Source organism: Melopsittacus undulatus, chromosome 11 (genome assembly GCF_012275295.1).
Source record: "Melopsittacus undulatus isolate bMelUnd1 chromosome 11, bMelUnd1.mat.Z, whole genome shotgun sequence".
NCBI classification, from domain to species: Eukaryota; Metazoa; Chordata; class Aves; order Psittaciformes; family Psittaculidae; genus Melopsittacus; species Melopsittacus undulatus.
In genome coordinates, this window is record NC_047537.1 from 7,014,372 (window position 1) to 7,302,729 (window position 288,358).

Below are 288,358 nucleotides of genomic sequence, written 5' to 3' on the forward strand. Positions count from 1 at the left end.
AGAATTTTTTGATCATTTTTGCATGCATTAGAATGAAATATGCTGTAAAAATTAAACATTATATGCAAATGAGTGCAACAAACTTACATTTTGAATAATAATAATTCATTATCCCCCTTATAATATATGGAAGTGGCTTCCTCTTTCCTTTTTTTAAAGAAGGAAATGCACTGTAGATATTAATTCAGCACAGCAGAAGTTTACGGAGGAGATCCACTGAAATTATAATAGAACACATTCCTCATTTGCATAAATCCCAGAATCCCACCTGCCAAACCCCTCCAGCTATTAATAGGTGATATGAATGTCACTTGATGCTCATTTTTAATATTGTCACTGTAATATAATGCATAGTTAGGGCAGATTTTGAGAATCATTGTAATTAACAAAGCACACCATTACCAGCAAGTGTTTATTTGTGTTACAGGATAAAGATGTTGCATTTGGAAACAATTATAACTCCCAAAGTGTTGAATTACCCCCTTTGGACCCGTTGCCTTCTTTTAGTGAGTGCAGTAGATTTCCACAGGCTAGTTGCATGGGAAAAAACCTCCAATGGTTTAAAGAAATGGCATGTCTGTGTATCTACAGTGATAATAATCCTTCATGTGCCAGGCCATACCTGCATGACATATATTTATTCTTCACCCCAGGGCTGCCTGTGATTGGAAGGTTTTCCTCATAGCTCCTTATGAGGAGACTGAGTTGCCTTTCTATGTGAATAGGCTCTTTGAAACAGCTTAACAGTGTTAAATGCACATTTAGAGGCTGGATTACTGTGCACTCTTCTGTTTCCACTGTTTTGAGTTCTACTTATCATAAGGTAGATATGACCAGAACAGAGTGTGACTTGGGCAAAACTTTCTACAAGCAAAGTGGCTTTTTGGTAGGAATTATGTAGAAGGATTGATTGTTCAGGTTGATACTGAATTCCTTCCATAGCAATGCTCCAGCTTATTCCAGTGTGGATTTGGCCAAATATAAGTTACTTAAAATTTAATCACCCACTCTGTGTCAACCACTGGAGCTGGAGGCTGGTGAAGAGTTTCCTCCAGTTTCAGCATCCCCAGATACAGTCAGTGATCCCTCAAGATCTCTCCCTGGCTAGGGGGGGGTGTGGGAGGCAATGGGAGGTAGAACCAGAAGGAAAGGAAGGAAAAATAGGAAAGATTTCTCAAACAGTGTTCAGCCTGGTGCTTGCCAGCAAGCCTGCATGCCCAGAGTTTGCATCACTTTGTGTGTGTGCATGTGTGCAGAAGGTGGATTTAATGAACTGACTCTGGGCTTACTGAAAACTGCTGTAGAAGGATAAATCATCATGAATCTCCATGTTCAGCCTTGATGTATGGTCTTTCTCCTTGAACCCACTAGGGTTTTACCCTCCTTTTACCTATAACTCGCTCGGATAATACCAGGACAGAGATGCTTCCTCAGGGCACAGTTGTCCCCTGTGCCGGGGACTCCAATGAAGCACCATAAGTCCATCAGGGACTGTGCATAGTCCCTCTGTGCTGCTGAATTAAGCTCCTCCACTCATATAGATGTTTTCACATGTCCCACCTTGGGGAACAGCCCTCATACCCCTGCTGAGAAACGCTAGAATAAAATCTATTCCAGCAGTAGCAGAGTTCTATGCAAAGAGGAGGCAAAAAAACCCCATGTCTTTTATGCGAGTGGATTTATTCATCCAAATTTGAATTTTTAATGCAAACCTCTTTAAAATTTCAGGTTTTTGAACATTTCTACCTCTTTCTTTCTAAAACTGGTTCTATCCCACCTACAGTGCAGGGTAGATTGAGGTAGATGTAGTCATAGATATAGTAGTCTCCAGGCTGTGCTTAGGACACATTTCAGTTTAGATTTTACCTAAGTGACATGGCAAGGAAATACTGTCGCTTTTCCCATCACCTCCTTTTCTCTCTTTTCTTCTTCTGAAATATTTCAACAACACTGAAAAATAATCTGCAGCACTTTCCACAGGGGAGAAAAAGGGGAAAAAAAGCAGCTTTTTTTTTTTTTTTTGTCAGGAAAACTAAATTTGATAGAGATACATCTGTTCAGAGACTGCAGGATTAAAAAACAGAAGACAAATGGAAACTCTCCTAGTGCTTGCCTGAGCACTGCTGAGAACAGAGACTTGTTGATCCTCAGGCTTTCTGGTTGCCGGAGGAAAAGAAATAATTAAAAACATTAAGTGAACAAAACACTCTCTGAAAAAGAGAGGCAATTTCTTTAGCTGAAACCCCACTCTTGTCTCTTCAAGTCCTTCAGATGACAATCAGCTGCCTGGTCCCACACTCAGGGCGCTGTTCAGACCCTTCCATCAGCGTGTTTCACCACTGCAATTATTTTGGAGCCTGTGCTCCTCCTATTGTGGCCAGTTTTTCTGTGTCACCCTCAGCTTAGGAAGAGCAGTGTATTATATGAGACCAACAGTTTGATATGATCAAATCCATCTCAGTTTATGCTCCTTCTTGGCTCAGCTGTGGCAATCCTTTGTAACGGATGTTATGAGTCGCAATCATTGGAAGCTCACCCCGGGTCATACGTGGGTTCAGATGCACTTTATCAGATTGATGCCACTCCTTTTCCTTGCCACATCCTCTAGCAGCTTTCTTGTTTTGATGCCTTTATCTAAGTTCCCCACTGGAGATCACCCACCCCCGGAAGGGCTGGAAGGAAAATATCCCTCTCTAAGAGTGATCAGAGTGCAATAGCAGAAGAGAAGCCTTTGAGCTTTCTGTGGTTTCAATGAAGTAGCTTATGAAGCAATTGCAGTGCTTTAGCCTTGTGCCTGCCCCGATGTCCTGCAGGTTCCCCCTCCTGACTCCCAGGCATGGCTTTGGAAACAAGACAATTAAATTAAAAAAGAAGAAAAAGAAGAAAGAAATAAAGCATCAAACCAGACTATCCCCTGGCGAACTGCAGCCTTGCCTGTGCACAAATTCAGCACTCAGGCTTCAAGGGACAGCAACACACATAGGGCAGCAATGCAGGTATTTTGCTCTCATGGGGAATTTGCTGCTCTAGAGCACCTTTGACACCTGAAGGCAAAAGCTCAGAGCAGTCCCTTTGCCTACCCCGGGGTGCTCTGTTGCTGTTCCTACTCAGTTTCTGCACAGACGTGGCACTGCTGTGAGCAGATGTCAGCATCGCCCATGTCAAACTGTGTGGCTGGCTGCACGCAACTGCAAAGCTATCCGCAGCAAGTGCCTTCCCCTGCCTGGTGCCTTCCTCTATTGCATGCAGAAAATGCAGATGTTTGGCTCTAGGTCCAGCCCATGCACACACGCCCCTCACAGCTACAGCTTCACGGGTACAAACCCAGCCTGCACACACCAATGGACTCGGTCACATGTGTGTAGTAAACCCATGCAGCCACCCACGAGCACTTTGCGCTTCTCCTGCTGCGCCAAGGTTCCTACTGCACGCAAACTGCACATAGCTGTCTATAAATAAACACACCAATCCAGCACCCGCCTCAGTGTCAGCTCCCCTCAGCCTTTTGGTTTAAATATAGGCTTTGGATCTGCTCCAGGAGGAGGTACAAGTGGTTTCAGACTCAAATTGTTATGAATCCCATTGGCTTAGTGAATGTTTCTTTCTCTAATGATACCAAAATAGCAATTAACAGGAGTCCTAATGCTACAATTCCTGAGGAATACACACACGTATATATTTTTATCCTCAAGATTATTCTTATCTGGCTTCAAATCCAGAAGCCATCTTGTCTAAACATGCATGTTATACATCACACCTATATCTGCACCTTTCTATTTCACACTTCGGTGTGGTCCAGTTGAGATGTGTAAGGGGAAAATATTGGCTTTGAATCACAGCAGATCCAAGTCCTCATTGCTGGTAAATCTTAGCACCTCTTTTTTCCTCTCCTGGTTTTGTTTTTCTCATCTTGAAGATGACACAGAAGTAGAAATTTTTCAGCCCCTTCTTTCCTTGCTGTGTTCAGGTTTTCCTATCAGGGTTTGTCTTTTTTTTCCTCCTTTTCTCATTTTTTTCCCTTTCCCTACAGCCAACAGAGTGGTTGGTGAATACAAAATTAGCCAATTCAGACAGAGGCCGAACATCCCGAGAGAGGAGGAGAGAAAGAGAGACAGACATGATCAGCCCTTGCCGAATAAGCTCTCTCAACTCTACTGTGCTTTTCCCCCTTTCTCTGAAAACCACATGAAACAAATGGGAATTATGAGGACTGCAAATTCCCAGTGCATTCAGGGCCTGGCCACTAGTGACCCTCCTGCCTGCAGTGTTTCCCTGCTCTGCCCATGCCCTGCTGCAGTACAGAGCATTTACCTCCCAGCAGCCTTCTGCTGCCTTCCCTCAAGTACCTGCAGACAAAAGGGCAGGGTTTTACTTCTTTCATAAGGACTAGGAAGTCTGACCAAAACCCTCTGGGATGAAGCTACACAGACAAATGTCCCTCCTGCTAATTTCGTTCATTTAAGCTGTATGTAGGTCTTGCTTGCCCTTTTAAAGGGGATGCTTTGCCTGAATTCCTGGTGGGATGAGCACTTGAGATCATCCTGGGCTTTGGGTACTGGCTGTGTCTCTGCAGTGAATTGGGGTGACTTTTGGTGCTCCCTGGTTTCCTGGCTGCCAGCCTGCCTGCACTAAGCACTTACTGCAGACCACTAATGAAAATCATGGGGTTCAGAGCCAGGTTTTATTCTGATCCAGGACTGGGACATATCTTGGGGCTGCCAGCTGCAATGGCACAATGATGCCCATCCATGCAACAGAGGAGGCAGTGCTTGCAATGCAAGCATGATGGGGCTGCATGTGCAGGACTGCATCTGAGCTGAGCTTCATAGAGGGACCTTGCTTCTCTAAGGAGCCAGGGAATGGTTTGCTCTCCTTAGCTTACTGATATTTGCTTAGTGTTTTGAGGATGTAAGCTTCACTGAGAGTCTGTGTAGTGGCATAAAAGATGATTTTAAACGTTTTCTTACCCATTCCTAGTTTTGGGAGGATCTGATAACAACTATTATGAGTAATGGTTTCCATAAAGTGATCAGTCAGCTGGGAAACCTCAGGACTGTTCTGGGATATCTTTTTTCCTGTATTGCATCCTTCAAGTAAGGGGAGCAAGGAACTTTAAAATGGAAAGGGAATTTTAAGGAGACCATTTACATTGACTTTATGCAATAACCTTTCAAGGTCCCCATAAGTGCCAAGCCATCCAGTCCACAGAGTCTCCTGTAAGGCCAAGTCAATAACTTTATCGACTAGTATCAGCAAAAGCTCCTCAGGTGTGCGGAGCTGGGACTTCACTGTAAGAAGGGGAAATAAATCCATCCTAAGCAGATATCTGGAGCAGCATGTCCAGAATAACAATATTAGCAGTACTAGCACCTAGGTGCGAAGCTACCAGATATCACTGGAACTCATGGGAATGGGATTTTAACTGGACTGGTTTCCAGTTGCCTGTTACACAAGCTCATTTAACCTTGCGAGAGCCCCTGACTTTTCCCATCACCCCTTCTCCCACATTTCTCGCCTCCCCTGTCACCAGTGCCTAACCCAGCTTTATCTCCCAAGAATGGCTGATTTCCAAAGTGCCGGCAAGTGCCTGAGAATTGCGTAATTGCAATATAATTAATGAATTAAAAGAATGAGATGTTTTAAGTGCTTTCAATATGCCAGTCCCTATAATTATCTACAGAAAACGTGTTCATTAACAATCTCGGAGTGTGAGGCTGTGGCTCCTGCTTTTGAATGTTTCTTGCTCTGATGGAGCTGGATGTGGAGGTGGGAGCAGGGAAAGGGCTTTTGCAAAGCTTTAGAAAGCTTTGCTTTCTCCCTGGGTTTAGAGCAAGTCAGAAGAGGAGCAAGACTGCAGAATATCTGTCAGTTCCCAACAGATGTGGAGCCAGCATGATTTGCTAGACGGAGGTCATAGGACCCGTGTCCAAATCTTGGCTCTGCTGTGTGAGTCCGAGTGTGCGAACTCAGATGGATGTGTGCATTTTAGCTGCAGATCATTTATACCCTTCCCCAGCCAGCCCCATGCCTTGGCTGGAAATTGCAGCCACTTCAGCTAGAAGAGGTTTGTGTATAAATAATCGTAGCCTATTCCTCAATGTAATATCATGGCTGGTGTGGAGCTTAACAAGGGAATTGCCAGGTTTCACTTGTACTGCTGGGGAAATATTGGGCATTACCTCTCCTGGATTTGCTGAGCAGGACTGAATAGAGGGGAATCTCAGTCCTGTTGGAGCACTGGTCAGAGGAAAGCTCTCCTTAGGAGCTTTGCAGTGCTTTTATCAGGACATGGTGATGTGCTTGAAGAGCTTGATTTTACTTACATGGGTGTAAATCAAGAGCAATTCCTTTGATGCCAATGGAGTGGCTGACATAAGTGAGAGGTGAACATGGCCTATTGGTATTGAAAGCACTTAAAACATCTCTTGAGGGCACTCTTATGAGGGAGCTCGCTCTGTGAGGCTGATTGACAGGGTACAGCGCTGCTCAATGTCCTTCCTGGGATCCTAAATTGTAAATTAACTCAGCCACAGATGTGACTAAGACATTCTCTGTCTGGAACATTTTAGCCACATAGCGGGCTGCAGGCTCTGTAAATTGTTTTCTGTTCAACTTGGGGAATAAATGGCCAGTTCATTTGGAAGGGCTGAGCAGGCAGCACACTGACATCATCCCACTGCCCAGTTTAGGCAAATTACAAAGGATGAATTACAGGGTTATTTCCACACTTTGACAAATCCCCATTTTTCGATTGCTCTAACCTGCTCTTGCTGGAAAGGCAATATCCTCCAGCAGACAGGGGTTAAACATCCAGCGGCTGAGGAAGAAGCTGAAAGAGCAGAAGAACTGCAGTGAGGGCAAGTGTTAATGAAGGAAGATCTTTGCTGGGAAAAGAAGCAATCACTGCCTGACGGGGTTGGGTCCTGGCGGGCAGGGAAGCCTTGACATTTTCATTCCGAGGGACCTATGTCCAAAGTGAGTGCTCCTCTCCTTGGACATTGCTTGCAGCATCCTTAAGTGCTGCCACCAAGGGAAGAGCCAAGAATTTGGTGTGATTGTGCTTTTTAAGCTTAATGGGATAGAATCAATTGAAGGAACACAATTACAGCAAGAGTTCCTATTGCTGTTTTCACGTGGGAGTGACAGCCCAGCCCTCAGCTGCACATCCCAACCTCCAGAAATATGGGATTTGACTTTCAAAACCTGGGAGGCCAAGGAGACTGTTCCTGTCTTGTATATGAAGGATATATCAGTTGCTTTGCATTATAAGAAGTGCAGCATTTCAGTGGAATAGGGAGAAAATGGTTTCCTTGCCTTGGAAATCTCTGTTTTTTTTACCTCATCCTCAGTCAGAAAGAGAAGTCAGAATTGTGAGAATATTCACAAAACTGAGCTCTGGAAAATATCATTTAAATAAATTTGAAATCTCATGCTTTGATTTGGGCATTTTCTAAAAGATGACTTCAGTTTGTACCAGACAAGTCATTTGAAAGGGGAAAATCTCTAAGGTTTTGTTTCAAAGCGAGGAAATGGCAATTTTGGCAATCTTAAAAGGAATCATGTTTTTTGTTTGTGTAAAAAAAAGTCAAGAAAACTGTCTCTTCACAGAAAATATTTTCGTTTTCGACACTTTGCTATTTTTCAACCATGAAGCGTTATTAGAAAATAAACACAGAAGGAAAGAACTTCTCTATGGTAGGAAAGACAGGTACATTTCTGCAAATAAAAAGAAGAGTTTCTAAATGTCTGCTGAGCATTGCTTTTAGACTAAATCATAGGCACACGAAACATGGTTTATTGTTTCTATTAATGCTTTTTTCACCATATCAGGAGGTCAGGCTATATGACTGCTTGTGGTGTTTTGGTGCTACCAAAATGCAGCAAATATATCCTAAATAGAAAAGATGTATTCATATAGAATGGATATAAAGCCTAACCTCTAGCTGGGCTGATTTACCCATAGGATGAATCAAGCCCATTGTGTCGACCCAACTATCCACCCTCTTTGCGCTTTAATTGCAGTTCCAGCTTTCATGTCCATCTGCCAGCCACGAGCCAAGTGCTGCTCCAGCATTGCCAGCGCAGGGTCCCTGGTAGGGATGAGCCATCTGGTCACCCTGTCCCCAGTGCAGGCACCACCAGCAGTGTGGGAGGAAGCCAAGTTTGGCTTTTGCTGCAGCATAAGGCAGGAGTCAGCGGGTGGCTCTACACTGGACATCAGCTCTTCTTAAATCTTCAGTCAGTCTGTGAATGTTCAGGGCCGTGAGCCATGTCCTAAAGAGCCAGGACATCATCTGAGAATTCCAGTGCATATCAGAGAAAAGCAGTCTTCTGTTTGCTTTCTTTTTTTATAGCCTGTGATGGCTGTGACTGTTGTGTTCGTGGTGATGTCTGTAGGAAAAGCAGCTTGTAGCAAGGGAAAAGCAAGAGGATAATCCAGAAGAGTTTAAGGGCAGACAATGTTACAACATAAAGTCTAACCAGAACCAGCACTTCTGATTCTGGATTAGCAAGACAATTTGACCATGGACAGAACATCTAGATCTATCCCTTCTTCCTGCTGCACTTTCAAAGCATAGCTTTGAAGAAGCATTTTAACCAAACCAGTTCTTGGTTTCCTTATCTGAAGAATATAAATTATAACACTTTGCTTCCTGATATAGTTCTCAGCAAGCACAATTCATTAACTTTCCTGAAGTGCTTTTAAATCTCCTGTTTGAGGCACTACACAGGTATTCAAAAGAGAGAGTTCCCAAAAACCACTTCACATGAAATAAAAATGCGATCCTTCCAGATTAGGAGAAATCACACTCAGAAAAGTTCTCCTGACAAGTTTATGAATTTTTCTGTGTTTGTGGGGGCTGCAGAAGTCCTTGGAGAGAGAAAAAAGCAATTTGGGGTTTTTCTTTCTTTCTGTTTTTTTGGGGGTTTTTTGACAATCATTCTGAGACTGAAAGTTCTGCAGTATTTTTAGAATTCGAAATTTCAGCTGCCTCTTGCAGAGCTGGGAAAAGATGGAGGAAGAGCTGAGAAGACAGAGAAAAAGGGATGTGAGTGATGTCCAACCTCTCTACCTGTCCTGGTCTCTAGGAAAGCTGCTGACACTTTGATATTCAGGCCTAAAAGCTTTAGGTCTGCCTAGATATGAGACAAAATGAGTTGCTTTTGCCCTAGGACACAGGTAGGTGTGACCTGTGCTCCATCCCTGAAGCTACTAGGGGAAGATGCCTGAGAAGGACTAAGCTGAAGGTGATCTGGTTAATACTGAAGGGACAGGCAAGCTGTGCTTTTAATATGTGAGTGTGTCTGACTCACTCTCGGTTCTCCCTGTGTTCAATAATGTAAATAATGTCTTTAAGAAGCCCATTACTTTCATCTGCAGTTGTGACAAAATTGCTCAGGTTCTCCCTTGGCAGTTCTGTTTGCACATAATAACAATATTAATAAAAAAAACCTCGAGAAAACAACCAAAACAAAAAAGATAATAATAGGAAGAACATAATAAAAGAAGGGTTTGCCTTTTCAAGGTGTTTCCTCCCTTTGAAAGAAAACATATAAATTGAAAAGACTTTGCTTGTATCAAACTCCTCTGTCTGGAGTAGAGGAGTGGAGACCTCGTAGAAGCCTTCCAGTATCTGAAGGGGGCCTATAAGAATGCTGGAGGACTCTTTGACAGGGACTGTAGTAATAGGACAAGGGGTGATGGGTTCAAACTGAAACAGGGAAAGTTCAGTTTAGCTATAAGCAGGAAGATCTTTACCCCTTGGAGTCTCACTGCTCCTAACAGCAGGATCTTCAAAAGTGGTTAGACAACACATAGAATCATAGAATCATTTCTGTCTTTGAACATCTATTGGAATCATGCAAGTTGCCAGGAAATAATAAGCCAAGCACAAAGTTCAACCTCCTTATCTGCTGGATCACACTGTCTGCTGCTCCATCACCCTAATCCACCTCCCTCTCCCCTGTGCATAACCTCCAGCAAGATTAGTTGAAGGTTAGGAGAATACATTTGGTCTATAATGCTTCAATTTCCATCACATTTTCAGCAGAAGATAATACAACAACAGAGTTTTGCTTTTCATTTTATTTAAGAGGGACTTCTTTTCTCTTTTGGCTGTGGTAAAAGTGTTCATTTTGATGACATTGTTGAAGTCATGCTCTTCAAACACATGGTGTGTATTGAAACAAAGAGCAAATATTACTTCATGTTTTCTGCTATGTTCACTTTTCATTACATTACTCAACATTGTTGGAATTAAAGATGCTCAAAAAAACCAAGCATGGTGATGCTTCCCAATAATATTTTGACAGTTTTGATCTGGGGTTTTGATCCATTTGCATTTTGATGTATAACAAAAACAAATGTTCAGATTTCAGGGAATAAGCTCGTTGTGTTCTAACCAAGGGGGATGGAGGATTTTATTTCCCAGTGATTATGTTTGGACAGTGGTTGTGATGAGAAGCCCTTCTACAACTGATGTAGTAAAAGAGGAAATCTGGGGTTATAATTAAAGAGGGTTGGCAGTTTAAATTTGTGATGATAAAGAATTAATTATTAACACAAGTAAAATGCTTTAGAAATCCCACAGAATGTTATTTAGCAAAAAGAAGAATATTTCAGGGGGAAAAAAAAAGCCAGCTCTCTCTGTTTAAATTTGAATGAATAGTAGGGGAAGAGCCTCACATCCATCATTCAGCTTTCCCAAAAATACAGATTTAAAAGAAAAAAGCCCTGAAAACTGTCTTGTTTGTAAATTAAGGTATTAGAACCTGTCTCTCTGCTCATCTCTTCTTCTCCAGGCCAGGATTATGTTTTGATTTGTAATAAAATTTGACACAAATCTGACAATATTTTGACCAGGCTTTGCATTTTGGAGATTAAAATAAGCATCTGCACATAGCAGCATCCCTTGCAGTTACATCCCCTGGCTTCCTCTCCTTCCTGCTGCTTCTGTAGCTGGTCACCTCTGTCTTCCACTTCCCCAACACCTCTCTGCTTGTCACCACTTCCTTGCTCCTCATGTCCTGGCTAAATGGAGCCTCTCCAGTCCCTTCCCTCTTCCCGAATTCCTGGTGTCACCTTGACTAGAAGGACTTTCACCCACTCCTTCCAGCCGCCTGGCTCCCTTCTATTGCTATGTCCTCAAGTCACAGCAGCATCACACAGGGACCGTCACTGTCCCTTACATTTCCTCGCAAATTGAATTCATCATGAACGTATGAATAAACCCCCAAGAGAATAAAAGTTCTCAGAGGTAATTGAATCACACAAGAGTGATGGGGCTTTTTTCCCCTCTTTTTTTCCTAGATTCATTCCGAGCCCAGGCTCAATCAGCATTCATTACTCCCACCTCCCTCCATCTGAAACAGCAAAGGAACTGCGTGAAGGAGGCCTGTTATAGCCTCCTGATTAAATCTTCCAAACATGATGGCCTATCAAACCCAGTATTTTGTAAGCCAAGAAACATGAGATTTCAATCCAACACAGATATAGGTGCAACCTATAGAGCTAGCTGTGAAGAACAGAGCAATGGAATCATATGGAGTGTCTGATGGTTTAAAAATATCTTTGGAGAGGACAGTTTGATTTAAAAGAGTTTATTTTCAAGCACAGAGCTACTTACAGTAGGAAAATGCTGAAACAATTAGCAATCAAAAGAAAACCTTTTGATTTGACATTTTTGTCCTTATTTGAGTTTGCTTCAGTTTAAGGAAAATATTAGGAAAAGAAAAAACCTGAAATTGAATGGAAATAATAGCAACATTCTGCACATACGTGCCACTTGATTAAACATTTAGCTTGCAGTGTTTTGACATTCTCCAAATGAAACATTTTGACATTATGAAATGGAATTTTTCAATAAGCTTGTTTTGATCTTTCTAAATCAAAAATATCCTGGAATTCTCCATCAAAACAGCATTACAAGAATTCACTGCTCAGGCTGATTTGAGGGAATGAGGTTTCTGCTTTGTCCAGGTTCCAGCAGCCAGCAATGCATGGAGGCTGCCAGCCCAGCAGGTTGTGATGGAGACGTCCACCTCACCTGAGGCCATCTAGTGAAGGCTCTGATCTGGCACCTCAGGACTACACATAGAGGCACAACTGACTACATGTGTCAAAGGCTCACATGTGCCTTGATGCCGATGAAACCCAGTCAGCGCTCAGACACGCACCACAAAGGCTCTGATGTCCTCTGCTGGGATCTAACCTGCGACCTCCAGTGCTAAAAACATGAGACTTTGCCACCTGAGATAAAGAAAACATTCCGCAGCTGCAGGAAAATCCCAAGCTCTGGAGTGCTTTTGCCCACTAGAGGGAAGTGCATTCACACGCACACGGGTGAGCATACAGCAGTGCACATGAGATGGCTTCGTACACTCCCTCCCCATGCCTGCATCCTGCTGGACCCCAGGGAAGGCTGCTAGAGCATGATGCTGCTCATCACCATGTCTCTGCTAGTGCTAACGGCAGCTGAAGGAGGCACAGGCATTGCCTAAATGACTGTATCCACACTTCCCATCCTTTGCCATGACCAACACATGTGCACAGGCACAGCCTTACTCTTGACAATGTCCCCTTGGTGGATAAAAAATACAGTGGCAAAACTTAAGCTCTGCAGGGAAAGGATTGAGCTACATGCTCATTTGAAGGGTATCTACGAAGCTGTGCTTGGATTGGTGGAGGAACACTGAAGATCTGGATTTAAGCCATTTCAGCCCTATCTTCACTTGGAAAACTGCTAAATGCACAGATGTAATCCATACAGATGGGTTTAAATACGAACATCCCAGGCAATGCAGTAAAGTGCATGCAGTGACAGTATGTATATATAAGCAATCAAACACAGGCTGTGTGAAATTATGTATATGTGACCAAACACACCCTGTGCTGTCTGACTGTTCAGCCAGCAAGTTAACATATATTCTCCTAAGTAGACTGGCTTTTAAGACAAAACTCCTTCATGCTAATGCAAATGTAAGAAAAGATATATCTCCATGAACACAGAAGAGTTGAAGTATTTGTGATATGCAAATTAAAGCGAGCTGCACAAACCTATGGATATAAACTGCCTAATTGCCTCTATAAAACCGGGAATACTGAAATGTGAGCAGGCAGAGAAACATGGGCAGCACTCCACAGTGTGCTCAGGGTGTATTGCTTTGGAGGCACAGACAGACTGTTGCATGTATGAGTGCACAACCTCCTTTCCCTTATACTGATAGGCTCCATGACTGAACAACCCTTGGGAAAGGCTACAGACAAACCAAGTCAAATGTATCCTTACAGGCTTCAGGTCTGAAGAAGTAATGAGCAAAGCAGGAGAGGGAGAATATAACAGGAGAGGCGATGATGAGAGATCATGGTAAGGAAGCCTTCCAGTCACTTGAGAGACAATGTCCCTCCCTGGGATGCTCAACAGCAAGTCATGGCTGCCCGTGCTTGACTGTCTGTTCTGGTGGCTGTGGAGATAGGGGACATCGTGAAGTTAGATCCTTACACTTTGAAGGGGGAAACCACTCTGTCCTTTCTCCCTTGTATCTTTGTCTCCCTGTAACTCCATCTCCTGGGGAGGCCAGTAATGCTGGCACTGGCATTGCACAGACATTGAGTCCAGCAGTGTCAAGCATGAAGTAGAAAGCACTGCTTCTCACCTTTTGGATTAAAACGCACTTTGGTATTAACCTGTTGATTACCCCCCACACCAAATGTTCAAAACTTTGTGAGCTTTAACACTTCACTCTTCTTTTCTCTGCTGTCTAAAGGGCTGTCTCATGGGGAAAGCCCACTGCTATTTCCACACTTATTTTGTCTTTTTGTTGTAAAACCTGATAAAACTTATACATTTTCCCAGGCTCACTCCGATGGCTCTCAAGAGCAAAGTCTTCAGCCAACTTAAATTTGTGATACCCTGTGGAAGGCAATAGAGATTTAATGGAGCTACTTTGTGTTAGAGCATCTGGCCCCAAATTCTCCAGGGAAGCAGAGTATCATGTACCAGACCAAGGGGCCGGGCTGATGTGTGCTACAAGCAGGGAATAGGGAAATTTGTTGAGATGGAAAATGATTTTGCCACCTGCTTCCTCACCTTGAGCAGGACCTAAACCAAAGTCCCTGGCAGGGTTCCCCAAAGGAGTTATATTACAATAGTTAACAGGAATATTATTACTACTAGTAGTAATTTCTGATTTACAGTTTCATGCTTGTTCCCAACTTTCCTTCCTCTGCCACTGAAAGAAAGAAGCAGCAGAATATTATGAGATGAGGCTGTCTCATGTCATGTTTTAAATTTATCTGACAGCTTGAAATATGGAAAACCCATAAAGGAAGCTTGTCTGGGTATAGTGAAATTTCCACGGTAATTATTTCCTGATCTGGATACATTGGTGAAAATTCAGCTCAGATTTGGGGTGTTTCTTCAGTAAGAACATCCTGGGTTTTGGTCTTATTTCTTGTTTAACATACCAGGCTCTCTCTATCTGCTGTATCTTTAATGTAGACCACTGCAAAACTCACAAACTGGAAGATATTCTTTATGATTATGTCAATCCTATGCAATAATAGCATGAAGCAGATGCCATATGGGATATGAAGAGCAGTGCTGCTGTCTGGCCCTGAATTATCCAAATCAGAAACAGATACTAGGAGGTAAGTGAGTGTTTTCTTTGGGTTCATGTTTAAAGATAAAAGAACAATGTTCAACCCTACACAGGAGCAAAAAGACCTTGGTACGAGTTAAAATGTCAAACTGACTTTTAAAAGATCAGAAGCAAAATAAAGACCTTTTGCCAGATTACTTCAAGGTGACTCATAGACACTGTGAGCTGTAGCTTTGGCATAACAGAGGTCCCATCATGATGACACTAAGTGCTCTGCCATTTCACAATCCAAATGCTCCACTCAGAATCAGTCTTGACCATCTAAAACATACCCTATCTCCTCCATCAAATCAGCAGAGCAGTTTATGATGGTCTTTGGGGAGATTTTAGTCTCTTCAGGTGTCTTTTTCACCTGTCTGGGTTTCGCTGTTGTAGGAACAGTTGCCAGGTTTCCATTCTCATTCTATAACTGGAACCCCTGAGAAGAAGCAGCCTGGAGAAGAACCAGTTAATTTCATTTACTGATGTTGTAAAGCCTGTCCAGATGCTCTCCTCATTCTCTGGAGCATCACAGCCAGGACTGCTGCTATCTCCATATTGCAGTGCCTCTATCAGTGCGATGAGGTGATGAGCACTCAGAGCACCCATCATCAAGGGGCAGTGTGACAGGACAGATCCTCTGATCTATGCTTGGGAAAACACACCTCTGAGAAGGAAATGCACACAGCCTTGCAATAGTATATATGTGCATTTGCCTGCATGCTAATATATGTGTTCATAGTCATCTGCCTGCACCTCAAAGTCTACACAAATACATTCCAAGAATCTCTATGGAAACAAATGTATAAAACTGCCCCATCCTGCCCATAGCACTGAAAAGGAACATTATTTTATTGGTATTATAAGCTATGTATTGGAGACAACAGGGCAAAGATCAGAAACGGCAGAATTAACTGCTGTGCAGGGTTCCTCAGCTGCCAGCTGAGGCTGTGGAAGAGCATAAGATAATCCTTCCAAGAGGACAGGGAAACTGCTGCCTTTTCTGTTAGCTTTGGGGTATATTTCTGGGTCTGCTGCTGCTAGCCAAAAGATTGATCCAGTTAGTTTCCAGCCAGTGAACACCTTGTCTTGTGTCTGTGCTGTTGTCAGGAACAAGATCAGTAAAGCACAATGGAAGATGTTTTTGTTCTGATTTGAGTGTTTCAGGGTTTAATTCTTAACTGCTGTATTCTCACAGTGTGACCCTGATAATGGTCGAGTCAGCTTTACAGAAAAGCTTCATGTGATGAAACAAATAATGCCTATGGTGATTCACAAGAGAGCTTACTTAAATGCAAAACTTTGGGCTCATTTCTTTCCCTGTTGCTCTGACTTGCATATGTACTTTTGAAAACCCTGTCAACCACCCAACCATCTCTGTGAGTCTCCATCCATCTCCCTAATGTGGAAAATCAGTCTGAAGGGCAAAAAATTGAGATATATGAGGTGAGTGAAGCTGGGAACAAGCTGAGCTATTTATTAGACAGGTTTGGGCAGGTTATTTTGTGGGGGAGGGAAGAACCATCCTTTCAATTTTTGCTTTGAAAAAATGGAAAATGAAACAGTTCTTTCACTCTCACAATAGTTTGTCCATGTGGATGTTACCTTTGGGTGCACGGATAACCCAGAATGAAGGCAGGATGTACTTCGGGCTCAGCTACAAGGTGATGATTGCAAGCTGCACTTGAACTGGTGCAAAGGCTGTGGATAGGTGAAGGCTCAACCCTTCCTCCATGTGAGTACCTGAAGCTTTTCAAACTGTATAGTCCTTATTAATCTGCCAAAATGAATGGGAAGTATCAGGAGAGCAGGTTTTCTTCCTAGTATTGTTGTCATTTTCTCTTCCCTCATCATTCCGCTTCAATGCTGGTATTTCAGGACATCTGCACTCCAGGTGGAATCAGAATGATTGGAAAACATTGAAATGAAGAGCGAAATATTCTTTTAATGAGAAAGAAGACTCTTGGGTAAGTGTTGGAAGCTTACTTTATTTTTGTTTCATTAATCTGAACCAAGATTCTTGAAGCCTTGAATCTCAAGCAACATCTTTACCCTAACTAGAAAACATGTCCCAGTAGGTCTCTTCTTTAGCAGTGCTTCTTACCTGTCTGAAACACTCAAAAAGTGAGTGCATCTGTTTGGATTTCTTTTTTTTCCCAGCCATTTTTGGTTTGTTCTTCTTGCTTACACAGGCTAATGACAAATTAAGGGGATAAACCAAAGGCCTTGCTGGAACAGCTGTAAACTCAAAGCAGGAAGTCATTCAAAGCCTCTGAAACCTGGCTGTGTAACGCTGGAGGAGTTAATGATGAAGAACTGGATCCTCAGCTGGAGCAAATTGGCATAGTTTGCTTGAAATACTCAGAGTTTCACTGATTTACAGCAGTGCAGGATGTGGCCTGAAGTGTCTCACTATTCTGCTTTGTTTGCATTTTAAAGTGATCTCTGCTGGTTTCTTAATGGTTTTGTCTCCTGTTGATGTATACGTGGGATGCCAGTAACCAAGCTGGTCTCCAGCAAGCGCAGATGGTAGAGCATGGAAAAGCACTAGCTCAGTTTCCTGAGAAAAGCTTTTTTCTAAGAATTTCGGAATAGCACTGAGGCTATTCCTATTCCTGCAAAGGTTTCTGTGGGCTGACAGCTGCTACTGCGTAAGATTTAGTATCTGAGGTTCATCTGTGCTCTTCTAAACACGAGGCAGTTTAATTTTGGAGTGGCTCAAAGATAGTCTTACATGATAGAGGGTGTCTAGATTAGCTTTCTGACACTAGTGAGAGTGAAGTGCTAGTTAAAAAATAACCCAGGAAATGGTGGAGTCATGATGGCTGGAGAGCTCAAAGGACAAGACTGGAGAACATCCTTTGGGTACAGCATCATCAGGGCTGATCCTCCCTCAGACAAGTGGGACTGACTCAAAATTCCGGTTGTGTTCCTTTGTAGACTTATATTTTCTAATACTAAAATTAACCCAGCTTGAAAGATTGCTAAATTTACCAAGAGCAAGAGTGAATAAGAAATGAGTTGCACATTTGCTCTTTGCAGAGCCAGAGCTTTAGCAGTCAGCCTAACCAAGAGATAGTCTTTCTTCTGCTGATCATACCACCCAATGATCCCTGCATCATCTGGATCTCCAGTCTGTGAGCAAAAAAATGTTAGTGGTGGCAGAGAATATTTTCTTTAACACTTATTATAGAGGGTTTTTGGTAGAGAACACATGAGCATTCAGCTCTGCTTTTGCCTGGAAATGAAAGGCTTAAAAATTGGAGGAAACAACCTTGTTGCAATTAAGCATAGGCAAAATTGCCCACAGTTATTTGCAGCTACTAAACTGGAGGCCACTCTCTGAAAGCCAGGCTATCAGGCAGAGCAGCTCCTTCCAATTATATCCTACTGGAGGGGACTTCTGAGCTGCCAAGATTCATGGAGGAAAGCCATTCAGAAGAATCGTGACAAACTTCTCCCCATGGAAAGAAAAAAGCAGAAGCTGCTTTATCGAAGTCTAAACGTTTCTTGGAAGTAGGCCAAGTGCAAAAATATTTCCATAAGGAAGATTTATGAGATCCAGCGAGAAATTTCAAAAAGCAGGAGAGAAAGAGAGACAAATAAACAAACTAAAAACCAAACAAACTGAGTGACAGAAGCAAATTTGGAAGGCTGGTGGGTAGGGAATAGACCCAGTGTATGGAGAACAAGGCTGAATCTCTAGAGAAGGTGCCTGAATGTGGGGATCTCTCACCTGTAGTAGCTCTGGGCAATGCTGAAAGGTATCCATTTTGCTCCAGATTGAAGCAAAAACGTAAATATAGTCTGCATTTCATATTCCCTCCCCAGCTAGGAAAGAGGATCTGTCTCTTCTTACCTCTTCTCACAACCCACTCCCAACTTCAGCTAGTGCAACACCTCAATCTCTGTTATCCACTGTGCATAGCATGCAACAGCCCTGTCTTCATACAGCTTAAAGGGATTAGCATGACCTCAGTTGCCTCACTTAACATGTAGATAATGAGAGGAACCTGGGGAGAAGGGGGACCAAGTGCCTTTGGGCTTTAAAATCTGTGAAATCAGGACAGTGACCAGTTGAGGTATGGCACCTTGGTGTAGAGAAAAAGACATGCTCCAGTGGATGAAACAAGGTGTTTCATGCAGGGCAGTATTTCCAGAGCATTCTGTTGTGGAGTCTGTGAGTGGGATTTGCTGTTTCTAAATTGATTTGGTTCAAAGAGAGTTTTGATTTAGCAAATGGGATTTCTGCATGGATACAGCATAAAAGGTAATGGCAAGGAGGGTAGGAAGCAAGAAGTCAACAGGGACATAAAATAGAAGTCTTTGCAACAGATTGCTTTGTGCAACCTGTTCAGATTTTTTTTCCCCAAACTGTTGTTTCATACTGCCCTTAACATTTAGATTTTCATCTGTTTGCTTCTTTTTTTGTGAGAGGAAAACTATGTTAGGCATCTCATAAATGCTTACATGGAGATGTTCCCCATCTGCTTGCAGATGCACCATGCCTACTTTCTGCTAGGGACCTGGCAGTTCTTAATGTTTAAATGAAACTGAACCCACTCCATTTGCTGGATGGGCAGAATCCAAGGAGCAAAAAAATGAATGTTTCTCAGTGCTGGTGATTCTGTTAGAGTGCAATGAGCTCTGAAAATATTTCCAAACATCTGCTGCAGGTTGCTTTCTTAAGGAAAGACCCCTTCAATTAAGACCAAGAATTAAGACATCTAAAGCCATTCAAGACATATTCATTTGTATTTTGGGCATAAACAGAATTATTATTACCTCTTTCTTGGCCTCCTTCCAACTAATTCTTTTCCTTCACCATACAACATATGCATCTCTTTCTGATCATGCAGCACCATGGTACTTCGCCATACATTGTTCAGCGTGGGCTGCCTCCATCCCAGGATGGTTTCATTTCAACAGTAGGTGGGAAGCACGATGTTTTGCTGCATTCACTCCGACACTGAGGTTTTGCTGGGCATTGTTAGTCACTGCTTTTGGCACACGGTGAAATGCTCAGTTGTGTAGGGCTCTGCTCTAGCCTCTTCTCTATAGGCAAGCCAGCCAAAATCCAGCAGTGCCATCCAAACACTCCAAGCCTTCCCAGTTCTCTGCTTGCGCAAATCTCATCTGTCTCTTTCTCTTTTGATTCGCCTGCCTCTGAGAGGTTTGTGCATTTCGCAGACAGCATGGAGGCGGAGGGCGGGGGTGGCAGAGAAGATGAAGAACTCCGTGATACACTGAGTATATAGAACAGTGTATAATATACAGAGTGATGTAACAGTGAGAGAACTAAGTGAATGCTAGTGCTTTGTGATTTACTGCTTGCAAATGGCTTCTCTTCTTCTGAAATACTGTTAATTTAATAGACAAACATCCTAGGATAAAGGCTCGCCAGAGACAGAACTGATGGGATAAACATCGAGAGATTAAAGACCTGTGGGCAAAGTGTATAATTCTGTTATTAAAATCCCAAAGTGCTCCCTTAAAATTAGACCCTAGCAAAGGAAGAGGAGTGGAAAACCTATGCTTAAAAGGGAGAGTTATTGTGTTGAGCACTTCAGAATCATTTGCTAAGCAAAGTTAAAAGGAATAATAGCACTGAGCTGGGTCTTCTGTTTGTTTTCCTCCTGCTGTCCGTAACTATCAAAGTGGTATCAAAGAAACCTACTTATTAGCTATGTGTTGAGAACATTTTCCAAAGGCAGCCAGAAAGCCATCAGTGACAGCATTTCCATGACCTCCTAATTGCATCCCACACAATGTGGCTGCTGTTAGGCCCAGAAGACAGATGCATTTGCAAAGTGTGTCCCATGTCATTACATCCCAGCTTACAAGTGAGCATGCCATGCCGAATGGTGCCTGTTAGGGCTCATTTTTGCAATACCTAGTGATTCCAGCTGAGATCAAGCTGTCAGTAGACTAACTACTGCCTAGTTTTAATCTATGACTAAAAACCACAGTCTCAGCAGTGAGACCACACAAAAAAAGAGTTACCACCACCAAACTGGGCTGCCAGAGGACGCTGAGGTATAGGGATCCCAATCTGCTGAATAAACCCAATCTGAACAACTAGCTCTTGATTATTTAGACACCATTGACCAGTTTTACTGTAGATTCCATAGACAGTAGACTAATGTGGATGGCTTGGGCTTCCTTGGTATTGAACACCCTCTCTGAATGTTTCCCATACACCCAGAGCAGCACTGGATGAGTCTTTTCTAGTATGCAGGTCACAATGATAGCTAGTTTTGTTTTCTTGGATGAGAGAAGGTCCTGACCTAAGACAAAGGAAATGATAGAGTAATTACAATGACATATAGAAGGGATTTGAGGATGACCATTGTAAAGCAAGAGAGGTCTGTGTTCCCTTGCCAGCAGCCACATCGGCTAGGGAATGCTGCTGTTGCTTACCAAGAGACTAACAGCTTGGCAGTGGGATGTGAGCATTAGGTAGCCAAAGACAAAGGCAAGAAGAGCAATACTACCTGGCTCTGCTTTCTGCCCGAATGCCAGATGTTCTGGCTCCTTCTGTGAGATGAGCATTACTGGTGGTATCATGTGGGTAGGGTAGGTCAATAATTGATGAAGACTTACTTGCACATTGGTGTGGATAGTATGGTTGCAGAGAGAAGGTTTCTCTGGATATAGCTGATCCTTTCACTCTGAAGGGATCTTTAATGCTCAGGACAAAACTTGGAACTTCTCTTTCAGTGCACATTCCAGTTTTTCAACCTTTTCTTTATTAAGGTGTACTGAAAAATCAACATTTTACCGTGACCTATAATGGTAAAATTTTGAAGAAAATGATTTATTACAAATTTCCATCTGTTTCAACCCCCAATATATGCATTTTTTGTTGTTGTTTGTTTTCTGTTTGGCATTTTTTAATATACGAGAAGGGTAACATATTAAAAGGAAGGATAGTTGTTTAAAATTGGAAAACTCAAAATATGCTGACTAAACAGCACTCTTCAATTGGAGTTTTACTGAAATCAGTGTTTGTTCCTGTGGCACCTTTTGATTCTGACAAATGGATGGTTTCCACTGGGAGAACATCCCCTCAAGATACCAGCTACTTCTGTGACTGGTGGAAATGAAGCTCATTTTCCACATATCCTGTTGTTGAATTCCTCTGTGTATAGTTAATTACAGACTCCACCAAAGTCAGTTTTTTGTGAAACTTATGAGAACTTAATATTTTTGAGGTTGTTAATCCCTGCATCACATTTAATTAAAGCTGGCCAATCAGTACAGATTTATTGGATAGGACTCTGTAGTAAAGCAGGTAAGTAAAGGAATTCTGATACATTTCCACATTCAAACACAGCATGAATTTGTTAGGAAATCTGGCCAATGTTGCACCTTTTAAAGGTTAATTGTGGCTCTGCTTTGAGATATGTCATGTTTTCCAGCTGGACACTAGACATGACTGGTCTTCGCAGTAGTATTCCCCCTTAATTCCCAGATGCTTCCACTGAATGTAGTGACACTCAGGAAATCAGTGCCATAAAGCATCCATCCCACACTGGGGGTCTCTCCATGAGTGGACTGCTCCACTCCTTGTTTTATGCAAGGACATTACACAAGAACACAACCATAGCAGGATACCCCCCAGACACATCTTTCAGGAGACAGTGGAAAGAGAACCCTCAGATTAACAACTGTCAATGACAAATTACTCTGAAATCAACTGATCATGACAAAATGCACTTTACTATGTATTAGTCACATATCACTGGTAGCAATGAGTCCATAAACATGCTTTTAATGATCAAATGTTATTTAATGTATGCTGAATCTCACAGTAAGTGGAAATTAAATGGACAATTTAGTGTATCATCTCTATGCATAGGCTCAGAAGCATTTCTCCTGCAGATAAACATAGACAGTAAAGCTGTTGTTCAACAGAATACTACAGCTGCCAGATGTTACAGGCTTTAGCCTTTGAACATGTTGTCCCATAGCAAAAGGTTGACATTTGCTGTGATACCGGCATATATTCTGTAGCTAGAAAAAAAGGAATTCCAACTCTCTTCTGAATGCAGTAAGAGTTGGTGGGTACAGGACCAAAAACCTAAAAGATCCCTGTTTCCAGGCCTGTATTTGGTCAACTGAATGGCTATGTCCTGTTAATCTGTTCTTTTTTCTCTAACATTGCCTTCTGTGTAACAGCTTATGCATTCATATATCTGCAGTAAATTATGCCAGCAGCTCAGTCAGATACCAGCCCTGACATTGAGACCAACTTGCAGCAAGGAAGGGAATGATTTATTTAACTTTCCTCTGTCCATTAGTACCCATATGACCCCCCCATCACTTCAGAAGAACAGGTTTCTAAGTGTTCGCTGCCTTCTAACTTTTATTAGTCCTACAAAGCGACACGGCAATAAGAAGTATTGCATTAATTTGGCATGCCAGACAGAGAGCACCTCTTAACTCTCTGGTATCACCCCGTGTGTGCAGAGGTGGCTGTTAAGAAAACAAATTCCCTTTTTGATTTGTAGACTGAACAAATTTAAGCTGGAGTCCTTGAACACAATCACTGAACCTCACTGTGCTTTTTGTTTAAAGACCAAGAAAGGAGAAGCTCTTCTCAAGGAAATGTTTTAAATACAATGAACTCTCTCTGAAATTCTGCAGTTCTTTCAAACTCCATATTGCAGAAATACTGTTGTGTTCACACAGTCCCAGAGTGTTGTAGACTGAAGAACCAGGTCTCAGTATACTTGTTCATATTGAGGTAAATCAGGGTGAAAAAGTCTAGGTGGGGTGGTAAATTAAAACCAGACCCAGATAACACCATGAATGTCCTGAGACAGACTGTACTCTGTCTCATAAGTCAGGATTCCTTCCCCTTGAGTGGTTTGGATGGACAGAATGAAAGACTTTTGACAGATCTCCCATATTAATGGATATTTCAGTCCCTGATACCCTCCTTTCTATCCACGTTGTGATCCTGTTATATTATCAAAGCTAAAGCTCCCAGTGGAAAAAAACACTGCAAAAGAATTCCTGCAGACATAGTAAGCAAGGTATTTTCCTCTGGGGAGAATATTTACAACCCCAAATCAGAATTAACTGACTTGCACCATAAAACTCAATCAAGCTTCACCTTCAACTCTGCAAATGCTAAAGGTGGCACATGACGCACTTCCCACTCTCCCACCTTCCTAAAATCCATTTAAAATTCCTTGAATAAATGTCCAAAGAGAGGACACCCGAGCGACAGTTAACTCCTTGTGCACTCTGATGGCACCAGGATGAGATGACAGCCTGATTATATCTTTCTGACAATGTGCTCTGAAATAAACTCGGAAGAGTCTTCCCACTGTTTGCTCAGACTCCCACACAAATCCCCAGTTTATCCATAAAATCACAATGATGAGCTGGGGAGAGGAAAAAAAAGCTAATGAATTTTTGTGCTTCCCATCTTAATATTTCAGTTTGTCCCTTTGCACAGGCTTGCCTTCATGCACAGGAGCCATAAATCTGGCCTGTCACTTTTATGATTATTAGTGGTTATACCTGATGAATATTGATATGTGGCAAGCGCTCTTTCGACGTTAAATACATTTGCCAATTTTCCTCCTCCAGACTCCACCCGTTAATGCTTCATCCAATATGAATCAATATTGGTTTAATAATTAACATGTTTAAACATTTTTTCATGTATATTTCATGATGAGAAGATCTATGTTTATTTTATGATGATAAAATATTTAGGGCCCAGGGAATTTTACTGGGCTGTCATCACAGTGTCAGTTGGGCCCTTTTCACTCTGCCTGAGGGGGCATCTCTGTCTCTTCCCAGCAAAGCTGAGGCTGAAAAGGTTTCAGCTACTTGAACAGAAGGTCTGTTTATGTGGATCTGAAGTTATCTGAAATATGTGCTGGGGCTGGAGGGGAAAGACTGCCAGTGTGTTTGCTGCAGAGTGCCCACCATCAGCAGCACAGATCAGAACACCAATGGAGACAGATGTGGATCTGACCTGGAGAGACTTGTAACAGGCTCAGCTTCAAAGGAGACTCAGAGTAGAAGTTGGAAAACATACACAAAAGTGAGCAAGGAAAGAGAGAGAGAGACTAAACCTGGCATGGGGAAGGCTTTAAAGAGCCCATGGTGCTTGCTGCTTAAGTGGGGGCTTACTCTTCCCCTTGAAGGCAGCAGGCTTGACTTCCCATTGCTGTTTCTATAGTGGCAAAAGCAGCTGTTAAAACAAATATCCTGCAGCGGAAAGGGTTTGGTGGGAGTTTAAAACCTCCCTACATAAGTGAATGGGTTATTCCTTAGCACCTATGTAACATGCAGAGGGGCTTGACAGCCTGACAGGGAAAAAAAGTACATGTAAGGTGGAAAAGGCATAATAAACAGATTTGGTGCTCTGCTGCTTGGCCTTAGCCATGTCTGCCTCCTCAGATCCTACAAGACCTCTCTGCTACACCACCTCATAGAGGACAAATGCAAAGAGCGCAGACTTCAGAGCCATGCAAGTGGCATTGCGGAGATGACTTGGCTCTGCACTGGCTCTTACACAAGGGTGAATTCTGCTCTGGCTGCCCAGGACCACCAGGGAATCAGGGATAATGAACAAACTGGCTCCCAACACACGGAAATCCACGTGAAGGTTTCCTATGAGACTGTGATTAATGTGATCAAGATGATTATGTTTATTTCCATGTATTTGTTGAAAATTATTCAACTGGTCACAGTCCAGCAGCTCCTGATGTTCCACTTCTGGGCAGCAGAACAAATACCTTGTAGTACATCTGATCTGACGAGGCACCAGCCCTCACAACATCCCTGTTGCGGATGCACTGGAGGAGTGCTGCGCTCTATTGGATACATTGGAGGCTGTTGACTTCAGGAAAACACTTTTGCATGATTTGCTGTGCAACATGTTTATGCCAGAAATGGTTTTAAAGAAAGAAAAGGGGGGGAAAAAAGCATGTATCAAAGTCATGATGTCTCCTGAGAAGAGATTTGCTTGTCAAGGTGTGTTTGTAAATAGCACATCCAAAAGGTGAAACTGTAATGCGGTTTCACAGTTCACTTTTTGAACCCATGTAAACTTCTGGTATTCACAGAAAAACAGAGTTTTACATCTTAACTATGCATTTTGTGAAGCTATTAGATACTTCATGGAAGAAAAACGTCCATCAAGGGCATTAAACCCAAAGATAACACCTCTGACTGGGGCAATCCCTGTGCTGCTGATCACTGGAGGCTGAGAAAGACCAGGAGAGAAATGGTGCCACTTATTTGCCTTGTTTATATAGTCTTTCCTAGTGGCAATTTTGGGCACTACTGAACATATGACACTGGGCTAGGTGGTCTTTTCCTTTCCTTTTATTCTTATGGCATGAAATGTGAAACAGAGCTGGTGGAAGGTCAGGTAGGATGTTGCTTCCTAAAAATGCCCTGTGTTTTGATCTGAGCTTAAAAAACCTTCTGAAAAATAGGGAGGAGAAGGTGAATGCTTCTACATCCTGCTTGACATCAGGGAACTTCCTGCAAGATATGCAAAAAATAAGGATTAAAAATTACCTGCCAGGTTTCAAAGGGGATTTTTTAACTTCATTGTGGTTATTTTCCTCCGCTCTGGTTAGGAGTAGCAATTATATTAATCCTTCTCCTCCAGGTTGTTAATCTTAGTAAAGCAACCTGTTGCTTCGAAGATTGTATGTTGTTAAGGAGCCCCCTGAGAACATTTATTCATGCTTGGGGAATGCATTCCTAATGCACACGCTTTTCAGTTAGACTGAAATTCACCTCTAAGAAGAGGGGCTGGGCTCAGAGCCTTGGCATCACTTAATTCACACTTAAACCCTTCAGATCAGAAGATAAAATGAAATCCAATGGAAAACTCTGCTGATAGAGTAAGGAGACCTTAGTGCAGAAATCAGTGTGGCTTTGGGTGAGAAAAGGAAGATCTCTGAAATTAAAATCACTTCCTTTGAATTTGATGGATCTGAGCGGGTGTGAGAGATGGGAGACTGAAGAAAGATGCTCTCAGAGTTATATGAGCTTGTATATTTATGCTCCAAACCTGAGTGCAGAGTGTAAATCGGATAAGACAAGTAAATTGCACCCAACGAGCAGTGAAAGCAAGCAACAGCATTCATGTGGAATCTCAATTTACACCACAGCTGGGGTCTGGAGGAGCTTCACTGGGAAAGCAGAGGTCTGAATCACAATCTGCTTTCTTTATTCCCTTCTTTTCCTCCCAGTTATTCAGCATAGTAGATATGCTCCAGTGCCACCATCAGTACAGCACTGTGAGGCTGCGAACCAGTCACCCAGTGCCTGCAAAGAAGTGTCCCACATCTGAGGACGTGTTCCACATACTGCTAATAGCCTAAGAAAGATTTACATGGGCACTGTGCTCCGATATGGATTGCTGTCATTTCCATGTTAATACGCTGCTGTTCACCAGCCAGCAACCTTTGTCCTTGTAAAATGCTCCCATGGCTTTGTCACAGCAGAGTGGCTCAGCGGCCGAGTCAAGCAAACTTGCTGCTTAATGCTAATGGTGATATGTTCTCTTTTTTTCCTTTAAACCAGAGAAGGAAAAATGCTAAATTTGGTTTCTCTGAGCATGTTTAAACCTATTCATAATGTGGCTGTATCCCAACCCTTTGCAGACCTTTCTACCACCTGCTACCCATGAGATGTGTGCTCTGCTGCTTGTGTGCCTTAGCTGAGGGATGCTGTGGGTATGGAGCCAGCAATGGGCTCTCAGGGCTGTGCCAGGCACTGTGGGGTGGCCCATCTGCACATGAGGGCTGGGATTCACATCTTCTTACTTTCAGCAGCTCTAGAACAACTGTCTTCAGCTGAGCTAGCTGCCTGGACTTCCCTTAGAGCTGGGAAAGAGAAACAAGCAATTCTACAGCACAGTTCATCTGACTTGTTTTAGATGCCTGTCTTAAAAAGAGATAAATTGGGCCCTACAAGTGACAGTTTCTCTGCCTCCATTGTAAAGGGAGGCTCACCAACCTGCAGGGATGCAGACCTGGAAGCTCCAGGTATCTGTGTACAGCTAGATAAATCCTAGAGTACATGCCTCATACTGATGTAGCCCAGTGACCCGATACTATGAGGTGTTGAGCAGCGCCCATGGTTGTGCCCTGTCCTGAAACAAGATCTCTTCTGCCCTTAGAAGTGTGAGGTCCCAGCTCAGAGACTCACAATGCCTCATTTCTCTTGATCATGGTGCTTTGCTATGACAGATATTCCGATCTGTCCCTGTATAAATCTCTTCTGAAAAGCTGTCAGGCCATGTAAGAAAGAAAGATGGAGCTCCTTCTTGCAAAGTGCTGACAGGGTGCCACCATGTACCAGCACAACAACAGGGCACCGTGCAAGGGCCTGACACTTCTCTTTCTGCACAGGAGTCTTGTCCCTTTGCTCAGCTCCTTCTGTTCCCAGCTGAAGCAGAAGAAGCCTTTTTGTCTTGTTCTTTGTTTTTAGTCCAAAATGCATTATATTTTCCTGATGATATTCTTTTCATATTTAAGTAGGTGTTTGATTCAATTCTCCGCATGCTAAGTGTTTGTTTTCTCCTATCCTTGACTGCAAAGTTATTGTTGTTCATAGACGTATTTCCAGGGGAGATTTTATTCAGTGGCAGCAGACGTCTTTGCCTGGAAAGCACTGATGCAGATAGTGAGTGCCAACTGTCCTTGTGTGTTAGGAGGCATTTTAGCCCAGTTCTCTATAGCTTACACTTCATAAGAGTCTCCAGCAAGTTCCACTCTCAGTTTCTGTTGTAGCTCTGCCCAGAAGCATCACTACTCACTAGTCCCAGGCTCCTTGATTTTGACCCAGCATCATGTACACTGCCCCCTTTACTAGAGCTGTGTGATAGCTGGCAGCATACTTCTAAAGAAAGAAGCAGAAGCCCAAGAAGTGATAAAATACAATCAAACCTTCATTGGTGGAGGTGCATTTTCTACACACACCTCTCTCCACACACTTCTATGATGGACAGATGCCCCAGAGAACATGAAGATGCAAGGGAAATAGTGACACTGTTGCAGCACAGTTTGAATACTGTTGACTCAAAGGTATGTGAGTCTCCTTCCTCCCATGGGCACCTCTGTGCACCCTCTGAGAGGGATGAAACATGCATTTTCTTGCAGGTGCCTGTCTTAAAACTAATGGAACCAGCCAGCAGTAGGTATTCTGGTCATTCGTCATACATCTCAGCTCCCTACTGTTACCTACAGACTGTGTGCAGTAAGCAAGGATGTACGTGCAATCAGAAACCTCCTCTGCACACATGGGCATCTTACATGCTCTCTGCAGGCACACTGGCTTCAAAAACAAGCCTGGTCTGTGAATGCCAGGCACGTCCTGCTATAGCTGCTGCCTCAACTGGACATCTCTATAGGAAGTGTATATACATCAAACACACACACACAGCATGGAGACAAACAGCAATGGGGGGAGTCATGTATACTTACTAGTACACACTCCCACATACAAATGCAGTGAGACACACTACATGAGCAATCATACTATACTTATTTACTGGAAAGTAGTCCTGTAAAGATCCATGGCAGTTGCATCCACACAATCTCATCTCCATGTGCACACATACAGGTACGAACTCTTTCCCCTGGGTTTTTGTGCTCTGCAGTCTTCAGGGGTGAATGTACCTGGTCTGTCTCCCAGATCTAACACATTCCAGGACTTTATCCAGACCCTTTCAATGAGGTTTCGAATGTTTCTGTGCATGTTTCAATCCGTTCAGGCATGTCAGACAAGTAAGTGCTGTGGAGGTACCTGCAAATTACACCATCTGGCTGCCTCAGTGAGCCAGACGAGAGGCAGACTGCAGGGAAAGGGAGAATCCAGACATTAAAGGAAGGAGGGGAACACACCACTAACCATTTGCAGAGGAGTGCTTCAAAATCATTCCAAATAATCTTGCAGTAAAGGTTTACCCATTTCATTTCATTTTATTAACTAAATCTGATAAGTGTGAAGGAATTTTCTTTGGAATGAACTCAGTTCAGTGGAAAATCCTTTCCAGCTTAATGGTCATGCCTTGAGTAATGCCAGGAAATATCCTGGTACGGCAGAACCTGCAGGTTCCCAGGTGTGGGCCTCTGAGGGTAAGAAATAGTTCATGATGGGATGAGAGTAGGTTCAGTACAACTGATATAAATAGATAACTCCATGAACAGATAACTGATGGCAGAGCCTTTTTCACCCTGGCTTGTTTAAAAAAGAATATAGGTAAATTTTCATGCATGAGTCTGCATGAAACAATGTCATTGCCGTTAAAAACAAACCCCCTCACACCACCTTGACAAAGCAGCTTTAAATCAGAGCTGGAGGATTATTAGAGAGGAAGGGGTATTTTTCAAGGGAAATAAATTATTTTCAGACAAAATAGACTTTTTCTTTCAGCACATTTAAAAGGAATGAAAAAAATAAGGGTCTACTAGAAAATAAAACCAGTTAAGCAGGTTCAGACTGGGTTCTCAGATCAGGATGGATGGATAACCCTCTGATTGGGAGCATGTGCCCAGAGGCAGGCTTCCTTGTCCAGGTTGAGGGACAGGAGCAGCCAGTGACACAACAGCTTGTGTCACCATGATACTGATTGTACCTAATCTGGAGGTAAACCAAAGATGCTCATCTGTTGCAATGTTAATCTGTAGAAAGCTCCTAGTGGGAGAAACAAGGCAGGGGAATAAAACTGTTTATTTGTTGAAAAGGAAGCATGTTTTTGTTGACTCAGCCTTCATTAAATGGCTTTCATTATTGCCTCAGTGTGAGCTATTGGCACAGGCCTCTGCTTTGCCACTAAACCCTAATGCCATCTGGAAAAGGAAGAGGAGGGAAGCAGGGTAGAAGAGGCTGAGCATCTTCACATACCCCATCACTGAGCTTGCCCTGATCTGAAAGAGGGATGCTCTGCTGGAAGGTGCTGGGAGCCCCATGGCTGGGCTATAAATCTCACTCAGTCAGAGAGGAAGATTTATACTCACAGTTTAGAGCAATGCCTGTAGCAGACACACACACACACACATGCTTACACACACATTCCCGGCTTGCAAACCCCAGCAGCTTTGCCAGAACAGAGCCTGAAGAGAAAGTACAGTCCCAGGAACACCTACATTTGCTTTCATGACTTTCCAGCAGCGTTTTGAAGACAAAGTGGGGGCCTGTGTTTTAAATGTAACCCCAATTTGCATTCTGATGGGCTAACAGGCCACGCAAAGTCCATGGTAAAGTACGGATCTGTCAAAGGCACCTGACAGTTCTCAGCAACTGCTGAAATGGGTTTAAAACAGACCTGGGAGAGCAAAAAATAATCAAAACCCCTCTGCCTGATGAGTGAGTTCTTTCATCTGCTAAAAGCTCTCCAAGCCCATGAGCCTGAGGCTGACTTTAAATAGAGTCAATGGAGAAATATCTTCTAGACAGGGAATGATGAAGCCCTCCAGTAGTCTCTCTCCCTTTCATTTGCGCTCTCTCTCACACACATGTATTTACGTCTGTTCTCTTCCTCCCTCCAGATAAACTCCTATCCAGGCTGGTGCTGGGTACCCTCACTCCTCATGGATGTCAGAGGGGTGTGTGCCACGGGGTTGAACTTTAGAACAGTTCTACAGCCACAGGATCGTGGGATCTTGTCCAGTTGTGAATGATGTTGATGCTTTAAGGTAATTTTATCACCAGGTAAAGAATCCTTTGGTTTATGGTATCTTTAAATGAGTCACAGGGGATTTCGACACTGGGTTGCCACAGACACAGCCAGTTTCTGGCTTCAACCAGGAGACAAAATATTTCCTGGGGACATGTATAGCCCTGAAATTCCACTCGGCAATGTGGGATGGAGCTAAGTGCTTGCTCCCACAGCAGGCCACTGCACAGCGCTTTAGCCAGAGCAAAAGAGGCTTTGAGAGGCAGAAGCAAAGGGCATGTAAAGCATCCCCCTTCCTCCTTCTTCCCCAGCTCTATACACTGAGCAAGGTTCCATATGATCTGGGATATCCCTTGGGTCAGTCAGGATCAGCTGTCCCGGCTGTGTCCCCCCCAACCCCTTGTGCCCCCCACAGCTGCCTGGAATGGTGCGAGGAGCAGAGCAGAGCTGTGTGAATGGCTGGGCAAGCGCTGCTTAGCAGGAGCCCAACAGGCTGGGGCTGGCAACAGTGCACTCCAGTAGGAACCAAAACATCCCGGGATTGGCAACAGTTTCCAGCACAACCCAAAACATTGTTTCCAGCACCAAAACATTGGCTATACTGTCTGCCATGGAAAGATTAACTCTTTCCCAGTCAAACTCAGCACAATGAGGGAAAAAGTTTTTACCTTTTGTCATACATTAGCAAAGCAAATAAAAAGCCCTCCAATCCCATAATTTGCTAAGCTAGAGTGAGAAAGACATTGTGAACTGTCATTTTCCACATTGCACAGGAGATAACCTTTGGACAGTTTTCAACATCCCTCCTCCCCAGTCTTTGAGTGAAGAAGATGCTGAAACTGGCCCTATCTCCATTTGAAGAGTTTTCAATTCATCTTCAGTTTTGTCTGAGCCCATCCTGAGTCACACCCTGAGAAGCATTTAGAAGAATGATGGATACTGGAAACTGGAGTTTCAAGCTACCAAGGCTGCAATCTGTGTCTGACTCCAGAGATCTAAAGATCTCACCCACTCCTTTTCTGTGTGAAAGACGTCAGCTCATCTTTGGGTGCCTTTTTATGGCTCAGCCCACTGACCTCTGCAGAGCCCTTAGGCCATCTCGATGTGCACTGACATAATAATGATGGATAAGAAACATTTACCATATTGGGGGGGAGGCAGAGTAAAAAACAAGGTTTCCCAGGCCTGCTCCAAACCCTGCAGCCTGGCTCTGCATCGACCTGCCCCTTTCCCAGAGCACTGTGCAGCTTCCCAACCCAACAGCACATTCCTCTCCCTGCCCTACAGCTTAGCTCTGATGCCCCAGCAGCTCCTATACTTTTGACCTCACCAGCATTGCACAATCTGCCTATGAGCTCGTTCCTCTTGCTTCATCTCAGTGATGCAGCATCAGCCTGAGGCAAACTCAGCTGTGAAGAAATGACTATGCCTTGAGGCCACAAACCTTTTGAGATATATATGAGCTATGAGCTCCAACAGGCACTTTTATATACTCAATCCACTTCTCTTGCTCTTTGGGGTGGGTTTCTCTTGACTGGACACCAGGTGCCCACCAAGTTGCTTTATCAACTCCCCTCTTCAGCAGGATAGGAAAGGGAGCAAGTAAGGTGGGAAAAACCTCATAGGTCAGGGTAAGTTTAATAAAGCAAAAGCAAAGTAATATGGAAGCAAAGGTGGGATGAGGAAAGAAGATTGGCACTGAACTAGTGTGGGCTGGGAGACATCAGTGGTACCTTTGGGTTAGCCACATTGAGAAAAATGTGTTTTTAAGATGTATATGTGTGAATTACAAGACTGTGAGAGCAACACATTGTAGCATGGTGCAATTCCCAAGTGCTTCAGGGCTTGGGACCTATGTGGCCCATGGTGAATGCTCCCTCCATGCTTGTTGCAGGTGAGATGATCCCGCCAGGATAAGGAAATAAGTGAGGCTGGTGTGGAGGTGCAGAGAAGGAAGAGCTGCAGTCAAGGGGCTCCATCTCAGGGCTAATATCCTGAAGTGTCTGATTCTGACCCAGCTCTGCACAATGATGTATGGCTTTCCCAGCTTGCATTAGCCTTGCATTAGCAATGACTGATGAATCTCTGCACCATTTGTCTTTGCATACTCTGGATGAGGCCTCAGCAAATCACCTCGATCATCTGCTTCTCCTATATATTGCTGTGGCCTCTCTGCATCCCTCCAGTCACCTCCTCCCCTCTTCTATTCAACATGCAGGGCATAGTCTTAACTTGGTGGCTCCTTCCTCTAGTGCTCATTACCTATTTAACCCAAGCACAGTAGTGACCTTCTCACCTATTTAATCCTAAGCTAAGGCCACTGGAGTTGTAACTATGACAAAGGGAAACAGCACACAAGGTATTTTTCTCACTACCTTCTCTCCTTCCTGAGGCCTTCCTTTGGAAGGATTTCCCTTTTGGCCTTAGCTAATAACTGAGTTCAGTGAGAGGGAAGAGCTGCCTCAGGACAAAGTTCAAGCTTTTTTCCTCCTCAACAGGATTTCTGTGACAGTTCCCATTCCTCCTTAGGAGCAGGTACTTAGTTATGAATTTCCCCTCTCCATCAGGTGAATGGCACATAGGGATGGCTGGTCTTGGGGCTCATAGAAGTTTTCTACTTGGAAACAATTTGTTTTGGCATAAACTGGTGGGTTGAACACAAACATAAGGAGGAGGTGGAAAGGACAATGTGACTTCCATGAGCAACCCAGCCATTAGGACTGCCTTGTTCTCTTCTTGTTCTTTCCCATTCACCCCTCTTGCCTTGTAATGGTCATTGGTAGCAATTTGTGTCACACCATCCTGAGCATTGAGATCCCACAAACCCATTCATTACGGCCTCTAGGAACAAACCCCATCAAATCACCAGTTTATAAACTGCATTTCAGATCTGTTACATGAGCACTGATTGCAAATCTAAAGACATTTCCATTTCGCCTGAGGCCCAGATTTTTAATTTAAGAAAAGAGAAACCCTGACAGGGTCTCTGCAAAGGCTCTTTAGATATTCCAACCAGCACAGTTTATTTAAAAATTCAATAAGGCAATTTTCATGGCAGCAAGGAAAAAGAAGCTGGAGTCTCTAAGGAGAAAGAAGCAGCCTGGATCTTATCTCCCAAACCCACTCAAGCCTATGCTGCTACCTCATTTTGGCTCCTAGCAGCCATCAGCCCAAAATTTGAGATACTCTTTCTGCTTGGCAATTAAATTGTCTCCAACACTGGAACAAGAATTAGGGAGCAGGGAGCAGACATAGCCTTTCAACAATGATCTGTTGCTCTGGAGTCACATTAGCCAACACAGAGCAAACACAAATGATCAGCCCTATTTGTGGACTTCATGAGGCTGGTGACAGGGGAAGAGAGTGGTTAGCTTTGCACAGGCATAGCCCTAGGAAGTGGACAGAAGGTCAGTATGACTCTGCTTTCTATGAACCGTATGGGGCTCCTTGGAAAGCAGAGACAAAACTGAATTGCTGTATTTAGACCAGAGGTGTAGAAACACTGGCTTCTGTAGATCATGTAGTAAAAGTAGTTTTTTGCTATCTTATGGCTATTGTTATCTTGCTGTCTGTTCCTCAGCCAGACAGAAACAACAGCCAAGACATTCCCTTGTGTTGGCATGGCATCAGGACACACCCAGGCTCAGTCTTGGAGGTTTTGGAGGTTCCTATCCCATCAAGGAAAGCAGTATACAGAAATCAGTGGTGCTTAGGGAGAACATGGAGATCTCTGTCACCCACCTTTCCCCTCATGACCTCAGTTCAAATGCCCACACCTCCAGAGGAGCAGAACATCTGTGAGACTTCCCCCTTAGTGAGTATTCAGGTCTCAGCCTAGTGGCAGAGGAGCTGGAGGACTTTCTGAGCCTGCTTCTAAATGAGTCCATTAAGACAAACACAGCAATTACATGAACCTTTCTAGTCAGAAGGCTGAGGTAGGGTTTTAATTAAGCTAATTATGCTCAGTTGGAAAGGCTATTTGCAAAGGCATTTAAAGGCTCTGGGAAGGTGCTCTGCTGACAGGCTGGGTTTAAAGATAGTAATACTTATAGAGCATGTGAAGCCTACTGCCTGTGTGGACGACTGGACTCAAGCTACTGATGTCTTGCATGAAGAGCCTGATGCTGTATGAGAGAGGTAAGTGATGCTTTGCCGATGGCAATGTCAAGGGTGAGTGTGTGCTGAAGCATGTCTGTTCTGGAGAGGACACTGCTCTCTCATATCAGGGGCTTTTCAGATGGTCAGCACTTTCTTTTCCCTCTCCAAAGGAGGGCACACACTTTTAACTTCACAAGTGTTCCCAGGTCAGCATTTTGTAGTGACTGACCAGTATCTGTGTCAGGTCAGTTGGAATTTTGTGTTTGTAATAGAGTGTTTTGGGTTTGTTGTTTTCCTTAAACTCTCTTGGTGCAGTGATCTATAGTGTCTATATGAAAAGCAATTGCAACTTGAAATTGGGAACCTGGCACGCTCCTGACAGTTCAAAGATCTTATGAATTGTAGAAGATGGGTCAGAACTGACCCTGGCATTCAAGAAGCTGAAGTTTTGACAAATCAAAGCATCCCTGTGCAAGTTCCCATGGAAAATTTCTAATCAGTGCTGGCTGTGTCCACTTTACTCCCTTTTTTCATTCTTCCTGCCTAAAAGCCACTTACAAACCTATTACCCCTTGCTAGGGACCTGTCCTTATCTTGCTGTGTAACAGCTTGGCTGAGTATTGGGGGACCACAGTAAGGATATCTCATTGTTTCCTTATCCTCAGCAAGAAAGACACAGCAGATCAATGTGACTTACACTTCACCCTTTCCCATTCAGTGCTGCCTCTCATTTTGTTCTGCTTTTAATATCATCTTTATTGCAAGTCTGTTCTAATGCTGGCTGTTTATTTATGGCTATTACTGAGATGATGCTTTAATTGTCGGATCAGTGCCTCCAGTCCATCAGTTAAAGAGCAGGCAGCTCTTTATAAAACATCATTTTTTATTTAGCTAGGCCATATGCACACACACAACACACACACACAATTAGGAACAGCAATGGTGTTATTCCCAACAAACCCATGTTCAGGCCTTTGTAATTTTACTCTGTCTTGGAAAGGACAGGCTTTGAGTCTGTTTACTGTTCTTTCTGCGCTGAGCATTTTGCTTTGTAGATCTGGAAAAAGGAAATTTAATTAGAGTAGTATTCAGGATGGTTTTATATACATTTTCTTCCAATTAGCATTTCATTAAGGCAGTTAAATTGCATTTGCCAGAGACAGACACAACCCATTGCAGAGTAGTATTTTAAGATCTCATTTCTCTTTCTTCATCTTGCAAGCAGAAAATGAAATCAGGTAGTGATTGATTAATTATTAATTAATTACTGGTGATTGGCTTGGGTTGGAGCTGGGCAGGAGTGTGTGAGCGAGAAGGGGATGCACTAAGGCATAGTCTTGTTTTATTTCTTTGGACAACTTTGCAAGAGAGATGAATTGGGCAGACTCAGCCTAAAGCCAAGTAGAGATGCTGGGCTGCTTTGGGTGCCTGGCACTGCCAGCTTCTGAGTTTCTTCACCATGAGCTCCCTGCAGCATGGAGATTGAAGATGGGGGAATGGCAATACTTCAGAAGTGATAGTGATTAGAGCTGTTGAGCAAGAGCTATCCTATTCCTTGGTTAATCCCCCTCTTCCTCATGATGTAGTGAATTGGTGGGATGAATGGTTGCTGCTCTTCCTGGAGGGCTGATAGGACACATGCCCACACATGGCATGCTCCTGCTGGCTGACACCAGCTGTCCAAACCGCAGCTCTGCCTTGCTCTAGAAGAGGATTATGCTCTGCCTTCCCTTTCTTCTCTGAAAGCTCCTCTCCATCCCTCCCTCTGTTTACAGTATGGCTTTGTCTCTCTTCATCGCTCTCAAGGTCACCATTGATCAGATTGTGAGTACTTTACAGCTACAGCCTTGGATGGGCAGAAAGAGAAATTGATTGCAGTCAAGTCAGCAGCAGATTGAACTGTATTGACTTGTCCCCTATTCATGCAGATGAGGAGCTTTGCTACCTTTTAATTACCACAGCTATCCCTCCTCAGAATCAATGGAATGGCTGTGTGTGTGTGTACACAGGAGTGTGGGGCCTTGAGGGGAGAGTATTTGGGGGGGGGATGTAGGGATTTTGGGATGATTTTTGGCATGTCAGGACTACACAAGGCAGGAGCACTGGTGATGGAATCCCCAGGACAAAAAGTTGCGTTTCCTCTATTCAGTAACTCTTCTTGGAGGATTCTGCTGCTGGAAGTGGCTTGTTTTCCAGAGGGGAAGCCAGCCATTTTCCAGAGAGTGGCACTGTGTTGAAGAAATGGCAGCGATAGGTGATATAAGGGTGCTGCTCTTTTGAACTGGACATATCAGGCAGGAAAGGCAGAGGTTCATCTGGCAGAGGTGCTGCTGTGAGAAACATTGCTCCTTCTGTCTCCCTATCTTTGAGCACACAGAGGAGGGGTGTGCTGCTGTAAGCTGTAATAGCTGGATAAGCCAGTCTCCTGTCAGTTAAGTCCTTCAACCAAATCCTGAATTCCTCTTGTAGAGGAGAAAGAGATGGTTTTGTGGTTTGTGCTTCCATCTGAGGATCAGGAGAGAGTGGGATGTGTTCAGCTGACCCCTGTGGAAAACAGGATGTACATGATTGATTTCCATGGAGCTGCTCAGGCTTCTCGCCCTGGATTCTGCTTCTGGCTCTGTCTCTGGGCTTTTGCAGCACAGTGATTCGCTGCTATCATGGAAAGTGCAGTTGGCATTTTTGAAAGGTGCAGGATTGGCAGCTCTAGAAGACTGAAAGCCTCTGTTCATCTACTGAATTGGTGCCAGTAGTACCAGCACTAGGAGTGAGAGAAGAGCAGTGATTCCAGCAGGGCTGGTGAATGACAGCTTTTCTTAGCAAATTGAAAAGTTAAAAAAAGCCAAACCAGAACAACAAAATTCCTTCCATTTAGGGTCAGAAAGTCCTGTATTTCTTTCTTTTACAATTAAAACTAGTTTGAGTAAGACAACAACACTGAAGAAAACATTCAAAAGAATGCAGTCTTCAAACTAGAGCTAAAAATCAACATTTTGAAAGGGAAAAGTTAATATATTTTCCTCTGTTCCTCCTACAAAGAGGTCAGAAATTCTCTGCAGGTGACCAAATACACTGTTTTAGCCTCCCTTTTGGGACTTGGGCCCAGCACACTTCTCCCAGCTCCGGGACTACTTAAGTAGTCCTAGACCTGGCACTGTAAGTATGCTAACCCCCATGTGTGCACTATATGGCCAGTCACTGGAAGCTGGATTAAGACAAGCAATTCACTTTACATGAACTATTAAAACCCCATCAGCTGGTTATAAACACAGGCTGCAGCTTCCTTTGGAACCCAGACTGATGGCCTGTAGGTCACCTTTCCTCGGCCTCTCCATGTAATGGGGGTATCTTTCATGACTGACTGGATAGGTAATGGTGTAGGGATCCTGACTTGGTAGGTTTAGATGACATAAGCAAAGGGGCTTCACCTTTTCCATTATCTGCTAAAGATAATTCTTGTTTTAACCTTGCAGTAGACAAACATACTGAGATGAGGTGTTCAATGTATATGTGCATGACACTGGTTTTAGACCCTGCTTTCCAAAAGGTCTTTGTATGAAAGTCATCCCCTCGTGATTTCTGTTAAGACGTTCTGGACAAACTAAAACGTGCTCAGCCCTGTGCTCCAGCCTCTGTGCTGGGGAGGTTTGGTTGTTATTAGCAGCAGACCAAGGTATCTATTGACTGTTGCAATCCAGGTTGAAAACTGACATAGATATCAGCTCTGTAGCATAAAGCCCTTCCTCCTGCCCTTGTAGAGAGATCCTTTCTCTCTTCCTCACAGCATCCTAAAGGGGTAGAAGTGAATTCCAGCACTTTACAGCTCCCAGGGAGAGAATGTTCTTGGGTAATCTCCCCTGGTTTCTAGCTGTTAAGATAAATTCTTCCCATGTTAGTAAGCCTCCCCTGAGGCCTCAGGAGAACAGGTGCTCACTTGACCCAAGTGTCACCTGCACCTAATATATCACATCAGCCTCAGGGGGGAAAACTGCAGCCAAGGTTTCCCTCCCCACACCCACACAGGGGAGGCCTGGCTCAGCACAACCACAGATGGAGACCTGCATGTGCGCTTGAAACAGAACACCCTCTTGAGAGATGGGATTTGCTTATTGTGTTCCTTAAGCCTGTCCCTGTCATGCCTCGGTGATGAATGGTTCATTGGAAGGCTTGAAGGTATCATGGAAATCTTTGTCCACTGCAACTTTTGAGGTGTGTACCAAATGTCCTTCTACCAGGTGGCCATCTTCTGACTCTATGAAGGCTTCTGGATACTTACAGCTTTTCATTGCATAGCTAGTACTGCTGGGCTTAGTCAGGGAGATGAATAATCGTCCTGTGATTCTGGTGAATGAGCGTTTCCTTGTGGAAGATGAACAAACGTTTTCTTCAGGGAGTATGTTCTTTCCTGCTGTAGAAAGTCCCAGGTCATCTAGTACCAACAACTCTTCCTCTGTCCTCTCCTACACAAACCTGAAGTGTGGGTGAAAAGTGTCACTCAAAGTAGCTTGAATGATGACACATCCAGAGAAAGATAACTCAGCCAGGGAAATGCAGGCCTGAATATGTGATTATAGAGGGCTGTGTGGGAACATTATGATGAAAGCAATGAGGCATGTCCTCTGCCCACCATTGGTCCTGGTTGCCCATCACTGGTTTCTGGAGGTGGATTTCCAGAACAGTAAATCCTACCTCTTCTTCAGAAGTCATTGGGAACAGAGATGTTATAAAAAGTTAGAGGAAATTGCCCCAAATATTAATCAATGGGGAATGGTAGAAGAGAGAAATGTCATTTTCTCTGAATAATGTCAGGACCCATATTACATCATTGCAACAGTTACCCCAAAGCCACAGCAGCCAGATCATGCAACGATGGGCTTAAAACTCAGTTTATATTCTGAGCTTGTTCACTACAACCTAAACTCAAGGAGCACACATGCTCAGGCTCTCATTTTTGTCCATACCTAATTATGTGTAATTATTTAGCAGGGTATTAATTATTTTGCTAATTATTGAGACTCTGCATGTGACTGGCCATTCCAAATGATGTACAACATGGCTTGATTTCACGCTTCATGCCATGTTTGTGCCAAAGTCAAAAAGGCTTATTTTGTCATGATTAGAGAGCGATGTAGAGCGGCAATTGTGGAACAGTTGTTCAACACAAGGTTCCTGGGAATCTCAGCTGGAATTTCTAAGTAGCCAGCAATTTGTGTTCACTTCTAGGCTATGTGAAGCTGAACAGTCATATTGGGCTGAACGTAAAGTTGCATGAGGACTTGCATAAACTGTCTGTAAGCCTCTAGTTGTGTTTGGGAGCCATCCTCTAATATGGAAAGAGGTTCAACAGGAACTTATAATTGAAGTGACCAGTTGCTGCACGGTAATGATTAGCTTGTGAACATCTCTGAGCATCTGTTAGAGGAGTCTGCATTGTGATGGCTTAGCACAACAAAAAATGTTTCATAAAATTAAAACCTGTTCATGGAATACTCTGGCAGCAGCAGAAGAGTTTATATATGGCTTGTAAATTCTTCACCAAGCTCCAAGAATAACGAACTCCTTGCAGGGGGGAAAAAAGTGGGGGATGCACACGCAGAAACATGAGTAAATAGGAATCACTGCATTTATTTGAGTTTAGATGGTGAGCAAATAGAAGCAGATAAATGCATTCAAGCTTTTGGAGGGCTTCAGGTCAGTCTTTCTGAGTGACTGTTAGTAATTTACTTCTTTACCTCATTTCCCATGTCTTGGCTAATACTGGTACTCATTCAAGGCTGGACATACGTCCAGGGGGATGGGATAGGAAAAGAGGAAGTACAGAGAAGGGAAATAGTTTTTTGTCTTTGTCCTCATCATGCACACTGGGGAACTAGAGAAGAAAGGAGTGAAGAAGAAGCTCGGAGTATGGGTGGAAAATGCATGGCAAATCCCTTTCCAATGATTCTTATTTCACTCTCATCACTAAGGTACAGGAGAAATACTATCCTCAGTTGCAGAGGTAAAAGCCAGTGTGTGTTTTCCCCTGTAGAAGACTTAAACTTTTCCTGAGGGCCACCTGTAGAGCAAAGCCTCCTTGTTCCAGCCATCTGGGAATCACTGAATTCAGGCTCTGCATTGGTTTTATTTATTTCTCTGTAGTAACCAATTAAACGAAAGCTTACTCAGTCCATAAAGAGCAATAGCCTGGGGAGTGTGGGAGGGAGAGGCATTGCAAAGAGGCATTTTATCTTTGACACACGCTCCTGGGCAGAGGATTGAAGGTCAATGTGTGCACATCATACTGGGCTGATTGCAGTGTTGACAACCATTCAGTTAGCTTTATGAAATTATCAATAGATCTGTGATTGTAGAATCTAATCAAGGCTTAGGAAACACAGTGGGTGGAAAAGCCAGTCGGGGTGGATTGTTCTTCTACATCTGGCTCTGTGGGAGGGGTGTCTTCAAGCTCTGTGCAGCTTCTTGCCACCAACTCTTTACTATCAGATGCCTTACTTTGCTGACAGGTCATCCTGTCCTTTTGTGGTATTTAATTTAAGGAGCACAAATTTATTCCAAATAATGAGAATTTATTCCAAATAATGGGAATGTTCAGCAGTGTTTGTTGGAGCCTGAAAATAGAGTCAGAAAGGAGGGAGGAACATTTGTGAGGGAAAATCTGAGTTCTTATATTACTTACAAGATTTATCAAAAGGCGTCTTGACAAAATAAGCACAAAAAGGACTTCAGTAATGTGCCCTGATATCATTTTAACCAGGTTGTTATAAATCTCATATCAATTACTTTCTGAGAGACCCAGATTCAGGTGTCATATTATAATTTGGGTAGTTCATCTTTTACCTACTCACTGTAAGAATCAAGTTTTCAGTTATCATAGCAGAAAAACCCTACAAAATATCTCTTGTGGGCATTCTGAAGGATCTGAAAATAGAAGGCAAATAAAAGATCCTTTCCTGTCTAAGTTAGTTTTGTATTTCACAGAAAGTACCTTACACAGATTGTAGAGAAAAATGCTGCAATTCTTTAAATGCCTGAACTTATCAGTACTGAACAACATAGAACTGATGTCAATGCATGGATTTCCTCCTGGAGCTTTGCCTTCTGAAGGCTGAACACAGCTGCTATATCACCATTCTTCTTCTCACAGGATATACCATTTTCTAGCTATCTCTACTATTTTTTAATCTTAGCACACACTATTTCCTTTTCAGCTCCTTGGCTGTGTCACTGGAAGTACAGTGGTCAGAGATTATGCATGAATTGTGATCCAGTGTTAACCAACCATTAATTAAAATAATAATTGCAGAACAATGTTATATCTATACTTCCATAAGCATTCCTGCACACTTTAGCTTTCCAAAGCTGGTAAGAAGACAAGTTCCAGTGTGCTGGATGGGGTGATAGTGATGTTTTGATTTCTCTGACTAACCTTCAGAAAGAGCACTTATTAAGAAGCATTAGGAACATTCTCCTTCCTTCATGGGGCAACTGATGAAATGATTGCACTGAAAACCAGGAAAACATTACCATTAACTGCAGTAGGAGAGCAAATTGGAATTCTTAAGGAGACCAAAGCTCTGTTGTACTAAGGGATATTCGGATACATAAGTAGAGAAATACCTGCTCTGAGATTCATGTCTGAATAGCTAGGAATTTTTGGAATCCAGAATATTCTAAAATGAAGAGTGTTCTCCAAGGTAACAATAATGACTTAAGGATACAAGAATTTCAATCAACAACGCTAGGATTTGGAGCAGTGGAATGTGCCTTCTCATTTCTAAGTAAGATTTGTATTCTTCTACTGGTGTAAGGAGGTATGAAAGGACTTCTTTTTTGCCAAATGAAGGAATCAATTCTCATGTAATCAAAATGAAGCAAATAGACAAAGCCTTGGCATTATGAACCTTCAGTAAGCTGAAGTTCCATGTATTATGGAGCTTATAATGAAAGCTTGGACTGCAATAAAAGCCCTTCTCTGAAACAAAGGAGTGGAGAAATGGGAGAAAAGAGTTTTTCCCAGTCCTCTGCTTTGCAAAAGTGAAGGTAACTGCTCAGAGATGTCCTGGGGATTGCCCAAGAGGTGGAGCTGTAATGATTATAACGGATGCCTATGTCCACTTTCACAGTCTGGTTTCTAAGCCTCTCTGGTAGCCTACCCTCAGCTGGAAGAAAATGCCTTAGTCAGTTAAGTTCCACTACTTCAATTCCAAGACCATAGTTCTTCTCAGAAGGCAGCAGAGAAATGTGAGAGGTTATCCCATGCCCTCTCCTGATCTGGCTGAGGTGAGTCTAGCAAGCAGATGTATTTCCACTCTCCTCTTAAAATGCTTTACAGTTTAATAAAATGGAAAAATCAAATTGCAAGAGAATTCAATGATTTTCATCAACATTGTAGGCAAAGGGGTCCTTTGGATGAAGGTATTTTTATCTGTGTTTTTGAATCTTCAGGCTGCCCTAAATGCATGTAATAACAGTAAGTCATTCACAACATGCACATCCTCACAGAATTACTGTATTAAACAGCAGTGTTAAGCTGGTGGAAAGTGAAGGTATATCTCTTTTAATTATCCCTGCAGTGGGAACAGGAGCTCACTAGTAGATCCTGACCTTGCTGCCATGGCTAAGTAAGGTCTAAGCCTATGGAGGTCATCTCAGAATTCATTGCTTACTACTCAAAGGCAGTGTCCTGCAGTCACATCACTGCAGGTAGAGGGATGGGAATAAATGGTGATATTTGGAGAGCCACGGTAGCGGAAGAGGCTTAGCTTATTTTTTTAACAGTAGAGATTTACTTATACATTACAATTCAAACTGGAGAGCTGTGGGGATGAGGCTTTCCTTTGAATTAGAAATGTTAAACAAATCCTCAGTAAACAGTCTCTGTTCCATTTGTACCTCTTCTAAGGTCAGGCTTTGGCTAAAACTGAACTGACTTTTTATTGTCACAGAGTGAGCTGGTGATGATGGGATGGAACTGTTGTCCTGAGAACCCCCCTCCTTGTCCTGTCTCAATTTACTTCTGTAATACACTGCCTGCAAGGGAAGAGGCTATGACTGTAGATACAGATGTGTTCCAGAAGCAAAGTGTGGTCATTCCTCAATTCCAGGCCCTACCTGGGGATTAGAGAAGAGATGGCCAGAAATCATACTGCAGTCCCAATATCTGCATTTCTCTTTGTGTCAAAGAGCACAGTGACTAAGGATTTTTTTCTCCTTCACTTATACCTACCTTTGGTATCACTTGATAGGACACAAGGTTGAGCACAAGGGATGGGAGGAATAAGAAAACCATAAGGCTGATCCAGTTCCCTTTCCTATGAATTCTGCTTCAGGGAGTGCTCTGACAGAGACTTGAGGGAGATCATGCAAGGACTAAGTAAGACCAAGTCAGAGTACCAGACTGACCTCCAGGACTCATCTGCATATCTCTTGGTGTCAGACTGAAAGCTTCTTTCCCTTTGTTTTTACTGTAAATAAAATCCCATGGCTGAGAACTTCTGGTGAAACAAAAACCTTTTCCTTGCAAAGTTTGGTGTTGTAAGACTGTTTTCGAATCAAAACCCATTGCACTGGGGAATGAACATCAATCTCTATTCTCCAGATACCGGTCAGTTTGTATGTTTGTGAGAAATGCTGAGAGGAACATTTTGTCTCCTGTGAGTATGACATGTTTGGGGAAACCATGTTTTTGATGGATTGCCTTGAGTCCCCTGCTATTAGAGATGTTTCTCCACTTGAACTCCAAGGGATGGAATAGTTTAATAGCAGGAAACAGATATAACATCACGTGGTGGAAATAGTTCCCTCTGTGCTTAGAACTTTAGTGAAATTTTGGTGGAGAATGATTTTGAATTCCCCCTTTTCCTTTAAATTGTAAAATCTTTGCTAGCAGACCCTCAAAAAGAGACAATGGCAGAGTTAAGGTGGTGAAAATATGAACAACCAGTTACTTCCAGGGCCTCCTGTCTTCCTTTATACACAAAACTATGTTAGCTAATTCTTCACTTATTTCTGATGATATGAAATCCAGGGATTTGAGGCACTATGGGCCGAAAGCTTCCAATAAGGAGGTTGATTCAGTGGTTAGGAAACAGGCTTGCTATTTTGGAAGCAACAGTTCAATATGTTGTCAGGGCATATCTTTTCTATGTTACTTCACAGATAAGCCCCATCAGTCTGTCGGGTTTTCATCTATAAAAATAAGAATATTTCCACCTTATCCTAAATGTGTTATGAAATAAACCTAGAAGGCTGAGGCTTTCTGTCTCCCTGTGTGCATGCAGACATATACCTACACTCCCTTCTCCCTTTCCACAGAGCTGTTACTTCATTCTTACAGCACATTCACAGCTTCTAAGAGGTAAAAGTGTTGGCTTATCCCTGAACCTTCTTTTCTTTTTGCTGTGCAAATAACATTCTAAAGATGGCACAAGTTTCTGCCACCAGAAAGCAGCTTCATGGTGCTCTCTGTAGCTGAGGCACATCTTGGTTGAATATGACTGTGAATAAGCTCATCAAAAGGGAATTTTGTCCACCAAGAGCTGAATCAAGTGGTACGTGGGGATAGTTGTATGTAATAAGCATAGTTATATGTGACAATGTAGTTCTATGTAATAAGTAATGCTCAAATGTATTAATTAAAATTTGAGTGTGAAGTATTGTAATACAGGATATATAAGTATATATGAGTATATATAAGAACAATAATACTATATTTTGGCCTAAACGTAGATGTCTCTTTCTCTTCTAGTCTGTAATAACATTGTTTCTTTCTGTGTGGAGAAACAAAATCTGAGTTTACAGACCTAGGCTGGGAAAGCTAAAATCCAGTGATCCATGGGGCAATTCTGATTAATGCTCTAACAGTTCTTGCTTGAGTTTCCCTACCTGCAGAAGGAACTGTTTCATGGAAGTGAAGCTAAACTTATGCTTAAGTACCTTCAGAGGTGTTTGGAGCTATAAAAAGCAGCTAAGTGTGCATCTATGTGCATTCTGTCATACAGTACCCTACAGCAAAAGAGGTTGCAATAGAATACTTTGCCCAGTCAGAGGATTTGACTCTATCTCACCTTCAGCATTAGAATCGAAACAACCCAATGTCCTAACATTCTGCTAGTCTTAGAATCCAAGGAGCTTCTTACCCTGTCACCCAAAGGAACTTCAGGGTGCTGTGGATATATAAGCAGGATAACACCATACTTGAGGTCATCATGTGCACAATTCCCCACCTACTATTTAATTGAGTGCGCTGACTGGGAGTCTTGTCTATGTGTCTGATTAAAACCACTTGAAATCAATGGGAGTATTTTTCCTTTTTGGCAAGTAGGATTTGAATGTGATAGCTTGTAAGACTGCTTGGGCCTCTCTGGGATGAAAGGCACTGTACTGAAATGTAACAGAAAAAAAGTTCCTTCTTCCATATGTTTCTATGAGTATAGGTACATCCACCTACTTTGGTACACTGAAATTAATATCTGCTGTAAGAATAAAGCTTATCAAAGCCTAAACACTGTACAGTCAGCCTTCTGTGTAGATGCAAAACGTTACTGAGCAGCAGCAAAAAGAATTGAACCCAACAGAGGAAGACAGACTCATTAAAAAGAGTTATAACAAGTCAGTTATCAGCCATTTAAAGAATAAACTTGTTAGAATAAACCTGTTAAATAAATCCTCAGCAAAGCTAATTAAGTTCGTGTTACACTGGCACAATGGCTCCCTTCTTCCATAGAAGACTTAACGGTAGCATAAGCCTGTTAAAGGAATACACTAAGTATACAATAAGCCAGCTATTTAAAGGATACCTCAGTCAGTTCATTCTCTAAATCTGACCTACCTACAAATTTTCCCTAGTGAAAAATATCTCCTAGGCTCCAAATGCCTATTGAAAAGCCTTGCCGGTCTATCTTCTCCTTTGTGAAAAACACAGCCATGGATGTGCCCCTTTTGCCAAACAAAGGGACTGGTGATGGCTGTGGAAGAGCTACATGACTCAGGGGTTTTTGTTTTCCTTTGTGTTGTACTCAAGGTGCAGATTAACCAACTGAACCTCTTCTCAGAGCTGTAATGACAGGATTGATCGGTTATTGGTGAAGTAGCAAGCGAAGAAAGAGAATAAAAATAATTACTTTGCCCTTATATAGTGGGTTTTCTCAGGGCATGTGTAAAGATGGATGATTTGGAGATGAAGAGGTGTTTAAGTGAGGCTTGGAATACCCAGGTTTGTCTCAATTCTGCCTCTGGTTTTGTGTAAAACATACTCTTTCTACATCCCTCTTAAACAGGGTGACTACTGGTTCCTTTTGATTTTTGCCTGTTGTGATACTGAAGTCTGTGATGTGAGCTTTACAACTTCCCTCATGATGATCTACAAAGCCAGATGAGGCTTTGGTAGAGTGTGTTAACATTCCTGTGATGGCTTAGTATGAATAACTGCAGGAGGGGAGGTGTAGGTGCAAATGATATTGCTCTCAGGACTAACATTTTCCCCAGATAGCTTAACATGTTGCTACCATCATTCCTTCATGCTGCTGTGTAGAAAAGAAGCTGGGTGGGTAACTGCAGTTAGCTCAGTTCTGGCTTCTAGGTGAAAGTTATACAAACAACAATAATCCTGACAAGATGAGAGCGCTAGACTGGTGTATTATCACTTGTATCGCATAGAAGGAAGCAGAAGCAAAGCAAAGTGATCCCCTTGAGATTATGTGGTCATCCAGCAGGAGGGCCAAAAATAGAACCCAGGTGCCAGAGTTGGTCCTGCACTCTTTATGCAATAAATCACTCCCTCCAGAGGTGAACTAGGTGATTTTCCTCAAGTGACATGGGAAGAGTTAAATGCTGACTGCCTTGGAGGGAAACTAGCTAAAATTAGCAGGGGAAGAAGTGTTTATTTCTGGAGAAGGTATCACAAGCCAAAGAGAAGCTAAGCTTGAAAACAAGAATTGAACACTACATAAAGAAGCACTTGACAGCCACAGCTCTTTCAGTTGCCTTGAGTATCTGTGTGCAAAATTCATCTCTGGCAACCATAAAACAGTGTCAGCTCTGAAGCCTAGGATATGAGTTTACTGTAACAGCATTGGGACATTGGGGATGGCAGTGCTCTAGGGGAGATTTCTGGGCTGGCAGAGCTGCCATGGACAAATAGATACCAAAAGGGAAAAGATGGGAAATCAGAACCTTGAGGATCCTCTAGACTGAATTTCTGCCTAATGTTCAACCCACTCCTGCAGAAGCACAGGGAATGAAGTGTTTGGTATGGAAAGCTGGAACCTGCTGGTTTTAGAGCGTGTCTGGACAGCAGGAGGTGCAGAAGCACATAGGCAAAGTTCATTGCTAGCAATATTACCATTAGCTGGGAAAGGTAGCAGCTGAGTTCAGGACTGCTTAGGGAGAGACGTGCATACACAGAATAAGTAGCAGTCTTTGCTTTGGGAAGCATCCAAATAAAATAAACAAAATGAAGTTTTTATACACACTCTTTAACATGCTGCTTGGAAACTGTAGCATAAAAGCTACATTTACGCTGTCTAGCAGCTGTGTTTCACCCTATATGCTAAGAGCCTGGTGTTAGGCACCTGCACAAGGTATGCTATGGCTTGTTCTTAGTTTACTCAATTGTGTTTCTAGAAACTGACTGAACTTTCTTGCTCCGACCACTAACCAGAATAGCATGAGAGGCTGTTTAGGCAGAGAGTTTTTTGTAAAGCACTTCAGTGTGTGCCTTTCAATGTAGCTCCTGAAAATCGATTGCATCAACTTTTTCTTAACAAGATGAAAAGTCAGTATTGTATGTGAGAAATAACGTTGCTCAAGGCATGTGGTTACTGCATGGTAACAATAACCCCACTTCTCAGGGTGCTGGTATGCATCAGCTATCAACCTTGTGACTCACTGCATACCTGAGGCAAAGTGCAGTTATCTCAGAGTAGCAGCATGCTCTAAAACATGTCATTCTGTAGTGCTTCAAATTCAGATTTTTCTCCCAAATAAATAATAAATGACACCCGGGGGAAAGGAGGAGGGAGGGGGAATTACTTACTCTTCTTCCCATATTCAACACTTACCAGATATATTGTTTTGTCCAAGGATAATGATGATAGTCAGTTCTGACCTAGACTACAGTTGATGAAAAAGTGCAGTGTGGTTGTATGAATCTGTTGTAACATGCCAGACTCCCTTCCCTGGTGATTTGGATCCTTGGGATCTAGAAAATGGAATTTACCCTCTTTGCTGTGTGGCAGATAGCCAAGTGGCTTGAGCATTACTCATAATGCAAAGAGAAAAAGACAGAATCATCCCTTTCAGAAGCTGAAAAAAATTTGCTTACAATTACAATACATCAGCATCAGTTTAACAGTCATGCAGTCAGATGTGCATACATGTTATGAATTGATTTGGTGCCGGGGGTGGTACAGTTATTCTGTACCAACATCTGATCGTGCAACCTTAACACAGCCCTGTTAATTGCGCACTGGCTTCTCTTGGGTATATCAGAAAAGAAGCACTGACCCTGTAACTCTCATGGACATGCTTCAGAATTGGTTTAGACTATGGATGCCAGTGGCTATCTGCCTCTTCCAGCAACCCCTGTTAAAAGACTATGAGATCTTTCTCATGCCTGCTTTGCAAACGTTGGGAGGTATCAGTGCCCCTTGCTTTGCCATCTCCTTTGCAATGAACAGTTTTGGGGCTCTGGGAGATATGAAGCAGATGCAAGAACATAGATATGTTGGAGTGAGAAGTAAGGGGAAAAAAGCTCAATTGAACATTCTAGTTCCCTCATTTGACTGCGTGGGTTTCAACTACCAACACCTTTTTGAGTGGTCTGAAGTGCTGAGTGATTGCAGAGAGGCTTTAAGCCTTCTGTGCAGTGTACAGTTCATGATGGGTTGAGAGTTACAAGTAGTTCCCCTGTGAAAGCCTTAGTCCAAGTTCAGAAGGAAACTGAGCTGCAGGTGATGAGTACTGATGATTTGTACTTGGTATCAGACAATAGTAACAATAGTGAATATGAAAGACTGCTAATAAAGAGGTTGGATTTGTGCTGAAGATGGGAAAATCAGCAGATACAGATTCATTTGGTTGATTTTTGTGCACCTCAGCAAGCTCTAGAGGAAAATATTCAACTCCTTTAGCTCCATCCCTCTCAAAGTAAGGAATTCAGCCTAAGTTGCTGATTTTGTTCCCTTGAGAGTCAACATAGAGTGAATTTCAGAAGGAAATTAATCCCGTATCAAAGGTAGTGTTTGATGTAACAAGACGATGACACTTGTAGAGTTAAAATTACCCTTTTCTGTTAACTGGAGAGGATATTTAAACAAATACCTGAAGCCCAGTGCCTGGACAGTTCTAATTCCCCATTAATTCAATGGATCACATAATTTTACATTAGTTAGCCTTGGTCAGGACCCTTCACATTAATAACAGTTGGAAGCAACCTTCTAAGCTGCTAAACTAGTAGTTCTCACTGTTCTTTCTTCCTAGTACATTTCCCTACAGCTGACCTCATAGTGACTGTTGTCTTATTTAAATCCTCAATGAGACACAAACCACTATTACTACTTTGTCACAAGACATCTGCTTCCTACCCAGTACAAGTAGGAAAAATACTTTAAAAGTTAATTGGAAAGCTAAATCTCAGGAGATTGAAAATCCCATTCTGCAACCCCCAGAAACTCACAGCGCTCAGAACAAGTATCCTGAGTGCTTGTTGCAGCTCAAGGTCAATTTTGAAGCTGTGGCATTTCTTCCTTTATTGGTTTGATGCCGGAAAGGAATTTATATCAAAAGATAAACTTGGGATATGTCAATTGAGGATCCGTGCAAAGATGGAGAAGCACTTCCTTGGAAAGTTTAGTGAGTTCAAAGACTTTCAGGCTTCCAGAGCTGCACCGAGAATGATTCAGCTTAATGCAGAGGAACCAGCTATTAGAAACCCCTGTCAGATATAAAAGCCAAAACCATTCCCAACTGTTTCTTCCTACTCTGCTGGGACCTGACAACATTTTTGCTTAGCTTGGCAGGGGGTTCCAGCCTTCCCTCCAGCCCCTACTCAATCCTTGACTCCTGCATTGTGGATGGCGGAAACAGTTTCTGCTAGCTCCTTGCCTCTTAGCACTGATGCTTAGAGCCCACCCCCAGACTCCGTCCCATCATCTATCAAAATAGCCTGGCATTTTTCTCGCCACACAGGCCCTTTTTATCACCCATCCTGCCTAGTGAACAGTAAGACACTCACCCATGTTTTAAGGGATACCAGCAGTAAATGAATACAGTTAGTGTTTAGGAGCTAGATATCTCTGCAACCAACACAAAGCACAACCTAAATAAGATCACTACTTACTGTGATATTGTTTACAGAGGAGAAAAAGGAAATACATTTCACAAGAGACTGGGAGAGCACCAGAATATCAATACAATGTTCACAAAGCAAGTTTAATCCATTTTTAGCCTGTAATAAACAGTGAAGTCTGCAAAACCTTGACAAGAATACATTCTACCTCCTCAAGGAGGGCAACACAACTGGATATGTGGAAAGAAAAAGTTTGCTGGTAGTGTAAGAAGAACTCAGAGTAGGGTCAGATTATCCTCACCAGCTCATGGGACTCTAAAGTGAGTTTTTGCAGCAGTATCACAAACAGACATTAAGCATTTACCATATGCATCTGGCCCTCCTTTTGCACTAGATAATGGCACTTTGTGCTGCCCTGTCTGGGATGGAGTCAATGTCCTTTATAGCAGCTCACACAATTTTGTATTCTAGATGTGTGATGAAAACAATGCTGTTAACATGCTGATGTTTTAACTGTTGCTGAGCAGTGTTGGCCCAGCATTGAGGTCTTGTCCGCTTCTCACCCTGCTGCTCCAGTACATACAATAGGAGATATGCAAGTGGTGGGGAGGGGATGTGACCAGGTGGATGACCTGAGCTAACCAGAGATATTTCATGCCATATAACAACGTGATCAGAAATAAAAAGGAAAAAGGAGTGATTTTAGTTCAGTTAGCCATGTTTTGCTTGGGAATCAGCTTGGTATTGATCCAACTATGGAAGATAGTGAGTGATTGCCTTTGCATCACTTGTTTTGTTTTCTTTGTCATCTTCTAGTGCTCCTTCAGTTATTAACAATTTTTCCTCTGGCCCTGAGTTTTCTTTCTTTTACTCACCCTTTCATTTTCCCCCATGGGGAGGGAGTGACTCTGCAGTGTCTAGTTGAATACTGCAGTTAATCCACACTCACAACACATTTGTAGTACATGGTGAAAACCAATTTTGCTCATCTTTGTGGCAGCTGTTATATGAAAAAACATGAACACTGTTTTCTGCTTTCTAGATCTGTTTCATGTGATGTCTTCCAGAACTTCTCATAGACAGTCCAAATTACCGTTTTCCTATCCTTGTCACAACCATAATTTTGGAGGGCCTCATGCTTGCAATTGGTAGACTCCTTTTATACCACGTGCATTGTGATTTTCTGTTCTTCGTATCTTCCTGTGATTGACTAGCTTCTATTTATTTCATGGGAAGAATATTATAGCTTGGAAAAATCGAAACATTGCTTTTAAGATGACTGTTGAAAGAGGAGAAAAAGATAGTGAGGATTTGACATGCTAAAACTGTTAATAGCTTAAAGTCCTTACTGGAAGAAGAAATAGAAATTCTTGTTCAATGGAGCTTTGCTGATTTGGGGTGAAGATCCAGATTTTGTTCTTTGCAGGGAGAAGGAGAGTTGCAATATCCAAGACTAAAGAGAGACCACTGAAAAGAGAAAATTACTGAAGTGAAATAATTTTGTTTTTTAAAATGACATCCAGAAACCTTATCTTTGACACATAAGAACAGACACACAGTTAAATATGCTGTAACCTGCTTAGGTTTCCAAAGCAGCAAATTAAACCAGTGGACTATGCAGTGAGTGTCCATTCAGATGAGCAAAGCTCATTGAACACAACAATACTGTAAAAGAACATGTTGAATACTCAATGCACCAAATAATCCTCTTTTGATACAGAGACAGTAAAAGCTTTTGGGAGAGGAAGCAATAGTGTATGTATAAACTGGGGGAACATAGAGAAAACATTCTGGGACAGGAAAATGATGAGCAGAACTACTCTTTGCCTTGTCTTGTGTTTTCCCCTTGTATTTTTATATTGGTAGCAAGTATTATTTCCAGGCAAGACACTGGTCCTAAAGTTTGTTGACTGAACAAGAAGATGTTACTTTGTAGAGGATATTTGAGTTGTTCTCTAGGGTCATGAAACGTTTAGGTGCCTGAAGAGCATCATATCACCTGTTTTCTCTCATTTCCTCTTCATAGGGAATATGAAATATCAGGCTGGGTGGTGCTAGGTCCTGCTGGACCCAATCACACAACAGCCTTCCCAGATGCAGTGAGGAAAGACATCCAGTACAGTTGCATTAGTCGAATCAATAAATCCTGGCTAAGTCCAGAGCTTGTTCATGGAGCCTTTGCTTTGATTTCAGCCAGCCTCATATAGGATGGAAAGATTCCTCTTCCATTTCTGGCAAATGCCACAAGCACCAATGAAGCAGCACACTAGTGATAAACCCAAACATCATTTATATGCTTAAACAAGTGAAAAGTGCTTGTTTGTTCTGCATAAGATCTGATACTTCAATCTTCTCTGCCATGGTGTAAGCTATTTCTCTGTGGCTTTGTACCGGGGGAATCTATGAGAATTACTTCATCCTTCCATTTAAGCCAATGTGACAGAATCAGGGGTGGCTTTACCAGGAAGGGTGCTTTGTGGCTGACTAGTCACTTGGAAAAAAGTAAAACTCCAGAGCTTTGGGGAAACCGTAACTGCAATAAGCTCAGCTACAGCCCTGTTGGCATAGCTTAGAGATCAACCAAACAGCTTCTAATTCTTCTTTGGAAAGATTTGCTCAAGGTTTAGCATAAGACAATGCTCTGTAGTCGCAGAGAGAAGGACATAGTGTCCTTGCAGGCCAGGGAATGGAGATGAAAGGAAGGGTGCCTCCTGTTGCCTCCTTGCACCCCTGAACAAAGTGGTGGATTTTTTTCCTTCTGTTAGTACAGCCAGTGCCTGACTTGTCTGAGGGGTCCTTGGCTTGAAGCCTCACACAGTGGCAGGAGCTGTGAAGTGCTCTGCCTACGCTGGGTGGCCTTTACTGAGCTGCTGAGCTCGCCTGGGTGGGCCGTGTCCTTGAGGCATCCCCATCTCCATTCCCTATCCCAAACCTTCCCTGGGGGGCTTTCCCCACCCCTGCCGTGCAGACCCAGCCTAGCAGTGGGGACAGGAGGCTCTGGGGCACAGCTGCCTGTCCGCTGCTTCCCGGGATCGCCCGTCTCCTCCCCGCTCCGCTCCCGGCCCGCTGCGCCCGTCACCGCCCCGCCAGGCTGCCGCTGTCCGCGGTGCTGAACCACAACCGCACTGCGCTGCTCGGGGCGGTGGGAGAAGAGACGGCAACTCCTTCCCCCTACCGCTGAGGGAGGTGAGACCCCCCCAGGGAGGAAGAGATGGGAACACCTCGCTTCCCCGCAGCTCCCTGCTTCGCGGATCGGGATCCATGAGGGGAAAATCGAAGGCGGAGGGGAAGAAATAAATATTACATGGAAGGAGCTGCCTAGAATCCAGCCAGCCCCCTCCCCAAATCCGAGGGGCAGACAAGTTTGGATCCCCGTCCAGCAGCCCTTCCCGGTGTCATCCTCCCTTTCCACGGCTCAGGCTCCGTCTGGCCGGCGCTTAAGTCCCTCCTTTTTGCTCCCCCATCCCGCCCCTCCCCTAATTATGTACAAAACACTTCTTAGAATAAGATGGCCAGGCTGGGGCTCCTCCCTGCTTCCCTCTTCCCCATTCATCCTCTCCAGGCCGCTCCAAGCCCCTCCCCCGGCAGCAAGCCCAGCCTCTCGCTTCCCTCCTGGAGCCCTTTTCATTTTTATTTCTAACCCCCTCTCCATTCTCCCTGCTGCCTCTGCTCCTTCCCCCGATGGCTACGAACTGAGCAGCAGAAGAGAGGGGGGGCACGGGAATAAGGGAAGGGGGAAGAAAAAAAAACAAGAGAAAGAGGGGGAAGAAAAGGATTTATTTTTATTTTATTTTTTTGCCTCTGCCCTTAATGCCCGCGATCTGGATCAAGGAAGGGGATTTTCTGTCTGAGCATGAAAAGGACTGCTAGAGCCCCAGGATTTTCACGCCTGTATTATCAGCCCAGCACCCAGTATGCGAGCTGGACACAGAAGCTCTCCCACAAGTTCCTACCGAGCCGAATAAAACCCACGGGCGAGCAGATCTCCGCCAGAGAGGGACATTAGCATCAGGTAAGGCGAGCGCTGCGGCTGCAGCCCAGCGCCGGCTCCGTTTCCTCCGGGCTCCCTGGTCCTGTTCGGCAGCGTTGTGTAACGGCCCTTAGGTTCCTCCGGGCCCCCAGCAGCAGGGAGTTACCGGGCACAGGGATGCACAAGTCCTGCAGCCCGGTTAGCGAGTGTGTGTGGGAGCGCGGGGCCGAGATTCGCCGGTACCGGGAACACTGGGAGCACTGGTTCCTACCGGGAAAGGCGCAGCCCCCGGGGGCTGACCGCGAGTGGGGATGGGAGGCAGCCAGGATCCATCTGTATTTCGGAGTATCGATACAGCCCGGAGCGGGTGGGGGGGACACAGGGACCCTCCCCAAGGAGATGGTGTCATCGCCGCTTAATCCGCTGCTCGGGCTTCGCGAGTGACAAAAGCAAACCGCGGAGGAAAAGGGAAGTCTGGCGCCTTGGATCCCACACTGGGCTGCTCGCCTCTACTTTCGGGGGAGGAAGGGATGCCGGGGAGATGGGGGAGCGATGCCTGGGACTGCATCTCACAGCGCAGGGGCTTGGTGCTCTCCGGCTCAGCTGCTTATGAGGCTGGTGCGGTGCGTAACTTTGCCTTTTCCAGTCCGTGGGGGAACGGGGAGCCCGGAGGGCACCTCCAGACCATTGCATCATCCCCAGGGTCCAGCGTAGCCCTGGTGTTATGATCCGGAGAGAGGAGGCTGCCGGTGTGAGTGTGTGGCTTTGAAGAGTCCCCCCGTGCATTTACTTACGAGTAGGGAAGGGGAGGGGTTGTCACTTTCACAGATGCAGTCTTCTCTTCATGGAGAGAAGCAAGTGCTGGTAGTCTTAATGTATGGATTTAGCCTTGTGATTGACATCTGCACTAGGTAGGACAGGAGGGTCTTTCATGCTTTACCCTGGCTGCTCATCTGGGTGCATATTAATTCCTTAATGGCAGTAAAGCTGCTTTCTTAAGAGTTGTAGAGAAGTGCTTTGGGAATGGTGAGAGCAGGAGGCAGTGAGTAAAGGGGAGACGAGGCTTTGGTGTAAGAAATGTGAAAGGGTTATATATTTTTCAATTCCTTATAAAGGAAAAAGGTTGATCAGATCTGCGTGTGAGTGACAGACAGACAAACCCGGGCTCTCTCCCTCCCACACACCACACAGACAAGCAGTCACGCTGTCCCTGGCAGGCATGTACACGCTAAGCACACAGAACACATGCTGCCGAACTCACGCAGTCCCCACGCTTCAGCTCTGCATCTTGGTCTCATTCTTGCACAGATTCGAGGGACCTGCTCAAGCTCTGCAGTTCTCCACACTCAGACACATATTTGACCTACACAGGAACACACTGTAGCATGCAGAGATAACCACATTGATATTCTTATGATGTGAATCAAACATTCAGATGCTCACATGAGCATACACATGCTGTCTCCTTTGCAGGTCTCTCAGTAGGTGGTTTAATCTCCAACACCATCCTCTCCCTCATAGTCAGTTCCAGGCATTGGTTCAGGGTTTGCTTGACTCCCAGGCTCTTTGCGGCTCAGCAGAAAAAGCTGCTACATTTTGTGTGTCTCCGTCTGTTTTATGGCTCTTTGCACATTCCCAGGACTTGGTGATGATTTCACTACTAGAAAGGCAGGCAAGCAGCAAGCAGGGACTGGGGCAGCGGTGGCAATCCCAAATCCATCACACCCTCTCTGATCAAGAGCTGGAGTCTGTGAGTATGGGAAGGGCTCTGCTGGAGCCACACTGCTTCTCTCTGTGTGTGAGCAAAACCACATATGCGTCTATAGCTAAAATATATACAAGTGCCAGGCTCTGCTTCAGTCTTACCCTGCTTCAGAGCAAAACCCTCCCATCCTCTGAGTGCCAACACTCCCGAGCTTTTGCAAGCCCCTTTCGTTAGAAATAGCATCGTATTGTGCAGGGGGCTGTTGTCACTCGTATTAGATGTATTTAATTAACACCCTGCTCTGACCTTTCTCCCTCTCTTTCCATAGGGCCTAGTGAGGAGGCTGTGCAAGTGCAAGGATAGAATGAGACTAAAGTCTATGTTAAAACTTCAGAGGAAGAATGTGTGGGGAATGGGTTTGCTGTAGGGAGAGGGTATCCCAAAAGAGGTGGTGGAGGGTGCTCTGTGTTCCCTCCTCACATCTGCTGTTTACTATATTATGTGTAAGGCTGATGCTGAACCTTACATGGGGACGGGTCTGCCAGGAGACAATCCTCACTGCTGTCTGCATAACCGAAACGGTTCACAGCCAAATCTTCCCGTCCTCGCTCCGGCAGCATCCCTGCTGCCTGCCTGGAGAGTGCTGCTCGGGAAGACACTGCAGAAACTGGCTCCAGCCCAGACCCGCGCAGCCGTGCCTGCCTCCAGGCATGGATGTGGGTTTCCAGAGTTTATCCAAGGCTCTCAGCCGACACCCTCGATCCAGCTGACGCAGGGAAGGCAGGGAAAATTTACTGGAGGGGGAGGATAAAAGGCTAAAGATGGGAAGCGAGGATGGAGAGCGCCAGGAGAGCCCAAAGCACCACGTTCGCAGATAGGGAGTAAGGGAGGGATTTCGGCGGCACCACCACCACCCTTTCCTCCTCCGCACAGCGCTGCGCTCCCGCGGAGGGAGGCGGCCGGCACCGCCCTGGCCCAGTAGGGGGCACTGTGGCTCCATGCAGCGCCGGGCGCGGAGCGGTGCGGAGTGGGACCGACTCCCCCCGGCCCCGCGGCGCTGGAGCCAAGCGCTGAAGATAATAATAGTACGGGGGGAGCGGTACATAACAACGGGGCTCTCTTCTCCCAGGGGCCCAGGTGCAGCTGAATGGTCCGGGCCAGATCCTTCCCGACCCGCTGGGGAGTGCGGGAGTGCTGAGGATCTGGCCTGGTGCACGCAGGAATCTTTTACCCGGTGATGAAATGCAGCTACTTCTGGGACAGAGCCCAGCAGCTTTTCCGTGCCAGCCAATACTACAGGGGAAGTGAAAAATCACTTCATGCATTGAAAGTGCAGAGATGAACTTAGTGAGGCAGAATATAAATTACCCAGAGTTAAGTAGCTTGTGCCCTGTGGCTTGATTTACACCATCCCTCTTGCAAAAGTATCACGAGATTTTTTAACAGCCACAAGGACCTTGGTCTGTTTGCTTCCAGAGCAGCTTTCCAGAAAGGGAGAATATCCATGCACAGAGACCTGGCTGCTAAACAGACCCATGGATTGTGGTCCTGTCCTGTGAATCTTCCTCTTGCCTGGAAGATGGCTGCCACCCAGAGCAGGATCCTGAGATACTGCATGGTGCTGGGCTGGGTCAGGATAAGCTGTGTGTGGTACCCTAGGGTGCTCTTGGATGCTGGGGAGGTTTTTCCTTGCTTGCTGTGCCACCACACTGCTGGGTCCAGCTGACCTATGGGGACTGGAGCTGGGCTGGACAGGGCTGCAGCAGGCTTATAGCTTGTAATAGGTGCACAGAAAGGAAATGCTATCAAGCAGAGAGGCCTGGGGAATAGGAAACTGGGTATATCTGCTGGGATTTTGTGTCTGGAGAGAGTCAAACATGGGCAGAGATGGACTAGACAAATGAGGTGACATTCGCTGGGGTTGGGGAGTAGGTATAGGATAGCTATTGCTGACTTGACAGGCTGAGCTGTGTTGTTTCAGGGAAGAAGTGCTAGTAGGAGGGAAGAATGGGGGAAACTGCAGAAATCAGAGGATCAGCTAATTTAGACTGAGCTGAAGATAACTTCAGAGATGCTGGACCAGATCCTAAGTGAAGATGTCATAAACTGGGTATAAACATGTAATTTTGAAAAGGAGCTAAAAGTCAGACCCAGGATTCCTCCTGTGGTTGGGTTGGGGAGTTTAATGCAACATATCTAAGCCTTTGCAGCCTCCTGCTCAGTGAGCTGTTTCTTTGCAGCCTTGAGGCAGGACCTGCAACAGCATCACAGGGGAGAAAGATGCTTATTTATTTTTGCTATTTGTTCTTCTGAAGTCATGTGCTCTACATCCATTTTATTGTTGCCTACAAGATGCAGCTGACAGAGCTTAGCTATGCACAGCGTTGTTGCTGTGCTTGCTGACAGGCCCCTCCGGAGCACAGTGCTGGGTGAGTACCACAGTGAGAGTGGTACCCATGGCGCAGCACTGATGCCTCTGCAGCTCTGGCTGGGGCATGCCTCTAAATGTAGACATAGTGTTCCCCAGTGCCTTGGACTCATATGCATGATTCCCTGCTCCTGCTTCAGGAAAACAACTAGTTGCACTGCTGATAGATCACCCTTACACTGGCAATAGAAATAACAGTAAGTCAGAGCAGCAGCAACTGATTGGAGTAAATAATCTACAACAGCTTCAAATGGTGGCCTGCAGAGGAGGAAAGAGGGAATAGCCTTTGCCAGACTCACACTGTTGTTTCACTGTTTATTTTGGTGATAGAAATGCTGGACAGATGTAGAAATTCAGGTGCCAGGAACACCAGCATGGCTCTCAGGCCCTAGGACAAATTCTCTCTGTGTGTTAGCAGTGGGCACTGTGCAGCAGAACATTGCCATCAGTGACATCTTTCCTCCCAGAGGTTCACAAATGACAATAAAGCCAGCTCTGGGCTGACACATATCAAGCAATGGCACAACAGCTTGCAAACCAAGCTATGTGAGGTTCTCACATGTAAGAGAAGCTCTAGAAAAAAACAATTTGCTCCAGGGCTTTTTGCTAGAAATCAGAACAGAATATAGGAGCAGAGGGAGCTCTCATATTCCTATCTATCCTTCCGTACTGCCTGATTTCCAGTAGAGTAGCTCTGGTTCTTTCAGTGTCTTCATGTTTGGAACCTGTTTCGCTGCTATCCTAATAGAATGTGTGTTCTTTCACCTGGTGGTTATAGAAGATAAAGCCTGGAGCCTTATGAGAGGTTGTCTTACAGCTTGGACTTTAATATCTATGCATATTACAGCTGAAATATGTTGTACAGTGAGTACCCATGAAAAGCTTGGAAGCACTTGCTGTAAATCATCACAGCCTGCCGAAGCCAGGGAGTTAACTGGCTTCATGGTGAGTGAGGATCTCTTTCTTAGGGTTTGATTTAGAGTATGATTTAGAACCTGGCCTCTGCTTTAGACTCTGCTGTGTCCATCATGAATTTGGATGTAGTTTTGGCCAGAAGTCCTGAGTCGGCACAAGCGATCCCATTTACCCATCTCTTTACCCTCCTGGAGCTGCGTATGAGGTTGTCAGATACATTGCTAACATTGGAGACCTTTGCTGTAATTTATCCTCTGCAGTTGTGAATGCTGCCTCAGTAAAGCTGCACGGAAGATGGGGAGGGTGAGCTTTAAAACCATTGCCTCATGTGGACAGCACATTCCAGGTGCAGCTGCAGGACCAGAAGAATAAATACAAGGAACTTGTTCAATAATTCAGAGCAATAGATAGAAAATTACAAAGAAATTAAAACTAACAGAGGAAGGATGGAAGGGAATGAACTGTGACCCAAGGGAAAAGGCTGATGATTCTGGGCAGGCAGAGAGAACCGGAATGAGCAGGTGGACTTGTGGGATCAGTGGAGCAGACAGCAGTGAGGCAGGTACCAGTGCTGGAGCAGCCTGCCTGCTTTCGGCATGTGACTGCTCTGCAAGCAGGTACAGATGGTGAGCGGGTAAGCAAAGCCTTTGGACATATGCTGAGGTACATATGTGGCTGTGGGTCTCTCCTGGCTCACACCACCTCTTTGCCTAGAGAATGAGGATACTAGTGTTATTCCAGACACTTCTCACACTGCTCTATGCTGGCGGAGATTTGCAGTCAAAATCAAGGGTGTGTTTCAAGGCAGCTGGGAAAGCTGAGGATGTGCAAGGTGAAACTGAAGCATGCTTCAGAAATGCTGTGAAAGTCCAAGTCAAGAATGAACAAAGGGCAGCATAATGTTTGTGCTGAAATGGTGAACAGAGATAAAAAATCAGCAGTGAGGATACATGTAATGTAGCCTTAAGACCAGCAGCTATTTCTAGAATTGCTTATGTCATGTTGTCCAAATTCAGAGTAGCTTCTGCAAAACAACTCCAGGCTTTGCTGTTCTATGCCTGAGAATGCTGATAATGTTTATCTGCCATTTCCACACTCCTAAAAGTGAACTATAAAGTATTAGAAAATGATGGTGGGTTGCTTTACCGTATTTTAGGCCAGTGACTAGATAAATCTAATCAGCCAGGGAAGAGGCGCCAGTTATGATTCTCCCACAATTTGTGTGATTCTCGTTTAAAATAGTCTAATAGGGGTAATCTGAGTTCTCGTAAATATATTGGTAAAATACTTTTTGTGCATTTAGACATATATATGTATCAATCCTTTTATTTGCCTCTTGGGGGAGAAGAGTTAAAGTTTAAAGACAGCGATCGGAACTGGATCACTGTTGTTCAGCATATCTGGTGGTGACATCGAGGAAGGAGTGACAATGTGAGCTGGATCAGGCCTTGTTAAGACTGGGAAAAGCTAGGAAGGGGTGTAACCAAGAGAGCAGGCTGAACAGATTAGAAGGGCATGGATGAAAGCAATCACTCCTGGGATAACCTTTAAGCTGTTTGGGGACATGCAAAGTCAGTAGCTGTATCGGGATTGTCATGTGTAATGCTACTAGGAATCCGAGATCTTGTAGGTATGACTGTGTCTTTATTGAGCCTTTTTATGTTTTTAGTTTTCATAGTACTCTGCAGCAATGGAATTAATTACGAGTTGTCTGCAAAAATATTTTGTTTGGGATATTTAGATCTGGTACCTCATGATTTTCTTGGGTGCCTCCGACTTTCTATGGGCAGGATAAAGTGAGAACATTTCTCACTATCCATCTCTCCTCCATTTGTGACTGTGAAGGCATCAAATCACTCCCCTTGTCTAAATGGTGTGCAGGCCCCACTTCTGCAGAGTATGCAATCCAGTACTTGTATATTGCTGAAAGCATATCACATACAGGCTTGCTTTCAAATGCGTGCTCGAGTGTCGCCGGCCCAGTGCTATCATGACTGCAAAGGTCCTGATCCTGCAGCCTGCATCACACAGATGAATTTTTAATTACAGTCCCATGCATATAATGAAACCTGTTTCCAGAATCAAAGTCTAAGCAACAGCAAATCCGTATATATGCTGAGTACAGAGTGAATCATGTTTATGATCTGCCAGAGTTCAGCTGCTTTGTTCTCAAAATGCTGGTCAGGAAGGCAGAAGAAATATTCCCTGGTATATTATAAAGACTAACATATCATCAGAGGGAGAATCAATGGAGATTGATGGCAAATTAGATGGACACTTGAGACATTAAAAGGAAGGCTGGAAAACAGAAGTGATATTATAATTGAACCATATTAATATATTTTGAATTGCTTTATAAATACTAACAAGTTAAATAAGGAAAGCCTGGAAATAATAGTTTATTTAGTCTGGGAACGCTGGGAGTAAGAAGGGACTTTTGAATTCTAGTAAAAAAGTATATGAAGGTTAGAATAAAAAGCGATCAGATATACCTAAACGCTTTGATGATACAAGAACAAGGGGACACATCAAAATTAAAGGGCACAACTTTTAAAGCAAATTAAAAGGAAATAGTCCTTTTCTTCAGTATATAGTGAAGCCGCACAATTCTCTGCTGCAGGATGTCGCCAAGATGGAAGTCTGGTTGGATTTGAAGTGTAAAAGGCTACGTAACTTGGTAGCAATTAATAGCACTCACAGCTCTGCAATCTGGGACAATGGTAATCAGATCTCACGCTTCAAAGCAAAAGCTGACCATCTTCTGGGGTCAGGAAGGACATTTTTTCTCTGCATAGAAAGAAGATAATATGGCTGACCAGGTAATGTGACTGGATATGGTCGATCCCGCTAGAAGCTAAATCAGCAAGAGATTAGCAAATTGCTTTCTGTGGGTGCTGGATTAAGGTATTATAAAAAGGTTTTCATCAATGCCAGACAGAATATCAATCCAACAATCTCTTCTTCTGTGTCAACTCCCACAAAAGTAATTTCACTGATTACAGTAGATATTGAAGTAGGACATAAAATGGGTGGTTATAAGCAGCAGCAATGACCCTGAGCCACTCGTTTCAGTTTCCTTTATCAACATTGTGATCTGCAGGATGGTGCAGAGCTCAGATGAGCCTGGAGTCTCCTAGTGCTTTATACTGTACAGTCCAGGCAGAGGAAAAGAAAGAATGAATGCTGTCCCTCCTGCTCAGTACCAGAGGAAGTGCAGCACAAGGCTCAGGAATCAATTCAGATTCTATTAGAGTCAGTGGAAGCATTTCAGTTTGCAGGAACAGGAGGTCTGGCTTGGCCTCAGCAGAGTTGGAAAGACATCGATGGTAAGGTGATGGAACATGTTTAGAAAACAGGACATTAAATATCACAGTAGGGTATGGGGAACACTTGGAAAATCAGCCTCCAAGGTGTTTGCAAAATGTCACCTTAAAGAATTTGCCCATGCTTATGTAGGAAGGACGAGACAGAGAGAAATCCTGGGTGCATTAGACCTAGATATTTAACCAAGCTAGCCTGGTAGAAATAACAGAGGAGAGAGCTCAGTTATGGAGACCATTAGTGTCCAATTTCCCCTCCCCACATTTGTCCCCATCCACCACAGGGTCCCTCAGTGCCTCCCCCAGATGGAGGTTCACCTTCTTGTGCTGGGCACAGTCCTACATCCTGTCCATGGTCTTTCACCATCACTGGGGCCTTATTGGTGGGAAGAAGGAGGAACCTGCCTTCCTCCATACTCTTTCTTTCATATCAGCCGTTTTTTCCTGTTGCTGAAGACATGTTTGGGTGAAGAGAACAGGCTGTTGTGTACAGACAGGGGTGTTCAGCTTCTACAGGTGGCACTTGCTGAGAGTCACTTGTCCAGTGGCCATAAGCACTTCTAGGTGAGCAGAGAGGAGCCTGCTCTTCCATGGTATCATCTGCACTGGGACTGAGACAGGTAATAAAGTGGGTTTCCTTCAGAAAGGTGGGAAGGATGAAGAGCTGTTGGCTGTGAGGAAAGCCTAAACAGTAGATGGAATACAGCTCTGAGAAATGTGTGACTGGTGGTGGGGGAAGGAGAGGGGAGCTGGCAGGTAGGAATACCAAGTTTGCTGGCAAGGCAAGTGTGAATGCTAAGATGAATTGCTACATCAGGATGAATGATTCCTTTGCTGCTTGGATTGCAAACAAGAGGGAGATGTGACCAGCAGGTGCAAATCTGCCGATGAGGTGTTGTGTAGGTGTGATGATTGTTGTGCTTCCAGGCTTGGCTGGAAAGGGGAAAGATGGACAAGGGAGTTTTCATTCTGAAAAATGCATGAGAAAGATGCATGAAAAAGAAAATAGCTATGAGGTAGGACTGCAGTTTACCTGCATTACTGAACGATTGATTTCTGATGAAAGGAGCAGAGAAGGGAGGGGAATAAAATTTTATAGATGGCAAGAATGGGATCACAGCTTTAAAATGGCAGTTGTGAGTTAGTGTTCTTGAAGGATTGGTTTAAATGTGACTGCAGAGACCAGTGCTAGTTCCTGATTTCCAACCATCTGCATTTAAAAGAGAGAAATGAACCCAGCAGACTGACCTCAGTGAAATTCTGCTGGGTTTCCCCCTGAGAATCAGAATGGTCACTGCATTTCAAGTACCTGGAAGACTTAAAACACTGACAAGGCTGAAAGGTGAGGAGAGGGTCGAGAGGGAGAATGGATGGCAGAAATAAGTAGATTGTAGACTAAGCTGGATAATTCAGGGTTCTGTAATAAAACTGCATGGTGACAGAGTGAATAAAAGACTGTAGGTATATTATGGTTTACGGAGCACAGGACAGATGTGTCTCTAAGGAGGCTGTGATAAGGAGTGGAAAGTAGCAGTGGACTGAGAGCAGTGACTGTTTTGGGATGCAATAGCACTGTGTGAATAAAAAAGTACTGTAGCAAGATAGTTCAATCCCAGTGCTCACCGACATGTTATACATGACCTTGGGCAGGTCACTTAGGCTGATACCTTTCAGAAAGGCTTTTCAAATGCATGTGTTCCCATGCACAGGAACTGAATTGCTTACAGTCAGTGCTGCGGTCTGAGCCCTCCAGCTCACACCATGAATGTGAACCACCCAGAGAACTCAGCTTCAAGTTTAGTATGAGGAAAAATGTGGATTTTTCTTTTCTTTAGGATTTGGCAACCCATGTCCTCAGGAAATACAGCCCCCCAAAGACGGATGTTCAGCAGTGCCGAGTCTTTACCTTTCCAGCGCTGGGCAAAAGCAGCACTGGATTGCATCTATCCCTCCTTTACCCCAACAAAATGGCTCAATGTTTAGCAATCTAGACTGAATTAATTTCTCCTTGCCTAAGATCACTAATGAAGTTGGCCTTTTGCTGGAATATATAAACGAAGAATATGTTAATTGTATCTTGTTTCATTCCATTGCACACAGATATAATATAGGGCTTTGACTTTCATAACACACAATGAAGTGTGCAAGCGTACGTGTGTACACACACGTATGCATTGTGCTTTAATAAGCCTGAATCAAAACTGCTGTTTCAGTGCAGCATATTAGTCTTTTTACCAACTTCAGCATTTGCAGTAAATAGCAATTAATGATAAAGCTGCTTACGTTAAAAAGAAGAGCAAAAAGAGGCTGATAAGTCCTTGCTACCAATAGATTCTCCTGCAGTGCTTCTCATTACTTTGGTTTCAAGTTTGAAGCCAGAAATCGTGTCCATGGCATATTTTTTCCCCTCCCTTTCTCTGCTACTCATCCAAGGGAGCTCTTCTGTAGAGCCTTGAGACCAGTGAATTACAGTCCCCAACCCTATCGTGTCTCAGATAACAGGGACATTGTGATGCTGGGGGCATGACCCTCCCTCGGGTGCCATAATAGAGGTGGACAGAAGGCCTGCGGACAAATACACACTCTGCTGCCCTTGCACAGCTTTACTGCTCTTCTGCAGACCTCCATAAATAAGATTTGGAGCTGGGGAAATCAACAGGAGAGCTGAGAGACACTCTGGATTTTATTTTTATGTGTAATTTTAAATTCCTAGGCTCTTGAAAGGCTGTGAGGGCTGATTTCCAACTCAGTAATACACTAGTTTTTTTTTAGCAAGATGCTCAGGAAGCATTTCCTATGGCCCATGTGCATGTGGGTTTGATAGTGCAATATCTTCTGGGACAATGCTGAAGGACTGTGGAAGATGACAATAAACCATTGGAGGGTTTATGCTTGCTCATATTACGCACAACTGATGTTAAGACAGAAAAATGCACCCAGAACTGAGTTTCTTCTTAATGGAAGCTTGTTTTCTCCTGAAGAAACCCCAAAAGCAAACTAATACAAATACAATGCTTATGACTAAGGAATGCAGGAGCCAAATTCTTTGGCAATGTAGAAACATCCAGAGGTATTTAGATGGCTGGCTTCTAGATAGGTGCCTCATTTTCATTCAATCCAGTGGATGCAGGAAGCAAAGCAGGTGATGCTTCCGTGAATACCTCTGGGATAAAGATTGCTGGTACGTGGCTGGGAGCAGGGTCCTGTGCTTGAGAGATCAGGAATAGATGCCAGATGCTGTCTGAAGAGCAGCAGCCCTGGTACATGCTGTTCCCATCCTTTCTTGTCTGTGTCTCATCCAAAGAGCACTTTGGTGGTTTGAATCAGGGATGGTTGATTGCAGGGAGTTTTGCTTTAAATTTTGCTCAATGTCAGATGGACTCGGACATCATATGTTCCGATTTGCTGTAGGAACCTCAGGACTGTTTGGTTACATGTTAGAGAATGAAATGAAATAAAATAAAAGGAAAGCCAAAGAAGTGGAAAGAGAGAATTCAGAGAAATAGATGGTTAAAGCAGATGGTGTGATTGTAGAATAAATCAGCAAAATATGGCTATTTCTAATGGAAAAAGTAAAACCAATCTCAAGATTATTTTTGGGAACTTTTCTCTCATTTTTGATACAAGAGTTTGTTCATTTATTTTTCTGTAAATCTAATTATTTCACTGTGAGTTCTCCTTTGAATGCAGGTTCAGACTAGAAGAGAGCAGAGGACTATGAAAGTCATCAGCTTAAACTCAGACTTTCAGCCTTGCTGTGATCCCTCATGTTGCTATGAGGATCTGACAGGCAGTTATTGTAATTCCTGGTAGGGATAGGTGAATAAACATTTTTGGTTTGGGTTTTTCTTGTCAGTTTGAAGCAAAAAAAAATGAAGGGGAAAAAATGAATTTTAGCTTTTCAAACATAATTGACATGGGGGGAAGAATGAAAAGACTTTTACATGTAGGACTAAAAGGAAAGGAGACTAGAAAATAACTTCTAAACTTTAAATGATGCAGAAATGCATAACTTTCTCTCATAACTGTTTTTCACTTTATTTCCTTCTAGATGCACTTTGTAAACATTTCAATCTGAAGCATTCAACTTAAGGAATAACTCAGTCATGTAGTTTGATTCTTTTGAATTTTCCCCAATCCATTTTTTGACAGTAACTATCTAACAAATTCAACCTGAATTAATAAACACTGGCAGTCAATCCCCAAGCGCTTTGCTGTGCCTAATTTAACCATGTGTTTAAAATGTCTTGCATCTTTAGTGCCTATGATTTCAGTTTCCTTTATGCTACACACAGTTAAAGACAATTTGTATCTCAAATAACATATACTCAAAGGGTAGAGAGAGTGGGGGGAGAAAAGGAGAAAGTAAAATGGTTTGTCTGAAGACTGAGTAAACCAGTAGCAGAAGCATATAGAGAAGACCACAGTCTTAACTTCCATTCCCCTGCTGTCACTAGACTGTGGATTAATTACAAATCTTTCTCATACATAAGATTTTACTCATACTTCTGCTCCTGCACTTTCTTATGCACACTTCTGTGTTACTCTTAATTCAGTGTTCTTTACATTCCATTTTTACATTCTTTCCTCTTTTCTCCTCCTCTACTCCTCCTGTAGAAGGTTACTAATGAAGTGGCAAGTGTTAATAAGGTGTCTTGGCTGCACCCGTTGCGATGGATAAAGGAGCATGGTGGGTGAAGAAGAGTAGCAAGGAGGGATGGAAGAGGGTGATCTGAATTGATTTCAGACTCAAGGTGAAGGTATGCAAGAATGCAGAGGAATCAGCTGCATGCTTAGAAACCCCTAATGCAATGGGAGCAGGAAGTCCAAACTGAATGCATAAGCATTTCTGAAAGGTGAGACTTGTATCCTCAGGGATACAGGGACCAAAAGGAGAGCAAAGACTTACAAGACTGGGTAATGTGTACGTGAAGAGGAACCAGCAGATTCCTCCTCTTTGTTGTGACAGGACCTCAGATGTGAATCTCTTGTTCTTGATTTATCGGGATGAACTTGTGCACAGGGACTTGTAGTCCCTGTGCACATCTGAGTAAACTCAGATGTGAACATGCATATTCAATCCGATGGGTTACGGGTGCTCTCTGCGCACTGGGCATTCCATGCTGGCAGGGATTACACCACCATCTGCTTGGTACGATGCACATCACAGGGTTGGTACCTGAATCCAGGATGTTGTTGCAACTCCTGCTGACTTCTTCAAGTCTTACAGAATATTATTTTTGTCACTGGAAACTCTGTTGTGTCGTTTATGTACAAATCTGGACAGAAGCTATGGATTTAGTGGGGAGAAGCATTTAAGGGGCAGATAGAAGAGGCTGAAGGATCCATGCTTTGGGGTGATACCTATAGTTCCCTGAGGGACACAGACCAAGCACACAACAGCTAGTGGGGGAAACTGTGTTGATGCCATGGGAAACAAAGACATTGTGTAGTCTACAATCCAGGCAGGAGGAGGGAGAGAACGGAGATGTAAATTAGGAGGAAATTTCCTTGAGCTGCTTTGGTCCAGGAATATTATACCAAGAATAAAATGTCCAGGAATAGCTGTCTGTCATTGTAACAGTCACATTAGACATGATGGATAACTTCAGGCTATGCGCTCCTGAGCACAGTAGACTCTAAACACCCTTCTTTCTTTAGAAACTCCTTCCAAACACCTTTGATTTCCCAGGGATAAGCCAGCTAGCTGTATTCCTGTTCTGCATTTGATTTCCCACTCACAGAATATTATTCATCTAGCTAGCTATTTATTATCTAATTCCATGGCTGCAGTTGAGGCAAGTCTGTTTATTCCTTTTCCACAGCCGTGTCTCTTTCTCCAGCAGCTCTTACTAGCTGCGAGGTGCCCTGGGGAATGTCAAAGCAGAATTAATTACTCATGACCAGCGATGGAGGTGTTTTTTCAGCTTTGGCTTTGGCCAGCTGATTGCACAAGATCTTTATGGGAGTCAGGCTGTTGAAGAAACAAATGTGACACCTGCTCTGTATTGCTTTCAGACAGAGTCACTCAGGGAGGCTGCAGAGGCATGTAGGATCTATCAAGCAGCAGGGAAAAGCTAGCAATCTAGCCCAAGTCAGTGGTGTGCATGCTGGTGGAAGGGACTCCTCGTTTCCTTTGGCAGGACACCATGTCCGTGAAACTGTAAACCACAGTTTAGTGTGTTCTGCTCTGTTCCCAGCCTGCACAGGTGTGAATCTGTCAGCATCCACAAGAAAGTCTTCTGTGCATTCATTCTGAATGTCCCCTTTGGAGGAGGAGGAGGAGTTGTGAAGGTACCTGGCACATGCCACACTGGAAGTCACCCCATCAGCATGCCCATGAGTGATGGCAATGCTGACCATTTGCACAGGTTGTGCTGAAGCAGCAGTGTTCATTTTACAAAGAACTCTGAATTCTTCCAGACCCTCTTCTTCCCCTTTGTAGAGCACAGTAGAGCATGTGCTGTTCTTCCTGGGCAGTGATTTCCTCCTGGCAATGGAGAAAGGTCAAGTGTCCATGCCAATTCTTCTTGATCTGTCAGCAGCCTTCAAATCCTCTAGCAATGAAGGGCTAATGATTTGTAGTGTCTGGCATGGATGGGCAATCTCTCCCTGCAGGAGCATTCCTTCTTTCTAGAGAGAGTCTCTATTGTGGCTTGGGGTGATGAAGCATTTCCTTCAAGGATTCTTCCAAAGGGATAATTCAGTGCTCAGCTGTCAGAGTGATGGGGTTACAGTATTAGAATGTGCTGATGACAAGGGATAAGTTCAACTTCCAAGTAAATAATCCACAGTTTTCAAAACATATTATCCTCAAATATCTTCTGCCTTCGACTTGTTCCATTGTTGCCTAACACAGAAACAAATTGAGGCACTTTGCTCCTTTCCCACCCCAGAGATGAGGCCACATGTACAGAAACATCGGCTGGGATAGAGCCATTTCTGGGGCGGGGAGGTGGAAACATGGGCTTTTAATGGAAGTCTCAGACTCCAGCACTACTCACTATTAGCAAAAAGCTGTAATCTGCAGTGACAGCCCAGCTGGAGCAAGAGTATATAACCAGTCACATCTGCATGCAGAGATGTGCGTTGAAGCAGCTGAGTGGGGGAATTCAGATTACAAACTGCAGTGTCTGGTGGTGGAGGTGTATCCCTTTAAGAGGAAAAGCAGACAGAAAAGCTCCCTGCTACTTCAAATAAACCTCCAAAGACTGGGGATGCTTCTCCTTTCTATTCCCATTGCATAAACCACTGTGCTCTCCCCTGCATAGCCTGAATGGTGGCTGGCACTAACCCCTCTCTCTGAGGGGAGGTGGAAGACTTGCCATGGAAAGGAGAAGCCTTTGCTCCTTATTTAAACTTGCTTTTAGCCCGATGAAAGGGAGGAGAAGGGAAATGTGGTCATGCATAGCCATATACCACCTCTTACTCCATGCACTCTCTCTTGCTCCATGCACAGCCTTAGTTCAGGGCCCTGCCTATGTGTATGCTCTTCTCTGTATGTACATTTAGAACGGAGTCTGTCCTTTCACGTTCAGCCCTGCAAAGAAGCACCAGCAGCACGCAGCATGCAGACCTCAGCACCGAGACCTGCTGCCCTCCATCTCTTATCGAACTGCAGTGAATGCACAGGAGCCATTGGGGACATTTTCATCCATGAAATGAAGAATCAATAGAGTTGCCTCATTGCAGGCTCCACACCACTGTTCTCTCCTTCCTCCCCTTTGCCACTTGCCTTGCCCTGTTTTTCAACCCACTTTTACCACAGAATCGATGGTGTGAATTCATGGGTAGCAATTCCCCTCTGCTATGCAGAGGAGCAAAAATCTGGTTTAAAAGAAGAAAAGGAAAATCAGGTAGACTTCTTTTAACCAGCAGAGAAGTTGCTTCTCTGATTTGTGGAGGGGAAGGAAGCTGTGCTATGCAGTCATTGAGCTGATGGAGAGGCTTGGAAAATGGACATATTATTTCCTTGGGAAAAATCTTGCCTTCTGATTTGTGGTCATGCTTTTAAGCTCCAGTTTGGATGAGGATCATGCTCCCACAAAGCTTTTATGGCCTGGAAATTCAAAAGCAATACTAACTTGAGACCTTCATTATCTTCTGCTTCTGTGATGCTGAAGAACTAGAATGCTGTAGGAAATATTTAACATTGTTTAATGATAACACATAAGTAAACAACAAACATTTTATACAAGATGCAGTATATTTGAAATATATCAATACAATACAGAATATGTAAAAATGTCAAAACAAATTAATTGAAACAACATAAAAATGTGTTTCTCTCCTCAAAATGAAACGTTCCAGTTTGACTAAAATGGAGAGAATCAAAATGATTTGTTTTGACACCTTAGACATCAAAAAGTTTGTCAGAACTGACACATTCCCATGCAACGTTTCAATTGCAAGAGAGAGGCGTTTTCCTGCTAAGAACTGTTCTGTCACAATTGTGTGACCAGCTCTACTTGCAGTCTATCTAAACAGACAAACATCACAGCCAAGACTCAAACGCTCCAGGTGGTCAGAAGATGGATTTAGCACAGAGCAGAATAGACTCAAAGAAGGAAATAAAGAAAACTCGCAGCTAGAGATGGTCTTAAACTTGGATACCACACTGCTTTCATGTTTGAGGTGCTCAGACCTGCGTGGTTTCAGACTTTAATCCTAGCAACGACTGAGTTCCTTCAGTGTTGTAACATATCTGTGCTGCAGGATTGGTGTGCTGATGGAAGACACTGTTTGTGATGGTGGAATGCCAGTGCAGATCCTTAGTATCCTGTGGTATTTTTCAGTTCTTGGCATTGTTTGGGGTCTAGCTAGCACCAGTCCTCTGTGTTTGACAGATTAATACTGATAAGTATGAGATGGCTTTATTTCCACACATCCCTCTGTCTCAGTGGAAATCCTAGGCTTAGGGCCTAGGGAATAGGCTGAAATGTAGTGTTTTCGGCAGATTTGCTCTGGGATTCAAGGCTGGTGAAAACCCCTTTGGCTTGGAGTTTTTCCACCTTCATGATACACAGATTTTAAATCTTCTCATTATATAAATGCATTTTCAGGTTAATTTGAGCTTCTAATTTAATATACTGTTCCAAATTAAGAGTTAATATGCTATTTGATTATATTTTTGCAATGAGATCCAACCCAAGGCTCATTGACTTCGATAGACCTTCCAACAGAACCTGCAGCTGCAGAGCCTGCCTAAATGTGTGCTTAGAGCAGGAGACCCACGCTCAAGACTCCTGGCTTCTGATTCAGAAGCTGCAGATAAAATGGTGTTATTACACATTCTGTTTCACATGTCTAGCCTGAATTAAAGTGCCTGTACGTTAATGTGTGTGTAACTTCCACTATATTGGAAAGCAGGGTGATAGAGAGACCTGAGTCCAGGTGTTTTCAGCCTCAGACCAGTGTAATATGCACCAAAGGAATCTGTCCTAAATACTTAAGAGATCCCCATAAGTCACTAGGCAGCATCTTGTCTCTTGAGTATCCTGGCAGGGCTGCTGCACAAGGGTCTAAAGCTGCAGGAGCCTGTGTGTCTAAATGCACAGTGAGGTTCTCATGGCCATAGCAAATTCTTCTCTCAATGTGGTTAAGAGAGGTGGGTGTACCCAGGGACAGAATTTGCAGTCATCAACAACTTGGGGTCTTTTTTCTTTCCCCTCTTCAACTGCTTCTGGTTCCCTTGGCTTTATCCAGCGTGAATGGTGGCAGAACCTGGTGCCCATAGGAAGTGCTCAGTTAAATGATGCTTTTCATCCTGGCAGGCAGGGCTGTCATTATCCAAGCAGCAGGAGCTGTACCAGCAGAAGCAATAGCCTGTGGATTTTAACCCCTTCTGCTCCTCCAGTAAGAGCTGAGGAGCACAAAAGCCCCAGGTTAAGAGCTAAGCTCCTTTCTGAGGGATAAGAAAACCATGAAGATGAGTCATTTGTAAGGATTGTTAGGTAACCTCAGCTTCCTAGCATACCAAAATCAACATTAGCTTGCTTATGGACTGAGATCACTCTGTGTGGCAGCAATGGTGAAGTCCATGCCCAAGAATGAATTTCAGAACAGCAAAACTGTTGCAAAGAATGTTAGGTGTGGGATCACAGTTGACCTCTAGGATCAAATGTTACCTTATTGCTCTTCAGGGCAGTTTTGGCATTGATTACTTTTTTTCCTTCAAGCTTTCTGCTTACAAGTGCTAATTGTTGCAGTGAAAGATATTAGAAAGGCAAGTCTGGGACAGAGAATGGAACAGGCAAGCAAGCAAAAAAACAGGGTTTCTGGACTCTGACGCAGGCCTCTTTGAACTTAGTTTTCAGATTACTCTCTCAAGTCAACAGTAGGGAATAGTCTGATTTTTGTTTGGTTTATTGGGTGTAGTTCAGAGGTATTTCTTTTTTCAAAATGCAAGAAGAGCACTAAATGAATTTGGACATTGCAGAAAGCATAAATTACAAAATAAATTTTGGCTCAGTCAAAACACACTGTTTAAGAAAACACTTCATTTTGATTTTGAATGTATAGTACTCAACATGTAATGAAAAACAAAACACAATCTTGAACCGATCCTTTCCAAATGGAACACTCTACACATTCTGTTCCAAAGAAAAGCTGACTTTATCAAAATGCTTCTTTCCCCCCCCCCCCCCTTTAAATCAACAAATTTCTACCAAGTGTTCTGCCTCTGATGAATTGGCATTTTTCTGACATAAAATGAGCAATCCAAAAAAATCCTAAGCAGCTCCATGGCAAGTCCTAGCTAATTCGGGAATAGTAGTGTGAAGGTGCGTAGGAAGGGTACTGCAAGGAGATGTCGCATTGAGCTGAGACTTAAGAGATTCAGGTTGAATTCCTGAAGCAGTTAGAAAATGATCTGGGACAAGCCATTAATCAAGCCTGTGTCTCAATTCCCATTCTGCAGAATGGGAAAAAAACAGCATTTCCCGATCTCCTAGAGCTACTGCAAGGATAAAAACCTATTAACACTTATGAGATTACAGGACTTTGATATGAGGTGTATAAATACTGAGAAAGACAGAGGACAGAGCTGCATCTTTTGGTGTAATTTAAAATGAAATTATGGAGAAGTGGCCTAGCTTGGACAATAATTTAATAATAGTAGGAATAATTTCAAGTTCAGGGCAGTGTTTAATAGAAATCACTGCTCACCACCCACCATATTTTTTTTTAATAAGCAGCTCAGAAAAGTGCAATTTATCATTATTATTACCATCTATATTCATTCTATCTCTGCCACTTCACAAATGAGAGGAGTTCCTCACAAACATCTCTAAAGCTAGCTCATTATCCAGCCTCCCTATTTAGAACTCTCATTTCTGACAATAGCTATCACAATCTTGCCAACAGTAGGGCTGCTGGTGTGCTGACACCACTGCTCCGAGCCCGCTGAGCAGCATTATCTCACTGTTCCCTTGCGCTCCCCCATCTGTCTCTGGCCATCTGGTGTCCTTGGTCTTCTGATTAGACTGTAAGCTTTTTGGGGCATGGACCACCTTTCTGGTGTCTGTTCGTGCAGCACCTACCATGATACCTGTTCCAGTCTCAGATTCAGCAGGGCTGTCTTCAGAATGTGATACTTCACCACGTAAATCAGTGTGTACATGCAGAAGTTCCTTTTAATTTAGTTCCCAGTTCTACTGAGCACTGTTAGATAAATACTCTTTCTAAGTAGATCCATAAACCTAGTGCCTATGGATCCTGGATTTCAGAGTGGTGGCTTTGACACCTTGGCTACTAGTACTATGTTGTACTTGATGGAGATTACATGCCTGCTGCAGTTCTTTGGTTTCAAAGAGCCTCTCATCCTCATCAAAACAGAACCAGTAGTTTATAATTAGCTGAAGTGTGGGGACAAATTCGCTGAGAACAGGTACTTAGTTGTTACCAGTGTGATTCTAGAGGCAGGGAGTAAGTCAAGTTGCTGCGCAAAACCTGCTCCCTCTAGGTTGCTGATCGAACTGCGTTAATAACAAAGGATTTGTAGGGTGTTTTTGGTTCACTGAATATTCTGACAAGTTGTGAGCACTGTGTTGACAAACTGAAAGGAAAAAAAAGCCTTTTCTCCTTTAAGTCACTTGGGGTCAAAGGAACTATTTTCATCACTGTTCTCTCTTAAGAAGCTGGAAAGACAAATCAGAAGGAGAAAGGGGGAAAATGTCTGATAGTTTTAAATGGAGATTTCGAAATGTTTCCCCTTGGTGCTCTCACAGCCAAAACATTGACATCTCCCAGTCATTATTTTTTTCAGCATGAACAATTTGGCAAAAGCGAAGTGAATCCAGGGATTGTGTTGGTGTTTTTGGAGAGGTATTTCGTATCCTTTCTCCTTGCTTTTCCTCACCCAGAAATGTTTCAGCTGATGAATATCCCTCAGGTCTAACCATTCATGCATATTTTAAACTGAACAGGTTAAAGAGTAAGTGGAAATGTAGGCACTGGTCAGTGCAGAACAGCCAAGGTCTTGGGAGGGATTCACCCATCCCTGCCTCAAAGGGAGAAATCACACTTCCATTAAAGAATAGCTTTATAATCATTCAGGATTTTACAGTGTTGCTTGCTAGAGACATCCAGAAATTCAGAACCACTGCTGACTTGCAGCTCCATCTCTGACTCTAGTCAGTTATCAGCACCTGTAGTTTGAGCTATAGAGACATGTAGATCAGAAGCAGCCAAATTCTTTTTTCCTAGAGTTCAGGTTTATCCGCTGAAGTTCATATGACTTAACAAACCTTGACAGATTTGCTTCCTGATCCTTTTCCATCCCTGTTCCCTGTCTTCTCCTGGCTGTGACACAGAAAAGATGTCCTCAGCTTGGCTGGATATCTGACCAGTGTTTCCAAAGGACAGTTTCATGGACAGTGTCTGCCTCCCAGCACTTTCATGGGTCATCTCTGAATTAGGTGCAGGACATAAATATTATTGCTCCAGTTGCACTCAGTGACCTAACACGAATTAAATCCTAAAGGTGTAGGGCAGTAGTTACTTGTCTAGCAGGAATGTGAATGTACAGTTAGCTTAAAGAAGGGATAGTTGAATTAAATCTAGAAAAGTATCTCCCAGACTTAAAATTAAGGATGCACTTAAGCTGTTTGCTGAAATGAGGTCAGATGATTGTCACTTTACAGGGTCGAGCTCTAAACTAACATAAGCTGTTTCATCTCTCCCTTGACACTTCAGTCTCCTACTAATTTATCAGCATCCTAAAGCAGTGTGTGAATTTGCTGCAGAACAGAAGTGTTTCAGATACAAATAGCGATTGTTAGCCTCTTCCCTCTGGTAAATGGCAGCAGGCAGAAACCTCTCTCAACCTGCCAAGAAACAAATGTGGGACACAAGAAAGAATTATTGGTGCATGAAGCTTAAAGAGATAGGGGACTTATTTCTTTACTGCAAATAATGTGTTCAGTAATTTCTCTTTCCTGAGTCTGCATTTCTGATGGAAATAGTTTACAACAGGAGGAGGAGGAAACAGAAGGGATATGTGCAAAATCAACTTGAATCTAATAGAAGGGATAAATGAAAGGTACAGAGGTAGAAAGGTAGACAATCCCAGGAGGCAGAGGAGTAGTGGAGTATTCACAGCAAGGGATTGAGAGTCAGAGCTCTTGCATTCTGCCTTTCCTGTTTGTAGCAGTGATCTGGGGCTACACAACCTCCCTGGTATGAAACAGACCTTGCAGTATCATTCTGTGCAAAATCTATCATTCTGAGCTATCCCACTGTATAAAAATTACCTTTTAAGTGGCTAAGTAGACACCCAGCTCTATTCCTTTCTTCTTGTTTCAAGAAACAATGGGAGTAACAGCACTTGCCTGCCTTACTAGAGTGCTGAGAGCTTTAATTAATGTCTCTAATTCAATTTGAACTCCTTGGATAAAAGGCACTGCCTTGTGACAGAAAAGGTATTGCCTAAAATAGAATATAATTAACACAGAGATATCAATCACAGTGAAATTAAGTGTACATTCAAATACAACTTGCACTTTACAGAAAGTACTTGCTTATTTTTCCTCCAAGAATCCTGAAGACTCACAAGACAAGGAACATTTAATGTTCCAGGCTGGATTTGTATTAGAATATGACCATCTTAAACCACCTAACAAAATAAAAGGGATTGTAACGGGAACCCCTATTTGCACTGATGGATGTGCCTCCATGATGGATGATGCTGGAAACTGACTGTAACGTGAGTCAGAATCGGTACATCTAACATTTTCTTCTCCCAGTTCTTATTTACTGTGAACTGCAGCCTATGTCTTAGCTCACCCACTGATCATGTTTATTAACAGATGTGCTAATTGCATGATCATATTTGCTAACATGAACCAGAAGGACCCAGATGACTGCATTGCTCTGCAATGGTCCTGAGTGGAAATGGTCTTTGTAGCTTGTTTTTATGTTAACTGCTGTATTACAAAGCTTGCTGTCACCTCAAGAGGATTTTCATTCATTGCTTATAGGGCAGGAACACCTAGTGAGCTGTGAGGGCAGCAGGGCTGCTTTTTGTTAGGTGCTATAACCAGGTGATTGCCTCTCCTACAAGTTCATGGTCCAAGTAGTCAAATACTATTGTGTTTCCATGCTGGAAAGCAAAGCAAAAATCGTGTAAGGGCATTGCCCAAGATCACAGAAAGTGCAGAGCTGAGCAGAAACCTGGATCAAAACCCAGTGTCTGGTTCTCCCAAGCCTCCCCTTTTAATGCAGAGATGGCTTCTGTGCCATCTTTGGCTTTTACTTAGTCTTGGCTCTCCTACCCAAGCTGTATATACTTAGAGACATCACCTCCTTGCCCCTTTTTCCCCAATCCCCTTTGCAAAATCCCCACAACACATTGCACATCTGTGGAGCCTCATAAAGACACCTAAGAAATTAATTTCAGATTCAGTCTTGTTAGGAGTTAGATTGAATGCACCTCATATAATATTGCCTTAGACACAAGATAATCCCACTTTAGTAAGCTTTATAGCTTCCATGGGGACCAGGCCCATGGTGTGTTTTAATCTTTAATGTGAAACAACATCTCTACAGCAGCTACAGGGGGGAAAAAGATACTACTAAAAAATTAAAGTTGATGGTGTGATAGTTGTCTAGACCCAATTGTGCTCTACCATCCTTCATTGCCTCAGGCACCATTCCCTGCTCTCAGCACTGATCCAGCTTTCAGACTGGAGATGCGTCCTTTTCTTCTAGCGATCTGAAAGCATGTTCTCCCCATGTCTTAACCTGTGGTTAAGAGCTATCACAATTTATATCATCCTGATACTAACTTCAACCTAAAAGGAGAGGAAGGGGGAATGAAGAGGTGCGTGGGGGGAATTAGTGAGTATCTCCTCTCTTTTATAAGTTGCTATTTCCTCAGTGTGTGATGCTCGCATGTGGGAGGACATACTGGGACTTCTCTGAAACACGTTTTATTTGGTTCTTCTTATAGTTCAGTTCACACTTGCACTGCCTGGGAACTGTAGGGGAGTTATCATTCCACGTAGGTATGTGAAAGCTCCTCTTTTTGCAATAGAAATTCAATAGAAAGTGAAATGTTTAAAGGAAAACTGGTCCAGGCTGGCTGATGAACGAAGCAGTTTTGGATGAGTTTAATGAACAGAGAACCAAGCAAGTCTGGACAATGTGTACTGAACAACTGATAGCTATCAGAACAAATGTGCTACCCGTCTAATGGCAAATATGCTGAGTTTGCAGCTGCTTACTGTGATGGGACAGTGTTGCAGATCTGCAAAGAGCAGCAAGTATCCTGGATGGAGAAGCAGGAGGAATGGGTTCCTGAACTGGAATTTGGAAATGCTGAAGGTGGGATTTAGCTGGGAGCATTTCTCAGTAATCACCTTGAGATCAAGACTAGTGTGAGTGGAAGAAGAGGTGTAATGTAGTTCACTTGGAATATACTTTATTCCTTTCAGTGTGGGAATAGAGCATATTCCGTTATCCCCAAACCCTGGGTTTGTAAGGTAAAGCAGAACAGGTCCTTTCTGAGAGGAGATGGGCTGAAGCACAGAGAGCAACCACACTAATGGGTGCAGTAAGAGTTAGTGCTGAAGGCCACTATTAAACACATGCCTTCAGAAGAAGAACAACCTCTTCAGTCAGGAGCTACAGGTACCATTAGTTTTAATAACAGTAATATTCTATTTGCATTTGGAAAGAAGTTCAAATGTGCCCAACAGAAAAAGCGATCCCATACTTAACGTTTTCCATTCCTTCATGTAATGCAACAGCTGAATGTCGTTTTTAACCAGACTAACACAACTCGGCTTTGATAAGTGCTGCAGAGCACACTGCAGCTCCACAAACACATGCAGTGCACACGTGCAGACTCCCACACACGCACTCGGCACTTGTGCTCCCTGTCACACTCCCAGCGCAGGAGACATGGATGCTGAAAGCCATGGGCTGCAGCTCTGCTGTGCTCCTGGGAAAAGATCCTGATGCAGGAGACAGCCATGCCAGCAGATGGTGGTGCTCTCTGATCTATACTGTGCTGCTTACATCAGCCAAGGTCTCACATTCACATGCAGTGCTGCAAGTGTGCATGGCACCTCTAGCATACGTTGGTTTGGCCTCTCCTACGCTCTTAGCAAAACCTGTCATCTTTAGGACTCACAAACTTTTAGTCTGAGTGCTTATGGTGGACTCAGACTCAAAACCAGAATGGTTTCTGGGGATGTACAAATAAGCCTGACACTAAATTTCCTGGTAGCAGAGCTTTGCATAGCCTGATTTTTCCTGCTTCGAAGAGTAGCTGCAGTCTCTCTGCACTCTATTCTGCAGAAGTAGGTGGGTATCACCTGTCCTGAGGACAACTTTTAGACAGGTTTTTGCTCCCAGAGTGGGGAATGCAGCTTCAAGGTGTCTTTGCCTGCCCAGGTATGCCCACCTTGTTTACACATCCTTCAGCAGGCTCAGCAAGGCAGCCAGATGGACAGGAGGTGGGCAGGAGGAGGAACATGTCCTGTGTATGGAGAGGGCTTTTTCCAAGCAGCATCAGCAATGAGGAGCACAACCCAGCAAGTTAGGATGCTGCTGCAGCCACGGTTAGGAAGCAGAAAGAGAGGGTATCCAGGTCAGGCATGGGGTGTCAGCTAAGCAAGCTGCTCACCTTCCACCAATAGAGCACACAGCTTTGTTCAGAGGGGCATTGTGCCAACAGCATGACTGTGGAGGTGGATGATCTAATGACTGAAACATTGCGAATGGGAGTCAGGAGATGAGGGCTCTCTTCCAGCTGTATCCATGGCTTGCTGCGTAACCTTTGGCAAAGCATTTCACCCCTATGTTTCCCTTCCCACTCATCATATGTCTTGTCTATTTAGCTGTTAAACACATCGGGGAGAGGAGCTGGCTCCTAGCAGGACTGGGCTCAGCCATGATTTGATGTGGGGATGCAGTGGGACAGCCACTCTCCCATCATATGAATGACATGTCCTGCACCAGGTGCTGTGAAGCATCCCCTTAAGCTCCCTAGTAGATATCCTGCACTGAATATGCATGTTCACTGTGTTGCCCTGCAGAGCCTTGATCTTGCAAACAGCCTGGAGGTCCTCCCATAATCAAAATGACAGCAGACCCTGTTCCCCCTCTGCCAGACACACACTTCCCAAACACACAAGCAGGAAAGCAGGTTGAGATGATTTTTCTCCTTCAAAGTTTGGCAGGATTTCATAGTTGTGTGTGTTTCTGTGTGTCCAAAAGTGCTCGTCACGGGAGCCTGGGTAATTATTTTGTTTTATTTCTCTTTTTGGCAACACTTTGAAGTAAGAGCTGGGCCTTTATAGATTGTTCAGGTTGCATGGAGTATGGATTACAGATGATCAGAGAGACATGAAAGCATAGGCATGGCATTAAAGGGACAGGAATGGGGTAATTGTAGCCTAGGGTGAAGCCACCTTCTGTGCCCAGCTTCACTTGCCTCTGTGACACTGTGGAGGGCTTCATGAGGGAAGTGATGGAAAAGCTGGGGTGAGGATGTCTCAGGTCAGGACCTGGTTATTTCAAAGGTGGTAAATGCTCAGGAGGTTAAAGACACCAGTTAGGTACATGAATAAAACACTGCCAAATACTCTAAGCTGTAATACAGGCAGAGGGAAGTCTTTTAAAACTTGGTTTTTCATGTCTATTTTCACCCTGAGAGACAGTTGTCAAAGGATCAAAGCAATTCCCATTTTAAACTCTCTCTTTCTCTCCCTCCCTCCCTCTCCTCCCCTCCATTTCTCTCTCTCTCTCTCTTTCCTTCCTCCTCTTCCTTCTCTTTTTCAACAGGACTCCACAGAATGGAGCAAGAATGAGAGGAAAAAGGCAGACAGAAAAGCATGAACTGGAGGCTTGTTGAGTTCCTCTACCTCCTGTTTATATGGGACCATATACTAGTACAGCCCTCCCACCAGGACCCAGCTGCTACCAACCAACATGTCTCCAAGGAGTTTGATTGGCTTATTTCAGACAGGGGGCCTTTCCACCACTCACGGAGCTACTTATCCTTTGTGGAAAGACATCGTCAAGGATTTACAACCAGATATAAAATATACAGGTATGTTGATCTCCTTCAGCACCCGGAGCTTGGATAACTTGTTAGGTGGTGGGAACTCACCCACTTCCCATGGGCTCAAGGCTTGTAGTCAATTGGAAACACATCATTGTCCCTGTTTCATCTGGAAGCACTTCTTTGTTCTTAATGGTCCTCAGGTAGCAATGAAAATCGCTTCAAAGACTCAGCTGTAATGCTCTGATAGGGAGATGAAGGTAGTACCATGACAAAAAGGGACCAAGGGTGTGGGTGTACTGCATTTGTGACAACAGAGAAGTTAATAGCCAGGTTCACAAGCATGTTTGTCAGACCAGTGTACCAATGGGCAGACCCCAGGCCTCTGTAGTCATACATGTAAACTGCTAATAGCTTAAGATTCACATGGGTGAGAACAGACATAAAGATATCAAGACACACATCAGCATGGCAGTTCTCACACTGCTGAGAACGATGAGCTTTAGCTATGTACTACCTACCGCAGACCTTTGCAGATTAACTCCATGTAGGAGTTGGACTTGCCCCAGAACTGTGATCTTGGTTTAAGAGGCTTCCATCTAAAACACTCCACAGAATAGGCAGAATCTGGATTTTCCTTTGCCTTCTAGGTTTTGAAGCTTTTGTTGTTGCTTGTTTCCAGCTCTCCTTGCCCACTGTGATATCCAGAAACACGCTTTTCATTTCTCATTTTAACATGAAAAGCTGGGGTGCTCATGTGAGCCTCCTATTAACACAGCGAGTGCTTTGGAATGAAGGGGAATAAGCCAGAAAATGTCATGAGATTTGTGTTAAAACCTAAAGAGACTGCAAAACCCTCATAGACATGTGCACATTTACATAATTATATAGTCCTGGTGTGTTTCAGAAAGACCCTTGCAAACACAACTGTTGCAAACTAGTAGGTAGGAAAGCACTAGTGAATAGCCTACTGGCAACATGCATGCACACACACATAGGTGATGACTGGGGGGAGCAGGGAAACCACATGTGTATAGGCTGTGTTCCCCATGGGCAGAGAGCCAAAAGCACTTGTAGAATAAGAGTGATGTGCAAGACATCATCTATGTGTGGGGAAGAAAAATGAGTTGTGCCTGTCCCATAGCCTCCAGGGAGTGCAGCATCCCCTCCCCTCGCACCAGCCCGCAGAGCAAAGGCAGGTGAACATGGGTTAAAGATACTGTTCTGGCTTGTCCTCTTCATTCAAAACAGCTCAGGGGGGAAGACAGCCCCAGATCTAGATATCATGCTGCCATTCATCCACTAAGGGTGTCTCGCTGTCTTTGCTTGCATAGAAGAACAGATAAAACATGCCTTTTTCAGAAAGACTTTCTTCCTATGTGTGGATATCCCCAGGTCTCCTCCTGCCCTGCCTGACAACAAATACTGTGATTGAGGCTGCAAATCTCTGCCCCACACAATACCCCTGGTAGAGGCTCTGCTCTTTGCTAAAGAGCTATTCAGCCCTGAATGCCACTGCACCGGTATACAGGGGCTGTAGTGGGAGAGAAATGCATGCAATGTATGTGTTCAGACACATCTATGACCTGTCACTGTAGGTCAGGCCAGAGATCCATCAAGCCTGGGATTCTGTCTCCAAGAATCATGGAAAAATAGGTCTGGAAGGACCTTGAGAGGTCATTTAATCCACATCTCTTCCCCAAGGCAGACTCAGACATACCTGTGTCACATCTGGCAGAGGTTTGTGGGCAACCTGAAAGGTTTCCCATGATGGAGAATTCACACCCAGAGCAGGCAGTCTGCACGAAGACTTTGCTGTCCCCACCTTTATAAAGGAACTAAAATGTTATTTGTACATGAAGCCTGTGATTTCTAGTTGTATCTTCTGTATGGTGAGGAGCAAATTCCCCTTTGGTCTGTAGGAGGCTGGTAAGCATTTGAAGGCTTATCTCAGTTAAGGGTGACCTGAATATACAGGAAGCAGAAAGGGATCTCTTTCTCCATTTCTGCTGAATATTGCCAAAGCAGTTGTAGCATGGGGAGGAGACAATGTCCTCCTTCTTCCAACATGGAAGAAAATGGGCAGCAGCATTCTACATGCATAGGAGATGCAGATGGTCACAGTGCTGGAGAAGTTATTCACAAAAGAAACTGGAGATGAAACAAAGTCCAGTGGAAGTAGTTAGGAAAAGAGTTTAGAGAGACGGGGAAGATTGCAAGGGCACCTTGGGCATTTCATGGACAAATATCATGCACTAACCTGAGGGAGGAAGCTGAGGGCTTGGAGAAATCCAGCAACGTGTGTCACGGTTTGAGCTGCTGGGAGCTGAGCACTTTGGAAACACTCTCTGGGTCTATCTTCTGCTCCAACTGCAGTCAGCTGAGGAGGAGGGTAGAGCCGCATGTGCTTCAGCAGATGGAGCTAGAAAGGAGGTGGCTGCCCAGATGATGGAGGGTTGTTTGTTTCTGGTATCTTACCCTGTTGGCAGAATTGGTCACTTCCAACCTGGTCCCATGTATTTTTTGAGGGAGCAGTAAAATCAGTCTGGTTATGGTGAATTAGTGAAGCCACAGCCAATTCCAGCAGTTGAGAGCTGGACTCAGAGCACACACACCCCTTCCAGAACACAACATTTTACTGAAACCCACAGGGGTAAAATCTCATTTTGTGGGATCCTTAAATTGACTTGGAGAAGCTGTAAAGCTGTGGGGATTTTGTCAACTCTTTAATTCCAGCACAGAAGCTTCTTTCCTACCAAATGATGTCTCTCAATTGCTCTTTGCACTAGACTAGCCCAAGGGAGGCACATATTCTACATTAAGGATATTGCTCCTTTCCTTAGAAAAGCAGCAGATACGACACATGGGAATTTTCTGTGTACTCTTCTCTTTCAATGTTCCTTTTCTCCCATACTTTTTTGGGGTGGCTGGTTTGTTCTTTGTCCTTTGGTCAGACAGTTCCTTGAGGCACTTGTGATTTAACTGAATGAGGTTTAACCTGACCACTGCTTTTCTAAGCAGCAGAGATTAAACCAGACAGAGCAACCAAGGATTTGGAATAGAAGTGAAATCAGGCAAGAGGACCTCACCCATTCCTAACTGAAACACTGTCATCTGTTTAGTGGTGATTTCCCCAGTGTCTTGCTGTGCAGGAGCATGGACACAGTGCATTAGGGCCGTGTCATTTACACTGAAAACCCTTAGAAATAAAGCCACTGTCAGTGCTACACGGAGCAGAAGGCAAACCACAGTATTTGCTCATCTTTACAGGTGATTTTAGAAAGGAATGAAACCCTCAGAACTGAAGTCCAGAAGTCTGCCAACAGCAAGCAAAGAGCCTATTTTAGTTAGCCAGGCAATTTTATATGCTGCATAAGCAGAACTGCTGTGGCACAGCAGAGCTGCCAATATCTTTTCATAGGATGCCTGAATCCAGATCTATCCAAAGGCTTATTCCCTCCTTCTTTTTCATTTTAGTATATTTTAGGTTCCTTTCTCACAAAACTTGGACTATCGATTTCCTGGTATCCTCAGTCAAGGTCTGCACTTTGCATGTGATAGTAAGAGGCAAGCAGAGGGGGAGATGTTTTATATATTAAATCATGAACAGTAGGGGCAGATACAATTGCATTAAGGAAGCACATTAATCAGCATCAATTCATACTAATAAGGCTGGTTTAGGGGGGCCTCTGGCAGGAAAATGTGCTTTGATCATTATCTGTGCACTCTGATGCTAATGCAGATAGGATGGCAGATGCTGAGAGTGGTTTGTGGGGTGTCTGAATATTCATTATCACTATCCTGGTTGTTCCTAGTCATGGGAGCCTTGGGTAGTAGGTACTGTGTGAAGGCTGGAAAACAGATGAAGCTCAGCTTGGCTTTGGGACTAGGGCACTGCTCAATCCAGAAAACATTCCTGTTACCAGACAGGAGTTAACAGCATCAGTCCTCTTCTTTGAAGTGTATTGTCATGTTGTCCTTTCTTCTTTTCCCAGAAACTGATTATTTAGCTATAAGGCAAAGCAAAAGCAACAATAAACTGAGCACTCGAATACACTCTGCAGCTAGACAGGCAGAAGCACTGACACAGAGGCATTTTGCTAATGATGCTGCTCAGTTTAAGTAAGTTCTAGAAAAACAAATCTTTGCAAGAAAAGAATAAGGCTTTGCTGTTCAATGTCAGAGGTACGACACAGGAGGTGGAGAGGGAAGTGATGAGATGGTGTCATCCAGCTGAGCAGACAGGGTTATGGTTACACTGTCAGGGTCTATATTATATCTATATAGGTTATGTATATCTATAATCTATATTATTGCCCCATGCTGAGGTGTGGCTGTGGGTAAACTCACTTCTCTATGCCTTGGTTCCCTCCCCACCCCTGAGAATGAGAGATGACAGCGCTTGTCTGCTCTGCATTGCTGGGCAGACTTAATTAAATGTTGCAAGACATTTGGACATAAGGGACGACAGCAATATAAAATGGATGCTTGCACAGGCTGGAAGGGGAATGAACAAGAAAAAAAGTGGATTTTCCATGTATGGGAGTTTAATTCCATTTTCTGCAATGCAAGTAGGAACTGGGAAATTTGTCTCTCTGTGTAGGTTAGCAGGGAGACCCTGGAGTATAAAGATGAGATCTGCTCACCTTGCACTTCTCCTGCAGCAGGATCATTTAGGGGCTGCCTAATTCCATGAAACCTGCAAACACACTCTGCCAAGTCTGGATAAAATGAATTAGCAGATTCCAAACTCAGTAGAGGATGTGACAACAAACCAGTCAGGCCTGTCCCATCGCTCCGCTTGCAGAGTGACAGGACAGAACTGATTGCTTACGTACACTCGTTACAGTAAGGTCCCTGGATCTATAAAATGGAAATACAGCTCCTGAGACAGGAAAGGATGTGAGTAACTGGATGCACAAGGTAGCTATAAATAGATTGGAATGATGCCTGGGGAAAGAAAAGCTGATTTCCTCCCCTTAAAGGGTTGTTTCATCACGAGGGTGGTGCAGGTCTAAGGCAGGTCAGTGGAGAGGTGAGGAGTGCTTCTATCTGTGGTGGTTTTCTAGGCTTGGATGGACAAAGCCACAGTTCTGTCCACTCAAGAGCTGGTGATAGTCCTGCTTCAAGTAGAAGCTGGATTAAAGACCCTTAGGGTCTCATCTAACTAACACTTCTGTGATTTGCCTGTTTCTCCAGTTCAAAGTGGACACTAAACTGTGTGCTCATAAAGGGATTGGCACAGCTGAATGCATTGAGCCACACTAGAGGGTTTTATTTAGTCCTAGAAAACCCACAAATCGTGATCTCTAAAAGTGTCATTCCCCTAGCAAAGAGGAAGAGAATGATCATAAAGTGAGGATCTTTGCTGTGCACGTAACATGGGCTACAAATGACTCAGAAATACATGTGCTGTTCTGCTGCTTCAGTTTTCATTGAGAGGAAAAATAAATTATAGTAAAAAAAGAGGAAAATCTGGTCTCACAAAACTTTCCAGGTTTTATGGCACCACAAGTTAAAAACAATGAGCCAGATTCTCTGTGCCATATAGGAAAATTCACCAGTTTATTGGCTGGAGAATCTGGGATAGCATATCCAGCATTGCCCAGGGGCTTGCACAGCTCCAGGGGTTAGAAGGCTGCTTGCCCTCGCTGGCTGGGGGAATGATGAGCTGTTATTATTTGTAAGCAAAAGCCAAATCTGGCTCCTACATCCAGACAAAGGACTTGGACAGTGTGGTGAGTGAACGTGGGGTTTCTGTGGCTGGTTTTAGCAGCTTCTATTACAGATGTTTTGCCTTTCCTGATCAGAACTTTCAAACAGGTTGCATGTAAACCTCTGATTTTCACAGCTGAGGAGCTGATCTGGCAGAAAACTATGTGGGGGCTGTTCAGCCTGGAGAAGAGAAGCTATGTAGAGACCTCTGAGCAGCTTCCAGTATCTGAATGGAGCTACAAGGATGCTGGAGAGTGACTCTTCATCAGGGACTGTAGTGATAGGACAAGGGGTGATGGGTTCAAACTGAAACAGGGGAAGTTCAGGTTGGAGATAAGGAGGAAGTTCTTTACTGTGAGGGTGGTGAAGCGCTGAAACAAGTTGCCAAAAGAAGTGGCAAGTGCTCCATCCCTGGCAGTGTTCAGGCCAGGTTGGACAGAGTCTTGGATGACATGGTTTAGTGTGAGGTGTCCCTGTCCATGGCAGGGAGCTGGAACCGGATGAGCTTAAGGTCTTTTCCAACCCTAACCATTCTATGATTCTATGACTGTGTGGATGGAAACAGGAAGGGGACGAAGGGGACTGGTGAGACTGCTGTTTTCAGCAGCAATGTGGATTAAAGTAGTATTAAAGTGTTTGTGAAAACACACGCTGAGTTTTGGCAGGGACAAGATCTAGTAGAGCTGCTTCCACTATTTTTTCAGCACATCACTCCACTCCTCATTGACTCTTTCTGCTGTCTCTCTATTGCATTGAATTTAATCTACTGGTCACTAGAGCTGTACAAATAATTGATTTTGTGGTTCACTGGTTGTATGGAACGAAAAATAACATTTAAAATGGGTTGATTTGAAATGGATGTTTGTAAAATGGAAAAATCAAAACATTTCATTTTAGCCTCAGTGAGAAGTTTAAGCTTTGCTCCTTGTTTTCATTTTATTAATCTAGTGAAAAAACCTTTTCTTTTATTGCGATTTTTAAGACATAAAATCTCATCTCAAAACACAAAGTCAAGCAATGCCAGTTAAAACATGTCAGAGGGGAGACGTTTTGATTTTGAGTGTATTTTGTTTAGCTCTTTGCTCTTCAGCTTGCTCAGTCAGTTTATGTTGAAATTTGCAAGTACTCTTTATGTCCTTGACATAGGGAAGGAGAAAATAAAATAGGCTGGATGTCCTTATTGATCACTCTGAAACTCTTTGACTTCCCTTGGGTTTGGCTTTTAGCATCTTAGGATAAAGGAGAAGTAATACTTTCCCCAACACTGCTGGGCAAGAGAGGCAGAGACATGGTGAGTGGTAGGATTGAGCTTTGATGTGCTTGTTCAAACTGAAGCTGAATGCTGAGATCTGGGTGCCACTGACTGAGACAAACCATACAACACATGTGCAGTCATAGCTCCTCTCTCACACACATACACTGGCAAGTTTTCAGTCCTGTTCCAGTTATTTGGATGCCTGGAGCATCCAAAAAGGCACCGTGAAGGTTCTTCTCAAACAGCATTAAGGTGATGCTTTGCACTGGTACAAATTGATAGGCACTGTTAGGCTGTTTAATCTTTGCTTTGGCTTTTTTAGTTACACTGGAGTTCTGCTGACAAGGTTTTCCTATTAGGTTTTTATGCTATCTGTTAAAGGGGACATCAGCTTTTATGTTTCACAGTCAGAGCAAGGCTTTTTCAGGAGAGGCAAAGCAGGAATTGAAGGACAGTGGGAGCTGAGATGAAAGGAGGCTCTTGCCTCTGTGTGGAATGAGCAGTGGAAAGCCGTACAGCATTGCATGGCAAGAAATAGGAAATCTCCATAGTTTACATTATGCATGTAAACGGGTGATGTACATTGGTTTGTAATCAGTAAATGCCTTGTAAATAAATGTGTGTAAACCCAAAATTTAAATCTATTTCCATAGCGCATGTAAACAATGAAGGCTTCTAGTGTTCTCCTCAATGGAAATGTTAATCTCAAAAATGACATTACTACAAGTTTATGCAACTTTACAAGAGAGCCACAATTTACATTCCTGTCTCACCAGCTCTAACACCGCAGTCTGGCAAACACAGGCCCTTCAGTGATGGGTGTAAACCAACCAATTCCATCACATTGCCTCTGCTTTAGACACCACCTTCATTATTCTTGAACTTCAGGGACCAGTGTTGTTACGTTCCCTGCATAATGCATCTCCCTGCATAGGGAAAGCTTATACTGTATTTGCATAAGCAGAATAATGGCAGGAGTAGGGATGACAGGGAACGGCTGAACTATACAGTACTTTGTCCTGGGGCTGTTGGACTGAGCAGACAAGGAGCTTGGCTTCATTGGGGCTGGAGGAGCAGCTGCTCTGGCTGCATTTGGATTCGGATGGTGAGGGTTTGTAAACAGCACTGGCAGCTGCAGGACTTGACAGAAGCACACACCTCTCCTCCTCTTTGATATCCTTGAGAACAGAGGGCAAACGAAAGGATAAATGGCACCAGCCTTTGGTATGTTCAGAGCTGAGAAGATATGAGAACAGGATATCTGGCTAAGCTTTAGGGAAGGGCAGTCCCTCATCTCAACGTGGCAGTGCAAGTAGAGAATAGTGCAGAAGCTGTAGGGAATGGTGCAGAAGCAATGCAGTTGATAAGCTCACGTTCTGACAGGGTGCTTGTGGTTAGGACTGGGTGGTTCCTCTGGAGAAAAGCATGCACATGAGCTGTATGGCTAGAAAGGCATCTCACTGACTGGTTGCCCTGCCTGCTGACCCGGGTAAGCTCTTAGCCAGGCTGGCTGAGGGTTAGCACAGTTCTGCAGAGTTGCATGCTCCAGCACAAAAATCCCCTTTCTGAAGGGGATTGGCTTTAAATTGAAAGAGGGTAGATCTAGATTAGACATCAGGAAGTTCTTCCCTGTGAGGGTGCTGAGGCGCTGGCACAGGGTGCCCAGAGAAGCTGTGGCTGCCCCATCCCTGGCAGTGTTCAAGGCCAGGTTGGACACAGGGGCTTGGAGCAAGCTGCTCCAGTGGAAGGTGTCGCTGCTCGTGGCAGGGGTTGAAACTGGATGAGCTTTAAGGTCCTTTCCAACCCAAGTCATTCTGTGATCCCACGATTCTATGAAATATTTTAACCATGCTCCCAGAAAAGGCAGAGGTAAATATTTTCAGTCACTGAACCTTTCCAAAGAGATCTGCATCCTGCTGGGCTGTGAAGAAGCTGTCCACTCAGTCCCCTCTGGGACTTGCTTGGTGGGGGATCTTTTCCCGTCTGCATAGCACAGGGAGGGCTCCGCTTACATACCTCCCCAGGCTGCTCCCCACCGTGCTGCAGCAGCAATGACTCTGCATGTTCAGCTCTGATTTCTTCAGACCAGCAGACTGTGGTCCAGTGGCTTGGGAGCATATTTTAAAGGCTAACAAGCCGAGGAGAAGCCTTCACTGTTTTTTTTAGCACATTATTAATTCTGCTTTCAAATCAGGCAGATGCTTATTTCAGCAGAGAAGCTGTAGCACACACACAAAAAAGTCATCCTATTAGATGCATGGGATAATTTTGTTCTGGCACCAGTAGCACTGGGAGATGACATGACCCCCCCCCCCCCTATTACAGGGGGTTTTCTATTTCTGGATCCATCTAATGTTTCCCTTGGGTTCCAGAAAGTAGTTTTTTTCCCTTTCTTTTTTGCTGATTGCCACCCACCAGCCTCTGTAAATGGAACAAGATGCATCCCACTGGGGCAGTCGGAGCCATCCGGGCTGGTTTCCTGTGTTAAACTACTAACTGCAGGTATAGAACCCAAGGACACCTCTGAAAAGAAACCAAGGAATCAGCTTTGCCTGCAGCAGTGAGGGAGAAGGGTTTGGGTCAGCTCTTTGTGCCAGAATCTCCTCTCCAGGTGGTGTGAAATCAAATATTCCTGTGTGGAGACAGCAGTTCCTCTGTGTGCTGCAGTGCACGTGTGCCTGGTGAAGGAGCTGACACAGCACGTGGGCAGCTTGGTGCAGTCTCAGCATCCCCTGTAGGGAGCCCTGGGCAGTTGGTACCTTCTGTGCTCCTGGAGAACAGGATGCAGGCACTGCTTGGGCTGCCAGGTCTGAGCACTAGGGATGCTGTCGCTGGTGACCAAGCCTGGCAGCTCTGTGTTTTGGGTGATCAGACCCCATCTCACATCCACAGCCTTCCACACAGTGACCACAAAGTATCTGCAAGGAAGCTGCAGTGAGGTTCCCTTCACCGAGGAATCATGTTTGCTGGTTAAATACATCCCATCAGATGAGAAATGCTGGGACGGAAGGGAGGAGATGGAAATGGATGAGAGCTGCAGGTCACAGCAGTGTTTCCATCCATCTGGGCTTCAGGCAGGTGCTGCCTCCTCCTCCTCCATCCCTGCCAGACTCCTCGCAGCTGCCTGGATCTCAAATCACTCTGTTTAAACAGGACAGAGATTCCCCCCCCAACCCCATACTCTGTGGCATGGGAAAGCCTCCAGCCTGCTTCAGCGCCTGCTCTGAAAGGTGAAGCAAGCCTTGAGGTGAGACACCAGCAGCTGTGACCAGGGCCAGGCTGGGGTGTAGCAGAGGGATGGGATTCTCTAACGTATCTGCTATGCTTCTAAATCAAAGTCCCGCTGACAGCACAGAGCACTAAATGTCTGCCTGGGGCTCTGCTCCTACAGTCATGTGACGGCATCAGAATTTAAGCTTTAATTAAGAAACGAGTGCAGGGAGGGAGGAAAGAGTCTCTAGCCCTGATGGCTGCAAAAGAAAGCTTGGAAACATGACCCGAGTGCAACCAACATCTGCTTTAATGTGCAGACGGCTCCCGGCAGAGGGGTAAGCAGCCGGGAGACAGAAGCCATTACATCAAATTCCCAATCAGGTCAGGCCTGCCTGTGCTTCTGCTTGCAATGAAAGAGCTTGCTTGGAGAACAGAGAGTTTCCATTAAAGCTGTGCTGTGGCAGAATTACACCAGTTACACCAATTACACCATTATACTCTGGCTGTACATGGCTCTCATGCTGCCTTGTAGGGCTAATTCTTACGCTAGCACAGCCTCTGCTTGTGGACAGCCATCATCTAGAGGTAGCAAGAGCCAGCTCCTGACTCTGTGCTCCTGCAGGCTGAATTGTAGCAATGGTGTGCAGCACTTTTTAAGCAGTGACATGAAATTGTCTGCTCTGGGTGTTTTTCCTCCTTAGTCCAAACTGAAGGGACTGTTACGACCATGCGGCAAGCTACCCTTCAACACCTGCTGGCCTGAAACCCCATGCTGGGCTTTCATGTGCTGTCAGTTTCAGTAGGGGGAGGGAGCAACTAGAACAACTAGACACCAGTCAAGGAGAAGCTTCTGGGTACTCTCCATCTCTCAGAGATGCATCTTTGGCATGATTCATTGGATAACTATGCTCTCAGTTAGCATAATAGGGTCTGGAGGCTCAAATATGCCTGATACTGCAGCAACTTCTCATTCCCATGAATGAGTACCATCAATAGCCTGTGAAAGAGCTGTTCTCCCTATAAGTTATAGCTGGGATCTATCTCTGGACTCTGACTGACTTAGTGTTAGATCTAACAGTCATCCAGACACTGACCCCCACCTTGTTGATGTGGCTGCTGATGTAGTTTCTGCCATAGAAGCATCTTTTCGCAAGCTGCAGACTGAAGTTTCAGGGACTGGCAGTAACTAACAGGTCTACTGGAGCACAGATTTGGGTTTAGGGACTGATTTCAGTAGGGGACCATCACAGTGCACACAGGGGATTGAACTAGGATGAAGGTGGAGACAATGACCAGTGAGGGACACTGCCCCCCAACAGGTACACAGGGGTAGAAGAAGCAGTATTGTGTTGAGAAGACAAAGATGTTTTCATTGTCAGTGCATCCCTGCCCAACCTCAATTTGCTTTTCCTTCCCTTCAAGCTGGTTCTTTCCCTCCCAGCAAAGGAAAACCTGCCTAGTGAGTATTCAGCATTAAATATCTCAGTGTTAGCTTCCAGCTCTTGAGCCAAAACCTAGAGAGAACATTATTTTACCTCCCTCCAAATGTCTTGGGCTTCTCCTGGGAAGCACAGGCACACAGACCAGGTAAGGCTAGTAAGAGAGCTTGGTGCACAAGGAGAAGTGTGTGTTGCATGGATAGGATCAAGCAGGAGAAAGAGGAATAAGAAAAGAAGGCTGTTAGCTTCATCTCTGGTTAAAGCTAAATTGTCTCCGACAGTCTAATACATTCTCCTTGAATTTTGTCTGCCTCCTCTCTGTTTTCCTCCCTTTGCCCCCTATTCATGAACAGACTGTGAAAGTCTCACATTCCCTCCACATTCCCATAAAGACTCCAGACTGTTCCTTGGGAGTATTTGATATCTGGGTTGTACCAATTCAGCAGGTGAGTGTTGCCGAGTCACAGGATGAACTTTATCTCAAGACTATTTAGCGTCTCTTCAAAGCCCACACTTTTAGAGGCCTGTGATTATGTAAAGAGTCTCAACTCAATTTTTAAAGTAAGTTTACGGCCTTTATAATTGCAGAGGAAAACTTGATAATGTGACTCCTACATACTCAGAAAGCAGAAGGCAAAAAAGGAAGAAGAAGGGGAAAAAAAAACCCCAAGCCCTGAAGTTTATCAGATTTTAAAAGTCTCATGAATTTTAAAACCAATCTCTTAATTCTTTTTTGGAGCCTGACTCATGATTTTCAAACAGTTAGCAATATGGCTGTAGGGATTGTAAGGCTGCTTTGTTATCTTATTAGATAACTTACATAAAATATCCAAACCCATGGAGACTCTGAGATTGAGTATTGCACTTCAGTACACAGCTGGAGAGAACAGTGTCTTTTTCTTCTGTATAGATGCTGAGGATCTCCTCTTAATCCAGGTCTCTAGTCACTACTGCAGCATAAATATTTCCCCAAATTATATTAGTGCTAATCATATGAATGAGAATAGCCATAATATTGATCTTCATAATACTTAGGTTATTAAATTTGAGTTTGAAGGTAGTTTTGTGGGGCAATTCATAATAGTAAATCTCCTCAGCATGCATAAGCAGGGAAAGCAAGCCACAAAGCAATAGCATTGCAAACCCAGAGAGAAATATATTCTAGAGCCTTCCATCCTACCACAAGTCTGCACACTGAGCAGGCATGTGAATAAGTTAGCAATATCAGAACTGAAGTTGTGCTAATAATTTCATAATCTCAGGTGAACTAATTGATCTGAAAGGGGAGAAAAGCCTTTGGATGTTGAAACAACTTGTTCCAATATTTCTATGAGGTATATGCATCACTCAGGGGCACTTTATTCCTGGAGTATTTACATACACACAAACTCAGGGATGCTGGTGTTTTAAAATGAAGGGGGATTACCTTCCATATACATGTTTATTGAGGCTGTCCAGATCAATTTAAGAATCATACATACTGAAGAGGTAGGGAGGTAGTAGAGCTCACCATGCTCATAGCTGATCACAGAGTCTCATAGGTGCCTCTGTGCAGATAAGAGGTTTGGGACACACACAGATATCAGGGTGGCTGAAGCTTCTTGCATGGCCTATGGTGGATTAGAGGAAATCTGAACAGACTTTTCTGTGAAATAGCTCCATAACAGGGAATAGAAAAAGTCTCCCCAGCTCTTGTAGCATCAAACAAAGGAGGAACTAAGAGTGTGGAACAGGCTGAATGCTGCTACATAATAAGCTTACAGCATATTTGCCAACTATACTTGGACTTAATTTTCTCCTTCAGAAGAGTCATAAATAAGTTTATTGTTTTCACTCCTGAGGACTCAGATATTTTAAAGACAGTGCTTTACCTGCCTGCTTGAACACATCAGCTCCACTGGTGACCGTCTCCTGTACAACTGTGGATGAGCATCTGAAGGTGAGGACTTTATATGCACTGCTGGTGTCTGATAGCTGGAATAGGAATATCTCAGCTTTCTGTCAGAGTCTTGCAAGTGTTTGTAGAACCAGGGTGGGATTTACACTCATGGTAGTGGGGATTGTGCACCAAGAGGGGAGCAGATCTGATAAAGTTCTACAAGGATGGAGGAAGGTAAATGACAAGATGGCAAAGTTTGCATTTTAGGTGTAATAAAATCAGCTCAGCGAGGTATAAACATTTCCTCCAATGTAAGGTTTTGTCAAAATCTTTGGTTTTGTTAGTAATACAATGTTTCAGGTGATGGATTGGATTCAACACAGTTTTGAAGTCTCAGCCTCTCTGGTCACTAGTGACTATGGTGAAAAAGAGAGATTCAAGAAATGAGCTGTTTGGACAGGAATTTGTCTAATGAAAACACTACTAGCTGTTCCAGGGTCTTCCAGCATGGAAAAAAAAAAACCAAAACAGATCCTGCAGACCTGAAAATAGCTGCAAAATGGAATAAGCACCCAGAAAACTCCAGCCACTACTGAAGTCAGAGCTCGCCCAAATGTGAGCGATTTAAGCTTTGTCTGGAGACACAAAACTGAAGCCCTTATCAATTACAAATGAATTATCATCAGGTGCCACAGGGACAGTGCAAAGGGGCTGAATAGTAAAAGATTAGCCAGTGCACACAGAAGTATTGAGCAAGCCACTACTACCTCTTATTGTGCTTGTGCCAGTGAAAATTCCTTCTTTAGAAGAGAATATTCCATTTTTAAGAGCTCTCAATTTTTCATTTAAGAAAGGGACTCAGAGCAGCGTCCAATCTGTAATCAATCAGTTCACGTTTGCAGAAAAGCTCTGAGGAAGAGCTCCTGCTCTTTGGTCCTTTATCTTCTCTGGGGACTCACAGAAATTATATTTCTCAATGGGATTAAGAGGGAGGGAGAAGGAGAACTGAAGCCAGGGCAATGCTCAACTAAACCTTATGGACTGCAGTGCTGTACATAGTAACTTGCTGTACCAAAACCATCCCAAACCACACTGCTTCTGTCTCCAGTCAGATCAAGCAGATAAGCTTGGCCCACACTTTAAAAAGATATTTATGCATTTTGTGTGGGTACTTAACTGCCTAAATGCCAAATTCCTGTAGATTTTAGTGGGCATTACAACATAGAATCGTAGAATGGTTTGGGCTGGAAGGGACCTAAAAGTTCATCTAATTCCAAGCTTTTGAACAGGATTTCCCACAGCCCTAAATGGGGCCATCAGTAATATAACCCATGAATGTATTATCCCTGGTAATAAATCACTAGAAATACACGATAATAAAAGGAGGAATAACAGGCATATCTCATCCAGGCATCCCCAAGCTCTTTGCAGCTATTACTTAAGAGTTCCTTATGATCACTAAGGAAAAGGCTGGGTTTTGTTTGTTTGTTTCGAATGAATACATTAATCATTAGTAAAATATTATGCACTTCATCAAATCTATTAATCACTTGCTATTTGTCAAATAAGAGTTCAGTCATATATTATTAGAATGAAACATTTATAATGTGAGTATATCTAGTCATCAGATGATTTATTCAGGCTTTTGTGGACTGAATTAGTTATTGACCAGTTTAAAGCACTGCTCCCTTGGGATGCAGGGACGTGTTAGGTTGTGAGTTCTTGGACCATCTTTTTTGTCATTCAGAGTCCTGTGTCTGGGTTTCCTTTTGACACTACCTCAATAAACATAGTTAAAACTCTCTTTGGCCAATGCCAGGTCTAGCTGGGGTAGGAAAAACCAACTACTTATTCAAGATCAAACTATGATCTGAGTTCTCCATGTTCTTCTAGGACCAGTGCCTGAACCTAACACCAAGGTCCTCATCCCTTCTGAGATAATCTCAACTATTTAGTGTCTCTCCACCTTCCAGTTGCAGGAAAAGAGGTTTTAGGGATCCTGGTTCACTGCTCTGTGATAGATCACACAGTTTCAGTCACACTGGGAAAGAACAGAGGAGTCCTTTACCAGGTCCCTCTCCCATGCCAGCAAACTGGCCTCCTTCAAAAAGTGCCTCAGCAGAGTGAAACTACGTGACTGACACTCACTGACTGCCCTTGTCATCTGTGACCAGCATCCTAGGAGGCTGCAGCTTCTTCCATGACTTTATTGGTGTCAAACAGCACAGCCTCTCCCAAGGGTTTTATTAGGGAAGCTGATGCCAAATCACTCAGCTTCCTCCTACTCGATAAAAAATGTTTATAACCCAGTAAATTCTAACATATCAGCAGCTTGTTATGGAGGGAAAAGGTCACTGGGAGAGAAAGGAAAGGGAAAAAAAAGAGTGTCCTTCCATCAGAATCTCTGGCTGCGTGTATATGAAGGAAGCAGAGCCAGGAAAACATCTTTCGATATGATAAAGTCTCATAATAGAAAATGTTGCTGCAATACAGGCCTTGTTGCTTCAGATAAATATTTAATATAGATCACTAAAGATTAATTGAGTACGAAAAGAATTTTTCCTGTGGTTGGTGTAAAGAAAACATCTTCTTGTTAATTTATTATGGAACCTGAAATGAGAAAAATCCTAAAGAGAGAAATGCAGGGTACAGTTTCCATAGAGAATCAGTGCACCACACCAGGATTTATTTAGTGTGTGGGCAGAGGGCTTCCCAGAACCAGCTGTAGCTTGGCATCCATGTGATAAAAATCCCAGTGTAGGAAGAAGGCTCACAAACTCATCCGTGCTCTGCTGATCTGATTCCTGCAGATCACAGGGTTTCCAGGAATGGTGAGACTGTAACACCTGTGGGCTATTGAGAGCATGCTCCAGCCTGGATGAAGGCTGTATAATAGCATGTGTACCATCCCAAACTGCTCCTCCAGGAAAGGGAAGTCAGTTCTTTTGGAGTAAGGTGATGTCCCAAGCTTGCTGTGAGGAAAGAAGCTCCCAGTCTGATCCTGAAGGTTGCTTGCTTTGGCCAGAAGTGCCTATAAGCATCTCCCTGACAGCTTCTCCAAGGCATTGTGACCATTTCACTGTGCTCCTGACTGTATTGGGCAGCAAAGAATCCATGGTGTTGGTGTGAGATTTCCATCTCTCATAATGCTGGGGCGTGCTTAGCTCCATTGTGATGAATAGATGACAGGACCTCTTTGCTACCTACAACACCGTCCACAGAAACTGTGTTCCGAACTTTTTTGCAGCATTAAATAGGACAGAGAATAAGTCCTAAATAGCAGCAGAGGCAGTATGAGGGAGAAAATAAGAGTCACAGGCAAAGGAGGAGAGAAAAAAGATCCAATTTCAGCTGAGACTGAAAGGGAACAAACAGTCGATGAGATGAAGAGCTAGATGGGGGTTGTTCCAGATGGCCAGCCCCACTGACGTGAAGCCTCTTGCACCACCAGCATCTTGTGATCAGCTTGTGAAGGAGGGGGGACTGTTTGCTCTTAGATGAGCAGTGGATGTGGGCAGGAGAATCTGGCAGATCTGTCTGTGCTCAGGGATGGGGGGAATAAAGGAGCCCCTCTCCCAAATGCATGTTTTAGAGGTCAGAATCAGCTCCGGAGAGAGGGAGGCAGTAACGTTTTCCCACCTCTCCAGCAAGCCATATCTAGTTGTTTCTCTACAGATGATACTTTGTTCTCCTGCTTGACCTTTTCCTGTGGACACATTTCCTGTTTTGGGAATGTTGATGTCAAAACAGTCTCAAAACAGTAGTCCACATGTTCAGCTGTCCCCAGGAGAGAGGCCAAGGGGAGGAAGGTGGCAGGAATCCCACGAGTTATATCCCACTCATACGGCTCTGTGCAGTGATAGGGGGTATTCAGGAAACATAGCTAAGGAAGAAGATGGAAAAAGTATGGTTAGATAAGGATCGCTGCCTTTATTTTTGTGGCGTACGCAACTCAAGAGTGTCTCTTTGCTGCCATGCCTAGCTGATCTTGCAGGATACCTCTCTTTTGGGGCACATGGAAGATGGTGGAAGGACAGAGAGGTTTTAGCAGCTGGTATCCCAACCCAAAGAACATCAGACTAGGACATTACAGAGTCACAGCTTCATATCTCCCATTCACAATGTTTTGTTGTTTGAAGAATTACAGTCCCAGACCTCTAGGATAGGATGGGGAGGTCTTTTTGCAGACCACAGGCCTTAGTAACAGAACTTAAGTAACAACCAAAAGCCTAAGTAATAATCCTCTATCTCTACCACAGGCTGCAGGACTTGGTACAGGTGTGACTGAATGGCAGGCTCTAGCCTGGGGCTGTCTGGTGGAAAGACTAACAGACTTTTAATAGCTGCAGGGCTTCTTGCAGTCATCTAATACAAACCTAATCTGTGTTTAGAACATTTATTTGTGGCATGTGGCACAGATTTGGTCAGGAGAATTGTGACAGCTAAACCACCCTCAGGCTAACCCATGGCTGATCAAGGGACTCTTCTCCCTGCATGCACTGTGACTGCACTGCAGTTTGGCCCCTATCACCTTGGCAGGGGCTTTGCCACTCTGCCTCTGCTTGTCATGCTTCTTATTCCTGCTGCGCTGAGCCATGGATATAATCCGTGGAACACAAACATGATTTTATAATACATTTTCTATGCAGCCAGGATAAAATGCCAAAGAGAATCAGAAGACAATCAGTCAGTGAAACTCGGCGGTGCTGATGAGCACGCTGTTTGTGATGGTTCAGTGCCCAGGAAGATTGAGGCTTTAAATGCAGCCACTACCTGCCCTTCCAAACGTGGGGCAAGGAGAGATGGGCAGGCAGGGAATGAGGCTCAGGGAAGGGGGAATAGTCAGTACAGCTCCTGTCGGGAATAAGTTAAAACAGGAGCAATATCAAAGCGGCAAAAAGACACCTTAGTACGGAGTCGCTGCTTCTTATACCTGGACATCAGCAAACTAGCCAGGAGCTGGGCTTTGTGAGAGAAGCAGGGACAAACGGGTCTTCTGCAGAGCCAGTATCCGACATAAACACGCATTTATTGTGAAGGCCTCTGGGTGATGCTCTTGCACAGGGTCATATAGTTGATTCATCCCACTGGAGGCGGCTTTAAGACGCTTCCCCTCCCAGTATCAGGCTTGCAACAGCCCCTGCACCGGACAAGTTGAAGTTTACTTTAGGTTCTACATCCTGCCACAAGAATATGGTCTGTAAGATGCTAAATCTGTGCTGCTCAGCTCCATGCAGCAGCTGGGGGAGAGGGAAAAGAAAATGAGAACTGGGAAACATGAAGAAGGGAAGGAATTCCACCAAAGAGCAGGAGAAAGAAGAGTGCCTTGCTATGGAGGGGAGTGCTAAAAAGCATTCTGCTGGCTCGGAGAAGGTAGAGATGTAGCCCAGGGATAACTACCTAGCCCATGGTGAGGAGACATGGGTTTCTTCCCTTTCTTCCTGATACTTCCTTGGGCACTGGAAGTTGTGAGGTTCCTATTCAGTAGCAGGAAACAGTAGAACCAGCTCTCTACCAGACTGCACAGATATTTATAGTCATTTATTTTTCTCCAGTAAGAGTTGGGGGATTCATACTCGCTTTTTTCCCATCTCCTTTAAGTACTCCAGGCTTGAGTCATATAATTGTATAACTCACAACTTCCATTAAAAAGAAAATAAGAGTAGGCTGTCTTTTAGGATTGCAAGGAAAAGCCAGAAAATATGAGTCTTTAAATCTTAAACCCCGGAAGGCAAATAAACAGCAGCACAGATATTGTTGTTTTGTTCAGTAGATAAATATATACATATGCATGTGCTTCAGAATGCTGGGGTCCAGTTCATTATGTCTGAACAGAGGCTCAGATGTGCAATAAAACATAACCCTTCATTCAGCCATATGTATGGCTTTTGTTAGCATAGGAGATGATGCTTTTACTTTGCCCAGTCCTCTCACCATAAAATAGATATGAGGGGAGTTCTCCTGCAGCATCTGATGCCCCCAGACCATTTCCAGCATCTTTCCTTGGGGAGATCACAACTTTAACTTAACACATATAAAAAAGCCTACCAGGAAAGAAAGCACAGGCAAGAAGGGAAGGACCAGCCCCACACACTCCCACCCAGATTCAGCAAAGGATTCCTGAACCACAATGGAAGTACAAAGCAGATATCTACTAAGGCAAAATGAAAATCGGAGATCTAAGAACCCTTTCTAAAGAATAGCCCCTTTTACCGTCTATTTCACTCCTTACTAAACTTAAAACCCCCTCCCCAAACAGCTGAGCTCATTCTCCCCCTAAATACACTTTGAATGGTGAGGTTATAAATCTGTGCAGCTGGCCCTATCTTGCAACATAGGAGGGAGTGTTGTGTTTAGGGGAAAGGGACTATGCCCTTTGTTTAGCAGCAGGACTCAGTTCCTGCCCATAACCATAACTTTGGGTGGAGGAGTGTACAGCATAAGGATCTGCTGGGTTTCAACACTGCTTTTGCTCATGGGGTTGGATGCTATTTGCACTAAAGAAGGTTTTACTCTTCTTCAAGACCTGAATTTCACATCTGGACTTTAGCATGTGAGTGGATTTTGCACTTTTGTACCTGAATTGAGTGCATGTGGTGGGGCAGTTTTCATGTAGTACCCTTTCGCTGAGCTGCCTCCAATATGCAGCAGATTTTATGCCCACAGCATAGGTATAACAACCCCTTTCAGCTATTTAAGATGTGTTTGAGTCTTAGCTAAGAAAGGTGGACTTTTTTTGTCATAGAATCCCAGGCTGGTTTGGATTGGAAGGGACCTTAAAGCTCATCCAGTTCCAAACCCCTGTCATGGGCAGGGGCCACTTCCACTAGAGGAGGTTGCTCCAAATCTTGTCCAACCTGGCCTTTTTTACACTAAAAGAGTCTCCTGGCTATGCTATATTCATAACATTGCAGGAATTCAGACAGGCACAACCTGCAGTGGTACAGATTAGCACTGCTTGAGGCCTTTGGAGCTCTTCAACCTTTTCTCCCAGACTATCTGGCATGTTCTTTGCTGATTTGAACACAACAGTCAGCAATCAACACGACCTTCCCAAAGGAAGTGGTTTGCATTTCATTAGATTGATTTAACAGCCTTTGGGGTCCTATTACCTCATAGAAGATAAATGCTGGGGTGTGCAGTGGATCCTTCCCACTTTTGACTGCTTGCACGTGTTTTTCTACTACTTGCACGTGGCTCTGGTATCCTCCCAAAGGGTTGGGGTTTGAGAATCTGTGTGTGGTGGTTTTAATAGGTGTGTACTTCTGCTCTGTGGCTATTGTGGGGTTGTGTTTGTACATTGCCATCATCACCCTTAGCCTTACCGAGTGTGATGGGGGAAGCAGGGCAGGCAGAGAGAACCCTGGGTACAGGCTAAATGGGCATCAAATTTAGCTTTGACCCCAGCATCTCCTTTAGTCCTTGCTCATGAAATGCTTTGGCCTCTGGGTTAATTTTGTCCATGATTGTCCTTTATGCTGGATCCCTTCCTTGGAGAAGTTGTACATCTCCTGCTACCTTCAACAAGTGACAGCTTCTCTGTCTACAGTGACACATTTGAAAGTGCTTTGAGATCCATGTATCAAAGTCATAAATAACAGCAAAAGGAAATGTGACTCATGACTGGGAAATTGCTAAGCATGTGCGTGAACAACCAAGTGCTTCACAGCTTCACAAATGGATCCCAGCAAACAAAAGCATTTACCGTCACTACTCTCTGTTCCATGGGTAGGACAGGGCAAAAAGAAAGCTTTTCCTTTGTGAACTGTTGCACAAAGAACATGGTTATCTTTTTATTGCAGCCCACTTTGCAACATGCAAAGAGATTGCCTTTCTTCAGGAGTTTGTGAGTTTGGATTTTACTGTAGTCTTTTTATTGTCTCCATCAAAACATGTCTGAGTTGGAAACAGCATGACTAGGAATGAAAATTAAATACATCAGACCTGATTCTTGTTGAAATTAGGGATTTTTTTTGAGCAACCAGGGAATGTTCAAGGCTTTCTCACTGCTTGTGTTCAGGGTTTTTTTTTGCTAAAGAGGGCTGTAGTCTGAGGAAATGGGTCACCTTTTTCCTAAAGAAAATTTCTTCCATTTTACTGTAATTCTGAAATGTCACAGGCTTTTTGGGACAGAGTTTGGGGTTTTTTCAATCTTGAACAAAGCACAAATGTCTCTGATTATGGATGGCTTGAATTTTGCTGCTGTTATACTCTGCAGCCTAATTATTCCAGTGCTTCACCTCTTACCTTCTGCTCTTTGCTAGTAATTTCAAGCCCATTCGCCATCTGAATCCTATCCCAAGAGGGGACAGTCTCTGCATATACCAGCTGTGTATATCCCTGCTTGCTGGATGTCACTGTTAAAATAGGAACCCTTGGTGAATGGCCTGAACTGAACAGCACAGCTTGAAAACCAAAGGGCTATTGAGCCACAGTTCTTAGGGTAAAGGCACAGAAATGGGTGAGGAAACATGAGAGGAAACCAGGTTTCTCCTAAACCAACTTGAAGGAAATGTCACAACTATAGGAATAAAGTAGAAAGTATCAGTGTGAGAAGGGATTGTGGTTTTGTGAGGTCAAACCACTTTTTGTTCACTTGTATTTAGACTTCCACCATGCACTTGTGAATGCACTATTGCTTGCAGCAGCATGGGTGATGAAGGTTGCTAGTCCTCATAACATCTCCGGAGTTATTCTGAGGCTGTGACCATGTGTTGGATCTAGGTATGGCTTGGGGAGCAAGCAGTGATTGGTCTGTCCCATTGCATCTCAGCAGGCCATGGTTTCCCTTCATATTCTCTACATGCAGCCTGCATCATGCCCTTCCAACTGAAGGATATTCACTGGCAGGGAAGGTTATGGATGTCTTCACTTCACTTAACCTGGACCAAAGTCCCTCATGTGGCCTGCAGCAACAGATCCCTGATGTAAACAGGTGGCTTTGCCAACTGGTGAAGTCTTTAGGCATCCAAGCCACCCACCAGCACCAGTCTTGCATGATCACTCATGTCTCCATCAGCTGAGAATGACTCGGAGGCAAGGGGATGTGTGAGATGGGACAGCTTTCCCATTTTCCCATCACTGCCTGTCCTTGCTGAGCCCACAAGACTGGTATCTGTGCCCAGGTGGCTCTGCCACGATGGCCTTGAGGGCAGAGTTGGGGATAGGAGGCAGGAGGGACTTTGTATTTAAACATCACTTTTCTTGTTTCCTCCTGAAACCAGTGAATTTGAGCCTTTGCCAAGTGAGCAGCACAACTGACCAGAGGGGGGGTGATGTCTCCATTTCCTAAGAACAGTTCAAGTTTTAAAACATGGCTCCACGCTGTGTTGGAGGAAAAAATGTGCTTTTGGAGTTAAAAAAGGGTAATCAAGGCTAAATTCCTGATACTTCCTCTCTCAGCATTGATAAATGCTGCGCTTAATTTGCCAGTTGAGCAGTAGCCAGATACCCTTGCCTGTAATGTGAGAAATTAAGGTTCAAGTCCGCATTTCTCACAGTTATTTCACCTGAGCTGGCTGTGAATCATGATAAGTCAAGAGCAAAGCTTGGGGTTATGGTGTCACAGGCTAAGGTTATCAGCTTGCTGCAGCTAAAAGGGAAAGAAGCCTGTGGTCCATACACCTATATCTTCAGGAAGTAAAGCAAGGGCAAATTAATGAAATTACTTGTTCCAAGTCAAGTTCTTGTTAAAGCCTTTGATTTGTGGTGTTGTGTTCATATGAACACTGGTAGGCAGTGAATATAATGATGAATTTTGGGGCAGGGGTCCATGGGTGCTCACCATGACTTAGCATGGGACAGTCCTCCCATGGGTGATGTTAGGCGCACTATAGATGGAAGTCTTTCTGCTGGTCTTGCGTTTCAAACTTGCTTTTAGAAGTAACAGGTTTAAATGCTTTCATGTACTACTTACCCATAGGATGAGGGAGTTCAAACTTCAGGAGTTTAATCCTCTAGCTTACTGGAGTCCTAAAACACCAGTGTGAAAAGGTCTCTCTTAGTTGTCTCACCCTCTTGTGTCTTACCTTCTCTTCCAACCTGTTGTTGGCTAAAACCAATTGACTGATGTATGCCATGAGCTCTCTAGACAAGAACTGTATGTTGAGTAAAGCAGTGCACAAGAAGGGAAATGGAAGAAGTGTGGAAAAGAGAACCTGAAATCATACAGATTATCCCAGGTTTCCTCAAGACTCTAAAATTCCTTCAGTGAATCAGATGTTTCCAGCTGTTGCTTCAAGTGTTGTTCTTTGAAAGCAGCTTCTTGACAGCTCCTTGACTTCCCAGGATCTGCATGATCCTGAATTCTGAGTCAAACTCATAGAAGTCTAAATCCAGGAGATCATGTTATGAGAATATCAGTGCTGTTGTAATCACAACTATAGTACTCAGAATGCCTGGTGCATAGATGTGTTTCTGTAGAATAGCTCAGGTATTTTAATGGCGAATTGGTCTGGTTGTATCTTGTGATTTTTATCCTGATTCATAGTGAAGGAATGGGTGTCTCTAGTGTCCATTGTAGTGCTTGGAGCACAGGACCCTGCAGCCTATAAGAATAGCTTCTTCAGTAGCTTAATAAACCATGTCTGGTTTAGGTATGCTTTTAGGATGAAAACAGCAACAGGACAGAACATTTCCTCTTGCTGATAATGTTTGTTAAGCTGCAGCAGTGTTAGCAATGCTGGGAGCTCTTGTAGACATGTCACTCCAGTTTCCAGCAGCTGGTATCAACCAGGATGTAAATTGTAGTGGATTAGAAGTGCCTTCAGCCCAATGCTTAAACCAGCTGAAATGGTGTTAACAGTAATGGGAACCACTTAAAACAAGTCTCCAAGTGTGGACAAGGCTTAAGTGGGTTGGTGTTGGAAAGGGTGTCTCTAGAGCCTGAGTTGGGTGCTTTTTTGCAATGAAATCTGCCCAAAGAACACTATGGGGAAAACTGAGTGGAAGAAATGTCCCACAAGTAGTTTGAATTGTAACTGAAGGGTGGGAAGAAAGTGAATTTAGCAGCTGGTTTGTGTGAAATGTGACAGCAGATGAATAGATGAGAGGTGAAGGCAGCTGGTGAGTTATCACAGTAAATTCTAAACTTCAGAGTAATCTGAGGCTGCATAAACATGTAACTTGAAGGTGACTATTTGGTTCAGGGGGTAGTAACCTACTCTACCATGTTTGCTTGTGATTGATCCCAATGTTGCTATGTTTAGGTTTGAAGTCAGAACTAGGCATCGCAGCTATGGCCTGGTTATGATCAAATTTAATAACAAGCGGACTTTGTAATGATCAGATTTAATGGCCTGTCTCTTAACTTGTACTTACCTATGCTGAATCACTCTGCTTTGACTCTCTAGTAATACATTTATTCCAGCTTCATCTTTTTTTAAACAAATCAGTGTTCTCAGCACCCAACAATTATATGTTGCCTCCCAAGAGAGCCAAGTGTAGTCCTATCCTAAGCAAGAACACAAGACTGAGAGTCACGTCTGCCTGATTGGTTTTTAATTCAGTGCTGGAACAATCTGTTTACCTGGTGCTTTCAAGGGCATAGGAAATCCTCCTAACTTTGAAGTAATTTCTTATTGCTTCTTGCAAACTTCAGGTCATTCTGGATCTATTACTTGTCCCCCCTCACCTTCTATGGAAATAATCCCCAAAACCCTCCAAGTTTTCAACCATAGTTCATGTTTTTAAGGAAAATATTAGAGATGAAAACCTTGTTTGTAGCAGGAAAATCCAATGGGATTAAATTATTGCCTAGAAAAAGGGAAATAGTGAGGTTTTGGGCACCTCAGCCAACACCAAACACATGGCCAAAGCATGGAGACCAAGGGAAAAGAAACACAACAAAAGATTCATCCACTGTCCTTTACAAGCAGTAAGGTGAAGGCGAAAGTAGTTCAGAAGCAGTGTTTTAGCAGCCATATGATTGAGTGATCCAAACACTGATAGTCTTCTCCTTGGGTTCAGTCTTATCACAGCAAATGTCCTTACAAGAGTAAAACTGCTGCAGCCAGCACAGCATTTATCAATAGATCAATAGTCAATTTATTTATCTTATTCACCTGCCAGCTGTCATCTGCTTGCCTGTCTGCTTGCCTGCTTGTTAAGATGAAAGCCTGACAGCATTTTGCATAAGTGATTTCTTTTTCATACTTCTCTGAAATTAGATTTTGGTGAGGGTTTGGGTTTTTTTTTTCCTCTCTCTTTTATGGCAGAGCTTCAGCCTCTAATTTGGAACTAGTTTGAATCTACAGAGTGGAGTTTTCTTAAATAGATTAGGGGGGATGAGTGCCAAACCCTCACAGGAAACTAATTCTTGTAGGTCCTTTGAAAAGCTCAGCTTTGAAGACTGGCTTCTTCATGCTGGCCTAGTTAGAGAGGAGGCCAAACTGCAGAGGAAACTGCTAAAGGAATATCACACTGCTCAGCCTGGGGCTGTCTGGCATTTTGAGGGCACAGACTAGAAATAAACCATGCTGACCCCGTCATAATCACAGATACACACACACACACACACCCCATACAGATACATTAAGGCACCTCTGGCAGTAAAAGATAAGCATTATAGTGCTGTTGTCATGCTCATATCCTGCCCCCATGGTGTTGTTTGCAGAGTCAAGGGCTCACAGTAACCTGGAAGAGCTATCACCCTGGGCACTGGAGATAACTATTCCTTTATGCAGCCTACGATCAGGACAATTGGGCTAAGAAAAGGAAAGACAAAGACTTCCAAACCAACAGCTTTGCTGTAGCAGCACCTGGAGTGATTCTGGAAGACATTGGGCCAAGTTTCTGGTGTGAATACAAAACTTGCTTTTTACCTGGGCAAGGCTCAAAATCTGTTTTGGTTCACGTTCATTCTAACAGCTAATAACACTTGTTTGCAGTCTACATAGGGGTGTCTGAAAATGTCTGCCTTGATGATTGTGAGATGCTTGGATGAAAAGAAGGTGCAGAGACATATCTAAGCACATGCTATTGTATGTACACCAAAAGCCAGGACAGCAAGAAGGCTCTTGGAGTTCTCTGTCTCTGGCTGGGGATCCTAGTGACAGCAGAGTCAATAATGTGTGCTATATGCCGGGTAGAGGACATTGTGATGTTTGTATCTTGTACTGTCACTGCAGAGGGTGTTGCCTTTGGAGAGGCTCTGTCTACTCATCACCTACGGGAGCTGTTGATGGCTTTTCAGCTGTGATCTGTATGGAAGGCAACTGCTGAACAGAAAGGAGCTGCTGCCTTTTCCTTGCCCAGTTCCCAGGGAGTGCTGGGGCTGCTCCTGTTTGCTGAGTGTGCACTGCGAGTGGGATGCACTAACTGCCCTGCAGGCAATCCATCCAGCAGCAGGAGGTGCTGGGGTGTTCCAGTCAGCATGACAGCTACAGGCTTTTGTTCAGTGCCATCCTGCTCTGCTTTTTCCTTTTTCAAACAGACTCTGTCTCGAGCATTGTTTAATGCATTTAATTTCTTTCTGGTTTCGAGTGCCAACCCCTGAGGTCTGTACTGAACTTGTTTCTTCACTCCCATCCTTTAGTTGTCTTGGCCATTTGAAGATGGGGAATTTAATTTGCTCTGATGGCCTCTCTCTTTCAGACTTCCCTCTCTGGGTAGCAATGCTCATGCCCTTGGACTCTCCTCATCTCTCTGCTGGTGCAGCAGTGGGTCTGGGTGATGCACCCATTCCAGGCTTTTGGCTTTTCCTCCCTTTTCAGTATTTTCTCCTGCTTTTTCCTGTTTCCCTGGAGGGGTCATAGTGCCACTGAGACAACCCTGGTGGCCCCCTCCCTCTGATATGCATGGCCTTGATGCAAACTATGAAGCTATAGCCATATACAAATAGAACATCCCCTTACTGTTACAGGGAGGAAGGGCTGAAATATGCATTTCCTGAGGCAGTGCTTCATTCCTCTATTTCCTCTCCTTTCTCCCTTTTGGCATTAGCACCACCTACCCCTTCCAGCCATTAGAAGAGTCGACTCTTCAGTGCTTTCACCAGGCATTAGAGAGCAGACTCTCCTCTGCTGACCTGGCATGCATTTGCCTGGGCACACTCCACATTAGCATGGGCTGTCTACACTGGCGAGACATTAGAGCATAAACAAGTGCCTCTCCCCCCACTATTCAGACGTTAGGTCATAGTTTCTCCTTATCCCTTCTCTGCATCAGAGATACAGACTCTTCCTCCTCCTTGCTAAGAGGTTTATCATCTCTCCAAAGCCCTTAAAAGCTTCCCCACTGGCAGACATTCAGGCCCTTGCTGGGGGTTTCCCCTGAGGGTCAGGAGACTGTATTAATCTTAACTGTATCATGGAGTGCCATCCTAATGCTGGTCAAGTTTGGCAACTTCTTCACCTGGAAAATGAGCAATAGTGCACTGTTTCTCTTTATCAGTGCCTTGAGACCTGTAGAGGCTTCACCTGTGCTTTCTAGGCAATACCAGTGAGACTGTGGTGTCCCTGATGGCACTGAAAAACAATGATAGTGAAATGGGGTCTGAGAGTGATTTCTGAGAGGAAAGATTTCAATGCCTTTTTACACACAACATCCCTGAATCCAAGGTCTTGGTAAATCATCCAAAGATTCCCAGATTGAAGGAATCAGTGGAGAGAGATAAGATTACACTTACCAGTGCCATGAACTCAGTTTGGGCCAATAGCAGCTGCTTCTGCAGGAAATGCAATTCAGTCCCTCATTGCAACCGAATAGAAAACCTGTTCTTGGAGGTGTTTTATCACAGACTTCAGGAGTTACAGGTTGGATCATTACAAAGGTCAGAGCTATACAGTTCACTGCAAATGTATTTCACCTTTTTTACCACCTCAGTAATGCTAAGTAATTTCACTAGATATATCCATTAACGTTAAGTCTATTTTCTAAATCTCTACCACTATCTTGACCTCAGGTGCATCTTCCAGCACAGAGTTCCATAGGTTGTGTGGAAGATTGCTTATATTAAAGGCTTGTTTTCACTATACAATCTTCTGGAACTGGGTAAGCCAAGTTTAAAGTGTATTTTTGGTCATTGATCAGGAAGCTTCACAATACCAAATTGTTTGCCTGAGCAATCCCAACCAGAGAAAGGATACAGCCAAATGTTATGTGAAACCTTGGAAAAAAAGCTTGGAAAATATCACTAAATAAATTCAAATAATGCATAAATTATAGGTAATGGCAACTGGCTCATGGATATTCTATGAGCAGAAGATAAACATCTAAGTTAGTTGCATAAATTATTCATCATAACGTATTTGCTCAGCTTTTCTCATCAGCTATGAAAGCCACACATCCCAATGTTAGGAAAGTATAGCAGAACTGGGCTTTCACCTCAATGATATGCCCTAGGAGCAGGAAGCCCCAGGGAGGTGTGACATACATAGGAAGGAAGGGGGGCAAAAGTTGTTTTAGATGTGGATTCTGCTAAGGGCTTCTCTTCTGCATGAACAGGGACTGGAATCATCTCCTGGCACCGGGCAAGGCTGAAGATATGGCAATGGTTTCTTTTGAACTCCTTTTGCCAGTGTTATAATTGGATGTTGTTGGACCTCGTGTAAAAAAATGGACCCACTTCCCCTTTGAATACACCATTTACCACATTTTCAGTCTCTTTTCCTACCTTCTCCCATCTTCATTGTTCACTGCTTTCCTGTTTTACAGGAAGTAATAATTGTCTCTTTGCAGAGAAGCACAGATGACATTTTTCCTATGTTTGCTAGTGATAATCTTTATGATAGGAACATGGGAATCTCTATTTATTACAAACCTTGCCTGTCTTTCAGCACTCAGATACACCTCTTCCCAGGCAGTGTAGCTGCTGAAGGGACCATTCCTTCCCTATGTGAAGGGGATTTCCTTGTGTAGTTAGATCTGGGATCGCAACAAAAATTGGGAATAAAAGCAACCTCTCCTTGTAGTGTCAGACAGAAACTATTTTTCTTTACTTTTAAGGTTTAATCTATCTCAAAATTCAAGTGTGGGACCCCCCAAACATATCCCTTCCACACATTCTAAGTACTGGGATTGGACACCATTCTGGGATAGCAGATGAAACCCCCTGTGTTCTCTCCATACAGTTAACACATTAATAATGTACTGATTATCTGCAGACAACTTTGGAGCCAATGGTCTGTTTTCTCCACTCCCTGTAGTAAGATCCTGGTGTAAAGGTTATTTTTGGGTGGGGTTTTTTTGGCCTTTTGAGGGGTATTTTTAGTTAAGACCAATGTTTCTGTGGATTTCAAGGTTTGACACTAATGGCTCTTTGGATGAAATAAGGGTGCTTTGTTTTGGCATTTTTACTTGGCTTACTAAAGCTTGGAAGCTACAGAGGGGGTTTTAGCTCAGGTGTAAAGAGGTATTTACGTAACAAACTGGCACTTTCCTATTTTAATGAATGCAGCTACTGCCTGGCAGACTGGGGTGTTGTGATGGGTGCAATCAAAATACATGTATAATTGCATTGAGTAAAACAACCTGATGTACACAAAGTAGGATCAGCCTCAGGAGAAAAAGATCTGTTTGGGGAATCCTGGCTTTGTAACTTAAAACATCTCCTAAATCTGTCTGTTTATCAGGTTCTCCACTTGCAAATTGGGATTGCTGGTGCCAGATGACACAATTTGATAGGAAATGAAAGCTATTGTCATTCCTATTGAAATGGGTCAGACTGCGCATCATGGATTAACTCACACCACCAAAACAGGGCTGGGCATAGGATCCCACTGAGAATACCAAGTTCAGGTGAAGGTTTCCAATTAGGTTTTTATTAATTTGTAGGTAACAGCTTGAGCTGGGTGCCTCTGAAGAGGAACCCCTACTCCAATTCATGCCTCTCATACCTGTACCACCACCACCCATCCCCAAGTCCAACTACTTAATATTGGTCAGTGGTCTCTCATTTTCTTATGGGCTAGCCTTCTTCTGAAGGTATTTTGTTGTCATGGAATTGTCTCCTTGATCCTTACCTTCTTTATCCCACTTCTATCTGCTAAATCCAGCTAGTTCTGTGCAAGCAGCATTAATTTCCTCATAGTTTACTCTCGGTCAGCTCTTGCAGCAGGAGACTTCAGCTACTTCAGCTGCTAATGTTAAGCCACTAATGCTAAAACAAGACTATTGAGAGAGAACAGTTAATCTGATTTCTTCTGTAACACTGGGATAGAGCTCATTTCCCCACAGTAACCAGTATGGGGAGATGTTTTAGTTTCGCGCTGGAAACAAAATTGCCAATCCAGGGATGTTTGTACTGGAAACTGTTGCCAATCCCGGGATGTTTTGTTCCTACTGGAATACACTGTTGCCAGCCCCGGGCTGTTGGGCTCCTGCTGAGCAGCGCTTGCCCAGCCATTGACACAGCGCTGCTCTGCTCCTCGCACCCCTCCAGGCAGCTGGGGGGGGGGCACAAGGGGTTGGGGGGGGGGGATGACACACAGCCAAGAGAGCTGATCCTGACTGACCCAAGGGGTATCCCAGACCATACGGAATCGCGCTCAGTGTATAGAGCTGGGGAAGAAGGAGGAAGGGGGATGTTGGGAGTGATGGTGCTTGTCTCCCCAAGTCACTTTACATATGGTAGAGCCCTGGTGTCCTGGGGATAGTTGAGCCTGCCCATGGGAAGTGTGAACGTGTTCCTTGGTTTGCTTTGCTTCTACTTTACCTGTCTTTATCTCAACCCATGAGTTTTCTCACTTTTACTCTTCTGATTCTTTCCCCCACCCCACTGAAGGGGCAGTGAGCAAGTGGCTGTGTGGGGCTCAGTTGCCAGCTGTGGTTAAACCCCTCACCTACTACTTAAAGCTTTGTCTTAAACCTGAGCTACAGGAATAAGTGAATAGAAAGTGACAGAAGCTTATGACTTGATTATTTGGGAGAGAGCTTAAGATAGAGCAGGTGCATTGCAGGAGGGGAGTTATAAATAATATCCTTGCCTTTTAAGAAGGCCTTGCTCAATAGTTTTCTAAAGACATTAATAGGCTTCTCACCTTTTAAGTGCTCAGCTGGTGATGTTTGAGGCCTGTCTTTTAGATCACAGATGTGCAAGGTCTTCTCTAGGCATTTCCCTCTGTGTTGTTTCAGACTGGATACCTGCAATAAAGAGCTGCTTTTGCAAACATCACTTTTTGCCCCCTAGTAACTCTCAGTTTAAAAGAAGGGATTTGAAAATCATTTTATTTGCTTTACAAAAGGAAAGGAAGAAACCCAAAACCTCAGTTTTCATCCTGGCCTCTGCTTATATTGGAATTGATTATTTTAGGTTGCATTTCCAAATGATCTTTTGCTGTACTCCTGGTGCTGAAAGATTAAGATGCTTAGAGGAAGTGTTTCCTTCAGCCTTGCTTTGCAAAAGCATGACACAAAGGCTTGTGGACACAGGGATATAGGAATGATCAGATTGGGTTAGATCTGCAGTTTAACTGATAAGCTTTTCTGACCAAAACTATGATTTTCTGCTTTATGGAGAGGTTTAAGACCTCAAAGTGTATGTGGATGATAGGGCCAGCCTACTTCCTTTGCTGGAAGGGAAATGCACCCCTTTTCCACATATCTCTGCAAACTCTGAGGCTACCTCCTCATCAACCCAGACCCTGATCCTTAAAGTGTACTGTCATTCTGCAGTAATGCCTCTCCTTTCCCCTTCTCCTCACCCTTTCTCTTTGTCTAGCCATGTGTGTATCCATGCGGGGATGTTCAACAGGATTGTCCCTTTCTCCCTCCTTTCCTGCCCCTGGTGGCTCTCCCTGCCCCTCCAGACTCGGAGCCTCACCCTTGTTGTGTTCCTATGTTGTCACATAGGGAGTTTGCCCGTTGGAAGGTGAGGAACACAGCCATTGAGCGGAGGGACCTGCTCCACAATCCACTGCCCCTGATGCCTGAGTTTCAGAGGAGCATCCGCCTCCTGGGCAGGAGACCCACCACGCAGCAGTTCATCGATACCATCATCAAAAAGTACGGCACCCACATCCTCATCTCTGCCACCCTGGGAGGTAGGTGGCAACCTGGGTGACTTCCTCACCATGGGTGGTGGGGTGGTGAAGGCAATGGGCAGCACCTACAAAGAACCTTGGAGGATGGTTGGTAGCATGGAGCCAGGATGCAGCTCCACCAGCTGAAGCCTGTCCCATCGTCAGATGGTGGGAACATCCCTGGAGTAGAAATAGCCTTTGCAAATGAATTCACAATGTGATGTGTGTGCATTCAGCATCTGTGCTACGTGTGCACTGGTGCTCCTCTGACAACAGTGTGTGTGTACCGGTGTGTGTCAAGATAAACACGCTTCATTTAGCTGCGAAGCCTGTCTGTCATTCCTGCTCCTCTGTCCTTCATTTGACAATAGAATGTGTGATCCCTCTCCTTTTTCTTTCCAGAATGAACCCAAATTCAGGGGGAAAAGCATCTTTTCTTGCTGGAACTGGAGGAATTTTAAACAGCTCCAGGAAGAGGGAGTTCAAGGAGTTGGGCAGGGAATGTGTGCAGCCAGAAAGGCCTGTGCTGAATACATAAATGAACACAGTAATGTGGGATAGGCTCTTGAAAAACAATAGTTGAGTAAAACTCAGTGTATGTGCAAGGACTGCAGAGAGGCTTGTGTGTGCAAGTGGAATATGTCAGTGATGACATAAGATACAGTGCTGTAGGGCCATTAACCCATGAGTGTGCACTGCTATTGGTGCTGCACGAGCATTTCAAGTACAGAGTATTGAAAATAGGGTGAAAAAAATAGCAGCTCCTTGATATTTGATGCTGATTTTTCTTTATCTCTTGTATTATTTTTACCATTCTTTACACCTTTGGGGTGTGCATTTAAATGCTTTTCTTTTGAGAACTGCTGTCTGTTAAGAGGGATTCTGCAGTGCAAAAGGGTCTTAATTTTAGTACACTTTGTTGCTTTGCCTTCTTCTAATGTACCTGACCTCCAACCTTGCCACTTTGTGAAGTCTGCAGTGAACTTTGAGGGGTTTCTGGCCATCTGTCTGTTCCCAAAGCATTCTGCAGACACTGGGGTGAGACGGAGATGAGATTAGATGTGTGCATATGATTCATGCACAAATTAGGTGGTAGGTAAATTGGCACAGTTCCACTGAAGTCAAATGGCCTCTCATGTGGCAAACGTCCTTCAAAGGTCCTCGGGCTGCTTTTGCAGCCCAGGCAGCCAAAACATCCCTCCATCTGCAAGAAATGTGAGAGAAAGCAGGTTTCTATGCACTGAAGAGTACAAGTGACTGCCTGCATCAGGCCTTAATGAAGTCTGCATAAAGATAAACTGCTTTTTATTGAGGAAATCAGTTTTCAGGACCATATTTTACAAGAGCCAGCCAAGTAAAGACTCCAGTAAAGCATTGAGAGCGGTTTTGTGGGTTTGCTATTCTTTCCATTGACATTCCTTTTTCTTGCCACTTGCATCCATGGAAATCTGAAAGAAGACCTTTGATGGTGAAATATATTTTTAATTTTGTCTGGCTGAGGTTGTGAATTATTCACAGGGGTTTGTTTCTTCTCCTGAGTTTTACAACACAACACTTTTAAATATGCAGAGCCTTGTAATGAGAACTGGTGGTGGAGAGGAGTGCTAAACGCTCCATCAGCCCAGAGCATGGTGAGCAATGGGAGGGGAGCAAAGAAGGATTTATCTTGGCAATGGCAGTCCCAGAGAAAATGTAGATGAAGCTGGGCATGCATTATACAAGGAGGACACATTCTAATCACAGGCTGTGGGCTAAACACCACCACCGGGATATAAAACCAGGCATGTCCCAGCACCCTTGCTCTCCCAAGACTTTATGGCTCCTCAGAAGAGTAACAATGATTCTGCTTTGGATTACAGTGGTTTGTAATTTACCTGATGTCTTATTAGGTTGCAAAGGAGTGACAAGCACAGAGGAAGTTGTTCTGCTTTTAAATGCCAGCTGTTGCATGGTCCCCAGGAGGCTGGGTGATGGATCAGGCCAGCCCACCTCAATCCAGCAGCTATTTTCACACCTGGCCACATGAGGAACAGCTCTGATGCCTTTCAGCCTACAAAACAGCCACATCCCCCTTGGGTCCAATAAAACCCAGCTCTGCTCCAGTTTAGTTCTGACAAAGGAATTGGTGAAGGGTCATTTTGAGGGCACCCATGCTGTGGGAGGAAGCGCACAGAGCTGAGAGGCAATTTGCAGGGAAAGCCCTAAAGGAAAGGCAACTTTGAACATAGCATCTGCTTAATAAATGAGAAATTAAGACTTAATAATGCAGCAAAAGTCTGTTAACCTCTCTTGATCTAAGTGTTGCTTTCTCATGCACATGCTCCATGGGGATGCTGTTCTTTTCCACATCTGCACACATGCGCATGGAATAGGTTTCCAGCAATGGTATTTTTGCTCAACACCCTTCACTCCTAGGGGCAGTATTTGTCCCTCAGGAAAAGCATCAAATCTCATAGTCTTTGCTTTACTGCTTTCTTCCTCTTATTCCCAGTGGAAGGGTCCAAACACCTCGGAGAGGGGATAAAATGACAGCTTTTTGTGGGGAAATCGCTGATCTGCACTGCCCTAGAGCACAGGTTTATCCTCTCTGAGGCCAGGAGCTGTTTCAGTTGCTTATTGCCTGCTTTGTGTTGTCTAGGGACAGAAAGCAGGTGGATCTCCCTGGGGATCTGAAACCAGTGGTGTTGCCTAATGCAATTCAATGCAGGCTTCCTGGTTGCTCTGTCCAAGGCATCTCCAATCCCAACATTCCTCTAGCTAAAATGAACTAGTCTGGAGTGAAAAGCTTCTGATTTATTGTGCCTTGACTATTAACAAAGGTATGACAATTTTCCAGGAAAAGCTGGTATTTTCCATTTGTTCGTGGATTAAGGAGTTGCTACCTGGATCCAACAGGTTCTGAGAACTGTAGCTAAGGGGGGAATTATCCAGGTCTTCTCTCTGCTGTCACAGCCTTGCAAAGAGGTGAAAAAGCATCATTTGTGTCTGCCACATCTCCATACTGTTAAATGCTTCTGTTACACGCAAGATACAAAACTTCGGGCTCTTTCACACAAAATCAGCCTATCCTTCCTCAAGCCTCTTAACGATCTCCTATTCAGGTTTCCTTTTGGTGGCAAACAAGTTTTCTCATGCAAATTCACAAAGTCTGACCTTCCTTCAAATCCTCCTGTAAAAGTCACCTCAAAGCTGAAGCCTGACAACACATCAACAGTGGCTGGGCATCTGGTGTGTGGTGACTGCTGTTTCTTGTGCTAATCACAGTTGTCTTATTGCCTTGTGCTTTGCTGCCTGTCTGTTGTATACAGCTGTTGTCTCCTCAGATATGTGGAGTTTAAATGCTCTGGGATAGGATCTATCTTTTTCCTGTGTGTGGCTAGAACCTGATGTGACAGAGCCTTGATCCCTGCCAAGGCCTCCTCATGCTGCTCAATGTACAATGACGATAACGGTGATAAAGGAATCAAAGCAGCTCATTTTCTAGGGAAAGTGTATTTGTGAGAGGTAACAATGAGGATGCTGTTACTACAACAACTTTGATCGCGGGCAAAGGATATGATGTTATTCTAAAGAAAATATTAAAGAGAGAAAGTTTTCCATGCCAAACTTCGCCAGTTTAGCTCCTGTGAAGCCAATTAAAAGACTTCAACTGATCGATTCTTTTGATGAAAACTATCTTCTTTCCACCACAAAAAGTTCATTTTTCATCTTAAAGCCAAAGGCTCAATCCTCAACATATCAATAGCTTGGAAAAAAAAAAAACAAAAAACCAAACCTGAAATCCAATAAGAAATATTTTGATTTTCAGCCAGAATATTTTGGGTTTGTTTTCAGACATTTGGCTTCCAGATGAAAGCTGGAAAATATCCAGGAAAAGCAAAAGGGGGATGGGAGTGGGGGAATTTTTTGCATGTATGCAATAAAAGAAATTATTTGGACAAATCAAACTACTTCAGCTAATAAGAATTTTGAAGAAAAGTGCTTGCTCTCTAAAAAAACACAATATGCAAAAAATGCTGAAGAGCAAAACGTTTCTTGGCTAAGAAAGTGGTAGAACATTATTTTCCTCTGACCATGCTATCATTGCCAGGGGCGATGTATTCATCAGCGGTTCATCTATCAAATGAGAACAAGTGTCATTTCTCTCATTAAGAGAGCTATGTAGAAATGGCACATTTCTGCTGTGGGTGTCTATTGTCTTTGTTAAAATCAGAGCTTCACATGTTAAGGGTGCAAGATAGGTTTCAACCCTTCAAAATCACCTCTTGTCCCTTACCTCATAGAATATTCTTCACTCTCCACTGAAATTCCTTGAATGAGGCTCTAGGAGAGGAAGAAAACCAGAAACAGTCGTTGTTTTAAATTAGCTTTCTTATTTGTTCTTTCCTCTGATTGCTCCCCTTCACTCACTTCCCTGCCCTTAACCTTTCATGTGCTCACTGGAAGCTGAAGAGGGGCATCTAACATTTGTCCTCTGTACCCTCCTATATAACAATGTCCTAGTGGCAACTTGAATCATTAGTAATTGCTTCTAGATATTAGGTCAGAGACACCTGCATAAAATTGTCATCTTCTCCCATTGGGTGTGCATTATTCTAGGGGTTCTGCCCACAGAGAAATGCATTCCTAAAAAGGGATGAGTGTTCTGAATCCTTTCTAGCAGTTGTGGTAAAGCTATGCTGGCTAATAAACATCCAGAATGTTATCTACTTGATTCAGTGGAGCTGATCTACAAGTGTGGTGGTCCTGGCCTTTCTGGCTGAATAGAGGAGAGTCTTCTATACTAACTACATTGAAGTTCTGGTACTGGTGAGGAAAGATGGATGCATTTAAAAGTGTTTTAGGTGTTGGATTTTTCTTTCTTCAGGTGCCATATATGACATGATATATTCCTGTTCAGATGAACCTCCACGGCAGCCTGAAATCTCCTCCTTTTCTTTCTGCTGCAGGAGAGGAGGCCTTGACCATGTACATGGACAAAAGCCGCCTCGACAGAAAGTCAGGAAATGCTACCCAGAGCGTTGAAGCCTTGCACCAGCTTGCTTCCTCCTACTTTGTAGACCGTGATGGCACCATGAGGAGACTCCACGAGATCCAGATCTCTACCGGAGCAATCAAGGTATTGTCTCTTGCCTTTGGAAAAGAAAGAAGATTGTGTGCCCACACTAATACTGTAGGGATTTGGGCAGGACTTTGCTAGTCCAGTGTGATGCCTTTTTTGATCACAAGTTGTTTTGTTCCTGCACTGAGTTCCTGAGTAAATTGTTTTCTTATTGACCTTACTGAAGAATTTATTTCCCTAGGGTGAGTAATAACTGGAAAGGAGGGGGGGGTATTCAGTGTGATAGTTGTGTAGGATAGGATACTTCCACTATGTGTGGCAATGACCTCTAGAAGGGAGAGAAGGAACAGCTAATCCAGATCAGAGATGGAGGTTGGAAGGGAAAGGCAGGTCTGTGAAATGGACAACCACATCCAACCCAGGAGTATTCTCATCTTGCAGGTGTAAGACTGGTGAACATCTCTCAGGTGAATTTACTACAAGAAAAGATGAAAACCTCAGTGTGGCATTACTGAATGAAACGGACTGAGACACAGCTTGAGGGTTGCAGCAGGACTGAAGGGAAGCTGCTCAGAGCATATAAAATAGGGAAAATGGCTCTGCAGAAAAAGGCTGCCTTCTCTGAAAGCAATCATCCTATACTGGGGAGGGATTTTACTGTTGCAGAGTTCACTCCAGGGAAGGAGATAGGATGGAGTCATCATTGTTAGCCATTTCTGAAAGGTTTCAGCTCTGTTGTGTCTTCTGGATGAGTCTGTTCCCTTTTGGGTGGGAGGTGGTATTGAGATATTGAAACAGTGACAGCAGATAATCACCCTTTGTGAATTCAGGAAGGGCAGCTCTCCTCCATGTCTGGAAACCAACAGCAACCACCACAGCAACAGCACTGCAGGTCATCTGTGCCTCCATCAATCCTCAGCACAAGGATGGTGTGCAAATATGTTGTTGGGAGCACTAGGCACCGTAGTGGGCTGGAAATCCATCTCTGTATCTTGCTTTCCAATAAGAGAAGCCAGGGAATAATTCCTCTTCTGGCTTCTGATGTTCTCCAATGGAGATCCTCTATGAGAAACACCAATCTGCAGGCCAAGCCCAGAATAATATGCAGTACCATAAAGAAAGCAGACACAATTTGCTCTGTTTTCACTTTTGAGTGAGCCAAACATGAGCTGTGTCTGTCCAATGTGGGACATTTTTTTCCCTGTTAGGGGAGATGCATTTTGGATTGCATCAGTTGCTGACAAAGAGTTACAATATTACAAGGTCTGAAACTGCCTGGGGACCATGTGGTGCTGCAATCAAAGGGAACACTCTCTGTTTTCTACATCCTCCATAGGTAACAGAAACTCGGACTGGCCCCCTGGGCTGTAACAGCTACGACAATCTGGACTCTGTGAGTTCTGTCCTTCTGCAAAGCACTGAGAGCAAACTCCACCTGCAAGGTAGGGCACAGGAGTAAGGGAGATGGATATAGAGTTTGAAGTGGGGGATGAAATTAGAGTGGGGGGAGAAACCTTTTTGAATAGCATTTTCAACTCCTCTGTTTGCTGTGATTGCTGCCCTCACTGTAAGTTCTCTGAAACAAGACTGGTGGCTTCATACGGTGCTCAGCACAGCAGGGCCAGGGATTGACAGAGATTGAGCTACAGGCACAAAGAACTGCAGGCTGGACCTGTTGAAGTGCCTTTTGTCATTCAATTTTGATGGACTTGCGCATATAATAGATGCACCAATATAAATAAATGTGACCTTTTCCTTCAATACTGAAGGGGCATTCTGTCCACGTCTCTCTCTGTCCCTCCCAAATTGCTGATTCACGTAAGAGGTTTGCATATCAGCTTTTGGGACTCTCTAATGACCATAATCTTTGGGAAAAGTCATAGAGGTTTTATTTGGATGCTAGAAGCCATGGCTTCAGTCCCAGTTGGGGAGCTGGTCCAGAAGTCAACAGATAGAGGTCATGACTGAATTAATACATACATACATGCTGGTTAGCAAGAAGTTGACTTCAGTAGAAGGAGAAAATTCACTGGGTGTGTAATTTACTAAGGTTATTCCTAAGTTTTTTGACAAAATAAGGAAATGTGGAATTTAATTGCTCATTTGCCCATCTGGTTTTATTTCTGGAATCCTTGTACTTGTACCAATTTTAATTTTTCAGATGAATGGGCTACATTACATCTTCCGCTTAGAGTATAATTTGGCAAGTGCTGTTTTAATCTTGGTTGCACAGAAAGTGGGTTTCATTTACTGAGTCATGTTGTGGATATATTGTTGTTGTTGTTGTTATTATTTGCCTTTAAAAATAATAGGCAGGTTGTTTTCACTTTTCCTGTGATTATCTAAATCACTGAGTTCTGGTTCTTACCTAATTAACAATAAGTGATTTGAGGCTTTTTATATACTGCAATGATGGCTGCTGGTAATGAAAACCTGAGGATGACACATCAGATAACTAGGTAAACAGTTAAATAAGGAGACAGCTGGGTCTATAGGCAGACAAAGTGATAAGTAGGTGAATCAATACATCCCTATCAGCTATTTGACTCTACAAAAGAGAAAAAGCAAGATGTCTGAGAGGGGGAAAGAAGGTGGAGGAAGAGGGAAAAATTAGGAGATGAGGTATGTAAGGTGGATGAGGCTGTGATTTCTGATGGGAGTAGATAGGGACCTTAGGGGTCAACCCCATGCTGCATAATCCAGTGAAGAGAGACCAGACCCAGCCCAGGTATACAGGGAGGAAGGTAAGAACTCCTCCTAATAGAACAAAGTGACCTTTAAAGCTACACCTGAGTTTTCCACCTAATCTGAAGTGTGGTTCTTGGGATAATTACCCAGGATCCTTCCTCTGCTCTGAGAGGCCTCATTAGGAATTAGTCACAAGGCTGCAGGTAATGGATCGTGACCCAGTCTCCTCTGATCTGATTAGCAGCCGAGCATAAGCTGCTAACAGAAATCCATGTTTCTACCTTCATGTCACTCCAGCTCTGAGGCCGGTTCAATAAAAGAGCAGCTTCTTCGTGACAGGGAGGATTTCTGTTTCTACACTTACTGCTGCCCAGCCCTGAGAGTTCTGACTCCAAAGATGTGCCCTTTAGGAGGTGCAATGGCCAGACCCAGAGCTAAGCTACCTTCCTGCTGCACGTAGGGCTCAAGAAGGTCAGCCAGCCTGGAGATTTTGAGAGAGGACCTGGATGTTTGCACAGTGCAGGGTGTCTGGTTCGGCACAGACTGAAAAGCATCACTCATTTATAAACCAGTATCCACATGGACCCAGCATATATCTGCATGTGTGTTTGGAGTATATATACAGGTACATCGTAGTATATATTTTATCACATAGTACATATGTTATCATACTAGCTTAGGTTTCCATTTTTCTTACCCGGAGGCAGGTTCTCTATCCCGTACATAAGGAGGGCTGTGGGGTGATGCAGCTCCCCTGCAAGGGATGGGGGGGATCCTGTGGTGGGCCAGGATCTTCCAGGTGACTGCAGTTCCTTGCACTTTGTGTCCTTCTGTCCCTGCCTCCAGTGTGGCTGATGCATGAGCTGCCTGGGAAAAGGAGTAAATTGGAGCATAGGAAAGGAAGATGCTAACAGCTCTGTAGTCTAGTAGGACAGGAATTTGTTCCCTGGAAAAGTGTCCTAGCCTGAAATTTGAACATTTGAGTGGGGGGAAAAAAAATGCATCACTTTGAAAGGTTTGGGAATATTAAAATTCCAGAGGCTTATCCTCTTGGACACTGTGACAGTATATGTCAATATTGCAACATGGCACTATTTCAACAAGGTAAAATCCTTCTGTGCTCTTCTAAAGATTCTGACATTAAACAGGAAATAGTGCATATTAGGTAGTTACATCAAATGTGGTAATAGAATATTAAGATTTGCATTACAATTAATACTAAAGCCTTTGCCAAGATGAGCAGAGCAGTAATGACAACACGAAACAGTTCAGCTTTTCAGTGAAACAAAATGAGGAAGGAGAAAAGAAATACATTTAGACCTTTCACTGTCAAAAGTGCTTTTGGAGTCAACATGCTCTCACCAAATGCTTCAATGAAACTGCATTTTCAACAGAGAACTCTTCTGTGGAAAATGTTTCAAATAGCTCCAATTTAGGGCTGGGAAATTTACCTCTTTTAATGCAGGAAGCCTTTTATATACAGTCCAAAGGCAAACATCTCTCTCTAATAGTTTTTTCTAGGTGAATTAAGGACACATCCCCTTGTGAGACACTTCATATTCTGCCTGTAGTTATCTAAGGCAAACTTATATCAAATCTGTGCTGCTCTTCATTTTTAAAGGGGAACTTCATGCTATACAGTGGCAGAATTCCTCCTTCTGATCAATGTTACCTTAACACTTGTCACCAGCACACCTACCTTCTGCATCTCTCATCAGCTCCTGAGGCTGCTGTGGGGGATGAGCCCATTCCTTATGCACCCTGGCTTGGGCTGAGGTGCTCATCCCATGAAAATGGTCCCAGTATCTCAGCCTGTAAGGTTGCCCCCCTGCTTGGCTGCTGACATGAGGTTCCTTTATCAGTAGCCTTAACAAAGATTTCTTCCACAAAGAAATTCCTGGCTGGAATATCTCTGAGTCATATGTGCAGTTTTAAAGTCAGGGCTTTTGCTTTGGAGTGTGCACACTTGTGTTTGGATGAGCAGCTGGATTTGTGTGTCACTAGTTCCTGGTCTAAGCACATATTTGAATATATGCAGCTTGTTAAATGCTACAATTAGCTACTGGGTTCCAGCAGAGCTGCTTACCTGATTAAAGTTCAGTATTTATATATAAGTGTTCTTTTGAATTGGTGCTAAGTGTATGCAGGGATGATTGCCTTTTAAATCTGAGATTATTTCTTAAAGAGAAGATCCTGGAAAGGCTTCTTTAGAGACCACGAGTTTTATGGGCAAAAAGAGAGCATTCACATGAGGCACTCTGTAATGCAGGATGAGCTTGTGCCATCTTTTGGAAGTTATTGGGTATTCGTGTTTCTGTACGTGCTAACATACACAGTCATTGACCATTGCAATGGGCAGTGCTTCCACTGAAACTTTAGTTGCCTTTTTCTACCCCTATGCACTCCACGAAAGAAACAACTCTAAAGCCAGTTTCATTTGTAGCTGGGACCAAACAGCTTGTCGGTTTAAAATTCAAAGAGAAAATAGGGTGAGCAGAAGAACCTGTGATCATTTAGGTTTCATATTCAAAGGCTGAGGCCAGGGCAGGTTGTTCCTCTGTGAACCAGAGAGTGGAAAGATTTATTCATAGGACATGGACCGTTAACACACAGGATCAATGCACATCAAGGAGTTCATCCCCCCTCTCTTGTGGGCTTGCCAGCTCAGTGACCACAGCAGCCTTCAGGCTCTCCAATCCCCTTTTGTAGATCTCCATTCTGCAGCAGCACTTCACTTTCTTTCCATCCTGAAGGAAAGTTCCTGGAGCTTGGCAGGTGGGACCATCCCTAACACCAGTGTGAAGGTGTGAAAAGGGACCATCCCTGTGAGGTGGTTGCTTCAGATAAATCCCTAAAAGAGATTGAACTTTAGTGCTTCCTGAAGACCACAGGAGGAAAGCTGAGCTTTTCTCTGTGAAATATCTCGGGAAAGCCCAAATAACCTCAAAATTATCTCAGACAAGTTTTGAGGTGTTCACAGGGATGCTGTGAACTGGGGCTCAGCCTCTTGCATGCTTCCTCCCTTTCACGCACCACAGAAAAGGAGCAGGATCTACGCACACATGATCTTCCAAATGCTGGGCTTGAAATCCCTGTGCAAGTGTCACAAATGTCTTCTCCTGCTGAAGGCTGTTCTGTGTTCATTGTGCTTGGTGGCTGCCATCATTCCATGCTGTGCTGTGGATTAGGTCAGACAGTGGGGCAGTTGCTGCCACCAGGCATGGTACTGCCATGTGCCTCCTGGTATCACTATGTGCCCTGGCAATAACAGGAGGGGAGAGGAAGCAGAGGTCCCTGTGCCTTCAGCAGCCTCCTGATGCCCCCTGAGCTTGGTCTTCCAAAGGTTCCTTGTCAAGGCTGAGGTGTTTCTGTGGAACCAAAACAAAAGGGTAATGGGGGTCCCAAGGGCAAAGCCCACTGCTTTCCTCTTGCTTGGGGTGACCATGCCCCATCACAGAGATAGGCCTGAACTCCTGAAAGGAGTCACAGCCCCTCTTGCTCTTCCTGTACACTCTCATCCTCTGAATTATTGTCTTATTTTCATTCCACTCCAATGAGCTGTCAGCAACAGATAACAATAATTCAGCACAATAGAAACACCAACAGATGGGTAATTGACCTGCGTGCCTTCATTACACCGGAGTTCAGTGCTGCTGCTCAAGCCATAAATTCCTGTATCTGCTCTTCCAAAATCCCTGTGCCTTTTTATGAAGAAGGTAACTGGTCCAGGCTTCCTGTGAATGCTCTCTCAGAGTTATTGTCATCTCTGCCTCATGCACCGGAGACACTGACTGAGTCTGACAAACAGGACTCACCAGGTAGAAGAAAACAGCTGTGGATCCTCAGGGATATCTGTAGGGAGCGTGGAAACAGGGACTGGAAAAAGAAGGCTGGAAAAACAAGCTCACTGCACACAGGGCAAACACTCAAACTGTTATCCTGCCTGCTGGTACCTGAGCAAGCATCCACCTACACTAATGCCTGTATAGATGGATGGACACACAAACACTCAGATGGAGAAAGAGATATGGGGATAGAGCTCTCCACTAATGTAAATCTTCAGAACACCACTGAAATCACTGGCACTAAATCCATTTGCACTTTTATAGGATTTGGCAAATAGCCTTCCTAGCAGGGAGTAAGCTGCAAAGACTCCGGTACCCAACTCCGGTATTTATACTGTGGGAGCTGGGCACTTAACTCTGCAAGGGTCTTTTCTAAATCCCTCCTTGTATTATTTTCCTTTCTTCTGTTTTCTTTCTCCTTCAGTGTGCAGTTTCCTTGTTTCTGTGGTACAAAACTTGTTTAGTCTCTCTCAAAACAGGTCAGAACAGCATAATTCTGTTCATCACTTCTGAACATTTTGTTGCAAAGTATAAACCTCCCACACCTGGGAATAGAGGTGGCTTCGCATTCAGATGTTTTGTACTATACTGGGAGCCAGGACTGGGATGAAACGGGTATACTGGGTGCTGGGGAGAGGGGAGTTACTTGTCACTGTTCTCTCACAGAGCAGATGGGCTCTACTCTTAGCTAAGTCACTCCTTGCACTGGAGACATGCAATTTGTACCCTACCTTCCTTACTTGTGACAGCTTCAAGAGAAATATCCCAGCAGCTTTTAATTCCTCAGCATCACTTTCCCAAGCTGTTAATGAAACACGTTTTGAAAGCAGAACAGGTACCTGAAATGACTTTTTCTTCTTCTTCCCACATCCCCACCTCCTGTTTCAATGCCAGGTCTCCAGATCATCTTCCCTCAGTATTTACAGGAGAAGTTTGTCCAGTCTGCCTTGAGCTACATCATGTGTAATGGCGAAGGGGAGTACATCTGCCGGAACAGCCAATGCGGCTGCCAGTGTGCGGAGGAGTTCCCGCAGTGCAACTGCCCAATCACCGACATCCAGATCATGGAGTACACGTTAGCAAACATGGGCAAGACCTGGACAGAAGCCTATAAAGATCTGGAGAATTCAGGTAATTGAGCAAAACTCATTTTCTGATTGATTTGTTTCAAGCAAAGCATATCAGATTATACCAGTTCAGGATCTTTTCTTCTCTCAGTATAATGCTCCAGTTTGGACAAAAAAGTAGAGGATATTGACCCAAAAGATGTGATGTTAGTCTTGAGGGAGTGCCTTTTTTCTCTATTCCACACACACAGGTAAAACCACACACCACACACAATTCTATGTGTAAGCAGATATTCCCTGTGGATGAATTTGTTTGATTAAAAATCTGATTTTTCATACCAATCCACCTCAGACTCTCTCTTTAATAGTTCTACAGAGAAACTTCCACAATATGAATGATGCAGAAATTGCTTTTCAGATTTGCATGAATGATTTATTCTGCTTTGGTGAAAGGCAATTCAGAGAGAGAGAGCACAGGCCAGATGACACCTCATTTGAGATAGAGAGGAGAAGGGAAAATTACTTCTCTCTCCTACAGTGCCAGTGTCCGCTGATATGAATGTTTCTTCTCCCTCCATTTTCTCCCAGTGTGTCCTTGGGGCGTCAGAGAAGTTTATTCCATGTCGATGCTGGTAACACCCATTGTAGGTGTATTGTAATAGTTGGGTAGTACGCATCCTCAAGGGCTTGAGGAGCAACCATACCAGTGCAATTATAGCCTTTGCTTTAGCAAGTGGTCTCCTTACCCTAAAGCCATATGGGCACTAAGTGGAACTTAATCAAGAATTTATCCCTGTGCTACCTCACATCTCTTACTGTTAGCCAGGTACTTTCCAACCCATTTTCTTTAATGATTATGGTCAAAACTGTCCAGGTCTCCATGGTAGGAAAGAAAGGTATGAGGAAGGGACCATCTAGCTCTGTTCAATGCTTCTTCAGAAGTCTCCCAGCAGCAATTTCTTTCTTCATGTTGAAGGTCACCATAATTCCTTTAATGATTGAAATGAAGTGGCCTATGATGTTTCCTCAATGGGCTGTTGAGGACTGCTTCATGCTTGGATATGTGAACCCTGCTGATGTGCCTTCTGTTGTACAGATTCTTATGTCCAGCTCATGCTGTCAACTTGGTGCTCAGATGAGCAAAGTTAGAGTAGTAGTTAATGACGTGAGGCTGGCTACTGTCTTGACAAGATCCACCTCTACACTATGGGGATCCACAAGGCTGGGCAGTTCCAGAAGCAGGTCACTAGTGGAAGAGGTCAGTGGTTTTCTGGGAGGTTCATGGATGGAGCAGGTACCCAAGAGTAAACCAGAAAAGATGCTTTCAGAAGCTTCTGCTTGCTCAGTGCTATGCAATTTAGGATTCCTGGCAGTAGCTGCCGGCACAGCTCTGCCACTAGTTATGTGTTGCTAGTTCTGGCAGAGGGTCTTCATGCAAGATGCTCAAGAGCCACACATGGCCACCACTCATCAAACCCCTTTACACTCCCAGGGGATCTAACCCAGACACTTAGAAGGGGAGAGCCCTATGAAGAGAGAAGAATTACAGTCCCACAGTGATAGTTTTACTGTTACATTGTGTACTTGTTGCACTCAACCCAAGCAAAGACTTAGATCTAAGCAAAGATAATTATATTCAGTCTCCCTCCCCTTGAGATTTCAACACGAGAAGGTGTTTTTCATTTGCTGTGTTAAAGTGACACATTGCAGTGCAATTCTCTGCTGTGCTGTAGCCATATTCCACCCAGGGCTGAAGGCTTCTCAGGGCTAGATGGAGTGATTATCTTTATGTTTAAAGCTGCTGCATCTCATTCATCACTTTGTTGCATCATGCGTGAACTTATCCTTGGAGATGAAAGTGGCTACCACAAAAGACTCTAGTATTAGTATTTTGCTGCTTTTGTTTTAATAAATATTCCCAATAACTAGAGGATTTTCTTCATTATGAAGAGCAGAAAAGAAATCTCTAATGACATCTGAAGGCTTTTCCAATAAAGTGGGCTGAAAGGCACACAAGTGCTCTGAAAACAAATACCATTCGTGCAGGAAGCTGCAGATAGCCTGAAAGATCTGTATTCTCTTTCTGATCTGTGTTGGATTCCTTTGTCAATTTGCAAGAATCGTGCAGGGCAAATCAAGAGGTGGTGTGATTTGGGATGGTATCTTCAAAGTCAAGGAGGTTGCAGTGAACTGATGCTGCTTTAAATCAGCTCAGGAGCTCTCAGTCCTGTGCTTCGTTGCTCATGTGTAAATGGAGAAAAACAACACTACCTTATTCTTGACATTTAAGTATGGCTGGCCAAAAATTTCTGCATCAGGGCTGCGATTCTAGGTTTTAAAACAGCCTTTTGATTAAAAGTCAGGGATTGGTTTTGTTGTTTTTTGGGTTTTTTTTCAGTATTATTGCTTTCTGATGGAAAAGTAGTTTAATTCTTTTTTTAACTGAAAAGACAAGCAGTGGAGAAACAAAAGTCTCACTTTTGAAAGGGATGTTTGATGAGGCCGTTTCCCTGTGATGCTCTCCAGAGGCTGGACCCTCTGCCCTGTACCATCTGTGATGCTGAGTCATTGCCAGTGGACTGCCTGCAGAGACAGGGTGACTCAACACAAAGAGATGCCATGGGATTATGGGAGATGTAGTCCTGACCATCATCAACACTTTCTGAGCAGATAAATAGAACAAACCCAAATGCAAACAGATGGATTAATTAATTGGGAAGTCTCAGGGTTAAGAACGAACTATTCCCAGAAAGGCATAAGACTTAGCACCAGGCAGCCATAGTCTTGAGATAGTTCCAGAGAGAGTGCTGGAGACATGAAGAAACTATTCATTTTTGAAAGTATTTTCCTTTTTTTCACTCCCCTCTTTATAAAGCCAACCCTGTCCAGCTTTTCTTTTGCCAGCTTTCTTTGCTCATTTGTTTTCCCCCCAGCGTTGCACTGCAGTATCAAAATGTGCACACTGCACTGAAATTTCTCCCTTACCCGTCTCTATGAAAAATGTAGCACATTCATCATCAGAGGGAAAAAGAGCTTGGTCTTTTGCACAAACAGGCTTTTGAGGAAATTGATTTATAAGGGGCGGGAAGCAAATGCAAGGCTTTTACTGCTGAAATGTACCAGGAGTAATCAACATGGTCAACAGAAGCAATTATACAGGATGATAGTTTCAGAAGACCACTGAAGAGGAGAGAATCATTTTTGGGGAGGACAAAGCAGCATTGCAAAGAGAGTGAAAACCTTGGAGATGATTAAAAACAAAGTATATCTCCATTATCTTGGGGAAAGAAAGGAGACAAGCAGATGTCCCGTGGATCTTGATAGTGCAATGATGGCGATCAGCTTTATTAGGTGTTCAGCTTCACCATGTGATGAGTATGACATGAACACCCATTTAGCATCTAGGTAATGATGGTACTGACTAACACAGATATTCTTTGTTAGGCAGTTAAACATGAACTGCAAGTTACTGAATAATAAGGAATCTGTTAGACAAATATCCATAAGCGTTGTATGATAGCTTGTCAATTATCTAGTCTGATTTTCTTCAATAATTCTATGGATTATTTCTCTTTATTGAAAAGACATCAGCCTTTTCGAGCTTTCACTTTCTGGCTATTGTCCTCTCCTCTGAAAATGGGATGAAGGAGTTTCAATAAAGGATTAGGAAAGGAAGAAAAATGATGTAGATAACTTACAGGAAAAGATGGCTGCATTTCTTGTTGGATGCTTTGTGGAGTGTATAGCAAGGCTGTAGTCCAACCTCCCTATAGAAAAACGACTGCCACTAGCACTACTAGATCAGGTCAGCCATGGTTCTCTTTAGCAGTCTAAAGTGTTCTTTAACATCTGTGGGTAGCACATTCCAGTGCTGCATTACCTCCAAGTGAAGAAGTTGTTCAATAAATCATTTGAAGTGCTCAATCTGCAAGCTATTGCTTCTTGTTATATCAACTGTCTCTAGTAAGAAGAGTTTTTCCCCTTCATATGTGTTAGTACCTTTTAAGCAGTTGTAGGCTGTAATTAGATTGCCCCTTGGCCTCTTTACCAGATTTAACAAGCGCAGCTTCTTCTGCCTGACCTTGTAGGACTTGTGACCCTTGACCACCACAGTAAGTCCTTTGCTGTGGCTTCCCAGTTTCTCAACACCCATCTCTAATTGGGTGGCCCTAAAGCTGGCACAGAAATGCAGATGTAGCCTTAGCAATACCAAGAAGAGGGGAATATTAACTTCTGCAGCCTACTGGATTTAGCCCAGTATACAGTTTGTGTTGCTGCCAGTGAGAAAAAGTTTTAACCCACTTTTAGCATGGTGCCAACCATAACCCCCAGGACCTTTCTAGCAGCTCTTACTCAACTGGTTGTTTCCAAGCCTATACTAATGCATGAGATTTTTCTCTCCTGGTTCAAAACTGTACTTATCTTTATTGCATTCCGCAGGGGTTTTGTTGGTCCACTCATCGCATTTCTCCAGTTCTCTTTGTGCCAAACACTGCTTTCTGGTGTCAAAAATTGGGTGATTTTCTGATGAGGAAATTGGAACTGTCTGGTTTTTCTATATGAGGATGTTCCAGCCTGATAATGTGTCTAAGCAAACAGTACTTCTCAGTTAGGAAGGGGTGGTCATGAACAGAACTAGCATCTCTATATGCTATTTTGTAATGAAAAAACCTCAAACAAACCTAACATAATGGGGGTGGGGGGGGTTATTATCAAACAGAAGCAAACAGAACTAAAGTGATCACAAACCAACATTTAACAACATGTATCTGGTTCAATTAGTTTTTTCCCTTTGGCTAAAATTGACAGATTTAGTTTTGACCTTGGCCCTGCAAATTGCTTGATTTTATTTTTATTGTTACAGAAAACAATTCATTTAACTTCAAATGAAGTAAATGAGAAAAGAAGAATCAAATGCTCTTTTTGAAAGATGAGAAGCAGGACATTGGAACACAATCCAAACCCTTCCTCTGGGGACTTTTAAAAAGCCCTTTTTTTCCTCTTATTTTAACACAAAGTGTTTTGACTTCAGCAACAAGCATCATTTTAGGAGCAGCTAAAACACAGTTTAAATGAGTACTCTTTAACTGACAATGATTACAACTCCCTGCTTTTTGCTCATAACCCCTAAACTATGATCCCATGCCCCAGGGAATTTATTCTCCTTTTTTTTTGTCTCCATGCATTAAATGAATTGTTTCACTCTAATACTCTCTGGGTTTAAATTCTCATGTAGGAGCAGCAACAGCCATGGAATTACTGGGATTCCTGGGGAAGAATGTTAGACCAGTGAGCTAAACATAAAATGGTTTGGATTGGAAGGAACCTTAAAGCTTATCCATTTCCACCCCCCCTGCCACGGGCAGGAACACCTTCCACTGGAGCAGCTGCTCCAAGTCCCTGTGTCCAACCTGGCTTTGAACACTGCCAGGGATGGGGCAGCCACAGCTCCTCTGGGCACCCTGTGTCAGCGCCTCAACACCCTCCCAGGGAAGAGCTTCTGCCTAATGTCTGATCTTAATCTCCCCTCTGTCAGTCTAAAGTCATCCTGTTAATGGAAACCTTTGAAGCTTTGTCACAGTTCAGAAACCTTTGTATTTCTCCACATTTTTGTGTGTTCCAGATGAGTTTAAATCCTTCATGAAAAGGCTACCTAGCAACCACTTCCTGACCATTGGGAGCATCCACCAGCACTGGGGGAATGACTGGGATCTGCAGAACCGCTACAAGCTGCTGCAGAGCTCCCTGGAAGCCCAGCGCCAGAAGATCCAGCGCACTGCCCGCAAACTCTTTGGCCTCAGTGTCCGGTGTCGGCACAATCCTAACCACCAGCTGCCTAGAGAAAGGTACCTTCACCCTTCACTGGGGATGGGTATGGTGTGAGGGGTGACTGGTGGACCCAAACCTATGCTTTGACCTAAACCCAACAGCCTAAGTGTTTGGATATAGGATGTGCTACATGGAGGTGTGGGGGGAAATGGTAAAGACTGGGAGTGTTTTGAAACCTCTGGATGTGTAAGTAACCTTTATCACACACCTATATTCATATCCCTTCTGTGTGGTCTTAGCTACCCAGACAAAGAACACCCACTTGTTTTGTGGTGTTCTGCAGGAATATTGCAAGGCTAAAACCAGACAGCCAAGCAGACTAAGCTGCTTTTTAAGCAGTTTTGCTCGTATACTACAGCCAAGCTTTAAGCCTCCATTTGCTGCTGAGATGGATATACAGAGCACAGGATATTTCAGCCCATTTTGGAGTTGTGCTCCTCAGTGAGTACAGTGAGAGTGAAAGAGAAGCTTTAGTTTCATCTGGAATAAATCACATCTCTTCTACAAAACACAGAGTGAACCTGCAAAACTGTACTGATCAGAAGCCTACCAATCTCAGTAGATTACAGCTACAGCAACTATTGATTGATATTGATTGATTGAGTAGGTATTGATATCTAATACTGGCCTGCTGGGGGCTCCTTTCAGCTCAGTTTAAGTTTGCTTCCAGTCATTTTTTTGGAGATTTATAGCAGTAGATTTTAATAAACATCTCTCGATGTTTCTTTTTACATTGTCTGAAGTAACACTGAAAATCTTGGAATAAAGGAGTCCAAGTGCCTTTTCATCTATGTTTCTCTTGACAGGATTAAGCCAAGTTAATTTGGGGGGGGAGGGAGGGATATCTTTTTCATCTCATTCATTACCTAAATTCAGGAGAAAATTAAGAGATTGACTGCTGTCCCCTGTTATCATCCAGCTCCCTGGCCACTAAACACACTGAGCTTTTGTTTCATCACTGCACAGCTTAGGAAACTCTTCCAGGGTTTAACATCTCTTTAATTACCAAGAAATCTCATGTTTCTGGGCAAAGACTCGACAGACTTACTAGGGATGAGGAGAAATATCTATTAAGTTTAAGAAATTAGGGGAAAAAAAGCCTTTGGAAAACTTCCTAAAATAGGCCCATTCCTGCCAGCTGGCTGAGCCGCTAGAACCAAGCCAAGTGGTGGAGGAATCACAAGCACATCCAGGCACGATTCTGCGTTGTACCACAACAACAACAAAGTGAAGCAGCAGTAAGCAAATATCCAGCCAACCAGGGTGCTGCAAAGCATTCAGCTAAATACATCTTTAGCATTTCTCTTCTATTTTAAAGAGTCAGCCACGCAGAAAGGCAGCCTCCATCTAATAGTGCAAAATCTGGGGGAAGGAGGATGAAGTGGCTGACGGCAGCTGGGTTTTTAACTGACTGATGTGCTTGATTTGTTTAAGTCAACACCAGCAGGCATATTATCATTTCCTTTCTTATTTGTCATGCTGCATTTGTAGCGAGGCAGGGGAGCAGCTCAGTAGATATGTAGCAGAAGAGGTATACGTTTCACTGTGCCTTTCACCAAAGCCTGGAAATACTCTAATTTCCTAATTGTTACTGTACAGAATGACAGATGCTTATCAAGCATGCCAATGGCTTTGAAAGGATGGAAAGGTTCTATTTAGAGCAAGCCTCTCTCTTTTATAGCAACCTTGCATTATATATTCAAAAGCAATGGAAAAAAGAAATACAGTTACTGTTGATGGTCCTCAGGGAAAGGAGGAGGTGGTGATCCCAAGAGAAAGAGCAGGGATTTTGGCAATTAGGCTGATTCTCCATAGAATCATAGAATAGTTAGGGTTGGAAAGGACTTTGACCTTTTGCAATAGCAAGGAAGGCTATAAAAATACATATTTATATGGTTATATTTACAAATATATGTTTTTTTAATATATATACACATAAATATTGCTGCTTTTGCTTAAAAACCACCTCTTTGCAGGCAAGTTTGTTAGTCTGAAAAACGAAGCGCCCCTCAGCTGTTAAAGCATCAATGTTGAATGAGTACCTATGGCTGCATTATGGATGTAAAATATAAATAACATCCAAAGGAAGGGGGGCTGCTACATGTTCTGGGCTCCAGCCAGATTGTCATTAGTTAAGAATACATCTCGCAGCTGTTGCAAGTAAAAATAGCTTTTTTCACTTCACTGTGCCACACTGAAAGCCCAAAAGTACCTCCACAGCAGCTAGTGCTGGTTGCAAAGAGGAAGGTGAGTTCGCAAAGAAGTTGTTAAATCCCTACCTTTTACTCTTGCAACTAAAAAAAATGGAATCTGTCCTTCTGGCTCAGATTTCTGATTGTTTTTTTGTGGGGGTTTTTGTCTCTTTGGGTTCTGGTTTTGTTTTGCTATGTTTTGCTTTTCTAATGAGCTCAGACAACATCTACACCAAAGCCATAGCTTTGTCTCAAGGGACACCCATCAGCTTCTTCCCCTCCCCAGACCTGATTCATCCTGAAGTCAGGAGGAAATAAAAATGTTCATCACTTTTTGGTATAACCTGAGCTTTGTTTCTGATCTGAAAGCCCAACATTGGCCTGCAAAACATGGGCTTTTTGGCACAACACGTAGGTTTTAAATGGTGAAACAGCTCTTTGTGGTTACCTGGACCCCCATTCCTACCATTGCCATGGGGCTTCCCTGTGAGGGTGCTGAGGCACTGGCACAGGGTGCCCAGAGAAGCTGTGGCTGCTCCATCCCTGGCAGTGTTCAAGGCCAGGTTGGATGTGACTTGAAGCAAGCTGCTCCAGTGGAAGGTGTCCCTGCCCATGGCAGGGGGTTGGAACTGGATGATCTTTAAGGTCTTTTCCAATCCAAACCATTCTATGCAATGTTTGCATGTCTCCAGTGAGCACCAGCAAGGTAACACCACAAAATAACTCTCAGTCACCACTTTCCCTGGATGTAGTTCTTTTTCATTTTAGTTTTGGAATGTAAGATATTACAGCTGAATGTAAAATTGCTTGACAGTGACCTTTGAAGACTTAGTTTCCCTTTTTTTTCACTTTCACATGCTCTGGTACTTTACACTTTGAACTAGCAGAGGTAGCAAATATTAGGCAAAATAACATTTGCAATGATATGAAGAGGGAGAAAGATAAACCTATGACATTTTAATGAAAGAGAAAATAATTAAAATGAAAACCAATGGCTTCTCTGCTGCTGGCTTTTAGCTTTTAAAGTAGCTCTTTCCCTCTTTCCAGCTTCCTTCTGCCCTGACATCCCTTGGTTATATTCACATGAGGCTGAGCCATCACAGGGATGTGTTTTAGGAAGTTTACCTCCTGTCAGCTCAAGGGCTGTGGCTGTGTCTCCGTATATTCTTATCCTGCCCCAGTTACAAGATAAAATGGGATAATTTATACCGCTTTTCCTCTCTCTCATTTTCTCACACTTCCCATTGTCATGTTTGTAGCCGATGCCCAGCTCTGCCCTGGATGCTGCATTTTCATTTAATTACATCCTTTATTGCTGCCATCAGCAGATGGTTGGTAGGCTCTTTTTTTTTTTTGTCCTACTTGTGTCTTTGCTGAGTGCTAAGACATATATATCCACCAGAAAATGCCTCAGCCCTCTTTCTCCTGGTCTCCTCCCATCCTTCCTCCACAAAGTGGACCTGGGAAAGAGGAAAATAACTGGTTTCGATTGCAAAATATCAGCTGAGATAGAATCATAGAATAGTTAGGGTTGGAAAGGACCTTAATATCATCCAGTTCCAACCCCCGTGCAATGGGCAGGGACACCTCACACTAGACCATATCACCCAAGGCTTCATCCAACCTGGCCTTGACCACTGCCAGGGATGGAGCATTCACTGCCTCCCTGGGGAACCCATTCCAGTGCCTCACCACCCTAACAGTAAAGAATTTCCCCTGTTAGTGTAAGAGAAGGATGGAATGATAGAGTTTGGGTTTTTTTTCCCCTCAGACAGACAGTCAACTGACTCCAGTTTTTATCATGCCCCCTGAAGTCCTTGTCCTTTGAACTCAATGGTATTATCAACATGTAAAACCTGTGTAAAGCATTGAGCCAACACTGCACAAATATGCTGGTAATCCTGTGCAAGGGGAAATCAGGAGAGTTGAGTTTACTTGCACAGAGCTGGAATTGGGATTTGGGCATGGTAGTTGTTCAGCCTGTGTTTGGCTGTCATTTGCATATGCAGCTGTAAGAGGCTGTTGACAGCTGTATGAAAGTGGTGGCAGCACATGCACACAGGCACACCTCTGACAATATCTTGTCAAACCCACCTCAGAAACAACCCTTAGGCCTATGAGCAGCCATTGCTACCTCATCTGGAAACCCAGTCCCCCAAAAAGCAATAAATGTGGCCATGAGGAGAGCTATAGATATGAGGGAGATATTGCCCTTACCTTATAGGCAGGGCTAGGGATGCTAAGAGGGTGCCTGATGGAGCTGGACATTTCCCACCTCTCTGCCACCAGCTCTCTGGTTCAGCTCTTCATTTTCTTTGTGCTCTTGGGCTTCTCCTTGTCCTAGTATAATTTACATTGGGAGTGGGAGCTAGAGATGAAGTCTGGGGCTGCAGGAGATATTCCCTTCAAAGCAATCTCTGATTTTCATCATTGTCATCAAGCCCAACCATGGGAAGAGACAGCATGCAGGAACCTTGCGCTTCCCTTCAGCAGTTCCCCCAACCAAGTGACCCCAAACAGCCTGTGTGTATATATTGAAGGGTTGCTTTGGTTTTAGTTCATTCTCTTGCTTATGATTCTCTAGTTCCAGGCTTAGAAGCTTTCAAAGAGGTGCATGGAGGAATTGAGGTGGGTCCACAGCATCTTAGGGAGACTGAAACATGGAATCAGGGTGCCTTGCTAAATTCAGGTGCATTTGGTACTTTCCAAAAGGGAACTATAAGGCTTCAGATAGGGTAAAAAATACTTGTATTGCTGGAAAAGTGAGCAAAAATTCACTGATGAGCAGAAGGCAGAGTCCAGCCCCCAGGGGATGGTTCGGAGAGTGCTTGTTGTGGTCAGCAACGTGTTTTGCACACACACTGTGCTGTGCTGTCTCTCCCTGCTGAAGCAGAGCTGTCCTAGAGACCAGGAGGAGCCATGTGCACTTCTAGGGACCAGGGCTGTTGCCATCTCCCCCTGCAGCAGATATTTATAGGGGTCATTGCCTTGCTACCAAGCTCCCTAGCCAACTTTGTCTTTTCCACTTGCAGGAGAGCTCCTGTTAGCTGTGGATAGGGAAAAAGACCCAGGCAGCCCTGTATCACAGGAGGAATGTGAAAGCTGACTCTTCCCATATTCAAGGCTTCACAATTTTCCTGCTAATTCACTGCCTTTTTCCTCACTAATTATTTTCCTTTCACTCAGTTTTTCCTGCTTCTTTTCATTCCTGCCTGTCCTGTCTTTCAGTTGTTGCTGCTGTTTCGGTTTCCTCCTTTCTCCATGCCTATTCCTCCTGCCTGTGGCATTTCTCTCTCATTTTTCCTTCTACCTGCATTTCCCCCCCCTACCCTTTCTACTTCTGCTCCTTGACTACTTCTTTCCTTCCAGTGCTTTCCTCTGTTTCCACTCATCCCTCCACTCGCTCCCTCCTCCTAATCATCTTGCTGTTCTTTGCTGCTGTATCATTTAATGCCTTCTTTGATACAGCCTACAGCTTAATGATTATTCGGAGGTCAGGCGATGCAGGTGCCATGAATTTCTCTAATCCAACTCTGAGAGCCTCTGTCCATAATCACTCCTCCCGTTCTACAGGGACTGAATCCTAATTTGTCATTAGTCAGTCCTCTCACTGCAGCACTACCAAGAACTTCTTGCCCAGAGGAGACAATGAAGTATTCATTAGCTGGGGGGTGGTGGAGGAAAGGGAGGGAGCGGGTGGCTGAACAAGGCCTTCAGCTGAAGGATGCTGAGAAAGGAGTTGCTGTGCTGAGATTTCCCCAGGGCAGTGGGAAGGGGGAAGAAGGGGCCACAAGGCAGCATTGCAAGGGAATTATACAAAGGCAGACGTGGGTTCCAGTGTTATTCAACAGGAGTCGTTCCAGGGCTGCAGGATGGGAAGGGAGGGTGCTGATAGAGCAGTTTGGGGAGTGAGGGGCCTGGGCATGGGCAAGTGTAACTGCTTTACAGAGAAGAGGTGGTCAGTTATCAGTGGACTTTTAAAAGAGAGGCTGTTTTAGCAGCTTTGTCTCTATGCACCCTGACTTCCATGCTCTTTTCTGCTGTTCCTGAGCTCTGCACTGTAAGCAGAGGTTACCATTGGCTTTGCTCATCCCATTAAAATGAAGAATGCAGGAATTACCAGTACCATGGAGGGGAGTTTTCTCCTCCTAGCCTAGGAGTTGTGCTTACCTGTGATATCTGATAGCACCTCAGCCTCTGGCATGGCTTTATCAGCTCTATTCCCATGGCTGAACTTTGTCACTGTAGGACTGATGAGATCCTTGCCAGGAGACTGTGCCAGTCTCAGCTCCTAGAGCAGTATGAAGAGAGAGACTTCAGTTGATCAATTCTAACTTCCAGCTATTTCTTATAAGGCTTGTGAACTCCACCAAGGAATTAAACAGCAGATGAATGATTAAATATAGAAATAGAGACATAGCAGGGCATTGATGTTCCTAGAGCTCTGTTTCAGATGAATCCCTGAAAACACTGTGTTTCTAGTAAGATGACAATAACACTCTATGAAACTCTACCATGTTAATGGCTTTCTTCTTCCTACTTGCAGGACAATACAGGAATGGCTTACACGGGTCCAGTCTCTGCTCTACTGCAATGAGAATGGGTTCTGGGGGACCTTTCTGGAAAGCCAACGGAGCTGTGTTTGCCATGGTGGCACCAGCCTGTGCCAGCGCCCCATCCCTTGCATCATCGGAGGTAACAACAGCTGTGCTATGTGCAGCCTTGCCAACATCTCTCTCTGTGGCTCATGCAACAAGGGCTATAAGCTTTACCGGGGTCGCTGCGAGCCTCAGAATGTAGACTCGGAGCGGAGTGAGCAGTTCATCAGCTTTGAGACAGACTTGGACTTCCAAGACCTAGAGCTGAAGTACCTGCTGCAGAAAATGGACTCTCGCCTGTATGTGCACACCACTTTCATCAGCAACGAGATCCGCCTGGACACCTTCTTCGACCCCAGGTGGCGCAAACGCATGTCCCTCACCTTGAAGAGCAACAAGAACCGGATGGACTTCATCCACATGGTGATCGGGATCTCCATGCGAATCTGCCAGATGCGCAACAGCAGCCTGGACCCTATGTTCTTTGTCTATGTCAACCCCTTCAGCGGAAGTCACTCCGAGGGCTGGAACATGCCCTTTGGGGAGTACGGCTACCCGCGCTGGGAGAAAATCCGCCTCCAAAACAGCCAGTGCTACAACTGGACCCTGCTACTGGGCAACCGGTGGAAAACCTTTTTTGAGACTGTTCACATCTACCTACGCAGCCGGACTCGGCTGCCCTCTCTACTGCGTAATGAGACTGGCCAAGGGCCTGTGGACCTTTCTGACCCCACCAAGCGTCAGTTCTACATCAAGATCTCAGATGTGCAGGTGTATGGCTACAGCCTGCGTTTTAACGCCGACCTACTGCGCAGTGCTGTGCAGCAGGTCAACCAGTCCTACACGCAAGGCGGGCAGTTCTATTCTTCCTCCTCTGTCATGCTCTTGCTGCTGGATATTCGGGACCGAATCAATAGACTGGCACCTCCTGTGGCCCCGGGGAAGCCCCAGCTGGATCTGTTCTCTTGTATGCTCAAGCACCGCCTGAAACTCACCAACAGCGAGATCATCCGCGTGAACCATGCTCTAGACCTGTACAACACCGAGATCCTCAAACAGTCGGACCAGATGACAGCCAAACTCTGCTAACCCAGACTTTTCCATGGACATGTTGGTGATTGATCCTTTTGCTGTAAAAAAAAAGTACAATAAAAGAGAGAAAAAAGAAATAAAAAGAGGAAAAATTAAAAAGGAAGAAAAGTTGGGGGGAAAGTAACGGGGAAACCCGAGATTTGTAAAATGTAATTAATATACAAAAGAGAAAAGAAAAGAGGAAATTCTTCATTTGTTGAAAAACTAAACCCGTTCTAGCAGCTGTATAAAACTGTCAGGCATGTTTGTTATTTCTATAATCCGTCATAAAAGGGGAACACCTTACTCTCTCTTGACCTTGGGGGTGTTGCTTGCTACTCCTTAGGGGCAGCAGGGTAAATAAAGGGAGGAGCAGAGGGAGGGGTAATCTTCTGTAATGAACTGTAAAGTTTTCTGCTATGCAGGTGCCAAGACAAAGAGACAAAACCAATCAAAACAAAGAATCAAACAAGAGTTATATGTAAATGTAAAAGAGCTACCATTATTCCTATAGTGGGAGTAAATGGTTAAAGATAAAAGATATATCTTCTGTTGAGATTTATGCCAGCTTTATGTGGAGTTATTCACACAGCCTGTGCTGAGCTTTGCTGGAGGACAGAAGGTGATGGCAGCCCTATGAGAGGAGCACTAATGCCTCATTGGTGAGAAGGCGTGTAAGAGGTGGAGGGTGGGTGAAGCTCACAGGTGGCTTCACTTTGGGATTTCCACCTTGGAAGGCTTTTCACCAGAGTCTCAGCACTTGCTGAAGAATGGGATCTGGTCCCTTTGGTTATTTTGGTTCATGTCTTACATCAGATGCTGCTGCCTTCAGTGATGCCAGAGCTTAACCCCTGGAGGACCAGCACCTGTAAATCTTGAGGTACACATCTTTAAGGTATTTCCACAGAGTCCCTAAACCAGAGAAAGCCAAAATCCTATGTAATTTTGATAAACCTAAAGGCAAATACGCATTTGTTTTTTTTTGCCTCAGGTTCTGGGTTTTCCAGTAACACTGGGAAACCTTTATCATCACAAACACCAAAGCACCAGAAAACACATTTCCAAGGAAACTTAGAGGCATTAAAAGATGCGCGTGTCCATTTTTTATTTGGGGAAGAAAGAACCCCTTTTACTTTCTTATGTTTCCATGGCTGTGAATGAAATCCTTGTGTCACTTACACTTTCTATGTCTAAAAATGTAAGTCCAGAAAACAGATGAGAAAATCTTACTAAGATACCTGGAAAAGCAGTAAAAGGGAAGGGTGGGAGGGGAAAGCACAATAACCAAATAGACCCTGAATTTGAAAGGATAAAGCCAAATTAAAGAGAGTTATCAAACAGAACAACTAAAATAACTAAAAGGTGGGTAAAATGTTGTGCAGTGTGTGTTTGTGTGTGTTTGGATTTAAAACAAATAATACATCAAATGGAACATTTTAATATAGGACCATCTGAGTGGGTAATGAAGCCTGAACACAGTTGGAGGTGAGTAGTAGGGTGTTTCTCTGAATCTTGCTCTGGCAGTGTTCAAGGCCAGGTTGGACAGAGCCTTGAGTGACATGGGCTAGTGTGAGATGTCCCTGCCCATGGCAGGAGGATTGGAACTTGATGATCTTCAAGTCCTTTCCAACCCTATAGTTAGGGTTATAGTTATGATTCTACGATCCTAGGGAAAACCATGCCTGAGAAGGATGGATAGTCCTGATCCAAAGTCTAAAACTCAGATCTGACTTAAGACTTAACATATTGACTCAACTGAGATCAAAAGAGTCTTGTAGAAACTTTGACCTTCTTTCTTTGAAGTCCTTGGCTTTGATTCTGAGAATAGCATCAGAAGGATGGAAAGAGCTAAATGCATTGTGGTATTATTCATGTGACAGCAGGGATTTAGACAATTAAGTCTGGCTTCAGGTTTAGTTTAAATTGTGTGGTTTTGGTTGATGCTCATCCAAGTTTCCTGAGAAGGAATTGGATACCTTGAGGAAAATACACATTCACTGACATCTGCTGAACCAGCAATGGAGGTGTGAAAGAAACTATCTGGGTAGGCTGTAAGAAAGCAAGAAGGAATCCTAGCCACATAAGCACACAATAATCCTTGTCTGTCTGCCAAAAGGTGGTGAAATGCATGCATCTATTATAACAAAAATGTTTCTAGGGACATCTATTGATATCCATCAGTAGTAACTTTGTGTTTTCCCTAACTTGCATTGTGATCTTTCTACCAGTCAGTCCATGCAAGAGGTTGCACTTTTCCCAGTTTGTTTATTTGATTTGTTTTCCTCTGGTTGGTCTTTGCTTTATGCAGTAGAGGTTCGTGCTTCCCCACCATTCAAAGGGGTTCCTTTATAGTTGTGCCATTCCTGTGTCAGATTTCTGATAAAATTCACCACCAATAGCATGCATGGAGCTTAGTTTTAAGCAAATAGTAGAGACTATTCAGGGGAAATGAATGTCAGATTTGTAATTATGAGTGGAAATAATGTTCCTGACAGCTACATCTATCCAAGCAGGGAATAGAAATGTACTGTTTAATTTACATGTATGACCCAAAGAGCTGACACTGAAAAGAACTATAGTTATTGCTCTAAAAATACTGAATACTGCTTATGAGCAACCTATAGCCTAAGATGCATTCTGAATTCAATGAGATTCCTTCACGGCTGGGAACAGTGACTGTGCTAACACAAAATGAAATTAATTTGATCAATTGCTTTCCTATGAGATAAGTATAGAGCTCCCGTGACTGGAAGCCAAAGAAGTTGCAATTAAATCTCAGATCTTGTGGGTAACTAGCAATACATTAGTTAAATCTTGCCCCATATCTGTGGGAATGTTAGGGATCAAATCAATTGCTCTCATATATCATTACTGATGCTTTGGGATGATCAGCCCCCAGTATTACTGGGCTTCAGAAAGGGGGCAACACAATAAAACGTAAACAAGACATTGGGTGCCAACAACACATTAAGCCCTTCCCCAGGTAAAGGGACAGTCTGTGAAAGCCAGATTCAGACCCCAAAGGTTTGTTTTAGGTTATCTGTGCAGGCAGTAGAAGATGTGGAGGCATCTGGCATATTTCTTGATAACAGAAAGCTGAGATGCCCCTAGAGAGGACACACCAGTGTTATAGTGGTGTTAATGGGCTTAAAAGGAAATTATATCTAAGTCTTCCATTTGGTCAGAAAAAGATGGTTTACAGCCAGCCAGTGACTAGAATGAAGCATAATTAATAGAGGAGAATTAAGTGGAGCTCAGAGAATCCTTTCACCAATAAACCCAGATTCACTACACTGCATGATCAGTAGGTATTGTTACAGAGTTTAATGATAAAAGGGACATTTGTACTTTGAAATATGAGTAACCGTTCTCTGACTGGTACAAGACTGAAATTCAGCTTCCTCCCTCTGTACAAGTTGTTAGGGACTAATCCATAAGATTGTCCCATTCAGCTAATACAAGAAGGTAGTTGTCCCTTGCTGTAATTAAATTAAGGACTGCATGAAAGCTGGACCTTCCAAATAACCCAGAATAAAAATGAAAAGCTAGATGCCAGCTGTTCCAGTCAAGCGTGGCAAAAAGCATCAGGTAATGCAGAATCTACCTGCTTCTTCCCTTCAAATGCAGAAGACTACTGGGATCAGTTTCTTCAAGTCACATGAGAGAATGCACTGGGAGCTTACTAAGAAATGTGCTTTTTTTTAAGTCATTCAAATTTAGGCTTAGCAGCCATGTGGCAGAAAGCAATGGACGTCAGTGAGTCTTATTAATATGCTGATGCTACAGCTTCAGAAGTGTGCAGAATGTCCATTTGGATCAAGGCTAAGAGCACAGCATGAAGTTGCCATGGAAACATGGGGAGGTAATTAATTAGCTATCACATGATGACATCAGGAAGAATCTGGACCTCAGCAGCTTTGCCCTCCTTAGAGGCAAAGGGCTCAGCCCCAGTGACCCCCAGTCAGACCCAGAGACTCCTCCACAGCTCCAAGAACAACCATGTCCTGGAGCAGAAGTGTCTTCTTGGAGGCACAAGAAATGGATGGACAAGTAACAAGGAGGGGGTGGTGAGGGCAGAAGGCAGGAAAGTAAAGGATGGAGCCACTTTCCCTTCTTATTTCTCCCTTCCTGGGATGCCTGTTTGCTCTTGCATAAAGGAACACAAGAGATCTCTTGCTTTTTGGGCTGATGGGACTTATTCCAGTAACCTCAAAGAAATCAAGATGGACCAAAAGGCCCAGAATAACTCTGTTAATGAGTTAGCATCCTCTTGGGCAGGCTGCACCTGGGATTGGTGATGCCAATGCTCCCCGGTTCCATCCTGCTCCCCAGAGCTATCTCTGGCCGTGCTAAACCAGGAATCCCTGTCTCCAAAGGGAAACATAGGCAAGTAAGAGACACTTATTGGACACTTGCCCAAGCCTCTCTTCAGCACAAGAATCTTGTAAGCAAGCTATGATGGACTTCAGCTGCCATGTGCAGGATGCTCTTTTTAGCTTTTTAGCCCACTTACTAAAACACCACTCAGGAGGACATTTGGCAGATGGCATCTCCTGTGCCAGGGTGTTGTAAGATCCCTAGTCTGGCTGCTCAGCTCCCAGTGCTGAAGGAGAAAAGCTGGGTGGCAATCCAAACCATATGATGCTGTCTCCAGCTAAAGCACATTCCTTGTGCTTGTTGAAAGGAAAAAGCACAAGGATTAGGTGCTGCAGTTCCTTGTCTGAAAGCAGGCACAGAGGTGGGTGGTCAGTGGGGTGTGTGTTAGGGGAGAGGCAGAAGGGAGATAGATGAGACAAAGCATAAGGAGGTCATAAGGGAGACATTTCCATGTTCTTTCTACCCCGGGATGTTTGAAATGATACATTGGATCTGCTGGGCCCAGTCAGATTTTAGACCTTCTTGTCCAAGATATTTTATGTAATTCACATATCAATGAACATCCCTTCACATTTCCTTTGCAACTTCTTCCAGTAATCTTTTTGCCATAGTCTAATACTGCTTCTCTTAATGTCACCAGGATTATTATCCTTCTGTAAATTAAATAAATACAAAAAACAGTGAGGACTAAAAAGCTATATAAAAACCTTATTGGAAATTTCACTCCTTCCTCCTGAATTTTCAACTGGCAAGAGATGGGTGCTTTGTACAAATACATTCTTAAACCAAAAACTACTTTCCTTTTGTGTAACAAGAAAAAAACACCAAATGGTACCAGCCTGTGCCCTTTGGATGTGCAAAACAGACCTTCTCACATACAAGACTGGCCATATGAATCCTGATCACAAGAAACCAGTGAGCAGTGGTACCTGCCCCGCAGCTTCTCAGATAAATACTGACAAATATACCACCAGCCACTATGGTAAGTGTGGGTCTTGCTATAGCAGTACAATAGAATAGTCTTTCCAGTCTGAGCTGGATTAAGTTTAGCAGGGCACATGAGATGGCATGTAGCTAGCTAAACATCTTAAACGGGCTTAGTGTTATTAAAGACATCTACAAAGTGGTCCCAGACACACCATTTGTATCCCCATCTTTAGTGTTTATCTGCACAGCAATGTAATCAATGGGTAGCTCCTGCTGGCCTCCAATACTTGCAATACTTGCAAGAAGGAAATGTGACCTTGTGTAGAGATCTCGAAAAAAACAGGCCATGGGTCCTTCCCCTGGAGAACTACAAAAGGTATTGCTAGAAAGAAATAATAATGGCTGGAGAACCTGTGGAGGAGTGAGATCTGATTAGGTGATCCTGAACAGACATAGGAAGGCACAAAAGAAATTGCATTACTGACCTTACTGGTCAGGGAGGACCCCTTTCACTTCCCAAGCCCATCCCATCTCTCATCATCCCCTCTTTTCAGTTTTGGCTCGGGAATGAACAAAACTAGCCCATGAGCTATGATATATAACACACATCACGTAAATGCAGCTTAAAATAATATTTTAATGCCACAGAAAAAGTCAACCAAAATAAACTGAACAAAGCAGCAAAATGAAATGGGAAAAGCACACAGACTCACTCTGTTTATTAGGGATGTAGGGATGTTTTTGCCAGTGATAAATTGCTGTGAGTTGCTGTAGTTTTTTACAACACAACAGCTTCCAGTAGAAAATGTCCAACTGAATTATTTCAACTAAAATTTGAAGGGAGGCCTAAAAAAAGAGAGGTTTTAAAGTCAAGCTTTTCTGCTTGAAACCCATAGGATAGATGCTACTTTTTGATCTGTCCCTGTTTTTTAATACTGTCAGTCATGTTGTCTAGAACATAGATTTGTCTAAATAGGAAAGAAAAACTTAACTGGGACGATTTTCCAAAGTGCTCACAGATCTCCTTGAACAGGGTGTACCAAGGGGAGCTGAAGGTCAGGAGTTCTCAAAGATGCTGCCAGGAGCAGAGGAAAGAGCACCTGGATAATGACATGATTGTAACTTACTAACTTGATTCATTAATAGATGTCTATTAATCTTTATTTTTATTATAGCTATGACTAATTATATTATTAATTATTATAATATTTATAATTATTGATTTATTTATCAATCAATATATTAATCTATATTGTGACATCTCATTTACAATCCAATTTTCGTTGTGTTTGGACCTGGATATACATACAAATAATACAAGCTTGTCACTTAAATAGATATAATAATTTTAGGGGTAGCCTGATTATTGTAGGTGAGAAAGGGAAACCCAAGAAGGGCAAATACTGCCTTGCTATGGCAAAACGTGCATAGAGCTGGGACCAGAGTTTGTCTTGAGTCTGTATTTAGACTGATCATTGTATGAAGAGAAAGAGAGACAACAGGGCAGGAATGGTTATTCCAGGTATGCTTTTATTTCCACTAACAAACGTATTCTGATGTCTGAGCATCCCACTCTCATGTGCATTAATAGTGACCTTTAGAAAGACATAAAATGACATGCTACTGTGATGTGGATTTTGTTTCGGGCTTGTGACATCCCAAATGCTTAGGTCAAGCCTCAAAGAACTGGCTTTGTCTGATTTGGTGCAAACAGAGGCCTTACTACAGTCCATTGGGGTCAGGCTTCTTGACAGCATGCAGCATCTCCCTCTGAGTTGGGCTGTGGTATAGTTTAGGACTGAATCTTGTTCTGCTGTGTACAGGATTAAATGATATAAATGTCATGCATCTGACTGCTGAGATCTGGATTCCAAACTTCCATAAAACATTTAAACTCAGAGTTCTTTCAAGAATCATCCCAGGATGAGAAAGCAAAATGTGGATATTGGGTGGGTTAGATTTAGGGCACTACTTCTGATCTTCCTGTGTTTTATAAGCAACATAATGAAGGGAGTTCACTCCAGACTTACTCAAGGATACTTGTTAACTCTCTCCATACTGTCAGTCTCTCTTGATATGAAAATTAAATCATGTTCATTGCTCAAAATCAACTCTGGTTGAAGACTAATGCAAAAAGGTTCAGCCTAAGGAAGGAGCTTGCTAAGGGAATGTAGATAAGAAACCCTTGTGAGTTGCTTTGAAAGTCAATAGACTTGGGTTTAAAAGGATTAGTGAAGGGCTCAATCCTGCAAGGTGCGGAGCATGAATTGCAGCACAGAGTGTTTGCATGTATGCAGGCAGATGCACGGAGGTCATAGGGACTGTTCCAAACCATAGCAGTTAAGATCATGCCCATATATTTTTCTGGCTCGAGTTCAGAGTTCTCAGTAACTGGAAATGTGCATCAAGCTCTGGGGAGATCCCACATCTCAGGGCTGGGAAGGCCTAGGAATCCCAAGATCAAAAACCAACTTGCCAGCCTGAATCACTTTTTAAATCTCAGTGGCTGGGTTGGATTCAGCAAGCCCAGGCAGCTGTGATGGAGCATACACAGAGCCACTTCAGCCGAGATGAACACTTACATTGCACCCTGGAGCAGCCAGTGTAGTGCACAATATGTGTGCACTACATCGCTTTTTAATGAGAATTAGTATCTCTGATGCAGCACTGGGGGACCACAGCCATGCACCAAGACCCCAGAGCAGTGGTTTTCTTCTGCCCTCTCTTCCCAGGAAATGCTGAACAGGAGCCATTGCTTTTGCTACTCTGCATCTATTCCCATTAACAAAGTGTTTTTTTCAGCTCTCTGATATTCTTTATAGGATGAGCAGCATTTCCTTCAGGTCAGCATTACTTGTGTGTTTATTACAGGATTCAGTTAATGAATATCAAGCAAATTTAGAACAAGAAATAAATTACATGGATGTGAGAAACTCATGCTCCTAAAAGTATTGGTTTAAAACAAGAAAAAGGGCAGAAATAGATGTTGAAAGAGTTACCTATAGTCACATTGTTAGTCCAGGGCCAAAGCAAAGGACATACCCAGCGCATGTCAGTGGTCTTCAAAGTCTGTACCTACAGAAGCAAGGTTCAGCTGGGCAATTTAGGGTTTGTTGCTGGGATGAAGGGAACTAAGGGGCCAAACCCACATGTCTATTGTGTGACTACTTTATTCACCAATTGTAGAATAGCTGAAACTTCTCTGAAACATCAGGTATTGGCCAGAGGCAAGGTATTAAGCTGTTTAAAGCCAGGAAACTCAACTGTTCTAACAAACTCGGCATATCCCACCTTTCTGTGCTCTCCTGTAAAACAACAATGCCGTTTCTCCCATCATTATGCATCGCATATCAATCTGGCTGTTCATGAACAGCACTGACCTGAATCTGTCACTTTACAACAGACTTCTGCAGGATTCCAGGTTTCCTGCCATATATCTGCTTTATTATCCGTGGAAGGCTGTAATAAGCTGATTAAAAAAACTTCCTTCTTTTTTTTCTCTGAAGACTTAATAGATACTTTCCTGACACCAGTTAAGTATAAAATAAACCTGAAGCTTCACCCAAAATACATTATGCAAAGAAATCTGTCACTATATAAATCCTAAACCACGCAGGGCTCCCCGTACCAACTCCTCTCTGCAGTGCCTTGGCTGCTTAAGAGGGAGTCCTGTTGTGGCAACTGTTAATTCTTTAAAAGCCTTGTGTCAAACCATCCTTTCTATGATTCAGGTGGTACAAGACACTGTTCATCCTTAGAAATGCAGCTTCCTGGAGCAATGTTTTCATTCCAAGGAGGAAAGCTTATACTTAAATGGAAAATGCCATTCTTACAGTTGAGGGTGAAAGGCTACATCCCTTCATATTTCAGCTCAGAAATCTCAGTACAGCCTTCTTGAAGGGAAACTCTGGTAAATGATTGAAGAAGACAAGGGCTTCTCGGCTGGGTTTTGATTACTTCATGCCAGATGAGACAGAACTGGCCAGATACTAAAATGGAAATGAAGTGTTTCAATAATTTTCCATTAAAAACGTCAACAAAAAAAATTTTTTTTGCTGAATTTGCATTTCTGTAAGAGAAAACTGTTCAGCTGGGGAAAAAAAATGGTCAGCTCTAGCAGCAGAACTGGTTATGAGAAGCGAAGTTCATCACATCTGGGCTAATGGGGTGTGAAAAGTAGACACATAGACCTTTCTTACTGCTCCAGAGTGGCCTTGGAGGAAGGAGGGATCCCAAATTACTCTGTCTCCTGTCTACATAGCTGCAATATGCTGCTCCAGGCAGGGCTGGGATGCCAGGGTTTGCTTCATGATCAGGTCAGTCTGAAAAAGTTGATGTCCATCACACTTTCCATGGGTAATGCTTTGTGAAGGTAATCAGCTGTGATTGGAAGACATCACGCAGCACCCAAATTGGCTTTTCCCTTTAAGTGCATTCCTACTGTCCCAGAAAGTGATTTTGTCTGTATATGTTTTCACCTCCAAGTGGTGGATGTAGAAAAGGAGTTGTGTTGCACAGAGGACATGCTGCTTACTGCAGGCTGTGTCTTGAGGATGGCTGGTGGTGATGTGAAAGAATAGTCTGTTCTGATAGTGGTGAAGAACTGTCCTGCATAGTAACAACCAAACTTAGATATCTAAAATAGATGCAGTAGCAAAATACTATGTAAACTACACTAGTGTTTAAATTAGAGGGACCAAAGTGATTGCTCTAAAAGGAATCAGCTATTATGTGTGATGGCCCAGGGGATAGGACCTTGGATGAAATGGTGGCACATATGGTCAAGCAGAAAAGTGGGATTTTTTTTCCAAATAGAAGGCAAAATGATGATGATCATCTGCAATGTTTCAAAGCATAACTTTATCACTTAGAATCCAGCTTAAAAGGGAGAGAAAGTATTTTGAGTCTTATGTCTGAGCTATTGATAGTGGCAGGGTTTTACAGTGTGCACTGTACAATCAGGGGGAAAAAAAGCCCTAGATATTTCTGTTAATAAAAGCTCATCTTTTGGATCAGTTATTGGGTTTTTCCTCTTGTTGCAATCACTGGCCAGCACAAGCTGAATTACAGTGTTCTTTATTAACCAGCCCTGCTTGCTCCACCTTAATTAGTGCAGACCAGTGGAGTTCAGGTGAATGAGGTGAGCATTAGATGCAATTTTGTCATTGATGTTGAAAAGACAACCATGCCTCAACTTTTCTCTCTCTAAGTACATGCCTTCCTTTTGTGAGATGATCAATAGCACATCCACTGGAGGAGGGTGAGCAAAGCACCTTTCAGAACTGATAATTGTGCAGGATCCAAATCTTTTCGAATAAAATCTTTGAAACCTTTTACAAATTTCTGCTGAAGGCCAGCTTTCCTAGGAGACCTGTAATTATTGAGAGCAAAAGAGAGAAGAGATGAGAGTTATCAACCTTTTTCACATAAATAGGACCAATTCAAACAAGGGACCTGAAAGACTGGATATGGACAATCAAATAAGTGTGTGGGGGGGAAAAAAGTAATAATAATAAAAGAACAAGGATCAATATCTCTAAGAAGAAAAAAATCATTTAATTTGATACAAACCATAAAGTGGACACATATTCTGTGATTTCCCAGAGGTCTTCTGGTTGATTCTGTTTTCTTGTAAAACCTGCATCTTTACACACCTCATCCACAGCTATCTTAGCAATACAAAAAGTACATGCAGACTGCAGTATATCCCCAAAGATTTATTCCCTTGATGCAGCTCTTTCTGTTCTTTTTCATGTTTCAAAGTCAAATATTTATCATTTGGCATCTTCTGTGTTTTGCTTTGCTCCTTGAAAGAAAAAAAACCTTCTTCTCATTGCCCTCACTTTGGAAAACCATGAAGGCAAGGGCAGGGAAGATGCAGTAAAACAATCAACATAAGTTAGCAGGTAGGGAGATGGCTCCAAACAGTTGTTTTCCCCAAATTATGGCAACAGGTCAGCTCACTGACATTGAAAAGCTTGGCATTCAGGAGGGAAAAATACCAATTCAGGTTGAGGGAGACAGTCAAACATCTTCCCTTACCTTTGAAAGTATGTGTTTTAGATTCAGAGCTTCTGGCACTGCCTGATTGATGCTGAATCACCTTGAAGATTTGTCTCTTCCTAAGAAAAAGTAGAGATCAAATGGTACGGTCAGTGCATCCCATGCTTTTGTCTGCAGCATTAGTGGGGAATGTCTGTGGGAAGCCTTTTCTAAGTTCATCCTAATCTAGAGGTGTTTTCCTTCACCTGAATTTGCCTGGACCATTGTCCAGACTATGAAAAAACGCATTGTCCCTGTCTCTTGCTGACAGTGTGATACAGATAGCTGGTGAAGCTGTGTGGAATAGCGTGCAAAAAGAGCCAAAAGTGAAATCAAAACCCCAGTGTGCCCCTCTCTCCCACCATAGACAAACATATGCAGACTCCTCAGGCAGCTCTGCCTGTGTCTGCTGTCTCCAGCATGGAGATTTGTTGCATAGGGCTCTGATGGATGGGGGCAATGCTCCTCAGGCAGCATCCCTGCACACTGTTCCACGTGTGGCATCCCTTGATGATGTTTCAGATGTGTATCCCCCCAACCCCAATGTCCTCCAGCCCTTTTAGAAGTCAGCCTCTGGTTTCTTTTCACACATGTCTGCCTTTGGAGGCTCATGTCTTCTACTTGGTGTGGAGGTGAGAGGAGACCAGTCAAAAAGAAAAGGATGAAAAACAAAGCAAAGTGAAGAAGGGGGGAGGATTGGAACAACTTAACAACAACTGAAAACCTCCTCAGATCTCCTTAGGAGGATCAGACTCTCTGAGGTACCCTCAGTGACAGCAGTGAGGACAAGAGATGGAACAGAAAGGATAGAAGTAAACCCATTACACTGAAAACTCAATTGGAAGAAGCAAAGGAAAATGGGGCTGAGCCAGGCTGCAACTCAGCTCCCATTACTGCTGCTGTGGTGAGCAGTGCTTATCATTCTGTGGAGTTCAGGGAGCTTTCAGGTGATTGCTCTAAAAATACCTTATCTGCAATAGTTAAAAATAATTTCCTCCTTTTCTATTTATTGACCTCCCTCTTTATGACCTCCCATTCCCAAACATCTCCTGAGTATTTAAAAATAACAATCTGCCTTTCTTCCATCTTAATTTGATTGGTTTATATAGCTCTGTTTAACTGGGTGCATGCAGAAAACAAAGACCTAAAAGAGGAGCTTTGTATTTGCTGGTTAGTGTGACACACTCAGTCTGAACAGTCCTCGATCACTGTCTCTGAATACATTTTGGGTGATTCAGATAGGACCTGCTTTCTTTGAGCTGTTTCTTTGTTGCCCTGGTGGTCCACAGCCTGAGAAGTGTGCTCAGGGAAAGAGACACTTCAGATGGAGCAGCAAACTGAGATAACTTTGTACATGGGTTAATGGCTGCATCTTATTCCTGTTAAAGCTTTTCCTTGCTGTGCCTTCTCTTGCTGTTATGTATGAGCAACACTGCAAGGTGCCTGGACAATGTGCCCAGCCCCATGTCTTCTCAGATGTTGTGTAATTGTTGCCTCTCATAGCTTGAAGTGGCCATTTATTTCTTCATTTTTCATCTTCTGGCAGCAACAGGAAGCAATCTTGAACTCATCAAAGAGAAGGGGCTTCATATCACTGCCACTTCAGACTGAACTGACTTTTTAAGGCACGAGACACTTTCTTTAAACATTAACTTTCATAAAGGAGAAAACTGTGCTTGCGGGAATCTGCAGGTGCAGGCATGGAAGGGCGGGCTATGCAGGATGTCTGTCCTGATTTGATTTGGAAGGACAATTTAGAATTACATTGTTCATCCTCTGCTAGAGACGGGGTATTATTTAGCAAGCAATAGCATCAAACTCAGGGGGAAATAAGTGCATCACAATGGTTACAGATGCACTTCATTTAGTTTAGTACTTTCATGTTCCTCACTCCGTGATTGGGGACACAGAGAACAGCAGCCACTTTGTACTGCAAGCACAGCTTTTTATAAGGACTTTGCAGTATACCTTCTGCCCTATTAACACTTGCTGTATTCTACTCCCAGGCTTAATTATTCATCTTATACCCAAAAGTGCAGCAATGATTAAACTGAAGAGCAGTTAGGCATTTTCAAATTGAAGTGATGCTGCAGCACTGGAGAGATGCGTATTTCAAGGGTATGAGTTTGTCCCTCTCCACCTGCCCAGACCTCCTCTCGACTGAGCATTGCCTCAGCGTTCCTCCACTACTCAATCTTTAAAGTATCTCTCTTTGTTTCCCTCTCTCCACCCTCTCACAATTACGTCTTTAAGCTCTCTCGTGTCATTACCTTTCCCCTCTGTTGATTTGCCTCTGCAGCTGACTTCTCTCTATTGCTCTCTCCGCATGCTTGGATAAAAGCCCGTTGAAGACAACTGAAATGTTCTTACTGACTGTTGGAAGACATTACTGAAAGGAGGAAACGTTAAGTATAACGAAACTTGATTGCACTTTTCTGCCTGTGGACATGGGATGGGTCAAGTGACTTTGTTTCCAACAGGCTTTAGTCTCTTTGACTCCAAGAAACTTGAGCAAACCATTTTTGGAAGGCAAAGAAGTGCAGATCCCAGGTGAAAGCACAAAATAGTCCTTTGAAGGCTACTCACCTTGCTCTGCCTCTATGAAAATAACTTGAGACAAATGCAGGTAACGGTGAGGATGGTTAATTTCTGCCAGTAAAGTTAGGCTTTCAGTTGGAACTAGTCGTTTAAGCCATGGAAAGAGGCTGTTACCCTGGGAGGATGAGTCATACCACCCACTTTAGACATTCTACATAGGAAGAGGTGACTCATTCTCTGGAGATGCCTCCTTTTCTCCTCACAGCCTGTAGATGAGGGCTACATCACTGGCTTAGACATCTGAAGTTTCACATAGCTACAGCTGGGTAAATTTAATCCTCACTTTGCTGAAGAAGACATAGATATTACTGTGCTTCATGGTGAAGCACTGTGATGGACACCAAACCACTGTTGTTCTGTGAATCCTGCAAGTGGAGCTGCAGCAAGTGGGGTTGCAGGAATAGCTCTCAGATAACTGCTGCTCATCAGTGGGTCAGTTCACCTTCAAGCTGTGGCCCCAGCTGAATTCTCCTGGGAGCCAGTAGTGTTGTGGTTAACTTTATCCCAGCTGAAACCAGGACAAGCAGGAATACTTTTGCATCTCCTGACACTAAGTAGAGGGTGAGCACTCAGAGTACAGCTTAATTTCAAAACCCCCTTCTCTCTCCTTTGTTACCTCACTTGAACATTGCACCCCATAGGCTGTGGTACATTCTTACCACTGAGCTTCTCATCCTTAATCACCTGATTGGCTTCTGATATCTCTAGCAGGCTTGGCTTATTGTCCCTGACACCATCAGGACATCCCAAGATCCTGGGGCAGGTGGGAACTGAGTACAAGACCTGGTTTCATTTTCAAATACACCTCCAGCTGGGCTAGCTAAGGCCATGCTTGCTGTTTCAGAGTGGAAGTACCCAGCCCAGCACTTCACACGCTTATTGGAGTGCAGCCAGTTCTCTGCTGAGAGAGTGTGAGAGCAGTGTTAAGATTTTTCATTTCCAGAAAACCACATGATGGGAAAGAAGTCAGGAGTTGTTCTTGCTCTCTCTTGTAGTTTCTCCCTTGCATTTTCGTTGAGGGCTGCTTCAGTACATTCATTTATAAAACTGACCCGAAGACAAATGCGCACAAGCTTTTGTTGCTTTCCTACTGCTATCTTGGAGGCAAGGCTCCAGTTTTTAACCATATGACACAGCCAGATAAGCCTTACAATAAAAAGCAAACAATGCAAGGCCAGCCCCGGGCCTCCAAGCCGTGATCTCCGTTTGTTCAGCATTTTCCCAGGAGGTTGTTAAAGATACCTGTGAATAAGGCTGAATGCAGAGAGTCAACTTTGCTGAAGCAAAGAGCACAGCATTCTGGGTTATTAAACCATTTGTCTTACAGCTCCGGGGAAAAGGAGTTTGCTAGAAGAAGTCACAAATGGACTGAGTTTGCTTGTCTCAAGCCTGCTTCTCTCCATGTCACTGCACTCCCGGCTTGGCACCATTGTAGCATGAGCACCAACTTCTGGGGAGGAGAGAGCAGAGACGGAGAAACTGAAGGAAAGGATGTGCCAGTAAAGCTATTTTTGAAGCTGTCTCTGGCTCTCGTCTGCATTATCTCCAGATCTCCCCTTGACAGTATTTTTTCATTGTTCATGATAGGTTGAAGGGGTTTTTTTTTTCAACATAGAGTTATAAGAAGAGTTAATACTGTCAAAAAATTCACTTTTAGAGTAAACTATATTCTCCATGGCATGGTAATACAATATGCTGTTAAATTCTTTCACTCAAGAGGGAATAAAGGATATTTGAGCATAAATGCATTATCCACAAGCCACAATAGCACAGCCTATCCCCCTGTGGATAATGCTATTAGTGCTACATTTCAAATTAAAAAGCATATGCTCTTCTTCTTTCAAAAACAAGGGATTGCTGCCCACTTCCTTCACTTGACTAAACCCGAAAGCTTTTAAAGTGATAAAGCAGCATTCATTTGATAAAAACCACCATCTGCATCTGATTTAGCTAAGTGTTTGCATTTAAAGACAAATTGCTGGTTAGGGAAAAATTAAATACAAGCATGAAGGTTGACTTGATTTGACCACAAATTGGTATCTGCTATCCCCACCAGTACTAACCCTAATTTTGACACTAAATCCTGACCTTCAATAGCAAGTCCTGATCAAGGGGTTTTTAATCATTTACTCACAACCCCTCAAATCAATGTGCTCCCAAACTCACTCTCTTCCTTCTCAACCCATTAGTCTGTATTAGTTAGAGTGGGTTGCTTATTAAGTTTTTTATATCTTCAGAATAATTTGGAAAGACACCAAGGTCTTAATGTACCAGATTTTCATAACACAACGTGATATTAACAAACATCAAACTCCATCAATGATCTGTGCAGCAGGCATCCTTAAAGCATATAATTAAGATAACAGAAGATAGCATGAGGCATAAAAAGAAAGCGGAGGAGGGAACATGCAGTTTTCTGAGGTCGCACTGGGATCATTCCGCTGAGGTCAGGATACAGGGGCCACATGGGAACACTGGAAACGCTGTTCTGGCAGTGCACTGAGGAGGGACAAACAGCGTGAGTCAAATATACAAATGTTCTTGAAGAAATGGTTATGTAGATCCTAGTGGAAAAGTTCCTCAGTGTCCTTGATTCTGAAATCAGTGAGGAATAAAACAATGGTAACAAAACCCACTTGGTCTTACAGATCTTTGCAAAAAGGGTCAGCGTTTTGAGTCCCACATGGGAAATCATTGCTGTAATTCCTGTGCCATTCTGCTGGGGAACCCCAGAAGGAGGATGTGCTTGTGGCCCTCACAAAAACCTCCTAAAGATCTGTTAAAGACCCGACAAAAGTCCTGACAAAAGCCCATGAAAGCTTCCAACCACAGCTCCCAACAGGGCTAAGAGCGGGGTCCTCAGCCAGGGAGGAGCTATGGACTGTATGTGACCACGAATCAGATTGAACCGAGGGAGGAACGGAAGTGGTCTTCCTCGGAGTTGCGGGTCCTACGTTATTAGGTCAGTGATTGCGCATTTTGGCTCATTTTCTGTAAACGCTAAGAATTAATCGTTGAGTCAGCAGTGTAGTGACGAGTCCATGTGGCATCCTCAATCTGGAGTTGATGTTGGTGGAGCTTTAATTGAGTTTGAGCACCAGATTTCTTTCGGTTCGGGTGATAGTGCTCATGGGGGTGTGTGTGCTGGAGGGCAGGAGAGGTGCTAAGAAAACACACAATAGTGAACTCAAAAATCATCGTTATCGTCACTTTGTACTTTCAAGAATCATCCCCATTCCCTGGGCTATTTCTGCTCAGTTTAGGAGGAGCAAAGTGGGAAAAGTAGTTTTCTTTCCATGATCAATTTTCACTGGGAAAAGGCTGGATATTTTCATGCTGGGAAGTGTGGTTGTGACTCTGCTGTTCCTTTTCCCAGCAGAGCTGAACACATCCATACAGAAATGAACATGTATATTTAGCTGTTAAAAAATATATTAAAATCCCAACATATCGTGATAACAAGTTTATTTCTCACCAGACACTTCCATCTATTTGGGCAAAACTCTTTGCATTCCAAGACAATAATAGACAAGCCCAAATAGACAAGCTTGAAGTATTTTAAATGACATCAGAGAGATTACAAAGCATATTTCAGATGCATAAGTAAGTTCAGGCTAATAAACTCCCTTTTCCCTACTCAAAACCCCGAGTGTCAGAAGAGTAAACCAGTTTATCACTGCTGCTGCTTAGTGTGTGTGCTATTCTCATTCCTTTGCCAGAGGTCACTGAATGCTGTGTCTTTAAGACCGTCTGAGGGGGGAAACAAATGAGTGCAAACATGAATTGCAAGGCAGGAGCTCTGTCATGACTAGTAGGAAGGCAAGGGGGATGCTGGCTTTTGGGGGAGCAGGAGAAAAGTCATACGTGATCCATCCAGCACAAGACTAATCATTTTGCGATCATTTGCTGCTTTCAAGGGCAAATGGGTACTACATATGTTGCTAGGATCGGTAAGTGAGATAGCAACTATCTTTTAATGTACTGATACAGCAATTAAGTGAGCTTGTGTCCTTGGACAGCTGCTGAGGCTTCTTAAAAGTGGAGTTTTAGACAGAACTCTAAGTCTTTCCTCACTAGCAGTAGGGATGTGCAGAAACATATTGCTGTCTGTGCTGGCAAGAGCAGGAAATCCATCTGGGAGCATCATTCCCTCTTCTGTATCTATAGTTTGAGTTGCAAAATCCTGACCTGGCATGTTTTATCTTCTAACCTGCCCCTTCACAGGGTTAGATGGAGGGACACCTCTCTGCAATTGCCATGGCAAAAGTAGAGGTGTTTCTTGGTAATATGGGGCAGTAAGAACAACCAGAGCTTTTGTACCCTTGAGCTGCTGCCCACAGGATCAATTAATTCAAAAGATGTGCCACTGGGCTTGCTTTCCTCTGCAGCTTGGGCAAACTTTATGGGTTATAAAACTAGATCCTCCTTCTGGTATCCTGAAAGGCACAGGGCTAAGTCCAGCACTGCCAGTTTAAACTAGCAGTGCCTGAACAGCAGAATTCTGAAGACCTCTAGAGAAACAACAGCACAACAGATGCCATTTTGGCTGACCACAGAAGAAAGCCCTGCAAAGCTGGAAGTCTTACAAAGCTTCAAGGTCTACAAACCCAGTCTGTTCCTATCAGGAATGGACACTGAGACGTCTGCTGCCTGATGAGCAGTGGATTGGGAGAGTTTCATACAGGAGGGAAACAAACCTTGGGTCCCACTTAACTCCTCAACTCTGATGTGTCCAGGCTGATATATGCACACTGACTCACTTGCCATGCTCAGGGTCATATCTATTGTACCTGTGCGCTGCAGTGATTAACTTCTAGCCACAGATTTATTAGGCTAATTTAGCTTTAGAAATCCTTCCTCAGTTATTAGTCTCATTTTGCTTTTTTGTGAGTTCTCCTGCAACAAAGATCATCAACTCTTCAGATATATTTGCCAAGTATTTTTTTCCTGCGGTTGTTTTTCAGTGTCGTAACTTGAATTGTGAAGCTGCTGCAGGTTGTCTGGCTTGTTCTGTGTTTGTAGTCCATCTGGCACTTTGATTGGGGCCACACTGTCCCTCTGTGAGGTAGACATATATATAAAAATAGGCAGTACATTGTTAGTACTCTGTATCCCATCTTCATGTTGTGCTGGTTACTTCTGACACAACCCAGAGTTCACATGCTGTGGATTGGTCCTCCTGATTTCATACACGTTTCTCTGTCAAAGCCGGTTGTTAGGGCTAAACCTTAGAAACAGCGTTGAGTTCCGTCTAATATTCCCCAGTAGTCATTCCTAAACATAGGAAAAAGAGGTTCAGCCACTGAGCAAACAAAAGCTGGATTAATTCGGCTGTTATTTCTGGAATGTGTTTTGAGATATTTTCTCATTGTTATTTTGCTCCCTTTTGTGTAATGTCTGTGCCTTGTGACCCCACCTGACACTCTCACCACCATCCTTGCTCTTTCAAGGGATCTTTTATTGCCAGACAAAGGGAAAAATATATATTTGAATGTGGCCACCAGAGATGCCGTTGCTAACATCTCTACAATGGAAAAAGACATTGCAGAATAAAGACATCATGGGTATTATCAGAAAGCCAGGTCTGGGCAGAGAAGACTGAGATCTTGTGACACATTACAAGGATTAAAGGTGCCTGGCCTTGACTTTGGCCACACTAGGGCAGATTCTTAGCTGGAATAAACTAAAGTAGTTGTCATGAAGAAACTTGAACTCTGACTATTCTATCCTGTGACTTCACTGCAGTTGAAGGACACGTGATGGAAAGAGAACTCCAAAGGTCATTGCATCCAGTCCCCTTCTATCTCAGGCAACCACACTGCACAATCCCACTCATAATCTGATCAAGCTTCATCATCAAACCAGTCAGGCTGCTGTTGCCACCCACTCCTCCTGCTGAAGGCTGCTCCAGAGCTTCCCTCCTCTGTTGGCTGCAAACCTCTTTCCAGCTTTCAAACAGAATTTATTAAATGGAATCCATTTCGACTTGCTTTCTGAATACACAATTTGAATCCAGCTGGGGGAGGAAGCAGAGGATAGTGGGTCTTCTTTGCATTTCTTTTGTTCCATAAATCTGGGATAACATACCCCAGATGTAGGAAGCCCATTGCATAGAGGTTAGATAGGGCTCAGCTGCCGATTCATACCATTTCCTCTCTATGTGTGGCATGCAGGTAATGTCACTGCAGCTACTGAGCTTTATGCTATTTCTCTTCAGTCTCCTCTTCAAAGATCACTTTCACATAAGCAGAGCCCTTTCTTCATGGTGAGACTTACTCCAGGACAATTAATAGCAAGGAGACAATATCTATACCAGTTGTCTGTTCAAAATCCTAGGTGAACCACAATAAATCTACTGGCAGTTCACTCACAAGGGGTGCATAGGATCATCAGGCCAAACCTGAACACCATTAAACCCTGTGAGACCCTGAATGTGTTATGACAGTTTCACATGGAGAATAAATTAGACTCTATCCATTCAGGTCCATCTATCTATGATGTTTCATATGGAGTGCATCACGATTTTGACCAACTGCGAGCTAGGGGCAACATTAACGCCATCGTGAGTATGGCTGCATCAATAGTGACCTGGAAATATCAGTCTATGTTACTCTGCACCTAACTGCTGACTCAAGTCCTCTGCCTTAGCCCAAACTGGTAGCAGTAGGAGGTTACAGCCTCGTCTGTCAAGATATGCCCTGGGTTTGGATCCTCATGGGAGCACTGTGGTTATGTTCAGTCAAGAAGGCTTCAAACCTTGGTGTACACATTCTCTCTGCACAGTAATAAAACATTGAGACTAGCACTGTCACTTTACTGAATATGAAAAATACCAAAGGAAATATGCTTTGTATATGAAAAAAGTATAATGAGTTCAACAAGCAAGATTTCTCTAGAGGGATGTGATCAAATGAAGGGAGAATTCACTTCTGGACTTCCATTTGTTTGTAGAAAATATACATTGTTTTGGCTGGGTTTTTAGGACAAAAAAAAATGACAGTGATGAAGAGATTCATTTTAGGAAGCTGATGTTCCTTCCTTCCAGGCACTCTATCCCCAGAGGAGTTAAATTGGAAATCCAGAGAGGCTCCTGACAGTGGGGAGCTCAGAGGAGGTGTGGAGAGCATATTTCAGCTGTTGCTGGGGGTGGCAGGTAGCAAGGAAGCAGGAGATGGTTATAGTCTCTGCTCAGCCCTTGCTGCCTTTGAGCCTGCAGGGCCCAGGAATGGGTGTATCCATGGTCCCAGTTCTGCTGAAAGACAGTGGAATGGTTTGAGGCACTTTCCTTAGGAGCTTCCTAAGAGAGTGTGGCCTCAGTAATAGGGTAATAATGGCAGAATTTAGCTAAACATTTGTAAAACTCCCTCCATTCCTGCTGCTTCATCATCTATGTTTCTATTTATGATATCCACAATGTCTGTGTACATGAAAATAGCTGCTGCAGGCTAGAACATGGAAACCTAAACTGCTGCTTTGGTAGGGATTGATCCTGTGAGGTACTGGGCATACTGTCTCTAGTTGTTTGCAGTACTGAAGTACCTGTTCAGATACTGTGAGCAAGAATTAGCAGTTTGCAGGGCTGAGCCTTCTGAGGATGAACCCCATGGATGTGCCTTGTAAGACCCAAGGATGGACACAGGTTATTTGCCCTGAGGCCAGGAGTATTATTGTCAGTGTAGAAAGCCCAGATTACTCTCCCGCACACTCGGAGCAATGTCCTGGAAAAAAGGAGCCCACCCTTGGATGAAATGCACCTTTTTGGTGGTCACTGTAGTGTTATTGTACATTGTAGTTGCTGTAGTAACTACAGTATTAGTAGTTATTTTAGTAGTTCTTATAGTGCTCTCTTACCAGGCCACCATCTGTGGGAACAGCCCAGAATGCTGACACTTGCATGAGTGAGTGAGAAAAGCCTCTAAAGCACAGTTCCAGACTGCTTATCCACAGACCTGATCCAGCAGCTCAATGAAGAATAAGGACAAAGTCTCTTTGCTATAATTTACCTTCTTTTGTTGTCTTCTTCAGACTTATTTTGCAATCCTTTCTTTTGCCTTCTCCCTTTTCTCCTTCCCATAAACCTTTGCTCTTCCACCTCCACCACCTCCACAGCACCCTCTTTATGTTAACGCCATCTTACCCTCCTGTTCTTCTGTCTTGCTCTTTCTCCATCTTCATTTGCCATGGCAAATCACATTCTCCTGTTATTCTTATAATTCCATTCCTTTTTCTTGCATCTTTTCCAGTCTTTCCCCATCCTCTTTGCCTATCACAGCTTTTCCCTGTGTGGCCCCAAAAGCTTCCCCACTCCAGGGAAGAGATGTGCAGCAGCTGACACCAAGAGTTCGAGCCCTGGTTATAAGGTGATGCTGCTTGGTTGTGCTCTTCTGGAGCTCCAAAAAGAGTGGCTATTTAACAAGGACATGAGAGCACATCTGCCCCTAACAGGCTTTGAAAATTGGCTTCAGAAGCATGAAATGGGTCAATAAAAACAAGACATGAAATTGGTGTCAGAGGTTGTATATATATGATAATAAATAGCTTCGTATGCTCGCATTTCTCCCTCAGTTGGGAGGCTCCCAGCTGCTGGCCAAGTAAATAGGCTCTGCAGCATATAGAAATGAGGGGCAGAGTCAGAGCAGGGGATAACAGCAGTTGTCGAAGGCAATAGAGACACCAGCTGCTTATACCTTGCATGTAACCCTACCCAAAGTGTCCATCATTAAGCCACACAAAGAAGTAACTATATTTGTATTTAATGGTTTTTTTACTGCGTGGCAGTATTCTAGATTATAAAATAATGTCAGAGCAGGAGGTGTACATAATAACTGGTAATAAAAGGCAAAACTGCTTGAAGATTTTTTCCTTATAGGCTTATTTTGTCAAGTATTGTTCCACATTTACTTTTTTCCCCTCTTAAACTGTGAAATAGATCCTCCTCCTGCATTGTGAGGAGCACCTTTTGAAGACAAGAAAGAATGGGAATAAAATAGTAAAACATAACATAAACCCTGGAGCCCATGCTTCTACTCCCAACTGAAAGGAGATTTCAAAGGGAAGTATTTGTAATTTAGATTTATGAATAGCAGTGGAGACCCACTACTGACTCTCCCACTGAAGATGCTGAGGCTCTGTTCCTACGGTACTGATGATGATAGAAGATTTGGGGATAAGCTCAAGAGCACCTACCCAAACCCCTTTATTTGGTCAAATGGATTCTGTAAGTCATCCAAATGACTGATCAGGACTTTACCAGCCTGTTTTCCCCATACATCTCCTCATTATCTGGAGATGCTAAGTCCTGCTACAGGGAGGAAACTGCCTCATGTTGCCACTGTCATATGTTAAATGAGATCTATGGTTGTAGCAGACATTTGGATGGTTTTATTTCTTCTTGGTCAGCACAGTGGAGAGGGGACAGCAGAGCCTGAGGTTAGACTTAGAGCATGGTTGTTGCCAGGAGAAAAGTGGTTTGACCAGCATCTCTGGGACCCAGCCTTGCTGTGTCACTCGGATGGCTGTACCTATTGCATATTGAAGCAGGACTGATGTTTTTCCTGCTTAAGCTGTCTCCAGATGTAGCCAACATTTGCTGCACCACATAAGACTGTGGTCTGAAGCCAATCTTGTTGCTGTCCAAGCCTGATTATTGACTTCACTGGAAAGAGAGGCATAATTTGTGCTAGTTTTAATTTTGCAGCAGCTCAGTGTTCATTTATCTTCTTAGGTAGCAAGTCTCCAGTGTCCACCTCCCATCTTTGTCACTACCAAGAGCCAGCAAAAGCACTCAAGGTGAACTGCATGCACTGATTTTAATTTGGATGAGGAATGAATTGCAGTAAGATCCCCATCACCACCAGCAGCCCCCTATGCCTCAGAGGCGTTTTAGTGGAGCAGTACTGAACATAGGGAAGGTATAATAACAGGGCCCTTGCCCCATAGCTGTTTATTACAGATGAACTCCTAGGGGTGTTAGGACTCTTTCTTTGCCTAGCAGAGATAAGAACATAGAAAGCTTTGATGAGAACAGCCTGAGCTTTCAAATTTCTGAATCTATATAAGATTTTGAACTCCTGAGGGGTTAATATACCCAGGTGAGAGAGTGGGCAGCTAACCTCTATCAGCCACAGCTGCAGCTACAGGAGATGGTGTGGATCACAGGACACCCCTTCTCATACTCCTTAGGCTCCTTCCAGTCCTCTGTGCAGCCCCACTTCCAAGGTAGAAGTAACAGCAGTGGAGTTGGATGTGCTATAGTGTGAGTGTGCCCTCCTCTAACATCTCTTGCCTTCAGGATAGCAGGGCTGCTGCAGCTCTTATCCTGCCCTTGCTACAGCAGTGTTCATCATTCAGTACTTTGAAAACCAGTATCAGGAGAGGGGCTGGACCCACACCATCAGTGGCAAATTTAAAGACATCAGTTGAAACAGGGAGACATTGAAAGTGACTTTGTCTTGCAAAAGGACATTTCCTATGGCTGTTCTCAACCAGTAGTCAGCCTCATCCGAATATCCTCTTAATGCAGGGTATTACCCTTTGTACCCCTTTTGCCTGGATTTCTGCTCCTTTTCCTTGAATTCCAGGCTGGTAGGATCTCTACTAACTTCCCTGGTGTGCTATCACAAGGCTTGTAACTTTTGTTTGTGCACAGCAACTTCAGACAAGATTATGTTCACAGGTAAGTAAATGCAGGCCTTTGCTCTTCTACAATGAGCTCCAGGTTGTATTCAATGTCTTCACAAACTTTATTTAAGTGCTTTATAATCCCAGGGGTTATATTTAGAATCATCTGTATAAACATTTTCTTGAAGTGAGCTCTGCAGTCACAAATATAGGATTCTAGATTGGTTTGGATTGAAGGGACCTTAAAGCTCATCCAGTTCCAACCCCCTGTCACTGAACAGGGACATCTTCCACTAGAGCAGGATGCTCCAAGCCCTGTCCTGGGACTTGAACACTTCCCTCATCTGACTCTAGGGGTCGCTGTAATGCGAAGAATACAGGGGCCCTGAGAACATCCAAGTAGAAAAGATGCTGGTTTATTTTTCCCCCTCTCTTGTCAATCCTTATGGTTTGAGATGAAAAGACTGAGAACCCTGGTGCCTGGACACACCAAAGCAAGAACCTTCAGTGTCTGACTTGAGTCATCTTTGAGAGAAATGATAAATAACCTGGGAATGAAATCCTGAAAAGAACACAACCAAAGCAGCTCACGGAGAAGCAGGACAGAAGGAGGGACCTCACCAGCTGTTTCCAGCACAGACCTTGTGTAATTACCAGGTTCTGTAAATGAAGCAAAGCCAATGTGATGGTCACAGCTGGGTTGTCTTCTTTGCTGAGCTTTGCCTTCTTCTGACCAAGTGCAGACATCAGCATCCCTTATCTTTTGGGTGCCAGATGTACCTCTGAACCCCCCTGACTAGCTTAGCTCAGACCTGGCCTCCTTCATACACTGGGCAACCTCTTGCAAAACAGAGTCTCTGCCCATTTGGTGTGACCTTTGCTGAGCCACCCTGGCACCAGCAGCCAAAGGCTTCTACTGACCTTAGGTGACTGCTTCTCCTTTCCAATCCTGTTATTGCTGTCTGTTGGATTGCCTGTTGCTGCAGAGCTCCCTGAATGTCAAGCAGATAAAATGAGTGGGGTCGAAATGTGGGGAAATTAACTCATAGGCTATTATGATAGAAACAGCTTAGCTTCAGTCAGCTTTACCACTAAGCCCATTACAGAAGTCTGTGGTGTCCAGGGTGCTTCCTACTGCTGCTCCTCACAGAGATCTGATAAAGAGCAGGATGTGTAGGAAAGCCAAGATTTGGTCTCCTTTGTGAAAGCATGCAGAGCATTAACAACCCTTTTAGCAGCATGATGTGTATCTCCCCTTTCCTCCTACCTTTTCTCTGTATCCCTTTCTTTGTCCCAAACCCCTTCTGTGTCTCCATTTGCCAAGCATTCCTTATGTCAGCTCTTCTGTACACAGCTTTCTCTTTCCTGCCAAACTTCTCTTTATTGTGTAGGAACTTCAAACCATTCCTTATATAAAATCACTGCAATCTGGAGGCCCTCATGCTCCAGTTTGCAGTTGTGCCAGTCTCAGGGTGTCAATGGTCTATTTCAGCTTTATCCCTCCATCCCCATCTGCTGCTGTGAGGAAGTTCACTGTAGGCCAGTGTCTCTGCCTCGGTTTGTTGGAGCTGGTGGTGTCTGGCATGGTCTCTGGGTGGTGGAGGGATGATATGAGTGCCTGGAAATGACCCATAGCTGAGAACAAAGCTTCACAGAGACACACTGGATGCACAGCCCTGGAGAGGGAAAGCAAAACCAAAGTAATAACTGCAGGAACAGCTCAGAGGTAGCTGGTGATAGCAGTGATCGAAGCTTAGGGTCTTCTGCATAGCCCTCATCTGTACTGATCTCTTCCCTTCATTTCCATGCTTTCCTGCATCCTCCATGATCTACCCTGTGGAGTCTGTGTGTGTGTGTGTGTGTGTGTCCCCTGAGATGTCACCCTAATGATGTGCTGTTGATCCCATGAATCACAAAGCTCTTTCTCATCCCTTCCAAACACATCCTTTCACTCTGGATGATGCAGTGAGCTTCTTGCATATCTCTCAGTTGCCTGGTTACCAGGTTAACAGTGATGACAAATCCCAGATGACAGTTTGCTTAACACTGCTTCCTCCGTGATCTGGGCTCCAGCCTTCTCCTCTCCTACCTCCTGCAGTGTCAAGTCTTCAGATGCTCCTGTTCACAGTGTATCAGCCTCCTGCATTCAGTGTTTGGTCTATTCTGTCCTGTAATCTCCAGTGTCCTCCACTTGAGCTACCTTGTCACACTGGCACAGGCCAGGCTCTTGCAGGAAAGATCAACACTTTTCCTCTCACCTTGTACTAGAAAGAAAATATATCCATATATCGTTGATCCCCTACCTTATAAGCTCTCAGTCTTGAGGACTGATATCCTTAAACCCAGATTTCCTTCTATATTGGAAATGAAGGGCTTTCATATTCCTTAGTTTTAGCTCTTCCCATGTTTTTGTCCTTTATAGCATCATTGGAGCTGTTGAGTGAGCACATCTGATTTCCTAACCCTAGAACTTCTCAGAGAAGACAACTCCAATCATTAATGTCTCCCCAAGCCTGGTCCTGTGTCCTCCTATTGCACCTCCAATGCTTCAGAGCATCTTCCTACTCTAACTTAAAATGGGACATCAGTCACCCTGCAGTTGAAAACACTTTTGGAGAAAGGTCTCAGAGGCTATATGAGAGGAATTTGTCCAACTGGCAAACCAGACTGACCAAACTATAGTTTATTCTTCCAGTGCCGAAGCCCAGAGTTTTTTGGATAAATCTGTGCTTAACTATTTATAATTGACCTTTGCACAAAAGCACATGAAATTTTTATAGCCTAAAGCCTCATTTATTAACTTTACTGGAGTGTAAAATATTGCTGTTTGCTATAAATTTGTACCAGGACAAACAATATATATGCTAATTAGTGGCTGTGCAGCTACTCAGGGGTGTATGTGCTCACCGGTCATTTCCAACAGGCAACAGAAAAGAATGGAATAGACAAATGACAATTGAGTAGTTTGATACTCTCTGCTCAAATGGTGCAGTCTGAAGGGGTGAATTAATGGTGTTCATTATAACAAGTCCATTTCCTTTTCATTTCCTTTAGAAATTAGTCCAGGTAACATGCTGTGTCCCTGAGAGAGCCGATCAGAGGCAACCTGCTGGGATGCACCTGCAAAAGTGATCACTCTGGAGTTCTTTCATCACTCCTTACTCAGCTTTCCCCTTCTTTTACCTTCCATCAGCCCACCCATTCATCTTCCCTGTTTTGCCTCCTCCAGCTGCACTTTTTCCTTTTATCCTTTCCCTATTTTGCTTTTGCATCACTGCATTTTTTCCTTTTTGTTCCTATTCCTCTTTTCCTCTTTATTTTTTTTTTCATCACCTTTTCTTCCTATTGTCTCTTGCTTGTTTTTCTCCCCTGCCCCTTTTTCTGCCCATATATTATCCTACTACTACTTTCAGGATCTTGTTATTATATTAACTTTAGATCATACAGGGGCACATATCCCTAATGCTCATTAAAACTCAGTATGAAATACAGCCCCAGGGAGGGAAAAAGAGAGTGAGATGTGTTAAGTTTCATGTGACTGAACGAGTTGTTTTGTGGTTGGTTTTTTTTTGTAGCAAAGAAATAGAAAAAGGAGCCTGGAAACATCTCAAATGGTCCAGAATCTGCAGCTGCATCTGTGGGTCTCCTGTTCCTGTTGTTGTCACAAGTATATCAGTATATAGAGGCTGGAAAGATGAGTGGCAATGGGCTAGCAACGAATATGACTGCTCTCAATAGTTTTCCAGGGATGGGAAAATGGGAGACAAATGGCATTTTAGGGCTAGGTGGTCACAAATGTTTGATGTTGATCTGAAATGATGCTCCTCAAAGGAATCCTTTCTTTTGTCCCATGTCCTGCACTAGTTCAGGTCACTGTCTGGATGTAAGAAGCAGCAGGATGCTCAGATGGGGAGCACTCATAATAGTGCTCAATTGTCACTGGGAACAGCAGAAATCGGAGGGGGGGGGGGGGCACGGGGACACAACCGAGGATGATCCAAACATAATAAACCCATTAAAAATGTACACATATTCCCCTTGGACACAGATTTGGGATGCTAGCTTTCATGGAATTTGGACAGTTTAAGGAATCCAATTGAGTTAATTGAATTGTGGGAATTTGCCAGGGATTTTCCATCAAAATATTTGCAAAGAAGTGTTTGGTTTCTATCAAATTGAGGAAAAAAAAAGAAAATCAGCTGAAAAATATCAGCATCACAGAAATTGCTTCAACATTTCCTTTGCAGCAGACAGGTATAAGCCCGACTCTGAAGCCCATGGGAGAGAATAATGTGCCCCAAAATATCATTATCATAAGGCAAATTGACATAACTGGAGGATTTTAACTTAATATTTGGAGCATTTTCAAACTATCTTTTATTTGCAACAAAATTCCATTAATGTTTAACTTTTCCTGCCATCAATCCTGTTGATCTATTGAGATATCATAGTGGGACAGAATTCTGCATGTGAATCATATCTGAATCCTGGTATAAACGTTAAATAAAAGCATCTTCCTAAACCCACAAACTTTCCGCTTCCTGGGGAATAAGACAAACCCTGCTGTGAAGCTGTGCTTGGGTATTTGTAAAGGTAAATAAGCAACAAAATGCTTCATTAACAGAACAGTTGTGTAGAAAAAAGGACTCACTTCATCAAGCTCTTTGAGTTTCTATATATTTAAAGAAAACCCCTCCTTTAATCATTTTCATTTCCTTATTTTCCCCCATTAATTTTCACAGATTTGAAATAAACACAATAATGTACCCAAAGCTCCAGGGTTTTCCAGTTCTAACAGAAACACTTTGCTGAAAACACAGGTTTCACTCTCTTCTTATTTAAACACAGACTTTCAGTGAAAGTGTAAGATTGGATGTAAGAAGAAAATTACTCCAATGAGCAGGATAGACTGTTTGGGGATGAAATCTCTGTTATTATAGATACTTCTTTTTTAATGTAGAGGTGTTCCTTCCATACCTCAATTTACCCATAGAAGAAGGGAGGACATGGCATTGCTGTGACATAGAATCACAGAACGTTTTGGGCTGGAAAGGACCTTAAGATCATCCAGTTCCAACCTCCTGCCATGGGCAGGGATGCCTCACACTAGACCATGTCACCCAAGGCCCTGTCCAACCTGGCCTTGAACACTGCCAGGGATGGAGCATTTACCAATCTGGGGAGCCTGTTCCAGTGCCTCACCACCCTCACAGGGAAGAACTTCTTTAGATCTAACCCGAATTTCCCCTGTTTCAGCTTAAACCCATCACCCTTTGTCACCCCATCACTGCAGTCCCTGATGAAAAGTCCCTCTCTGGCATCCTTGTGACCCCCTTCAGATACTGGAAGGCTGCTATGAGGTTTCCACACAGCTTTTCTACTTCAGTCTGAACAGCCCCAATTTTCTCAGCCTGTCTTTGTATGGGAAATGCTTCAGCTCCTAATCATCCTCATGGCCTCCTCTGCTCCATGTCCCTCTTATGCTGAGGACACCAGAACTGCACACAGTACTCCAACGGGTCTCATGGGAGCAGAGCAGAGGGATATACCTGAAGTAGATGGATTCAGATGGATTTCTTCCAGATGGCAGGTGTTTGTGGAAATGAGAGGACAGGCTGGGAGTGGGTTATTATTGTTATAATACAGCCTCAGCCTCGCTGAGCAGAAGTGTGGTCTGGGTAGTGTTGACACAGTAGAGAGCCACTCCATCTCCAGGCTATATTATAGCCAAGGCTTTAAACAGCACATGCAGGGTGGAGCAGTAAGGAAAAGGGTCAGCATGAACAGAGATAACTGTGTTCAAACACCCACTGCCTCCTGTGATTACGTTTTAAATTGCTGATCATGAAGAAAATGAAGGGCCAAATTGTCTGCTTATGTAGCTCATCTCAACTCCAACAGAGATATAGCGGGAGATACGGTGACTGTATCCAGAGAATGCCCAACTTTTCATGTTCAAACAGCATGAGAATAGCTGCAAAAATGCATGAGGTTTTTACAATCACGTTTTGAATTCTTGTTGATGTGGCTTCTCTGCTTTAAATCTTAAGGATATGCTGGGATCATGGTGGAGGGGAGTTGTGGGTTGTTTTTGTTCCAACTGTATGTACATTAAAAAAGCACTACACGTTTTCTTATACAAAACCAATCTTTTCCCTTAATACAGGTCTCCAAGAACTGGGGATTGCCTGAAAGACCAAAGAAATTTGGTACCATTGGACAGTGGGGTGAAGGAGGAGATGGCTGGGGTTTTTGTATACAGTGCAGTGAGATGTAAGTACATTCCGATTAATCCTCACTATCATAGATGCTTTCTTCAGCTTCCTCTTATGGGCAGTCAGTTTTACATTAAAGTAATCTGGAGATCAATGTGATCCTCTTGGCTCTTCTTTTTCACAGGCTCAGAAAGGAGATGAATAACTTAATGACCCAAATTCTCACTTTCATTAACCACATTGGGCTGGCCTGATTCAGAGTCTTGCACTTGGCAACCCCAGCCCCTTTATCATGCCATTGACTTGGTATTGTCTGTTACATTAAATTCATCAATAAAGAATGTAAAAGATCTTCCTCCCATCCTTTTTACTGCCATATAGGAACTGCATTATTCACATGTCCATATCTTTGAACATAAAAACTGAGCTTTATGACAGGTTTCATTCCTTTTTTTAGGCAAACAGTATATCAATGAAGGCATCATCATAAAAATATTGACCCAGTTTGTACCTGGCATAAAATGCCATTGATTTCACTGGGGTTGTGGAATTTGACTTATTGCTATAAACATTTCCCATGAAGTCCTATTTAACAAAGTATCTGGAAAACCTTTCACTCGTATTTTACATAATCACAGGGCAGTGGCAAAGCCATCAGGACATTTTCCTCTGGTTGTTAAAGCTGCTGATTCAAACCTTTCTCCAGCCTTATGCAACCCTCCTGCTTCACCTCTTCCTGGGACAACGCAACTGGAATTAGTGCAGAAGAGGGATGCAATGGATCTGGTGTGCAGACACAGGAAAGCTCCTTTCGTACAACAACTTTAATCCTGCTCCTGCACCAGGACCACTTCATTCACTCCCTGCACCAGAGGCAACAAAACATGAGGCCAAATGTTTCATCACTTGCTTTTGGTTGCAGAAGGAGGCCTTTATATGTAGCTTTATCCACTGTCAAATTAATACTGACTGAGTTGGCTTCAGAGCTGGATGGCTTTTTTGAATCACACTCAATGCCTAACATGCCTGGCAGCAGCACCCAGGTTTTAACTGTTGCGAGTGAAGGGACTGCTTGCCTTGACTAGCCCCACACAATGGTTTTGCTGCCACTGCTAATATTTGAACAATGTGTTTGCCAATTACGTTAATGCAAACAAGTCCCCTGGATCCCAAAGAAAAGGCTGTGCAAACCCAAAGTGAAAGAGATACTGCTCTGCAGGGACTAGTGCTACAAGACAGGCAGAGGCAAGACAAGGATAAGATGGAGTAGTGAGTCTTCTGCCAGAAGGGAATGTGGTTTATCTTGGCAAAGTTATGGTGACTCCCAGAACTGAGTGTGGGATGCGGGAAGGTGGATGGGATAGCAGAGATTCTTGGCTTGTGAAACACCTCCCGAGAGGTAAATCACTTTCCTTTGATTTTCCAGACATATCCTTTCCCAAATTGAATTTGTCCAGGTGAAAGATGAGGATATTTTACTCTTTATTTTCCATTTCAAAGTGATGTACTCCAGTGTCAAAGGTTGACATCCTCGTGCTTCTTATAGCTGCTTTCTTGATAAACCTTTCTTCATACCCACTTATTTATGCCTGGTTTCTCCCACTACAACCTGCCATAAGGCCCTGCTTATCTGTTGGCCTCTAGTTGGAGTAATCAAAAACTCTTTATTCCAGAGGAAAATATCATCCATGAGTGCTGAGAGTGTGAGCTCAGGAAAAAAAAATGTTCTTCCAGGAGTAGGGAAGCAGTTAGAGTGTAACATCTGTCTTCTTCTGCCTCAGTGTCCCCATCTCTATGAACAAGCAGGAGATACACTCCTCTTTTCAAAGGACATTGTGTTTCCAGCTCCCTTCCTCCTCTGATCAGACCTGAGAGCAGAAAGTAGCCTGGGAAAGCAGGGAAGGCATTTAGTACACTGCAACCCTTCCAGGTTTTATGCATACACGTGCGAGTCCACATGTACATCCATCTGCACAATGAAAACTGGCACAGAGCTTGCCACTGCTGTTCTTATGGAACAGAAAATACTGCACAGCTGGTTTAATAGCATTTAGAAGTCCCATTTGGAGCTGTTCAGGAGCTAAGCCTCAGTGTTACAGATATGCTTATAAAGCTGTCATCATTAATTGCCACCCACTGTCACCACAGTGCCGAGGTCACATCTCCATGAGGGAAAGGCCACTGTTACCTGGGCTCCATCCCACGTGTGGGGATGTTGTTAGCACCCGTCTTTATCCCCCAGACAGCACTGGTGGCTTCTTGGAACTAGCAGAAAATCCTCCTGCTGCCTCAGAGTTCATGGTCTTCCTGTTCTTGTTTCAGCTCCAAATGCCCATCTGTCTCCAGCCATTTCCTACATTATGCCTGAGCAGCTTCTGTTTGTTTCCTTCTGAACCTGCTCCAATATTGAGGGTTTGAAAGTTCACCTCCAGCCTGGCCAGTATTGGCTTTCCCTCCATTTAGGAGCAACTGTGAAAAACAGAAGCAGGGAGAGCAAGAGTCCTGAGAAAGAACAAACAGATCCAATGCCAGCTGAGCTCCGAAAGGCATTTCCTAGCCCAAATAGAAAACACAGCTTGCCCTTTCATAGTAAATAAGAAAGAGGTGGCTATTGCTTTTCTTTTGCCTTTTTTTTCCTTTTAATGAGTCATCCTTAAGAAACTCAGCAAGGTGGGTGCAGAAAGGGTAGATGGAGGTGAAATTACAGCAAAGTGACAAACTCAAATGAAAAGAGTGCCAAGATCTGGCAGGCAGTCTCTGTCCATAGCATTAGCTCTCCCTCAAGTGAATTCTTCTTGCCAGTGTTTCCCCTTGGCTGTCCTCCTCTCACAGGCCCTCCTCTCTCCATAAATCAATCTCTCTGCTTTATCCTTTATCCTTTCCCTCAGGGCCATGCTTCAGGTTTTCTCTAGCATCTCTGTGCAGCTTTTCTTTCTTCAAAATCCTCAGTTCCAGTCCTTCTCTCAGTCCCTGAGATGCCTCATTCCTTCCCTTTGCTATTCATGTTTATCAGCAGCATCATGGATTTGGCAGTTTCACTTTTGTATTAAGGCCCTTCAGACATTTCCTCTGATTCTTCACTGAATCCCCTAACTGTCTTTTCTGTCATTACAATGGTTTCTTCCTTACTGTCATCTCCCCTTCACCTTTAGGCCATGCTCCTCCCTCCATGAGCTGCCCTTTGCTGTACCTTCCCCTCTTTTAGCCATTCAGTCTCAGTCTTTTCTATATTCCAGGGTTATCACCATCAGTCTTTTCTATATTCCAGGGTTATCACTAGCTTGAAGACACTTTCTACCTCAGGGTCCACTGGTTTGCTGGTATTATATGCACCATCATGCCATGCTTTTCTCTCTGGAACTCACTAAAGGCATCTCCTGGGTGACCTCCAGTCAGGTTTGCTCTCTAGTGCACCATCCATGCTGTGTTTTGAAATCCCAGCACATACATAAGGGAGTTTCTTTCCTCACGTGATCTCTTTCCCAACAGCCAGCTCCTGAAGCATGAGATTAGAAGTGGAGGTTATAAAAGCTCCCTTGCTGGAGAAAGGCAAACAAAGCCCAGCCCAGGTCAGGACACAACTGACCTTCACCCAACATCGTGCATCAGGACCGGCTGGACAAGGAGGAGGGTGAGTGCTCCATTGCTGCTGAAGGGCAGATGGCAGACATGTGTCAAGAGAAGGGTTGCAAGGAAATGAACTGATAGGAAGATAGATACAGATAGACTTATTGATAAGATATAGGTATATAAATATTATTTATAGATTCTCTTCCTTTTCTCCCACCCTTTTGCATTAATGTATTTTTTTGCTAGGGTCCAATAACAGCAGCACACCTGCAACAACATCTAAAGAGCTCAAGTGACAGTGGTCTCTGGGGACTTAAAAATCTACCTATGCCTCAAGAGACCTTACTCTAGTCTTATCTCCTATGGATCTTTAAAATCCTGAGTGTAACAGGATGCTGTACAGAAGGGTGTTTCTATAGACTTTGCTTTACAAATATGCTAAATTCCAATTACAAGACCCCAGTGAAGGTCTATAGTGAGAGTGGTTCATTCATAATATGATACCAGGAGTAGCTTGTTTGAGAGCAGTATAAATAGAAGAAGATCAGGCTTTCCTGTAGGTCTAATTAGGAAATCATCTGAATAAGCCTTATTTTATGTATGTATGAAGGCATGTATCTCCTCTCTCCTTTGAAGGCTTAAGAGCAGAGAAAGAGAGTAAAGAAAACTATGAAATCAGCTGATTTCCACATCCTGCTTTGCAACCTTTGCATTCACTTGCTGCTTGTACAGCTGGGCAGTGCTGTGAATTAGTAGGGCTCGTTACTGTATCCTTTAGCATTCAGAGCCTTGTGGAGGACTGCAAACCTCAAGAGCCCAGTGGAACATTTAAAAGAGAAGCTGCAGCATTTTCTTTTAAAGAGCTGCTCTGTCTCCAGCTAAAGTGCTGTTGTAGCTCACTTCTGGGGGGGGGAAGCCTTCTATGCCTGTGTGTCTGTGCTACTTCAGACTGGGCTCCTTGGGGAACCATCATAAACGCACTGCTGAGACAGCCTAATAACCCAGGCAGCGCTTCAGCAGCCCTTCTCCTGCACAGAGGGGGGATGGTCCTGGCAGAGTCAAGGTTCAACCCACTGCATGCCATCAACTGTGGCCCCAGGGATGGTCACTTCACGTCTTCCCCTTCAGGTGATCTCTGAATTGGAGACCAGCAGAAAGTTATTTCTCTTCCCCCAAAGCATCAAATCACTGCGCACTCAAGCGGAGTCAGCTTAGAGATATTTCTCATTCAAGTAGGAGCTGAGGGAGTTTCCCTGCTCTGCACTGCTCTGGTTCGGTGGCATCTGAAGAGGCTCCTGTCGCTCTGGCTCCTTGGTTCTTCATTCATTCTCAACAGCCCTTTTATGCTCCCTGCAGACCCCTCTCACAGCTCTTCTCATGCGTGCAATGACTCTGCTGGGTCTCAGCAGTGTTACAGAGGTCTCCTGAAATCACAGTCTGGGTGTCTCTCTATAGACAGATTCCTACTATTAAATACACCCACTTATTAAATTTCACCCTTACCTACTGTATGACAGTCATCCTCAACAGCCCATTCCTGACCTCCTCCGAGGTGATAGACAAAACAGATGTCTTCCTTCCTTATGAGGACTGGAATCCTGGGTTTCCCTTTGCCCTTGCAGTGATGGTAGCACAGAGACAGAAGGGGAAGGGGAGGAGAAGAAAAAAGTTAAAAGTTAAAATAAAACCCCTAAAATCCTCAAGTTTTGCACACAACTATCCATAGCAACAGCATGATCTTAATGCTGCAATTTCTGTCCTCCCTATGCTTTCTCCCCAGGGGAATAGATCCCTCATCTTGCTGTGTGTTAACTCAAGGACCAAGAATGTGCTGATTCATCATGGTGGCTGCCTTCAACTTTGGAGGCACATTCATGATGTTTCTTGGTATTCTGAAAAACCACAGTCTTTGGAATCATGGTACTTTGTATGAATCAAATAAAGATTTCTCATTCTGTCTTTTAAATATATTAATGTTTGTTTTCTTGTAAAGATGATTCTTCTGGCACTGCAATTTTAAAACAGAGTAAGAAAATCTCAACAGAGAGCAGAAATTCATACAAACACTCATTATTTACCAATATTTTTTGCATGAAATTATCGTTATCCTTATAATGAACCAATGATTTCTTTTGTGAAGCTGCCACCTTACTATTGGGGTTGGAAGTGCAGCTACCTACTGTGATCTGTTCAGTTTGCTCACAGCTGCAAATACTAGCTGTAGTAATAAAGACTAATTAGTAGGATGGTATCATAGCACAATGGGTTCATTCAAGATAGCACCCAGAGCCTCTACATCTCTGCACATCTGGCAATGAACCTGATGGCCAGGGGAGCATCATCTACAGACATACTTAGTAGCATTGAGTCATACAGCTTCAATAGCCATGCTGGAGAGAGCGATGGAGATCCATAATATCAAACCATCTTTCACTCCCTGGTAATGATTAATTATTCACTTAAGCTAGGTTTCACCTCTTGGCTTTGTGTCCATAGGAAACCACTGTGTCAGTATTCATTGTCACGCTCTAATCCTAAACAAACATGCAGGTAAATGATAACATCCATCAAATGACCACACAATGTGAAAATCCATTGCAGGGTGTATTCTTTCCTAACAGCACGATTGAATAAATTAACCAGGTAGCTGAGCAGTAACCTTGAGATAAATGATTAGGTGGGTTTATTTTTTATTTGGGGGAGGGGGGAAAGGAAGATGACACAGTTTTATCATATTTATAATAAAAGTCATTGACATAATAAAACACTCCCATCACATCAGTATTCATTTCTGCAAATAGAGCGCTGACGTTTTATAATATTAACATGTGCTATAAATGTCACTGATATATTAAGATTTTCAGTCTCTCTAACCAAAAATATAGAGAGATGACTGAGAAAGGGATGACTAATTCTAAGAGATTAAAGAGAACATTTTCTCGTGCAATTAAATCATCTTCTGGTGATTGTGAGATGAGTGAAACACACAAAAGGCCTGTTCTGTGGTTGCAGTTTTCATCACCAGCACAGAACAACTTGGTGCATTGAATAACTGGGGTAAGGGGAAAATTTAGGCCTGTTGGGAAGTAAGCTGGTGAGTTACTGGTCAGACTGTGTATTGCATGGTAGTATGGCTGCAGCTACTGGGGCTTTGCTCAAAATGTGCCTTAAGCTGATGCACATGGTCTGAACCAGGGCTGGATTTCACTCACATCCTCTGGGGTGTTGTGCCAGCATTCAAGAAAAGATCTCTGGCCTTCCTATTCCCTATAATATGGACAACAGGAGTTCATATTCTTAGTCTGTATTCATAGGAGTTCATATTCAGCAGCTGAGTCCTGAACAGGACATTTGCTGGCTGTGCTCTGCTCCTGGGACTGCCAACCTCTTGGTACAAGTTCTTCCTCTGGCTACATAGAAGAAGAGCTAAGTTCACTAACAAGAATATGATCAGAACATGATCAGGGAGATCCAGGGCCTGGACATGGTCTGTATTGCAGCAAAACCCCAAGAGGTGAGTTGTCAACAGGGATAGACCCAGTAATGTAACATTTAACTAATGACTAAGTGATAAACAATGAGTAAGGATTGAAGGAACCCCTTGACACAGAGCTAAGAAAATCTGGCTGAAGTTCCTGGGTCTCATCAAGCCTCCATACAGCACCTGTGAGCCATTGGGCTCAAAACGAAGCTCTGTGCTAACCAACAAATAAGTTTGTTTCAAACCCAGCAGCCTCTAGTAGGAAATCCAGAATATGAACTCTTAGGAACTCTTTTGGTCCTCAAGTTTGAATTTCCTTTATAATCCATACTGAGCATTTCATCCCATGATTTTTTAACTACATCTGTAATTTCTGCCTTAACGTTTTTATAATAAGGAGGTGTTTGTGTTTTTTACAAAGTCAGTACAGAATTTTCACACCAGCACACTTTGTGAGTCACTTATGGGGCCTTTTCTCCTTTTAACCAGCAGTTAAAGCAGTGCAGCACCTGAAATGCGTTCTCTCCCAGCTGTTTAAATGACACCTACATCAGTATTAATTATTTTTCCTCCTACATGGTAATAACATGCATTTATACAACAGGTCATTTCCCTAGAAAGCTTACAGTCTGATAAAGAAAGAGAAATAAAAGAACCAGGAGCAAGCAGTTAAGGGGCTGACCCAGAGCCACACAGGTTGGCATCACGAGGGGAACAGCAAATAGTATTACCTGAGGCACAGGCTGAATTTAAAGATCACTGTTGCTTTGGCTGTCGAGATTTGATTGCAGCAATGCAGTGCAGTTCTCCCAGCATAATAAAGGTATGGACTGCAAAAGGGTGGGAGAAAAGCAGCAAACTAAGTCTGGATATATGGATATATGGATATATGTCTGGATCTATCTGTATATCCGTATCTGTCTGCCTGTCTGTCAGTCTTCCTTAACCTCCTCTTTTCCACTGAGATGCAGACAGCTTTACAATGTTGTCATCAAGTCCCCAAACAAATGTCACAGCCATTGCCAAATTTCAGTTCACAGGAGAGACAATGTGTGTGCTTTCTATTATTTATTAATATTCAGGGAAACAGTGCTGGTTTAATTATGCCTGAATAGCTAGGGAGGTACCAAACGCTTAAATAAACCTATTCCTAGCCAATTGGAGTCATGAGTTTTAATTAGGTTTGCAGCATTCTTCCAGTTCCATTTTGCCACTGTTGCAACTCCCGGTCTTTGAACGGGAGCAGGAGATGGGAAATAAACCTGGTAAACATGTTCTACAAAGACCTTGTTGACCTTCAGCAGTTACAGCCTTACATACTGCCCAAGCATTTGTTTAAGGGTAATTTGATCATGGGAATCCTCCTGGGGTTACTGCTGCTCCAGGACTTGAAAGGGGTCTGGCAGGGTTTATTTGTGTCACTTGTCAGGGTTTCCTCTCCTGGGAGTCCCAATTACAGCGGCGTCAGGGAGGTATAAATTCAAATCTCCAGGCTCCGTGTGTCTCTGCAGATGAACTCACTGGTGCCTATGAGAACCAATTCCCATTATAAAACACCGCCTAAACCGACAGAGACCTTGGGACCGCTGAGAGCAGAAGAAACAATAAACATCCCACAGAGAGGAAATGAAGTTCCCCCCCTCCTGTCTTTCCTTTTCACTCTACCGCATAATAATGGTGAGTGTTTGGATTGCAGGGGGCTGCCGGGGCCACGGGTGGGAGGAGGAGGGAGAAGCAAAGGCAGCAGAAATGGAGATTTTGTACTTACTAAAGCAAGTTATTTTTCAACCTGCGCTCAGCTCTAAAGTTCACCACTGAATTATTAAGTGTGGCAGGCTCAGAATCTGCTTCAGCAAATAACAGCTATATTTCTTTGGGAAATCATGGATGCCCAAATCTTGGGGCTGTGAGGAAAGCAGAGCAACTCTCCAGTGTATGAACTGGAGCTGGGCATCTTTGTACCATCCCCAGGAGGTGCTCTGTGGTCCAGAGTTCTTCACTTTGTCACTGTCCTTCCCCCATTGCAGGCTGCTTGTCTCTAGTCTCAGTTACGTTGCCACACGGTGGTGAGGAAGAAGAGGTAACCTTGCAACAGGCAGTGAGAGAAGCAGAATAGAGAGTAGCATCTGGACTCATGTGAAGGGCAAGGTCAGGATTCATGGAATCCTGATGGGGAAAAAAAATTGTGACATAGCTAAACTTGCATTCCTTTAGATGCTGCCAAATATCCCATACTGCAAATAGTTAAAAAGCAACCAAACATGTGCACTCATATGCAAATGAGCAAAGGACAAAAAGACCAACTTTTTACTCTTATGCCCCATCCCTGGCAGTGTTCAAGGCCAGATTGGATGGGACTAGGAGCAACCTGGTCTATTGGAATGTGTCTGTGTGGCAGTGTTGGAATTGCATGAGTTTTAAGGTTCCTTCCAACACAAACCATTTTAGGATTCTATGATTATCCACAAACTGTACCCAGGTTAAACAAATCACTGTCTAGTAACAGACACTACTGATCTCTATAAACAGTCATCTCCCTGTTTATTCTTTGACTGCAGGTAAAATACTTACCATTGCTGACTTGCTAGAATAAGATCTTGAGGTTTCAGTGTGGTTGCACTGTTGGAATGAGGGAAAAGCTTAGAGCTGCTCTTCCAGACAAGTTGCAGACTCAGGCCAGCATCACTGAGAAGGTGGTGTTTGATTCACACTGTGAAGATTCCTCTTGTTACTGAAGTGCTGAAGACTTAATTATGTTTTTAGATGATAGCTTAGACTCGGCAGCACAAGCTGAATTGTACAAACAAGGAAGCTGACTCAATGAGACACCCAAGACAGCCCAGCCCAACCCCTTCAAATGCATTGCATAGATGATTGCTTCTCCTACAAGATTAAAAACTGAAGCAACACTAAGGGTTAGTATGTTTCACAATGAATTCTGATTTATCAAACATGATTAGTGGATTATGAATATGGATGTGATTTCTAAAACCAAAAAAACAGTTTATGTGGCTCATCCTTCCTTAAAAGATTAATTTGAACTCAAGCAGCAACACCAGCAATACAAATATATTGTGTGTAAAGTTAGGAAATACAAAAAAGGAGAGAGGAAAGAGAGACATTGGAAGAATCAGGTACAGCTCAAGCACGATCAACTATGGCCAGGGGTTTACTGAGGTCCTGTACAGTAAATGCAGTTTCAACAAGGAACAGAGATATCTAGAATCTATTTTTACATTTGTTATTAACCCTTATGCTTTAATCTACTCCCACAAACCAGAAGCTTAGACTCGAGGAGTTCTATCTCAGCAATACTATTTGTCTTTTCACTTCTTTTCCCCAGACACAGCCCTCAAGGTTTGGCATCAGTTCCTGTCTGCAGGAACCATACTGAAGGTTCTTTATCACAGCAGGCTTCCCAGAGGCAGGCAATCTTCTGCCACCTGGTTAAGCTGGCTTGATAGCTGTGTCACATCAGAAGAAGTGAATAAAGGAGTAATTAGGGGACAAGAGCAGGCGCAGTGCTGCTCTAGCAGGACTGCCTGGAGATGAAAAGACAGTGGTTTTGGGGTGTGGAGCTGGATGCAAAGATAAAGTTTCACTGTGAAGGCTGGTGATGACAACGAAGCATTTGGGAGCTGGCTACAAACCATACATACATACATACATACTGGGACAAAACTCCAGGTTTTCTGCCTGAAAAGGCAGTGAGTCTTATCCTCAGAACAACTTCCATGTGCTCCTTGTAAGGCAGCAGAAACACAGCCAGTGACCATGTTTCTATGCTGCGGACAAGAGCGAAGAGCTACTCCTTGGTTGTGAGGGCCTTGTACCTCTGAGCAATATCATATTTATCAAGAGAGCACTCTGCCTATCCACACAAGGTCTCCTGTGCTCATCACCATGGTATCTGAGTGTCTCATTTATTATAGAAACAAACAACTCACTTCAGAAACGAGTTAAGGTTGCTAAGTGACAACAATGTACTTACTTATCACATCATTTGCAAAACCCTCACACTTAAAAACGAGGAAATGAATGATTAAGGACTCCTGAAACCCTATACTGCCCACATGTTAAATCTGTATTTTTAAGCTGTGTACAAAGAAATGCACTTTTTCTTTAGGCAAAACAACCTCCTGCTTAACCTGTGGATTGTTTTCTTTTTTGTTTCCCCTCTTTTAGGTGATATTTTGTATTTCATTGAATTTGGTGTACAAACATTTTCTTTGAAGGAATATTCCTAAGAGGTAAATATAATCAGTTACTTGAACTATATCCAAGTCCCATTACTAACAGCTTATACTGCATTTGTAACATGTGCCCAGTTTTATATGTGAAAGAAAAAGGTCCATAACATTGTCTTCAAATCAACATTCATTTTGGAGGTGTTTCACATTGTTTGAAAAGGATTTGTTTTCTGTTTAAATTCTAGAAGTGGTCATAGAAAAGTCAGAATTAAGGTTGTTGAGATGTTTTCTGACACATTTCATTGTATTTGACAAAACAACTTGCTTAGAATCCAAATTCATCTGAAGTCAAGAAGAACTTTGTCACTGTGCTCAGATGGGTCAGGATTTCACCCTTTGTATGTTTTGTGAAGGCGATAAAAGATGCATGACGTTCTTAATTATTTATCTGCTGGCTTTTAAACACTTGGGGGTTGTACCTAATGCAACAGGAACAAGTGGTGCTGAGGGAGTAATGCTGTTACTTAATTGCAGCTTGTTTGAGGAACAAAACTGCTGTTTATTTCAGGATTTCTTAGATTGCTCGAATGTTTATTTTCTGCTTTTCTATCTTTTTGTGTGGGTAAATGAAGATCCAGGGTCTACCTCCATCTGCACTAGACCAGGGCTTAGAAAGACACGAATCTACATTGTTGGAGAAACCTCACACGTGCTGGGAGCTTGTACCTGAATGGGCTGGAATAGGTACCAGTTAGTTAAATTGAAGTTGTGATCAGCCCTGGTTAAGATGATCAGAACAGGAATCCCACATCCTTCTCCTCCCGCTGTCTCCCGTTGCTGAGGAGGATACTTCCACTGGGGACATGTCTAAGTCCACATCCTCAGCTGGTTCTCTGGGCTGCTCGCTGAGCCATGCTGTGATCCAGATTTCCAAGCAGTCAGGATGTAAAAGAGAGGAAAGCACTCTCCTTCCTTTGTCCCCACCATTACAGCACTCACAAGAAGGGTTTTGAAAGGATTTGGTACTCACTGAGCTGTGCTCCTTAGAAAAATGTGGCCACTCACTTTGAGGCCTAAATGGGAGTTGGATAATGTGGCTTTGGTTGCTGGAAGAATTAGTCAGTGACAAAAGGGCAGTCACAGCAGCTCTTCTCCATTAGCTTCATCCAACAATATCAATTATGGGAGCTCTATCCCAAGGTTTCAAATAATAGCTATTTTTCTGCAATGTTATTATTTTTGCACATAGAAATGCCTTTTGTATGAACCACTGTCAAGGTCTAATCTAATCTATTTATCTGTATTTACAAGGCACTTATCTTCTGGAGCATCTAAGTGCTCCACATGGATTAATAGACAACACTGTCATCTAAATGCCACGTTTCAGTGCTTTGTAACACAGTGAAAAATCTCCCGGACTAAAAACTTCCCTCTTGGATCCTATGTGAAATGGAAATCATGATGAAGACATGGCTGTGTGGGGATCAAGAAAAACACTATAGGCCAAAACCTGCTGTCATAATTCTTGTTGATGTCAGTGGACTTGACACCACCATTGGTTTTGAAGTTGTCTCTCCTTGGTACAGCAGAAGCTTGTGTCCAACCCAGAATGGCTGCTTCCATCACCTGCATTAATGTAGGACCTGGCTTCCCTTTGGTATCATCTTCCCAGCATGGATAGCATCCCCAGTATCCCCATGCTGCCCCCCTGGGGTGCAAGCACACTTAGAGAACAACAGTTCCTTGAAAGAGGTCCTGGGCTCCATCCAGTTGTGGGTTTGCTATAGCAGAGAAAGCAATTCTGATTACAAATTGCCCTACAGCTGCTTGCTGCTCACACTGCAAACCTGAGGTGGATTTGGTCTGGCTAAATGGTACCTTACCCTGTAAGAGAGAGCACCTTCTGGAAATACCACTCAAGGAAATCATAAACTTTCCATTGCATCTTGGGCAAGGGAATAGAAGAGGGAGATCAGGAAAGATCCCTGTTCCTTTGCTTAGGGAGGCTCTGAACCTCTCGGAGAGACTCTCTAAGCCTCAGCACTATGCACTTCAGGGTTTGCTCAGCCCTGCTTTGATTCAACAGACTCAGTATCCAAACAAACAAGGGTTTAGCTGAATCATAAATAAAGCCAGCACCCGCAAACTCCCCTTTCTCCTTCCAAAGGATTTGTCTTAGTTTGCATTTTGAGGATTAGATTTGCCTCTGATGAGTAGCTATGAGAACAGATCAAAACGTGTCTTGTTGTTCAACGACTTGCCCTGTTCACTCCTCAACCACAGACAGCATTTTCAAGGCAGCAAAGGCCCCTATACCCCTTTCTCCTGAACTGTGCCTCTGGTCTGTGTGATATGGTTGGACAAGAGACAAAAAAAAGTGAAGGGAAAATATCAGCCTTTCACACAGCAGTAGATAGATATATTTTTAACAGTAAACCAGAATAAATTTCTAGCTCTCCCTTTTTCTTCATCCTTAATTTCCCTAAATGAGACACTTTCAGTGATGAATTCTCCCCAGGCAAAATAAAATCATTTTTTCTTCTGATTTTGGCTGGCTGGGTCAGGCCAAAACTGCCTAACAGGGCCCATACATTACACAGCAGACAGGAATAATGGGAGAACTGGGAAGAGGGGAAGCTGGACAGCACAACAGGACAATTAAATCCTGCATACAGAAAGGAGAAAAGGAATGGATTTTGGTAAGGGAGAGATAAGGGTGATTCCATTGCCAAATTCCTCAAGAGAAGTGGTGTGTGGGTGAGAAGAAGAATCGTATAGTAAGAGGTGGAAGAAAAAGAGGTTATAAACCCCAAAAGGCTGAATGCCTCATGCTAGCAGTGTAGGTATCTGAATGCAACTGAAAGTGGAGGTTTCTCAGCTGTGAGAGAAGGCCCTGCTCAGAGCAGCTGTCACTACAATCTCCTAATTGGAAATAATTGGGATTCTGTCTCAAACCACAAAGCCCTGAATTAGCCAGCGCAGCCTCCATCAGGAAGCATCTGTTGCCATCTCCAATGGCAACAGTTCAACACCCTCCGAATCCAGCCCTCTCCTTCCACCCGCCAACTGGCAGGAGATGCCCATTCCACCCCGAGCATCCTGCATCTGCAGTGGGTGAGGGTGCAGAGGCAGCACATAGAGAAGCAGGAAGAGGATGAGGCCTTGGAAGCTGAGGCCACCCTGGGATGCCCTGGAGGGTCATGATGGGGTGGCCAAGGGGTGCAGAGGACAGTGGGATATGGAAGGAGAGATAGCCTGGAGAAGCAGCTCCACTCCCCAGCACTGCTCCACAGAGGCTGTTCCAACATCACACAGCACAAAGGGCCCTAGGAAAGATTGTTGGAATCAGTACTTTTTGCTGATTATGTTAGTGGCTCCTTTGTGCTGTTCATATGCTTGGGTATAATTAAGATGGGGTTTATTTGTTTAGTTTTGGTTTTGCATGACAAGGGGGAATGGGAAAAATAGTGGCAATAGTAAAGAAAGATGAAAAGAGTCCTTAAGCCTTTTGGGGTGTTTTTTTGTAGGGTTGGGAACCAGGAACAGATGACACTAAAATATTTGGAAGAGGAAAGAGTGACTCCTCATTGAGCCTTGGTGGGTGATAGGCAGTAAAATGCTTGCTTGCTGAAGAAGAGGCCTTCTGAGGGAGCTGGGGGTCATAGAATCATGGAATAATTTGGGTTAGAAGGGACCTTCAAAAGCCATCTAGTCTGCAATGAGCTGTGACAGACCTCCTATTAAGCAGCTGGGTTGTTTTGCTTCCTCCCACCTCCCTGCAGGCTAAATGTGCCACATTCATCCCTTAAGGGTTACAGCTTAACCTCACCAGGACATCTCAGCTCCCCTCCATGCCTGCTTGTGTCCAGCTAAAGTGCAGAGCTGTCAGCAGAGAGTCCTCAGCCACCACAGAGCAAGCAGAGCCAGCTGGAAAGCTAAAGGAAGGCAGCCCATCAGGCAGTGTGCATTTGGTAAGCCTTCTGTGGCCAATGCACCAGAAGCAAATCCTCTCAGGAGCCATAGAATCATGGAACAACAGATTGGAGTCCTGGTCTATGCTCTGTGAGGAAGCTGGGGATGGGCGATGCTTTGGAAACCAGACGGCCAGACTTGCATAGGCATTACCCTGTAGGGAAGAGTCTGAAAAGACCATCAAATTAACTGACTACTGCAAAATGTGTACCAGATTCCCTTCTACATGCTTCAGGCTTCCTTCTTTCCATCCACCCAATCCCTATAAATGGGGACTGCAGACAGTGTGTGAAGGAATTTTTATGGCTGAAAAAAAGATACGGAGTTAACAGATGCTTTTAAAGCACATTCATCCTAACCTGGGTGCCTCGGAGCCATTCTTGCTCTAGTATTGCACTTAAAGATTTTTCACCCTGGAACTTGGGAGACTGAAGAGTTTGATGCATTTTGATAATAAATTGGATTAAATTGTCTGGGTAGTCTGTGCCTGGGGCAGATGTTGCAATGAACATGGAAAACACTTGGAAAAGCCTGATTCCCCTCTATGACATCTGCATGATGCTGGGCTGTGAGATGGAGGAAAGGGGAACTTTTCCTCAAGAAATCATCCTTTGCTGATGTTTCTTTGCTTAATAGAGTTTAATAACTGCTTGAGTTAGTCTAGCTTTCCTGGGAAAGTTTCACTAGAACCTCTTTTGCTTCCTACCTTGGATCTTCATTAGCTGAGCAGGTTCTCATACTCACCTCCCTATTTTGTAGTGTGTGAAGCTCAGCTCTTAGCAAACACTGAAGTGATTTGTTTTTCAAGCCTCTTAAGGACACCAACTTACTCCTCTCTCAGCTTCACACAAGAAGAGGGGGATGGTGAGCCTTTGCTTTCCTTACTGCCAGTATATTAGCATCTTTCTACCTCTTGAGATCAAGGCTGCTTTGTGCTTAGCACTGTAGACCTGTGACTGAAGAGGTGGTCCTTGTCCTATAATGTTTACTCAGCAGGGAACAGGTGAGATGGGAAAAGCCAAGATCAGCAGAGGAAAGTTTTACATAAAGTCACATAAAGGAGGTGGAAATGTGCCTGCTGAGGCTCAGGCTGATTTTTAAGCCCCCAGAGACCACTGTCTCCTTGCCTGTCAAGGTCTACTTATAGGTTTTCCCTTCCTGAGAGTGGTACTGACTGTAAGAGGGTGGGAGAAAGGCAAAGAATCCATAAATCATTTAGCTGTGTTTTGTATATAATTACGTGTCAAGCTCCCTTTTTTTTCCCCACTGAGATGCAGACATTCAAAACATTCTCCTCAGCTCCCCAAGTAGATATCAAACAAATTGCTAGCTTTTGGTTGGCGAGCAAGAAGCATCGTGACTACCCCAAATGCCAAATGGCAACAGGGCACCCCAGGGAGAAAACTGTTAGAGCTGGTGTTGTAGATGAGTGAAACATGCACACTGGGGATGCTTGGAGCTAATTTATGGGCACAGAGGGGAAGCAAATCACAGCTCTGTACCTGCACCTTCTCTCCATCTATCCCATCTCAAACTGGCAGCATGAGGGTGTGTGTTTATGCTCACGAGAATTCAGTGCAAACCAGCAGAAGCTCAGATAGAAAAGCTCTTGAGAGAACTCCTTTTTCTCACTGCACTAGAATTAGGACTGATTTACATCTTGTCTTTCACTTATAATTCTTTGTAATCCAGCCTCTGGTTCGGGGTGCTGCTTTCTATTCCTGACCCCTGTTCTACAGCTCACACTAATCCTATCTATAAATTAGTTCATTTACTAAACATCAAGCACAAAACAAACAGCCTGATGGCCTATTTACCTGGCCATAATCCTGAATCAATACCATTTCCTTCTTCTGTCTAAATCAGAGGTGATTATCTGTACCATATTTAAAGTGCTAATGGTCCAAATGGTAAGTACTTTAAAGATGGGATCTTGGTGGGGGATTGGGGTATCTTTCTTCCTGTGTATGTGATATTGTGAATATATATATCAATTTATACTATAATATGTCAACAGTCCACCCATTAAGCTTCTGTATATACAAATGTTGCCAAATCATAGTATGGCCTGAAAGTCCGTATTGCTTGGAAGTTGAGCTTTTCAGTCCTTGCTAATAAAATCTTAGGCAAAGCCTGAAAGAAATCTTGCTAACTATAGCTGGGTATAATGTTAGAGGTCAATTTCTTGTTTGCTGAAAACATAATTCCAGGGCACGGAAAGCTTTTCACAGATTCATTTGGACTCCCTCAAATTGCTAATCTGGAAACAAGAGCAAATAAGAAAGATAATATCACATTTTGGCATTTTAGACACGAAAAGTGTCTTCAAAAGGAAATGATGTTTTCTGTTACTCAAATTGTGTCTGTCTTGAGCTCAAGGATCCCCAAAGATGAAAAGAATTTTTATGCTTAACAGAAAATGAAATGTTTCAATTGAGCCTAAGAGAAATTCCCTTTTCCTTTTATTTTCAAAAGGAATGATAAAGGGGGAGGGGAAACAATGCATAATCCACGTGGGTTTGGGTGAATCCCAATAATTTGCTTTACCCCCCTTGCTTTGTACAGGAAAGCAACAGGGAAACCTCTGCAGCTTTGCAGAGAGACACTTCACCTAAGGGATGTCCTATTGCAAGGCATCATCTTGAGTTCTGAGGCAGGAAGGTCCAATTTCTCCTACTTCATCCCTTCACAAGCACACTGAAAACAAGCTTTATAAATCAGTCAGACACCAAGGACAAAATTGTTTACCAGGATATACATGCTTCATTCTTAGGGACAAGACCTCAGCATTTGTGATTCTGGCTGGGTGCGACTCATACCCAGAAGGGATGTGGCAGAGAAATCACTTCCTATTTGTTAAGAAACTCACTTAACTACTCTCAACAGGAGTGTGAAGACAGAGCTAGGGGCTTTGAACCACTTGTTAGTCAAAGAAGACTCCAGAATGCTACAGTGTTGTGAGCATCAACAAAGGCAGCAGAGAACTGGCAAGTCCTGGAGGTAATGCAGCAGCCCAGGGAAGTCATTCCCAGGATGGCTGCTTGTCAGATGTTTTCCGAGGAGGAAGGCTTACTTTTACACAGGCAAAATATTTCCTTCTCCCCACTGTCTGGTCTTGTTCTGTATCAAAATGAAGTGTAGCGTGAGGGGTTTGTTTTTAATGGGGTCCTGTGATCAGTTATGCGAAACTGTAAGTGATCCCAGCTTGCTTGCAGTCACTTGCATTATCCAGAATCATTTATCTTTGCTACCAATCAAACTGTAAGGTCTCCTTTATTGCTATTACTACTACTACTACTAGAAAATAAAGACTATTATAGAATCACAGACTGGTTTGGGTTGGAAGATATCTTAAAGACCATCTAGTTCCAACCCCCTACCATGGGCAGGGAAAGTGGGGCTGCCAGCAATACCGAAGTAGATTTGGGAAGCAGAGTACCATGTCATGGCTCCTTTGATGCACCACTAAACCAGCTGGGTTATGAACTTGTTTTATTTTCTCCTGTAGGCCTGGATTTCCTTAGGACATCCTCTTGTGCCACCCAGACCTCAAGCTACAGTACACAGCAAACTCTTCTGTTGGATCTGATCCCTCTTTTTTCACAACCCAACCATACATCATACTTGCCCATGAAGAAATGAACAAGTGAGTGCCTTTGATGTGTTTCCAGAGATGAGTGAAATGAAAACCTCATCATCCTTTCAGAGAACCTCAAGCTGGAGTTACTCTTGTGTCTGACCAAGGTAGGACAAAGTTGACAGTCTTTTGGCTTCCTGTCCCCTCCTTTGCCTCGTTGCCCCCTCCACTTTGGGCTCAGGAATACCCGACTCCAGAAACTAGTCTCCTGGATATTTGGAGATGCTTTTTGGATTCCCCTTCTTGTAAAAGTTCTCACGTTGGAGACAGAAATGTGGGCAGGAACACAAAGGGCTCTGACTCTATTCAGCCATTATCCACCCTGATTAATTTTACGGCTAATGATTCTCCAGACATGGTGATGTATGGGGCTCTGTCAGTGACAAAAAAAATTGAACTTTTACTAATTAAGTAGAACATCTTCATAAGGTGAAAGGTTTTGCTAACGAAAGTAACTCACAAAGAATTATGTTGGCTAGAGACTGCTGCCGAGATCCCACAGAGAAGGGAGGGAGAGCACAGTATGAAATATTCACTGCAGCTACCAGTCCAAGAATTCACTCCCAGGTTGTCTCTGCACAGAGACTACTCACTGCCACATTTTCTGGGCTGCAGCCACCTCTGTCTCAGAAGAACACGGTTGACACTGTGCATCACCCCCTGACTGCATGATGACCGCTGTTTAATGAGGTTCCCTTGGCCCAGCACCAGGGATGTGTCTTATTGTTGCAGTCACTATAGGAGATCTTAAGGTCCTTTCTAACCCTAAGTATTCTATGAGTCTATGAGGACATACAGGATGGCATGAAGTTTATGGTGATGTAAGGATGTGATTTTTTAGCTTTTATTCCTATGGGTGGCACTGAGGTACTGCACTGTACCTTCTCCTGTGCAAGAGGACAGCCTCAGATGTAGATCAGGATGAGTGAAAACGTGGCCTTTGTGAAAACACCACACGAAGGACTTAACATCTGACTGAGCAAAAATAATCCACCTTAGTACAAAGAAAGAAGCAGCAGGAGCAGTGTCCTGGTGTGGGATGTGAGATGGAAAAGAGGTGGTAGAGCTGCACAGGTTTACAACCACACCATCATATATTGAGAGTGGAGAATCACTACCACAGGCTGCAGCAGTAGAAGGACCACAGATCACTTATGGCTCTTCCGTATCCACAGGGTGCTGAAACTATCCATGGGGACCTGGAAGCTGAGCCATGAACTGTGTTTGCCTCACTGAGCTCCTTTGCTAAGGAATTCCTCTAAACTGCTACAGCCCCACTGCAGCACCCATAGGGATTCTGATCAAAGGAACACATCCCAGCCAGGTCATGGTGGAGGGAAACTGCTCTGCTTTTACAAGAAGGACTGGTGAAGGCTAAAGCAGCAAATTGTGTCTTTCCTACCCAGTAATGTCGGGAAAGGAGCACTTGAAATAAGACAGTGATGATTTCCACCTGATGAAGATATGGCCCCTTGTTCTGCATCCTTGCCTCTTTTATCTTCACACCCTTTCCAATCAACTTCCCACTTGCTGCAATGCTCATTACTATATAATTCTATTGTTGCCCTTTCATGCAGAGATTTGTGGTGTTTTAACCAAGAAGACTACATTAAAATATTGAAACAAGTCATTAAATATTTATCTTCTTCAGCTACTTGTAAAGGCAGAAGGAAATTGGGGAAAAAAAACTGTCAGAAAGGAGCATAATATTCACATTTTTTGAAGAGACTGTTTACAGTTATGTTGCTTGAGGGACCTGCAAAGACAGGATCACAGAGGCCTTTTCCTCCTTGCACTCTCTCTCCTTTTCCAGTGGCCTTTTTTCATTCGAGCATTCAGCTTGTTGTGCTCAATTCTCCCTTCTCCTTCTCCAGTGTAAATCACGGTTAACTACATTCAGATCAGTCGCAGACACAGCTTCAAAGCCAGATGGAAATATGGGAATTGACCCTCTGTCATCTCCTGTGACAGTCCCTGCTTCTCTTCATGCACACTGATGGAAACCCAGAGCAGTTCTGCCAGAGGCACTGGGGATGCACTGACACAAAATGTGTAGACCCCAAGGTCTGCACTTGCAGCTTCTGCACAGGCTGCTCATTCCTTTTCCATCTGCATGTAAAGGAAACACGGAGATGGGAAAAGATGGCAGGAATTACCTTCACAGGTAGCAGCCAGCAAATCATCATTAGACAGCACTTACTAGGAGGAAGCTACTGAGAGATCTCTAATAAAGTAGAGTGCTGGGATCTCTGATGATATCAGAGTGCCAGACAAGAGACTTCTGTGACTGTAGCTGAGGGCATCTTCATGATCTTGACCCTTAGCATGGCTTTAAGGATTCTCCCTGGAATTCTCAGTTCTTACATCCACAATAAGAACTCTGCCTTCCACAGACCTGCATGACTGCAGTCAAATCACTTCTTTTTAGCCCAATAATCTTTGAAGATCACAGAATCCCAGACTGGTTTGTGCTAGAAGGAACCTTAAAACTCATCAAGTTCCAATCTCCTGCCATGGGCAGGGACACCTACTACAGCAGGTTGCTCCGTGCCATGTCCAACCTGGCCTTGAGCACTTGTGATGGAAGACAGAGTGTTCTGCGAGCCCTGGCCACTGAGGGATTAAATCCCCACCTTGGAGGGAATGTGGTCCCCAGGTATAAAAGGTAGAAGAACATTTCTCCACCACTCTCATAAATGCACTCTCCACCCTCAAGCACTCCACTTCTAGAGTGCTTAACAACCTGCTTAGGGCAGCCTGCTTTGGTCTGTGCTCATGCACTCACACATTCCTGGACATGCTGAATGGTTGCCACCTGATTTTCAAGGCTTTTACTTTCCATCTCCAGGTGACAGCATCAAAGGAGCCAAATGATTATCCAACAGAACTAAAATAACCCAACAGTTTGTGAAGCAGCTGGTCAGCACGAACAGCAAACAAAAACCCACTGGAGCTTGTTCTGCATCAATTCACTGGGCAGCCTGGCCTGTGGGATAAAGAGCAGTGCTGAAGCCCCCTGCCTGGGTCACCTGCATCTCAATGCACCTATGCATGAAGGTCAGGGATATTTGTGTGTGAGGAGCTGGTGCACAAAGCAGCAGCACCAATATCAGACACTTTGCATTCAACATCCCAGAGTTCAGGATGAGAAAAGCCATTCAGAGAAAGGAAGGACACCTCACACATAGGATACTATGATGAAGACTGCTGCAGATTCTACCCCAATATTGTGTCTTTTTTTCTGCATTACCTGGTTAAAATACATCAACATATCAAATGGTGCTTACACATATGTGAAGCGTTGATCAGATGAACTGAAAGAGAAGAAAAAATAGTGGTCCCTAGAATCACCTTGTCTGCAGGAGACTTAAAAACATCCCTTTAAAGATGTGAAACTTTTCTGGCTGGCCTTGTTAGTTGCCTGGACAAGGGACCCTCAGTATGAGGAAACCTGGTTGTGGTCATGCTGTTTAAGAACACGGATAGCTTGTACTGCTAGAACACGTACTGCAGTATGGGGAAAGCTCTCCAGAAAACACTGAGTCCTACAGCAGAGATGAGACTATTTGGATTTTACATCCTATTATATCAAGTGCCATTTTCCCTCTCCATCAGTCCCTAAAAGTGCCTATAATATATAATTTGCCTTTAGAAAAGTCATCAATTCCCACTAATTTTGTTAATTCATTGAATCCTCATATGAGTATGATGATATTTTTGGTGTACAGAAATTAAATATTTCACCCCCAGATGCATAGACCTCAGTTTCAAAATAAGATCTTTCTTTTACTCTTTATTTTCCCCCTTTCTCCATTTCCTTCTTCCCTTTCCTTTTCTCTTTCTTTCATTTAATTTCCTTTCTCTTTTCCTTTCCTTTCATTTTACTTCTTTCCAGTGCTCACGTGTCTGACAAAACACACACAGAAACCACCCCACAAGCTGGCAACTCCCTCTGACACTTTGTAATAATAATTAAATGAATAGTTTTGAGCTGCTCAGCACTTTGATGTGTTTCAGGTGCTTTTTCCCCTGTCTGCCTGGGCAACAGGGGAGACTGTGCCAGATGTTGGCCCATGTACAGGGGAATAGGAGGAGGAAGATTTCTTTGAGACACAGAAAAGAGCCACATTATGCATGATTCAGCACCTCATGTCAAAATTTGGCCCCTATCAAAAGGAACACAAAAGGCTGATCACAATGAGCAATAAACCAAAAATAGGCTGGCGAGAGGAGTGTACTGTGGGTTTCAGAGCAGGGCAGGACAATTAGAGCTGTGCAAGATAGTCACAGGGACGAAAATAGATCTAATTCCAAATGGAAGGTGCCTTTGAAATTTGGGATTTGCATCTTGTGTGTGTGTGCTTTCAACTCAAAAATAGCAACTTGGTTAAATAGAAAAAGGCAAAGTAGGAGGATAAAAATAAATACTACTTTATTGTAACAATAATACATCTACATCTGGAAGAAACCCAGGAGTATCGCTCGTGTAAGACTGAACACAATGGATTGTGTTTTGTTTTGTTTTGCTTTAACAAATGTGCTTCTAATTCTAATCCCTATAAGAGAAATATTGTATTTCATTTCCTTGCAGCAGGCAGTGAAAAAGCATCTCAGCCCAGTGATATCAGGAACCCATGTGCACGTTCTTGATCTTCCACTGATTTCTGGGGAATTAAATGGTCTCAGTTTTTGATAGGCAGTTGAGTACCAGGTGGGATTCTCTGATGCACTTCAGAGCCTGACAGCCATACACAGGTTTCTTTGCATTTTCTCCCTCTGTGCACCACAGGTGATGGGAATGGCAGGATTTTCTCAACTCCCATGGAAGACAATAAAATGCTTAGATAGTGCATTGGTGAAAATGGAGAGAAGTTTTAAAGGCAGGTGGAACCATCAGCTTTGAAAGAGCTTGGCATAATACTACTAATAAATACTAATACTAATGTTAATAATAATGACAACAGCTTCTCCACTTTTCACCCATGACAATCCAGCCTTTTGACTTTGTCCCACTGGCACCCATGCAGAGAGGGAGGCAATCACTTCTTGGAACAAGATGCCCATCCAAAGCGATTCAAAGACCTTATTTGCAATTCTCATTATTAATACTTCAGAGTGGATTTTAAAGATGCTTCCTGCTGCTACTATTTTGACTCTTTCAGCTGTACTCTGAGTACTGAGCTCTTTTGAAGCTACTAGCCTTTGCACTGCTGTGATAGCCCCCAGGTTCAACACATTGATCAGCTTTCTCTCTGCTTTCTGTCACTACAAGGATAGGAAATTTCCTTCCCACTGTCTCAAAAGAAGTGGCCTGTATGTGGACACAAGTCCTCATCCTGCATGAGTCCTTGGCTGAATTCCTCTTTGCCCTCTGCGGGAAGGTTTTGCTTCATGTAAAAACAGCTTCACGCTTCTCCTGTGTTTATTCTGTTACTTGTCTCTAACAACCTTTTCCAAGGTATTAGGTGGTTAATACACCATTAGAACATACAGCTGATGCTTGAAATCCTAACATTTTCCACATTTTATATATCAGCTCATTACCAAAAGTGTGAGCCTACACTGACATCTCTCTTGTAACTTTTTCTCACACTACTGTAGCAGACCTACAAATACATCTTCATTCGTTTTTGGTGCTTTAGCATCTCCCATTCCTGGTTCCTTTTCCAGGGGGTGAAACAGAAGAACTTGTTCATAAGCAGAAAGGGATCTTGTGTCTATTGCTCATGAGACCATCCCACTCAGTTCTATTCTTTTACTGGACTCTCTCAGCCCAGTGATCTGGGCTTGGATACAGTTAGCTACAAAAATCCTTAAAACAAATCCCAGGACATCAGTAAGGATGGCAAATCCTAATGCTGACAACATCCATCCTTTGCCAGCTTTCTGGTAAAACAGGAGAGAACTGGAGCCCACACCTTCCATCACCTTCCACTGGAGTTGGAGTGGCGGAGGTAGGCTGGGCCTGAGTGTGATGAGGATGAACAGCCCTGCTCTCTTCCCTCTCCCCTCTTTGGCACTCTCATACTCTGACATTTACTTGGAGAAATGAGGACATGGCAAGGTGTTTTGGGAGGAGGTAGCTGGCACGTTTCTCAGCTGACAGGAACCTATGGCAATGGCCATCTTTAGTGGTGATGGATTTTTGCAGACACCCCAAGGTCATTACCAGAAGTTTGTCCACAGGCACCAAGATCAGCCTAAGAGAGCTCACTGTGACAAATCAGCCTAACCTGAGTGATGTTTGATGGGGCCTGCAAAAGAATCCCCCCTTATAATATAACTGTTTTCAGGCCAAGCAAATGACAGTGCTGCCCAGCTCAAAAACACGTCCAGCCCTTTGCTGCACTGCTTGCCTTGCCAGCCAAATGAACACCCTCAGAGCTTTGGATGACAGAGGAGAGAGAAAGGGCTGAACAGAGCCCATGAAAGCCTCACTTTCAGCCCAGAGCTGTATTTTGCACTCACCTCCTCCCCATGTTCCTGGGGTCGTGAAAAATGCTCAAAAGCAAAGAGCTGGCCACCCTGATGTAGATGAGGGAGAGTATTCCCAAAATGCCTCTTGCAAGGATTCTTGCATTTAATTACACACAAGATTAGAGATCTTGCACACTGCCTTAGAAGTGATGAAGACAAGCTCAAGCCCATCCCACCCACCATGCAAAAGGCAGTCCAGCAGCATTTCTCCCAGAGATGCAGAAATCTCAGGACAGATGCTCTTTGTGAGCAGCTCCAATGACAACTTCTCTCAGACACCTCTGATCTGAGCAGTCACTGACCACCACAACACAGAAACCTTCTCCTCTGCCTTTCCACATCCCATCAACAGAAAGACACAGGAGTCATTTTATTTAACACCTTTTTTTTACCATCTTTCCTGGGTGACAAATCACATGAGACATACAGTGGTTAGGGCTCAAATATGAGACAAGGAAAATGTCAGTGGCTATTTTTACCTCTGCCTCAGACAAAACACATGCCTCAGAGCAGCCATTCACACTTGTTGGTTTTTCCTTCAGCTGTGTTGGTAGCACTTTGGAAATGCTTGGGTAAAAAGGTGAATTGTCATCACTTTTTACGCTCATTTCTGGGAAACTGGACCACTTGGATGTTGGGAAAGTTTAGCTTTTCAATTTCTATTCCAATGTGAAGTTCTGAGTATCAGAAAGCTCAGATAACCCAGCTGACTTTGTAACTATGTCTTTAATTTAATTGTCCATACTGAGAAACTCCATCCTAAAGGATTTCCAATATTTCAACCATCCAACTCTCTAAGCCAAGAGGCAGTGGGAAACACCTAAATCCTCGTGTATTCTAGAAGTGTGATGGGAATTATGGACCATTTTTGAAAGTATGAAAGATGTCCATTGGTATAGCAAAAGACAGAACTAATCTGTTTTAACCTTGAATTGAGTTGTCAAGGAGAATAAACCCAAAGGCAAAGCTATCTTTACTCTCTAAGCCACTGCTAGTTTTCTCCCCCTTTCTTTCTCCTTTCCAAAATGCATGAACTTGACAGAATGGCAGAAAGAAAAGATCAAGATCAAACAAGCCACTGCTACCAAATCCCTCTACCTCAAAAGACAGCCCTGGAAGTTTGTTGCAATATCAGCAGGAAAAGCAATATCCGCCTCTGAAAAATTAATATGATGCTCACTTGCTGTCTAGTTCCTCCTCTGCTTGTCAATAATTCTGTTCATTCTACGAATATTAAACCTGTTTGCTAGAGCCCATAATGTGACAAGAAGCTGATGCCTGAAAGCACGATTACTTTCAACTACACATCATATTTAATTTATGACATAACCTGGTGTTATTGCTTTTATTGAGGAACTGTACAGTGTAAAATGATTATTTGTTAAAGATTTCACTGTAGTAAAGGAAAAGGGGGAAAAAAATAGAAAAAGAGAAAAATCTTTACTGCTCCTAAAAAGACACTTGTAAATGGTTTTTTGCTGAAAAGATTCAGGGATGGGAGTTACTATTATAACATAGCTTTTGGCTTCACACATTCTTTGCACTGCAAAACAGATCCACCTTTCTCCATCATTTAATTCAATCTCCTTACTGTGACAGGAGCAAACAGCAGAGGAATAGAGTGAAGCTCTTCCTGATGGGGTGATGTATATGTAACTTTTCTGTGCTCAACGTCATTAAATCTAGGTGGTTTGTTTGGGCAGGACAATCTAAGTCCCACATCTAAGCTTACACTCCATCTTTTCCTTCATATTACTACAAAGTGATAAGTATAATTTATACTGAGGTACTGTCCTTGTGGCCCAGCTATGATGCAGATGTAGGATGACGCTGCATATGAGCAAAATGAAAGATGACATTCCTGCCTTGAAAGAACATACACTTTGATTTGAAAAGGTAGGACAAAAAGGAGTTTTGTTTTACGCATATGAGAAACCAAGGACCAGTCAGAGATGCATTAGAATTAGTGCTCATACTGCAACTTAATTTCAATAAAGTTACTATTTCTTTGGCTTCCAAGTCGTTCACTGGAGTTGTCTGTATTTTTATGGACTCTAAGAGAGGCAGATATCTTAGATGACTATTGTGGATGCTGATGGTTAAGTCACAGGATACTCCCCAATGCCTGTTTCCCGTTTTAGACTTTCAGTTCAGAGGCATAAATGACAAGCCTGAAACTCATTTGAGAAGTCAATGCTGTGGTCCTCCTCCAACATTTCAGCTCCTGAGGACAAGACACTGTCTTGCAGCTCTGAATGGGCATTTCATTGAAACTCTATGGGTCTTGCCTGCCTAATTCTAGACCCAGAGATAGTGGCTGTGAACATCCTGTACAAAACTGATCCCTACAGGAGACTGCATAAGAGCCAAGACGTCCCCAGCACAGTATTTTAGTTCTAACACTATCCTCTTCCAGACACACACGGTTTCAATTTAAGTGCTGGGGAAGGGATGAAGTTCAGTTTATAAGAAACTGGACAAAAGATTAAAACACAAAGGAAATGCATTACTCAGTCCCAAGTTTTAGAAATGAATTATCTGCCAATTCCCGAAACCATGATATCAGCTGGAGTTTTATCTCTGGTTTCATTCAGGTAATAATACAGCATTTTGAGAAGAAGTTCTTAAGTCTGCAATCTAAATAGAGATGTCCCTCCTGATTAAGAAGTGTGCTGTATTTCCATAATACACTGGGAGAAATGCAGTCTCAGAAGAATTCTTGGAGTGGTTTCATACTGAAACAGATGTAATGAAGAATTCAACCTGCTGCTGTGAACCATTTCTCTTTTTAATTGGTTACAAACAATATTACTGATGGCATCAATAGATGAAACAAGAATTAAGAAATAAGGAAGGCAGGTTTTAGATGAATTTCTGTTGGTTGGCTGGTTGCAAATACCAGTTGAAGACCTTATTGTGGGGCTTTCCTAAGATAGCTCTTTACCTATACAGTTTTTATTCTCTGAGAGTTTTGGACCTCATGCTGCATCTTCCCTGTTCACCAGGAAGTTCACGGAGTCTCCTGATTCCATCCAGCTCTGACTCCAAAAAAGAGAGAAGCAAAAAATGTGATAATTTTCTCTGTAGGGTTTTCACCCAAGTTTTATTTCTCTGGGTGAAAGGAAATTTGGGGGGTAAACCCAGTAATACAGACCCAAATGGTCTGCATTTCCCAGAAAGGCTTAAATAAGAGGAATGATTCAACTTGCTGTTTCATTGCCTTCTGATCTCTGCCACTTTCTGCCTTCCAGATGCCAGCAAGATCTTAACTGGGATTCTAGGAAGCACAAGAGACCTGCAGTCTCTGATCACATAAAAGCAACTGTCGTGGTTTAAAACCAAACCCACACAGCTCATTCACTCCTCCTCCCCCTTGCTCCCCCAACCCCTGGAGAGTTGGGAAGGAGAATCCAAAGAATGTAGCCCCCACAGGTTGAGATAAGCACAGTTTAATTGCTAAGGTATAACACAAATCATTACTGCCACTACTACTACAAATAATAATGATAAAGCAAACAACAAGTGAAGAGAATACAACACCTCACCAGCCACCGACCCATAACTCACCCCACCCTGCCCAACAGAGCACCGACCAATACCTCCTCCATCCCCCCAGAGCTCTCAGCCCTTCTGGGTCTCTCCCCGTTACATCCTAGGCATGATGTGCTATGGTATGGAATGCCTCTTTGGCTAGCCTGGGTCAGGTGTCCTGTCTCTCCTTCCTCCCGGCCTCCCCTCCTCCCTGGCAGAGTATAAGCTCAGAAAAGGCCTTGGACAAACCAAACATTTGAGTAGTAACTCAAAACATACTCGCTATCAGCAACCATTCCCAGCTCGAAAGTCAAAACACAGCACTGCACCAGCTACCAAGAAGGAGAAAAATGACTGTTACTGCTCAAACCAGGACAGCAACAGAATGAGAAAATAAGATGGAAGGTGAAAGCAAGACGGAATAAAGCAGATCAACAAAAAATAGAAGATTTACAGAGCTGATAAGATTTCTAGATGGCCTGGAGAGTTTTGTTTTTTCCCCAGACATTGCTGTTTAACTAAATAAGGGTTTTCCTGCTCTCTCATGTGGGCATAATTTTCCCTTCTTCCCTTTCCTTGGATCCATTCTCTCATTCCCTTTTCCCTCCCACTGCTCTTCAGTAGCCTTCAAAATGAGGCTTCCTGCTTTCCAGAGGGACTGCTAAATCATGTAAGCTTGTTCACTGAGATGAGCAGTGGTTCACAACCAACCTTGCCAAGCAGGTTTTGGAATGGGATTAGTTTTTCCCTTCCTGGCGCTCCAGCCAGTGCTGTCCCACTTGCAGGTCTCTGCCTAGCACAGCCATTCATATTCTAAAGGACACGAAAGCTGTCTCAAGGTTACCTGGTTTTCTATGCTTACATACCCCTCCCTGATTCTAGCCATCCAAACGTAACTCTTGAGTAACTAAAAGGAAAGCAGATCTGGGAGTTACATTTGTTTTGTTTCTAAAACCCTCCCTCCTCTCTGAGGACTTTGCCAGAGTTGATTTCTCTATTGCTTTTCTGATTTCTCCTCTGACAGCTTGCTCTGTGTGAGGGATGTGGCATTGACTTTCAGCAGCAGAACTTGCGCTTTGTTCCCACCGCTGACCCAAAGGGCTATGCAACTCAGTGAAAAGCCATTAATTCCATCCGTGGTCTACCAGATTAAAACTTCTCTTCCAATAACATTTCAAATATCAGTTGCTTTGCCTTAATATCTTTCTTCCATAATATTTCTCCCAGCTCCACACACTCTGCTCCCCTGGGTAATTCTCTTTTCTATGAGTACTGTTGATACTTTTAGAACACATATTCTCACTTTTTTTTGTGATGTTCTCCACTGAATCTTGCTCTCTCCTACTTCATCCCTTCCTTCTCCCACCCTTATTCTATTCTTATATGATCCGAAGCAGCAGGTCTTTTCTACGCTTCCCAAAGTCCCAAATTACAGCCCTGAGACTTGCAGTTACCAGAGACTTCCTACGTGGTCAGCCTGCAAAACTTTGTTTGTCAAAACAACCACTAAATTTGCTGGGACTGTGCTTGTAGAATGCACATAAATGGGTTTCTGAGCAACCCCTGAAGAACCACACCAGTGATTTCCCTACCAACCAACCAAGACATCCCTGTTTCCACTGGACTGACTTCCAATCCCTTATGGCCAGACATCAGCTCTAGGGAATGGAGGGAAGGCTATGAAGTGTTTCATACCCCACCAAACCCACAGACAGGCCTGGCCTATGACTCCACAGCCTATGTCACAAGGCTTTTGTGGGTGGTATCTTGTTTTTGTTTCCATCACTGAGCCCCATAAGTTAGGGATACAGCATGAAGATCATCACTCAGTACATCCTCCTCTTCCTCTGCCAACACCTTCCAGATTTGGAACAGCAAAGCTTGCATGTAGGTTCAGTGTCAGTAGGCATGCGCTTGTGTAGGAGAGGGACAAAATGAGATGACAAGCACTTGATGCTGTTACTAACTCTCTTGACGTCATTGAGGACCTTCCAGCCTCTGCCCAGAGGCAGAAATTAGCCTGGGCCCAATGGAGATTGTTATGGTTTCTCCTTTCTATGTTTAACACTTGTCAAAGTGCTTATCTTAACTTCCCCTCTCCCTTAACCCTCCTCTCTCCTGCTACTTAGCTGGCAGAGATCTGTATCTGCTTCAGTGGGATGGCAGGAGGCTGGGCAGTGCTGATAGGCAGGCTTCATCCCAGGGAAATACAGTAAACCAAGAATCAGTGAAAGGAAGCAGCATAGGCAGCAGGTTTCTCTGCAGAGGAAATAGTGATAACCCATAATAATCATCTCCCATACAGGAAAGAAGTGCTTACCCAGGAAGAGAGAGGTGGAAATGGGAAATGTACTTCATTTCTCTAAAGTACCATGGGGTTGGTAGAATATAAGGACCAGACCTGGGTGAGGTTGCCACCAGAAGATGCAGTTCCCACCCCAGCAGGGTACTGGGCAGCACCCTTGACATCATGGCAAAGGTTGATAGGGATGTTAACATCTGCAGCAAGACTTAGGAGGTGGTTTGGGGGACCTGAGCAGTGTCAAATGTGTGGAACTCCAATGCCACTACTGAAAAGATCATTCTCAGCTCTCCTTCCCCAACTTTTGACTTCTACTAGAGCAACAAGCCATAACCCTAGAGCCAGACAACATAACTTTCTTTTTGCTTGATCTATGTGCTCAGGATACTTTTATCCCCATGTGAATTGAGACTCAGCAAACCTCTGTGCTGCTTTCCAACCTACATCCCTCCAATGAGCCAAAACACCACAGGTTCCAATCCCTGCTGATCCTACGTGATTTTAGGGTATGGTGCATCCAAGCATTTACACAACCAATCATTATTTTCCTTGGTTACTAAGGCAAGGGAGTTTGGTGGGGCAGAATTATGTAACAGGGACTGAAATATTCAAGAGAAACAGACACAAATCTCTGCATGTACTTCATTCAGTGTATTTAGGAAGAGGTTGCCCAGAAATAGCAAGAATACTCCATATGGATTTAAACCTGTGCAAAGTGGAATGGACTCAGCTGAATGAGTAGTTTACATTCTTTATCAGAGAAGTTCATCTTCTATTTTTGCTTATGGTATTCCTCAGATCATGATTTTTTTTTACAGTTCATTATTCCAACATTGTGTATATATGTATATATTGCGTGTATATATATATATGTATATATATGCATACACATAAAATCTGAAAGGATTTTCCAGTTGGTCTCATTTTAGTTTGTCTCAGTGTTTCAATTGCATGGGTGAGTTGAATTGTATGGTCTTATTATTCATTATATGAGGAAGTCACAATCACTGCTGAATAGCCATGCACATGAATGCTGAAATCCATGCTTGTCTGGAGTTCCATAGTGCAAATATTTATTGCTGTTGTTATTATTATTGTTGATTTTCTAATAGCAGGAGATCTCCATTGTCCTGGCCTCCTGGTGGACACAGAGGGGTGCAAGACAACTGAAGGAACTTCATTATATGCTTGGAGGATGTATTAATACCAACATTACCATTGTAGTCTTTTGGCCTGATATTTTGTTCCTGAACTGAATACTTAATTCTTCTTCAAGGACCAGCTTTAGCATAGGCAAGGCCCTCTGTGAAATCAACACAACATACTCATGCAGGATAATTGCTTAGATGGGAATAGCAGAAGCTGGAATTATGAAAGATTATATATCATACATATATATATATATATATATATAAATAAATAAACTTTGGACCCATGCTAACCCTTTTATACCTCTAGTCATTCACCTATACCTGGTCTAGTGGCACAAACAAAGAGAGAATTAGCTGGATCTGCTCCATTATGAAGTAATTTTGCCATTTCCTAATCATCCCTTTGTTAGTACCTCAGTCAATAGTCAGATGGTGCAATTCACTTCCACATGGTTTTCAAATGTGAAACAAGTAGAAGGACCTTCCACACTAAAACCGCTCCCAAAGGCTGACAATGCCCTGAAGTGAGGTGCTTTAGGGGGAAGGATAGGACCCTTAGAGCCAGCTTGCCTTAACCTTCATCACTCAGAGAATAAAGCACAGGAAAGTATTTCTCTGTGCAGCTCCTAAAGCCTAGTTCTCTGATGTTCACCATTTTTGGACTAGGGACTAAAGTCCTGTTCAAAGGATGGTAAAACTCAGAAATGTCAATCTCCTAATGACATCTATAGCTTCAAAAGGAGAAAAAGATAAACATAAAAAGCAAAATAAGGCATCCGGACTTCCTGTGATGAGCAAGTATAAAGCAGCTGCAGGCTGGGAATCATGCCCTCTTTGAATAAAAGCTGGGATCCCTAAAATCCAAAGCATACTTCTTCATTAGCCTCGTCTGCAAAATGCAGGCAAGTGCTATGTTAAAGCAGCTCTGGGGTTTTATTTGCTTGTTTGTTTGTCTGTTTCTGAGCAGACAAAGCAAACTTCTCCAGGGACCTGTTTGAATCCTCTCTGCAGTCTGGGCTGCAGTATTGATCCTGAAGTGGAGACGCTTGTTTTGTGTATGTGTGTATGTAAGTGAAAGCTTGTAGGAATGCAGAAGAGATGAGACAGGCATGGAATTCACCTAAAAGCCCCATCACCTCCCCACAACACATCTCCTCTTCCTCCTCTCCCTGAGTCCAAGGGTAGAGAAGCTCATGTATTACCATTGCTTCAAAACCCAGTTGTAATTTACTGGCTAATGGAAGACGTATTGACAAAAGTTGACATTAAGTGGAACTAATTACACTGTAACTGCTAAATAACTAAGAAATAACTACCCTGTAATTTATGGCACTGCACAGACTCTGTGTAGCAACTTTCAGAGCCGTTCTATCTGCACAGAGCTCACTGATGCATGAGCTGCAGAACTTTTCCCCTGCCAATAGGATCCAGTCAATGTGAAATTGCCAGCTCTGCAAACACACATTGCCATGGTGAGAGCATAAATCCAGCCAGGCTTCCCACATCCCACCACAGCCCTGCTCCAGAGCAATAGGATAAATGACTGCTAAGATGCTCTTCCCAGACCATTAATTTTACTTCTGTTTTTCATTTAGAGTCCTAATCCCAGCTGGGATATCCTCCCTCCTTTCATCAAGGTGTGTGCAGGAGCCCATGACACCTCCTGCATCCCTCAATTGATGGCTTCCCATTGTGGACACCAAGGAATGGGGTACACAAAAAGGCCAAGTGTGTTGTAATTGTGGCAACAATATTCTTTCCTCCACTGAAATAACCATATAGCTGCGAGCAGGGGAAAGCAAGATTCACATTTGCACAAGGAAAATGGGGTACACCAAGGGACAGAGGGAATCTCTTCCATACATCACTGTCACACAGCAATATCCGCATCTAATTCAGAAGATACGTTTGAATGTGCCTTGTTCCATCTGATCAACCTCACAATTTCTTAGGGCTCATCACTGAAGTTGATGAGAAAACAGGCATTTTGTCTCCAGAGAAATCTAGCGACTAAATATTTGTTTATGTCTCAGATAGGACCAAATCAGAAAATATGGGTTTGAAAGATCTCTTTGCAGAAGTTATGCCACCACCTACTGAAATGCTTCATTTTGGCGTCATTGAAATGCAGTTTAGTACTGCAGGACTGGATGGTATATGGCTATGTAACAGAATAAAATTAAGATTCTAATATAGAAGTGAAAACAAGTGGGAAATGGAGCAGGAAAGAGCGAAATAATAAAAAATTTAAAATCCATTTTGATTTCAAATCGAGTCAATATTTTGCCTTTGAAATGTCATTGGAATTAGATCACGCCAATGAAGCATTCACATTTTTACCTATTACCTAAAGAACAACCTTTTCCCTGGGGGAAATGTTCCACACACCAATTTGCAGCCAAATGCAAACCAGACAATTTCTCGAGTGGAAACTTTTCACTGCAGAAGTGAGTACTTTGTGCTTTGCTTGTGCAGCACCAAGCACAGCGGGGCACATCTCCAGACACCACCGCAACAGAGAGCACAAAGAATAGAGCTGTTGGTCAGGGGCTTTGCTGATGAGCCCCAGAGGCTGATATAGTGTGCATAAGAAAAATGGACAATTTGGAGGTAATGAGAGAAGGGAGAGAAAAAACAGCCTGTGTTTAAGATGGGAAGACAGAGAAGAGGGTGAGATTGCAAAGATGGGTAGTTGGGGAGAAAGAGAGATGTGTAATTCAGCACCTTCTTCTACCTTATTCATTCCACCTCCATTATCGTGCACCAGAACAACTCATTCTTCTTTTTTCCACAAAGTGTAATAATGTTCCACAGGTGAAGGAGTTATCTCAGCTTTTCTCTTCCTCAGCAAAGCTAACCCTCAGTACATGAAATAAAGGTCACCTTGGAAAATAGGTGCTGCAACTCACATACAAAGGAGCCCTTTCCTGTGACAGGGAGTCTTTTCTGAAGGGGGCTGTTAGGTTTTGTGCTTGGGAGGTGGAGAAAATGGAATTGATTCCTTAGTCCCCTTGCTAGGTTTGAACAGGACCTGGGAGACTCTTTTTCCCATGCCATCAGGAGCAGGATAGCCCTGGGGAGATGTTGAGGATGGGGATGGAGAGGAAGGCACCACTGCCTAATCCCACATGAGGGATCAGAATGAAATTCACCCTCATTTCTCTCCCAGATCAATGATGCCAGGGATGCTCTGAGGAGCAAAGACCCTGTGTGCTTGCAGAGTGCCAAATGCACAAGAAGGGGAAGGAAAAGACAAATTCCATGTGTCATGTGCTGGCATGGCTCCTTAACAGCAGCGGGCAGCATGGTGTGCATGGAATTTATGCCTTTGGCTGCTCCCTGGCTATGGCATCCAGCACAGCAGGGCCATGACTATGGTGGTAAGAGTCTTTTGGATGTTCCTGGAACAACAACTTAATGCATGTTTTGGTACATTTGTTTTGCAGCTGAATCTGAGCCAGTTTTAAAACAAACCTGAAAGGGATCTCTGAAGGGAAGCAGCCCATTGAGGTGATCAAATAAAAGGTCTGGCTGTAGTTTTAAATGAAAGACTTGCATGAGCTAAATACGCTTTGTTTTGTGCCCTGAAGCTCATTAAACAACACACTAACCCATGCAAAGAGATCTACAGGGCACTACACTGGGATTCTTCCTTTTAAGTGTCACTGTGCTGATCAGGAGTGAAGAGGATGGTTCTGGGCAGCAGCATCAGGGATCTCAGGTGTTTAGTATTCAGCTGGAAGAGGTCTGGCTGTATTCCTATCTGATTTCTTTGTTACTGTCACTTTTACATCCTTGGATAACTACAAAAACCCTTACAGAAGGGGTGTATTTAATTTACTAGCAGATCCTGTCATAGCGATCAGTCCTTGGGTGAAAAATAGTTTTATTTTCATTGAATTTTGTCATATTTTTAAATAACTGACAATAATTTTGCCCAGCTGCAGAGGTCTGTCTTTCTTTACATCAGATTGGAAGTTGCAGAATGGCTCTAAATGCTTACTAAAAGCCTTGAAGGGCTGGTACGTGAAGAGACACCACACACCTTGAGCTTGGTCATGCAGCTTTGTCAAGCAAATATTCTCTTGTTTTGAAGGCACAGGACACCGTTGTGGGTGTTGGTGAAACACTGCCATTCCTGGACTAGAAAATGGGGCTCTTTTAAGCTCCTTTCCCCCCCGCTCTGAGGACCCCTTCCCATTGTCTACAGTGAGCCGCAGTTCAAAGCCTGTCAGAGCACATAAACATGACACAGTAACTGAGAACATCAAAGAGCGTTATGTTTTCCATACACAGAGAGTGACAAGCTGCCTAACTCTTTCTATTAAAAATTCAGACAAAAAGAAAAAAACCCAAACAACAATTCAAGGGAAATCAAAGTAAAACCTCCAGGAGAGAGTCAGATGCCACGCATTTCTGTACTATTCTCTTATCTTTTTTGCCTTGCAAAGTGGCCTTTAAAATTGGTTCCTAAAAATATATATAAAACCTAATTTGCAGCAGTTACATTGCTGACTATAGAGGAAAGAAAAGCTGTATAACTGTTGTGGTGTAATATTTGGACAGTCAGCAAAGCTAAGGTTGGATACAAGGAAGAAGTCCTATACTGTGAGGATGGTGAGGAGCTGGCACAGGTTGCCCAACTTCTTTGGTGAATACTCCATCCCTGGCAGTGTTCAAAGCCAGGCTGGGCAGAGTCTTGAATGACATGGTCTACCATGAGGCATCCCTGCCCATGGTAGGGGGTTGGCACTGTATGATCTTAAGGTCTTTTCCAAGCCCAACCATTCTGATTCTGAATGGAAACCTCTGCCACCTCAAGTAAATAAAGTGGAAGAAAACCTTGGAGACAATGAAGTTCTTCATCACCCCTGACATCCATGATTGAATCCATCAAAGCTGGATTTATGGCCTTAGTTCTGGTGCTATAAAGAGACAGTCCATGGAAGGATCGTCTATAAAGGTAACATGGAAAAAAGAAATGAGGAATGTAAGGACTGAAAATGTGAGACCTTGTATTTGGCAAAATAGGTAAATAAATGATATGTAAAACCAATGAGAAGCAAAGAAGAAAACCTGGTGGTGTAAGCAGATGCAGAGGCAGCGTATAGCAGGTTCTCTGCCGTGGAAGGCACTGACATGCATTTGGCACAGTTTGAAAAAGGACAGAAACAGTAACAGAAACTTTTACTTTCAAAGCACTAAAATTCATAGTGAATTGGAATCAAATTTAGTGAGGACTTTTGGACCAAAGAAGGGGAGCAAAAAGGATTTTGGAAATCTTTAAACGTTTCTAAACTTTGTTGAAAGATTTATTTTCAAAGTCTTTTATATTAAGCTTTTTTGTTTCACATCAGCATTTTCATTTCAACAATCAGCTTAAAGGAAAAATAGGTGAAGAGGTTAAATAACTTTGAGAAGAGAACTTCATTTCTTAAGCAAATGCAGTGCTCCAGATTAAACATGGGTTTGGACTTCTCTTTAAATTGTTTCTTTCCCTTTCATTCTCCTTTCAAATAGACTTTCAAACTTTAAATTATTAAAAGTGGATTTTGCCCTTTAACACTTTCATTTTTAGCTTCTTTTTCAAATATATATGACTAAAAAAAAAGTTCTCATTTAGGTCTAATCACTGATAACTCCTGTAAAAATATATGGTAGTAACCATTGTTTGTACAGTACTAAACAGGCTTTGATAACACAACATTAGCAAAATTACCAAAGAAACTGGATAAGGCTCAGGAGCAAGCTGTTACGTGAGCTGGGGCATTGCAACTGGTATGAACCTCAACTTTCTACCTTCTCTACACATAGAATCATGGAATTGCCTAGTTAAGCAAGGCTTCAGAGCTGTTGCAGCCTCATGAGTCATAGAATCTCTGTATCATGGACTGGTTTGGGTTGGAAAGGACGCTAAAGTTTATCTAGTTTCAGTCCCCTGCAACGGGCTTCCATGAGACCAAGTTGCTCCAAGCTCTGTCCAACCTGGCCTTCAACACTGCCAGCAATGAACACAACAGGAATGTTACCTAGCTTCTCTAGGTAACCTGTGCCAGTGTCTTAGTACCCTCAATTCCTTCCTCCCAATCTGCTCAATGCCAACACAGATCTAAATACCACCTACTGCCTCATTAGTAAAGGAATAAAGCTCCAGGTAGCATTTATGTGCACAAAATCAGTACTTGGTGATAGCCTCAAGCTTCCCCCTTTCACAGCTTGTACTCCTCCCTCTGAATCCAGCTGTGACAGCTTTTGTGGAGATGATTCAATTTTCTCCATCCTTCATGCCCTCTAAGCTGTGCTTAGAAAATCAAGGCCCTTGGGACTGGCATGGGAGTGACCAAAGCTTGTGCACAGAATATGCCCAGCTAATCCAAACCAGAGGCAACTGGCCTGTGATTTGACTTGACTTGCTTCTTGTCTTGTTCTTCTCAGGGTGGTGTTCTTCTCTCTGTTCCTATTTACAAGCTAGGGGTTATTTGAAGTGGGTTATTTATTTGTTTATGCACTTCTATTATCACAAGCACCAAATTGCAACCTTCAAGAAAACGTGTTTGTGAACGGTGGTGGTGGGGGGGAGCCAACAAATTGAAGTCAGAGAGAGGGGGGCTACATCTTTATCAAAAGACAACATCAAATTAATTTCTCTCTAGGCTCAGGAGCTCATGTAAAATTTATAGGCTGTTTGTTAATTTTCCTGTAGTGCCAGCAGCGCGGGTGCTTGTGATTCAAAGGGAAGGGGTGGGAAGAGCAGAGAGAAGAAGGGAAAGAGGGAGGCAAAGCACAAGTAGAGCAGCCTTGGCCAGGCTGACATGGCTCTGTACATGAAATGACCTTGCTCACGTGCCAAGCCTTACATGGGACACACATGGGAAGGCAGCGGGATGGATGGGTTTGGATGGGGGCCCTCTCAGCTGGGCTGCTTAAGATTCCAGTGGTGTCCTCATCTCTATGTACAAAGCTGCCCTTTCAACACCAACACAATGACTTCTCTTACATAACCCAGCAGGCAATTTAGCAGGTTCACAACCCAAAATAGAAGGAGAATTAGCTTTGTATGAACACACTTTCTTTGCACACTCTCCACCATCTTTGGCTAGGGCCTGAAGCACCTCCATGGGTGTGTGTGTAGCATTCATGCCTTTTCATCAGCAACACAAGGCAGGACAAGGGACCATAGTCCAAGGCAGCTGGGAAAAACAGGGATGTATCCCCAGTGTCTGAACTGAGGTGAGAGAGCAAGGTCCCCACTGATGCTTTACAACAGCACTGAGAGATTTTAAAGGACCCCATTATAACCCTGGCTGTCTCCTAGCTTCACAAAGGTTAGTGTTTTCCCAGCAATGCTTACAAGCTGAAGCCACTTTAGCAGCACAAAACAAAGAGCTGCAGGAATCGTGTGAATTTCAGTTTCATCCCAAACTTCCGAGCTCTCACAGAAACAGAAAGCATCTGGTTCTTCAGTTTAAAGACAAGAGCTGGCAATGCTGCAAAAATCCCCAGCTGAATAAGAATACATGTTTTAAAAACAGGCCCCAGCCTTGATTTAGACTTCAGCAGCCCACCACTTCCCTTATCTGGCCTGTCATTTTAAGAGCCCTGCTAAGCAAACGTGCGACTTACTTTGCCTTTTAGAATCGTAGAATCACAGAATGGTTTGGGTTGGAAAAGACCTTAACATCATCCAGTTCCAACCCCCTGCCATGCGTGTGGATACCTCACCCTAGACCATGCCACCCAAAACTCCATCCAAACTGGCCTTAAATACTGCCAGGGATGGAGCATTTATCACTTCTTTGGGCAACCCATTCCAGTGCCACACCACTCACATAGTAAAGAGCTTCTTCCTTATATCTAACCTGGACTTCCCCTGTTTCAGTTTGAACCCATCACCCCTTGTCCTATCACTACAGTCCCTTATGAAAAGTCCCTGACACCCTTGTAGGCCCCCTTCAGATATTGGAAGGCTGCTCTGAGGTCTTTATATCTCTTTTCTGCCCCTTTTCAGTTTCAGTGTGTAACTTCAGCTACCAGCCCAAGATGCTGACCTGGAGTGAATGGTCCCAGACCCATATTCAGATCCCCAGCCTCCCATTTCCTTCCCTGCTAGAAAACAAGTCTGCAAACCCCATCCTCCAGGTATACTGGAAATGATCAAACCAAGAGAAGATTAGATTAATATAGGGGATATATTAGTTTAAGAAATCATACCCTGTTCCACACTAGACTATTAATTTTACACCTACTTTAACCAGCTACTTTATAGTTAGACAGAAAGAAGGAAAAACACAGCCTAGAATTTAGCTTGTACCTCCCTCCACTCCTTCCTGTCAGGAGGGGTGGGTAGTTATCCTCACAGCAGTCCACAGAGGGGATGAAGAGCATGCCTGCCAACCGGGGGTAATTTCCCTCCTCCACAGTTATGGAGAAGAACTCTGTGCTTCATAAACACACTTCAAAGATGCCACAGTATTAAAAATACATGGACACCGTGTGGATCTAAGCTAAATACATATGGCCTTTGATTGCTTGGCATTTCCAATTCATACAGGAACATTACTGTGATGCATTATTGATGATCAGTAGCATTTCACTGTCTCAGACTAAGGACACCTCTTCCTTGCATGCAGCACCCTTCGCTCAGAGACTGAACAGTTTAATTAAGCTGAGATTAACTGTATACACAATTCTGACTGTTGCTGATTTAGCTCTGGAAATGCTACTGCTGCGAGGCAGTAGCATTGTGCTGTTGGAGAGGTGCCCTGTTTGCAGGGAAGTTCCCTCCTCCTGGTGCATCAGCTTCTTGCCACATGTGCCAGGGCACATCTGTCCAGCTGGTGGGCATCATGGCACAGCTGGAGCTGCTCACCAGGTCCATGATGAGAGAGCAGGGATGGGGCACATAGCAAATGGAGAGTGAGGAAGGAGAGGCTGGGGATGGGCTGGACCACAGCTGTTTGCTGGCAGGGATGGGAAAAGCCCCATGGTGCTCACACCACTGTCGCGGTCCTGGCTTGCAGCCCTGCAGGAACATCACACTCCCTGGGCACTGCTGCAGTCTGCAGCTTAGTTGGACAATCCAACAACAGACACCTTGAGTTTTCCTGGACAAACTCACTCCCCTATACCCCTCTATTCTGCTTTGGGAAGTCCAGGTACCTTCCCTGTTCTCTCCCTGGACATTATGGCCACTCATTGCTTCCCTCTTTCCTGTACAGAAGCACAGTTTGACGCTGTGCATTGTGTGGCACAGCCACTGCCCCCATGTCACAACCATGCACATCCCTGGCTGCTTTGGGGAAATTCCACCCAAAAATGCTGGCATCTCTCTGGCTGGCATTTTATTAGCAATTCCTCACTCTGAATCAGTCTCCCTCCCCCTTTTATTCTTTTAAAAAGGAATTCTCCAGAAGCAAGAATTTGGGAGGAGGAGGAGAAGATTTGGAAAGAAAAAAGCAAAATCATTACAACTGAGAAACAGCCCTTGAAACTTAGTAGCTCATGACTCATCTCTCTGAAAGGAGCCGATAGCTTAATTTCATATTTCTCTGCTCAAATGGAGACCAAAGCACAAACTGAAATGAAACTTTACACTAATGGCTTCTTAATTACACCCATCTAAAAGCAATTACCTGAGGTTTAACAGATACAAAGTTAGGGCTGATGCGGTCACTAGAAGGGAATCTTGTGGCAAGGTTTGTCTGGGAAGAGATGGGCTGTGCAGAAGTGTAACAGCCCGATACCACAGCTGGGTTGCCTCTGCTTCCTCCTCACTGCTTGCCCTGGTGCCACACAGCAGCTCAGCCGTATCCTCTTGCAGTGTTCCTATGAGCATGTGCATAGCATCAGCCAAGTGTCCACAGAGAGGGAAATTCCTCAAGAATCCACTTGCTTCTATCAGAATAGAAATTCCTATCATAAAACTCCAGCATGGAGCCCTTGGCAAACATGGTGCCAGCAATATGTCGGAGACAGGATAAGGGAAAGGGGAAGCCCATGGGAAACCAGACCTTCTGCATCCTAACTCCTGACTAACAACCCTTCTTTCAGCCACTTTCACACCCGCACAAGGAGAATCATCCCTACCAGTCTCAGTGCATTTTAAGAGCTTCTTAATACTTATTACAGGTTCTGAAATTAGCCACAAAAAATATCACCACAGGAACCCAAGATGGTCACATTGCTGTTATTATTAGGACTAGTATTACTACAATTACTACCATTTCTGCAGGTAGATTTCAGCTATGCTTTGTTTGCCATTTAATGGCTTGGCACTAACAAAGGGACTTCAGCAAGCTGGTGGAGTTTGGGACACGGTGGTAGCTGTGTAGGTTTCCTGTACAATATCTGCAGTGAATTAGCTGCCAGGAATGGGATTGAGAGTGGACTGTACGTGGTGCTGAGAGCCATGTCAGCTGGGAAGTACTAAGTGTTGTGGAGGTGGATTTTAAATCCCAGTTCTCTCAAGAGCTTTAGGCTGCATAGAAACGACTCCCTCGCTTCCTGGTTTATAGTCCATAAGCATCAAAAGGATTGAGGTACCTTCTTTCCCCTGGAAAAAAAGCCTGGGGAGGAGTCATTCCTTTCTCTCAGAGCATTGGAAAGGGAGTCCAAAAGGTGAATCCTACCTCAAAGGTGAGTATAGATTTTCTTTAGCAAGTGTTTAATACCAAAGCAGCAGGAACTGAGAGCTGCATCCCCTTTCCCACAGGTACTCCAGTCAGCATAGACATGCAACCTATGGCATGACTCTTGTTATTGTCATGCTGCTACTGAACACAAGCCTCAGTAAGACCTGCCCAAATTAGTGCTATGGGACTCCCAGGCCAGCCAGGCTCATGAGCTGGACACCTCTTCCTTTTCCTGAAGGAGCAAACAAAACCTTTTCTTCACTGTTATGCCACGGTAGGACCATATCCTAGGAGGCAAAGGAGAATTATTTAGCTTCCTGCAGGAAAAAGTAATAACTAAACCCAGTCTTCGGTGCATTGGGAAGATGTTGCAATTATTTGATTGAACTCCTGGATAAAAAGACACAGATGAGGCTGTTTTCTTCCTTGCTGATTTTTGCTAGGACGTACAATGTATTTGAAGCAGGTCTGATGGCTTATGTCTCTCTAGCAACCCCAGAAGAGGTCTCTGCCCCATTTACCAGCAGCAGCAGAGCATAACATTGCTATGTCCCTAGCAAGAGCCAGCACTGCTGAGGCTGGGCAAACTCAGAACACTTAATGTATCAGCAGGAGGGAGGTTTTGAAGGTCATTATTTTTGTCTTGGATACACAGGGTAGGGCAGGATAGCAGCTCTTAAGCTGTCTCTCACTCCCATCACTAGCCATGTGGAAGAATGACCCTCAAGATAACCAACTAAAACACACATAACAAAGGCAGGGTTCAACTCACATGCAGCAATGACAGCCACAGACCAACACATCCAGCCTTACAGCAGTCCTACACCAGCTCATGGCCATGTGAGGAAGGAATAGCCACCACTCACTGCCATGTAGTCCCCCTGGCATGAAGGGCTTCCCAGACATTCCCAGCCCTGTTGGACCATGTAGAGACCCACCAAGAGTTACAGGCATCAAGGTGCCTGCCAGACTCAGGCACCCACATCATTTGAGGGGCCTTGCACTGTGTTGTATCACTTAATGAGAGAATGCAATTATTTGCTAATTAGAGTAATCAGAAAGCATTCTGCAATGGCAGGCTTTTAATTGACTTCCCATTAACAGATAATGATCAGGCCCTGCCTCCTGCCAGGATGACCCACCCCACACTTCTTTTTCCCCCTCCAGGGACAAGCAGTTGACCTGAAACGGAGAAAGCACAGCTGTCCTGAGATCATTCATGGCTAACCTATCCTTCCACTTTGGTCAGGCATGCAACAAATTGAGACTAATAGAAAGGAAAGAGGTTTCTCAAACTGCCTGCAAGGTTGGGGAGAGAATCTGTGCAGAGCAAGCTCTGATTTACCAGAGTGGGATGAGCCTTGTAGCACCTTCTCTATCCAGGGCAGCCCCTGGGGCAGGGCTGAAACAGGGGTACATGTAGCAGCAGAAGCAGTTGCACAGCCCCATCCTTCTCCTGTCAGCTCCAGCACTAGCCCAGGATCCTGCTTGCTTTCTTCCTCTCTAGTCTGTTTAGTAAAGAAGTTCAGAGAACACAAATTCAATTTCACAGCTTCTTTCAGGGTGCCAAACACCTGGTGTTTCTTTGCACTGGAACTAAAGCTAAACATTGCCATCACATTGCACAAAATGTAACTGGGCTGGAAGCTCTTGTTTTGGCAGGAAAGGGTTGAATTCTCTTTCTGAGCTGGTTTCTCTCCAGTTAGATGTGATTTGCAAGCATCACAAAGACCATCAGATACCCTTCTGTTGGAAGCTTTCTCAAGACAACACACACTATGATGCCTTCTCATCTAACCCATATCCTGAGCTCTCATTTGGGTACTGAGCACTTGGGGAAAAAAGCAGAAGAACCCATATCAGAGCAAACCTTAGGATTTTAAGTGCCTTTGTGATCTATCATATCCATTTATCCAGCAGCAGTGGAAAGCCAACATTACTTTTCTTCCAGTCACCCAATAACCTGTGTTCCCCACCAGTGATTCAAAGACCCCAGTTCCTCTTGACCTTAAAGCACTGATAGTGCAGAAGGCGGCATGTTCATTAGCTAACTAACAGCCAGACTGAGCTGGTAACTGTTGAACTTGTTCACAGGTCAAGAGCAGCCCTAGTTTCAGGCTCTTTTCACTGCCAGTTTCATGAAACAGGTTGAAGTTTCATAATGGTTTCTTTTCCTACTACTGCGTCAGATGTTCTTGGAACTGCCTAATTTGGGTAAAAGTTGCTTGGTAAGGACGGACAGATGAAGAGACAGAAAACATGACTGGGAAAACTTGGTTTCCTTAGGAACCAACTTAAAAATAAATCGATTTTCTGCCAGGGATGCAATGCCATCCTCAGGAGTCCAGCAGCAGCTTTTCCTTTGCTGTGGGGAAGATACGCTGTCCTCGCTCATACAGTTTAAACACAATAATAATGTGAAGGAAAGGATTTACTAATACACAACAGCCGAGGTGTTCTTAGATTGGATCATCTGATCCAAACCAGGTGCAGAGCCTGGTTTATACCAGTTGAGACCTGGCCTTTTATGTTTCTGGAAAAAGAGCAAGCCACAAACAAATGTCTTCTGGTGCATCGATTCACCTTCATTCCAGAGCATTAGCTGGTAAATGGAACTCAGTTTGGATGGCTTTAAATGCAAATTTGAAACTTGAGCTAAAAGGCTTTGTAGGAAGATGTTGGTTATTGTGAATTCCTGAACTGAGTTTGTCCTCTATAGCAGCCAGGAAGGAGAAGATACAGGGGTGCAGCCAGGTCATGAAACTGGTAGCAGTGGGATCTCAAGACATCCTCAGATTGCATAATTAACCTATCTGTAAATACTGGTGCCATGCTGACCACAGGCTATTACAGGAGTGCAAAAAGACTTAATGTTCAGAGAATCACAGAAGAGTTAAGGTTGGAAAGGACCTTAAAATCATCCAGTTCCAACCCCCAAATGCTGGCAAAGAGCTTAGAGGCACATCATGAAAACTGATTTATAGAAGTCTATATGTTTCTAATGTGCTCACCGTTATGGTCTTTTTTTTAGTGAAGGGCTCAGTTACAATTCATCCAACACATCCAGAGGGACCCAAAGTGCACGTCAACAGTTTTGCACAAGGAAATGGTATTGGGAAGCGAAAGAATATGAAGAACTGTCAGGATTTATTTCTTAATTCCTTTTTCCAGGCAGGTAGAAACAAGACTGAGCCCTATCCCTCCTAAATGCTGGTCAGCAATTAGAGTGAATGATCAGTAAATGCAAAAAAGCCCCAGTAAAGCAATAGAGAAAAAGAGAAACAGCAACCAAACTGTGTTTCCCTGGCACATTATTTTGCTGTCTAGACTGGTTGTCAGATGTTGTTTTGTTGTTCTGTATGCCTAGAGGCAATACCAAAGCTGGGATCCCCATGTACAGGCTACTTTCTTTAACAAGAGACAACCCTTGCCCCCAGGGATGTGTAATCAGAATAGGCAGGACAAACAAATAGAATGAAGTCCTTGTCTTCATCCTGCATGCACCAATGGAAACAGGACCCCAAAGAGATTAAGCAACTTGCCTGAGGCCACCCAGAAAACGTGTGGCAACGCCAAGTTAAAACTCACTGAATTCTAACACACATTCACTGAATCCTAATACCCAGATATGTTTCCAAGACTGATGTCTCCTTGTTTCTGGAAGGATCCAGGGAGATGCCAGTTAAGACACCGCTGCCGTTCTACAGCTGCATTTCTTCCTGGAGAAATCCAACCCATCAGCTTCCTCCTTCCTTCTACAGAACCTTACAGATGGCTTATTACATCGCTGGAGTGGGCGACAGATCCTTCCCTGAAGGCAGTGGGAGGAGATGGTTGAAAGGGGTGGGGGGAAGTGAAGTCGCCAGCCTTTCTGAAGCTGGCATGTAAATAGTGTTTTGCAAAAGAGCCACTTATCAAGGAAATTATAGAATCTGTTTGAAGATTCCCCTGGAGGATGCACTAAAAAGATGGCTTGTATGGAACTTAACGAGAGGTTTCCTGCAACACGCCTGGGCTTCACGTAGGCAGGAGCGCTTTGCTGAGAATTCAATCTGCGTTGGAAATGTTAATAAATGCAGACACATGTTCTTGTTTGTAGGACACACTGTGCCTCCTTTATTTATTTCCTTCATTTTATTCTTCTGGATGGAGATACAGTGCCAGCCCCTTTGCCTGACACATCCTTGGGGAACAAGATGCTGTCTCTCCTGTTGGCATCCCATGGGCTGTTCTGCAGTCCTTTAAGCCTATTGTACTGCTGATGAGTCTCTAGTCAGGAATCACAAAGGTAACTGCAGGGGACTGGATGATTGAGTTTCTGGGCAAACATCAGCTTTCATCGAGGACTGAAACAAATGATGAGGGGTATAGACTCCAGGCTAGCTGAGGCAAAACTGCTTCTAGTCCAGGCTTCAGGAAGGATTCCCTTTGTATGCCCTGCTAACAGAGGGATGGAAGGGAACCAGGACTGGTTTCCAAGCAGGGATATCCGCCTGGATTGCATCTCCCATGGCTGAAGCCCCAGGTGCATCCCATATGGAGCAGATGATGAGGTGTTTCTGCTGTCTGGAACTAACACAGGATGTTCTCCAGCACAAGAACAATTGAAAAACTGAAGCATATGTTCTTCCTCACTAGAAGAAAACCTAAACAGAGTCACCAGCTTCCCACAGGCCTAATATCCTTTCTGTGACCCAGACTAGCACCTTGGCCTATTTGTACCTTCAGATACACTGCCTGAAAGACCTGCACTAGAAGACAGCCTCTCCCTCGTACCTTTTCATAGGAGTTGAACATATCCCAATAAGTTCACCCAAATATCTATTGGGTGATACAGTTTCTTATAGTTTTTTTTGTTGTTGTTTTTCTATTCTGGAAACTCCAGTAGGAAAGAGTCCAACCTGATTTCTAGAACACAACAGGTGCTAAAATCTCTGCAGGTCTCTGCTGAGGCATTCCGCTTCCTTGGGAAGCAGGTATTTCTATTTAAGATCCCAAATCAAGCATTCATAGGAATCCCTTTGTTCTGCAGGGAAGTGCAAGTCTAACTGAAACAAATGTGAATTTAAAAGAAATAAGATATAGCTATTCGGAGTCTACAGAAATGATGCTTTCATTTCTACACAGCAGTCTGCCTGGTGTCTTTTGCCTCCTCACCACACAGCAGTGGATGGAGTAAAAGTCTCATTTTGCTCCCTCTGTTTATTACCTTTACACACAGTGTATTAGTTTCATCAGCCTCTTCCCTATCAATCCCATATTAATTACTTTGCCTAGATGGTTAAAATCCCTTCTTTCCTCTCACCTAGAACCTAGTGCTTCAGCATCCCCTTCCCTACCACCCAACTTTTAAGGGTGTCTCTGTGCAAACCCCCTCACACCCCTCCTGCAAGAGGTGTAATTGAAATCTTCATACTGAAGTTTGAGTGCTTCTTCTCACCCTGTTTCTCTGCTTCTCTACATAAAAGAAGAAAGAGATGAATTAACAAGACCCCTGTACCAGTCTGAGGACAGGTCAGCCTGACTCACAGGCCCAGTAAAATCCAGGAAAGCCAGTGATTGAAACTCAGCCTTGGAACTAATCTTTTTTTCAGTTCATATTATTCTCCCTTCCTGTTATTTAATTTACAATATAATTTCATATTCCTGCTCTAGAGCTTCTCTCTTTATATGTACATATATTTTTTTACCCTGCCAGGTTGGATTTGTGTCCAATTTCATTTTGTTAAACAAGGAAGCAGGAGTCATTTTGTGTCCTTGGATAGAGCAAGAGGATAAATCATTGCTGGAGTTGTGTTGAGGCATCTTTCCAAACTGTGGATCATGAGAGGGGATGGAAGAAAGTGTTTTAATAAGGCATTTTGGCACCCAAGCCTGAATGAGGAATTGGCCTTAGAATGTTTGGTGTATTATACCTATTGAAGTATATTATACCACATTAACAAGTATTGATTTTATTGTTCCTTCAGGAGCTGGCAGGGATATTTACAGGTGTATGAAACTGCTGAGGAGGTCAGAGACCTTTATTACTTTATTAACTAGTTCTTTTCTAATGAGATTTGGGTTCACAACCAGTAATCCAAGTCAGCAGCAAAATACAAATCAGAGCAGCCACAGTGACCATAAACTAGTGCCAAGCAGATAGTGCACAAAAGGTCTTGTGGTCATTCCCAAATGGTTTTTCATTGCTCTTTCCAGGTCTTTCACCATCTGAGTCAATTTTGCAAGGGAAAGATCTGTGAAATGTGTTGGTGTGCTACTGATGCATAGCTAAGAGTTACCTCACCTCTTGTTTTATTCCCCTTCCTACTCAACAAAGTATCAGACAACAAGCCTCCAAGTGAATGAAAAATTTACTTTCATTATGTACCGTATTCTGTCTTTGCTTAAAGCTTTATGGTATCTGTTTACTACTAAAAATTAAGTTCTATCTCCAGCAAAAAGAAAGAAATTAAAAAGAACTTATCCTCCCCCCTTCATTTAAAAACAACAGAGAAGAATCATGACTTTTTCAAAGCAATCTAGAGCTTTGACAGAATTGTTCCCAAATTAGCCCTTGAGGTTCAAGTGAGAAATTACTCAAGAAGACTTAACAAAGAGGAGATCACAGCATCCATTAACTTGCCCTTCTTCTAGCAGCCCCAGGACTTTCTGTCTTGCCTTAAAAATGTCTTTATTATGAAGATATGACTCTTCTAGCAGAGGTCAGATGTGACATTGTGGTGTGTGAGGATCTCCAAGCACCAGTGGTATAAACCAGGTATTTGTGGCTAAAAAGTCACATTTCTTCTTTTTACTTTGATGCATGTAATAATCATGCCTGCTGGGTGAGAGGTATTTGTAAGTCTTTCTAAACACTCTTCTCACAGCCAGCAATACTGCTTCTTCCACTTTTCAGAGGGTATCACTAAAACCATTTCAAACAAGATGGTTCCAGCTACCACCAGTCCTTAGCAGAAAGAACCAAGATCACCTTTGTGTAAGCAATAAAATATCTATTTTCATACCATTGAGGTCAATAATACTTTTTCTTTCCCAGTGTTCTTTGATGAGAGATCTCTGCACTACAAACTGGTTTGAAAGTTTTAAGTATTTGAAGTTTTGTCCAACCTTACTTTGTGAGCAAATCTAACTACTACTTGCTAATATGCATCCTAACTGCTATAATGCATTCTTGAAATATGATGAAGAATGTGTTACCATGACCATCAAAGGACAAGCAAGTTATATCTGCAAGTTCTGATCCATATCTCAATAACAAGGTGGTCTGCTAGCCATCTTCCTGCATGGCCACAATAACACATTTCTGTGACTACATTGCTTCCAGCATCTCTGTGCAAGATCTCTACAATATCATCTTTCCCACCAGATATTATTTGATGGACCCTGCCTCAGGTTCTTGCATTAAACTCAAAATGAGTGGTAGTGTCATGCCAAATGGCTTCCATCTCTATTCCACCATCTACACAATTGATTCATCTCAGACCAAGCCAGCATGACAGGTATATCCATCCATAGAAGGACATTTCCCAGGTAGGATGGGCTGCTAATTAAATGCACCAGATTGCAGCTGACACCCATAATGCTGATTTTCCCTTCTCCTTATAATCATAATGGGATCTCAGCAATAGAGATGGATTTGCTAATTTCTATCTCGTCACTTTCTCCTTTAATCACTGTCAGGCATAAATTAATTTCTGCTTAAAGAGCTTTCAGCTAGAGGTTCTGTCATTGCATAGAGTACTTAAAGGTCTTAAATGAGGGTAATCCCAGGACATTTCCTTTCCAATCTGAGATCTCAGAGCATGTAAATATGACTCACCCAAACAACGTCATAGGCCTTTTACTTGGGTAGGAGAGCGAAGGAAAAAAGTTGAATTTTTAGTGTGGGACGTTCAAAAGCAAGATGAAAACTGCTGACAAGCTGCTTTTTAAATGCCTTCTCAAGGCTGCATTTGCATTACAGTATTGCCCATTGAAAAGGGAGAGAGCAGACTGTCCAGAGGGAAGTTCAGCCCTTGCAAGACCTAAAATGCCACTAAGAGTACCCTGTCTTTCTTAATTTCTCGTGAGGCTGACTCTGCTTCTCAAATCGTGTGGTTTAAAGGTACTTAAGTGTAGGCAGGGTGCATTTGAAATCCAGCATGCTGCACTGAAGATACAGGCTGGGGAAAAGCAGTAGGTTCTCAAACTAAACCAGAAGGAGTAAAATCATTAAGACAAGACATCATTTTTTCCTATAAAAATGCTAGTGAATAAATTATCATTCCTTTTCATTAAAAATTCAGTGGAGATGAAACTGTGTGTGGTGATAATGAGCAAATGTTTGTATTTGCAGGGAAGTGTAACTGCATAGATGGGAAGTTATGGATTTATCCACAGCTTCAATACATTTAGCGCAGCTCCTCGGATGGATGGCTGTCCAGCTGGCTGCCCAACCAGCAAGTGAAGAGTTGTCACATCCTGAAAATGGGAACAACTCGCCAACAATTATCTCCTGAGGAAATTTAAGCTATTTTTTAGCGTTCTATAGGCTTATTCTTTAAAGAGAAGCAAATCTAAAAGACAGCATCTATGTAATTTTCTCCTACTCTTGAGTTTTCAAACAGAAAATACAGGGAGGGGAGGAATCCCACAAACCTTTCCTCAATATTCCAGTTTGTCTGAAACTCACTTTTCTTCAATGAAATCACTGACATTAAAAACTGCTTTCCAGTTTTCTAGATTATCCTTCCCCCTCCTCCCCTCTCAGTTCTCACCATAGATATGTTATTCATTCACTTACAGCATCACCAACACTTACTAACAGGAGGTTGTGGGAATGCAGAAACACCCGAGATATGGGTTTTTTTCCCCCCCTCTACACCACGAGGTTGCTACTCCATGTGTTTGTGCTACAGAAGACCTGTTTCTTCCCACTCAGCTATCCTTGGTTTACTACCCTCTGGATTTCTAATCCTTCCCTTTCACTAGGCCCTTTCCCTTCTTTCCCCATCCTTCCCTTTTCTATTAGTGTCTCTATCCAAGGAGTCTCCCCATGGCACAGACTGCCTGTATTGCAGGATATGAGACCACCAGCTCAACCTCCCAAACCATGGCTCATGACAATGCCCTCTCCTTTCCCCACCAGCATTGTCTTTAAGTGCTTTCAAACGATGCAGCTCCCAGGCTCCCAAGCAGCCAGTTGGCACTTTTTCAAATGAGCCACTGAATGGCAAATGCAGAGATACACTGGGATAAAATGAGCTCCTCTTATTGATTTTCCAAACCAATATGGCACTGACGCTACCTCTCTGTGCCATTTCCCTCCTCTGCCAGGAGGCATTCACACCCCTTCCATCATTTTAATTAGACATTACACCTGACACAAATGCCGAGTTGATTAACCTTAAAGGAGCTGAATAGGTTCTCTGATCGTTAACACGGGGCCCCTGACATACTATAACTCATGCTAACATGTGCTGTTGCACAAACTCACAGCTTCTTCAGCTCGCTCTCCAAAGCCACAATGCAATGTAATAACATCTACAGAGGGCATTTTATGAGACCGTCTCACATAATAATGCTATAAAAGCCAGATTTAAAAGATGGATTGCCATGGACTCCACAGACTTCACTTTTTAATGTTTACATAAATGCACCTTTTCTATGGTGTTTTGAGATAATGGGCCTTCCCAAGTCATGGAAGTCAAGGCAACCATCACCTTGCTCTTCCCCAGAAGTGGCAGGAGCAGAATGCTCTGGTGGGATTCTTCTGTCACTTCTCCAGCTCCACCTTTGCTGGGATGGGGCACAAAGCAGCCTGCAAAAACTCATTTGCTACAAGCATAACCCACCTGTGAATTTCTTTTTCATAAGAAAAGTCTCTGGTGTGAAAAGATTCCAGCCGGCCTTAATGTGCTGTTGTTATACTATACTGAAGACAAAAGGAGAAACATTGAGTTGTGATATGTTTAAGAGTGTTGCCAGAGGAACCGTCTTCCTCCTCAGCCTGACTTCTTGCTTTATGCAGCTACAGACTTTAATTTCCCCATGACTAGGGTAAGCCTAAATCAGCCACTGGCTGACATAGCCCATGTATAACAATGACTGCAACCTAGACAAGAGAAACCACTGTTTTCACAAACATCACTGCATGCCCAAGAGCCTCAGAGAAGGAAAATAGCCCAAGCTGCACCAGTTCCAGGCTTCCTCTGGTGGCATATGAAGGCTCTTGGCTATGGGTGTGACAGCCAGGATTTTCCTGCCCTCATGTCAGTCAGATCGGATTCCACTTTTAGAAACAGTAAGAGCTGATCCTTCTTTGCTAGCAACAGAAGGAGAAGGGATAGGAGATGGTGACCACTTCTACCCCTTTGCTCTGGAAGGGGAGAATAAGCTGCACAGGAGAAAAGAAAAAGTGATGTGGTATGGCTTAATTGATCTGGGATGAGAAGATAGTCCTCATTCAGCAGCCAGAACCCCACTGAGATTGAGGAATTGCTGGAGATGTATGAACCTTGACGAGATCCCCTGTTAGTTAATCGGCAGCACTGATTTTGCTGTGCATTCCTCTTTCACTTGTTTAGCTTTGCCTTGCATTAAAACCTGTCAAGCCGGCAAACAAGACAATGTTTTTTGATTATGCTGCTCAACTGACAATAAACAAGGGCTTGGAGAATTCCCATCTCCAGTAAAGCAGAAAGAAGATGTGTGATCCTATTGTGATACAGCTAAGGTACATCATTAGGAAAGGAACTTATTGGGTTGCCTTGACATCACCAGAGTTCCCCATCATCCATACATTTCACACAGGCTCAGTTAGGAAGGGCTCTGGAGCTTCATAGAGGAGCCAGCTGTCCCCACTGTGAATATCAAGTGTACAAGCCGTGGATCTTATGCTTAAATCCAGCCCTAACTTCGCATCCTGCACACATACAGAGGGAGTAATCCCAAGGCAGCAAGGAATTTGTTATTCTTTTGTGGTTTGTCTACCTGCATTTTGGAAATAGAAGGGTTTTGTTCATGTCTTTCAAAAAGCTGCTGACAATCCAAATGGAGACATTAGCAGGCAAGAGAGGGCTGTATAAGGATGAGACTGAGCTGATGCATTGTCAGGATCTCCTTATTGTTCCTCTATATGCTCTCCCTGGCATCTGAACCATCTTGCTTGTCTTGTTGCACCCTTCTGTACGGGGTTCCACCTGCTAAGCAGTGGGGAGATGGACAGAAGAACACACTTCCTGGCTACTTCCGTGTCCCTGGGTTCAACATCTGTCCAGTTCTATCTCCTGGGCAAGGAAGCATCAAATTACACATTTCAACTTGCAAAAACCTGTTGCCATCTTGCATGACAGCCCAGCAGAATGGAAGGAGAGGGTACCACAGCTGGCTGATGAGCAGCTTCCTCTTGCATTCCTTCTCAGCACCAGGAAGGCAGATGTCTTGACAAGTTGAATGAGCACAAGTGGAAAACAGTGAACGCAAACACATCTGTGGTGGTGTCAGACATAAGATGTTGGTGCTGTAAGATGACAATGTTGCTCAACCCTCTTCCCTCTAATGGAGCTACGTTCTCCAGGCATCAGTAGAGAGGGAGAGAGAAAAACTGCCATGCAGCCTGTGAATAGCTCAGGCTGGTAGATACTAGAAGGGCTCAGTTATACCTAATAGGCACTGTTAAACACTGCACTACCCACCTTTCCACCAAGTTACAGCCCCTCCGAGCAAAGGGGAAAGTTGAGGGATGGACATGAGTATGTCAAAATGCTGGTGTTAGAAGCAGAAAGACCTGTGGAGGGACTAAAGGGGCTGAGGAATAATCAGTCACGGAATTTGCCTGCATCCACCTGAGCCCCCTTGTGTTGGTTTGCATGAGAGTGCAACACAGGACAATAGCCAAACTGACCGGGAATCTCTTGTCCAGAAGGGCCCCTGTTTTTGCCTTTCCAAGGGAGAAGGATAGCATAGAAGTGATCACCCAATATACACTTGTGGCCACACATAACTTGTGCAGTATTCTCCTTCATGGAGAACAGCTCTATCTTTCTGTTCTCTCCTCCACACAGCCTGCAGCAGCAAGCCTCCTCCTTTCCTCTATTTGCATAAGTGATGATGCAGCCATCCTAATTATCAAGGGAATCCACTGCTCCCCCCTTCCAGCACCTCCCCCCTAGCTGCTGCTCTTTCCCTGCTACGGGTTTTGCTGGCAGATGGAACCGGAGCCTCCTCAGCCCACTGGCTCTTCCTTGAAGAAGAAGAAAGTGACAGCCCTGCAGGCAGCCGAAAGCGGCCGAACCACAGCAGCATGATTAATCTGTCAGTCTGGAGCATCCCAAAGGCCAGCATCAAGGTTGTGCTCACACAGCTAGCTTTGCTGGGAGAAAAAGGGTGCACAGTATGGACCAGAGGGGTTGCACTATTGCCCTCACATGGATCAAGTACGCTCCCCTCACACTGCTGAGCTGTGCAAGCTGCATCTTAAGTCCCCCTTTTTGTACTGCAGTCTAAGTTCAGGGAAAGTTAGATCTGAAGCATCCAGTTGGGGAGTAACCAGACAGCAAGGATATTAGCAAGCTCATACATATGGAAGGATGACCTTACCAGCTCCGCTCAGTGCTCATTCTGCAAATCAGATATGATTTGCAATCAGCCATGGCCATACTTCCCTCTACTTCACCCTCAAGTCCTGTCCTTACAGCACTGCTTGCATATGTTTTTACCCATGTTTTTTGATTTATCTGTCCTACTTCCATACCTATAACCCATTATCTCAGAAAACTAGCAGTTACCCACAATGCCCTCTCTGTCACATATCTCTTGCTTTGTTTGTGTCAGGTTTGGGTCTTTTACATAAAGGAAGATGTATTTTGTCGTGTTATTTGTCTGCCTGTAACAAGGTTGCTGGCAAAGTCCAGACAACAGTAACTGCAGCCACAGGAAGGCCCATTTAGCATGGCCTGGTCCGTATGTAACTTGCTTTTATGTACTTGTTTTAATGTATAACATCACATGGTCTACCCATGTGATCATCCTTTTCTGTATGCCTGGAGATGCTCCAAAGAGCTGATGAATCAGTTGGGATTATAGATAAGAGGGAGTTTAGTTATAGTCCCTGGGGAGAAATGAGACCTGTGTGAAAGGAAGTAGGACAGGGGAGATGAAAATAGTCTATCAGGAAAGCAAGCCAAAAATCTGCCGGAATACCAAGCAAAATGCAAGCCAACCTTCCTCCTTACTCCAACACATGGGCTCCAGCATCCCACAGGCCATCAGCTGAGCTGTCAGTACACAGTCAGCAATTCTAGGACATGCATTTTAAGACTTGGAGCTGCAAAGCACGAAAATCAGGTTTGGGAGTGTGGACTAGAACAGTGAAGGATGGAATTCGCATCCATTTCAGATAGTACAAGGAAAAGCTAAGCACATCCTCCTCTGTCCTGGCCAAGACTCTTTCCTACATTGGTTCTGCTCTGAAAGAACACCAGAGAAAGTCAATGACCCCTTCTAATAGCAACCTTCTGCATATGGACTTTCCTGGGTATAGACTCATGACTGAACTGAACCTAATTAAAGTTTTAAGGCTGTAGAGAGCTTGCACCACTTTCCTTATTGAGAGACCTGGCTCTGGGATCTGTGCTCAGAGATCACCCTCTGCCCTACCTTCCTGTTGGATCTGTTCTGTCATTTTCTACTTGCTCACTTCCTTCTCCCAGCCAGTATCTCAGTTGGATCTGACATGCCCCATCTGCAAATATCCCGATCCAGCCTCTCCAGAGAGGACACAAACATTCACAGCTCCAGCCAGGGAAGAGGTAAATTCCCCCCTGCAGATATATTCTACAAGAGCCTTTCACCAGGCCCTTGTGCCACAAACAATAGCCAGATGGCCTCACCACACGGTGTCCAACCACATTTTGTAAGTGGCAAACGTGCCAACTCTCTCTTCCTTCCTTGCTCTGAAATGCTCACTCTCCCCACAGCACATGCACATGCTTTCAGTTGTCCTGCTTTCCACGTTCCAGGTTGGCAATTAGAATCTGCAACCTCTGAGCTTCTCCACAAACTGATGAGCTGCTAAAAATACAGCCCCTGCAGGCTCCCATTCAACTTCTATTTCTGTATTTTTTATTATTTATTTCCTTTTACTTTTGACATCTTTTTTTTTTAACCAATTTGAGATGAACAAAGCACATCAACAAAAGGGAAGAGAAAACGCTGTGATTGCGAAGATGGATTGCTGCCATTTACTTTGTTCATTTTAATTATACAAAGTCATCACTTAGTGGGGAGCCTCAGGATAGGAAAAGAGAGCACAAAGAAGTTGCCATATCCTACCTCTTTACATCACCATCCTCCATTTGAAAGCTTCCTCTGACATCCTGGGCAACAAGACCTAAACTAGTACTTCCATGCTCTTAAATCCTTTCACATTTTATAGGTTACCCACCTGCTGTGTGTCTTCAATCTCAAAGGTCCGTAAGGGTCCCAGTCCTCCTTGTAAAACCACCCTGAACCAACAGGAACAAGCAGGCTCCTCACTCCTCCCAAAGCTATACCACTCCTGCACTACCATCACTCCCCAGTCACCCTGCAAGGTGTTTATGAACTTCTCCTAACCAATCTTCTCCCATCACCTCCTACATTGGCTCCAGCTGGGAGCTGATCTTGGAAACAACTAAGAAGCTTTAGGACAATAAAGAAATTCAAGACAAAAAAGTGCAAGCCAGTGCCTGTGTAAGCCAGGAAGCAGGAGAGACTCCCTTTTGTCTTTGCTAGTAACAAAATCCATCACCTGGGACAAATAGTATTCCCTTTACTGAATAACAGACTAATAATAGACTAATTACTGAATAATAGACTAATAAACAGTTAATCCCCCTGAAGTACTATGTGTTATTCAGACTGGGATCTACCCCTGCCCATGACAGAGGGTTGGAACTAGATGATCTTTAAAGGTCCCTTCCAACCCAAACCATTGTATGATCTGTCACTTGGCTAATACAAGGTGTTTTGGAGGAAGGTATCAAACTGAAGCATTGGAATCCACAAGTGGAGTGTCTAAGCAGGTTGCTGCATATTCCCTCAGCCAGCAGAGGCAGAAGTGATGTGCTCACCTCTCAATCACTGCAGATCTCAGCTTGATAGACACCAGTTTCAGTGTAACCCAGTACTCCTGCAGAGGCTGAGGGCAGCTGTTACCCTCCTTGTCCTGCAACAAGGCAGTGACATATGAAAAGGGACACTGTCCATTGGAACAACTGAGCAGAGACCCTAGCAAAATCACTGTCTTGCTGGATGGAAGGGAATTCAGCATGGGCTTTAGAGCAGGGCCACTTCTGCCAGTCTTTGGGCCTTTCTTGCTCATCTGAACCACTCAGACTTAGTTCAGAGGATCATGAGAGCTTCCTGCATCCCATCAGAGTACCTGTACAGACAGCAGTCACTTTTGGTGGCACTGTTTCTGATGGTAGCATTCCCAAATCCGTTAGCTCTATTCTCATCAGGTTGGAGCAAACTGTCGGGTCTTGGGGGAGTGAGGGGAATTCAGCCCCTTCTCCCTTTTAACCCTGCTGCTCCTCAGGAATGAGTCCAGCTCCTCCATACAAACTGTCACCAAGTGGTTCCTGCTGTTAGTTTGCAGCTTTTTTATTGAGTGGGTTTGATTTTCACTCAGGAATTTCTATGCCTTTCTGGGTATTTGTGATTCTGTGCTTAAATATTTCCTCCACTCACATAATTACCACCTTGTTCTCTGTTTGACATAGATTTTCTCTCTTGTACTTATATCTTCAGTAAACTGTCGCCTTTCTTATTTAACTAGAGGGCTTAGAGGTATAGGCTTATAGAACATATTAACCACATGTCTTTTCACTCTAAGGCCTGTAGGTTCTATTTCCATTTGCTCTGCTGCTTCTGCCATCAGTATTAGCTTTTTCACAGCCAGTATCAGGTCATTAAATTGGGTTTTGCTCACATGCCCTTCTCATATTTTATATTAGAAAGTATAGTATATACTTATACACATATTTATGTATGCTCTCCACTTTCTTGGTAATTACTAACATTTTCTAACTTTCACTATTTGCAGCCTTCAACTTTCAATTCTAAGTTTGTTCCCATATTCCCTTATTATCCTCTTTCTTTCTGGATCATATTCAATAGATAAGACTTCCACAGACACCACACTGCTACTGTTGTTGTGGCTGCTATTTGCCTTCAAATATTTAGAGCATTTCTTTCAAGGTTTCTTTCTGTTCCTCTTCAAACTCACTTGGTAAAGATTTTGCGTTGACCTTCATGAATGTAGTAGGGTGAGTTTTCTAGTCATTCCACTCATTCCTTCTTTTTCCATGCACAGGTAGAATTAGATTTGGATAAGAGTCAGATTTGCTATTTCTAAGAGAGCTCCTGCAACTTTGTTTCAAAGAAAATTTGATTCCTGAAAATATGCCAAATTTTGGGAACTCTTCACAAAATGACTTCACTTGAACAAGGTTTTTTAAAACCAAAGTGATTTGTTTGGAAAACATTGAAAGTAAATTGACCTTGGAAATGGATTGAAACATAAAAATTGTCACTATTGTGAAAGCTGATCTATTTGGTCATTAAAAATCATACCAGGAGTAACAGAGCTCTGAATTTTAAATGAATGCCGTTAAGAATGAAGGTTCCACAGAAGAGGTGAACGTGACAGGATCCAGTCAGTGGGTACTGCAGAAAGATGTGACAATCCCCTCTCCACAGCCCTAAACTGATGCTTTGCCTTGTTCCTAGTTAGCTTTACTCATTCCTTTACCCTATCCTTTGCACGGTATTAGCCCTTGTGAAGGTCTAATACTGCTGTAGCACTGCCACCTCCACTATCTGAACTGGAAGGCTATCTTTCACATAGCAGATGTGGGATAAGCTCTCTTTGTGGCAAGCAACCAAAAAATGACTGAAAGGAGGTGTTAAGGACCATTCATTCAGACACTCTGTATGACGGACCACAGACAAGTGCATCTATCCCAGCTTTCAGAAAAAAATGACCATGCATTCCAGAAACCCCCACACTCTTTTATGACTCAACATGCTCCTCTGTATTTCAAAACCATCTGCTGAAGTGTTTTCAACAGCTTGTTATCCTGGTGATCCTTCAATTCACTGCCCAGCCAGCAGAAAGAACATGCTACATATTATGACTGTCAATAGGGAATGGTAGTAGTAGCCTGGTCTGGCTGAGCCAGCTTTGGCAGCCTGCTCTTTGTGCTTTGTGCCTCAGTTTCCCTACCTGCAATAAGGAGAATACCCCTGACCTCCAATCTAAAATGCTTTAAGAATGCTGTTGCCCAGAACTATCTCACAGCACTTTCAGTATCTATGCACAATATGAGATTTGCTCTTCCCCTATTGGTTCATTTTAGAGTTAACCACAGCATTTTGTTGTTTCTCATCACTCAGAGCTATTATTAACACCATTCTGGAGACATGAAGTGCCTCTACATGCACCTCTGATAATTAGTCTAAAAATCCTGCTGGCACTGGTATAGCTCTTACAGAATATATTAGGAGTAAAGCCAGTGCCAAAAAATATTTTGGGACTCAATAAGCACACCTGAGATCAGAAATAGAAAAGGCCAGACAGGATTTTTGCTGCACAGAAGGTGAGCAGGACAAGGTGGGAGTAAGGAGCACTGCATGTAAAGACTCAGCCTTTTTCCCTACGTAGCTGTTGCAGTCACTGATTCCAAACCCCCTTCTCCAACCTGCCCTGGCTCCAGCACAGGATGGACTCCACAGGGCTATAAGTGTCTTATTGCTGTGAGCAACCTGCTGTCACAGGCTGTACCTGCTTTGCTCACACCTAAAGCTGGCTCTGTTGGGAAATTAAATCTGAGTCACATCCACTCTGTGACTCCCAAAGCTGCGCATGACTTTTAGTAATCCTGACAGGTTTAGCTTTGCTTCGCTGACCTCTCTAATTCAGGGGCAGATGGTCAAGTCTTGTATATTTGAGGAGGAAGACTCAGAGCTGGCTCTGCACCTCTTTTCTGCAGTGCAATCCCTCTTGTCTCTCCCCGACATGTCTCAGGCATGTCTATTCTTAGATCTGTTCAGCAAGTACTTGCAGGGTCAGAGTGTGAGTATAATAGTGGGACAGGGCTGCTGAAAAGGAGTCAGCTTCACCTAAGGACCTGTATCCCTTGCTCACAGCTTATTCATCCCCTTCTTGCATCCTACCCCCACACACTCTATCCATGCAGGACCATGGAGGTGAGGAAGAGACCTTTAGGGAGAAATCACCTGGAAGAAGTATGGAAAGCAGCTGTGGTGATCCCTTTTCCTGTGGTCACCCATCAAAGCAATGTGGGTCTCTCTGACATGGGCATGAGATGAGCGATGCAGTATGGATGGTGAACGCTCCCCTCTTCCTCCCAGACATCACCACTGCAGCACTGTACACACTGATTAGCCAGGATTTCCAGGCCAGAATCCTTGACAGGGAGTTTACACGGAGGAAAATGCTATCTCTAAGTGAAGAGCAGTGCTTCATTGCTTTCAATCCTTCTGCTGACGCCAGTTCACAGCCTGCAGCTGACTCCAGAATACACCTAAAAATAAAACAACACCTGGGCCCTCTGCTGCTGGAGAGAACAGCCACAGTCTGCAATCAGCAGTGCTTGTGAGGATGCTCTGAGCACAAAGAGCAGGCAGAGGGTCAACCCCAGCCCCTCTACTTCTGCTACTGATTGCAAACATGGGCAATACCTCCTACAGAGCACGTTTCCTGCTGCTCTAGTGGACGTATTGTCATTCCAGTGCCGATCTTTGCTTTGATTGTAATCGTACACAGACACAGAAGAGGAAAGTAATGAGCCCACTGGCACGGAAAACATGCCTGGGAAAATGAGGTCTTAATGGGCAGGGCAGTTTTGGTGTCTTCTGGATGTGGCTTCTATGAGAGCAGTGTAATGTGAACAGTAAAACCATTGCAGACACTGCACTGATGTTTAGGCAGGATGGGAAACATCCCTAATCCCCAGAGAGACAGGGATGACTGGTGCATGAGTCCCAGACTTGGGGTCACAATGTTCATGGTTGCTATAAGGCTGCATAACAGGAGGACTTGCTGTGTTGTCATTGCCTATTTGACTTGTGTCAAGACTCAGAGGCAGAAACCAGCCTGAAAACCACTCTTTGAGCAAAACCATCAGTATTAGAGAGGACTTAGTGTTTGTGGGAATGAATGAGGGAGCAAAAGAGATGAGGGAGACTTCTTTACACTAACCAACCTTTCCATGGCAGTAAAGGTAAGCATCATGTTCCAAAACCAAACAAGACACACAGATAGGGAACAAATGCCATTCAGCAATCAGAGGTTGGCCCAATTGGGTCACTAGATGCAAGACCTGTGTCACAGTTGCATAAGCTGACTGTGGTCCTGGTACCAAGCAACCTGGTTACATTGGGATGGCATAAGGGCGCTACGTCTTCCACCTTGAACCACGCATGGAACATTACCATATCTCAGAGGGTTTGAGAGATTTCTTGCTTCCAAAACAGCTTGGGTGAGAACTTTAGAAGAAAAGACAGAAAAGGAACCAGATTATCTGAAGTCAATAGGGATTTAGTTCCACCTCCAGTGGAGCTCTGTGTACACCAGAGCACAACAAATGGTGCCTGTGACATTTATACTGGAGAAATGAGTTTCTTGGAACTCAAGATTCAAGGAAGCAGTGAGTTACCAGGATGATATCTGCTATATCTACCTAGAAACCAGTAGTCAGAGAGCCTGTTTGAGGCTCTGTTTTCACAAGTGAGTGTGAAATCAAATTTCTGAGCCCTCTGAGATATTTGCCAAAATGCTGATGTGAAAGGGAATAAAATATTTGGTCTCAGAAGATCACAGGATAATGGCAAGAAGAGAAGCAAAAGCCTTGTCTGATCTGCTACTGCAATCCTGATCAAAAATTCACTCCTGGGTGATTCAGGAGGTTTAACATACCTGCTCATCAGCTCAGATCTAACACATATAATTGTGCATTTCTTCCCATGGGAGGTCATTTTTGCCTAACCCTGTCTGATAATTAGATTATGTTGTAGAGATTTAGTCATTATAAATTTCAACCTGTATCGTGTTTTGCCTGGACATAGCTCTCAATGAGGTTGCAAGCGCTTTGATTCCTCCTAAATTATTCATTTCAGTAATACCCCGTGACAATAAATTCCACAGGTTCAGCTCAACACATACATGGAAGTTTTTCCATGTACGGAAAATACTGTAATGCTGTCTATATTTTGTCACCCTTGTTTCCTTTTATTGTGTGATAGACTGCCAGGGTTTTGGGGCTGGATTTCTCTAAAGGAGAGTATTTTTATGAGCTAAGATAATCACTTTCTTCATAGTACCACCCATCAATATGGGCTTCCATTTGCAGAGCAAACACCCCAGGGAGCTCATTCTTTGTATATACTGGGTAGTAAATGTGCTGTTCATCTTAGCTGGAAAACGGGTGGGAAATAAAAGAGGTAGAGAAGCTCAAATAAAAGGTAGTGTATGGAAGCCAGGGTGAATGGATGGATCTCATCTGCTCAGGTACAGTGAGAAACCCGTCAGTCACATAGTGGTTTACAGGCAGTGTTTAACTTAGTTAAACAGCAATACTTCTAACAACAAGCTGTCAAAGGAGCATGGAAACAGGCAGGAGAACAGACAGGAGGAGGAAAGGGAAAGGAAGCATGAGAAGCAGCAGGCCAGGGTGATGGTGAACCCGGAGCTAAACCACCCTCCCCTGCACTCCCAGAGCAATAAGTACACCCATGGGCACAGAAACACACAAGCACATCCCACCTATTTCTCCTTGCTGGCAGGTAATTCCAGATCATGGGCTTCCCCCAGTTACATGAAATCTTAATGCTCCTCAGAGAGAGCAGTGGATGGGACAGGAATGACTGTGCCACAAAGGATGGAAAAGCTTGGGGAGTTCTAGAAAACACAGGAAGGGAATGTCACAATGACCACAGGCAGCTCTCCCTGAGAAGAGCTGTTCCTCCAGACCTGCTCAGTTTCCCTCTCCCACACACCCCTGACCTGACCTTTCCAGGAGCACTGCACCCCATAGCAGCTCTTGCTCTATGTGCTTCTTTCTCATTCTCTTTCTAGCCCATCCATCAGTCTCGAATGCTTCATTTAAGCTCTGTCTTTCCTTCCACCTACCCTGGCAAGTACCTCTGGATCTCAGTCATGCCACACCATCATCTCTGCTTCCCAGAGACCTCTCTCAGCTCCTGAGCTGCAGATTCAGCTGGCATCCCTACTACCTCTGGACTTCCAAAGCAAATCCAGTCTCTCCTTTCTGGCTTGTCCCTATGAAATCCTTGCTCTGGAACAGACAGTGACTGCTTTCAGCATTAGCTACCTCCCTGCTACATGCTTTCTTCTTCTCTTCATTTCCTCCTCCCCTCAGGATATTGATGCTGGATGAAGTTTTCCATTAAACCAGCCACTCTTGTAGAAAGGGAAGCTGACATGATTAATGCCATTTGGTGGGAAGGCAGCAAACGCAGCCAGAGAACAAGGAGGCAGACACATTCCCATCAGCCAGTCATTAGCATTTGCCCCAAAAGAGGCAGCAGGCACAGGATGGACACAATTGTTCCAATTCTTTCTTGTGCTGGATTCAAACCTTTCAGGGCCAAGATAGAAGAGAATCTTCCTTCTTTTTTGTTTCTTTTTTAATCTAATCTCTATCAAAATGGTGTGGTCTTGGGCCCAGGTCCAAAGGAAGAAAGGACCCTCCCAAGCCTGTCCTGGTAGCAGTGTGGAATACACAAATCAAGCTTCAGGTTGATCTCTGTCTTCATCCTGTTACCTCTTTCTCTCTGCCATTTCCAGCAGGTCCTTTGCGAGTATCTCTATTGCCAAGCCCATTCCCTGTGATTTTCTGCACTATCCCAGAAATCCCCAGGAGAGAGCATCACCTTCTCCTGACGCTGAGCTACAATCATCTCCAAAGCTCAGGAGAAAGGGGGTAGATAGTAGCGCCAAGCTAACACTCAGCTGTGTGCAGCTCCCCTTATACACAATAGAATAGGAAAAAAGGTATCTTCACATGATGATTAAAAGCAGGAATGCGGCGTATGTGAGTTGAAGGAGTCTGTTTCCATTCACTGACTAGCAGAGGAGGCTGTGGTGATTAACTTTTTGGCCTTTGCAAACTTCCCCCCCAACACTGCAGCATGATCACGATCCTACATCTTCCCGTAATAGTTTGCTCTAATCACCCTCACAATTTAAATAAACAAATCAATGAATAAGTAACTAAATGGAAATCTCCTGGTTTCTAAATTGAATTTTGCTTCCTTCAGCTTCCAGCCATTGATTCTCCCTATGCCTGTTCAGGATTGAAGACCCTTTCAGTACCTAATACCTCCTCCCCATGCAGGTTCCTGTAAAGAACTCCAATACCGTCCAAGTCACCTTTTCTTCCCAAGTTGGTGGGTTTATAATACATTATAAATCATACATGAAACATACTGGAAAAGAGCAGTTATGGTACTGATCTCTGTGTAAACCCTTAGAAATATTTTTGTTGCGGCTTTTTTGTTTGTTTCTTCTTCCAGGTTGGCCAATGCCTTTAAGACCAGCAGTTCTCTAGGTTCAGATGTGTAAGTGCTCTTAATCCATAATGAAATTAACACCATAAAGTGCCAGGGGGCTGGGAATTACTTAAACAACAGTCAATCCATTATGTTCTTCCACACTTTTATCAGCCAGAACTCCAGTATCAAAGAATAAAAGTAATTCTCTTTGAAAAGATCCTTTTCCACAAAATCATGCTGACAAGCCTTGGTTTTCTTTCTACCCTTTGATTCCTTATCGATTGACATCAGTGTATATGGCCCCATTATTTTACCTAAGACTGTTAACATGCTGCCTATTACATAGCAACAACGTTCTAGCCCTTTTAAGAAGTAATATTAATATATAAAGCACACACAATTACTTCCCATGCTGTGAGGTTTATTAGAAGTTAAAGTCCAGACCAAAAGAAAGTCCAGCTAATTCTTCCAAGGGACTTGATGTAAGTTCCCCATTTCCCCATCTTGAATTTTCATATGTAACCCTTACATATGGATATAGATTTCCCATTGCTCTCTTCCTGTGTAACAGATCAACGGCTTGGATTCCAGCCAAAGATGTCTTCTTATTTCATATGAAATTGTGGTGTTTTGGGTTTTGGCTATCTAATAAACTCCTCCTACAGAATCCCCAATTTGCCAGAAGCATTTTCTCTGCCTGCAGTTTCTCTTCTAATCAATTTTGCTTGTCATTTCTCTCAACTTCAGAAAATTAACGCTTTTGAGACAGCAAATGTACTTATTACTGGTTACGATTCTCTGTTTGCCCATATTGAATCTTTCTCAACTATGCAAACATCTGATAAGGAAAGAACAGAGAAAATTGTCCAGAAAGTTCTTACAAGACATTAACAAAAAAGAAAAAATGATGGAAAGAAGCAATTCCTTAGTAAATGGATTTTGGCATTCGAAAGGAGGAGAATTTGATTTTGTAGCAATAACTTTATGCCTCCAGAGGAAAACAAGTAAAGACAGACAGACATCACTTCCATGACAAATATCACAGCTCCTCCATCCAACTCTTGCTAGTGTTTGGCTTCAATACTGTATGTGAGTTTTGGGTATCGCCTTACAAAAATCTTAGTCACAGAATCACCCCGGTCAAAAGGGACCTCAGGTTCTTATTCAATCCATCCTCCTGCTCAGAGCAAAGGGAACAGTGAATTCAGAGCAGGCTGCTCAATTCAGACTTGCTGTTCTGTCCAGTTAAGTGTGGTAAAAAATCACGATGGATGGAGGAGATTCTAGTAGCAGTATTGGAGTCAGTTAAGACTGGGAGAAGTGGACTGGTTAACTCACAGAGCAGAAGATAGAAGAAAGATGTCACTGCCTTAGGAATGATATAAAAGGTAGGCCCTGCCTTGAGGCACAGAGGTAGACTAGGTGGCCTCTCAAGGTCCCAGCAAATTCTTCTCCTTACGGCTCTATGAACACTGCTTAAGCAGCTATCAGCTTCCAGTCTGGTAATTCATCTTTAGTCCCCATAATGTTTGCTTTTGCAGAACCATTACAAGAAGCGTCACATAGGACAGAAGCTGTTGGAAAATTGCATTTTTTAAAGCTACTGTAACATTTTCATGGAGGTTTCAGGTGATAGGTTTCACACAGGAAGACCTCTTGTGTCTCTCCCCTTACATATTAACACAGTAGAAGGTGCCTATGAACAGTACTTATGGAGAAGCCCTTTCTGCTCTCTGGACCATAACTGAGATTTGCTGAAGATCACTTCCATGCTTCATCTGGGCTCAGCTACTATCTGATGTGGCAGCAATATTCCTCCACACAAAGGGATGCTCAAATTTTGCTCCCTTAGTTAAAAGCTAGCCTGTCCTGGCTCCCCTTGTAGGCAATGGAGAGAAGCATTCACTTGCCACTGCCTATGCATGCTTCCAGGGGAGATTAATGGTTTTAATTAGACTTTTAAATAATATCTGAGGTTAGGCAGCTTGAATGTTTCTCCTTTGATCTAGGTGCATGCCAGAAGCCTTGTTCCTGTGTTATCAATTACGATAAAGCCTCAATCTTTTCCATTCCACCCCCCTCACTTTCACCTGTAGCTTTTTCTCTACATTATGTGATTCAGCCAGTGCATTTCAGGTATGCTTGTTAAAACATTCTCTTTTCTCTCTGAACTTTCACTTCTTGTTTGTTAACTGTCATAGGGACCTAGAGAATTGATGATGGTTACTCCAGACTGAAACAATTGCACTGTGCAGCCCACACCAGTGTTTCCCAATTAACTTGAGTTGGAGCACCGGCCCTGGTCTCTGCTCACTTTAATTCCCTTTGAGCTCCTCCACTTTCTTCTTCCTTTAAACACACTCGGAGTTGACATTCAGTCTACTTTGGCAAGAAGCTGAAGTTCTCTTCAGCTGTGAAGAATGAAACTCAGTGACCATTCAGCATGTTCCTCTTTTCTTATGCAAATTACCTTTGTATGGATCAGGAAGTGGCCTGACAGAGACACGAATCAGACATATAGATGAAAAGAGATCATTATCAGATCTATGCTCCTGACTTAGATAAATAAGCATTGGACATGATTCTCCACTCATTAAAGTGTCTTCCTCAGGAGATGGCTGACAGTTCATTAAATAAGATGAAATGTTATTATTTAAACTCAAGACTGATCAGACTGGGTGGAAACTTTGACTACTGTATGCAGAATTTGCTGCATTGACAAGCAAGTACTTGAAAATATGCCTCTGAAGTGCCTGACCCACATAGAAATTAAGATCCTTCTGGAACTGCTAACAGGGTAATTCCTGTTGTTGAAGTGGTAGAGCTCTGTGCTTGGACATTGGATTTCAAACACTTATCTCCCACTACCAAAGATGATTAGTACTGCAGCTCCCAGCTCAGCTTGTGTAGAGACCTCCTGATCCAGTGTGTATTCACCAAACTAAGCTAAACTAAAGTCCCAGGCTCCAATCATGTGGCTTTCCATTTATCCATCCAAATAATCATTTTCTTCCAAGCAGTTTGCCCCTTCCTCCCATAAATGTTGTCTCTGCCCAGTTGTGGTCAGCGTGAGATGCCCTATGTTCTGTCCACAAAATAGGACTCGACTGCAACTGGCAACACTATAAACTACCAACCCCAAATGGCCATTCTTATTTACCTTACATCATTTTATGCCCCAAACCCAGCTTTTAAACTTCTCCAAAATGGGCCTGTATCTGATACAAGGTCATTCATCTTCAGGACAAGTGTCTATTGATCAGCTGTTATCCAATTTACGGCAGGCATGTAATACAATCTGAACTCAGTGGGTTCAAGAGGGAATTCAGTGTGAGACCAAGGAAAGCACCTTCTATAATCTCTTCAGTGCAAGCAGGAAGTACTTTAGTAGATGTTCTTTACAATAGAAACCCCAGCCTCAAGTACAGGGACGATGTAAGAGCAACAGGACCATTGCCAGAAAATATACTGTCCACACCTGAAGGGAAGTGTGAACATTTCTGACCATGTTTTGACAGTAGAGAAGGAGGAATTAATGTCCAAGAAACTTTACAGAGAGAGTCCCTCAATCCCTCCTAAACCCTCTGTAATATGCAAGGGTTATACTTCTCTTTCTCCCCTCCTGAACACAAAGAGCAAATATCTACTTTCATGAAGAGTGACCTTTACATTGCACTAGAAGAAAGAAAGAACCAGGCAAGAATAGAAGCAGGTCTTTGTGAAAGGGGATCCACACAATGCGTGCATTGACTCTCAACGTTGGTGCTGGACTGAGCCCAGACAGGCTACTTGTCTCTGCAGGCAGCAGAGCTCTTCAGAAAAGGTGTACTGCCTTGAAAACAGAGGTGGCAACGTGGCTTAGTGACAGCAGAAGAGCTGCTTGGCTACTTTTCAATAGACCTATTATTCTTTGGAAAAGTCCATTTCTTTGAAACCAGAAGTGTTTGCAGAAAGGGTCACTCTTAATAATACCTCTCCAATTTCTTATTATTTTTAAAAGAAGTTGCAGTCATTTTTTATAAGTTTTCTTCAAGTTTTCTCTTTTTCCCCATTTTTTTAATTCCCCCTGGATTGAAATGTATTTTCATACAACTTTTCCAGCAATTCAAACCAAGATACCAACAGTACCAGGACACAAGAAAACCACCCAGAAATGTTTCTGTTGCCCTTAATCAGAACATAGCTTTGTAAAAACTTCAGGCTTTCAAGTTTTCATCTAGGTATTTTCCCTGGGACAAGATGACCTGTTTCCTGCAGCTCAGTATCACACTGTTTCTTGTAGTAATTTTGCAGGACATGAACACTGATGTTACTGCTAAAGTAAGTCTGTTTTGCACCTTCCTCTGATTTCCTTTTTCCTCTTTGATGTTCACGTCCTATTAGAACATTTTCACTGAGACCATTCTCGATGCAACTTGTTTCACATCTCATGCCAATTACTCCAACATTGTCAGAACTGAGCTAGTTTACACTGGAATATGATTATTTAGCAATAGTATCAGTCCTCTGCCTCCTCCTTTAAGATCCCTGGCATGGGTGAAGGCTTTGAATGAAAGCTAACTCCTTCCCACTCAGAAAAAAAAGATTAGCAACTGCAGTAACTCTGTATTGGTTGAAAAGAATAAGTGTGTGTGGGGGAATATTGAATCATAGCTGAGAAAAGTGGATTTCCTTTATCTTATTCATGATGCTGAAGAAGTGAACCTGTATCCCTTCTAGACCATATCCTCCCTTGTATTAGAAATGCAGAGCAGAAAGGATGATGTACAGCTTGGCAAACCCCATTCCTCATAGGCCAGGTCCCAGAAGTTACAGTGGCAAACAGAATTAATGGACTGTCTTGGTGGCAGCCTCTCTCAAACCTGTTTATGGCTGGCAATGATCAGAGCTGAGCAAGACGGAAAAATCCCGCAAAGCAGAGAGGGAAGGCTCAGAGTGCCACTGTCTGGGTGCTTCATGGATGTGGGTTATATGAGTTCACTTTAGCATTACCAAAGTAACTGCAGGCAGAACTTCTGCTAGAGATTTCTCAAAAGGGAATAGTGGCACTTGAGTGGAGGAAAGCAGCATCCTCATCAGGTGAGAGGAGTAAGGAGAAGGAGTCAGTTCCTTCCAAAAGAAGGAGATAACAGCAGCCCAGGCTCAGACAAGCTGCATCTGGCAGCAAAAAAGAAAGAGGATTGCTGGCAAATTGCAAGCAGAAGGAAATAGAGACATGAGCCCTACAATGTGAAGGCAAGAAGGGCCTTCTTCTACACATGGCAGCAGCTCATTTTACTTGATTTAGATGCTCTCTCTAACACAAATTCCCTCCTGTTCTCAGCTCACAAGGATAAAAGAAACCTGCTCCTGAATGAGTTCTCTAATCATGGTCCCCAGCCTGCAAACCAGCTGAGGAATGACAGGGTCAGACAAAAGGGCCACTCCTGGGGCATGGTCAGCTGCAGCCAGCACAGTTGCTCCACTGTGGTCTTCTTTCAGCACTTTCAAGTGCTACAAGAAGCATGGAGAGACACAAGATGTCCCCAAAAGCAGACTGGAATAACAGACTGCATCCAGAAAGGACATGCACTCTAAACCTAGCTCCTTGCTTACCTGTCTGTTAAAGCATCCTTGCTGTTCCTCCTAAAGCCACCTCTTTCCTTCTCAAATCACTACCTGAATACTCCCCTATCACCTCTTACCCTTCCAGCACTGTTTTTATTCTCACCCCATCCCCATTGTGACAACACCTGAAAACTCCCATCTCACAGAACCTCCCTAACATTCTCAGGGCCTGGTTGAGTGCAGATAAACACAGCACCAGCTCAGCACACACTAAACCATCATCATTTCTCAGGGGCAAACCCAGTTTAGCAGAGTTTCCCACCCTGGCTGTGATTTCCCACACTGCAACTCAATTTACTGCTCCAGCCACATGGAGGCAACTGCCTGGGGGCTGTACTGACACTGGACCACACTTCAGAATCAATCTTGTAAAACTGATCCACTTGAGCCCCTATACAGAGTTGCACTGAGATAGCTGCTCGAAGAACAGCTTGAAGCATGTTAAAAAGGAACAACTGGCTGGAGAAGGGCAGGATCCTCTTGAGCTGCCTTTGCAGCCAGAACAATTGTAATGCAGAGCCATCCTTTATCCTGTGTTCCATCTCTCCTGCTTACCTTTGGGTGAGGACTGTGCTTATAAAAAGGCAAATAACTGGCACATGTTAGATATGCATCCAACAAAAATTACAATTAGGAGGAATAAGGAAGTGGATTAGAAGTTTGTCCCTAGATCTGCTCCCATTCCACATTTAGTTTTGTTTGTGCATTTGTTCATCTTTTTATGCGTCCTGTTTCCTTTGAGCTAATATATACAGACGCAGATATGGCTCATATGAATCTTGCCAATTTTCAGGATATAACTTTGGCCTTCTGGTCCAAACCCATCTGAACTTGAACCCAAATAAATGGATTTCTTTTCCTTGCAATAAATATGTTAAAAAATATACAACCCAAACTAATAGCACTGCTTTTCTACCTTTTTTAAAGCACTGGCCTGTAAATACATCTGATTTGAGGCCTAACATGTGACAAGACTAACAAACAGTGATAATATCTTCTATTAAAGGAACGGATATTGTTAGAAAGAACTTTAGCACACCTCATTTTCTTTGAGACTCACATCATTATAACTGCAGCATGGTTGGCGTATACAAAAACGCAGGGGCTCTCAACCCCCAGTGGGTTCTACATGCATGAATCCATTATCACAATACCCCAAACACAGGGAAAACATTGTTGGGGGTAGCAGGGAAGGAGGTTTTTATTTGTCTTTCTTTTGCAACCTTCAAATTGAATCTGACACACAATATCCAGATTATCTGCTCAGCGTGAAAACAAAGGAAGGTTTTTTTCTCCTTCCTTTATGAAAGCGGAGGTGTGTACTAATGTCTTGAGGGCTGAGAGTGTTTCAAACCTATTACCATAAATTAGCCCTAAAATATTCGAAGCTGAGAGCCATGCAATTACCCAATCTCCCTTCCCCAGTTTACAAACTGAGTTAGGAAGCTGAGCACTTTATACTTCCCACTGGACTGTGTCATTTTGTGCTAGAGGAAGTCTTAGGGTGGCTTCTCAAGAGAAGGCTTCAGTTGGTTGTTTGCACATTGATCTGTGCCTGAGTGAGGGAGAAGTCGAGCATCACCTTCTTATCAAGGGAGATAATTGAAGTCTGATGTTTGGATCCAAATATTTGGATCCAAGCCTCAGAGACATGAAGTAGTGGGGAGGTCAAGAGGAGGATATGTCCAAACCTGAAGCTTAAATCCTTTCACCTACAAGGATACCGGAGGAGGACTCTTCATCAGGGACTGTAGTGATAGGACAAGGGGGAATGGGTTTAAACTGAAACAGGGGAAGTTCAGGTTGGATATAAGGCAGAAGTTCTTCCCTGTGAGGGTGCTGAAGCACTGGCACAGGGTGCCCAGAGAAGCTGTGGCTGCCCCATCTCTGGCAGTGTTCAAGGCCAGGTTGGATGGGGCTTGGGGCAATCTGCTCTAGTGGAAGGTGTCCCTGCCCATAGCAGGGGGTTTGAACTGGATGAGCTTTAAGGTCCCTTCCAACTCAAACCACTCTATGAGTCTATGATTAAAAGTGCACTTTTCCTTTTGCATTTCAACCACATGCTCTTTTATCAGTCAACTGAGAAACTCCAGACAAACCTTTCTAACCAAACAGCTTTTAGAAGCCTGCAAAACTTCATGGCCATCAGTGAAACTTGCACAAGAGTCATCTCTCCAACAGAGAGGACAGTGAGAAGCGTGCGCACAGCCAAATTCTGCAGGCAGGAGGAGAAACATGCCTGCAAAACCCCTTCTTGCCAGAGAAATGCAGATTTATTCTCCCACTAACTCTGAGGGAGGGTGACATCAGAGGGACTGTTATGTGAGGACCCAATATGTTTCCCTGAATCCTTCATCCCAGAGGTGTTTTGCTTTTATTTGAAAGGTGGCTTGGTAGCAAGTAAGCTCCATCCTCTGCATGGAGGCGTTCTGTAGTACATTACTCTGTGTGGGTTTAAACACAGAGGCACATGCACCAGCCAAATCTGTGATGTTTCTCTGCTCACAACACTGAAGGTTTGATATAAGTTGGGTGATGTGACAGCACTTCGCATACACATCATACTCACTTTTTACTTCTCAGAGGAGAAAGTGGGGACAAGCTCCAGCCCATTGTCTCTAATGGTCCTGAGCAAAGCCTCTAAGTGCATGTGTATGCATACGGCCAGACAGGATAACCCTCCAAACCATTAGGAACCATGCATTAAAGATATATGCCATCTCCTCCTCTACCTGGGTACTCAGAGCTTTCTAATCCCTGTCACCCACCAGGATGTATTATATCTGTACTCATTTCACAGCCTGCAAATTACAGGCATACCCTGCGTATCTTCATCTCATTAGAGAAGGTTAATTTAAGCAGACAATCAACAAAAATACAGAAAACTACTTTGGAGAGAGGCTTTTGCTGTGTCTCTGGCAGACAATGAAATCACAACCCCAACATCTGCCACCACTAGAGAGAAAATGCTGAAGGAAAAAAAAATACAAGAATCAAACTCATTGCTATTTCCTCTGATGAATGGTGAATTCCCATTAGCATTTTAATTACTCAAGCCAGACATTCATCTGGTTTGATGATCACAAGAAACTCCATAAGCAACAAGTCATCTTGGTTTGACATGTGCTGGGGTGATGTATAACACGTTTACTGGGGTTGGTCTTAGTTTTCTCTCCTGGAAAAACCCTGCAGCATTAATCACCCTTAAGTTTTACATATACCCTTGTCCTACCCAAGAAAACCCTACAATGAGGTTGTTGTACCTGAAGCTGTGGGTACAAATAGAGTAGCTTTTGTAGTAAGACCTATTCTGACAGGCTCCATTTCATATGCAGGTAGATCCTATAGCAAATCCATCAATAGGACCATGCACATATGAACCTGTATCACTTGCCTGAGCAAATCCATCCCACAGCATTACAGACACCTTTTCTGTGTCATGCATCTGAGCTAATCCTATAGGAAACCCATCCCAGGGGACTCATAGATGGGTCCCTCTCTGTGAAAGGTCTGGTGATGATAACTCCGCTGCAAAGAAGAGAACAGGGCATTCTGTAAAGTACCACTGAAGCATGAGAAGATGCTATGCCTTCTGGGGGAAAAGGGTGAGCAGGGTTATGGTTACCCTTGCAGATGAGGATTTCAGCTTTGACTGTCCTGACACTTACCCCCTGTTTCTGCACCTGGGTAGCACACTTAGGTTTTGCCTGGGACAGTCTCCTAACACGAGCTGGGATTTCAAGAAGCTGAAGAACTGCATTGCCAATACAGATGGTAGCACAGACTGCTCCTGTAATTCCAGCCACTGGCCTTTACCACCTCATGCCAGTAGGTGGAAAGATGCACTCAGTTTTGAACCCATAACTGGGTGCTGAGGATTCACAGGTATTTCAATGAAAGGGGAACTCACGTAAACAAAGATCAATAATACATATCAAGAACTCAGGGAGGCACAAGATTCAGCTTTAAGACTCACAATGGTTGATCTGCGATTTGGGTTATTCTTATCGTTTAATTTGAACAGATCTGGAAACAGATCAAGCTGAAGACCTTTGCAGATCTTTGCTCTTCACTTTGTCAGCCCCAGTCATTCTGAGCTTCCATTTTGGTCTGCTGGTTTGTTTTCCTGGGAAGACTTCATTCCCTCTCATTTCTTTACATGATTTCTCAGCCTTAAGTCCACAATACAGCAGCCTTCTGCGGTGTAAAGCTACCTGCACATCATGGGTGTATATACATCATCTATGAAAAAGTAACCCTCTTTCCCCAGTAGTAATAGTCAAATACTGTTTACTCAGAAAAAAGATTGAATATGGGACAATCATTTATTCAGAGCAAAGAAAACCAACCATATAAACCCAGCAGTGCCCATTTCATTAAGTGAACAAATGGGTTTTTTTAGGTTCTTGGCAGTTTGATGAATAAAGGCCAGGTCTCTACCTTGTCAGAAGGTCCCTTCAGATAGAGTTACAAAGAGAAGAGAAGGAAAAGGCTGGGAAGAAAAGCAGACTTGTAGTTACAGAGTGAGTGGGTCTGGCTGGGAGCTTTGGTTTCTGCATTGCAGTTCTACAAAGAACATGCAGCATTGCCAAGTGTGTGCCCAAACACTGATACAGGACAGACACTGCTCCTCTGCACTCTACTGAGTTTTAATTTTCCTTTTTAAAGTGATCTTGTCAAATAAATCCTTTACTACAAGGGAAACTTAATCCTGTTTTCTTTCCATGCCCTACTCCTGCCTTCCCATCCTCTCATCCTGAATGAGGATGTGCAGACACACTCCCTTCTTTGCAATTAGTGTTAGTTTTCCCTCAAAGGTCTAAATACGGACACCGTACAGACACATGGAGAAGCTCTGCCAGCACCAGAGCTGGGTAAATCCCTCAGGGAAGCACAAAATGAGAAACCAAAGGATAGAAACTGTTTCTATCTGCCTCTTCCACTTAAATCCTTCCAATCCCACCTCTTACCCCATTCCTCTCTCCAACCCCTTCTCCTCACCAACTGTTTGGTGGAGTTTTACCACTGCAGGTAAGTGGAACATTTCACTTCCAGCTCCTGAAACAGGCCAGGACACGGAGGGGTTTGTTGCATCATAAATTAGAATGTGTAAAGCTAATGCATTTTATACATTTGTCAGAGAAAGAGAGAGGAGAAAAAAAATCTTTGCTGCCAGGTTTCTCATAGCAGATCTGTCACATTGGAGAGAAGCTGCTGAAATAGGAGTATTTACAGACAGATAGAGCCCTGGTGCAGAATAGCAAAGCTTGCTGCTGGATGCTTCAGGGCTGTAGCAGGAGCCAAGATAGAGTTCTCAAGCCAAACCACATACAGGCCCACAGAAGCACCTTAGCTTCTTGTGTGGGCTAAAATAAGGCAAAGCAGAGAGCTATGACAGAGCTGTCTGTGACTGCTACAGGCTTTTAAGCTCAGGGGACTGCTGGTGTTTGTATTAGAAGTCTGAATTTACCTGGTGCTGCTTTACAGAAGAAAGGGAAGAAAAGTCAGATCCCGGATAGTGTTATACAGAAGAATTTTCTGGGAAGTCTGTTCTACCTACCAGGTACCCAGCCCCTTGGCTTTCCTGCTCTGTGCTCATTCTAGGTGGATGGTTCCAGTTTAGCTGAGCTTTTCCCAAGACCTACACATCTACTCCCTACTGTACTGTGTTCTGCTGCCTGAAGGATGGAGCTGCCTGGCACATCCAGTGATGATGGCTTTTATATCTCTCCTTCCACAGTTCAAAACTCAAGTCAGGAAAGCATTTCCCAGGCATAATCTCCCTTGAAATAGTCAGCAATTCACACTTAATTAAGATAAAGAACAGCAAAAAGCAACCATAATTAAAACTTAGAGTTTCCTGCACAGATGAGAAAGTAGAAGGTGGTAGGTGCTGGAAGGAGCATTTGCCTGAAGCTGGCATTCGCCCACAGCTAGGCTCTGTATCCAAAAGGATGCAAGATGGAAAATGGCAGTGGTGGTGCCTGACAATGATTTAGTTGAAATTACGCACACATGAGTTTATTCAATGCTTGCTCCAGTCCTCATGTAGCTGCTGAAGCGGTCAGTGAAATAAGAGAGCTGCTGCATTGGCAACTTCAGCTCTCACCAGCCCCATCCCTCAGGACACAGCAGACCTGTGAAATTGTTGCTTTTGGGAACATTTTTCTTTATGGGTAGAGCTGTACTTGAAGACAACATTGACAGAAGGATGGATTGTAATAAGAATAGCCATGGAAACCCATCTAACCTACTGTCCTGTGCTGACAACAGCCAATAGCTAAGAGCAGTGTAGGAAGAAGGTGAGTATATAGTAATAAGCACTCTGAATGCTCTTCAAGCCCCTGGAAAACTGTATGGTAGCAGCTCCATGAGTTGTTTACCCTTGTCAGTCTCATGGATCTTATTCCTTGACTCCTACCCCAGCTATCAGTGCAGGAGTCACTACACAAACAGTTTTCAGGTCTATGCTATTGGCATCCAGATCTCAACACTTCCCTTTTCAGAGGAGAATTTTTCTCTCTTCACCCTTCATACTCCTTCCTTTGCTCCTCTCCTCCAGCCCCTTTGCTCCATGAGGAAGAATGAACATTTGAGGTCCCGGAGCATGGGGCAGACATCAGACAGCCATGGAGAGGAACCAGTCTTTCTGCTGACAGTGGCTGTTCTTCACCGTGGCTTAGATCTGTCTATCTCCAGAGCTTTGCTTGCCTCCCAGCGCTCTGTCCCATCCTCCTAACCAGGGTGGTTTATGCCAGCACTCAGAGAAGCTGCCAGCCAAAGCACTCCAGATTAATTCCACTCTCTTCTTCCCTCTTTTTAGAAACTTTTAATTAGTCCCCAACTCTGCACCATTATTAGTATTTGTTATTAAGTATTAAAACCGCTCACCCCCAGCTCCCTCTCCCTCTGCTTCCCTCTTCCAGCCCTTTGTTTTAATTGTTATATTTTTTCATCAGTGATCAGCCAAGCTTCCCTAATGATCGAGACTCATTTAAAAGGTTTATAACTCCGGCACAAAACTCCAATAAAAAAGCGGCAGACTTGCTGGGAACCTCCTGGGGCTATTCAGCAGCCAGGAACACAAACTCATTTACTACTTGCCTGTTCCCCCCTTTCCTTAGTCACCATCACCCGCTCTGTCAAAATATCCTCCTCTGCACACACAGAAAGCCCTCGCTTTTCCTTTTCCACATCTTCTCCCGCCCCCTCTCAATTCTTTTTCCCTGAGGATCAAGACAAGAGAACTGGAAAAAGCCTTGATGAGGCACATGGTGAAGTTAACAGCAAATAGACTAAACCCACTGTTTCTCCCAGTTTTCCCTTGCCAATGCCAGCATTCCCATCCCCAAGCAAGAAGAAGAAATATAAAGCATCACAGTGAGACGAAGGCAAGAAATGATCTGGCTGTATTTCTCCCTGGGTATATTCTGCAGTTGCATGTTGCCCCGCTAGAGATCTTAAAAAGGCTTTTTTTTTACAGATCTTCAAGTCAGCACTGTCTTTTCTCATTGCCTTTTTACAGTAGGTATAGATTTATGCACCAGGCAAAGGGCTGTTTGGCAAACTTGGAGTCTTGGCCCAGCTGCCCATTAAGTACAGATGTTGCTTCCAAACCTGTCTTTAGCCTCGTGCACAGCCAGCAGTAAATTCACAGGGATCCAAAGAAAGACAGGAATGCAAGCTGTTCTCCATGGCCATAAGCACACTTATGCTAGGGTCTAATCTGACCTAGTGGGCTTCTTGCCCATGGCCCTGGGCATGGCAATTAGCCAGTTTTAGGGGCAAGCCAGGAGGATGCATCTTTCCTTCCAGTGATCTCCTTTGTACCAAGCTTATTGAGGGGTATTTCACAAAAGCTATTCTCTTTATATGTCCACACAAAACCCTTCTGAAATGGAGAGGAAGGAAGAGAGTGTGAATGGCAAAAAGGAAATCAGGAAAGCTAGGCAAATGTAGAGGAAGCCAGCTTGCAAAGGGTGGATTTATGTCACCTCCCTTTAGACATCCGCCATGAGGATGCTTATATCTGAGCTAGTCACTCTGGGCTACTCACTGTAAATGCAATAGGGGAAAATAAGCACTTTTAACATCCTGGTGATCCTGGCCTTGTGACCCAGCAGAATTTTGACCCTTTTGCACTGAAAACCCCAGTTCTTCCAGCTGAAACATTTTCCAAAGCCTTCCACTGCAAAATGATTGAGCAAAGGATGCCATTTAACAGTTCTCCTTTGAAGTCACTATTACTCCCAGAAATGTGCCTGACAATGTTACCACTGCAATGACCATCTGAGTCACAATTGTATTGATACAATCTACAAGCAGCCTTTTGTTCTCACTTGAAAGGGGCTCAGCTAAAAGGCCCATCAATGTGTTCAGTCATCTTCAAAAAGCCGGAATCATTTGGTGGGAATAAACAGTTAGAGCTCTTCATTTAGGCATTTGAAAAGGACAGTTTCCCAAGGAACTTTAGCACTATCCTCCCTAGTATGCCTGCTGGACTCCTCCGAGAGATGATTTCTGGAGCAGATTGAGCTCCTTTGACACAAGTTTCTCATCAGAGGTTTGACTTTTGAGGAGAGAGAGAAATAGAATACCAAAGCAAAGCAAAACAACCTACCACAGTATTTCATTGCAGGTGAAAAAACATCATTTTTGGGGCGTTTAAACAATAATAATGGGTTTTCAACTTGGTCTGAAAGTGCAGTAAACTAAGTATGGCCTATGGAGGATGCCTGCAATTAGAGAACTGGTTGACAATACAAAGCTGTCTTCTCCTTGTTTCCAGCTGCTACATTTAATTAAAAGAAAGCTAAACAATCCATTACATTAAATTACTTTCTGAACATTACTGTTCCACATAGGCAATTGCAATGGTTGCCACAGGGATGTTTTCTGGCCACAGATTGGAAAGGAGATAACTGTTCTCAAAATTATTCCATTCTAGCTTAAAATATCACTCAGATGACCTGGTCAGGAGTCACTCCCCCCTGCGTGAGGGACTGCAGGAGCTGGTGGGGATTTACCAGGCACATGAAGGGCATTAATGAACTCCAACTTGTTTGTTGCTGCATCACATCATGTGGTGATGGAGATGCCAGATCACTATAATGTCTTAGCAACCAAAGGAGGCTTCTTTCATGTTTCATTTCCCTACTCACTGTCACATTCGCCATTGAATCTGCAGTTAACGAAATCATACCATAAGAGAGTCTCTACCTCAGTTGCTTCCCAAGAGCTTTTGATCAGAACAAAGAAGTCCATATATTGTTTCAGCTTCTAACCAGAAGAAAGATTCCACTGATACTGGAAATCAAATATACCAGGGCTGTCTTAAAATATCACATGGAAACAGAATTTGTAGGAAAATTCCTCGTCCCTGGGGGCATTTTCCTTTCAATTCTTCTTTGGAGAAGGACAAAATAGATCTGGAACATTCCTCACTTCCTCAGCAAAGCATAGTGTTGCAGCAGGCCTCTAATTCATCAGGCTACAGAGCAGACTTTGCCTCCTGGAGAGGAGCTGCCTTTTTTCCCGAGGGATAAGGCCAGTGTCCAGGCTTTAGCAGGGAAGGAGATGGTGTTTAAAGTCCTCTTCTGACTGCTGTTGGGCATTGCAGATGAGTCACCACCTTGTAACTCTGCCATTCTTATAGCTTTCAGTTCTCAAAGCAACTACCAAAGCATGACTGCCTTGTGGCAAACCAGCCTGGACTGACTTCAGGAGCAGAAGTGAGCAAACCCAGTGGACTGGCTCAATTCTGCTTCCTCTGTTACAGCTACACCCTTATTTTCTGCACTCCACATCATTTTCCCTCTGAGAAAATCGTTGCCAAGTGCCTATTTTGAACACAGTTGAGTGCAGATTGTTACAGGAGAGACAAGCTCCTGCCCTGCAGACTGTTTTTGCTTCATTCCCCATCTCAGACAAAATCATTTAGAGGGTAAGTATCTGTGTACTGTTTGTGCATAATGCATTATGGTATGAAATTGTCTTTTCTTCCCTCTTTTACATCATTTGCACCTCATCCTGTGCTGACCTCACAGCAGCAATATGGACCTTTATGACCACAAAACTCCAGCACTATCATTCTTTCACTTAGCTGGCCTTCCAGAAGTGAAATGCCATTGACTTTGGTTTGTTTGGTACCAGCAGGAAATGTGCTCACTGCTTGGAACCAGTGTGATGGTTTCACTCGGCATCACATTTCCATATTTGAAGCCTATGAACTGCTGGGCTGGATTTTCAGTTGTCAACATCCTTTTAACCCAAGTGGCATTAGCTAAGTCATTCAGTGGTCTCATCTAGACACCTTGGGAGTTATCCCATCCACTTACTGAACTTGAGGGCACAGGGAATAGGGAATCACAGATTATACTGCTGGTCATGAAAGAGCGGGTATTATCAGAGGAGGAGGAAGGAAGCTCAGGTTGTGTCTACACTTTACCATGCTCATAGTTACCCACATGGTAACATTCAGTTTCTCCTAACTCACGTCTTTATGCAAATAAGTTAATCCTACAGCTTTATGGAAAAAGAAAACCATACTTAACACTGGGGATTAATTCTTCACAAAAGAACCAGAAGCCAACCCGAAAGGCAGTAGGTCAAATATGTTAATGCTTGTTTTTTTTACAAGTTAAGTCTTTGCCTGTCTTTAAATCCACTTTCCCCAGCAACATACACTATTCCTCCTCAATGTTTTTAGCCTCTTAAATTTCAGTGGTCATTGTACTTGCTTGTATTTATTCCCTGAGAGCACTGGGCAAAGATGGAGTGAAAAGAACGATGGTTTTTAAACCCTGCAGTCAGGTCCTCAGTGTTCTCAGCATCTGACTCTAGCCTGCAGAGGTGTGAATCAAAGTCTGGTTTCCCATGTGGTCATGCCAGATGGTTGGCTCAAACCCCATCATTTCTTTACAGCAAAACTCACTAGACACAGACAGTAACCATAAGATATATTGGAAACTTGAATCTTGTATAATTTAGACTGCCAACACGCATGTAAAAGATCCTTCACCCTACTACTTATGTCAGCTCTTCAAGGGTGGTTTCTTTGCTGAATATGTCCTGAAACATTTCAAGGCAATGATAACAATACATTCTTACAGTTAGTGCACCTTCTCATTCTAAAAAATCTTGTTGCTACTGCTGAATTTTGATTGTCAAATTACATTCAAGAACCATTTCACATGCCCTAAAATGCAGTACTGCTTCCAAGGAATGCTTGGAAACAGGTATGCAGGACAACACATCCCACTATAATACTATTTCATTGTCTGTGGCTGTATTGCTGTGCATCCTGGCATTTGTCAGGGGTGAAGGTCTCCAGCTATGTCACATTGTACCTTCAGCAAAGGAATTAGGGATACCAAGCAAGTTTCTGCCCTGATGAAATTGTGAAGGGAGGACTGGAGATAACATTATTCAGCAAAGCAAATAAAAGCTTAGGAAGAGATAGTGTGTTGAAAACAATCATATGCTTGGAAAACCTGGCACTCTATGTTTAGTGACCACAAGAGGTCAGGACATCAGTTCTCCCTTGCATTTTAAAGGCAACATCTCAGCCTGGGGCCAGAAGACTATTTTAGGTATGATTGTTCAGTTAGGAAATTCCATCTTTAAGCATCCCTCAACAGCATCCCTATGCGTTTCTTCAGCAGCAGAGGTTATTGCAGGAGCAACAACCCTCCTTTCTCTGAGCTTGCTTCTAGCAGTATAATAGTTAGGTTTGTCTGTCTGTGTGTTCTAGGTCTTGCTCCTCAGTTTGAAGGTATGCAGCAGTATTAGACTTTTCATTAGAATCACAATCAACACTTCCACTTCCCTGGCACAATAAGACTCTATTAATTAAGAACAAACCACGCTAGTGACAAAGCCATCTCAGATGTGACTCAACATCGTAGAATTTTCTCCTACAGAAATAGTTAAGCATCAGAAAACTCCCTTTTCTCCCTTCTAACTGCGCTTCTTCAGCATGAATAAAGGTCGGTCTAAGAGCTATCAAATATATCACATATTTCAACAATGAAGCATGACATTTCCACGCAAATGCAATTCTCTTTCTATGAGGGATCTATGTTAGGGAGACAAAGGAAAAATAAGCTATATAAAATAGCAATATATATATATACCTATAAGATCTATATATATTATTTAAGAACTATATAAACTCCTACACAGCCACCCTCTGAGAACCACTTTCTGCAGCACCTCTATTTATTAATCTAGTTCCTCTAGAGTGTGTCCTGCCCAGGCACTAACTGGGATTGACCCAGTTTGATGGGTAAAACCAGATGAGACTACTGCCTGTTATCTTAGGTGATGAATTTTTCATACACAGGCTTGTTTCAGTGCAAGGTCCAGCCTTGTTCCTCATCTCTGCCTGCAGCATGTCCCCTTTAGCAGGTCCTGCTTTGTGAAATTGCATTTCTCTGCTTACCCTCCATGGTGCCAAAAATTGACTTTTTCTATCTTTTTTCTTTTTAAAGTGAAAGTTCTTAAGTCACTTTTAGTGTAATACCTCTAAATGCTGAGTCTGTGAGAGGGAATTTTAACTTGGTTAATCTGAACCCAACAAGACTATTCAAGGCTGGAGATGACTGTGAAGTTTGGTGTCATGGCTTTTTCAGTAGAAGGTGGAGGAAAAGGGTTCTTAGTGAAATTTCATTTCAACACTTGAAGTTGTTTATTTCATTTAAAACAAAGTGTTAGGCATGTTTAAAGACACAGGAATAACAAAATTAACAGTTCCGCTCAGTTTTGGGGGGGTAGAAAGAAGAGCAAGTGGGACGAAGAGTGTTCTCCTTACTGAACTGGGGAGATGAGTAGCTGTTCCCTTTGGGTGAGATGGATCCTCTATGCTTGCTCATGGCTGAAATGGAAATGTTGTCATTCTCTTAAAAGGTAAATTTGAGAACTGCCATTATTTCTCTGATACCTGCAACTGGAAAGGAGATGACCACGACACAGAGACCTCAGCTGTCCAAGATCATTCCATTGCCTGTTCAAAACCATTGCATCTCAAAGACATCTTGGGGATGGTTCTAATCCTAAAACCCTTTTTCATGTTTTATTTGCATGTCTGGAGGCAAAAGGGACCAGGATCTGCCAGTTAAATTATGCCAGTGCTCAGTGGCCCCAGGACAGTCTTAGGCCAGTGGATAAGCTTCAATGTACTGGGAGAAAACTGATCAGGAGATCTGAGGACCATTCTGAACTATTCTGTGATCTGGTGGAGTCTCAGCATCTTTTTCTCCTTGCAGGAGTGAGTGGGGGGTGCTTGTGTTGTTCTCACTTCTCAGCAGCAGCTGGAATAAATGGGCTGAAGCTTCTCTCTACTTTTTGCTCCAAGAGTCATGTATCAGGTTTTCCACAAGTGAACTGAAACCCATGATTCATAATCAGTTTCATTTGTGAAATGTTCTTCTAATTGATCAGATGGAGACCAATTTCAGTGTGGGAAACTGAACCCTGAGAAAATTAATTACCCGCCAGGCTAAACCCATTTCCTTTGGCCCAAGTACAGCTTATTGTATGTTACTGAGAGATGACTAGCTGTCAAGAGAAAGGCAATGCTATAATTCTTTCTAGGACACGCTACATTGGAAGCAGATAAAGTGCTGCTGGCTGAGGGCAGTGCCTCAGAGTGGGGAGCTAGCAGAAGGTAAGGGGTAAAGGGACAGTAAATACACTGCAAAAAGGCTCAGAGAGAGTAGCGATAACAGAAAGTAGAAAACATACCCATTTTTAAATCCCAGAGTCTCCCAGGGATTAGTCACTACAGAGTTTGCCTTTGGAGACAAGGGGTTTTAACATTCACTGTGCATATTTGGTACTCGGTTTACACCTGTGAGATATGGAGGAATGTCACAGACCTTGGGCAAAAGGCAGAGACGGAGAGAGATTATTTTTGCTGTGGTGTTCTGGTAATGAGGCTAGTGCACTTAGCAAGTCTCCACAGCCTCGGGGTGGGAAGGCTTAGAATAAATGCTGTAACTGAGCAGAAAGCATCAGGGAATAAAAGTAGACACTCTCTCCTTTAGGCTGAAGACATACAGAAGATCCAGGGTTGCTCCAAAGGAATGTGAATGAGAGCGTTGCACCTGATGCAGCGTAGCCCATCGAATCTCACTACATGGATCTTAAAGGTCTTTTCCAACACAGTAGATTCTATGGTTCTATGAAATTGCTGCTCTATGGCTGATTGCCATTCCCTTCAGTCACAAGGGCCCCTGACATGAGGATACCAAACTCTAAGCCCTCCAAGCCAGAAGGTGTTACAGACTTTTTAATTAAAGTCAAGTGGGTAATGAAAATAGCAGGAGTATGTTCCCACTCTATGAGTAGGTAAATTAAAGCTCACAGCAAAGACGACAGACGTGGAGATTGTGAGAAGAGCAGATTTTAGATGGGAAGTCTAATGACTGCCATCTTCAAGCTAATGACAACCTGCCCACATCACTCTGACAGTTCTGAGGCTAGTAAAACAACTGTAGGAGGAACATGGATCTCCTTCTTTTCTAACTAGGGCTTCAAGAGAAGAAAACATTAGTGCTACAGGATTCTCAGGCCTGCAGTCCCCAGACACTAAGAGCCAGATTCTCCAGGTTAATAGAAATACTTCCTTGGCCAGACCCCAATAAAAAACAAAATAGGATTTACAGCCAGAGGAAAGCTAATCAAAGCAAAAGGATAAAGGTTTATCAGGAGTCAGAACTTTGCAGAAGGAAAGAAGTTAGTGATGTCTGGGTCAACAATGTTCTCTTTTTTCAGACAACCCTCAATGCAGATTGCTTGGGGAATACCTGGCCTTGATGAAAAAGTTTTAACCCTCTGACTTTTGAAAGGACAGGATTTAGAGTCAGATGTATTTATTGGAAAAACCTCAAACTCAAACAAAATAATCTCTCTGTTGTTGCTAGCCTTTTATCAGCATCGGTGTGGATGTGCTCAGGAGCTCTGTGTAAGTGCAAGGTACTTATGGAACAAAGGTTGAGTAGAATGACCTCTTGAAATGCAGATGTTAGGCTTCTTTAAAGCCCTGGGGTTTAAAGATCACAAAGCTGGGTTAAGGCTCCTAGACTGCTTTCTTCCTCTATCCACCTTATTCTTGCTCCAAGAAAGAGGATGACATAACTGAGCATCAGGCTCAGTGTATTTCTCAGAGGAAAACATAATCCGACAGCAATTCCTAATGGTACACTGTGGAATTTTCTTTTGAAGACAGGATACTCTTTTTTACATACACTGCATCAGAGACCTCTGTTCCCAAAACCTCAAAGGCCTCAGGGCTCCCTCGCAGGTCAATTAAGGAACAGGGGACAAGCTGCTATGGAAGAGGAAGGGAAACCTGTGTGTGAGTGGTAAAGAAGTATGGAAATAAACCTGTAACAGAGAAAATTGAGACACATTCCCACCAAATTAATAATATTGAGGTAACAGCTATACTATTTAGGACCTCTTAGTTTGGCTATGACATAGCCAAGGAGTAATAGAATTGGAAATCAAAATAGATGAAAGCAGATACATTGATGTTTATGGCTACTGTTATTTTCTGATAGATCCTGATAGTCTACTAAGTAAACACCACACCATCTATCTCTCAAACCAGTTTTCACAGCTCCCTGAGCCTCTTGCAGCTGGAATTCTTCAAGGCCAGGTTGGACAGAGCCTTGGGTGACATGGTCTAGTGTGAGGCGCCCCTGCCCATGGCAGGGGGTTGGAATTGGATGATCTTAAGGTCCTTTCCAACCCAAACCATTCTATGATTCTATCAATATTTTCCCTTTTCTAATCCTGCAAGTGAATTTGAGTTAATTCTTCTCCTTCAGCAGGTCCAACAGAAACACTCTGAACTGAAAAAGTCAGAGCAGTCTAAACTGAAACACCAGTTTTGAAGGGGGCAAATTGCATTTACATCATGGCTGTGAACCCATTCTTTTACAGGTGACTTTGTGTGTCCATGCAAGTACAAAAATGTCTGTCAGTTTAGTATGCTACCACCCATCAGATGAACTACTAAAATAGTGTTTGTGCCCACATTTATCCCTTAGATAAATTGCAAAACCATATCCCTTGGCTTTCCTTTTCTGTGTTTCTCTGCCCCTTGCCTTTTCTATTTTTTCAGTAGGAAAAGAAAAATAACTAGAAAGAAAACATTTCTGAAGCTTTCCTCAATAAGACAAAAGCTATTTTCTACTTTCACAGTAATTTTAACATACAGAAAAGATTGATAAAAGATCAACACGCACTTACTAAAAAGCAATTCAGGAGAGCAGTTTGAGATGAACAGTTACTCTTCCTGTTGCTGGTCCAAGTGCAGCTCACCTGGCCATTCATCCAGTGCCCACTGAGGGGGAAAGGAGATGAGATATTACTCCATTATAGTCTGGAATTTATAATTCATACAATGCCAAGGAAATAATGATAAATGACCGAATTGTTCACAAAGGCCATTCTTCACACTCACCCACTGAAATAAAAACCTTGGGTTTTTCCCTTTTCTGAACTTTCTTTTAACGACTCCCCTCCTGCCTTAACTTCCCTTGCAGCCACGGGACAGAGATGCTCAAAAGATGCAGAAAACAGTTGGTGAGAAGCCTCATTTTCCCTTTCTCACTTCATGGCCATCCTAGCACGTATGTCTGTGGGAATGTAAGTATGAACGCAACCAGCTCTCTTTACATACATCCTTCTACCATGTGTTTAAGATAACCTATGGTCCTGGTCTTGTCACGTGTTTTGTCTGTTTGTCAGTTCCTCCTCTGTTTAGTGGATGAGTAGGAGCAAGAAAAGATACTTATAAATCAGTTCTTGATTTGCTTGGCCTATGTGAGATGACAGAAGCACGTGAGAAACAGGAGATTCTTGCATATGCACTGCCCTTTTGAGTCCACAGAAACAAACCACTGCACAGTGAATCCTTGGGCTAGATGGAAAAGCTTTTCAGCTCCTGGTAATTCACCTCCTGATAATTCATCTGGCCCTGCACAGTTGTTCTTTACCCTTGGGAAAGGCAAGCAGCAGATGAGCAACTGCTAGAAACAGGAGCTGGTAAAGAAATTGCACCTTGAAAAGCCACAGCTCTGTTGTTAGATTGATCATGAGTGGTAGAAGTATCCGTCATCCCTTGCTCTGAGCTGTTGCACAGGGGTAATCTAAACCTGAAGAAAAACTTGTAAAGATCATAGCATACAGATGGATGGATAGGTGGTGAGATACATCATAAGCAAAAATAACGGCTGAAAATTACATTTCAGTTTGTGACCTCATTTCCCAAAGTCCCGAGTGTTCCTTTCAGTGGAACATGATGTGGGAGCAGTCCTCTAGGGAATGAGCCTAGATTCAGGTGTCTGCCCTTAGAGACCTATCTTTGCAAATCTTAGTTATATATATTTAGAAAGGTGTAAAAGCACGAGCCAAGGATGTTTTCCAAAGGTCGAACCTTTCTTTTTGCTGGTGCTTTCCCCCTCTGCTTCCTTTTATTTCAGGGGACTCCCCAAGGACAGATTGAAACTCCATAGTTCTGAGCACATCCTTTGTCCTGCTTAATCATTGTCAGCTGCCCAAAAGATGAGATAATGGTGACCCATCTTGGGGACTCCCAAGATCCTCATTGTTCAGAAAGGTCAAACAAAAATCTTTGCAAAAGAAGAGATTAGCAGGCAGTCTTAAAGGGGAAAAGAGAAGAAAGGTGATATAAGGGCTATTTGGGCTCCACTTCCACACAAGGAGGGAGCTGGGAACCGTGCAACAAAGCCATGACACTGAAAAGAAAGCAAGAGAAAAATTCCTCTGCAGAATACACTCCTGAATGCACAGGCAGCGTGAAGAATAACTTCATGCTGAAAAGACATGAGCTATAGGGAAAGGATATTCTGGGATAAAACTAGTCAGGGTGCTCTTTATTTCTCCAGTATTCAAGATTGCTAACCTTCACCTCCAATTCTTACAGGAGACTTGTACTTGTGGCTGAAAATAGGAATAGGACAGATGGGATTCTTTCCCATTAGTCTACACAACTAAAAGTTGATTGACAAGACTCAGCTAGCTGTCTGGGCTTCCTCTGTGGTCCATGGAGGAATTATCACCTCTCCTAAATGAGAAAAACCCCGCTTGAGCCTCTGATGAGTCCCTTCTGTCTGGAGCAGATACTGGAAGCACAAAGAGCCATGCCCCATGGTCTCATCTCATGGAAGGACCAGAAAAAGCAAAAGAGGAGATCAAATGTGACCAAATGGCTGTGTCATACACACTACACAATTACCTTGTTCAGCTTGATTTTATCTCTGTAACTCCAGAATGATAAAGGAATATGTTACAGATTATGATTTATTGTGTCCAGTTCTGGGCTCCCCAGTACAAGGCTTTAATGATTCAGGCCCAGATTTCAAGCGCTTGAGGCTTTAAGTTATTTTCTGTTGAAAGCTTGGCTTGGACACATCTTTAGTAGCTGCTAAGATCATCGGAATCTCCAAACCTTTGGAAGTATTCCTAAGTGCAAGAAATTTCCCATTTCCATCTTTTTTGTTGCTCTTGATGTTTTTGACACTCGGGAACAAACTGTCTTTATTTAAATGAGATGAGGAAAGTATCTCCTGCAAATTATGCCATTTCTTTTCTCCATTATGTTTTTTTCTGCATCTTCTGGCAGCGCTGTTATGAAACCAACAGCAAACGGTCGAGTGGAACAGCAAAGACAATAACTTTAATGGAAAGAAATTGGGAACTGGAAGATGACACAGATTGCATTAGGGAAAAAAAAAACAAAGGAAATAATATTTAATTTCCCTGGTCATAAATAATATGTCCTCCCACATTACAAGCACATCAAAGATGACAGGAAAAATAGTCAGTGACATGAGAAAATATCATTATTTCTTCATTAAATGTTTTATATATTTATAAAGGGGGGTGAAATTAAAAAGGCACAGTGGCAAGCAGAACTGGAACAGCTGAAGGGCCATTGAAGAAATGAATTAGGTCTATGTACGTGTGCAGATGCGTAAAGCAAAAAGGAAAGGAAAAAAGTCTGCCATAGGCAAAGTTTTCACTATTGTCAGAACCAAATTCCATTTCAGGAAAGAGTGGGGCTGCTGGTGATGGGTTCCGCACACCATTCAATCAGTATGTACCGTGTGTCCACATCAGGCCTGCCTTTCTAAGTGAAGAAAGGGGATCTGGTCTGCTAAGTGTTATTGTATGGAGATTGGTCATAGAGGACTCTTACTCAGCATCCACTGTGCCACAATACCTTGAAAAGTGCATCAAACTGAACACAGAACTACAGGCATTGGATTTTTGTTGTCGGCTATGCTGTCGGTAATCCAGCTACTGTGGATTTGGGAAGGTCATGGAGGTTGTGGCTGTAAATGTAGGGTTACGGTTCAGCAGGTGAATGTCAGGGGCATTGCAGGTCCAGGTGAGCTGGCTTGTTTGCAAAGGGATTTACATTCTGTGCATGTTATCAAGCAACATGGTAGATTTTAGCTCTTACCACCCACCCTCTGTGGAGCCCAAAATTACCAACAGTGGGTCAGTGAGGACAAAAAAAGGCTCCATAGCGAAGTTGACCTTTAGGGGGAAAGGAAATACACATTCCTGCATGGTTTTTCCTGTGTTTCTTCACTACACTCAGGGATAGTATCTCAGTAAGAGCTCAACACAGAGATGCTGATTGTTTCTGTCTCTCTAATGATCCACCTTCTTCATCCCTCTCCAGCCCTGGTGACCAGAACACATCTATTCAGAGAAACATTACCACTGCCATTTCTGCTCCAAGACACACAGCATCCCTCATCAACAAGAAGTCAAGGTCATGACACCCCCAGACGCCCAATGCACAGACTCATCTCTTCTGGTTTCCTTGCTGCTGAGAACCTCCCTCCTCACACCCGCACTAATGGCACCATTACAGCTCCCCTCCAGATTGTTTAACAGATGCTCTTGATAAATACTGAAAGCAGCTGAAATGCTGCAGGAAATGAAGCGCGGCTGCACGGCTGCCAGTGAAGGATAGGAGACACTTACAAGGTCTTTGGGATGGGGCTTGTATGAGCAAAGGGCCCTTTCACCAAGATTGAAGGGTCTAGAGTTGAGGAATGAGTGGACCTGAGTAACATGAATTCTATAAGGCATCATCAGCTCCCAGGTTAGTGGCAAGGGGAGATTCTCCTAAAGGAAATACTATGAACTGTGCTCCCAGCTGCACCTGTGCAAGTAATGAATTTACAGTCTGAATAAATACACACAGTGTGTGTATATATATTTATATTTAAGTGTGTGTTTGTTTGTATTTGAATGTTACTGTTCTCAAACAGCCATCTAATGTATTTGTGAAGACAAAGTGTAACCAATCCATCTAGGGGACAAAGAGCTTGTTGCAGTTCATTTTAGCTGAGCAGACAGAGAATTTTTCCAGGTGTTCTCTCCAGTGACATTAAATAGTCCCAAATAACAGATAGATTGAAGCATTAAGGCTTTTTTTCCCCCTTTTGACTTGCAAAAATAAGGCAAGCTTGCAAAATACAATGGCCCTGTGAAATCTGTATTTCGTCAAGAGAGCAGCATCCCTCTCACAAAGCTTCTGCTGCTCCCAGAAACAGCATATCAAACTGCAAGCACATCCTTTGTATGAAATGGGGGACCACTCTATTCCTCTGCTAGGAACTTCCTTTCCCCCTTTTCCCTTTTCTTTCCCTTTCCTTTTCTCTTCCCTTCCTTTTCCTTTGTCTCTGCCCTATATTTCCTCACTACTAGGCTAATCTAATAGATTTTTTCAGGAACTTTGTATTTAAACTTCTTTCAACATACTTAAATATCTCTAATGTTTAGATGTCTGATATTTCTCCTAAGCAGTTCCTCTTCTAACAGACCTACATATCTCCTTACCCCACTCCTTATTTCTCTGGATCCATTTGATCTCTTGGTTGGCAAACAGACGTCTGTGAGACACCACATTGTGAGAGCAGTGAGGGAGATGCTGCTGGAGTAATCAGCTCTCCAGTAGAGAAAGAATACAGTGTAAAAGGGTGCCTGTGCCTCCTGAGCATGGGTGGTGCCTAGGGAAAGATGGAGCTTTGGGAGGGTGGAGAGGGATCTTGTGGGGACAGAGAAGTGGTGTGTAATGGAATGGAAATAAAAGAGGTGAGAGAAAATGGAATGGAAAAACTGAGCTGTACAACACAGAGGACTTTAGCCAAAATGAGATTGTCATCGAGTCTGCCAGAGGGGGGTGAGAAGGGAAAAAACAAACCTGCCACAGTAATTCTTTTGTCATCACTAGCAGCATCTCTTTCAGAGTGTGCATCCCCTCTCCTGTGCTAAGCACACGCATCTCCTCTGCTAAGCACATGCATCTCTGCTTCTCTCAACTGTCTTCTGCCCTTTCAGCTTCCTATTTGATTTCATGTGCTCTCTTTCCCTCTTGTTACTCAGGTGTTCCTCTTCCACCCATTCCCTCTCATGGGGGACATGACCACAGAGCTAAACAGTACCAGCAAAACAGAACAAGGGTGTTGCAGGCAGGAGTGGATGTTTTGATGTAAATATACATAATGTGTGTACACATATATGGACGATGGGGATGAAAATTCATTGCACTGGAGCAAAATCTAGCCCTGATTTGACCACAGCCCTGCTTGTCCCTTCCTGCTGCACTGGGGTTTATATCTACACCTTCACTTTTCCTATGGGTTACAGGAGATTTTTACTGAGGATACTAAGAATAGGAAGGAGAAAAGAATGAGAAAGGAGTGCTAAAACAATATATGAAGATAGCAGAATATCATAGCATGAACCATTCTATGCCACACAAGCTATTTAAAATTAATGTCTTAATATAATATAAAATCCATGCAAATTGGATCTGGGGAAAAAAAAAGTGAAAATCAGGAGTCTTTCTCTTCTCAAAACAAAACATTTTGTCATTACCAAAATAAAGCAGGAAGTCAAAACTATTAATTTTAACTGTTCTTCATCAAGCATTCCATTGCAATTGACTTGCTGCAGTGAAACCCTGTAAAAACCCCTTTAGCTTCCAACACAAACTGCTCAGGGTAATAAAAGTTAAACAATTGGGGGAGGGGGAGGGGGGGGAGGAGGGAGGCAAGAGTTTTAACCCACCCCCATTGGCTATAGACTGGGTCCTTGGTTTTGTATTAGAGACCCTCTGAAACCCGCAGATCAGTGTGTTCTAACCCAGGATTCTCAGGTAGGAATATCTTTCAGTAACATCCCAGCCTATAAATTCCTCCTGCTAAACCTCTTCAGCTCAGCCCTGTTCCTCCTGCTTGTGTGAAATCCTGCAGGACTATCAAATGCCACCAAAATGCAGTCCTCAAATGGCATCAAACACTATCCGATGCTGCTAAGAGCACCTTTCATTTCACTTGGGATGTCTTTGTGCAGGAACCCTATAAGCAATCTGTGTGGCCACTACTGCCAGGAGGACGTGGAATTGGCTGGGGCTTCACTTCATGGTAATTAACAGCCAGGCCACTGATTAGAAAGTGCGGTTGGCTTCCAAAGAACACAGATCCACATCTCCGCCTCCAGGCTAAATTAAATCAGCAAAGCCTCTGGGAAGCCGCGCTGGTTTCTGCTGGGGTAGAGTTCATTTTCCAGTAGTAGCCAGTAAGGGGACATGTTTGGTTCCTGCTGGAAACTGTTGCCAATCCCGGGATGTTATGGTTCCTACTGGAATACACTGTTGCCAGCCCCGGGCTGTTGGGCTCCTGTTGAGCAGCGCTTGCCCAGCCATTGACACAGCGCTGCTCTGCTCCTCGCACCCCTCCAGGCAGCTGTGGGGGGGGGGGGGGGGGGGCACAAGCGGTTGTGGGGGATGCAGCAGGGACAGCTAATGCCGACTGACTCCAGGGGTATCCCAGATCATATGGAATCGTGCTCAGCGTATAGTGCTGGGGAAGAAGGAGGAATGGGGATGTTGAAAGTGATGGTGTTTGTCTTCCCAAGTCACTGTTAAGTGTGATGAAGCCCTGGCGTCCTGGGGATGCTGAGCACAAATGGATTCCTTGGTTTGCTTTGCTCCCCACATTCACCATGCTCTGGGTTGCAGCTCTCCATACAGTAGCTTTATTTCCCTCTGCCTCAAGAAACCACAACACAACGTTATAATAGGCTTTTGGTTGCAGTCAATGGGGTTAGTCCATCCTATCCAGAGCCTAGTGAGCCAAAACTCCCTGGACACAGCACTCAGATGCCATCACACTTGGCACTCACACCTACATCCTGCATCCAGCTTACAGAGAAGCTCATTCCTTCATCCAAACCTGGACTAGCCCAGGATTTAAAGAAGTCTCTCACCATCTTCTTCCAGTTTGCAAGTATGAAGACATCTACTGATCCCACTGTTGTCTGATACTGCAACAGCCCTGAAAATCAGTAAGGATCATACTGCAAGCAAGATACATCCTGTGTTTCTGGTCTTCTTGACAAGTCTGCCAGGCATTGAGTTTCTTGAAACAAACCAAAATCAACTGATTTCCCCCAGTAAAGTGGCTTTATGAAGAACAAGAGCAGAAGCCACTGAGGTGATAGCACTGGGGAAAAAAACCAACCACTTTCCATCATTTTCAAAGGTTCATGGGAGAAGCAGGGAGATCCAATTTGCACTGATGTCTGCTCTCTCACACACACTTGATTTTGTCTCCAGAGGTGATTTCACAAGCTCTCAATTGGAAAACCTCAGATGGCTCAGCTGTGTTCACTTCACAGCCTAGAGAGGCAATGTGACAGTGAAGAGACAGAGGTTAATGTGAGCTTCCGCATGTAGGGAAGCTACAGCCTCAGGGATCTGTGTTCTAAGTAGAAGTGATGCTGTGTGTTCTTTATGGGATAGGTATTTGTTTATGGAGACAAACCTTAACTGCTGTAAGTCAGAAGCTCTCTTTGGAAGATAACACATTGCATGCATGGGTGGTGTAAAGTCGTGACCACTGTGTCCTCAATACTAATCATCCATTGATTCTGGACAGAGCAATACCCATATACTCTATAGCCAACTGGCATTTGTGTTTCTTTGTCTCTGCCTTTTCCCCTGTCTCTTCCCACATTCATCTTTAAGTGCACTGTTTTCCAATCTGCCTTTCCTGGCTTTCTGCCCTTTCCCCTTACAAAACTTTGTTCTCCGTTTGCCCAATCCTTTCCTTGTAATGACTTCTCTCTCTTGCATATATCCCAGTTTGCTTACTGCTTCTCCTGTATTTTTCCTCCCCTCTTTTAAATCTTCCCCAGGTTGCTATTCCCCCTCTTTCAGTTCCCTCCTCCTCTTCCCTTCCTCCATAGGCTCTTTCCTCCCCATGCTAGGGAGTCATGGTGGATATACCACTGTCAATAGCTGTGATTTCTACTAACTGCCTGGCCAGGGTCAAGGAGGGTTTTTTTTCATTATCCTTTTATTGCAAACAGCCTCTGCATACAAGAAGCTCCATTAGTAAATATCGATGCACAGCAGGCTGGGTGCACATAGATTACCACGACACATCAAACAGCAGAGATGACAAATAGGCAGCTGAGCGCAGGCAGTAAGAAGAACCGTGTTACCATAAGCAAGAAAACAGAACAACTGCAACAGGGGAAATAATTAAACACAAATACAGCAGCACCTTCTCAGCACTGGAAAGGCAGATGGGGGAGATGGCAGCTTCCAACTCAGGCTGGAATCTCCCACTAAGAGACTGCTGAAATTCCAAGTGTGCCTTAGCAGTTTCTGCAGCTGCTTTTTGTGCTTTGAAGAGAAGGGCTCAGCAAACTGATTTCCAGGCAGAATTTGCTCTTGAACACAGTGTTATTATAGAAACATGGTGCTCTCAGCCAAGGGGCTGTGTGGGACCATGTTCATACTAAAATCTACTGGCTTTGACCACTGTCTTCAGTGGGTTTGATGTCCAGGGCATAATCTCCCCTCAGCATGCTCTGTTCCTGGCAGTGTTCAAGGCCAGGTTGGACAGAGCCTTGGATGACATTGTCTAGTGTGAGGCATCCTTGCCCATGTCAAGGGGGTTGGAACTGGATGATCTTATGGTCCTTTGCAACCCTAACTATTCCATGATTCTATGATCATATACATATTTTAGTTGAAAATGCAATTAGATGCATACTAATGTGAAGGGTACAAACAGAAAAGGAAAAGAAAAATATATGCTAAAGAAAACAGAAAGAAAAATTATAGGAGGAGACAGAGAAAAGCACTTCAGGCAACAGAGGGAAAATGAAAGAGAAAACTGGAGAACTGTGGAGACAGAATGAGATGCTAAGGAGAGAGATGCAGAAATAATAAATGCACCAATACAAGGTAAGAAAGGAAGACCCAGGTTTCTCAATGCTACACACTGATGCTGCTCCATAAAACCCTAATTTATGTCACCTGGGGGTCCAGTCCATGACTTTAAATCATAGAATTCTTAAGGTTGGAAAAGATCTAAGAGGTTACCAAATCAAGCTGTTAACCCAGCACTACCAAGTCCACCACTAAACAATGCCGCTAAGCACCACATCTACACATCTTTTGAATACCTCCAGGGATTCTGACTCCACCAGTTCCCTGGGCTGCCTGTTCCAGTGACTGACAACCCTTTTGCATGGGGTGGCTGTTACCCAAGTGCAGGAGCTGCCACTGAGCCTTGTTAAACCTCATACAGTTGGCCTCAGCCCATCGATTCAGCCTGTCCAGGTCCCTCTGCAGAGCCTCTCCAGCCTCAAGCAGAGCAACACTCCCAGCCAACTTGGCGTCACCTGCAAACTGCACTTGATCCCCTCGATCTTTACCAGATCACTGATAAAGACATTAAACAGAACCGGCCCCAGCACTGAGCCCTGGGGAACACCACTTGTGACCATATACCAACTGGATTTAGCTCCATTCACTGCTCCTCTTTGGGCACAGCCATCCATCCAGCTTTTTTTTCCCCAGCCAACAGTACACTCATCAAGCCAGGAGAAGCCAGTTTCTAAAGGAGAATGCTGTAAGAAGTGGTGTCAAAGGTATCACTAAAGTCTAAGCAGACAACATCAACAGTTTTTCTTCATCCACTAAGAGTCACAGGAGATCAGGTTAGTCAAGCAGGACCTGCCTTTCACAAACCCATGCCAACACAGCCCGCTCACCTGCTTGTCCTTTATGTGCCACATGATGCCACTTTTATGGAGCATTATGGATCAACAGCACCTCAGCATCTGGCTCACCACCATGGGCTGCAGTCCAAACAAGGATATGTGATACATAGCATCATTCCCTTCGAGGGCACAATCTCCTATTGCTCCCAGTTCCCCAGACTATTAGCTAAATAAAATCGGCAGGAACTTCAGTTATTGTCAGCAAGTTTCCCATTCCCATCACCTGTCCAGACCATGCCCCGTGTCAGTTATACCCAGTACTTCAGTGTCTGTAATGAAAGATCAGATTTACTCTCCTCTGCTTATTCATTCTTAGATCAATCTAAGGTTTTACTCTAACCTGTTCTGCACTTTCCACTGTTTCTATTAACACTCCCTTAAACCTTTGGCTGAGTTTTAAAACCCTTCAATGAAGTGCTTCTCACAGATTTCTTTGGTCCTGAGAAACAAGTGAATAAAAATCCAGTAAAACTGTTCATGAAGGAAGAATTAGGAGGGTCAACCCCCCCTTGATTTTGCTTAGAAGTTGGTTCAGGTCTTCATTTGGCCAATACAATTAATAGAGATCTTGGACTTAGCAGTATCAGGCAACAGTTTGTCCCTGTATATTGACCTCAGAAGTATCATGGAATTGAGTAGAAAGCATAAGGAGATGGAGCAGGGTGTGCAGTAAGTAAAGGAAGTAAAGCCTGTGCTCTAAGGTATTTTTCCCTGTATTTGTTTCTGAGGCCTCCCAAATAGCATCCCTCTTCCCTGTGCACAGTTCTGTAACTCCTGAGTTCTGCATGACTCATTGCCCCAAGCAGCAATGAATTGTCTGCCAGGTTACTGCTTCTGGGGTATTAACAGAATATTGAGATTCTTATTTCTGATCTCCCTTAAAACCTCTTGGTAAATGGATCTGGCTCAGAGAAAGGATGAAAATAATGCGTGCAATAAAAAAGCCCCCCCAAAAGGAGGAGAATTGAAAAAAAAGAGAGAAATTAAGAAAAAATGATAGGATTTCCAGAGAGTCCTGACTGATCTCCACTTCATTATTGAAAGATTGAACTATTAAAGGGACACAGTAGGCCTGAAGGTATTGTGCGATCATTTGTGCAAATGGTAATTTCAGTGTTCAGTCTATCATATCCATAAATATAATGTGGCTGGGACTGACATGAGTTATAGCAAATCCCTTTCCCAGGAGGCTCCATGCCACTTTGATGCAATGCCTGAGAACTCAAAGAGCTGGAAAGTAAGAAATTCCTCCCTCCTGTCCTTGCTCTCTCAGCTGAGCGGATGGGTGAAGCCACTCTGATTTCAGCAGATTTGTGGAATTAAATGGAGAAGCCATAGCACTCACAAAGAAACTGTTCCAATTCCAGTAAAACTCATCCCTGCCTCGTACTTCCTCACTCACAACAGAACATGCAAAATCTGCTCAGTAAATAAAGATGTGTTACTCTGGCTCAATGCACTACTTTGCTAAAGTGTTAATCCCAAGGGAAGTGAACGCCAAATACTTCCCTGGATTTACAGATGTGCTGCTTGGCTATGTGAGTCCTCACACTCTTGTAGGTGGGGGAATATGTGTCCTAATATTGAGACATCACTCTCCTGCTCTTTGTGAACTCAGAAGCAAACAGTGCAAACTGGGATATTCAACTGTGCCTAGTATGGTCACCTGAATCCCAGTGACCTTAATCTCAATCTGTAAGAAAGGAGCATCCTTTCTCTGCTGTGTTCGTGCACTCCTGGACATCATCTGCAGAGCTGGTGAGCTGCTGTGTAAATTTGTAGTGTATCAATCCAGGTTAACTACTTTCTGGGATTCCTATGGACAGACTACATTCTCTCTTAGGGTCAAGTTCTACACTTCCCTGTTACTTCCATATCCCCTTGCTGTGCATGTTGCTCAACAGGCTAGCACTTCAGGGTCTTGGCCTTACAGCTATCTGGGCCAGGACCTGGCCATAGGGCACCAAAGACCTGGTTTATCTGCCTATGTTTCCCCAGTTCAGAACTGAGATGCAGCAAACCCCAGCCTGGACTAGACACAGATATCAGAGTAGATCTTACACTTGAATTACCAAACACAAAAGGGGAGCTGTAAGAAATTGCTAGTGGGATTTGTGTTTTCAAAGTCCAATTAGTACACTGATGTAGTATTTGGCAGCAAAGTAACAAGATTAACAAACCTAAAGGATGCCAAAATAGAGAGCTGTGACACTGAGATAGGAGAACTGATAGTTCTCAGACTGTTGAGACCCCATCAGCAGTATTGTGAATTCACCTTAAGGCACTGAACCACCAGTTACTGAAAACCAGTCCTAGATAGGAATAGCCTTGAACTTGGGAAACAATCTTGTTCTGTTTCTGACCCTAACAAAGAAAGCTTTTCACACCATTTCTGTATTGAGAGAAACAAACACAGGCTCTCCCAGCTTCCTAAAGGCAAAAGGCAGAAACTTGTGCTTTGTATTCATCAGCTCTGGAAAAAAACAGAAGCGTTGAAATGTCACAACACTGCTTAGTTATGTAGACTGCAACTACTGGGATTATTATTTGTGCAGGATTTCAGTAACTTCTTTTCAAAGAAGTGGGGCAACGTTGCATTAAATCCTGTGGCTTGTTCCGTGTTTGGGGCAGTGCTTTACTTGGTGAGACACAGCTTCACTGGACTGCACAAGAAAGTGAAGGGATATGGGCTTTGCTGGGGAGTTTTTTGTGTAGTATGTCTAAATAATGTTCTTTGCTCACTGATTTATCATAAACCTACACTTGACATTCACATTTCACCTTGGTCTCATATTAACGTTATAAAGAATATCTAAGATATCATCTATTTCTCTGTGAAGGGGTGAACTTCATTATCCTTATTTGTTCAGAAAACATTACCCTTGGTTTTATTATTATTTCTGTTTAAAAGCTTGTCTTATCTGCTTTTTTGCTTTGCTTTTTACCTTTCACAAGCTAAGAAACAACTACCAATAAAAAGCAAGTATTTTCTTTATTCGATGCAATTTGACTGCAGTAGCTAAGGGAGAGACCTGAAAACACGCAAACATATTTCTTACATCCCAAGGACCCATAGCATCAGTGGGTTTGAAGACCTTGTGCCTCTGTGCTTCTTCCTCACTATCTCTTTGGAAGGTTTATGACTTGAAAAGACAAATCTCTGTGTCCTGCAATGTGGCTTAAAATACTAACCCATTAAAAAGTAACAAATTGTCTTCATACCTCAGCCCTTTGTGCATGTGGTGTTTCTAATGAGGGTCTGGGCTTTCTACAGCAACCAGAACAAAAGACTTCTAATTCTTGCTTCAACCCATGGGGGACATTTAGCGCTAGGCAAAGGCACGACTCTACCCCTGCCAAGATATCAACCCCATGTCTGAGCTGATCCGTAGCCAACTACAATTTGTTTGCTGTAAACAACAGCAGGTGGCTTCACCAGAGAGCAGCTACTATGGGTAAGAAGTTACAAAGGGATTTGGATAGATGGCTGGTGTAGGGAAAAATCAAAGGGGTCATATTTATGCAAGTAAAAGGATCAACAGGAAAAAAAACAGCACATCTCTCTACTTCCTTCTTTCCTTGCCTCTTCATCCACCACCCCTCCTCACCCCCCCATCTGCTTGCTTAGGAAATGACTGTACGACCAAAATCCACAGGCAGCTTCAGCTCCTTCCCCTCTCTTGACCTTTTTCACAGTTCTAAGGGTTATTTAATGAGCTTAGAAAAATAATGCATTAGTTAATGGCAGAATCCCTGGAAGGGCAGCATTACTGAGTTTCCTTTTCCTCCTCCTCACCCTCACTGGAGGCCTCATCACCTTCAAACCCCCACTTCTTTCTTTCTTGTGTACTTTAAAATGCTTTCAAATTAGTGGCACTTTACAAAATGGAGAAAGAGATCAGTGAGAGGCTTGGAAAGGGGCATTTAAATGTTGCACTTCGTGAAACATAGTCACAAAGGTTTGATCTTCTTAAGCGAGTGAGAATGAAAAGTAATTTCTGTACAATCAGGATGGAACAACTGCTTTACATCAGGAGACACACTAAGAGTCATACTATTACATCTCATAGAAGAGGCCACTATACACTGTAAAATAGAGATCACTTATTGCCAAAAGGTTAGTACAGCTTCATTCGTGCTATAAACAGCCACACAAAATTAAGAAGATTTGTTGTAATAAATCTAGACTCAATTTCAAGACAGTGGAAGCCAACAATTCTGCCCCTTCTCCAACACAGACAAACCCTACTGCCCACAGGCACTATCAGCACCTCATCTTTCTTCCCAAAATTGAACTTCCCGTGATTTCCAGTTACACTTGAGACCATGCTATAATTCAGTGCAGAATCCAGAGGCTGCTCACAGTTAAAAAGATAAAACAAAAAGCCCCCTGGCAGCCTAACCCTCATTTTGAAATAGTTTTGGGCCTTTTAAGTGCCAGAAAAAGCTGCCTGTAAGGGTGGCTAAAGTGATATCAGTATGTAGGAACTTTGAAGTATCAGCTTGATCCAAAACAGAATTGGGTCTTCAAATCTATGCATTTACCCTTGCAGGTAGCCCTTTCATATAATATTCTTAAAATAATCGTTTTTCAACTAATAATTTATTGTGCCTTTCCATTTGCAGATCCACCCACCATACTATAAGGAGCAGACTGAGGAATCAGCAGTAGATATTAGTTACCTTAGACCTCAGGTGAGTGTAAGGAGAGACATCTCCAAGCTGATTCAATGCACCTAAGAACTGAATCACACTCTGAAGGAGGCTGTTTAATTATAAGGTAGTCTAGTATGACTAAATCCCTAGTTTAAGTACCTTCACTTAATGTCTATGGCATGGTGGGATGAATCTCAGGTTTTCTCTCTTCTTGAAAGGCTTTGCAGAAGAGCTCTTTCTTCTGACTTTAAGAAGCTTGCTTATATTCTTCAACTTGAATTTAATCATGGCTAGTTGACTTCTGCTTCTTCTGTCAGTGCTATCCTTGAGCTCAACACATCCTCTCCTCCTCTGGATTTTGAATCCTTTTCATCTTCTCCACATATCCCTCAACACTGTGTTTAGCAACAGCAATTGTTTACTTGTCTTAAAAATTCAAGTCTTTGACTCTCCATCCACTTGATTATCCTATCAGTTCTTTTCTGAAGCTGTTCTTATCTGAATTAAGTCTGTATTAGACACAGATGTCTCGAGCTGTACATAGCACTACACATGAATGTGTACCAGGCTCTTATACAAGAATATTTTCATTTCTCTTCCTTTATTAGAGACATGTTGCCTGAGGCATCTTAGAATCTGCTTTTCCCACAGTTCCATCACATACTGATACCTCAGCAGACTCTTCGAAGCTTGTCTAACATACCCATGCATTTCTCAGCCTCGCAAACATTGTTTTTCCTACACAGATTTCTCAGTTCACTTCTCCAATGCTCATCAGCAGTGCAGCACAAACAAATTCCCTCAGTTTAGACTAGCTTTTTCTAACATCATTCATCACTAGTATTTTGTGCTGATTTCCAGTATTAATGAATATATGAAGCTGGATCAGAGAGTGCTGGTCCTGCTAACCACCCCCACTGAAATACTGCCTTCTTGGAGAAGTTATCCCTTCCTGCAACACTTCTGATTGGATTTAACTTAATTTCACCTACTTCTGTGCTAATGAGTGTATCTCATATTGCAGGTATCAAATGTCCCTAGCTTATTTGGCTCTTAATCATGTCAAATAGACAGGAATTAGTTAACTTCTTAAAGCAAGACACAACAATATTCTTTCATGGTCTTTCTGCCAGCTAAAATGCTGCGATCCATCTTACGGTATTGTTACTTTTCTCCATGTAAAGCTGGCTTTGCATACTACAGAGGTCACACTCATAGACTTAAAAGAGCCTTGCTTAAATATTTCTTAGATACATGTGCTTACTATTTTTCTATCATATAATACCAACCTGCTACTGAACCAACTTACTATGAAACAGCTCTTTCAGATATCAGAAATAAAAGCAATTTGTTCCTCTCATTATCATCATATCAAGCAGTTTGAATTTTACCTCTACTTAGGCTGTAGTAATTTAAATGTCTGTACATTCAGTTTCATTCATGTGCTGCCTTTATCCCATGGTCATTATCAGTATCCTTGCTGAAATGGAAGGAAATGTATTCATTTTGTTTTGAGGATGAATGCAGATTACTTTTAAACTTGGTCCCATTCTTCCTCATGGTATCAGTATTTCTTCTCTCATTATATTCTCCTTATTTCTATGGGTGAGGAATTTCTACTGTTTGTTTTCATTTCCTCTGCAAAGAGCTTCCTTTGTGAGGAAATTAAAACCTTGACATTTGGCAATTCTCACTTTATCCCCACAGCTCATCTGAGATGTTGTTCTCACTGCTGATCAGCCCCTTTCTTTATAGGTCTAGTTATAACCCAAGTGGGTATCCAGAAACCTTTGATTTTTTTATTGTCATAGGACATTTATCCTTTTGACTTTCTGAATACATCTCATTGTCTGATGGTTTTAATCTAGAGAATTACACAATAGATACTTTTATCCTAGAATCTGCAGCCATCTCCCTTGTGTTAATGTAGCCAGTTACATTTTAACACAAATTAATAGAGTTATTTCTAGATAGAGAATGATTTTATCTCTCAGAACTTCCAGGCAGAGAGAAAACAAAAGTTATTCACTCTACTTAGAAGTCCAGGTGCTGCCCAGGGTATTGAGTAAGGCTGGAGTGATTTCTCCTGTATACCCAAAGGATGGAGACTGTAACACAGGTCAAGTTTGTCTGAAAAACCTGGGTTTGAATATTGAGGTCAGATTCACTCTTATAAAGGGAAGGAAGCAGAAATACTTTTGTCATGAATTATATAAGTTTACCCAAAATACATTTGTAGCATGTAAAGCAAAGAATGGCTTTTTTCCCTAGTGTTCTGCACAAAGATGACTTTCACTATTCTGCACAAAGATGACTTTCACTACTAAAGTAGTACAGAAAGACATTTTTTGCCTCTTAGTCTTAAGCTGAAAGGCACATCTAAAAAACTAGATTTAACTGTGGTTATCAGTTGGGAAAAAGCTGAGATTGACACTAAATTTTAATTCAGGCCTTATAAACCTGAATTCTCATTTGATTTTAGGCTTTGAATATGTTTTAAAGTCTCACTGGTCAGTGAGCTCACTGCCTAGATAAGAAATTTTACTTCACCCTTCAGTACCTCCCATGTAACCCACTCATTTGGGGCCTAGTATTTTAGTATTGAATAGAGCAGCAACATCACTGTTCAGCCATGCTCATTTCTGCATTTCCTGAATTCCCATTGAATACTTGCACTGGATATTTGGAATATGCATTGTCACTGCTTCTGCACAATCCCCTTTCTATTATAGGTACTAATACAGAGCAGCTGCTGGTATATACATAGCTGTTCCATGAAGACTGGCTACTTTAAGGACTGTCAGATAACTAGACCTAAATTACCTAGGGATTCCTTCTCCTTGAATTATTCTACTATGAAATTCTCATCTGCAGGCTGCAAAGGGGAAACGACAGAGGGAAAAGAAACAGCTTCCTCCTGTCTAAACTTTCTGAGGAGCCTGTCGTGCTAAGTACTGGTCTGTCTCCTCTTATTTGTGTTAAATCACTCTTTCAACTCACTGCCTTCCACAGGAAGAGCTGAGGCAGCAGCACAAATGGATCCTTAAGTACAAGGGGCTGGAGTGAGCTATTTCCATATACATGTGGAGGTAGACAAAAATAAAAAGAAGTACTTTTAGCTTCATGTTTCTATCTCTCACCTCCATTAGCAAAAGACTGGGACACTCCCAGCCCTTTATTCTTGTATTATATATGTCCCAAAATCGCTTTAAAACTCCTCTCAATCTTAATATATATATATATATAAATATATATAAAGTGTATTAATATAAAATAAATAAAAACCTGGAAAGAAGCTTTGTTCCCATCCACTGGTAACCAGATGATAGGGAGATGCTTTAGCTGCAAAGCTTACGAGTTCCTTGCTCTGGCCTCAGAACAGCATGAACATTTATAGTTAAGTAGACCAAGGTCTGAACATACCTAGAGCCCACCTGAACCTTAAGAAGTCTATCTCAGGAACATTCAAATACCCTTCTAAGGAACTGCCATTGATCTTACCTTTAGTATAACTTCTAGATGAGCCTAAAGAGCAAAAGCTGTGTCCTCCAAAGCTGTTAACTCAAATGTCCTTCACCTTTTTCTTATTTATAGGGGAAGAGAAAGCAATGAATGGGTATGCAAGGGAGTCTTGGGACTTTTATCTGGCCAATAAGTTGATCCAGCTGGACTCAGGCAATAGCAAGGCAAATCTTGGGCTCTTGCAGCCTTAGGTGCTCTGTGTTGCATCTCTGTCTCTGTGTGTCTGCTGCTGCTGGAAGCTCTCATGTTGGAGTGTTATAGTCCCCAAAAAGGAGACTGAGGCCGCCTACGGGCTCTCTTGCTAAAATTGCTTTCATTTAGAACTATTTATCAGCATTTTCACACCATTTTTTAACTGCTCTACTCAGCAGCCTCGTGCAATGCAAATGCCTCCAAGTCATCACTGCAAGCCAAAAGAGCCCAGCCTGATAAAATATAACACACGAGGCAGGGAAATTCAATTACAACAGACTGGCTGTGCTACCCCCAGCTCTTTACTGTGCTTCAAAGTGGGAGGAATAACAGGGAGAGAGATCCTGTAGACATGTGCATGCAATCATTTTTGCTGCTGGTCTCTCAGAGGCAAAGTGATGGGTAGGTCTGGCCAAGCAGGGGAGAATTTAACTCCTGTGATATGACCCATTGCAAAAGCTGAAACTTCATTTCTGTCCCACCTGAGCTTGGTTTTGAGGATTTACATTAGGTAAATTTCACCCTTAAACCCAGCTCAGAGTGTTCAGAGATTCAATTTGAAACATTTCTTTGATTTGAGGTTGGAATGGTTTAAAATAGCTTCAGTCACAGCACTGGGGCAAGTAGGGAAATGTGCACATCTGCCTTATCACACCCAGGTAAGTAAAAGTCACAAGTTCTCCGTGCACATATCTCTGCATGTGTGAAATGAATCCCAGAGATTTGAAGACAAGGTAGAAGAATTATTCCGTATTATACCAGCAGTATGCATTAGCTGTATCTGATCAGCCCTCCAACTGTATACTCCTTTACAAACTGGCAAGACACTTCTTTACCATTGCATGCCAGAATACATAAGAGAGTGTAATGACATTCCAGGGCAGAGCTGTGAGCCTTGTGTAGTTTCCAAAAGCTGCAAAGCATCTCTCACGGTATTTTCCTAACTCAGGACCTTCACAGTGCAGCAAGAACAAAGCTGTCTCACTTATGATACAGTGGAAGGTGTCCCTGCCCATAGCAGGGGGTTTGGAACTAGGTGGTCTTAAGGTCCTTTCCAACCCTAACTATTCTATGATTCTATGATATTCCTTTAAGTGAAAGTACAGTCTTGTAGTGCTGTTCAACCTCTTTTTCTCTTTCCTGAATCCACACGTACATATGTCTGCATTACATACATACATTTTTTTCTTGTTCTTTGAGTAATTATTTTTGTTCCAGCAAAATCAGAACAAGCAGAGCAGCTACAAATATCTCCAAAGCTTTTAGAGAGCAGGCAGCAGCCCACACACCAAGCTGCTTGAAGAGAAACACTTGCCATGCTGAAAGTCAGATGCATCTTCCGAACCGAGAGCTGCAGCCGTGGAGCTGGGGTGAAGCAGGAAGCAATGAGGCACTGCAGCTCCTGTCATTGACTCCACTGCTTACAGACCTGCAGCCCTAACACTGGCCACGGGTAGCTAAGTCCCTCCTCACTTCACTGCATTGAAATGGTTCCATGGGGAAATATGGGGAAAGGGTTCTAATGGGAAAATAGCATTTGGCTTCCAGGATGTGAATAGAAGGAGCTGACAGTATTTGCTGCATGAGCCTGTGCTCAGGATAATGCTGGGAGTATCCATTAGTTCTGCTGCCATGGGACCAAGAATTTAGGAGCCTTTAGCATAGAGATGTGTGTCTGAAGTCTCTGCAGTGTTTCAGAGGCACATCCAAGAAGTTGTAGCATACTGAGCTAGGGCTGGAGCAGCTCACGTCTGGAGCCAAGCTGAGAAAGTTGGGCTTGCTCAGCCTGGAGAACAGCAAGAGGCTCTGGGGAGACCTTAGAGCAGCTCCAGTGCCTGAAGGGGCTGATAAACCTGGAGAGGGGCTTTGGATAAGAGCCTGTAGGGACAGGCCAAGGGGAATGGCTTGAACCTGAAAGAGGGGAGACTGAGATGAGCTCTTAGGCAGAAGCTCTTCCCTGTGAGGGTGCTGAGGCGCTGGCACAGGGTGCCCAGAGAAGCTGTGGCTGTCCCATCCCTGGCAGTGTTCAAGGCCAGGTTGAACACAGGGGTTTGGAGCAAGCTGCTCCAGTGGAAGGTGTCCCTGCACTACTCCATACCCATAATATCCCAGCTACATTTCAGGATCCAGGAACCTGCTTTGTGGAGACGTATGCTCCTTACCTCTGCCTCCTTGCTAAACAGCAGCCCAGAATCTGTGACTTTGAAACATCAGTTGATAACGGCTGGTATCTTCTGCAAGCAGCTGTCAGGAGCTCCCCCAGCCAAACTGCACATGCAGTTTGTTAATTCCACCCATACCTGCCTGAAGTGCAAAGTCTTATTACTACTATCCATTACCTTGGGTAAATATTGGAACAGCAGCATTCAGAACACAATGCACTGAGATGCAAATGCATTCAGACCCAAGCCCTAAGGATCCTACTGAGCTTTTACACAGGAAAACTATTCTTGGATGCCATGGTGATGCAGGGAAGTAAGTTGGCCTCACCTGTGGAGATTGAAGAATACTGAAATGTGGCTGCATTATAGAATTATAGAATGGTTTGTATTCGAAGGGACCTTAAAGCTCATCCAGTTCCAGCCCCCTGCCACAGGCAGGGACACCTTCCACTAGAGCAGCTTGCTCCAAGCCTCATCTAACCTGGCCTTGAGCACTGCCAGGAATGGGGCAGCCACAGCTTGCCTTCTTGTGACAAGGCTTAAGCACCTGCTTAATTTTAAGCTGGTTCTTAAAGCTCAAAAAGATTGCACAAAGTGTTTTTCTAAGGGGTGTTTTCCTGTCCTGAATGCCAATGCACTTAGAGCTGCCTGAAATCAGTACCAGTGGGAGAAGAGTATCCTCTTTGGGTAGGAAAGCTTTGGAAAAGCAGATGTAAAGGCTCCATTGCCCCACACAAATATCCTACTTTAGAAAGCCAATTCATTATCCCTATGGATTTGAATATTCTGTATGGGAAAGCAGTTGTTTGAATAGATGTGAGGGAAGACACATACACAAACACTCACACAGAGGATATTGATCTAAACTGTATTTATGATTCCTCAGGCCTGTAAGAAATTGATTTTAGACTATTATTTCTCTCTCTGTCTCACTCCAGCTGAAAATCAAAGCTCAGTGGAGGATCCCTTATAGAATTTTTCTGATAGAGAAAGGGAAAAATAAAAGGTTTCCCCTAAAGTTGGTGTAGAAAGAAAAAAAAGGGAAAGCCTGAGAATCCTGTGGGTTTGGTGTTCAATATCCCGTCAACTGGCTTTGAAAAGGAACAGAACACTTAGAAATCACATTGAAGAATAAACAAGTAAACAAACACAGCTCAGCTTCTTTCCTTTTCAAGTATTGTATTTATCTGCAGTGATTCAGACAACAACTTGATTTTGTGATTCTTCTTTCTCTCCAAAGTGAATTCCCTGGAATTCAATGTTCTCATTAAGACGTTTTTGGTTTAAAGAGACTTATACAAACTTCAAATTACAAATCAGCCCCTGTGCCAGCCATCTGCACTGGCACCTATCTGCCAAATGGAATTCAGACTGAAACTCAGGCTCTGGACCTAAACAAACAATCAATCTTTATTAAGCAAAGTGTTCAAAACTTTAAGCCCACATTTAAAGGGAAGATTGCAATTTTGCTGAGTTTTTAACTCTGTGATGAGTAAATACCCAAAACAGCTGCTTGTGCTTTGAAAGAGTTTGTCCCTGTTCGCTGCTGTCAAACCTCCTACATACTTCAGCAAGACCTGCATCAATACAAAGTCACGACAAACTCAACCTTCAGTGTCTGACCACTGAGTTTTGCTTCAGCACAGAAAGACATATAACATGAGACTGATCTTTCAGATATGGAGCACTGTCTTCTTTTAGCTCCCACCATCTTCATTTTCACTACCCCCTGTGTTTTCTGCTCAAGTCAGGTCCTACCCATTGAGGGGATCCACTTCATTTCATTCCAAACACCAAACACCATCTAATTCTAAACCAAACAAAAATTAAACCCATCTTCCCATCCTCCTCCCTGAACCCCCTAATTGCCCATTACCCTCTATTGTGCTCTGACACAAAAGTAATTCGACTAAGTGGGGAGTTTTGTTGTTGTTTTCTCTTTCATAAAAACTGTTAATTTGCTATTAAATCTCTTGTTGAAAGACTAATAGCTTAATGAATGCATTAAACGTGCAAATTAGGGAGTTTTTTTTCCTGCATTACTTAGTTGAAGATTGAAAGGGCATGATATATCATTGTTGGCTCAGTAGGATTTAATGAGGCATTAGACCATCTTCTGTCTTGGAGGCCAGACTTATGAATGATCCCCAGAACTGCACAGGCAACACTTGTCCCAGGTCCCTCTCTTGCTAGGGACATATATTTTCCCCTTGCCTGTTTCTTCTCCTGTCGTCGCTGATGTACGTGAAATAAAAATGTAGTTTCCAGATCAGTTTTATAATGAAAAGTAGCCCATTCCTGATGACAAATGTTGTTTACAGTCACTAGAAAAGAGGATGGAATGAATATATTAGAGGAGGAGAGGATAGCTTTTATATTCATTATACTGCCATTTGGGGCCTGCGAAGACACATAACCTTTCCCTTTCTCCCTCCATCATACAGTCACTTTCAGATGTCTACATTAAAATAAAAAGCTGCAGGCAGTGTGCTTTGCATTAGCTACTATCAATGAAGAAGAAATTTTCCACCAGTCAGACAGAGCTCCTTGTGGGAATACCATCCCCCTGAACGCACTTACTGAGGTTTTCTTGGATGCTTCCCCTACTATGCCCATCCTCAGACTCTCTCCTGCTCCACAGAAAAGAAGAACTGCATTAGACACCTACTAAAAGCCAGGGAAAAGTCCTGATCCTCATTACTTCGAAAGGAGAGTGGCATTAACTCACATCAGGATGATGTAGGACATCATCCTACTTGAGGAGAGGGCAGCCTCTTCAGAAGGAGTTATTTAGGAAGTTATTTAGATCTTTGGGGACTGAAGTGAAAGTCACAAACCCCATCTGCTAAGGACAGAAAATAACTACCTTCAATTCCACCAAAAATTGCATTTTGAACTGGTAGAAGCCTTTTGGATGCCTCAGTTGGACATGGTTTGCAGAAGCTTGCAGGCTTCCAACATGAGACCAAGAAGACACTGTTTCTAGACAGGCATATTTTGAGTGTGGAGATGACAGATATGAACAGATTTGGAGGAAAATCTCTCCTATGAGGCTTGGCAGACTTTTGCTGCTCAGAGAGAAGTGGAGGCAAAAGAAGGAGGATGGAGTTTGTGGAAGATAGAGTTTTCTCTTGGCAATGACAAAAAAGAAACTGTTTATTTTGAGTAAAAGTTAGATAAATTAAATTCCAGGAGTGGGATGCATAGTTCCAATACTTCTGGGGTTGTGTCTGTCATGTAACAGGAGGAGGTCTGTGGAGAGGCGGCTGCAGGACAGCCATGAGCTGAGATGTTCTGGAAGAAACCCAGAGTCAGACAGGCTGGCACCTATCCCACCCTCATGTCTTTACTTATAACTACTATTTGCCATGATCAAAAGACTGTCAGATACTAATGAAGTCTGAACGCATCATCTCATTCACACTGACTCATGCGAGACATCTTGGGCATCCAAGTTTAGTGGGTCGTGTTCCCAGGCTCCTTCTGTAGCCAGCAAAGAAGGATTAGCTCTTCCAGATTTGGGACAGATAAGTTAGGATCCTGGCATGAATTACCATGTTTTTCAAGCCTCTCTCTGCTGATTTCACAAGGAGCTTTAAGGATTCCTGACAGTTATCTCTGACACCCAAGTCAGATGTCTGAATTTACACAGTGAATAGCTTTATAGGGCTCTGATTTTATTAATCTCTGAAAACCCCAGTATGTGAAAAGCAGCAGGGTTCCACTGCTGCAATTAATGGCTTATGGTTAGACACTATCTAAGAAAAGCCACAGAGTACAGAATTATTGCTATACCTCTATGCTTTCATCTGAGCTAGTGCCCTCCACTGGCCTGAAAGGAGTCTCATAGAAAGGACATGTAAGAGAGCATCAGAATGAAAATGGGGTTCTGATTGCATGGAAATTTGTAATAACGTGGCCATAGTATTATTCCCAGTGCTTTGCAACTGTGTTTATATGGGATGGAACCTCCTCCGGTTTGCCTTGAAGCCAAAGCATGAGTGACCAGGCAGTTCCTTTCTGAGGGAACTAGCTTTTAGGAGAGCGCATAAGGACAAGAACTGAGATCTGTTCAGGAAACATTCATGTTCTACTGAGTCTAAGGACATGCCTCATTTAGCCCTAATCCACTGACATGGTCATTAATTTGCTAATAAATTGGAATACAACTTCTGAACTACATTTGGCCAACTAAACTTTAGGGGTTTAGTCTTTCCATCCCCTACAGGTGCATCCAAAGGGTGACTGCCATCTGGAGAAGAGAGATTATCCATTCCATCTATCTGGATATCAGTGCTGCTATGAGAATCATCATTCTGTGAGATGTATAATGCTGAGCACAGGTTTTAGAAAGATCCTGAACAATCAACCTAAGCAGGACATCTAACTCTCAGGTGGTTAATGAAATGAGATGGATCCCATCCCACTGGCTTTGGAGAATAGTTCCATTAGCTCTCTCTATTAATATACTGACAGGGTAGAATAATACCATCGTAAATTCAGCTAATCTATTTTGCACCTCATAAGTTATGAAAATGTTTTGCAGGTTATCAACAGAACTCACTTCACCCATAATTAGGAAACATTGGATTTAAAAGCCTCCATGAATGTTGATTGTTACTCTTTAGAAATACAACTGTTTTACAGGGAAGAGAATGCAGACTGTGTACCTTACAATAGAGTGTTGCAAACACATATACCCACACACCAGGAGTAGTAGAAGCTCGTAGGTTTTAAATACTTTAAACTCATAGATCCCTGCATGGGAATTTTTTGTCAGGACAGTTAGAAATCAGATATAGTCCTTCAGACCCTAAAGGACTGTGAATAATTGTGCCTTATACACAGGTGAACACTGGCACATGTGCTATGGAAAACGATGTGTCCCTGCTATTTAAACTAAACCTTTCTGTGCTAGTACTGCCTATAGTCTGGGCTCACATTGTTACCTGTGTACAGCACAGCAGCAATGCACAAGGTCAGTGGCAGACTGCACTCCTATTGTTAGTGCTTGAAGAGGGAACATTTTATCCTTCACAACAAATCTACATATAGGCTATTGAATGAAATACAATAGCCTTGCTAAATTACTTCATCCATTAGCTAGATGCATGTAAGAAAAATATACCAGTGTATTTTTGTATCAGCCATTATGGATTGGGAGGTAAACAACGTGCATTCAGGGAAAAAGAAATGGTATCTGATGTCCCAAACAGCCATATTTTGGCATTCAAAGGCATGGAAATTTCCTTCAGCATAATTTAGTAATACTTTAGAAAGTCAAAATAATCTAAAGTGTGAGTGCTGTATACACACAACAAGGGAGAGAATGACTGCTCCAAGTTTTACATTGCTTCATCTAACATGCACTCCTCACCTTGAAAGAGGGTGCAAAAAGAGCTGGGAGCTCCCTGATGGATGGGGATTCAGAAGGGGTCTCTTGGGAGCTGGCAGGGTGGCGTGTCAGAGCCTGGGACCCATCCTATCACCCCAGCAAGGGAACAGGACAGCCACAGGGCAGCCTGGGCAGAGCAGCATCCTAAAGTATCACTGAGGCAGGGACTGATGGCCCTTGGTGAGCTGGAATGGACCTCTGGGTCTATGGGCAAGCTGGTGTGTGAGGGATAGAGCCCCAGCATTTAGGGATACAGATCTCATACCTTAAAGATTTCCCAGGCCTTCTGTGAGCATGAGCAATGAGGACAATGGTACCAGGTGAGCATCACTTCTAGTGTTAGTCCAAGCAGCAATCACTGCATTGCTGATAGCATACTACCAGCTCCTGAGGCTTACGCTGCAGTTCTTCCACCTCATTCCATCCCAGAACAGGCAGTGATAATGCTCCTTGCTTTTCATTCTGACCCAGTGGCTCTCAGACACTTCTCACAACACTAGCAGATGTGCTCCATTAGGTAATAAAGCAAAAACCTTGCTGATGAAGGAGAAGGTTGGGACAGACATTTTCTTTTCTCTTCTCCCCTCTCTCAGACTACTGATGAAACTCCTCTTTTCCTCCCCAATATTCCCAGTCTGCCTCCTAGCTCACGACTCAGCTGTCATTCTCACAAACCTGATGTGCAGGTGACACTTCAAGGATGTAATCAGAAAATGTTGTAGGGGGGATGAAGGAGCAAGAGATGCTGACACAGGAAAAACATTCTATTTTAAGCAGGCCAAGTGCATGCTTACTCCCAGCCTTCAAATTAACAGGGTTGCCTGCTCTGTGTGCCATGAATCATCCCAGTCTGGCTGGTGGAGTCAGAATGCTTTCCTCAGCCTTTGCAATAGTGAACTGAAAAGGGTGCAATGATTTACCTATGGAGGTTTAAGGGAGCTGGGGGGATTTGCACCTCTTCAGTGTGGAGCTAAGTCGGACCTCTATCCAGTTAGAAGTGCACAATGGAGGGCAAATTATTTGCTTCATGGCACTCATGTCACCATCTAGTATTTGTCTCTCCAGGTCTTTGGGAACCACTTTTAAGTGGAAGTTAGGAATTAAAATAAGGGACGTTCTTGGAGGAAGGATGGGATATAGTAACAACCTGGGTTGCTTACTGGCATTGTAAGTATTTACACGCTCTTGGCAAGGAGTCTGAGCAAAGCAAACAAAACCTGAAGGGAGACAAAATAGGATTATCACAACAGAGCTCGTTTTGAGGTCCCTGGAAGATGTGATTGCTTTTGTTATGGGTAGGAGACCAATGTGAACCAAATGTCACCAAGTCTGAAGCAGAAAGCATTTCAATGACATGCCCCATACCCAGACACAAATTCCTATGAAGCAAGCATAGTACATATTGCAGAGACAGCCCAGCCCTTTGCTTTGTTTTTGAACCTGAATCAATTAAAATACAAAGCAGATAAAACCAGGAGGAAAACTCACTGTTTGTTTACTTAGACAGAAAGAACATTTATAGTCTTCGGATTATAGCTTGGTGCTGTGCGGGCTTCTGCCACCCAGGCCCTGCTATAATAGCAGCCTACTCTAATAACAGGCTGATGGAAAACAATGCCACAGAGTGGATGGGCAAAGACACATCCAGGTCAGCAGGCAGGAGGCAGGGATCCCACAGGCTGATCTTGGCTTTGAAGCTAATGAATGCAATAAATAGAGAGCCACTAGACCATGAAAAGCACAACTTCCAACTGTAGCTGAATTAACTCTCCTACTCTGAGTCCAGCAAAGCCCATTTGATGGCACCTTAGTTGCCGTCAGACTGCAAGCAGGATATGAGTAATGGATACCTGTATCCCTTCCCTTAGTGCCAGGAGCACAGGAGAAGTTGAACCTCATTGTCATCACAGCTCCCATCACTGCAGTTGTTTTGACTAATCTTTTAACCATGACTTATACATAAATCATCACTGGACAGCCATGCCATCCTATTCATGCAGTTTCTGATCTGTTAAGAGCTGCCCTTCACCTTCCCTCCAAAATGCTTCCATGTATCTGTTAAGAAAGTCACTGGAAACATCCCCCTAATTAAAATCATCCAGTGTCTCTGATTTAAGCCTCTGTGCAGAACACCTCTCTAAATCAACATGCAGTTTTCTGCACTAGCTTTGAGTCATGTTCCAGCCTACATCTTGTTTCACCATGCTCAGCCTATCTCTGCTTTCTAGAAATCAAAGCAACATTCATGGCATCATATTCCCCAGAGGCAGTTCGTCTCCCGAAGCTTTTTCCACTGCCCCAGCATCATCTCCCTTTCTGTCTCTTCAGTTCCATTTCTTCTGCTGCAAATTCAATTAAAGCCCCTCTAGAACCCTCATGATGAAGTCAATACAGTGACCAATTGAAGGGTGGGTTAAACTGAGGTTTAAGGTGAGTAGATACATGAGGAACTATCAGTTCAGGAAGGCAGGCTTTGTTATTAATAAACCGGAGAGGTAGGATTCATCACTTCGGTATTTACAGTGTAGGTGGCTACTTTTAAGGTAGATGTCTATACTCCCACTCCAGTCATTACAGATCCAGCCAATACAGTCTCATCTTCAAATGTGATGACTGTACTAGTAGATCTCCAGCAGCGATAGAATGAATTAATCAGGGAAATAAGGGGGCGATATCTCATACCCCATCAAATTGGGTATATGACCCTACATGCACAAAATAAGCTCATCTGTATGGTCTGTACAGTCTTCTCTCAATTACCCTGCAGCTGCATCTGTTCCAAAAATAACAGCTAGCTCCTTTGCATTTTGTGATTGTGCCATCATAATTAAAACAAATTCCAGTCTCCAAACAGCAGTGGTGGGAGCCCATCAATTTTATGGGAGAGAATGGACAAATGCTGCTTCCAGATTATGTTTGATCCAGCCTACCTGGTTTCAAATCTATCTTGGATTCCATTTGGTTGCTGTGGAAACAGCCATGACATCAGACTTGGGAGTCATGACATCGTTCAGTGAATAATCATATGCTGGGGAAGGCAGCAGGAAAAAT

General features: G+C 43.5%; 1 protein-coding gene across 3 annotated transcripts; it reads left to right on the plus strand.

Annotated features, from left to right (window-relative positions):
• The first annotated feature begins 35,340 nt into the window (after positions 1 to 35,340).
• BRINP1 (BMP/retinoic acid inducible neural specific 1) lies at positions 35,341 to 141,915 on the plus strand. 3 transcript variants are annotated; one of them, XM_031045904.2, is made up of 9 exons: positions 35,341 to 35,446; positions 55,527 to 55,707; positions 82,322 to 82,589; positions 114,832 to 115,022; positions 119,951 to 120,120; positions 121,400 to 121,505; positions 127,491 to 127,727; positions 133,287 to 133,509; positions 140,231 to 141,915. In XM_031045904.2, the coding sequence occupies exons 3-9, from the start codon at positions 82,372 to 82,374 to the stop codon at positions 141,369 to 141,371; spliced, it is 2,286 nt and encodes a 761-aa protein (XP_030901764.1). In that variant the 5' UTR covers positions 35,341 to 35,446; positions 55,527 to 55,707; positions 82,322 to 82,371; the 3' UTR covers positions 141,372 to 141,915. The 3 variants fall into 3 exon arrangements, with proteins under 3 accessions (XP_030901764.1, XP_033923861.1, XP_005145672.1); XM_034067970.1 differs by lacking the exon at positions 35,341 to 35,446 and adding an exon at positions 37,127 to 37,231; XM_005145615.3 differs by lacking the exon at positions 35,341 to 35,446 and having other exon boundaries at positions 55,486 to 55,707.
• The last annotated feature ends 146,443 nt before the right edge of the window (positions 141,916 to 288,358 follow it).

Coding starts and splice junctions, on each gene's coding strand:
- BRINP1 (XM_031045904.2), top strand. CDS start 82,372: ATGAACTGGAGGCTTGTTGAGTTCCTCTACCTCCTGTTTATATGGGAC. Junction 82,590..114,831: donor ACCAGATATAAAATATACAG/GTATGTTGATCT, acceptor GTTGTCACATAG/GGAGTTTGCCCGTTGGAAGG. Junction 121,506..127,490: donor GAGCAAACTCCACCTGCAAG/GTAGGGCACAGG, acceptor TTTCAATGCCAG/GTCTCCAGATCATCTTCCCT.